Source organism: Miniopterus schreibersii (genome assembly GCF_964146895.1).
Source record: "Miniopterus schreibersii genome assembly, chromosome: 8".
Lineage (NCBI taxonomy): Eukaryota > Metazoa > Chordata > Mammalia > Chiroptera > Miniopteridae > Miniopterus > Miniopterus schreibersii.
Genome location: NC_138109.1, coordinates 42,402,122 through 42,690,479, shown reverse-complemented (window position 1 = coordinate 42,690,479; position 288,358 = coordinate 42,402,122). Strand labels below are relative to the sequence as shown.

At 42.8% G+C, this 288,358-nt stretch overlaps 2 protein-coding genes and 1 pseudogene across 5 annotated transcripts; 2 read left to right on the top strand and 1 right to left on the bottom strand.

Moving 5' to 3' along the window:
• The first annotated feature begins 78,546 nt into the window (after positions 1-78,546).
• GNG12 (G protein subunit gamma 12) lies at positions 78,547-193,563 on the top strand. Of its 2 annotated transcripts, none has more exons than XM_081146254.1 (4): positions 78,547-78,701; positions 127,109-127,162; positions 187,680-187,798; positions 189,559-193,563. In XM_081146254.1, the coding sequence occupies exons 3-4, from the start codon at positions 187,706-187,708 to the stop codon at positions 189,682-189,684; spliced, it is 219 nt and encodes a 72-aa protein (XP_081002380.1). In that variant the 5' UTR covers positions 78,547-78,701; positions 127,109-127,162; positions 187,680-187,705; the 3' UTR covers positions 189,685-193,563. The 2 variants fall into 2 exon arrangements, with proteins under 2 accessions (XP_081002380.1, XP_081002381.1); XM_081146255.1 differs by having other exon boundaries at positions 78,561-78,698.
• A 6,147-nt stretch (positions 193,564-199,710) lies between these two features.
• On the top strand, positions 199,711-201,759 carry LOC308560451 (serine/threonine-protein phosphatase PP1-gamma catalytic subunit B-like; annotated as a pseudogene). Its single transcript has 4 exons — positions 199,711-199,858; positions 199,933-200,302; positions 200,344-200,799; positions 201,689-201,759. The product of its transcript is annotated as a serine/threonine-protein phosphatase PP1-gamma catalytic subunit B-like (transcript).
• Positions 201,760-209,758: 7,999 nt separating this feature from the next.
• GADD45A (growth arrest and DNA damage inducible alpha) lies at positions 209,759-212,982 on the bottom strand. Of its 2 annotated transcripts, none has more exons than XM_081144238.1 (4): positions 212,656-212,982; positions 212,064-212,165; positions 211,583-211,820; positions 209,759-210,527 (listed from the first exon to the last, which is right to left on the bottom strand). In XM_081144238.1, exons 1-4 carry the CDS (start codon positions 212,697-212,699, stop codon positions 210,414-210,416), a joined length of 498 nt encoding a protein of 165 aa, XP_081000364.1. In that variant the 5' UTR covers positions 212,700-212,982; the 3' UTR covers positions 209,759-210,413. The 2 variants fall into 2 exon arrangements, 1 of the variants encoding a protein (XP_081000364.1); XR_013999323.1 differs by having other exon boundaries at positions 209,768-210,527; positions 211,359-211,820; positions 212,656-212,949.
• Between the last annotated feature and the right edge of the window lie 75,376 nt (positions 212,983-288,358).

Genomic DNA, 288,358 nt, shown 5'->3' with positions numbered 1-288,358 from the left:
ATGCTCAACAGCTGAGCCACACCGGGCTGGGCCAGTTGGAAACTTGAATCCATAAGAACAAATGAAGAGAACCAGAAGTGATAAATGAGGTTAATAGAACAAAAGATGTACCTTTTCTCCTTTCTTCTCTTACCTTCTTTAAAAGATGTAAATTTTATAAACAAATAATTATAAAAATGCATTGTTGGGTTTAGAGCATTACTAGATGTGGTGTGTATAAAAATAATAACCACAAAAAAGAGGGGGAAAGAAATAATGCTATATAGAAGTAACATTTCTATATCTCACTAGAATTAAGTTAGCATAAATCTGAAGCTGATTCCAAATTGTGTATGGTGAGTCCTTGAGAAACCACTAATGAACTAACCAAAAAAAATATAGTAAAAATCATTACAGGAATTTTAATCCTATATTAGAAAATATTCACTCAATAAAAAAGAAAGCATCAATGGAAGAAGAGAGGAACAAAAAAGACATGCGACGTATAAAAGCAGAAAATAAAATGGCAGATGTTACTCTCACTTTACCCAGAATAACATTAAATGTGAGTGAATAAATGATCCAACCAAAAAGCAGATTAATAGCTTTCTCCCTGCAATCAGGAATAAGATAAGGATGCCTGCTCTCACCAGTTCTATTCAACATTGCCTTGGAGGTTCTAGCCACAGCAATTAGTCAAGAAAAAGAAATAAAATGCATGCAGATGGGAAAGGAAGAAGTAATACAATCTCTCTTCACAGGTCATGTAATCTTATATAGAGAAAATCATAAGGAATTTATTAAAAATTATTAGAACTAATTAGCAAGTTCAACAAGGTTGCAGGATACAAGGTTATATACGAAAATCAAATATATTTCTATACACTTGAAATGAACAATCTAAAAATGGCCCACTGTCACAACTGGTTTTTCCTTATCAGTGAGAATTAAGTTAGAATAAATATTTCTCTCATTGTTCTACTTATTGAAATTTGACATTTTATGGGAATTTATCTATTCATTGAATTAAATGTGCTTTTTAAACGCCTGCTGTGTTGCTAGTCTGTGTCTGCATGTACAAACACTTCAGGGCATCCTCTTGAGTGGTTTATCCTCTTGAGAATTTCATTTCTTCTTCAGCATTGTTCCTCTTCTTTCTCTGTCATGCCTGTGGTCAGTCCAATCCCTGTGGGGAACATATTAGGAAATAAGTCTCATTTTCATCTTGTAAGATAAACTGTGCTCCAACATGTTCTAAGTTACTTCTTTCCAACTCAGAATCCATTTTTGCATTGTTCATAGAGTAGTCAACAAATATTTAACTCTGAATCTGGCTGAAATACTGCCTTACAAAAAAATGTTAAATTGCCCCAAGTAAGCACTGTTAAGTTCTCCCATTATAGACCTATCAACTCATAGTAGACACTTCATTTAATTAGTTATTTGCTTTCCTTTGTACCTTTTTCAAAAGAATGTAAGCTCAGCACAAGCTGGTGCTATGGTTCTCTTGTTCACCTCTGTACCACCAATGCTTAACTATGTTAAGCACTGTGTGTCTGGCACATAGTAGGAACTCAGTAAATATTGAGTGAATAAATGGATAAACCCTATTGGTCACCAGTATGAGCAAATCAGACAGAAAAATTAGGCATTGGGGTCTGAGAAGACAACATATCTTGTGCTAGAATGAGCACTCAGAGGCCTAGTTCAAACTCCCTGTCACTGGGGCAGGGGAGGAAAAATAATTTTCCCTCTACCTTTCTGAGTTCTTGGCTGAGATCCCTGTAATAAAACATAGATTAACAGGAGAAAATCAAATAGAAGTGCATTAACATGTATACTTCTTGTATATCTCTCATGTATATATGGAAGATACCCAGGGAAAAATGAATACCTCTCTGAGGTGGCCTAGAACCCTGGTCAGCTAACGACAAAAGAAAGGTGTAGGGATGTTATCAGGAAAAGCATGATAGGAAAGAATAATGTTTGTCCTGGCTGGTGTGGCTCGGTGGTTAGAGTGTTGACCCACACACCAAAGGGTAGAGGGTTCGGTATCTGGTCAAAGGCACATACCTGGGTTGCAGTTTCGATTCCTGGCCCTGGTTGAGGCTTGTGCGGTAGGTAACTAATCAATGTTTCTCTCCCACATTGATGTCTCTCTCTCTCTCTCTCTTTCTGTCCCCCTTCCTCCCTCTCTTCTTCCCTCACTTCTACTCGCTCTAAAACCAATGGAAAAATCTCCTCTGGTGAAGATTAACAACAACAAAAGAGTAATGTTTGTTATGTCTGTGCCTTCTCCATTGATAAAGGTCTACAGTTGTTTGAGGGAATTAACCTTGTCTTAACTAGCAGAGAGGAGAGAAAGGACACCTTTATAAATTTATGTCCTGCTTTTAGGCAAATGGGGAGGGCAGGGAGCCTGTCTTGTATCTGCTTCATTATTGACTTCAGCTCAAAATAATCATCATGCCAAAGTAGCATATTTTGCGGTGGTCTATTCTGTTACCCTTCATCTGCTAAATGTGTGTTTTTCAGCAAGGACTTTTACTTCTCTGAGTCTCAGTTTCCTCAGTATAAAATATCTCTAAAGTTCTTTTCAGGGATCAAACAGTATGGGGGAATACTTGAATGTTCTTATCCTGTACAATGCCACTTGAAGTGGGACAGGCGTGATTAGAGAAAGACAGAGAGGAAGGCAGAAACTTTCCACAGGACTCTGAAGGAGACTTCTGAGGACTTTGAAGGGCTTTGCAATTGATGGCACCGTTATTATCACGTCTTCATTTTCCCTGAACACTTACGGCTCTCTTTTTCCAGCTGTAAGTGTGTCGTTAGAGTACCATTATGCCCATCATTTGTAATTAGGGCCATTTTTGCACTCATGACAAGTCTGGAGAGAAAGTTTCATGGTATAATTAGGTAAGAGACAGAAAAGGATCTGGGTAAAGGAGAGGTATGTGTTTCTGTGAAGAGATGGCTGGTGATGAAGCTGACTGGTTTGTAAGCAGTGAAAGGCAGAAAAAACACAGGAACAAAGAGGAAGGGAAAGGGAGAGATAGAAACTTTGATCGACTGCCTCCTGCAATCCCCCTGTAGGGGGATCCAGCCTACAACCCAGGCAGGTGCCCTGACTGGGAATCGAACAGCCAACCTCCTGGTGTAGGGATGGTGCTCAACCATCCGGGCTGGATAAACCAGCTCTTCTTGCTGTCTGTCCAAAGGCGATATCAACCCAGAGTGATTTGGGGCAAAAGAGAAGAGCTCACCTCTGTGAGGGAGGAGAGGTCAAGTACTCTTCTGCTGTTTTTAATTTTTAAAAAACTTTTTGCTAACAGAAAACATTTTCTTTTTACTCAATACCTCAATTCTTGTGCTGTTTTGATGTCTTAATCTATCACATATAATTTCCTCTATATACTGACAATGAAGCAGGTAGTCAGCCCTTTGTCAGTTGTCTCTGGGAAGGAATCTGGCAGGACTAAAGGCAAAACCCTGTAAATCTCTCCCTAGGATAGTCAGTTTGTCATGGAACATCAAGAAGAGAGAAGGCTATTCTCTAGACCAGATAGAGCCAGAATGGAAGGAGAAGGTGAGGGCAGAAAAGTCTACGGATCCCAGAATGAAGGGAACCACAGATAATGTGTCAGAGCCACAGAGGAGATGGCACCTGCCTGTGCTTCCTAGATCACTGCAGAGGTGAGGACCTGAGAAATGATAACTACCCTCTGGACCCCAGACAGTCCCAGCAAAATCCCTGTGTCCCAAGCATGGAATGGAAGAGTGTCACCAAATCTGAAGGGGATGATGAAGCTTCAGTGGCTTTTGGGGAGGACAAGACAGCACTCCACACTCCCCAGCCCTCATTAAACATATATATCTTGGCGTTTGTGATGGCTGAAATGTATCTGAAAAGATACACATAAGGTCTAATCCCCAGTACCTATGAATTTGACCTTATTTGGAAATAGGGTCTTTGCAGATGTAATCAAGTTAAAATGAGGTCTTACTGGATAATGGTAGGCCCTAATCCAATATGGCTAGTGTCCTCATGAGAGGAAAAGACGCAGACACGGAGGGAGATGGCCTTGTGAAGACAGAGGTGGAGGCGAGAGTCATGCTGCCACAGGCCAAAGAACACCTGGGGCTGGAAGAGGTAAGGAAGGACCCTCCCCTAGAAACTTCAGAGGGAGTATGGCCCTGCCAAGATCCTGATTTTAGACTTCTGGCCTCCAGAACTGTGAGTAAATAAATTTCTATTGTTGTAAGCTGCCTAGTTTGTGGCACTTTGTTAAGGCGGCCCTAAAAAAAAATAATACAGCACCCTGAAAGATCTTGGAATTGATACAATTCAAGAGAAGAAATTCTGTAAGGGTAAATAAAAAAATTTTTAAATCAATTTTATTTATTTTTTTATTTTATTTTTTAGAGAGAGGAAGGGAGAGTGGGAGAGAGAGGTAGAAACATCGATGTGAGAGAGAAACATCAATTGGTTGCCTCCTACATGTGCCCTGGCTGGGAATCGAAATCTGCAACCTTTAGATGCACAAGGACAATGCTCAGCCAACTGAGCCACCCACCAGGGCAATAAAATTAAATAAAAAATTAAATTTGATACGCCCCTTTTAGCCAACAGAAAAAAAGAACTTCCCCCCTTCCTCTCAATTTACCATTTTCTTTAGAAAACTTGATATTATAAATGCTTCTCCTGTTTTTTTCATATGTATGTAAATCTTTATAAAAGCTAAGTAAGCCACTTGCCAGTTTTGTATCCCAAGAATGCCTTCCTTGGAGGCCTCAGAGCTGTCTCCTATAAATGTGAGTATCAAGGAGGTGGTAACTGTCTCTGTGGGAGTTTCAGCTACCACTTGGCTCCTTGGGGTAACTTCTTGCTTCTCATAATGATAGGAGAAGTTTTTTTTCCCTTTAATAAAGACAATTAACATGTATGTATCTCCCTGGCTATATAAAAATGTGAGATTTCTTTCTTTTGGCAATTTCCTTAGCAGATTGCCTGTGATGTGCCTCATAGTGTGACTTAATGCTAAGGATTCACTGAGTTGGCAGGAGATTTTATATTTAATTATTTTCCTTAACAACTTCAAGAAAGACTGAGGTTCAGTTTTTAACCAGTCATGTTGAATTGGGTCATGCAGGCAGGAATTAAGTTGAGCTATTAAGAAGAAGAGAAGTTATTCAATATGTCACCAGTTCTAACAGGCATCATTTTTCACATTTTAGTACATGTTAACACCTCTGAAATTAGGTGCATATTATGGATGGCCTATCAGAGTTTAATTGACAACTTTTTTTTTTGCTGATATATAAATTAATTGTGTGTCATTGGAGCCAATGAAAGATGGTACTCCTCACACACCCAAGGTCATGAACTGAGTTCTGTTCTTACTACATTTGGAAGAAACACTGGAGTGTTGTACCAAATGCTCTGGGTTTGAATTTCATCTCTACTTCTAACTGCCTTGTATTACTACAGTCACTCAGCTTTCTTGTGCTTAGTGTTTGCATTATATACCTTTTTCTACCCTTATACTTTACACAAAAACTAATCATATTATTTTCATGCTTAGAAATTTCAGTGGTTTCCCACTGTCAACCCACTGTCTAAATCCCTCAGCATTGTATGAAAGACTTTATTATCCAACCGCAGTCTTCCTAGCATCATCTACCAGTTCTTTGTTGTCGGAATTTTTGACATTGTTATGTGATGAGGTATTGCCATACTGAGGGGAAAACTAAGGGAAAAAAGTGGATTGAGGAAAAATTTTCTAGTCCTAGTGAGGCCATGAACTATTATTAGGCTTAGGTAAAAAAAAAAAAATCCACTTCATTTTTTTGGTTTCAACTTCTTCATCATAAAGAGAAGATTATAATAAATGGTCGCTAATATATACATCACACATCATTGGAACACATCAACTGTGATATTGTGTGATTCTAGCAGGATCAAGTTTAGTTTTACAAGTCACTCACCAACATGATGTTCCAGTACCTTGGTTGGATGTTCAGAGAAAAAAAAAGGGGGGGGGGGCTTCTCTTTTCATCCCTCTGAAACTTGCAGAGGAACTTATTGCTCTGAAAAGAGACCCATGATCTAATGATCAGTTGGTCCCTCTCAGGGTCTCTCTAATCTTTGATCTTCCCTTCTTCCCCTGCCCCCTTCTCCATTCCTTTAATCCTTTCACTGGTCATGAGCTTTGCTCCATGGAACCAACTCTGGGTATCTTTCTTGACTGAACCCCTTCATCTGAAAATATAAGGTTAACTTTAGGATTGGCCTGGGGAAGTGCATTTGGCCAGTATGTTTCTATTGTGAGCCTGATTCCTGCCTCAGTCCTACATCACAAGTGATGGCTCTGGTGTGATAGATCTTGTGATTGCCTCTTCTCATTTATAGACTGCCTTTACATAGTTTGGCCTCTGGGTTTCCCTGAAGAACAAATGCTGAATGAGCGTGGTACCTGAAACTAGACTACTCGTTCATCCACCAAGTACCTGATGTGCACCAGACATCACATTCCACACTAGGCTTGCAAAGGTGAATTAATCAGCTCCCTGAACTCACACTCACAGTCTTCCCAAGTGCAGGAAACCTTTAGGTTGTCCATGTCACACAAATCCAGGGAACACATTCACATTATGAATATATGAATAATAACTACGACCACTGAACCCTCTCCCAGCCATTTCTCCGCTCTCCCTAACATTCAATTCATTTTGAAAGAGACCTTCGGATAAGCCAAGTATAAGATTATCTTTAACTTGAAAAAAGCTAAATAACAAGAAACCCATTAAAAAGGTCTTATAAGATTTCCAGTCTCTTAGATTTTAGCTTTAAATAAGTCAAAAGTCAAAGAAGGCTGCAAAAGTAGTTCCTACTTGGACACACATTCCTCTTCTTTTTAATTTAGACCGGCATCCAAAATTCTAATGGTTTCAGATGCCCCAGAGATTGACATTTTGCAAAGAATGTCCCATGAAACACAAATAAAAGAGTTATTTGATGAAAGGATTCTGAGGTTAGAAAAGTCTGGGAAACATTAGGTCAAAGAGGTTTCTTTATTGTAAAGTCTGGAGACATGAATGTGCTAATGAGGAACTTGGATCTCTAAGAGAAGGAATCGCGTGTGGAAAGAGGTCAGGCCTGGTCTTTTGTTAGACACTTTGGGAAATCTTCCAGATGATTCTTCTTGCACAGGATCACCTGTCAATACACATATCAATGGGGGGTATAATAAATAGAACTGGTACCTCAGGGGAAAAGTCAACTTGAATTTTATGATATTCTATGGCACTGACTTTCAAAAAACAAGAGTAAGCCCAGACACTGAGCTGCCTGAGGGCAAGGATCAGGTCAGCCTCCTCGGTGTTTGGGACAAATACCTGGCATTGGCACTCAAGAAGTTTGTTGAAATAAATGTAATGTGCAGGTTTGCATACACGTTGCTGGCTTCACGTGGGTATATATGGATTTATATGCATGAGCAACTGCATTCACTTAATTCATCATAAACATTTTTACTAGTATTTCTAGCACTGCATGTATTAAAAACTTTTTATCAGCAACACAAAGAATACAGTACTTTTAGGTACTAATTTCCTCTGAAAGCCAATAACACTGTAATCAGAAGAAAATCAGCCCTGCTGCTGAGCCTGAGAGCCACTTACAGGTGACCTTTTCAGCATGGAAATTGTTACACTCTTAGGTGCCTGCCCAGAAACTCCCCAGCACCACAAAGCAGAGCGGCAGCAACTGTTCCTCTTGCACCCTGGCTGATTGTGGAGTAGCTCAGGCAGCCCCAGAAGCAAATAAATATTACTTTCATCGCTCCCTTTTGGAAGAAAAACTCAGCAGCCGTGACCTGCTGTGGGTCACACTTCCCCCCAGATGATATTATTTTCCTTCTGGATTTTAGATAATTCCCATTTTCTAAGGAGAAAGGAGGAAGCACCTCCCAGAGGGAGCTGTGCCAGAGTTTCCCTGACTCCCTGTGTGTGTGCCAACATGTCCAGCATGATAAGTATTTCATGGGGCTATTTTTTCCCCTAAAACCTCAATGCTGTTATAATCTGAAAGAAGAACTGTGCCCCCAGGGAGTGTTTGGAGGGAGGCTTAGTATAAGGAAACTTGTATTGATTTTACCCGCCATCCCCTGAGCTCTGCAAAGACCTGAACTTTGAAAGAAACAGGGCCTTTATTTGTCACTTCTATCTTTGGGCTGAAATCTCTCCATTGACAGGGATGAGCTAACTGGGGGGCCGGAGGGTGTTTTTGTTTGAATTTTCTTATTGTAAAAGAATTTAATATACCCCAAAGTCAGATAATTCAGTAATGATCAAGGCTTTGTCAGATTGTTTCTTCTTCCCCTGCTCCCTTCTCTTGCTGGAGTAAAGAAAATCTCTAACATCATGTCATTTCATGCCTACATACAGGGTGTCCCCCCCAAAATGTGTATAATCATACACAGTTTGAATGATTATAAAGTCAGAGTTTATTGACTTACAGTTCATTTTCAAAATTTAAAAGAATACAGAAATGAATAGTATTTTTTTGGTTAATGCCTGTTTTCAAACAGATGACTTTTATGGTCCAGGCGCTGCTGATAACTCTAAGCAATGGAATCACAAACCCAAGATTCCTTTTGTTCGGTATTTGTGCTCCCTCAATTTGTTGCAGATTTTGTACCATAAACTCTATCTTTTATGTATCCCCATAAAAAAAAATTTAAAAAAGGCTAGTGGCACTTTAGGATAAATTTTCTTTGTTCAAAGCTTAATCTGGCTTCACCCATTATTTCAAATCAGTTAAACCTGAAAAGGGATGAAAATTGAGTTATCAGCTGTTAAAGTATGTATACATTTTTGGGGGGACACCCTATACTTGAAGATAAATCTCTAAAAAAGAAGAACCAAAATATTATTATCTCATCCAGGTATGACATCATAATTCATAGCGGGTTATCATATTTCTAATATCAGGATGTTTTCAATCCCCCAATTGTCTTTTTTATGGTTGTTTTTATTCAAATAAGGATCTAAAAAAGGGTCCTACATTTCATTTAGTTGTATGTCTCTTAAGTTTCTTTTAATCTAGAGCAGTATCATCTCTCCTACTTTTTTCATACTGGGAAAAGGGGTGCTTTTATATCCATGGAAGAGACCCCTAGTTACCATTATTACTTCCCTACTTCTTCAAAGGAATGAAATTTTAAGTTCGGTTCACGACTGCCCAGTATAAAGGCCACATATCCCAGTAACCTTCACAGAAGCGGCCATATGTGCAAAAGTGACGGTGAACTTTGCAAGTTCCAGGTGGTATCCTTCAAGGAGAGGGGCATGCTCTCGCCTTGTTCATTCTTTCTTCCCACGGCCTGAACTGCAGACGTGGTGTGGCCCATCCAGGGCAGTGCAAACAGCGTAGCACCCCGGGAATGGCAGAGCCCCAGAACAGAGGCATCAGGGCCCCTGCTGATTCTGTGGAGCAGAGCTGCTCTTCCAGCTCCGTCTGTTACATAAGAGATGTGTGTCTACCTCCTCTAAGCCCTGTGACTTTGGGATTTTGTCACATGCAGCTACACATTTATGCTTGCAAATTTAATATCTATATTTCATATGTCTTCAACCTAATTTTCTGTTGGGAAGGTATTTCGTCTCAGTAATTCTGGGTTTCTTCAATTATTAATAGGGATGATATCAGTACCTATCACATAGCATTGTTGTAAGAATTAATTCATGCACACATTTAGTCAACAGATATATATTACCATGTGGGCTGGCTGGGCATGTATAGTATTGAATAAGGCACTCTTCCTAACAATCTATCAAGGGAGGCAACAAATAAACAGTTTGTCGCCTTAGAGTGCAATCATTTTTACAGTAAGAAATGAGGCACAGTGGGCTATGGAAACACATGTGAGGAGCACCCAGCTCTGCCAGGCTGGGGCATCGTGGAGGAGTTCCAGGTGGGGAGTGTCTGAGGCAGAATGAGATCAAAGGAGCTGATGTTCGATTAAGAACATGTACACTGTCAGGAGCTTGTATACCACTGGGAGCAACACAAGCTACTTGTTTTCTTTCCTACTTAGTCACTTGATAGCATATGTTGGTGTCCTGCTTTGCATGAAGCACTCTGTTGGATGCTACACATACAGAGATGACTAAAACATGGTTTGTGTTCTGCTTGGGGGAAGTACACAGTCTAGTAAGGGAGACATTGAGAGATAAATTATAAAAACACAGTGAGAATTACTTCACTGGGACCCTGAATGCATCAGTAGAAAAACAGAGCACAGATAAAAATGATAGTAATTAACTCTTACTGAGTTCTCCCCATGAGCTCAGCACTATACTAAATACACTTTATACACACAGGTGATTTTTAATCATGATAATAATAACAAAGGGTTTGAGCCAGGCCCTCTTCAAAATGCTTTGCATACATTAATTTATTTATTCTTCACAATAATAGCCCTAAGAGGTAAATAATATTATCCTCCTTCTCAGATGAGAAAACTCCAGTACCGAGAACTTAAACAACTTAATTACTCAAGGTCATGTGGCTAATGAGTGGTACAACCAGGACATGAACTTGGGCTTCAACTCCGCATTCTCAGCCACTCTGCTGGAGCTGCCCCCAAGAGCACCTAATCACATGGGGAAACCAGAGAAGGCTTTGGGGGAGATGAAGTTGATATGGCCCTGAGCTAAAGTAAATCAATAATTATAGAGAGGATACTGTAGCTATCTGAGGGAGACTTGACAAGATTTGGCTTATTAGATATTGGTGAGAGGTAGAGGAAAGCTAGGAAGCTTATGAGAGACCTTGGGAGGCACCAGCATAAAAGAATGGGGAAATGTTAATGCCATTAATCAAGAATATGAGAAGAGGACAGATGTAGAAAGGGAAAGATAAAGAGCCTTGTTTTAATTATGTTCTCCTTGAAAGGCCTGATGGATAGTCAAGTACAGATTAGGAACCAGAGTTTAGGGAAGAGGAGAAGGCCAGAAATAGATTGCTCAATCGTCAGCATGTTGTGACTGGTCATAGAAGACATGGGGTGAGATCATACATGGAGTGAGACAAGAATATAAAAGAACCAAGAATAGAGCCAGGAGAAACCCTAATGTTTAAGGGTGGACTGAGCTGCTCAGACAATAAAAGAGATGGTGTCAGGTGAAAGTTTTCCCCTTCTTATTGCCATGAACATGGAAATAAATTTTGGAGCTTTAGCAGTCATCTTATAACCACGAGGTAACAAGAGGAGGAAAACTCAAGAGAATCACAGATATATTGATCCTGACATGGTTAGGGCGCCAAATCACACTAGCATTTGACTTTCTACAGACTTCTTAGCAGGTACTCATGAAACACCAGGGATTATTTTAGCTATAAAGTGAGCATATTTGTCACAAAGGACAACTGTGAAAGCTAAGCCTGGAACAGTGTTTGCTGCATGTTCTACACTTCTTAAGCCGATGGGACACAAAGATACGCAGTGTTAAAATTTTCTTAAGCATTTATCTGACAACCTGGGAGCAAAATCAAAGAAAGCAAACGGTTGAATGTCTCTAGAGTTGGGGACAAATTGCAAGGGGTAGAAGAAAGAGAATATGTTAGAGAAAAGAGAATGGGTTAGAGAGGAGATGGTGAAAATATTTTCCTTGACAGTTGGACTTGAGTTGGGTAAGAAAGACGATAAATCCAGATGGGTGTTGACATCTTGGATCTTCCCGTCTTGTGGAGAGGTTGAGTCTTCAGTGAGGACACACTGCAAGACTAGTAGTTTAAAAGAAATAAAGGGATAGAGATGGTGATCAGAGAAATGGATTCCCATAATTTAAGATTTCAGAGGTAAAGCGGTTTCAAATGGTGAAAAGTACAAAAGTGAAAGGTTGTAATGCAATGGAACTGAAGTATATTGTCAAAATAATTAATATTAATATTAATTAAAATTAATATTAACAGTTAATATTAACAATATCAACATTTTATTTTAGTCCTTGCCTACCAGATTCCAGGTGTATTGCTTTGCTAAGGCTGCCATAACATACCACCACAGACTGGGTGGCTTAACAGAAATTTATTTTCTCATGATTCTGGAGGCTAGGTCTTCAAGATCAAGGTGTTGGCAGCTTCAGTCTCTTCTGAAGCCTCGCTCCTAGGCTTATAGATAACTGTCTTCTAGATGTGTCTTTACATGGTCTTCCTTCCTTCTATACCTCAGTGTCCTAATCTCTTCTTTTTGTAAGGATACCAGTCATACTAAATTAGGTCCTACCCTAATGATTTCATTTTACTGAATTAAGACCCTATCTTCAAACAGTCACATTCTGAGGTACTAGGAGTTAGAACTTCAATATCTGAATATGGTAGGGGGAGAGACACAATTTGGCCCATAACACAAGCAATGTGCTATTTTTTCTATATCTGAGTGCTAAACTTCTCTATAGAGTATTTAATCCTCATAAAAGTCTTTTGAGAACAAAGGTACTATTTTCTATTTTACATGTTAAACCTGAATACTCAAGAGATTAAGTAACTTGAGCAATGTATATTAGTTTGGGCTGCTATAACAAAATATAATTGTGGATGGCTTAAACATCAATTTATTTCTCACAGATATGGAGGCTGGGAAGTTGAAGGTCCAGGTACCTGCAGATTTCAGGTCTGGTGAGAACCCTCTTCCTGGTTTGCAGATGGGGACCTTCTCATTTTATCTTCACATGGCAAGAGAAAGAAAACTCATGTCTCTTTCTCTTTTTTTAAAAAAATATATCTTTATTGATTTCAGAGAGAGAGAAGGAGAGGGAGAGAGAGATAGAAACATCAATGATGAGAGTCATTGATCGGTTGCCTCTTGCGTGCCTCCTACTGGGGATCGAGCCCGCAACCCGGGCATGTGCCCTGACCAGGAATCGAACCTTGATCACCTGGATAATAGGTTGATGCTCAACCGCTGAGCCATGCAGGTTGGGCAGCACCATAGATTATTAAAGCAGGTTGCCATTCTCAGCATTTAAATACTTTTACAAGAAAAAATTTTGAGTGCAGCACTGAGAAACCAGTTGAATGATGTTCCTTTATACATTAAGTGTGCCATATATATGGAGTAGCCAATTGGAGCTGATGATGATTGCTTTGAATAACAAACATCTCCAGGCACAAGACGTATGCCTCTTATTATGTTAATGTTTGGGAACTTAAAAGCAGAGCGTGAATTATGTTCATGATTCACTTTTCTATGTGAGATGTGAAAGAAGCCATAAAACATTAGTATTGTCAAGCACAGGACTTGAATTCTTTCTATACTCCTTATAGCAAAAGCCATCTTAGGCAAGCATGATATGCTTTCTCAGCTGGAGAAATGAAATAAAAATAACTTCCTTGTAGGGTTGCTTGGAGATTAAACAGAAGTGAGGGACGGTACATGAGAACACATTGTAGTGTCTACTTTTATTAGAGTGACTATGGCTGTGTCATGATTCACACACAGGTATTACCCCCTTCTAGACTCACAGGAGAATTCCCCTTCTCTCACTCCTATGAAGTTAGAAGGAGCCACATACCTTAAATTAGTCAACCAAACAGAATTGAAGACTCTCAAGCTACACTTCCCCTGCAGTGGTGACTGTGGGAGCAAGTCTTGGCGTCAAGTGTCACAAACACAAAGTGCCTGAAATTCTGAACCTGCACTTGGAGGACAATTCTGCTGAAAAGCAGCCCAGAGTCAAAGCGGAATGGGTCTCTTCCAGAAACAGACTCTTGTTTAAGGCCACCTTTAAAGGTGGGAGAGGCTGCCTCAAACAGATTTTGATGATAAAATGCTTCAGAGCTTTAAAACTTTCAAGCTAAATATATATTGTAGCAATATGAATAGTAATAGTAATATCGGTGCCTATTACATTCCAGGCTCTGTATCAAGCACTTCAGATTCTTTGCACGTCTATATTGCTCATGCTGGTATCTGCAGTACCAAGAACAGTGTAAGAACACACAACAGGCACTTGATAAATATTTGATGAATTAGTAAATTTCTGTTTTGTCTTAGGAAGGAATTTTAGCATTAAATTGCAAAAACAAACTAGAGTTGGATTAAGTAGTAATTGATAGAAGCTAATGTGAAATGAGTAAGGAAACTCACGTTACCTGGGCATTCATTTGCTTTGCAGATTGTGCCCTTTCGTGCTAATTGTCATAATGAGCCAATGTACTGAATGTTCGCTCTCACTAGCCCTGCTTCACCCTTGAATGGTTTTCCTAGGCGTTTCAAGGCCGTTGTAACAGAGGGGAGATGAACAGGCGAAACACTATAGGCATTATTAGAGGGCAGAGTAGAATCCTTTTTTTTCTTTAAATTAAGAAACATCCTAATTTCAAAAGAGCATGTATGGTTATTTGTTTAGTTTAAAGAGTAATAAGGAAACACACGTGCCATGTACCCTCTCCGAGTTTCACAGAAATTCCGGTACCTCTGACGCCCTCCATGTGCCCCGCCCTGACGGATGTCCCCGTCTCCATGCAGAGGTGCTCACCCTCCTGAACTTTGTGTTAATCATTCCCTGTTTCTCTTAAATTTGTACTTCCTACATGTGTACAGTGTCCCTAAAGAGTACATTTTTTTGCATATTTTTGAACTTTTATGTCATAATCCGTGTCATACTGGATGTATTCTGAGTCATTTTATTATGCTTAAACATATTTTAGAGATTTATCCATATTTATAAGTGTGGCTGTCATTCAATCACTTTCATTACTGTAAAATATATTTTATGACTTTATAGGGAAAATTTCATCCTTTCAGGTTTTCATGGATTTGGGCATTTCCTTGTTTAGATCTGTGATGAACAATTGTGCTAGTGATATTCCTATATGTGTGCAAGATTTTCTCTAGGCATTGTTTCAGTTAGGCTTGGTTTTAGCCATGAGTGACAGCAACAAAAATAAGAATGGGTTAAATTAGATAAAAATGTATTTCTTACCTACGTGAAGTCTGGATGGATGTAGTTCAAGGCTAACACATCAGCTCAACTCTTCTAAGTCCCCAGAGACCCAGGCTCCTTCCAGCTCACAGGGCCACCATTGCTGGGATGTGGCTCCTGTCCCCATAGTCCAAGATAATGGCATTCTGTATTTCAGCCAGCAAAATAAAGAAAGAAAGACAAAGTAGGTACTGAGCACACACATCACGTGTCTATTAAGAAAGTTTCTTGGGGAATGCTCCACAATATTTCCACTTAAATCTCATTGGCCAGAAATTATATGGCCACACCTGGCTGCAACAGAGGGTAAGGAATAAAGTCTTTATTTCTTGGCAGTCATATGACCAAGTAGAAATTCTTTTTCCATGAAGGAAGGAGAGAATGGATATTGAGAAGGAACTGGAAGGCTCCACCACAGGTACGTACCTAGGAGTAAAGTTGTAGGTGACGGGGTATGCATATATTCATTTGTGTAAGGCAATGTAAAATCATTCCCCAAAGTGTTTATACCAAGGGGTAGAATTTGAATATATTCATTCATTAAACAAGTATTTATTGAACATGTACTATATACCAGCATTGTTCTAAGAGCTGGGCCATCACAGTGAACTCGCATTCTAGCAGAGATAACAAACAGCTAGATAAATGCATGCTATGATTTGGGGAGTAAAGTAAATAGCAGTGCAGTAGAGTAGCAGATAGAGATTGTGGGGGTACTAGGTCTTCGTGGTCAAGGAAGACCACTCTCCAGGGCCCTGAAGGAATAAAGCTGACAGGGCACAAGAGGATTAAACTCAGATCCTTTTGTTTTCCCTTGGCACATAAGAACAAACTTGTGTTTTCTAACATTTAGCCTTCTTGTTAACCCATCAAAAGAGCTGAATGTGATGTTACTGATAATTATTGAAATAATGATGATTCTGGTGAGGACCTCTTACCTGGAATGCAGTAGAGCTACAAGTTCAGAGGCCAGTTCTTCATTTACCATTTATTCATCAAGAACATCCCATGTGCAAAGCATTGTATTGACTAAAATGGTATTAAAAATGCACAGCACAAGAGTGCAAAGGCTAGTTTACAGGCACAGAGACAATGCAGTTTCACTGCCATTAAGGTGGGTAGAGAAGGACAGGTAACCTGCCCCAACATTTGCAAGGCTGGGGTGTGAGCTCCAAGAAATATAGACACTTCCCCCTCCTTCTCCTCCCCTCATGTATAAGCTAAATAGTATTGTGAAAATGCACATTGGAGCATGGTAAATTCCATTTATACACCCGTAGCTCCCATATCTGACTATTCAATCCTTGAATGCAAAACTTTGCTTAATATAACTCAACATCCCCATTACTCTGTCCCTATCACACTATTTGATCACTTATCGCCAACTAAACTTTTGCCTGAATGGTCAAATAGCAGCGTGATGGCAATCTACTCACACCTGGCTTCAGCTCGGAGCCTTGTCCTAATTAGGTGTCAGCTTCAGGCAGCCGAGTGAACCAACCACCAGCAGCAGGGAAGCCAAAACAGAAAGCAGCCACCATTCAGTAAACGAGCACCAAAAATGAGTGTCAAAAGCATTCTCTGCGTGAACACCGAAGTGGACCCTGTAGGGTGCCTGTCCTTGAGGAGGGAAAAGTCTAAAGGGGTGTCAGATCTGTACAAAACTAACATTATAAAGCAAAACATGAAATGAAGTAGGTGCTGTGCAACCTGGTGATGAATGGCACCTGCCGCTTCTGGAGTGAAGATGCTCGTGCAGGCTCCACGGCCGGGACCGTCTAGTACCTTGGGCCAGACTACTACATTACATCTACCCCCCACCCTCCATCCTCCATCCCCTATATACCCCATCTTAGAAGCAATCTTGGTTATATTATATAATTTCATCACCCTAAAATAACCTAAAGACATTGAGTCAGAAAACAGTAAGAGGTTTGGCAAAGCCCCTTCCCCAGGCTGCCAAATCTCTGATCTTCAGAGTGCCCTTGGCTTCACTTATGAGATACAGGCCTAGAGTCGAATCCTAACTTTTAGTTTTTCTGGGTCCAGCAGACCATCACATTGTCAGGGACACATCCTCAACTGAGTGCTATTGTTAGAACCAAGGTGTTCAGATATCTGTGGACTTCAGTGAGAGAAAATGGAGACTTTCTTAGCCAGTTATCATCATCTGTGTCCCGCATTTGTCCCACATTTATCTATACCAAGAATATCCATTACAACCCCGCAAAAAGAGAGGATCACTTCCTATGTCTTCTGGAAGCCTTCACAATTCAGCAGCCCACAGATGTTCACTTCCTGCCCAGTTCACCCCCATAGAACCCCTGCCCTGCAATAGCCAGTAGCTGATGCATCTGATAGAATTAGGCATTTAACAATTATGTGTTAAATGAAGTGACATGCACTGGGCTTGTTTGATGTCCTACTGAAGCTACAGGACTACTGAGAAATAACAGTAATTCCATCTAAGGAACAGTGGACAGCCTTTAAGAGAAGATGGCATCTAAGCCATACCCTGGAATATGGAATCGGTCCTGATAGAAAAAAGGTCAAGGCATCCAGGCTGATGGGACAGCATGAGTAAAGGCACATTCAGGGGACACAGAAATTTGGTGGCAGCACAGATATGAGGTTGATGGGAGATAAGACTGAAGAGGGGGTTAGAGTTAGATCATGGGGAATCCTGAATGCCAGCTTAAGAATTTGGATTCGACTCAGTAGACAATTGGAAGTCACTAAAAACTGTCATGGAAAAAACTTTACTGTCCTTTAGCAAGGCAGAGAGACAAACTTGGAGGCCAGTTAAGGCGGCTGCAGCTCTCCAGGTAAAAGAGAGGAACAGAATTAATTGGAGGGAACCAGACTAGCAAGTCACTGGGGAAGCTAGGACTCGGCTGCTGATTGTATAATTCTAAATTGAGATGGTTTGCATAACCTAAGGATAACTAGAAAAGTCATGGGTCTGTCCATGTTTTTAATCCAGGGGCAGAAAAAGAGCTAGGCCTGTTGGATAAATGTATAAAGACACGGGAAACACAAATAAAATGGATTTATAGTTAAATCCCATGAGTCATGCATTTTGAACATACTGGTTACCTTACAGTCTTTCTTATATATTTGCCAGGAAACATAGTGTCACCCCTAAGAGCAGATAAGTGTCCTTAGTTAGTGGGAACAGCTTCATTTATTTATTCATCAAATATTTATTGATCACTTACGATATGCTAAGTGCTCTGTACATAACGGACACTACTCATTCCTTGCCCTCAAGCTGTTCACAATCTGGGTGATGACACAAAGGAGGCGATGCCAGTGGAAGGGGTAGCAGTTATGACAGGGACAAGTGCAGGGCTAGGGACAAGCACAGGGCGCCAGCAGAACACTGAGGAGGCAGCTAACCAAATCCTGAAAGAATGAAGAAGCATCGGCCCAAAACACAGGAGGACAGTGAAGGGAAGGACCCTCAAGTCAAGAACAGTCTGCAAAAAGGCCTCAAGGCGAGAGGGCTTAGTGTGTTTAAAGGAAACAAGTCACCCATACGGTGCAGGATGAGAGAGGCAAGGATGGTGGGGGCCATGCCGCGTCCAGGCCTGCCGCCTCCCAAACCATCCCAGGGACTTGGGACTAGGGCAGTGGGAGCCACCGAAACCTTTTAAGGCAGGAGGTGACAGAGAGGTGTTTTAGAAAGCCCACTCTGGCTGCGGGAAGCGGATGGGTGGGAGGGGCATGAGGCTGCAGCTTGTCGCCCTTCCCACCCGGCACCCTTCCCCCTGTAGAAATCGGCCCCGTCCCTCAAGAGTCAGTTTCTGGGACCCTTCTCTGTGTCTGCCAGTCGGTCACAGTAAACTGCTCCTCCTTCAGCGTTTCCACCACCCAGTGCACGTACCTCTGTTTCCCTTACTGAGCCCAGCTCTAGGGCGCCTCCTGGGATACTGAAATCCCGAGAATGACCTTTGTAAATTGTAAAGTGGTGTGCAAATGTTTGCAATGTGACAGCAGTAGCGCTGAGGTCATTTGTCTTCCCAGCTGGACGGAGAGACCTCTGAGGACAGTGATTGTGTCCCAGCTCTCCCAAGCCCATGCGTCTCAGCTTGTGCAAGCCCCCGTTTCACAGGGTCTTCCTTGCCGAAGAGGCACTGAGATACACACTATTAGAGAGGACTTTGGAGCAGACACTCCCAAGTTCTCATCTCAGCCCCTGACTAGCTGTGTGATCTTGAGCTCATTTTACTTCTCTGAGCTTTGGTTTCTGTATCTGTAAGTAGAAATAAAAATAACTTAACCCGCCCTAGCTGGTTAGGCTCAGTGGTTAGAGTGTCGGCCCGAAGGGGCCGCGGGTTCAATACTGGTGAAGGACATGTGCCTCAGCTGCAGGCTCCATCCCCAGCCCTGGTTGGGGTACGTGTGGGAGGCAGCCAACTGAGGTGAGAGAGACACAGCAGTGTTTCTCTCTGTGCGTCTTTCTTCCTTCCTTCCACTCTCTCTAAAAAAAAAAAAAAAAAAATCAATGGAAAAAATATCCTCAGGCGAGGAGTAACAACAAAACCCCACAACGTTGTCGTGTGAATCAGGAATAATATATAGAAAGTGCCTGGCATAGCACCTGGTACAAAGTAGGCCCTGCAGAGTGTACCCATGCTGGTGAAGCCAAGTTCAAATTTAGGAAGAAACTAATGATGGCAGAGAAAAGCTGCAGTGAAAAGTCATTTTGCTCAGATAAAATTCAATGAACAAGTCCCCAAAAGACAAGTTCCTCATGGTAACAGTGCCTTCAAATAGAATTTCTAGGATGATGGAAACACTCTAAATCTGCACTGACCAATGTGTAGCCACAGCCGCACGTGGCCCTTGAGCAGTTGGGATGTGGCCAGTAGGAATTTTTAATTTTATTTAATTTCAGTTTAAATAATGGCCCACAGCTTGTGGATACCATGTGGGACAGTGGAGGCAGATGCTGTGTACTGGGCTAGGCCTCTAAGTATATGGTGAGGGGCGGGAGGAGCTTAGGAAGGAAGTGCAGGGCAGGAGAGATGGACAGCTCTGTTTTCAAAGCTGTCCAGAAGGATTTAGTTAGTCAGTGTACAACAGTTATAAGAAGTTTTAAGAAGGAAGGACTAAGTGGTCAAGTAACAGGGGCTAAGGAGGGCAGATGCCACACCCTGGCATACGGACAGAGGCAATCATCGCTATGTGCAAGGGAGGGAAAGCCAGCCCCAGATCCCTGTGCTAAGTGCAGCCCTGTCCAGGTATAACACACTTACGGTGTCCGTGCAAGTGCATTGCATCAACAGGCTGGACAGTTTGACGGGTCAGGGTCTTATGCTCTTGCTTCATGACTTTTGGCTGAAACTCAGATTTTACTCCAAAGACAATGCAGTTCTGGGGAGCTATGAGCAACTGTCAGAGACTGCAGAGGAAAGAGGGTGCTAGGGTGGCATTCTGAGTTCCAGAAAAGGAACCCCTGAGTTATCTCTACTCACAATATCATACAAAATTTCACTACAGAACAAGAGAGGAAAGGGGCCCTGTGGACCTGCTTTGTCCTCCTGTTCCCTCTCCCCCCTGCAGCTGGACAATCGTCTATTACATCCCAGGTCACCACGGAGACGGTCCCGTGGAGAGTTATCTTCCTCTTTCTTTGTAGGACCATCAAAAGAGCCAGAGGAGGAAGGAGGCTGATCCCATACCTACTGGCCATGTGGAAGGGGAGGAGGCAAGCCAGAGAAAGGGGAGACAAGAAAGAGAGGGACAGCACGGGAACCCCGTGAGGTAGCAGTTTCAGCTGGGCGGCATCTGAAGTATCTAAAAATTAGGGGGTATCAAGAGAACATAATTTTATGGAATCCATACTCACCTCCACTTCTCATTTTTCTTTCTGGGTGATACTAAGCTTGCACATAAAAGTTTAGCTCAATTCAATGAGTGTTTATTGAATATCAGTTATTCAATAACCAGCCAGGCCCTGAGGGGATAGGTTCAAATAAGGCCAAATCCCAGCTTTCCAGGCAGGAGCCAGGAGGAGTGTAACCATTGCCAGGAAGGAATGGACAAAAGGCAGCAGGAGCAAAGAGGGAGGGGTCCCATAGGTATTCAGGGAAGTCTGCAGAGAAGACAGAGGCTGGAGCTCGGCCTAGAAGATAAGAAAAAATCCCTATTAGCTTAAAAAAAAGTAAATCAAGAACATTCTTGGAAGAGAGATTAAGTGAATAAAGGCCCAGAGACAGGGAGGTGTAGTTGGTGACAAAGGACAGAATAATGCAGGTGGCTGTGTTGTAGGTGAGGGGAGTGTATGAGAGGAAAAGGGAATGGTGGGGAATGGCGCAGGAAACTGATTATGCAAAGACTCAGAAGGCACTTTAGATGCCATGTCAAGTTCCTCAGACATCAGGCAAAGGTAGTGGGGAGCCAGTGAAGATTTTTGTGCAAAAGAGTAACATGTTCATTTACAGTTTCTTTCAACAAACTTTACTGAGGACAAATATTCATAAAGATAAAAAGACCTTTTGTTCAGTTCTCAGGGTGTCAAATGACAACATCCAGGCTTTTGAAAGAACACTAGGGCGGCAACGGATGCAGAAGTCAGAGTGGAACATTGAAGGACAACTTCAGCAAGGTGATGAGTCAGGAGGCAGCTGACGATGAAGGCCTAGCCAGCGGAGCAGTGATAGCAGAAGGAAGGCATGGCTGAATGGGAGCTACTGAGCTGGCCAAGTCACTGAGACTCAGGGTGGGGGTTGTATGTGGAAGTAGGAGGTGCACAGAGGGAATTTCTCAGTCTGTTTGAGGGAAATGAAAGGATCAACACTATTCTCTCCATTTACCCAATGAAATAAATTGAAAAAAATAATAAATTGAACTCCAGGGCAACCATCTACATATAGTCAATATTAATTATCATCCCAGGGAATACCATCAGTCATTTTACCTACCTGTTCTAATAGCTCAGGATCTAAATGCATGTGCACATGTGTGACACTAGTCTACCTAACCTGTTACTTGTCTTCTCTTACTAACCACTCTTAAATTGCTGTCAACTAAGGACAGTAATTCTATATTCCCTAAGGCAATGTGTTGAGAAAGAAATTACAAGCTCAGTATTACCAGTACTATGGTATGTCACTGTAAATTCAAGGTAAGCTTTGGTTTGTGTTTGCCAAATTTACCCAGTGAAGGCTGGAGAAAAGAGGGCATCAGCAAACCAGAAGAACACTAAAGCAGTTTATTAATTTTTTTCTTTTAACTTGGTATTCTATGGTTAAAAAAAAAGTCTGGATACTATCAAGAAAGTGAAAAGACAACCCACAGAATGAGAGAAAATATTTACAATATAGATCTAATAAAGATCTAGCATTGAGAATACATAAAGAACTCTCATAACTAAATAATATAAAGACAAATAATCTGATTTAAACATGAACAAAGGATTCAATAGACATTTCTCCAAAGATATAGACGTAATCAATAAACATATGAAAACATACTCAATGTCATTAATGATTAGAGAGATGCAAATCAAAACCACAGTGAAACACAATTTCACACTCTATAATGGTTATAATAAAAAACATGGACAATAACAAGTATTGACGAAGATGTGGAAAAACTGGAACCCTCATTCATCCCCAATGGGAATGTAAGATGGTGAAGCCACTTTTGGAAATCAATTTGGCAGCACATTAATAAGTTATACATAGAGTTACCACATGACCCAGCAATTCCACTCCTAAGTATATACCAAGAGAATTAAAAACATAAGTTAACACAAAAACTTGTTCATGAGTGTTCATAGCAGTATTATTCATAATATCCAAGAAGTAGGAACAATCCAAATGTTCATCAACTGATGAATAGAAAAAAAGTGTGGTATATCCATTCAATGGAATATTATTCAGACACAAAAAGGAATGCGGTATTCATACATTCTACAACATGTATTAACCTTGAAAACATTATGCTAAGTAAAGAAGCCAGACACAAAAAGCTACATATTGCATGATTCTAATTATTGAAAATGTCAAAAATAAATAAATCCATAGACACAAATTAAATTGTTGGCTGCTAGGGGCTGGAGGAAGGGAGTGGAATGAAGAGTAACTGCTAATGGATATGAGATTTCTATTTGGGATGATGAAGATGTTCCGGAACTAGATAGGTAGTGGTAATAGTTGTACAAACTTGTGAAGATACTTAGAATCACTGAATTGTGCACTTTAAAAGAGTGGTTTTATGGTATGTGAATTATATTTCAACTTTTAAAAATCAGTTGACTTATTGGTCTAGTGGTCAAGGTGTTTTTTTGAGGGTAATGTATCTTTCTCATTTGCTGCTTTTAATACATATTTTGATATATCTAGGAGTGTAGGTCTTTTAACTTAACCTGTTTTAAATTCACTAGTCTTTTGAAATTTGAGAATTAGTCTTTCATAAATTCTGGAGCCATTATTCTTCAAAAATAGCCCCTCTTCCATGATCTCTCTTTTCTCCTTTGGGGCTCCAGATAGGCTCATGACAGATCTCTTCACTCACTTTTCCATACCTTTTAACTTACTTTTCATATTTTTTTTATTGCTTTGTCTCTATTTGCTGCATGCTGGTTGAGTTCTTTAGATTTATTTTCCAGTTCTGTCTTGAGCTATACCTAGTCAGCTGCTAAATCATCAATTAAGTGTGTAATTTAATTTATTATTACCATCCGGGTAATGGGAATTCAGTCTAAATGAGGCCCATATTGTGCTTATGAATGGTCACGTCGGTATTTCCCATCTCTAATAAGCATCTAATATAAAAATAGGCAGTTTTCCCATCTGTTCCCAGAAACAGGTGAATATTTTCATGTTTGTACATGAGCAGAAATTCCTTGCAAAGTATAAATGAATGGCAAACACTAATTAAAGATAGTGTATAACCCTGGAGAGACCTGCAAGTTTATCTTCCTTAAATTTATTTCTCTACATTTCAGTGTTTTAAATACCTAGGCACCTTCCCCTTCTCTTCCCAGAGGGGATATGTTTACATCAGAGGGCAAACCTTTCTCTCCCTCTCTGCAGAGGGGAGAGTGGCCGCTGTGCAGCGCTTCCTATATAAACTCCGAGGCCCATCATTCCAGGGTTCCCCTCCTGAGGACAGGCTCCATCTGCACATGCAGGGTGAACATCTGACTTTATCACTTCACCTGAGAGAAAATAGAGCCTGGGAAACCAGCACTGGTATTGCTCTGATCTTAGCCCTAAAAATCTGGTGTTTGCTATCAAGATAAAATAACTGTAGATAGATATACAAACTCATCCCCAGAGTGGGCAGGGGGGTGAGAGGCTGATCTATTTTATGGTCCCCCTTGCATAAGAGGCGTAGAACTTTAGGATCCCAGCTTCATACACGGGCTCTCCTATTATACTTACCAGTTGGGGCTTTTTCTCTTTTTCCCCTCACCCTGTGAGATTGTGAAAGGGAGGCTCAAGATCACCAGTTTGGTGTATGCCCTCAGGGTAAGGTTTAAGTTTGAGTAGTTCCTGATATCACTTTGTTTTTTGTTACTCAATTTTTTTTTTACCTTCTATATGGGGGTGGGCAAAATTAGGTTTGCAGTTATGAGTACACAGAACACAGCTCGTTCTTGTATTATTTATTAATTATTGTATTATTTTCCATACAAAGAACTGTAAACCTACTTTTGCTCACCCCATATAATTGAAGTACTATAAACTGTACATATTTGATCAATTCTAGCAGTATACACTCATGAAACCACCACTATAACCAAGATAATGAACATTTTCATCAGCCCCAGCATTTCCTCCTGCCCCTTTGTAACACATCCCTCCATCTACCCTCCAGGCAACCACTTTCTATCACTCTACCATCACCATTACTATAGACCTACTTTCTATTACTATAGATTCACTTGCATTTTCCACAATTATATAGAAATTAAACTGTTCAGTATATACTCTCTTTTGCCTGCTCCTTTCACTTAGCATAATAGTGTTGGAATTAATCCATTTTGTTTCTCTCTCCCCTCCCCTTTGGTTTTGGACTGTATTCCTCTACTTTGTTTCCAACTCATGCTTGCACTTAATTTTTAAAAATATTTTAATCCAGACTTTCAACAGTTTTTTTGTAGGAAGGTCAGTCAGAGTATCCAGTTTACCATACTTCCAGAAGCAAATATTTCATCTTAATGTCCAGCTGAAACGTGTCTTCTGAGACCTCTTGATGGCCGCTGTTGGAGAGTAAATGGGTCACGCATAACAGATCCACTCCAGGGTTCCTACCTTCCTAAGAATTTCGTTTCTTTAGCCACATTATACCAAGGGAGCAGAGGATACCTAAAGAAGGACTTTATTTTGAGAGCTACAGGGTAGCTACAGGGTTGTTTGAGGCAGATTTTAGCTTCCTCCCAAATCTCCATCTGTCCTTTACACTTTGAGGTGAACAATTGGTATTTTTTCAGTCTTATGTGGTGCCAGGCAAATGCAGTTTGCCATGTATCCTTTTCCTTCCAATTTGATTACACCTCATAATTTCTTCCCATGTTGACACTCTAAATTACATTTGTATGTAGGGGAAAGTTATGAGGCCATTTAACAAAAAAAAATCAATGTGTATTGTGTCAGCAGACAGGATCCAGGACACTAAACAAGCTAAGGACATTACAGGGGGGCTGAGAAATGCCAGGAGGCATCAGCTACCTCTAAGGCAATAGAATGGCTATTAACAGGGCAATTCCTAGGGGGCTTCAGTACTAAAGTTTATCCCATGCATTATACCTTTACCACCTCCCAACTTGTTGAAGGAGATAAAATGAGGTTAAAATTAAGCCTATGGTAACTCAAAGGTGGGAAAAGACATCAAAGGCATTTGATGTCAAACTGTCTTCCACTATCTGTTGTCCACAGAGCCCAGCCCATGTCTTAGCATATAGTAAGTGCTTAAGAAAAACTTATTAATTCAAGTGACCTATTGGGGATAAGTGTTTCAAGTACTGAAGAGACCCTCCTTTTTACTAAATATTTGCCAAATTTATTCCAAACACAAAATAAATAATTTTATTGTTCAGTATGGACTAGACAAGAAAAGATTGTCAACATGGCTATTGTGGAGAGATGGACATGATGTCAGAAAAATCTGGGTTCAAATCCAAGCTCTTTAATTTATTTACTGTGTGGACACATCGCTTTGGAGGGAGGGAAGGTGTATCTCAGTCTCTTCATCTTTAAATGAAACAAAAAAAGCATCCTGCCCTGATTTCCTTATTACCTTACCAATTGTTCCAATCCAGAAATGAGAGACTAGAAATGGAATCTATTTGAAAAGTATATAGTGGTAAATCAGTGTAAGGAACCATTATTATCATTTTTGTTGTTGATAATAATACCAACAACTCAACTTCCTCTCCCATTTGAATGGGTGCTTTGACATAGAAACCCAGGCAGGAAAATCTATTTATTGTTTTTTCAAGCAAATACAGGGCACATTCGTGAGGTCTGTCTGAGTCATGGCCTTGCTTTCTTCTCTCCGACCTCATGACAGGCTGGAAAAGACCTCAAATTAAATGAGAAAAAAACCTCATGAAATGGCAACCATGTGGATCAGGCACTTCAAAGGAGAGTTTATATGGGTTGGACCATGGAGGACATGGTTCTGTCAGTGCCAAGAGTTATTTTAACCCCCATGAAGATGAAGGGCCACAGGAGTTTGTTTAGAGCCAGGAAGCTCCAAACATGGGCAACCATCTCATCCTGACTCACAAAGATGATTTTCCACTCAACAGTCTTCTCCCATCCTCCTGGCAAACAGGCCTTGCATTTCATTCTGGTGTTTAATCCGTTCCTCAAATGACTCAGGAGGAAAATCCTGATTAGTTCAAGTCAGCCTTGGTGGTTCCATTTCCCTCTCAACATATATTTATTGAGCACCTATTATGTGCCAGGCACACTGTAGGTACTGGGGAATCAGAAGTGAACAAAACATAGTCCCTCCCTCAGTCTAGAGGGTAGATAGATAACAAACAAATAAAACAATACAGTGTTATGCCATGTAGAAAGAAGTGCTTTAAACAGTAGTGAAGCAGAATGGTCCGGGAAAGACTTCCTGAGGTTACATTTTAGCAGAAACTTAAATAAAGACAGGTAAAAAAAAAATTATAAACTCACCTTGGTATATATCAGTACCTAAGGCACCTTTCAATAGGTATGCCTTCTATTTAAGCTTTAATGCTGGCCTTTCAGTATTCAGAATGGTGTGGCCCTGGAGCAAACAAGCTCCACAGGCTACTGTTGCAGACCACAGGACCAGCATGTAGAACCATAGTCAGACGCCGGCCAATGGCTGGTTTCCCATTGCTTCATGAGTCACCTGAGGGCTGTGTTTATGTACATCTGACCAGTTACTATAACAAAACCAGCTGTGCAGTGTTACATCTCTTTGGAGAAATGGCAGCCTATGATGAATGAAGAGTTTATTATTTCAAATGCTTTTAAAGTAAAGGAAAAACATCCTAAGGGCAGTCTTCACAGACATGACTTCTAGATGCATGGGAGAGGCCAGTTTACCATCCTGTTATCACCAAAACTGTGTTTTTGTGATTTGTACGACCTACCCCTGGTAGGTTTGGTTAGGAGCAGCCATGTGACTTGGCTCTTCCCAGTGAGATGTGAGCAGAGGTCTGCTGGAGGTATCTGGTCATATTTTTCTTGGTCTTAAAAAGAGATACCTACCTGAAAAGGCCACATACTGTATAATATCCAATCATCACATTCTGGAAAAAGCAAAACTATGGAGACAGTAAAAAGATCAGTAGTTGCCAGGGGTTAGAAGGGAGGCAGGGATGCATAGGTAGAGCACCTATGTTAATCCTAATAGAGGAGTTTCAGTCAGGAAAACTGTTCTGTATTTTGCATGTATGGTGGATACATGTCATTACACATTTGTCAAAACCTGTAGAATGTACACCACCTAGAAAGAATCTTAATGTAAACTATGGACTTCGGGTGATAACAATGTGACAAGTAGATTCATCAATTATAACACATTTACTCCTCTGGTTGGGAAAGAGCTCTATGGGAACTCTGTGCTTTCTGCTCAGTTTTGCTGTGACTATAAAACTATTCTGAAAAAATGAAGTCAGTGGGGGAGGGGGGGTGCATGGAGAGAGAGAGAAAGAGAAAAAAACCACCCCTCTTCTTCATTAAGCCTTGTCATGGTAACAACCCATCTTGTAAAACACAAAGGCAGCCAAATGAGGAAGTTAGAAAGAACTTGAGGTTGTTGAATTTCTGAATTAACCAACTGTAGTGCCATCCTAAATTTCCCTGTAGTTTAAGCCTGTTGACTTGGGATTTTCTGTAACTTGCAACCAAAAGCATACTAATTAATGTAAAGTTATCTAGGATGAACAGCTTGTCTTGGTTTGCCCAGAACTCCCCTTGGTTCTAGCACTGCAAATCCCAAATCCTGGGAAACCCCCTCAGGCCCGGGCTTTGGGGAACAGTTAGTCACCTAGTCACCCTTCATAGACGTTACTGGGCAACGGTCGTCATGTCTTCTCTGTTATTAACCCAATGGACACTTTTTAAACATTCTCTTATTTGAGGTTTTTGAATTTTGACACTGTTCACCACTCCCTCCTAGCTCAAAGGGCACGCACGTGGGAGAAATTTAAGCGTAGTGGCAAGATTTATTGGGGTGAAGGGAAATAATACACCCTCAGGGCTCTAGAAGGCCTGCAGGCTCTAGTAGCAACTGCTTTGAGATCCTTGATAGTCCTCCATCTATTTTCTTGGTTTTCGGGAATGGGCAGGCTTTGTTTCAAACTATCCAACCGATTTCCTGGGTTTTCCCCAGTTTGTGCTGGGCCCTCCCCGTAACCAATCCCTTTCCTGGACCTCCTGGGGGTTCCATGCCCGCATCCAGTCTGATTCTTCTCCCAGGTTTTCCCAGGCTAGACTCCGCATGCCTCGGAGTTTGTCATCTGGTTTCTACTGCGCATGCTGCTTTCTACTGGCCATGTGCCCAGCAGAGGCATTTCCCCTGCTGCTTTATCCCTCCCCCTTGGTAATCCCGGCCACTGAGCCAGTTGTCCCCCAGGGAGATTGGAAAGTGATTTATTCCAGACACTTGGGGATTGCTCGGGAATTAATCAAGTCCCTTCCGCCCAAGGATGCTGCAGTCCCTTGGGGAGCCTGTGAATGTTAAGCTTCCTAGTAAATCAGGCTTAATGTCTAATTCAGCTCCTTAGTTTATTAGGCTTGATGTCGGATTCCATTTGTTCCCTTACTTAACTAACTAGCTACCTACACTAACACTGTGATGCTACTCTGGTCTTTTTTTAATTGTCATCCTAGGATAATCTTTCCATTGCTTTTCAGAGAGAGGGTGGAATGGGGGAGAGAGGGAGAGAAACATTGATGTGAGTGGGGCACATCCACTGGTTGCCTCCTGCTGGGGGGCATCAAGCCTGAAACCGAGGTGTGAGCCCTTGGCTGGAATTGAACCCAGGAGCCTTCAGTCCCAGGGCGGACGCTCTAACCACTGAACCAAAGTAGCTAGGGCACCACTTTATTCTGATGCTCCTTCTGAATCCTGGTCATTCCTTTCCAGAGGCTCCTCCTCCTTTTTTCTCTTTAAATGTTGTTTGCCTAAGGTTGGGTCCTCTGTCTGCTTCACCTCTTACTAATCCTCACAGCCTCCCAGGGTGACTGCCTCATCTCTACTGCTTTCTGACTTCACTCTTCACTCTCTGACTCCCTCATCTCTCTGACAGCAGTTCCGCCGTCTTTATCTTAGAAACTCCCATGAGCCTTGAACCCCTGTAGTTAACTCTTCTGCACGCCTTGAATCAAGACTGGGTTGTGCAGAAGCACTTTCCAGACTCTGTACAGCACACCTGACAACCAAGAACAGGGAACTATAGCTGTTTTTTACACAATGGGGAGCTCTCCACTTTAATTTTAAAAACAACAAACAAGCAAATAAAATAATCACTTTCTTTCCACCCAACTAGTGGCATCAATATTTTTGGCTGAAGCATCCTTGTGGGATGAGCCATCCCACGCTCCGACTTCTCAATTCCAATGACATTTTCTTCCCATAACCTCAGGCACCTACTCTGTGGTATTTCCTACTCCTTATCATCATTGGAAAAAGATTAAAGTTAGCAGAAAATGAACTAAAAATTTATAAAAGAAGGACACCAAAATTGTATAAGCTTCTGGCCCCACAGGAGTCCGCTTCTGCCAGGTGTCGAGTATTTTGAATATTACCCCTGGCTGTCATCCGAGCAGCAGGACATTGCTGTGCCATAAACGCCTCACACCTGTCCATGGCTAGTATGATCTGGTCCCTGCCCCTGTCCCCACCAGTACCTGCTCACCTGCCATAGTCCTCTTCACTCTACCCTCAGCCACACTGGTCGTCCTCTACTGCCAGAATCATGCCAGGCCTGTCCCCCTTGTGTCCTCCACACATTCATTCTCTCTGCTTGAAATGCTCCTCTCTTACCCATTGGGTCTCTACTCCTGACCATCCTTACTAAAGCAAGTGCCCCTGTCCATCAATCTTTCTCCAGCCCATGCTTCATAATACTGCAAAATTAAATTATTATTATTTTGTTGTTAATTTGCTTTTTGTCTATATCCTCCATGCAACTATTTTCTCCACAAGCACAAGGATGGGATCTGTTTGTTCACTGCTGTGTCCCCAGCACCTACCATGTAAATATTCTGAATTAATTGTGAGTGACCTAGACTATCTGGGGTTTGTTAGGGAGAGTCTACAGCTGAAGGAAAAGCCTGCCGTGACCAGTAAATGTTACAGAGGGGTCTTTTCTGTGAGAAGTCACCCATCAGACTTCTCTGAGTTCTTTCTGTGGCTAAGAATTGAGCTGTTCTCCCAGGCACATTGCCTTTTGCAGGCTGGTTTTCCAGATTCCTGCAGAACCCTAAGTGTTTCCAAAGCCTCTGCAGGAAAGCACGACAGTTCCATGATGCTCCAGACAAGCCACAGTGTCCACTGACTCCTTTGCTGTAGCAAGAGTGAGACCTCTCTTTTGGGCACCTGGATGCCTCCTCCTTTGCCTGCGACTTCTCACAGCTCCCTCCATTTGGCCGGTGTCTCTGGGCTCTGACAACTGTCCTCTACATTAGGGGATGGCTCAGGGAAAAGAATATCTATCCCCAGCATGACCACCGCGGGGTATAAGTTGAAGACTATTGAACACAGAATGCAAAATTATACAAATGTTCATGCATATTCATGCGAATGGTAATTATATGAAATGTATGTTCTGCCTGCCTGGGGCTGGAACTATGGTAACTCTAATCAATGATTTCCTGAGGGAAGTGATGCTGACAACTCGTCCGGGACATGAAGGATTCCAGGTGTGTTTGTGAAGAAGCTGGTCTGCAGGAGCAGCTGCTTTTTATTCCCACCATCAGTTACTCTGAGCAAACATCTCCTGAACCCCTTCTGTGAACGGGGCACTGTGTTAGGCACTATTACCTGCCTTTGCTGCCATTCTCATCGTTCCCATTTGTACAATGTACATTTTCAAAACACTTTGGGTTGAGGTCATATGCATTAGCTCATGCAGTTCTCAGACTAACTCTGAAGTGAGGGAGAAGAGGTATTATGCCCCTTTTATAGATAAGGAAACTGAGGATATTCAGAAGCAACAAGCACTACGAGAAAGCATATGATACACACCAAAGCCTACGCCTGCACCATGTGCTCCAGGTTAGACCCTAACACCCAGTGGTGTGTTGGCAGCACAGAGTGGAGGAAAGGCCAGGCCTAGGCTTCCACGCATCTGTGTCTGGCCCCAGCTATTCCCCATCACTAGCTTGTGATACTTTATAACACTTTAGATGTTTATTTACCTGACTACTAACTAAAACCTTTGGGCTAATCAGTGGTTCTCCACCTGGGCTTCACATTAAGGATTATCAGGGGAGCTTTTAAAAATCCCTGGGCCCAAATTCCACCCCAGACCAATTAAATCTAATCTCTGGGGCTGAGAGTCTTGGATTCACCCATGTTTGACTAATACTCTCTTGGCTATTCCAAAATGCAACCAAGGTTGAAAACGTTAGCTCTGAACTAAGTGATCCCTTGGATTTTACAAACACTTTCGTCTAAAGACAACCTGCAGCCTCTGGTCAATATCAATGTTCACCAATTGAGCTGTCCCCAAAGAAACCCACTTAAATTGTGTAGCCAAGCCTCTCCCAATCATACATGACCACAGAAAGCTTTATTCGTGTGATAATTTTTAATGCCCTATTACTCAAAGATGTTTATTCTGGAAAACAGTCTATTCAGAGTCCATCTTGAGGGAAAAAAACAGTTTTGAAGAGTTTCATTCGCTGAGTTATTTGGGGCTGTAGATACGTGCTTTAGGAAACACTCTTCTGCAAATTGCTAGCACATCCCAGCACATCCCCAGGTGGGAGGATGGCTACTTGTACTTACCTCTCTTGTGCTTGGATTCAGCTCTGCAGTCAGCATTCTCTTCAGTGTGTTCTGTGTCTAGAGTAATAAGGTAGAACCTTCCACATATGTCCAATATGTTTTATAAACAGCCAAATATAAAATCAAAACCATAAAAGTATAAAATTAAATACAGCTGAGTACTGTATTTTGAAAACGCAAGAAAGATAAGCAATTTTAGTATATTAGACTTTTAAGGAACAGAAGACCTCACAGACTAAAAAATGAAAGAAAGTATAGACTGGGAGGAGATATCTGCCACATACAACAAATCACAGACATGTGGGATATGTCAAAAAGTCTTATAAATCAAGAAAACAAAGACAAATAATCCCAAATGAAAATAAATGAAGATATGAGGAGGCAATCTGCACAAAAAAGATAAATAGCCAAAATGAAAAGATGGACAGCCTCTCTAGTGATCAAGGGAAAACAAACTAAAATAAGAACAAGACCTCATTTTTCACCCATGAGATTGGCACAAAGTGTAAAAGATTGATAACAGCAGGTTTTCCCGAAGAATAGCAGAAGGTGCGTTCTTGCACACTGTTGGTGAGGAAATAAATCGAAAAGGCATTTTTGGAGGACAATTTGGAGTAGCTAATAAATTTTTTAATTCTCATTTCCTTCCCACCCAGCAATTACACTTCTTGGTCTGAACCCTGAAGAAAGACTGCCAAGTTCCCAGGAAGACAGATGCAGCTATGGTCAGTGCCATGCTGTTCATAATGAGGGAAAATCTGGGCAAAGTCTAAATAGCCATCAAATGCCTATATGTAAATGCAAAGAGAAACATCTGGAACTCCAGGGAAACTAGTTTGTGGTGGTCAAAGTGCACTGCTTTATCTGCATTATTTCCTTCCTTCCTTCCTTCCTTCCTTCCTTCCTTCCTTCCTTCCTTCCTTCCTTCCTTCCTTCCTTCCTCCCTTCCTCCCTTCCTCCCTTCCTCCCTTCCTCCCTTCCTCCCTTCCTCCCTTCTTTCCTCCCTCCCTAGATAAGATTGTCTTGCCTGGCTAGCATGGCTCAGTGGTTGAGCATTGACCTAGGATCCAGGCGACCGAAGTTCGATTCCTGGTCAGGGCACATACCCGGGGTTTCAGGCTCTATCCCCAGCAGGGGGTGTGCAGGAGGCAGCTGATCAATGACTCTCTGTCATCATTGATGTTTCTATCTCTCTTCCTCTCCCTTCCTCTCTAAAATCAATAAAAATATCTATATTAAAAAAATAGGTAAGATTATCTTAATGACAGTGCCCAACTCATAAGGTTGTATTAGATAAGTGAACATATGGAAACATTCAGAGCCTGTCCCATAGCAAGTATTCGAACACATGTCATTGGTAGTATTTTCATCATCTTTAGCAATAGACAGTGATATTTAATAACTGCTTATGACTCAGGAATGTCTTCTTGCCTCTCTGCTCTGCTACTGCTGTGGAAGGCCTTACGTCACCTACCCTGGCTTTCGGGAAGTCATATCTTTAAAAGTCCCTTCTCCATTCAGGCAATCCGTGCTGTGATCACTGAACTTAGTGGTCCTGCGTCAGGATGACAGAGCATGTGTTTTTCTCAGGCCTCTGAGGTGAAGCTTGCCATGGGCATCCATGGGAAATACGCCCCCATTGTGCTTAGGAATTGTACTTGCTGACTTCCCAGTCACTTCTAAAAAAGACTGTTTTCCCTTTTTTCAGGGAAGATCCTCCCCACCTCTGCTGGGTGTGGGATGAGAGCTTGGAAGGGGAGAGGAAACAGAGAAGGGGCCTCACAAATCCTTAGTCAGACTTTGGGGACAAACTTTCTCAGTTTCTCTAAAACACACGGACGTTTAGCCCTGGAAGGATTTAACCACAAAGAAAATGCATTTCAATAAATTAATTTTTTTCTCACAGCACTAATGAAGCAACAGCAGAGGGTGAGGGAAGGGCTCATTTTAGAGCCTGTTAAATCCGCAGTGCCCCAGGAAGGAAACGAGGCCTCCAGTGGGGAATCGTTGCTCAGGGAAGTGTGACCAAGCAAAGAGGCACAGACTAGGAAATGTGCAGGCCTTACTGCAGATCCGTTTATTTCTTCTTTTTCTCTCCAGTTGCTTCCACAAACATACTTTTTTTTTTTTTAACTTTAGATTTGCAAGTAAGAAGACCAGACATTCCAAATCAACCCTATCAGCCCCCCTCCCCCACTTGAAAACCTGCTTCCTTTTTGTCTCCTTAACCAGAGTATAGCTCTGGCCTGCATGAGACCTTTATTCTGAAATTGCCTTGTTGATTTCTTCTCACTTTAGGGAGATTTTGTACAGAGACTTGTCCTATTCCCTGCCTTTCATCTCTTCCTCTCCATTAGGGAATGTCTCCATGATCAAATTTTCATTTTTCTATTAAGAAGCAAATGGTCCTAGAGATAGATTCCTTGCAGACTTTACAGTTCTGACACAAGGCTATTGCTTCCAAAGTTTTCATTCTGCTCCACCTCCCTGAGCTCCCACCAAAGTCCCAGCTACCTCTGGTCCCTGAAGTGTAAGGGAACATCCTCCTTGTTTCTCTTTGCCAATGTAAATTTCACCAAGTCTAATTCAAGTTCCACCTCTTCTAAGAAGCCTTTCAAGACCTCCCCAGCCAGAAGTGATTTCCCCCAGTCTGAATTCCTGTAACACAATATCTATATGACTTAAACACCCAACATCTATGCAGTCTCTGAAGAACTGTGAGGAATATACAAGGTTCCGACAGGTGAAGCTGTGCGCACGTACTCAGAGAAACATCTCTACCTTCTAGGTACAGCACTGGGCATGGGGAATGCAGAGAGGATCAGAAAAGGGTCCCTCCCTTCATAGGCTCTTATAGTCTAGGAAGGAAAACATATTTTCCCTCTATACAAACCCACTGGCTGAATGAGAGGGTTGAACGTATTATCATTTGTTCCTTTTGGAGTTCATTGCACCTATTTCTGAACTCTTCAGTATGAATCAGAATCTTCAATGGGACAATATGTACATAATACCTTAATAAGGACAATTTTTGGATTAATTCCTTGAGGCAAGTAGTTTTATGGCATAATTTCTCATTGGTATATTTTCCTACTTTCATTTCTTACCTCTGTAGGAAATATCAGATATATAGGGCATATAGCCATCATAAAATCATACTATGTATGTATATATATATATTTCAGAGAAAATGCCAGATAAAAGGCATATGTCACATTCAATATGCAGACCATGTCTGTACCCTGAGAATCCCTGGGTGATCCAGTTTCTAATACTCATTCGCTTTGCCTACACATCTGCTACCCTAACTCTCCTAACTGACTCATTTCCAAAACCTCGAATTTCCAATTTTTCTTAGCTGTCCTAACTCGACTATAATTGGTAATTTAGATTCTATCCAAACCTGCTCTTAGAAGGAGCTATATCTGATTTTATGCTGCCCTTGCCCATGGGATGCTCCAAATATTCAGACTGAGCAGAAAATGCTCTCTGAATTTAGAAGCAGTATTTCTCTGTACCATCTAGATGTTACTGCCCACTTTTCAGGCTCTTTTAGTTAGGCTCAGAACTTTCAAAGCCATATATATTCTTAAAAAGTTCATTTCACTGGTGGGAACTCTTCTATTTCTGTTCTCTCTCAAATATCTTTACTTTTTCTTTTTTTTCTGTATTTGCTCCACTAGGTCATTTCAGGGTCCCCTTGCCATCCCCTCAGCCAATCAATGTCAAAGGTTTCTCTCTACACATAGCATTCCTATACTGTGGCCTCCTTCCATGTCAATCACTTCTTGTTAACATCTTTGATTACTTTGTCTCCCAGTTCTGCTACCCCTCCTGCATCAGAACCCCTATAGGACATTCTGATTCTCTCATAACACCACTTTCTGTCTCAGTTGGGAATTACTCAACTCTACAACTGATATACCTAGTGGATTATAAATTCCTTGAGGAGAGCTATGGCTGACTCATATTTCTATTTGCCATAGCACCTGGTACAGTGCCTGGCTCATGACAGGCACTCAAAAACTTTTGTGGAATGAATTAATGATGAATGGTTGGATGGATGACTGGATGGACAGGTAGGGAACATGAGATGAAATGAAAAAACTTTGGTCTTAAATTCTGAAGAATGGAGTTCAGAGCCAGTTCTCCTCCTTGTGTCCCTGGCCACACCATCGCACCTCTTTGGGTCTCAAATTCTCCAAAGGAAAAATGAGCTGCCTTACCTGAGGTTGTTCTGAAGATCAAATGATATATTTTATGTGAAAGTGTTCCCTGACCTATAAAGAACCTACAAAACAGAAGGTATCAAATGGTGTTTGAAGGCTGAGTAAATTGTATTTAAAGGCATCCAGATAATTTCTTTCTCTGGTTCCATCACAAGAACTCTAGCATTGCAGAAATACAACAAGATATGCCAAAAACCCCAAATACAAAGACAGTTAAGTACATTGGCATCAACTACCCTTTTAAATTGTTCTCCCAGCTGTAAGTAGGAATGCATTTTGATAATTAGGTGAGTTTACAACACTGTAATCTCATATTACAAATAAGTTACAATATCTTACATTACAAATTTGTGTTGAAAGCATAAAATGCCCCCCATGTGTTTTACAAACACTGCTTTGCGTTAGTTCTCCCACCTTGGGGATAGCTGCACGCCGCATTTCCCGGGCCTTGGCTGCTGAGAGGGAAGATGGGGGCTTGTAACCAAGCAGTAAGAGTCTGGCTCTACCTGTGATTTCTGAGCCAGGGAGACTGCGGTAGTCACCCAACCTATTCAGACACTATTTCTGAAAAGTAGAACTCACAGACTGGACGTTCCTGTGGCCCAAGAGGGGTGCTGGCTGACTCACTGATGTGATAGCTGGAAGAGCGTGTCAGTTTTCCAGCTTGCTAAACAACATGCCCTTGGCTGGGTCCGGGACCTTTTTGTATTTGCACCCATGCCCAGCATTTCCATCAGCGTGCATGCGACGGTTATATCTCCTAGGAATTAATGATAAAAATGTGAATCATTATCCAGGGTTATGAATTAGCCATTTCTGTTCCCCTCAACAAATATTTGTGGGGCAACTACATTTATTTAGACACTGGTTAGGGCAACAGTGCCACTAAACTCAGTCATCAGATGGACTTGTTAGCGAGAAAGCATGGAATCTCAGACCAATTTCAGACAGGCTGGTCTAAGAAATGAACAAGGAACAGCGGAAGTTTTGTGTCCTAGTCCGAGCTCTGACACTTTCTCACTGTGTGTCAGCGAGCGAGTTTATTAACCTTGCTCGCGGTCATACAACGAAGAAAGAGTTAATTAGTCACAAATAAGGTAATGAATGTGAAAGCTATTTTAATACAGATGAGGGGGCTCTTTGTGTAAAGGATACAGAAAAGTGCTTCCATTTTTGTAAAAACAGAAAGAAAGAGAGCACATCCATGGACTGTTAAATACACAGACTGTCTTTGGAGGTGTACGCAAAAACTAGCAATATTGCTGACCTCGGGGAGGGTGGCCGTGTGGATTGTCGGAATGACCAGGAGGATACTTCTTAAGGTAAAGAAATCAAAATATGTAAAGATTAAATAACTTGCCCAAGGATACCTGGTTGATAGCTAAAAAAGCAACCAGGGATTCAAAAATCATAGCGCTCACTCTGCTGCCCGCAGGCCCCACCGCCTCCGATGTTCTGAGGAGAGGCACCCACGCGGGGAAAGCTTAATGACCTTGCTCTAAAAGCACAGCTCACGCAGTTCACCATCATCTGGAGAATTCAGTCTATTGACCATTTTCCCCTTGTTTCCAGGCTGATGTGCTACCCTGGCTGAGAACATTATGTATTTCATTAAATTACTTTCTCTGGTACAAATCAATACAAAGCCACAATGATTTCTCAGAAAACATACGCCGATTTCCGTTCCCAGGTCTGTTCTTCAATATCATGTCCCTGAGAGCTAGAGAAGAATCACTGATTTTACCAGGAACCATCCTCCCTGTTTGACATTAATTGAAATGTTGTTTGTGTTCAGATGTTTTAACAGAAAATGTCTAATTTAATTTGTTGGTGACTTTCCGAAAGTCACTGTCCACCTCGGGGACCTTTGGTCAGACGCCCCCTGGCTCTTTTCAGTTAGTTGGAGAGGTAGTCGCTGTATCCTGGCTGCGGTGGTGGTTATGCGTTCTCCTCACATTGCCTCTCTAGCTGCCCTGTGTTAATCACTTGTTGGCCCACTGTGAAATTCTTTCCAGAAACTTTCAATGTCACTTGCCCGTTTTACCACGGACTCTGAAGCTGTTATCCCTCTTGGTTTCAGTTATGCTAGCAGACTTCAGGTGGATAACCTGCTGGCTCACTTCAGTGAAGAATCATCCCCCATTCAAACAAAGCCCACATTTTCTGGCCCTCCTTCATGCCAGTAACTTGATTTCCATTCCACGGTAGCGGCTCCTCGATTTCAGGGCCATACCCAGGCCTCAGCATTATTGTTCCCTTGATTTCCACAGCAGAAATACTGGACTTAGAAATCCCACTGCCTGATCACGACTTCCTGAGCGTCTACCCTTAAAACCATTCCAAAGTCCTCTTCAGGAATCTAATACCTTCACCATCAGTTCTCAACTGGCTTCACTTTCTTTCCAGTTCAGCCTGGATCCCAATGTCAAATGCTTCAAACCCAATAACAACACCATCCTCATTTCCTCACTTGGCTGTCATTCTGCTATACCTGCTAGAATGGCTCTCAACTCTTGAAAAACAAGTCTGTGCCTCTGCTTCTGCTCTCAGGCTTCCAGGAGTTAAAAAAAAAAAAAAAAAAAAAAAAGCACATAACCTTGCCAATGGATGGCTCCCTCCACTGAGGCCTCAGCTCCTGAATCCCTTTACTAGGCCCTCGTAAGTTTCCTTTCCTGCTCACCATAGAAACTATACTAAGGTTTTAATACTCTCCTGTTTCCGTTAGGATTGTATTTAGGTGTGTAAAACTAAAACACAAAATAACAGTGATCTGAACTTGATAAAAGTTTTTTTCTCAACTAGGTAAAAGAAAATCAGACACTGGCAAACCAAGCGTGTTATGGAGACACATAGTCATGAAAACCTAGGTATCTGTCTTTCTGCTCTTCCACCTTCAGCAGATGGCTTCTGTCCTCGAGGCTGCTTCATGACCCAAAATGACTGCTGGAGCACAAATCATCATGTTCACATTCTAGAGAACAGAAACATGAAAGAAGGGCAAAAGGATGCTCCTCGAAGCTGAGTATCTCACTTTAAAAAGCCTTCATAGATGTTCCATACAACACTCGATGGATACCTTGCTGGCTATAACTTAACCACATGATCACACTTAATTGTAAGAAAACTAAGAAGTGCAGCCTTTTATTTTTTATTCTTGTTTTATTGTGGCTTTTAAAAAGTATTCTTTTAAAAATTTCAATTATAGCTGACATTCAATATTATATTAGTTTCAGGTGTACAGCATAGTGGTTAGACGTTTATATAATTTACAAAGTGATCTCCTGAATAACTGTAGTGCCCACCTGGAATCGTGCATAGTTATTACAGTATTATTGACTATATTCCCTATTCTGTACTTTACATCCCTGTGACTATTTTGTAACTACCAATTTGTACTTTTTAATTCCTTCATCTTTTTTACCCAGCCCCCCAACCCCACCTCCCATCTGGCAACCATCAGGTTTTTCTCTGTGCCTATGAGCCTATTTCTGTTTTGTTGGCTCATTTATATTGTTCTTTAGATTCCACATATAGGTGAAATGATATGGTATTTGTCTTTCTCTGCCTTATTTCACTTAGCATAATGCCCTCTCTGTCCATCCATGTTGCAAATGGTAAGGTTTTATTTTTTTATGACCAAGTAATATTCCATTGTTTATATGTGCCTCATTTTCTTTATTCAATCATCTATTAATGGTCACTTAGATTGTGTCCATATCTTGGCTATTAAATGATGCTGCAATGAATATAGGGATGTATATATCTTTTCGAATTAGTATTTTGGATTTCTTCAAATAAATACCCAAAAGTGGAATTGCTAGTTCATAAGGTAGTTCTATTCAATTTTTTTGAGGAACTTCCATATTGTTTTACATAGTGGCTGCAGCAATCTGAAATCCCACCAACAATGCTGAAGGGCTCTCTTTTCACCACATCCTCGCCAACATTTGTTGTTTGTTGATTTATTGATGGCAGCCATTCTGACAGGTGTGAGGTGATATCTCATTGCAGTTTTAATTTGTAGAGAAATGCAATCTTTAGCTGTGTATTATCACCAACCTAAACAAAATCAAGACTCTATTATTAAGAAAAAGGGGAGAATAGATTTGGGGTAAGTATCTAACTGCCTCTACTACACCTCCTTAACCCCTCTACTCCCACACTTAACTTTCTCATTTCAGTATGACAACTCTTTTACTGGGAAAAGAGATCATCAGGTGTCAAATCCCTTAATATCTCTCTTCATCCATTTTTAACTTATCAGTTTGTAAAATCTGTTCTTACTTATTTTATTCCTATCTCAAAGGAAGAAGGGCTTTTTTATGGCTGAATAATATTCCATCTTGTAATAACATTCCATATATATTACAAATGTTTTATCCATTTATCCACTGATGGGTATTTAGGCTGTTTCTATCTATTGGCTACTGTAAATAGTGTTGCTGTTTTTAGCCCCAAGGCTAAATACTGTGCTTTTAATATGTGCAACTTATCATATGTCAAGCACACATCAATAAAGCTGTTCAAAATTTCTAAATTTTAAATTCATTCACTTCTTAATTTCTTACCATCTGCTTTCCACAGTCATTATTCTGCTGAAACTCTTCTAACTAGGCTCAACAATTAATATCACATTGCCAAATCAAAAGTAAGTTTTCAAAAAACAGTTTGGTGGTTCCTCAAAAAGTTAAACATAGAATGATCATATAACCCCACTATTCTGTTCCTACATATAAACTACAAAAAATTGAAAACAGATACTAAAAAAGTACTTGGACATGTTCACAGCAACACTATTTACAGTAGCCAATAGATAGAAACAGCCTATAAGGGGTGATAGGAACTTTAAAGTTCCTTCTAACTACTCTGTACTCCAGACTGGAAGCAATCTCCAAAAAGCTTCTGACTCGAGGAGATCAACAAACACTCCCCTCTGTGCTGGTAATAACTACCTTCTTAAAGACACCCCTGCCCATTCCCTTTATTTTTGCCTGTGCTGAAGAACAGAAATAGATCTTTCTGAAAGCAAAAAAGGTAGACTTTGGGATTTTTATTTTTTTTTAATTCAAATCGATCCTTTGTGAAAATAGGCCAGAGAAAGTCAGAAAAGTTAAAAATATCTAGAAAATAAAATCCTATTTGGTTTGTATTGTTGAAAATATTGTTTATATTGTTGAATAATTAGATCATGGATGACTCAAGTTTACAGTCATGTCTTTCACTACCACTCTCACAATACTGAGAGCTTTGCATTAATGCTGTCCTTGAGAATATATCCCAAGAATTATGTCATCTCCACCAGAGATTAAATTTCTTAGGGGCAAAAACTGTCTCATTAACACCTACACCCTTCACAGCTTAGGTGCGACATAGTGGACTCTAGGAAACACTGGATGAATGGAGAGATGCTGGGATGGATGGTTACACAGATGGTTGCCCAGATGGCTGCATGGATAAATACGATGAGTTCTTTTTATCTCAATCAACACACTTCTTTCGAAAGGCTTCAAGATGACTCTGTATAACGATGAATTCTGTTGAAAGAGGCAGGAGGATCCAGGAATTATAGTAAAACCCAGACAAAACACAATAAGACTTATTAGTATTAAAGGTTTTTTAAAATGTTACATTCTAAAGTCAATAACCCTTATCAAATATTTTTCTTTTTATATTTTAGACCCTATTTTTCATTTCCTCAAAATGAGGCTGTGTCAATATTAGCCCCGAGGAGGGTGTTAGAACACCGCTGTGCTCTAGCCTAGATCTTAACTACTCTAAGTACGTACAGTCCACCAAACAGCAGCATCCCTCCCCTCTCCTGGGGCGCCGTTAGAAATGCAGAATCTCAGGCTCCTCCCTAGACCTTTTAAACCAGAATCTGCATGGTAACAAATTCCCCAGATGATCCTACACACCAGGGATTTTCCGCTGGTGTGCCACAAGAATTTTTAAATCATGCAACACCTGACTATTTAGTCAGGGGCACTGACCTCTTTTCCCTTAGATTGTCAAATTAAAAAATGACAACACCCAGCACAATATCCGTCTGGTGTGAATGTCAGATCAGCAAAAAATATATATTTGTGTGTGTGCTGCAGAATTTTAGTAATTAGTTTATGTGTGCCATAAAATGACAAAGGTTGAAAATTGCTGCTCTACACATTAAAGCCTTAGACACACTGGTCAAGATTTGAGATAATAACAACTAGGAAGTGAGACTAGCGCAGAAGCCATGGCCTCTGGCATCCTAGACTCAGTCGAAGCAAAGTGTAGTAAATCCCAAATACCGTCCTGCTGCTGGAGAAGTCTGAGGTGCTGAGCGATAGAGTTTGAGATACTGGAACATAAAAAGCGAGCTTTGGAGGTAAGGGGTGGAGGCTGTGGGGATGGGACCATGTGTACGCATATGGGGTGAAGAGGCAGGGGTAAAATTCATCCTCTGAGTAACAGGAACCACAGGAAATGCAGGAGGCTACAGTCAGCCGATTGAAATACCACGCAAGGCCCCCCTTAGATTCCACTGCACAGAAAGCGGATGGAAAATCCTGGGGTAGTCAGGCCGCCCCCAAAGCAACCTGACTTCCCTGACATCACTGCCGAGAGCTTCAGCCTCAGGGAAGGGCAGCCAAGTTCAAGTCCTTCTCAGGGAGGAGAGCAGTGCAGAGTGCGGGCCATAGCAGATTCTCGAACTTCAGCTGGAGGTCAAGTAGCCTGCAGTCTGCTGGGTGCCTGCTTCCAAGAACTACGTCAGGTCTCGGATGGGAGGTCAGCGCCTAACAGGGAGGAGGTGTGGCTGGCATTAGTGCCCTGAGTCGACATGGGAAACTGAGGCAGACCAGTGAAGTGTTGCCTCACTCCTACTAGCTGGCCAGGTGACTCCGTGTAAATCAAGTCACTTCTTAACCATGTATTTTTAGTTATTCTCCTTATAATTGCTCTTGGAAGTAAATATACACCTTACTGCTTAATACTGATAAAATATAGCAACTTTGTTCCAATATAGCTCCACTTCCTTCTTCCTTGTTTGTGTTACTATTATGTACAGTATCATAATCATTGCTTTGTACAATCTTATGTCTTTTAAACAAATTAAGAAATATATATATTTATACAGACGGTAACTTGAATCCATAGGAAGAAATGAAGGACATTGGAAATGGCAAATATAAGAATACAGGGGTTAGCCAAAGTAGGTTTACAGTTGTGAGTACAACGAAACACAGTGTTTGTTCTTGTATTATTTATTTAGTAATTATTGTATAACCGTTGTATTGTATTAATTGTAAACCTACTTTTGCCCGCACCTGTGTACACACACACAGGTAGGTTTCCTGATGGGCCCCATCAGGACTTTCTGTGCAAGCACATCCTCTCAGTCAGCCGGTGACGCTTGGAGAGCTTATCTCATTTCCACAGCCGCCCTGTTAAATTTCTGGCCGCAACCTCAGGCTGGCAAGGCTATAGGCTCTTCCTGTTTGCTTTCTAAGGAGTTTTCCAATTTCACTGACAGGGCCTTCCACTCGAAATCAAGCCAGTCCCCACCGGCAGCTAAGGGGCTGGTTTTCCCAGGCAGCCCCACCCTGGTAGCAGTGCGGTGCTAACAGGCTGGGGTGGGGATGCTCAGCAGGCCCGGAAAAGAAAGCCATGAACTCCCATTGCACTGACCCGGAGTTCAACAGCCTTTCATGAACAAACGTTTCTCAATTTGTCGTTTGCCTTTGTCAGTTCCCAGAGCCCAGAGGTCATTTTCTCCAGTCGTTTTTGAGGGAGAGGATTTGTCGTCTCCACCCTGCATCGCCAGAGTCCTGCCTCCTTGAAACTTCAATGGGCTTTGTGTCTCTCAGTAAAATTAGGTCTCTTCCTCCCTAGTCCTGTGGTATCTCCACTGGACCAGGATTTCCAACGATTTTGAGGCAGTAATGGAGTATTAGAAGATGACACAGGGGGTTCAGGTATGAGCAACCTCAGACTCGGACTGGCTGAAGTATTTTAGAAGGACATGGGGCAGCTCAGAGACAAGACTGCCACGAGTACAAATTTAAAGGGATGCTCCTTCCTGAAATAGAACATTATTAAGTTAGCTTATTACTGCACAACTAAGCACCATACTCAGGCCAAGCAGGGGAAATGGAAATCAGGCAGGTAACTGTCTCACCTGTAAAGGAAGGAGACGAGAGGGGGAGGGAAAGGAGGGAAGGCATTAAATGAAGGGCAGGAGAGGTGCTCACAAAAGAAACAGTCAAACCTGTAGAGAATTTTTATGAGTTTATTTGAGCCAAACTGACAATTGGTAGGAAGTAAAAATCTTAATGGATGAAGAAAATGCTCTGGAGAATGGCAGTTTTGCAGCTTATTTGATACGTTAGAATAAAAGGCGGAGACGTAAGGAGGGTTATATGAAATCCACTGGTGAGTAGATTAGGGGGAAAGCAAAGCAGGGAAATCACTGGGCTTGGATAAATAGTAAAATGGAGAGACAGACTTCTTTTACGTTGGTGGGTACAGGATAGTTAATAATAAACATTTATGGCCCCTAGAGATGTTATGGGGGGAGGGGTAAAATAACAATGAGGGATTCTCTGGTCTTGTGCGCCTGTGGGAGACTGTGCCTTGAGGGACAGGTCTGGTAAAGATTACTATCACGTGAAACCACTGCTAATCCTTTATCCCACCCCCAGAAAAGAAGATGTCCTGGTCTAAAACTAATCCTTTCTTTTCTTTTACTGATGACTCCCCCCGCCACACCCTTCTTCCCGTAAAAACCTTCCATTGTGTTAAATCCTCAGGGTATCTCTCTGCTTGCTAGATAAGATGCTGCTCAATTAATGAATCATTTAATAAAGCCAATTAGATCTTCAAATTGACTCGGTTGAATTGCTTTTTAACCCAAGACGGTGGGGTTTTGTTATAGCAGCTGGAATGAACTAACACAGAAACACACCTCTGTCTTTCAGGCCCTTCTAAAGGGAGTTTGCAAGGGCCTGGCAAGCAGAGGCTGTGGCTACATGCTCTCGTGTGCCCACGTTCCTGACTGCTCAGCCAAATCCTGATGCTGGAGCATACACACCTTTGGCAGTAGGCACGCTCTAGGTCCCCAACCCTACTCTCCAGGCAAGGTGACTGTGTCTAGATGATTGGAAGAATGAAGGAAGCCTCCTCAGCAAATACCCGGGGTTGCACAGAGACGGGACTGGGTTGACGGCGTACCGGTATCAGTGAGATAAAGTGGACGTGTGTGAAGATCTCCAAAGGAATGTCTGTTTCTGGATGCTGATGGTCCCAGCCTGCCTCACTGAGAGCTCTCTGTTGCTTCAAGATGCAGCCAGAAGTGAGGGATTCTCTGCGCTCTACCCCCATTCTCGTAGGACTTCTATAGGCCTACAGCATGAACGCACAACCTGACGTCCTAAGGGAGAGCTTGTAATGGAGTGAGAGCTCAAACTGCTCACTGCACGGTGACCAGTAAGTCCAGTGACAGGAGTTGGAGCAAGGAAGGCGACTTTGTTTGGAAAGCCAGCAAGCCGAGAAGATGGCAGGCTAGCGTCCTAAAGAACCGTGTTGAGAAAGTACAGAATTCCAGCTTCTTTAATGTCAGGGCAGGGGTTTGAGGTCAGGAGGTGATTGATGACCCCAGACCCTGGACGTCAGCAAGGGTCCTAGGGGGATGGTGAAACTTTTTTTTTTGTCAGCAAACTCCTGTTGCTGTGGTCTCAGTCACAAGGCTCCTATAAATCTCTTTTTTATAAACAATCATTATTTTTGTATATACCTTCCTTATCTCCTTGGGGATTGTTTCAGTAATCCCTAGGCTATAAATTAGATCCCTAGATTAGCATATGTATGTGCAGGACTCAGCAAAAGTTGCTGATAAACAGGTTATGGGAACTAGGCAGGCTCCAGGGAGAGGGAATCAGGAGGACTGATTATTTTATTCTATTACAATCTGGATAACCAAAAATTTTAAAGCCCAAGAAAAAGAGCAGTTTAAAGAGCCAGGAATCAGGGTGCCACCACTGGGATAAATGAACTTAAACAGTATTTAATCACTGCATCTCTCTACTCAAGATACAAATTCCAGAAAGAAAGCATCTGGTTGGCCTCTTGGGCTGTGTGTCCATATCTAGCCCAGAGCTGGGCAAGGCATCTTGGTTAACAACCTTCCAGCACCATATCTAATCCAGGGGAATAGTTTCTTAGAGCAAAATTAGGGGGCTGTTCCCAGAAAGGAGAACCCACACTGAGCAGGTAAAAAACAACAGATGGCTAACACAGAAAAATTAGGAATTAGAATTCGTTACTGTAGAACTTCTCAGAGACTTTAATTAGCAAATTTTGTTTTTTTGAATCTTTAATAGGAGATAAAATATACAGCATTTGTCAATTATTTTACCAAAGAACCCCCTTTTTTCGGAAAGCATATTTCGAGACTAATAAGTGTCAACAAAAACATCTTTACGGATATTAGACCATGTTGCCTCTGGGCCTACATGTATTGTAGCCCATGAGGGCAGGTAATTGCCTGTTTTATTTACCATTGAATTTCCAGTGCTGAGAACAGGCCTGGCACAGAGAAGTCACTCAATAAATGGGGGCAGTGAATGAATCTGTTCATATTTTCTGTGTATTTCATCCCTGAAAGTCTGAATTACAAAGTCGGAGGCATTGCAAGAGCCATGCTCATGAAGAGAAAGTCAGCTTAATTCTATTGCGTTCACTAGGGTCTGAGCAAACTGCCCATCCTCTGCACAGCCCCAGAGCTATATCACTAAAGGGACAAATCTAACCACGTCACTTTTATGCCTGAAACTCTTTTTAGTGCCCACTTCAGGCCTACAGAGCATACACTCCAGAGCTTGATATACAACAGCTTTCCAATTCCGGCCCCTGTGCTCCTTCTAACCAGATCTGCCTCTCTCCAAATCCCACTTTATTCTCCAGAAAAACAACCGTGTGTCTCTAAATTTGAAACCTCGTTTTACTCCTCTGTAACTTTGTAAACACTGTTCCTGTGTCTGGAATGCCATTTGCCCCTCCCTTTAACCATTTAGAAAACTCATCTTTCAAAATCCAGCTTAACTATTAACTCCACTGTGAAGTTTCCCCTGATCTCATCCAGCTGCCAGTCCAGACCTAGTAATTTCTCTCTCCCCTGAACTGTGCCCGTTGGGGAACATTCATCGCATGCTGCTGCTTTATATGCTTATTTGCCTTCCCTTTCAGCCGAGGGCCCCTTGAGAATAAGGAACATGCTTGTTCACCTGAGTAGTTATGGTGCCTAGTACCCAGTACCTAGCTACACCTAACCTGGATGACAAAGTCCTCCAAGAGTTTAAAACAAAGGGAGTGTGATACCAGGGATTGGATTCATGGATGATAGAAGAGGCTGAGAAGCCCATCGGGGGCAGTGAGCATCTCAGTTTGGGTTTCCAATAAGCTGGCTCTGGGACCAAGTTCAAATGCAAGAAATTTATTGGGAAAATGCAAGGAATATGGGTAGATGAGGGGAAGTGCTACAGGTAGGTAAGGCAAGGCACCCACTAACAGGCTTAGCTTAAGCCTGTTAACTGGCCCAAAGTTCATGTGCCTAGCACCTTGAAAGGCCATAAAGAAAGGTTTATTGATTGAGGAGGCACTAAGATAAGATAGGAGAGCTGACGTTCAAATCCATCCTAACAAAATACCAAGTTCAGGCTTCTCTTTGTCAAGGCAAGGGGAATAGGAGGGCTGTTTTTATAAAACTCAAGCAGCAAACAGAACTTCTCTAATGATTGGTATGTCTACATGCAAGACTAAGCAGGAACTATTAGCCTGAAGGCCATGGGAACAAAGCAGACGTGAACCAAAGGGAGTCAGAGAGATGCAGCATTTCACTATTACCATCTCACATGGACTCTCTGGAAAATACTGCAAAATACACACCTCAGAATCATCCTGGCCAGGCTGGGAGGAGCTGGGGAATTTATGCCAGTCAGTCATCGGTTAAGGGCTACCCCCAAGGGAATGTTAATTCTCAGGCACTGTCAGCCTACTGTATATACAAACAAAGTGTGTTCCAGAAGCTGAGGAGGGTAGCCCTCCCACAAAGCCCAGGCAGGAGCTGAACTTTGGAAGTCAGGCTGGCTTGGAAAGAGTAAGGGGGTTCCCAGAGATGTGGCCAGAGCACTAACAGCATCGACTAGACTGAGGCAACTCTGAAGTTAAAGACAGTAACTGCTCCGCCCCTATGTTTGACCTAAGGGGTTGAGTGGGCTAGTTCAGCGGAGCTAGAGAGAGCCATAGAGAGCGCTTAGCCACTCCCAAAGGCTCCACAGGAGGCTGGGAAGATGATTTCTTCCTCCTGCCCTCCAGTCACCCACTAGTGCCTCCCATTGGCCAAAACCAGTAGAAGCTGCTTGACAAGAGTCTGAGAAACCAGCCTGCACGTCTGTGATACCGGGCAGAGCAGAGTAGATCAGAGGAATGGCAAAGAGGCCCAGGATGGGATACTACCACGACACAGAGGGGCTGTGCTCTCCCCACACCAGCAGCATCAGAGTTACCTGGGCCCTAATGAATTCTTGGCCTAATGATTCTGAACCTTACAAATAAGGATGGGATCCCAGGAGTCTGTATTTTTAATAATAAATTCCCCAGGAGATCCATATATATAATAAAATTTGGGAACCACTGTAGAAGTGACTTAACATAAATATTTTGAAGATAAAAAATCAAAATCAAGTCAAATGGAATATATAACAAGATGAAAATTCTATTTCTTGCCACTCCAAGAACTCGGTTAATAAAAACGGTCCTTTTCGGTTAATTTAAGTTTAACTGCGTAACAATAAGTCCTTTGTACTCGTTTTATAGAAAAAGTGATAAAAGTCAAAGGATTTTGGAGGATATATTCTTAAAAGCCTGAGGTAGCACCAGGGGGTAGGGTTCAAATTATAGATGCTTATTTCGGTAGCTTGTCCTACTGTATTGCTATAATTATTTTACTTTTATTTGGGTTTTTGTTTGCCTGTTTATTATTGGTGTGGCTGTCTCTTCTACCAGACTCAGTTCCCTGAGGACGAAGACTGTGTCTTCTGGCATTCTGCTCCTGTGCTGCAAAGCATGGCCAGTTACATGGCAGGAGCCGGATAAGTGTTTGTGGAATTAAATTCAAAACCTAAAGCTGCCCCTTAGTGAATAATGCTTCTGGGGTGGCTCTTTCAGACACAGGCTAACTTGGAATGTGGCCAAAGAATCTTCTTTCTTTTTTTTAATTTCCAATCTTTTCCATGAAACTGGCCTTTACAACTCTTTCTCTTGCTTTTGAGCATTCATGTGGTCAAGTTGTTCAATGATGCATTATACATGATATATTGTGTTTATTTCAGGATAATTAAGCAATTGTTATCATAGAAATTGCATTGCTTGATTTTATTAAGAAAAAGCCCCTTTTCCCTAAGACAGTAATGTATTCAAATTTAAAAATATTCCAAGGCAAGAATCGGACAAAACAAGCATTCAAAAGTGCAAATCCAAAATAAGAAGATTAACTGTGTTCTAAAATGAGATCAACAAAACCAATTTATCAATTTTAGTGTTTCAAGAGAATGGACAAGAAGATGAAAAATGCTTAGAAATTTCCCATCACCATAAAAACTCATATGGGGACATTTATTTATAGGGAAACAAAATAGAAACATAATGCTGCATGTGAATAGGAAGAGTGCTAGCCCCAGCGTAGAGTCATTTGGGAGATAGCACCCAGAAATTAATTAGGAAGATACACTGAAACCAGCCCAACCTGGACTGAGATCCAGGTGACCACATGATCTGGAGCAAATTACAAGCTCTGTACCTTTATCTTATTTCAAAAATAGGAAAGAAAAAAAATGACAACTACTTTATGGGGCTGGTTCATCCGTGCACTTCGATTGATAACCACCGTCTCACTATTATTTATTTATTTATTTATTTATTTATTTATTTATTTATTTATTATTTATTTATTTATTATTTATTTATTTATTTATTTAATATACCTTTATTGATTTCAGAAAGAGGAAAGGAGAGGGAGAGAGAGATAGAAACATCAATGATGAGAGAGTCATTGATCAGCTGCCTCCTGCAAGCCCCTGACTGGGGATCGAGCCCGCAACCCGGGCATGTGCCCTGACAGGGAATCGAACTCCCATCGCCTGGATCCTAGGTTGATGCTCAACTGCTGAGCCACGCCCAGCCAGGCACCGTCTCACTATTTATAAAGTTGGGAGCCAAATAAAAACACCCACTGTGCCACTAGAGTAGTCTCCTGCGAAGCAACCCAGCATGGGAAGGCAGAACTGCGGGACAGGTGACCATGACAGAGTTGGATCAGGGAGGGGTCCACCTCGGAGGGACATCAGCTAAGGGGCAGAACGGAAATTATTCCCAGGTCAAGCAAGCCAGGGCCTCAAGTTTGTGTATCAGTCCAGAGGAGGCAGTTGTGGGATAATGATGAAGAGCAGGGCCTTTTCCGTCACCCTGGGTTCTAAGCCTCACACCACCGTCCACTCACTAGCTGTGTGACCTCGGGTAAGCGCCCTGTTCTCTCTGTACTTCCGTTTCATCATTGAAAGAATAGCATAGCCATGAGCTGTCCGAATTAAGTGTGATCATGTGTGCGGTATGCTTATCACAATGCTTGGCACACAATAGATGCTCAGAAAATGCTAGCGAGTAGTATAGTAGTAGTAGTCTTTGTTTCCAGTCTCTGGTTTAGGAATAAAATAACAGGATACAAATGTGGTAACTAAAAGTGGGACCAGTAGCCCTGGCCAGTGTGGCTCAGTTGGTTGGGCATTGTCCCAGGCACCAACAGGTTTCTGGTTCGAGTCCCAGTCAGGGCACATGCCAGGGTTGCAGGCTCAGTCCCCAATGGGGGCCTGCAGGAGACAGCTGATCAATGTTTCACTCTCACATTGATGTTTCTCCCTCTCTCTCCCTCTCTCTCTAAAAATCAATAAAAATATAATAAAAAAATTTCCCTGGCCAGTGTGGCACAGTGGTTAGTGCGTCGGCCTATGCACCAAAAGGTCGAGGGTTCGATTCCAGGTCCAGGGCACATACCTGGGTTGTAGGTTACATCCCACCCCAGTTGGGGCAGGTGCAGGAGGCAACGAATCCATGTGTCCCTCTCACATCGATGTTTCCCTCTCTCTCTTTCTCCCCCCTCCCTCCCTCCCTTCCACTATCTCTAAAAAATCAATGGAAAAAATATCCTTGGGTGAGAATTAACAACAACTATGTGTGTGTGTGTGTGTGTACACATGTAAACTAAAAGTGGGACCAATAATACGATTTTAACTAGAAGTAAATATAACACTATGGGGGTTGGATCAAACCTACTGACAGATCAAGCTGGCTCTGCTGTTGGTAGGGAGAACTCCGGGAAAGGCAGATAGGCAACTCATAAAAATGTCAAAACTGAAGTTCAGTTAAAGCTTTATCTGCCTAGAGATCATTTATGCAGAAGTCCCTCTCACTCAGTAAGTAAACAAAAGCAATCTACACCATTGTCATAAAGCTCATGACAACAAATCCATGTGTCTCTCTCACATCTTTTTACTCAGAAAACTTTCCATCTCCTGATTCAAATCCTACTTACTCTTACTTTACATATGATTTTAATGAACATTATATTTGGTTTTGTAGCCCAGATTTGGGGAGAAAGGGTAAACTACTGGTGAGGGTCCTTCCAAAGGGAAACACTATACTACCTAGAAAGAAACCTTACAAAGCAGTCAGTCTCATACCATTTCATGAACAGGGAAAGCCCTAGATGCCTCATAAACCAAGAAAGCCCAGTATGTAGAACTCAGTCTTCACAATGATAATTTTTAGTGACCCCATCATAATAAGTAATATCACCAGTCACCCAATGGATCAAGTCAAAAAAACAGAAGTCTCTTTCTTTCTCCATTCCTACACAGCCAAACCCATCAGCAAGTCTTATCAGTCTTAAAATATGATCTGGATTTGCTCACACACTTCTTTTTACCTCCATTTTCACCATCCTAGTTCAAACCACCACAGCCTTTTGCCTGAATCATAGCAATGACTCCTAACTGGCCTCCACAATAGCCCATCCACCTAAGTGAGCTTTTAAAAACAAATGTTAGTGTATGTCGATTCCCTGATTTAAACCTCTAGTAGTTTTCCATCACCTTAACAGGAAAATCGAAACTCATTATTTTGTTCCTGAGACATGAGATCCGACTACCGTTTCCCTCACTGGCTCACTCACCGGCCTCCACCCACACTCCCCTTCTCTCTGCTCCTTGAATGTTCCAGGAGCACACCCCTCTGAAACCCTACTCTCTTCCTGGAATTCTCTCCCCTCCCATCTTCACAGCCACCGGCTCAAATGCCACCTCCTCCCACAAGCCTCTGACCACTCAGCCCAAAGTAGCTGCCCAGTCATTCTATTACTTCACCCTTTCTGAATAGTTTGCATATCATCTAACACCACCAGATATGTCTGTTTATTTCCTAGAGCATAATCTGTCTCCCTACGCTGGCAGGTGGCCTTGGCCCTCTCATTCACTCTTGTGTCCCTAATAAATGCATCATAAATATTTGTGAAATAAATATAAGTGAATAAATCTGCCCCTAAATTTTTTTTAAAAAGGAAATCATCGCCCTGGCCAGTGTTGCTCAGTGGTTAGAGTGTTGGCCTGCAGACCAATCGATGTGTCTCTCTCACATCAATGTTTCTCTCTCTCTCTTTCTCCTCCCTCCCTCCCTCCCTCCCTCCCTCCCTCCCTCCCTCCCTCCCTCCCTCCCTCCCTCCCTCCCTCCCTCCCTCCCTCCCTCCCTCCCTCCCTCCCTCCTACCATTCTCTCTAAAAATCAGTGAAAAAAATACCCTCAGGTGAGGGTTAACAACAACAAAAGGAAATCATCTACAAATCTGAGAACGTCATTACTGGATACATACAAGTCACTTGCACCCCCCCACACACACACACCACCACTAATCAAGTCCTGCCAATGAGTGAGAACCTCCACTATGCCCAATGACCAGAGGTGTGAGTATGCTCTCCCAGGAGGGCAGCATGGAGGAGAAGGCCTTTTAGAGAGGTGAATCTGAAGAGCACACACAGGATAAATCAGAGGGGGGAAGGCAGGAGCCAAAGTGACCAGTGAATGGCCTGTTTTATCTGTCCAGGCATTAATGATGGAGTCTGGATTAGTAGCAGCAGAAGGAACAGATGCAAGGACCACAGTGTGAAAGAAATAAGAGGGTTGGAGGCTGATTAGATTTGTGGAAGGAGCCACAAGGGTGGACCTCTGGGAATTCAAAATCTTGGCAATGATCTTCTTCCATTTATATCAAGTCTGCTCTATGTAAATGACAAGCTGCTTGATTTAATAAAGAAATATGGATTCATAAATTGATATAGCATAATGTTCCTTTTTAATTTGATTTTCTTCCCTGATAATCATGAAAATCATGCATTCTTTTAAAGAGTGAAAACTTTTTGATATCAATAACACATCAATCAAAATGTTAAAGTAATTATAGCTATGTATTATATGAATACAATTACTATTTTTAATTGAACTTATTGGGGTAACATTGCTTAGTAAAATTATACAGGTTTCAGGCATACAATTCTACAATACATCATCTGTATATTATATTGTGTGTTCACCACCCCAAGTCAAGTCTCCTTCCATCACCATTTATCCCGCAAACCCTCTTCTACCTTCCCTCCAACCCCCTTCCCAGCAGCAATCACCATAGTATTATCTTTCTCCAGGAGTCTTTCCCTTTTTTTTCCCCTTTGCTTAATCCCTTCACCCTTCTCACCCAGCCCCAAACCCCCTCCCCTAAGACAGCTGTCAGTCTGTTCTCTGTATCCACGAGTCTGTCTCCACTCTGCTTGTTAGTTTATTTTGTTCATTAGATTCCACATGTAAGTGAAATCCTATGGTACTTGCCTTTCTCTGACTGGCTTAATGTCCTTTCTGGAGCTCTAAGGGAGAAAACATTTCCTTGTCTTCTCCAGCTCCTAGAGGCTGCCCACATTCCCACCTTCAAAGTCAGCAATGTTGCATCTCTGTGGCCCTTCTTTCATCACCAAATTCTCTCTCTGACCACTATTGGAAAAGGTTCTCTGTGTCCTAGAATTAGATTGGGTCCACCTGGAACATCCAAGTTAATTCCTATCTCTAGATTCTTCACCTAATCACATCTGCAAAGGCCCGTTTTACTATGTAGCATAACATTCACAGGTTCTGGGCTTGGGGTATGGGCGTCTTTGCAAGACCATTATTGTGCTTGCCACAGGGGGTATCCCATAGTATTGGTTTTATCTCTGCAGTAATTTTTTTTCATGTTACCTATTCCCATGTTTTGGCACTGAATTCTCCTTGTGGCTACTCACAGTCATGGGAGGAAGAGGCAAATTGAAACCCTGACTTAGTCGAATTTATTTCCAGTTTTTTAGAAAGGTATTTTATTTCATGTATGTATACCCCCAACTTATCTTAGAAGGAATTGAAGGACCCTCAAGGATCCTTAAGAACATGATAAGGATAATGTGTCAGGTACAGGAACAACAGTCCCTTCTCTTTCTCTTTTCATAGGGACCATCTTGCAACATTAGAGTCCAATGTTTCAGAGCCCAGGCTCTGGGGCAAGACTAGTGCAGGGACCTTCTATCCCTGGCTCTGTCACTTACTAGTTGTGTCTTTGCACATGTTTCTTAATATCTCTGTGACTCAGCCTCCTTTTCCATAAATGGGAGTTCATTTATTCAATGAAAATTTATTGAGCACTTACTATGTGCTGGCATAATTCTAGGCACTGGGAACTCAGCCAGGACACACACACATACAGCGTCATAGGTTGTTTAGAAACTCACCCAGAGAGGGGACTGTTGTTCCTGTACCCCCAACTTCACATCTGCCTCAACCTCTACCCCAGGAGCCCCTGGACTTGCCATAAACTAGCAACTAAAGGGGTGAAACCTGGCAGGGCAGGGGCCCTCCAGAGGCCCACCACAGTGCCCAGCCTACATCTGTGGGTGCCTGTGCTGTAACAATTGGTAATTGGGTTTTAATATGGCCTCTAGGTACAGCAACAAAAAATAAACAGACAAAAATCCCCTTTGGATGCTGATGGAGGAGACAGACAATAAACAATGTATATATGTATACATGTATTTTACAGGGTAATAAGTGCTATGGAGAGAAATTGAACAGGAAGGCAGGCGCTAAAATGTCAGGTTTAAATAAGATGGTCAGAGCACGCTCGCTGAGCAGGAGGCACTGGTGAAAAGACCTGACGAAGGGGGGGGGGACATGAGGGCATGTGGGCAGGAGCAGCAGAGCACTGACCTTCAGGAAGGAGCAGGTCTGGCCTGGCCTGAGGGCCGCAAGGAGCATAAGTGAGCCTGGAGAGCAGGGACATGATGCAATATAACGCTAGGACCTGCCTGGGACAGTTGTGAAGGTTAAATGAATTACATTTAATTAATTAATTGAATGATTCTAACCTTAACCTTTAGAGCAAGGTCTGGCATATGATAAGTTTTAAATAATATATTTTTAAAAACCAACCTAGTATTTTAACCATTAGCTCAGAAGTATGCCCCATTGAACAGAGTTCAGATGTTTTCCCCCTGGGCTATAATTTCATTCCTCAGAACACCCTCTCAGGATGTTTTGGGACTGCATGAGTTTCACCAAGGCCTGCGTGATGCAGCCCTTGGGCTGACAGGTTCCTTTCACACCCCAGGACCCCTGCCTCCCCTTAGGAAAGAGCCCGTAATATTTAGAAGTTCAGAGTTTGAGCAGGAATGCTTAATAATCACTGTCCACATAGTACCTTAGAGGTTGGAGATAAAGTAACATCTTCCCCCTTTCTAATATTGTTTCTCATCTTCCCTAAATATCTTGCCCGCTACTCTGCATTTGCCCAAGGGTTTCAAAGCCTCCCCGTGGGCTTTTTCTAACCTGTGCTCAGCATATCTCTCTGGTGTGCCCCCAGTCAGCAGTGACTTTCCCATGGAAGGGTGGTGGCCCTTATCTCCATCACTGAGGGGCTCCCATTCTAGGGGAGGGTACTCGGTCTGCGAGACAGATATGGGTATCCAGAGAGCTGTAAAATCCCAGTTGAACACACACACACACACACACACACACACACACACACACACACACACACACGAACACACTGTAACTGGTATGTCCTGTCCCACAGATTCAGAGAACATGTGGCCATATCACCTTTCTTTTTTTACTTGAACACTCAAACACCCTCATGCCCTATTAGTGAGACGTGGTAGGCTGGGTTGTTTTCAACTCTGAGTAGTCCAACCATCTCTCAAGACCTTATGCAATGTAACAATGTTCAGACCTGCCCCTCCACACCAAGCTGAGAGAGAAGTCGATGGATGGGTCCAGAATCGCCATGTCTTCTACCTGGTGTCACTGTGGGGGCTTGTTCTGCCCAGTCTTTCTTTCAGATGACGCCCTCATTCTCAGGAATTCTTCCCTTCATTCCTTTTACTGTGCAAGGATAGCTGGCCCGGAAGAGCAACTAGTATGAATGATGCATTGTGTAGGAACCATTCCAAAATAATAAACTTTAAGGACTTGATCCAGGTCATCAGCCTAGACATCCCTCATCTATAAGTTGATTTTATGTTAGGAAACTTATAGCCTCTCCCTGCCTTGGGTTTAATGGGAGCCTTCACCCTTCCTCAGCAGGTCAATCTAACCAGACCTCAGGGAGGAGAGTTTGGAACCTTGGCCCCTTGTTTTCCAAAATACCTTGGGCTCTTAGGCAAATCATTTGTCATCTTCCCCTCAAATCTGTTTCCCCAAGTAGCAGGCTTGCTGGATGACAAAATTCAGAAAGGTCCCAAACCCAGAACAACAGGTGCCTATAAACCCTGAAGAAACAGCACGGCGGAAAGGTGAGCCTCTCTGGGTTATTACATATGCCCAGACATTTCAGATGAGAAAGCAAAGGCTGGTGACCAAAATCGGATCATGCACCGTGAGCTATTCGTATCTGCCACATTTTTATTTCATCTGTCCAAACATCACAATACATTTCATTAATGTCCTCTTTTGTCTGATTTGGGTGAGCCCAGGAAGACTTGAATTATTAAGAAGTGCAGATAGTAGTACAGATAATGTAATTCTTCTTTAAACCTGTTGGTTACTGACAGAGCTTTCAGGAAGATATTTTGATATAGAAACTCCATTCTCTCCTCGGTTAAAAATGTTTATTAAAAGCAAATTGCTACCAAATGGAAGCGCTCCAGACCCCCCACAGCAAGAGGAAAATGTTGCTGCTGCGGGTGAGCGATGCACGAGGTCCACAGACATTAACCTGTTTCCTCTCTTGTGCTGAAAGGAAGTGATAGCTGGACGCATCATTTACTCGTAATTGTGCATTATAGCCTAGAGACATAATGCTTTAAGACGCATGACTTGAATACGTGAAGAGAAACACATTCTGCTCACCAGAATTGTTAAACAGTTTATGAAACAACACTTTGGGAGAGGCTGATCCCTGGTCAGCAATATCCGGGGCTGTCTTAATCTCCAGATCCGTCTCCACACGTCTTTTTGTCTGGAGCTTATTGGAAAACCTCAATTTCCTCTCAAAGGGAAAACTGATTAAGAGTCGGCTTTCTCACACTCTGAGTCATGCACCCCTAAGCCAGGGATAACAAACAGATTTTCATCTACAGGGCCAACTCTGATCAATAATGGATTCTGCATCTACATGCAGCTGACAGCCAAGAGCAATATCTGCGTAGGCGTGAAAGGGGGGTGAGGAGCCTGTCTCATTCACTTCAGTGTTCTCAGTGCCTCCAACAGTGCCCAGCTCACAGGAGGCACTCGATCAAAATGTGTGGGATGAACGAATGAATGAACAAATTAATCTATCACCTCTGGCTTATATTTTTGAAAAAGTGCAGGGCTGTAGAAATCACACTAAACCAGGAGATGTTAGTCCCAGGCCTGCCAACTACCTGGTTAAGTCTCTTTACTACCGAGTCTCAATTTCCCTCTCTTTAAAATGAGCACAGCAATATTCACCCTGATCGATCAGCAGTTGAAATACTGCATTATACTGAAAATGACCCAGTTTCATATATTTTTTTCTGTACCGAGTCCATCAATTCACCACTTTCCCATCAGCCTGCCTTTCCCATCAGAACAAGCCTGCCTTTTGCAGCCTGTCTGACCCTCAAGGCTTCCTGAAGATGTACGAGATTCTTTTTCAGGTGTGACCTCCTCCTGAAAGCAGCCTCAGAAGGACGGAGAAAGACCATCAATCAGAATATCAGAAAAGGTAGTTTGCAATGAATAGACTCTTCGGTAGTGAAAGTGTTAACTCCTGAGTGAACTTTACAATAACGTAATAAAAAGAGAGCATGAATAATCTAAGTGCTACACAGTGACATTTAGATACAAGAGAAGAGGTTTTCAGAGGTATCTCCTTGGCAACCAGAGGCAGAGTGGAGGAAGCGTAACCTTCTGCAGCCTGTTTCTGTCAAAACAAGCTATCACTTCATTACATCTGTTCTAGATGGGGGCTCTCTGTGTTCCACAAAAAAATCATATTTACTTATTAGAGTAGCTGGTTTAAATGAATTCAAAAATAAAAAAAAAATCCCGGGAACTTCAGAGAATCACATTCAGAATTGTGGAGCAGCATTCCAGCTCCTCAGCGATCAGGGCCCATTCATCTCTTCATTCTCTCTCCTCAGCTCAGATTTCTCTAAAGGTTTTCCATCCACTTGGAATATGGTGCTGAACAGGTCTGCATGACCTGGTCCGACCTTAGCTCCCCACATGTGCTGCCAGTGCCCCTCAGCCACCCGGCTGTAAGCATGCTATTCCTCAGTGATCCCCTGCTCCAGTCCTTGGTGTGGGCTATGCCGTCACCCTGAAACACTTTCCACCTAGACATGCATGGGAATCTCTCCTTTCCTTCTTTCAGGTCTCTGTTGAAACTATTACCCAATCCAAGAAAACTTCCCTGGCCATTCTATTTGAATTAGCACCTCCAAGCCCATCATTTTCCGTTTTCTAGCCGTTTTAACATTTCTCTTCATTGCTCTTATACCATCAGACATTTTTATATGTATGTGTACGTATATAAGTATTTATTTGTTTATTTACTTTTGGTTTATTGTTCCTTATCAGAATGTAAGCCCCTGAAGGCAGGCACTTTGCTTTGATTTCACCACTATATCCCCACGCCTAGAGCAGTACCTGGTGTGCATTCGATAAAAACGTGTTCAATAAACGAATGTCCTCTCTACCCAGCCTACTCTCCCACCACGCTCATCCACTCTTTCCCCACACGCATTACACATCACATCTCCAAACCTTGGCACATTGTTGTCCCTCCACCTAGAACACCCTTTCCTTTGTTCATGGTTCCCAAAGGGAGTCTGTCTACCACATACAAGAGTGGAACTGACTGGGAGGAAAGGACAGGAGGTAGAAGGGGGGGGGGGCCTTGCCAGAAAAAGGTTGCAGCAGAAAGAAACTGTGAGAGAACTGGAGAACTGGATGAACAAGTTATTCCAGGGAAGGAGAAGGGGAAGAGAAAGGGGGACCCTGAGCGACCATCCTCACTAACCTCAGACTTGGGCTTCAGACATGCATTTAATTACGCACTCTGATGCCAGCATCTAGGATGCAGTCCTAACTTCTCTCTTCCCACTTTTTCGTCCATCAGAATATTTCTTATTCCTGCAGTATCAATTAGATGCCCATTCAGATGATCCCCCATCCAAACCTTCTGAGTTCGTGTATCCTGCACCCTTGGGAAAGTCCTCTGTCCAGCATTAGAGAGAGGTGGGGTTTGTGGGTTTTTTTTACCACTTTTTTTCTCCAACTAGACATAAACATTTTGGGAAACAAAGGTATATAGGCTTTTGAGATATATTTGAATCCTCACTCCAATATTTAGTATTTTATTTCATTGAATATAAGCTGATGGAAGACATAACATCATTTTCTATACGGCTAAAACCAGAAAAATACTGCCAGTTAACTGTAAGACACCATCGATTGTATAATGCATCCTGATTGCAGAGGTCTGAGCATGTGAAAAGGGTGCAACAAAGAATTGTTGAAATATGAAAGGTGTGTGGACTTAGACAAGTGGCTAAAGCTCTTTGAACTTTAGACTTTCCATTTGTAAAATGAAAACCATACTTTTTAACTCATTGAACAAATATTTATTGAGTGCTACAGTATTGGGGTTTTTTTCATTGAAGGGAATAGGAACTGGTTCTGGTTGACTTAAGCAGAAGGATATTTACCGGAAGGATTTGGGGAGCTCAGAGAATTAAAGAGAGGCTGGAGAAGCAGGCACCAGGAGAGCACTGAGGCCTAGGAAACCATGGCAACAATATCCTACCAGGAGGGATCAGGCGGCAGAGAGCTGCTGGTACTCAATGCACTTCTAGTTCTTGGGGAAACTAAGAAGCCACTGATGGATGGAGCCTGCCCCCTGGTGTAGGGGCCTGGGTCAGCATCTGCCCCCTTCGGATTCCAAATGAGGAGTTAAGCACTTGAATCTGCCATCTATACATAACAGGAGAGAGATAATTCCCTAAAGTAATTTGAAACACTATTAGGAAGGCAAGGAAGGGAGGTAGAACGCTATGAGGCAAAACAAAAATCCGAAGATAGATAAATTTCACGATTCTTAATCGGTGCCAGACAATTTTCCAAAACAATCAAGGTCCCTGCTTTCTTAGGTGTTACTATCTAGTGAAAAAGGCAGGTATTACAAAATAATTATGATAATGATAATAAAAAAAACAACAATGGGTAACTTTCAATGAAGAAAACAAACCGCTATGGGAGAGAATACCTGGGGAGACCGACTGCCGGGCTAAGTCCAGTGACCCATTTTGTCTCATTTTATATTAACTGTCAACAGCTATTGACGCAGTTTATCACTCCCTCTCGGTGAAACGCTCTCTTCCCTTATCTTCGAGGAGATCATGTCCTCCTGGTTTTCCTTCTTCACTAGCTGTTCCTTCTCCTTTGCTGGGTCCTTCATCTTCCCAGCCCTTAAAGGCTGGCAGACCTCAGGGCTCAGGGCTCTGTCCACAATCACATAAGAAGCCAAGGAAATAGTGTGACTTGTAGTCCCAGCTGCACTGTTTACACGTGAGGAAGCATGAGAGCCTGCACTCCACAGGGCCATGTTTTGACACTGTCCATTTAGCAATCATTTCTATAGGCTGAAAAAATGAAAATTTGTTTTGCTACCCGCAATCCAGGTTAAAGACCAAAAAATCTCTTCCTTCCCTCTATATCAGAGGTACATTTCCTGTCTTCTTCTCACTCACCTCATTACCACCCCCCAAAATCCCACATAAAAAAAAAAAAAAGCTGAAGACACTCATAAAGCAAGGTTACTGAATCATACAGTAATTATTGGTAGCGTTTCTGAAAACATGTTTTTAAAGCACCCAAATATTTTAGGAAAATGAAGCATCTAGTGGGCTGAGCTAGTAGGAAGGAAGGAAGATAAAAACAGAGCGGGGAGCTGGCTGACCCCTGCTGCAGAAATAGTCCCTGTGGCTGACCCACAGGCACGAGCACCAGCCCACTTCTTTCCAAGACAGATCCGAGCTGCATTCACATTGCGTCAGCCTCCAGACAAAATGAGTCTGGACCTATCCCACCTGGCAGGCTGGAAATCTATAATTATGAGCCCGCAGATAGCAATTGTACGTCTTTCAGTAGCTTCGAAAAGGCAACCAAACAGAAAGTAATTGAATTCAACGCAGTGCGTTCGGCCGGGGCTGATTTTCGTGCATTTGCGTTTCATCAGGCGCTTCCTCTCTCTCCATCTTCGTGGCTGGCCTGTCCAATTAGACAAGTCAATTGCAGAAGGGCTCCATCTTTCCGAAAATGCAGCTGAGGGGAGGGATTATTAAGGAGGAGCACCTGCCATGAACCAAGGCTTCCGAGGACCTGGAAGGGAGTCTGCCGCCTCGCCGTGACTCGTGGGCTTCAGCCGTGAGGTCACGCCTGGAAGGCTGCCCACAGCCAAGGCCGCCCTGGGTGAAGCCTTGAGCAAGGGAGGCTGGGAATAAGGGTCACTGTGGGCATAATGAGATAATGTAGGAAGTGCTAGCTTTGTACCAGGACGGCGCCGGGCACCCTATAAGCGTGCATTATCTAATTTTATACTCACACGAACCCCATGAGCTTGGCCTAATGTGCTTCCCATTCTGCAGGTAAAGAAAGGCTCAGAGGGGTTATGTGAGGCTTCCAGTGTTACTCATGTGCTCACACTATCAGCACGTAGGATTAAGGAGCTTTCCATGAAATGTAGCACCAGATCCAGCGTGCACACACACACACACACTCACACACACACACACACACACACACACCCCTTGGCCTTCTGGTAACAGCTGCAGAGGATCCTGCTCCTAGAGCTGCTGCTGCCTGTGTGCGCGACTCGAAGTCAGCGGGCTGGGCTGGGCTTCTGGGGGTTTTGACTAGACTCTGGCTGTGTGCCCCACAAGAATCCACCTTGATGTAGCTGAGAGGGTATGGTTTCTAAATCTGGGCTTTTATAAAGAAATATTGCCATCTGGTGGACACCTGCCCACACTATTTAAAAATCCCTGAAAAATCCTAAAAGCAAGAAGAAGAGAGATGTACTTTGGACGTGAGTTGTTCTCTTTCAGCCTCAACTCTTTCAGCCTCCGTTGGAGGTCCTTTGCATGTATTACACCATTAAATAGACTTATTTTGTTTTGTAGACACACATCAGTCCTCAGAATTTACATACATTTCAAATAACATGACCACGGCTTACCATCCCCCTTACAAATCAAGTCCTCCTCTAGTTTTCACCATCCTGGTAAAGTTACCTCCATCAACCCAGCTGTTCAATCAAGCAACTTGGGAGTGCTTTTTACTACGTCCTTCCTCCTCACCTGCCCCCCCCCCGCCCCCAACATACAGCCCCTCACCATATCTTGTTAATCCTAACACCAAAGCAAACTTCAGACCTACCCCCTCCTCTCTCTGTGCCCTGGGTTGCCATGCTGATCCAAACCAGCTGGTTTATACAGTAGCCCCCTCGCTGATTACCTTGCTTCTTACCTGGGTCCTTCCTAGATTGCTAAACTCTCTCACTTCACTCTTCCACGTTGCTCCGCATTCCTGCCCCACTAGCCTGCTTTCGAATTTACACAACATCTCAAGCTCTTCCCTGCTTTGGGACCTTCGACACATGCTGTTCTCACAGAGTGGCTCCTGGCCCTACAGCACTTGCATAGCCCTGTTATTCAGGAATGAACTGAAAGTACTTGACTCTTGATGAATGTAAATGTAGTCTCCAGTCTTCTTTTTCATGACATTTTGTTTTCCTCTTTTAGGACACATCATTTTTTATAATTATACATACGTATATTTGTTCTAAAGAAAAGTTTTCCAAATCCTCGCCTACCTCAAGACGGTAAGTTCCACGAGGGGAAGAGCCGTAGCTGTTGAGTTAACCTTCGTATTCCTGGCTTCTAGCACAGAGCTGTTTGCACAGGAGATTAAAAAACAGATAGAAAGATGGAAAGCTTACTATGATGGCACACAGTACTACCCCTGTTGATAAGAGTACTCTACTTTCTTTCAACATGTGGCTTATTAAAGATGTTGTCATTTCACCAAAGAGGATATACCAAAGATGGTGCTATGGACTGTATGTTTGTGGCCCCCCTCCAAAAATAGGCATATGTTAAATCCTAAGACCCAATGCGATGGTATTAGGAGGTTGGTCCCCTAGGAGGTAATTAGGTCATAAAGTTGGTGCCCCAATGATAATATTAGTGTCCTTATAAGAAGAGGAAGAGAGCTTCCCCCTTACCACCCTCTGCCACATGAAGATACAAGACGACGGTCGTCTGTACACCAGGAAGTGGGCCTTCACCAAGGACCCAGTCGGGCAGGCACCCTAATCTCAGCCTCCCAGCCTCTGGAACTGTAAGAAATAAATGTTGTTCAAACCACCCGGTCCATGTTATCCTGGCATAGCAGCTCCCACTGACTAAGACAAATGGCAAATAAGCACATGCAAAGATGTTTAACATTATCAGGTGTTAATAAACTCTCTACCCATCTCTATCATATTATTTTAATTGTATTATCCTGTGCAGTTGAACCAAATTGCTTGCCTTTGTCAGCCACTCCTGTTCAGTCTAGTCCCTAATTCTCCCTTCACACATAACCAAACAGTCCACTGAAGTGTTCTTACAAAGAAGAGCAGTTTTTTCCTCCAAAATTGTGTCAACAAACCTCCTAGAACAATGTTTGCAAGTTGAGGGTCCCGACCCATTAGTGAGTTGAGAAACCCATTGAGTGGGCTGCAACCAGCATTGATTTAAATGGTAAAATAAAAGACACTAGCTACAAGCAATGTTTAAAATATTGGCTTTTTTTTATCTCCACCAAACAGAAATGTTAAGAAGGGAGCCTGTTTTTTTCCTCCCCCCACATTTCCACCTCAACAGAAAAGAGAACATGCCTTCCCAGCTTTCAGGAGGGAGAATATTCCTACCCACACTTTCAGCCCTTCTCTAGACCCCTTCTCAGTTGCCCTAATAAGGGAGCAGCAGGCACTAATCCAAGAGGTTAGGGCCTAATTCGAATTGGGTCACTTACTTTGTTTAAAAAAACCTCACCCAAGGATATGTATTCATTGATTCTAGAGAGGAAGGGGGGAGAGAGAGAGAGAAACATTGATGTGAGAGAGAAACATCCGTCGGTTGCTTCCCTTACACACCTTGACCAGGGATCGAACCAGGGCTTCCCCGTTGGGGCCCAACCTAGGTATGTGCCCTTATTGGGAATCAAACCCGTGACCTTTCCGTGTACAGGACGATGCTCCAGTAAACTGAGCCACCCAGCCAGGGCTGAGCCACTTCTTCATGACTGCGAGGTGGGTCCGCTATTTGCTTGCTCTTCTACGTCATGGTTCTGTCTCCCCTTCCTGTCCCTTTATGGAAACCACACCCTGGGCACAGCTGTCCCTTGGAGGCAGGCTTAGCAGTCTTTGTGCTCTCTGTCCAGCTCTTTGGTCTGCAGGGTGAGGGTGAGGTGACCAGCCTCTTTCTCTCCTGCACAGCGGGTTAGGTGAGTGGATTAAAACCTGCCACACAGGCCTCGCCCTTCTAGACTCAGCCAGTCTCCATCTGAGGGAGCGGGGAAACCCCATGTTGGCTTCTAGACGCAACTCTCCAGCACAGCTAACCAGACCTCCCTGCTGTTTTATCAAATAAATCTGGTTCTTTGTTTTCTAATTGGTTATTGATCTTTAGATATGTAAGTCCCTTAGCAGGAGCCTTGGAGGTTTGGAGCATCAAAACCCTGCTTCAAATGTCTACCAAAGAATATGGGTGGCTTTGATAATAATATAAAGCAGATTCATTTCATGAATATTTTAAAACTTCACTCATTTGCTGTAAGACTTCAGGCAAGTTTTTAGTCTCTCTTAGTCTTGCATTTACAAAATAAGGTGATAGGACCTGATATCTCATCCAGAAAGTGGATTGATAATAATAGCTGCCTCATAGGAAGACAGTAGAATTTCACAAGATAACACATGCAAAGCTCTTTGGAGAGTGTCTGGCATACGGTAAATGCTTGATAAATATTAGCTACTAGTCGTCCTACTATTTCTCTCCAACTTAAAAAAGCACACACTATTTTACTGTATCTCAATGCATATGCGTAATGACTAGGAATTTAGTCCAAAATACTCTCTCAGCATGGACATCAAAGGAAGGAAAACATGAAGGTCAATCATAGAAATAAAAGAAAAATATGATTCAGGGTAGAAGAAAGTTAACTAAAACATGTTCTAGGGTCCAAGAGAGAAAGAGAAAGAGAAAGAAAATGAGCCATGATAATAGAGGCCTAGGAACATTAAGCTTATGTACCTTTTATGTGCTCACGTTTAAATTCAAGCAATACAGCTTCACAGAGATGTGACCATCAGAAAGTGAGAGCCTGATGACACCACCAACCAGGCTAGCACTATCTTTACCTATAAAGCCAGCAACTTTGTGCCCATATAGAGAGTTACTGGTACATGATTAAACATAGTTGACTGAACACAAAATTATCTCTATCCCTCTCTCCAAATCCCACTAAAATGCTATTAACTGAGAAACAAAAAGGTGTAAGTCACAAGAACAAGGCAAATGGCAGAGACTAAAGCGGATCTGGGGTAGAGAGCAGATGAACCAGCGGCAAGGTTTAGCAGAATAAAGGAAGCTGAAAGTCAGATGTCTGCAAAGGGTAGGGGGAATGTTAACATAAAGCAAGCTGGTTCCTCCTGCCCTAACCCACAAAGGCTCTGGAATTGGAGGCAATGAGCCCTTTTGAAGATAGGATGTGAAGTGGGGCTGAACACCACTGCCTTTTATAGTCAGTCACCTGCCATACCCCCCCCAACACACACACACACACACACACACACACACACACACACACTGGTGAAAGACTGGAGCTGTATTACTCTTAGAAAGTAAACTCCATGTGGGCAGGATATTTATGTTTGAATTGCTGGTGGATCCCCCAGCACCTAGCATTCTACCTGGCATAAAGTGCTAAGGGGATACTAGATAAATATTTGATGATAAATATTTGAAAGAATAGATGATTCATACAGTATGGCCACAAGCCACAGTTTGAGTGTGGGCTACTCAAAAAACAAGATTAAGTGAGAATCTACATAAAAAACAAAACAAAAAACCATGATGGGATATCCAGGCTGCTAGAATGCAGGCAGCCAGATTTAAACCTTCCCCACGCCCGAGTGGAGTATTTGACCCCCTTTCTGGTGCATCTGACTAGCCTAACAGGAGACCTACAGAAACCGATAGAGATGTGCGGGCAGACAGAGTCAAATCTCTGCCACATCACCTACTCCTGGCACTCGGTAAGCCCTGCACACACCCAGAGGCTCCAATCAGATCAGCCAAGGATCAGTAGACATTTGAGGAAAGCTGCTAAGATGAAAAACACAGATTGAAGCCAAGAAAACAGATTTTTTTTTTTTTTCAAGTAGAAAGAAAAGAAACTGAAAGGAAACAATAGGGACAACAAAAATAACAGAAAAATATCTCAAAAAAATTTATAATTAATACTCTTAAAGAGAGGAGAAATATAGCATCCATCTAGCCAGAACATTTATTATTAAAAAATAAAGCATGTATGCAGGGGAGAGAGGTGAGAAAGGAGGCATTCAGAGAATAAAAGAGGTGTGTGTTTTTTTAATGCCAAGAAGACAAAAATAATTGTCAATAACAATACATATCATTGGACTGTGTATCTCTTAGAGGCAAAATTTATAGCAGATGATGCAGTTTTGGAGGAAAATATGGACACCATAATATTAATTGGAAAATTTCTTAAGTATTATTCATATATAAAAAGAGTATATAATACAATTAATATAATACTAAAATACATGTACACAAAATAACAATATATATTTTATAAAGACAAACAAGTAAAAAGATGCACATCAGAATTATAATATTTATCTATGACTAGAAAAGGAATGAGAGTAGGAATAGGGTAAAAAATTATGAATGAAAATCCAATCGAACAAGAGAATGTCCTTGCACAGATGAAGGTAAGTTAAGAACTGAGAAATGATTAGCTGAAGCTTCTGCACCCAAGTTAAAAGAGTGTCACTATATTGTTCACAATTCTTTTGGCTGGAATGGACAGAAACCCAACTTGCACTAACATAAACAAATAAACTAAAAGGTATATACTGACTTGCTGAAAAATCCAGGGGTAATACTGCTTCAGGCAGAGTTGGATCCAGGTACTCAAATGATATCTACAACTCTCAGCTCTGCTATCCCAAAACTTAGTGGTGTGAAGTAAACCAGTTCTCTTTGTTCATAAACTTGTGTATTAGAAATCCAGGAAAGGCTCAACTGGACAGTTCATTTCCAATTCATTTGGTGCAGGTGGTATCTGGCCAGACCAGAGGTTCCTCTTCTATAATAGCTTCTTCATTCACATGCCTGGTACCTTAGGTGCCCCTTGTCCCCACTCCTACACACACACACACACACACACACACACACACACACACACACACCGTGTGTTGTAGCTTAGTTTTTACTCAATTGCTATTTCTGTAAGCTACCCTAATAGTAAATAACTTAGCACATGTAAAGTTCCTTATTTCCATCATCTCTTCATTAATTCAGTCTGTTTAACATATGTACTGATGGAGCCTACACAGATATTCATGGCCTTGCAGTTATTGTTCTGGGTCCATAGTTTAGTCTCTAAGTGGGGCTAACAGGCTTCATAGAGTAGGACTAAACACATACAAAGCTTGGGCGAGAGCAGACCTACATTCTGAAATCAGAAGACATGTAGGTAGAGTTCAGTGCACTGTAAAAGTATAACATGTTATATAAATATGAGGCTTATTACCAGTAATGGAGTGGGTACCATGTCTGAATAGAAAAACTCCCTTTGACTTCAGCTTACTGTAAAAGTTGTTTTATACTGAAATCTTAGAATGTTTTGTGTTTTGTTTTTTTGTTTGTTTTGGCTAAGGAAAGAGGCACAAGTGGAGATGCCTTCTAGGAAGAACAATCTGGCCTCACTTAGAGGGGATTGGGAGACTAGACCTGTGATTTCTAAATATTTTTATTGCGCATTTCATAAGGAAAGACTTTAAGCATAAAGCCCCAATACATGTGTTTTTATTTATATATTATATACCTGAACTACTGTACTAAAAAAAGGAAAAAACACCAAATAATTATAGCTAAGTTTTCCAATATTTATTTCCTCATATAACCTAATATTACACCCCAGAGGACTGTCTTGGAGACTAGAATCAGACCAGTGGAGAGGCTTTTGCAATTATCAAATGAGGTTTTTAAGAAAATTACTCAATTGTGAAGTTTATCAATAAAACACTAACTAATGAATTTAAGGATGTTGGTAAAGATAGTACACTAACCTTTTTCTTTTAGGAAGGAGGGATAAGTTTGCTATTATGGGACAGGAGTGCTGAACACTGGTCCCAGTGTTACCAGGCTAAGAAAAGAGGTCAGGGTGGCAACCCCATTGTGAGACATAATTAATATTTGTAAAGGGGCTTAGAGCCAATCAGATTAAGATGCAGGGTCAAAGGCAAGATTCACTATTACTGCCAGGTTTCTGAAATCCAAGCAGATTCCAAAACTGTGACCTAATCCACCAAGAGCTTTGGCAGACTTACAGACAGAGTGGTTTGAGTGAGGTTTCCAGCATTGCACCCCACAGCGTCCTCAAATGGCAAGTGAATAGAATTTGACCTTCCAGTCTCAGAATAGGAGTCTCTGCTCTCAGCAAAACTTGTTCCATTTCCTTGCTTGGCATTCAAATGCTTCCATGATCTGGCCCTGGTCTAGCTTTCATTCATTTATTCATTCGTTCATTCATTCATTCAATATTTAATGAGCACTATCTATGTGTCAAGCAATGTTATAAGAACTGAGGATACAAAAGTAAACCAAACAGACAGAGGAAGAACCCTCATGGAGCTTACAGCCTGGTAAGGGAGACAGACAATTTTAAAGTGTACAAAATAATATTAAGCGATGATAAGTGGAAAAGAATAATAATAAATGGCTTAGAGTGATAGGGGAGACTGCTGCTGACTATCAAGACAGAGACAAGAAACTGGTTTTATCTTCCTATCTGAAACAATCTAAAAACAGACAAAATACATGAAACAACAGTTTGCAAAACACTGTATATCAAGTGATAAAAGGGCAGTGATCCCTGAAAGATGAGGGGAATCCTACAATTTCCCTTGTTTATTGCCCTGAGGGAGTTTCCAGGTCACAGCAGGGAGAGAGAGGAAATTTATGAAGAGCCTGGTGGATCCCTTGTGTTGAGGAGACGGGGATGAGAGTTCAGAGAGATCAAGGCAACCGGGAATCACAGGACAGAGAACCAGAGAGAAGAGCGCTGGACAGAAAGAGAACTCAGACTAGCAGAAGGCCCCCCTTCAGCAGGATGAGCCTGAGGAGGGATGGTGAACCCAAGCAGGCGAGGCAGCTACCCAAGGCCAGGGAAAGAGGCATCTGTCAGGGTTAGAGGGAGCCGTGCATGATGCTCACACAGGGTCCGGAATGATGCCTCTTCCCTCCAGACTGGAAAACCTCAAGATTTATGGAGCATTGAGTAGACATACCGGTCTTGCTTCAATAGGAGGGAAAATTAGCCCTAGAGTGATAACTGCTCCAATTCTGCTGAATAAATCTTAAAAGCAAGATCTAAAAGAATACATCTGTTTCCAAGTAACTTAACTATATTCCAGAACAAAGCTCAGGGCTATTTATAGGAACACAAAAATATCCAGCACAATCCATTAGAGACTGCTGGAAGTAGATCCATGCCCAATTGGGTACTGGGACCACACGTGACTAATAAATATACGAAAAGGTGCTCAATCTTCCTAGTGACTGTGGAAAGAGGAAAGAAAACAACAAGACACCTGGGGAGTGTTTAAACAGGACAGGAACATGGTCAGAATACTCTTTAAAATAAGACACCTATTTTACATCTGAAATTTTAATGTGGTACGTAATCTCAGGGTAGTCTCAAGACCAAAATAGTTCATGTTTTTATTTTAAAAAATACTAAGAGAATAGAGTAATACCAACCACGAGTCCTGGCACTCTTGTTGGTATTACTCTATTATCTCGGTATTTCTAGGGTAATGCTGGAATACTAACAAAACAAAACAAAGCAAAACACATTTTAATCACATTTTCTGAGATCTCCCCTTGCTCTCTGGAAAACCATTTTAGATATTTTGAGAACCACGCCGTGTAAATTGGAGTCACAGAGGCTGCAGGCTTGGTATTTTCCATTCTCACCAGAATATAGAGCTAAATGAAATTAATGGGTCTGTTATCAGAGTGCCAGAAAAAATACTTCCAATTCCCATCACAACTTAGCTCACAGGCCCTCATTGTCTACCGGGCTGCTGTGCTCCCATTTCTGACACTGCGGGGGCCTTATATTTTCTTCAGGGAAGGTCTGGGGTAAGTGGTTGACAAAGAGAACGTTTCTGTTGAACCATTTAATTGCTTAGCATCTGAGTGCATTCCACATCAGGGCCAGCATCCAGCTCTTCTGGCCAAGATCTGGAAATGAGCAAGGGCCTGGCATGGCTCGGGCTGGCATTAGTTATCTGTGTTTGAGTGGTTTCTGTAAGTGAGAGCATTGATGCCTGGTACCACTGACAGTGAAGGAGAAACATCCCCAACCTGGAGGCCAGATGGATGATGCGGGAGGGGAAGCTTTAAGGCAGACTGGAGGAGAGTGTGATGCGGGAATGAGGGATGAGAGGGGGGTTTGTCCCAGCCGGCTCCCAGCCTTTCCCTCTAGAGCTTGTCACCTTCCTTTCCTCCATAGGCCCCTGGCTTTGGGACCTCAACCGTCCTGCCCAGGATGACTTCTTTCATCCAGGACTTCCTCAGTCATTCTTTCTTGGAGAGACCCAAGCCAGGGGAGAGAGAAACCTTAGTCTTCCACCTGACCCTCTCTCAACATCTGAGGGCAAAACGGAGAACCTGCTGGTGAACTTATGTCATGGGAGGGTGAGAAGAAAGGGGTCTAGCAGGAGGAGGAAGAGCGGGAGAACCAGGCAGAGAAAAGGGGGCACAGGAGGGAAATAGTAAGGAAGGGAAAGCAGGGGAGGGGGAAGGAGAACACTTTCCCCCAATACTGGTATTGTCACTTTGCTTTGTTATCATAATCACTACTCAGAACTGGGAGGTTACTTTCAAAGAGAGAGACCACTTTTTTTTTTTTTTAAATAGAAAATACAGACACATTGAAATCTGAAGAATTAGTAATATCTAGGTTGCAATTTGCCATACTGAAAAGGTTTTCTAGTTTTATTGTCTACACCAGGGGTTGCCACACTTCTCTAAAGAAACACATATTTTAGGCTTTGCGGGCCATGGGATCTCTGTCACAACTATTCCACTCAACTATTGTGAAGCAAAGGCAGCCAAACACAATATATAGATGAATGGATGTGGTTGTGTTCCAATAAAACTTTATTTACATAAACAGATGGCCAATGGTGCCAATCCCTTGTCTACACAATGCCTTTTTCCTTCTTTATATAATATGAAAAAGGAGATGTTTATAATGTGAAAAAACACATTATCCGTAGTAAAATTATACATTCACTGTAAAAAAAGAAATCATGCAGTATAAAAAAGCATAGGTTACCCAAAATCCCACCATCCTGAGAAAATCACTAACATTTGCCAAAAAAAATTGCAGATCTACGGATGTGTGTGTGTGTGTGTGTGTGTGTGTGTGTGTGTGTGTGAGTATTGTGCATGTGTGCTTTTTTGTATATGAGCAGGAAATTCTATACGTGCTCTTTCATAACCTGAAGTGCTCAAAAATGTATTCAGGACATTTTTTCACATGAATATATTTAGATCTTTTCACAGGGTTCTTTACAAGGAGGTACCATGTCTCCTCTGGTGGAGAGTGGGCTACTTCCCCCAATATCCTCTACATTTCCACTTCCTAGTTGACCACTGGTTGAACCCCTCCAATAATGAGAAATTCGCTAACTCTGGAGCCCATATATTTGACTTCTAGACGACAGTGTTTGGGGACATCCGCTCTCTAAAACTAGAAGGCCTCTGGGACTGTCATAAACCAGAAAGCTCATATTGAGTAAGTAATCATCTAACCTGAGTTAGGGCCTCAATTTTGGGCCACTCCCACCCAGGCCTCTGAAGGCTCCCACCCATTTGAGGAAGGAACTGTGTTAAATAGCTTCCTGATCTGTGGCCACAGTCTTGGCCATAGCTTCTGCCTGTGGGAATACATGTTTCAACAAGTCACTTGGGAATTTCCAGGATGTGGGTACTTCTCCCTGACCTAACTTCTACATGGGAATATGGCAGCCTCTGACTGAGCAGAAAAACCAGTTTGTGAAACACATACCCAGGTAATCTATTCAAAAGGAGGTAGCTCTCCATAACTTCTAGGGCAGGTCCAGACAAAGAGTGTGGCCCTGTGCAATAGGGTGAATAAAATCCTTAAGAGGTAAAGCTGTGATCCCAGAATATTTCTCTGAAGCCTGCGATGACCTGGTCACATATAGACAGGCTGCTCTGCCTCAGTTTTCATCTCTTTCAGGCATCTCTTTCTGACTGATGCTTTAGTGAGGGTGTTGCTATTGAATATTGAATAGAAGTTCGTAGAAGTAGAGCTTCATATATGAATTGCAGCTAATTTTAAGGATCCATTTTCCTGAGTTATAAAACCATTTCTCTTGCTTGCTTCGGAAGGGTTTATGCAGTAAAGAATGCCATCTCTTTTAAAAATGTTATTTTCATAGAATTCGGACATTAGAGACCATTCTCTTACAAGCTCTTTAATTTAAAGACAAGAAAAGGCCTGGTTAAGTGATTAATCGGGTTAGGTGATTGCCCCACATTCACGGAGTTTGTTAGTGGCCAAATTTGGACTTAATGCCAAAGGCTTCACCTCATAATACATAATATTTTACTTCATTTACTATACTGCCACTCTTTCATAGGCAACTGCTTTATTTATTTGTTTGTCTTGAGGGCCACTGGAAGGGTGGAAAATAGTTGGCCAGACATAAAAAGGGAAGGCAAAAGAAAGTTTAAGAGAAGTCTGAAGAAGAAAAAAAGGGAATTAAATAGACTCAGTATGAGAAAGTAAGAGTACAACCAAGAATTGCCCAGGCGCAGCCTGCCAGCGTGGCTCAGTGGTTGGGTGTCAACCCATGAACCAGAAGGTCACCGCTCAATTCCTGGTCAGGGCACATGCCCAGGTTGTGATCCCCGGTAGGGAGCATGCAGGAGGCAGCCAATCACTGACTCTCTCATTATTGATGTTTCTATCTCTTTCTCCCTCTCCCTTCCTTTCTCTGAAATTAAAAAAAAAAAAAAAAAATTGCCCAGGTGCTACATGCAAGTCCAAGGGGTCAAGCCCTGGGCTCAGTTGAATATTCCTGTTATGACTGACTGTAAACCCAAGAGAGATCTCAGAGATAACCAATCTAGAATGCATACTGCAGAACTAATCCCAGATCTCCTGTTCAAAGCTAACAATTTATTTAACAATTAATTCCTGGGCTGCTGGGAATATTGGTTCCTGATCACTCACATTTTTGTCCCTCAGTGAACGGCTTTGCCCATGACTATACCTCTTCCCAGGAATGCAGGAGTTACAAAGGCCCAGTCCCCTGGACTCAATTTGGTCTAACTCTGAAGAGCCACCCAACTTCAGTCTCCCCTGGACTACATACAGGCCCAGCTGTAACCATGTTGAGTGGCAGCTTCTCCCTCTGCCCAATACTTCGTTACAGGTGTATCTTTTTTAACCACTCCACAATAAATTTTCTTCATGCAAGATATGTTTCCAGGTAACTCAATCTAAGATCCCACCCAATTTCACACTTTGTGTGTATCACTCAGAATTGGGACTAAAACCCAGGTGTCCTCCATCATCCTCTTGTTAACCCAAACTATTCTCAGCTGCTATACCTCTTTCTATGGCTAAAGCTCTTTTTACATACAACTTGACATAACCCAGCCCCTGACAAGGGGTGGCCTCCCAAGATGTGTGTTACACAAGATGATTTTGATGGTACTTGGATGGGCTGGTTTTTACTCTAATAGTTTGGGATTCCCCAGGAGCAGACCCTGAGATGAGGACTCGAGTGAAATTGATTATTAGCATCCAGCTTCATTGATGTAAAACCTATAGAGTCACATACATACCGGTGTGGTCACACAGGACCCAGTACTTGGTTTAATACTCTTGAAATTTTTAATAATTTATGAACTTTTAAAAAATCTTGTATTGGGCCCTGCAAATCACATAGTTGGTCCCCGTTAGGAAAACACTGATACAGGAGGGGAAAGTGGGACCCGGAAAGGTAAGAAAGGCAAGCAAGGATAGGTGAAGGGGATCAAATATATGGTGACCGATGGACATTTGGGGGTGAGCATGCTGTAGTGTATACAGTTATTGAATTATAATGTTGTACACCTGAAATTTACATGTTGCTAACCAAGGTTTCCTCGATATATAATACTAAAAAAAGAATGTGCTATCAAGCAAGGTTCCATAAGGGAAGGGAGAGAATTTGGCCCAATCTCGTAGGGAGCTCTGTAAACAGTGGAGATCCAACCTAGAGTTGTCCTAACTGCAGGAACTGGAGTATTTATATCTCCATACCCCTTAGTCATTGGAAAAAGGCTGGGCTAGGGTCAGGGGCACATTACTTGCTAGGCACTTTCAGCTGTCCTGTGCATAGGTAAGGCAAATCCTGAAAGCTGAGGGTAGTGCTCTGACAAGGAGATGCAGGTCCTGTGATGAGAATGATAGCACATCTGAAACCAGTGCGCACAAAATTAAAAAAGAATCAGAGGGGATATGGCAGAGCACTGACGGTAATTGCTGGAGTTAGGCGTGCACTTTAATGTGATCTAAGGTAAGAGACTGATGCTTGCCTATCAAACTCCAGATTTCATGGGTGAACTTACTAATAGCAAGGATAATATATGTAAGAAATAACAAAAGTAAGTCAATCAAAAGTATAAATGAAAAAATCATATAGGAGGTACAATGATATGAAGGTGAAATATGAATGGCCAAGGTTTGGACTCATTGGCAGAGTAGAAAGACTGCAGGATCCAGGGCCATGGGTAAAAGAACAAAGTCTGGAGCCAGGTGCCTTGGGTTTGAATTCTGGCTCTGCCACATTTGGACTGCATAGCTTTACTTCCCTATGTCTACCTGCTAGGGTGGTTAGGAGGATTAAAAGAGTTTATACTTATGTATATATATACACACATATATATGTATATATATGTATAGATATATATTTTTAAAGCAACATCTGCCAAGTAAGTGTTAGCTCTTCTTATTCCTGCCCACTCATTGTCTCTCAAACTACCTGTGGTATTTCATTTTAAATCTGTTGCAGGCTGATGATTTTATACAACATGATACAAAATGTATAATGAGAAAATGAAATAAAAGACATACAAAACCCAAGGCCATATTTTTAGTTATTAAATTCAACAGGCAGAAAATTACTCAGTGAAATTGCTGTAAAAGTTTCTACATGCTCATCTTCAATTTCTATGCTTATCCCATTTCAGATGGGTAACAGATCCCAGACTGTGACTATTCTATGGACCACACTTTGAATAGCAGTGGATTAGAAAACCTTCAATAAGCCACTTAAGTTTTTGATGCCTCCGTTTTTAGGTTTTGTCAGGAGATGAATGAGATTATGCACATGAAAGCATTTATTAAATATAGAGTGCCCCCCAAATGGAAATTACTGGTAGGATTGTAGGAGCTGATTCTGTAATCTGTGGCCAAAAGATAGAAACTCCAGTGTGTGACAGTCTCAGTCCCTGTTGGCATCACACTGTTCTGTATAAGTGTATCCTTGGAACTGTCAGTGTCTGCAAATCAGTCAAGTTCTACCACAGTACAAAGCAGGAAATAAAGGGCTCCCCTAGCAGGCTGTAGCTTGCACCCCAACAACTACTGCCATCCATAGGTTGCTACAACCACACTCCTGGGGCAAGGCATCCAAGCAGAAACTTCCTCTACATGCAACATCCCTTCTGCAGCCTGGTCGAGTGATTTTACCAGAATTTTTGAGTAGCAATCTGAAAGAAAGAAAGAGTGAAGATAATGCTCTTACTACACAGTCCTTGGTTCCTAAGTTCCCTGGGCCTCCCTTCTCTTCAGCTGGTGAAACTCATCTCACAGACATCCCTTACCAATGCTCTTAGACTCCATTCCAAGTGGGACTCTTCCCACACTGGTTGTGAGTGACCTACTTTGGCCTCACTTTCTCTTTTATCTCCACCCTGTCAAACGAGAAAGCAGATATTTAAGGATGGACAGGTGGTAAGTCAGCTCAGTAGTAAGATTTCTGAACATCCGTCTGTTTCACTCTTTCTGGGCTTTTTGAGGGTGCACCCCATCTGATTCATCGTCTTTAACGCAATGTGTGGCACATAGCAGGTGCTGAGTGACTGTTCATTGAATGACTACATAGGAATAGTTTGAAGTCTATGGAAACAGAAGTGGCTCTTTAAATTACCCGGCCCTGAATCCATCGAGAAAAAAACCCCAACCAAATCCAATTAATTTATTACGCAGAACTCTGCCAGGTGCTCGGCATTCGGAAATACAGATTTCATGGGGGAGCGATGGAGGGGGGCTCGTAATGAGTGGATGTACTTCAACTACAACAAGCCGCAGTTATGTCTCCACTTGCTGGGAAACAAAATCTCTCCGGGGCCCCAGGGCCCTTTAAATTTTACTGTGACTGTTTTCTTAAGAAATTCCTGGAGCGGAGCCTAACTTCGGTGTAGGGGGTTGGCGGCGCGCACGTTCGCGGCCCAGGGGACTGCTGGCATCGGGGCTGGCGAGGAGTTCGCACGCGAAGGAAACTTCCGAGGAGTCGGGGCGGCCCCCTGGAAGGTCATCAAGCGGGGTCTCCAAGAGTCTTTCAACTCCAGGGCGTCCGTGAATCCGAAAGGGAAAAATGGGAACGACCAAGGCGGACAGACGCTCGCGGAGTTTCACAGCTCCCAACCTTCCCCCCCTGCCAGCCGGGACGCGCCTGGGGCTCGGCGGTCGGACCCGGGAACAGCCAGGGAGCCTGGGACGGACGGAGGGAGGGCTCGGGCCGCAGGAAGGAGTGCGGGCCGCCGCCGCCCCCGCCCCGCCCGTCGGGCTGTCCGCCCCGCCTACCTCGAGCGAGGCGGAGCCGACGCGGGAGCCGCGGGAGGAGGAGGAGGAGGCGGCGGAGGAGAGGTCGGAGCCGTCTCCAGGAGCCCTTAGAGACCGAGTCCCCAGCGGCGGCGGCGGCGGCGGGGCTGCGCACCGGCGGACCAGTGAGCGCCGAGCGCGGACGCAGGTGGTGAGTCGGGTCCCAGCCAGGACGGGGGCGCAGCGCGGGGCGGCGGCCGGCCAGTTCGGGGGCCGCCTCCGAGTTCCCGGTGCTGGGAAGCGAGATGGAGGGAGGGAACGGAGGAAGGAAGGAAGGAGGGAAGAGTGTCCCGGAGGGCGGGGACTGGTCGGGGCACTGGGCGCCAGAGAAGGGGTTGGGGGAGGGAGGGCTAGGGACGCCGGAGCCGGCGACCGACGGCGCGCTCGCCTAGACGGGCGGCTGCCGGAGGGCACGGAAAGCGGGGGGACCTTCGGGGCTAGGGCTGGGGAAGCGGCTCCTAGGATGGGGGCCGGAGCCGGGGGAAAGGTCTCCCCGCTCTCTCGCTCGCTCGCTTCCTCGCCCGCCCGGGGCTGTGCGCCCCGCGCCCCGTTGGGGCTGTGAGGCGCCGGTGTACCCAGCCCCGGCTGTGCGGTGGTGCGGGGTTTGGGAGGAGGGCCGGCCTCTGGGGGCGACCCGGCGCCACGCCCCTCTTCCCTACTTTCTTCCGCTTTCTTGGGACTAGCCCGCTGGTGCGCAGCCCGGGAACCCGCTGGGCGCGGAGGGTCTAGCGGGGAGGTGGCGGGTCGCAGAGGGGAGGACCCAGAGCACACATCCCGCGAGCCACCCTGAGCAAGTAGTGACCCGGAGACCCGTATTTGCAGGTGACAGATACTATGGGGAAGTCAAGGCTCAGACGTGTATCTTGCGGGATTTAAAAAAAAAAAAAAAAAAAGTATTGTCCGGACACTTACTGCGTGGATCAGGGTGACTTCCTTTTTTATTTTATTATTTTTAAACATTTTAACTAGGGCATATACATTAAAGCTAATTTTCAAACGCTGTAGCTGAAGTCTCCCGACACTCGCTCGTCCCTCGCCTTACGTTCGCGTCTTGTAAACTTAAACCATTCATAACTTTCGGAAAGGAACTCTGGATTCTGGTTAAATCACGGCCGTGGAGTGAAACTTTGGACGACTGGAAATGTGAGAGAAGGAATTGATGAGGCCTGTGACCGTGTGGTCGGTCCCCCCGCCCGGGCGTGGTTGTATGTATACAAACAAGTGCACGGAGAAGGAAATGGACAAAAACCGGAGAGAAGGGAGGTCCCCTGTGCCCACGTGTCAGGGCGCGTTTAATGGCTGCTCCGAGTGGAAACAGCCGGGAATTTATTAGACCCTGTGGAGTTGGAGAAACTTCACATGATCGGCTTCCTTCCCATCAGTTATCCCCCCACCCCCACCCCCGTTGTCTTTGCGGACGCTGTTTATATTTCCTGGGGCTGTGGAAACTCCGTCTGAATAGACTGTCTATAATGAATCTTTTGGGTGTTGTCAGAGTCGGGGTCTGTATCCGCGTGTTGTCTGCTTGCAAAGCGGAGTTTGCGGTGGTGGTGCGAGCGCTCGTCGCTGCTGCACCGTTGCGGGTGCGCTCAGCTCGCGGGTGGACGTCGCCGGATGGCGGCCCTCACCTAGGAGAGCCAGGGAGGCAGGCGGGTGGCTGTTACTGTTGCCAAAACAATCACATTCAAGTAAGGAGCTGTTTGTTATGTCCAGGCAAAATTGTATGTATTAGCCGGTCCTTTTTCCAATAAACAAACATGATTCACACACCACATAATTTTTAAAAGCCATCAAAGGTTTTATAGAGGCTAAAGTGATAAAAGGACTTTCCGATCAAATGTTCAGTCCCTTTGAGTTCCCTAACAGTTAACTGGCACCATAAAACCTTGGTTGAGGTCCAAAAAAATGCTGAACGGTCTAAGAACTGCGACTTTAAACCTTATAAAAAAATGCAGGCGTGGTGTGTTTTTTTTGGTGGGGTTTTTTTTTTTTTTTTTGCAGTTGTTATTTTTACTGTGTTTAGCCCAGGTAATACACTAGGTATTGAACCCCGACAGCATTTAAATTTGTGTAGAAATACGTAAATATGTGAATCTGTTTCACAGGAGACTGAGAAGATTAATATTATAAAAATGTTCTGTGTAGCGAGCTCCAGGCTCATTTGCAAGACTAGCTCTCTAACAGTGTGATTTGCAGTGTTGGGCTTGTGTTGTTGTCACTTGTTGAAGGACATGGGTGGTTTGTCAGGTTGTGACAGCTAAGAGCTTGGTAGTGAAAACACTTGAGGAAATGGTTAGTTAGTAGGGTTTTTGTGTGCATGTTTTTTGTTGAAAACCTCTCTCTGGGAGAAAAAAAAAATTCACGGGGGGATAAATGGTGATAGAAGGAGACTTGACTTGGGCGGTGAACACACAATACAAGATACAGGTGATGTATTATAGAATTCTGCACCTGAAACCTATACAGTTTTATTAACCAATGTCACCCCAATAAACTCAATTAAAAAAAAATTCACATTTAGAATTATGTCATTTATTGTGTTGGATTTGTAATTGGGTGTGTTGTTTTGTTTTCTTTTTTAATTTTATATGTCAGCTTAAGCTTAATCTAGGGCGGTAGACTGTGGGAATCAAATACAATTTTTCCGAGGCCTGGTTTGGAAGAGGAGCAGTTTAACAGTGGTTTGTGGTGTGGGTTTTGGTGTTATGCAGACAGACCTGGATGGGAATATTAGTTATTTAACCCTTTTCAGTCTGATTTGTAGAATGGGGATGATAGCAGTCTCTATTTCTAGGATTTTTATGAAAGTATATGAAACAATCTTTGGAAAACACTTTGCACACAGTTAATGTTCAAAATTATTAGATATTTTACTGATCTAGCTGACTCTGGCAGCAGGCTCTTGGATAAATTACGAGATGGCAGCTAGAACCTTTGGGAAACGCTGGATAGTGCAATTTTAAATTCCAAAGAAGGTACCTGGTTTTATAGATAGATGTAAAATATTTGTGTACATATGTGTGTCATGTTTCTACCACAGTGATATGAATAATTATGACTAATGGATTAAGTTTTAATATGCTTTTAGTGTTGAAGTTACAGATGTATATAATATTTTTTAGAACTAGGCAGTCAGAAACATTTCATTAATCATATTTAAATTTAAAGGGAATTTATGTTTCAAATAGTTCTGTTTATTAGCCCTGTGTAGGAAATTAAACCAGGAACAGAAGTATTTATCTTTAACCAAGTATGACTTTTAATTAAAGTATGAAGAAATGTGACCCAAGGGTATCCAGTTATTTACTTTCTCATGTACCGATGTCCAGTGCCAATAGATAAGCCATGAGTAGTGTTTAGGGCTGATTGGGAGTGTTTAGTAAACGTTTTGTAAAAGCATTATGACTGATTATAAACTTTTGTGGGAATGCATGTTCAGTTAATTCAGGAAATCTACTCATCATTGAATCATTTGCAAAATTTTTTAAAATGCTTTCATCTTGAAAAACAAACCCTTTTAAGTGCCTGTTGTTTTTTCTTAATGCACATTGGGTGCATAGGATTGGACTGATTGGAATCATAGCTCATGCCACACATGACTTCTCATTTTACTAAATGTTCCACAGGGACACAGAGATGGTGCTTTGTAATATTTTTAAATAACTGTAAAGGGTATCGTGTTGTTATGAATCATTTCTTGCCTATCACATTATACTCTGAAGCAGCGGAGGACTTGACTGAATAAATTATTGATTCTTTTTACTCCTAGAACATCATAGCTTAGTGATGGATTCCTGGCTTATGCTTCTAAGTGTGTAGAATGTGGGCAAGTTACTTAATATCTCTGTGCTTCAATGAGGTGTTGTGAGGAATACATGAGTTAATCTGTCTAAAGCATTTAGAACAATGCCTGACACATTTTCTATGTTCAATAAATATTAATGTTAAATTATTACTTACTGAAATTTTCTCTTTCTAAATATTATGTAATGAGCAAGTATTATTTTGTAACAAGAAAACAACTATACAAAATTTCAGTGTTTCCCAAAATTCTAAAAAAGCTCAGTAATTTAAAAAATCCCTCTAAACAATGTTTATGAAGTAAGAGAATATAATTAAAGCAATTGTTATTGCATTGTGTGTTTTTTTAAGATTTTTTAGAGAGAGATGAAGGGAGAAGGAGAGAGAGAAGCATTGATTGACTGCCTCCTGCATGCCCCCTACCTGGGATCTAGCCTCCAACCCTGGCATGTACCCTGACCAGGAATGGAACCAGTAACCTGTTGCTGTATGGGGATGACACCGAATTGCCTAGGCCCCATGGGCCAGGGCATCATTGCACTTTTAAATGTGAAAAGGATTACAATATTAGTTTTGCAACAAGTTGTAATTCTCCTAGATCTCTATCTTATTTTCCTTATTAGAAACTTAAAAGTAATCTATGAAGTCCATGTTACACTAGGTAAAGTAGGGGAAGGGTACTGTGCACAGTTACAGTGCATTATTACAGTTACAATCAGGTTTTAAAAATGTATGCATAGAAAAGAAAGTCTAGAAGAAAATTCAGACAAATGGATGGTGGGACTATGGTGTTTTCCCCTTTCCTCCCCCCATTTTCCCCAGTGAGCATGAATATATAATAAAAAATAATCTATACGTATAACAGTTACTCAGTAAAAATTCTGGTGTTTTACAACATATAGCAGGGTTTTGCTGCTGAAAAAACAGCAGCCCACAAAGCAAGTAAATGTCAAAACTTTGATAGTGAGAATTGTTTAGCAGTAAAAGAGAGGCTCTTTCAGAAGTTTGCAGGTTTATCTTTGTACGAGATGTTTGAAATTAGGGTCTGCATACAGACCCAGTCAACCAACCTTGATGTATGGAAGCTGTCACTTCCCAGATCTTGGCCCTGCATTGACGAGCTGCATGCACACAGCACCTTCAGCGTGTCAGATGCCTGCGAGACAGTCACGAGGAAGACATAAGTGCACTTAATTTAACAGGAAAGTTCGATAGATAAAAAATACTTCTGGCAGAATTGTGTGACTCCATTTATGGAGCTGTTCTGTGTGCTGGGCCCAGGTGTAAGCCCTTTACATACATGGTCTTGCTCAGTCTTCTCAACAGCCCAGATGAGGAAGCTGAGGCTCCCTCAGTGGCCAGAACAGAAGTCGACCCAGAGTTGTTCTAACTCCACGTTCCATTCACTAAGCCCTGTGCCAAGAGCTGAAGTGGAGGTGCATCCAGCTCCCTTTAGGGGTGAGATGGCCCACCTGAGAATTATCATTGCCTTTCATTGGTCTCATCCTTCAGCTGTAGAAGTTGAAACTTCCAAAGCTGCCTCAGAGACTCAGCAGGTCTGAAGTGATCTGTAAAATCAGCCTCTGCCATTCCGGGACTCCCAAAGAGGGCTTGGGAGTACAGATGAAGGAACTGGCCTGCTAAGGCCTAACCGAGAGCCAGCTATACCAACAGGCCCTGTCCTCACCACTTTTCCTCTCAGGAATGAAAGAATAGTGAGCAGGTGGCTTGGATCCCGGGCAGAGGGTGGAGGTGATTTGACTGAAGGTTACTTCTAGCTGAATTATTCCACTTATTGCCGAGTCTCTTGAAAATCATTTCTACTGTCACTTAAATGTTTGGTTTATCATGTCAGGCTTTATTGGGTATCGTAAAAGTGCTTAGCTGTGAGTGTCTGGTTGCCATCCTCTGACAAGGAGGTTTTTTGTCTTCTTTTAATGGGTCTGCATTTCAGAGGATTACTGTATAATAAAAGCCAGGGTGTTGCAGACTCTTAAGACTTGATACTTTCAATTCTGCTGGAGAATTAATAGCTAAGAGAAGAATTTCTTCTAGGTCTGCCTTAGTGAATCAATTGCTAAGAATCTTTTTCAATTTTTCACATTGATTGATTGTAAGCAAGTGACTTTGGGGCCAGAGGGACAGGAGGCCTTACATCTCCTCTGCTTTCTTATGGAATAGACTGCCATTCCCCTTGCAGTCAGTGTCACATAATTCACATGGATCCCATTTGGTTGACTCAGGAGAGACGTAATTTTTGGTCTAACCTGGGTTGGCGTCATCACAAATGCTCACTGGCGTGGGTTCCGAATCAGCTGTCCTCTCTGCACTTGCATTCTGTTTATAGAGAGTTGCCTTTATTCCAAATGGCTGTGTGCAAACCAACGTGAACCCTTTAGGGGTGGAATCTTAACTTTACCAATATAGAATAATCAAGCTTTTATTTAGCTGCAGATTACCAGCCAAGATGTCCCTGAGCACCGGCCATTAAACCCTCAGCCCCCACTGGGACCCTTTGACTAAGACCGCAAGCTTGTGATGACCTCAGATTTTGTCTGCTTTTCGGGGAGAAATTACTGCAGAGGAACAACACAGTTTTGCTCTCAACATAAGCTAAATAAATCTAAGGATGGAAAGAGGAATCAAAATCCAAAAGTTGCTTGGGCTTTATTGAGACTCAGTGAGGACTTCATTAATATAAAATCATCACACCAGTTTAGTCAACCAGAATCTCGGGCAAATTGGGAAAGTGTTAAGCTGGAAGACGTGTTGCCTATCCTGTACCTAGACTACCGAAACCTTTGAGGGGTTGCCTCTCTCTAACTTGCACAAAGGCATGATGTGGCCAGCAGTCCTCTGCCTCTCACCGTCCCTCCAGCCACAGTAACCCTCTAACTGCCATGAGCCAGCAGAGTCTGGCTCATTGTAGGTGCTTAATAAATGCCAGTGGAATGAAGGAATAAAACCATATTCTCTGCAGTGTGTGCCAGCCAAGTGCATGAGCCACTGTTGGGTTTTTTTAATCAAAAAAGTAAAATTGATTGTATTGTCTGGGAAATGACCTTCAGTGGTTCATGTTCCCTGTGACAGGCTTCTCCCTCTTCAGTTCATCATTTCCTAAGGGGCAGGTAAGGACTAGCTCTTGGGGTGGTGTTGATGTTGCTTACTGTTAGTCAAATACCAACAACATGCTTAGTATTGTCTGATACATACCAGGATCCCCACACCTCTTTTGTAGTCCACCTGATGAAGGGAATGAAGTGCTCACTCCTGGGAATGTGCACAGGGGTTCATGTTATTTATTGACCAGTAGTGGGCCCTCCCCTTGGGGACAGGATGCAAAGGACAAGTGGCTTCAGGAGCCTTTGGAACTTACCTCTGAGCACTTCTTGTGTAAAAAGACTTTTCTGGTTTAGGGGGTAAGAAGGGGGGAGCCTTATTGCTAAAGTTACCAAAATCTAAGAAAGGAAGTTGTGTGTGTGCATGTGTGTGTGTCCGTGTCCGTGACCGTCCCCAGTGCCAGCTGGCGCTTCTTGTATGCCTTCTCTTTTAAGTTGATCCTTTATAAAGCCTACTCTCAGAATTAACTTCCCTTTCCTGGCTCCTCTCCGGGGAGGCAATCTGCACTGCAGGTACGATCAGCCATGTTTAGTGGATCAAACTGCTAAGGCAGTGATTATGAGGATAAAGGCCTGGGTTTGTATTTAGGACCTTGGTCTTCTGCTGTTTCATGCAGAGGCTGCACCTTATGGGAAAAGCCCACAAGCACAGAAAGGTGACTGCCTTTCACATTTAATCTGGTTAAATGCAGCTTTCTTCAGGCAAACTCTGATTCCCAAAACAGAACTAGCAGGAGATGACATTTCCTAACAGGGATTCCCTACAGAATTTTTTAGGTAGCAAATGTACCTGTTGCATTTACAGTATGATTTGATTTTACCAAATTCCAGGAGTCTCAACTTTTCAGGAATATTTCTCTGTTGAATTAAGCAGAATATTTCGGCATATGCTTTGCCCTCTTTTGTTTAACATAAATATTTGGTGAGCACAGTGCTTCAGCCATTACTGTCCAAATCCAGAAAGCAAATAAACGCCTCTGGCCTGCTTCCTGGGAGGCGACCCTAGTGCCTCCCATTCACTCCCAGGTCTCTGACTTCCTTCTGGCTGTAATAAATGTCAGGGGGCCAAGGGACACCCACACCCAGCAGGTGACATAAAGCAGGGCAGAGGTCAACTCCCCATGTTCACTCTGCTCACCTCCTGAACTCTGGACTGAGCTTTCTCTGATTTACTGATGTTAACTTGAGAACTAACCCGCCTCCACCCAGGTTTCCCAGACCCCTGAGCTAAACTCCTTAGCCAACCTTGTTCTTCACACTCATATGAGCCCGGCTGGGCGTGGCTCAGCAGTTGAGCGTCGACCTAGGATCCAGGCGATCAGGGTTCGATTCCTGGTCAGGGCACATGCCCGGGTTGCGGGCTCGATCAATGACCCTCTCATCATTGATGTTTCTCTCTCTCTCTCTCCCTCTCCCTTCCTCTCTCTGAAATCAATAAAGATATATTTAAAAAATAAAACAAAAACAAAAAAAAACACACAATCATATGAAACATGGCTTATACAACCTCTTCATTTTTTAAAATAGACAATATATTTATCTGGTCCCCCAAAACCTTACAGCCCTATAAAAAGGTACACACCGAGAAATCTTGCTCCCATCCCATCCAAGCCTTTCCCACACACTCTACAGGTAACAACTTGCAAATACAACCAAATACGAATATATATTTTTATTCTTCCTCTTTTCACAAAAGGTAGCCTATTATATATAGTCTTCTGTGCCTTGCTTTTTAAAATGAGCGGAATGTCCTGGAGATCTAAGCATACAGAGGTCTCTCTCACAACTTCTCTCTCTTTCTTTCTCTGTTTCTCTTAGAATAATAGTTTTCCATTGTGTGGATGTACCGTAGTTTATTTGGCCAACCCCTATTACTGGACCTTTGGAGTATTTCCAGTCTTCTGCTATTATAAACTGCGCTGCAACAAATAAAGGTATAATAAGTCATCTTGCTCTTGTGCAGGTGTACCGAAAAGCCAGATTCCCGGACGCGGGCTGCTGAATCACAGGGCCCACTAATTGCCCTCTGGAAGGGCTGACTCATTCTGCCCTCTCACAGGCAGTGTACTGGATGGTCTGTTTCCCCACAGCCCCACCAGCAAGAAGTGTGTCATCTCATTTTATTTTTCCTAATCTGGTTAGGAGGAAATGGTAACTTTGGGTCATTAAAATTTTTCAAATGATGAGTGAGGTGGAGGTTGGGGGCCATTTGTCCATCTTTCCCTGTGCGCTGTCCATGCCTATCGATCCTCCTGTGGGCATTTATTGACCTTTTTTTCCTGAAGCAAGCCTCTTGCCTACACTGCTGTCAAAATCTCTTAAATACTGACCTAAGAATGTGATGGCTCTTTTGGGCCTAAGGGTAGAAGTTGGCTGCCAGATTGTCAGTGCAAAATTGAGAGAAGTGGAAAGTAGGGTTTTATGCCAATTGCTAATGTCTGACTTATAAATAGTTTTCAGCTAATGGTATTATTAAACTGGGGCTTCTCCAAAACCATTATGAGGATGATCTTCTAGTCTAGAATTTCTCCCTCTCAAACATAAACAAGAGAGAGATAGAGAATATATAAACTCCAATGGCATTTTCTGCAAAATCTTTTCAGAAATTTAGAGTTTTCCATTTATATGCATCTCCCGAAAGGTTATACACGCCACGTTTTTAATCTGCTGAATCGGGCTCCTGTTCTCCCTTTGATCTCACCATCAGAGAGCTGTTTACTCCATTTCCAAGGTGAAAGAGAAGAGAAAGTAAAAGTACAATATAAGCGGACAGCCAGAGTTCAGGATTTGATGACGGATGTGGAGTTGGAGTTGCGCACAATTATTTTTCTTTTTGTGGTGCTTTCAGTCAGCTTTTGGGATGCTAGTGTGATGTAAATTAATTTTCCTCTTTTAAAAATGAAATCCATAAAGAGAGAAATTACAGGTTAGACTGTGGTTTTTTTGGTTTGCGTTTAGAAATTCACATATAAAGGTAGCTGACATCTCCATCAAAAAGAAACAAACAAAAACCAAGAAAACCTCACAATGGTAACAAAACTCTCCTCGGAGTTCCTACATTTAGTGGCAGCTCACGAACACTCCTGAAAGGATGATATGATCTTCTAGGCTCAGCGCTCTCTTGTTAGCTCCTGAATATGCAGATTATGATTTTGGTGAAGGTTGCTTTTCAGCTCTTCGGATGCTTATTTTTTTCCTCCCAGTGCTTCTCTTTCTCTGTTGCTGTAGTGTTACTCTCCTCCACTATAGTGTCAGCTCCATAAGGACAGGCTCGTGGTCTGTTATTCTGTCCCCCGTATCTAGAATGTTACCTAGCACCTTGAGGTGCTCCGTTGATAGTGGATGGATGAATGCTACCGTGGGTACCTTCCATGCCGTATTTTTTGTTTTTTTTAACTGCTGAGTTGGGGTCCTGGCTAGGTCTTAGTGGTCAATGTTTTAAAGATCCCGTGTCAGAATTGGACCTGATTGGGGCGGGGGGAGGGGTGCGTGTGTTATGGTATCCTGTTAACCATTCCTTGGCCTGTCAGCAGGATTCTCCAGCCCTTATGTGCTCTCTGACAGTGTGCGTGATGGTCTAGAGCTTAGGCTTGCGGCCCCAATCACCTGGGCTACTCACCTGACCTCTCAGATGACTTGCCCATTTTCAGAATAGAGATAATAACACTATATTTCAACAACCCTAAGATGCCATCAATTATGAGATGTGCCATTATTCTATGTGCCACAAAGAAAGAAAAATTGCCCATTCAACTATAAGCCACATCAACCCTCAGATTATTAGTTTTCGATGGTTGCCGTAATGGATTAACACAAATTTAGCAGCTTAAAACAATACATATGTATTATCTCACAGTTCTACAGGTCAAAAGTCAGCATGGGCTTGGCTGGTTTTTCTACTCTGGGTTTTGCACATCCGAAATCTCACTGGGAAGCTTTGGGAAGAATCCATTTGCAGGCTCATTTAGGTTGTTGGTAGAATCCATTTCCCTGCTTTTTGGGACTGAGGTCTGCCTCTTTGCTGGTGGCTGGCTGTCAGCCTGAGGCCACCCTCTGCTCTTAGAAACCACCTCTGGTCCTTGCATTTGGACCCTACCTCTCACAGCCAGCAGTAGAATGACAACTCCTTCGAGTGCCTGGAATCTCTCTGAGGTGCCCTTCTGCTCTATTTCTCTGTCTCTAGCCAGAGAAAGTTCTGTCTTGTAAAAGGCTCATTTGATTCAATTGTGCCCACCTGGATAATCCAGGCTACTCTCCCTGTATTAAGAACTGTAACCTTAATTGCACCTGTGAAGTACCTTTTGCCATGTTACAGAACATATTCACAGGTTCCAGGAATTAGAACATAGACATCTTTCTTGGGGGGGGGGGGGGTCATTCTGCCTGTCCCAGAGAATCGTCCCATTATCAGGGATATTAAAATGTGAACAGAATATGCTTCTTAGAATTGACAAAATACTATCTTTATCTTTGATTTAGGAGTAGAGGAGCTACTAATGTATATAAAGCATTCAGCCTGTTTATAGTGAGTGCCCAGGTGTTAACTATTGTTACTGTAATTAATGTTATCGTAGTGCTCACAGAGTACCCATCACCTGTTTCAGTTGAAGTTATTCTCACAGTTAAATGCATTTGGCAAACACCATGAGAAAATAGTGTGCCAGCAGCTCATTTGATGACATGACAGTGATGATGATAGTTACTCCTTGAGTGACAGACAACTACTTACCAGGTGCTAGGAGCTTCCAGTACATTCCTCTTACCTTGCAGCAGCCCTGAGGAAGCAGGTTCAGAGAGGTGGTATATTGCTTCACAGCAGGTAGTGAGTGGTGGCAGCATCTTGCTTTTAGTCCAGGTCGGTCTAACTCTGCAGCCAGTGGTCTTCGTGGCGCAGTGTTGCCTGTCCCACGGTTCCTGTGAAAAGCGCAAGAGGAAGAGGTGTCCATCCGGTGGAGGGGGTGGCCCCCTGGAAGGGAAAGGAACATAGGGAGCAGACATTGCTCTGTAAAGTCTCTTTCTTGAACTCAGATATTTCTTTGCTAAAAGTTGTTTAGCTCATTGAATACTAAGGGCCTGTCCCATCATCCTTTTTTCAGTTTTTAATAAGCACAAATAATCTTTTTTCATTTAAAAAGTACTTATCAGTTACCTACTCTGTGGGGACATAGTTATGAGCAATATTGTGATATTTTGATTTATAATAGGAAATGTGTGTGTGTGTGTCTGTGCGAGAGAGAGATCTTCCTCCCTTTCCTGGCACTGAGCTCCTGAAAACCTTGGAATTTCTTAAGTGACAAGATAAAGATATCTTTTTCATGTTAATGAGGTGACTTTTGGACTGTACCTAAGGATGGGGGCTGTTTGCCAGGAAAACCAACCACGTGATTAGAAGGTTAAAACTTTCAGTCCCACTCTTCAGACTCCCTGGGGGGGGGGGGCTGGAGTTTGAATCAATCACCAATGGCTAATGATTTAATCCATCATGCCTATGTAATGAAGCCTCCGTAAAAACCCAAAAGAACAAGGTTCTGAAAGCTTCTAGGTTGGTGAACAGGTGGAGACAAGGGGAGGGTGGTGGTCTGGAGAGGGCATCGAAGCTCAGCGCCCTTTCTCCATACACTGCTCTATACATCTTTTCCATCTAGATGTTCATCTGTATCCTTTAATATCCTTTGTAATAAATCGGTAATCTAGTGAGTAAACAGGTTTTCTGAGTTCTGTGGGCCATTCTACCAAATTAATCAAACACAAGGAGGGGGTCATGGGAACCTCTGATCTATAGCTAGTGGGTGAGAAGCACAGGTGATAGTTTGTGACTAGTGTCTGAAGTTCGGGGGTGGGGGAGAAGGTCTTGTAGGACTTAGCCCCTTGCCCTGTGGAATCTGATAATATCTTCAGGTAGATAATGTCAGAATTGAGTTCAATTTTAGAACACCCAGCTGGTGTCAAGAATTGCTTTCCTTCCTCAATGAGAATCAGGATTGGTGACCAGAACCCTTTTATATGTTGTGAAGCAAGTTTAGCATTAGGGAATTTCTTCTTTTTAAACTGTTTTAAGTGTAACCTGGACAAAGGGGAAAGAAGAAAAGGAAGAGAGTTGTTTAGCAGAACTGGAGTAAAAATAGTAGTTACTGGAATTCAATAAACTACTCTGTGATCACAGTCTCTAGAGTTTTCCCAAGACACAACTGTAGATTGTCTATTTTAGGCTCCTCAAATTCAGGTAGACATTGTTGGAAACCATCTTATTATCTTCCCATCAGAATGTGCTTTTCTTTCTGCCTTCTCTGAAAATGTCAGTGCAAAACATCTCCATCCCCCCAGGAAGCCAGGCTCTGAACCCCTGAGTCATCTGGAACCCCTCCCTGCTCTTCACTTCCCTCTAGTTCAGACACCTCTCACTCCCTACCAATGCCTGCAGGTCTGCTTCCTAACTAGCCCACAGGGCTGCTCTCTACCCTCACTGCCTCTCACCTGGATTGTCGCCATGGCTTCCTAGCTGACCTGTGCCCTCCAAACTGCCACCAGGGTGATTTTTCTAAAACATCCAAATATGTCACTTCCTGTCTCACAGCTGCCTAAAGGCATTACAGCAGGTGACGGACTTCACACTGTCCAGGTTCAAGGCCTGCCTATGCTACTTAGGAACTCTGGAATCTTATAAGAGTTGTTTAGGTGCTCTGTGTCTCAGTTTCCCCATCTGTAAAATGGGAGTGATAATAGCACCTACCTCACAGATAGGTTTTGGAATTTAAGTGAATTAATATGTGTGGAGCACTTAGGACAGTGCCTGGCACACAGAAAGCCCTCAGGAAACATTATTATCCCACAGCTCTCGACAGCACAGCCGGAGCTCATCTTTCCTACTGCTCCCCACATCATTTTCCCCCTCCCGGTGCCACGCAAAGCGTGGTCTGCAGACTGAACTGCTTGTTAATGATCTGCAGCTAGGTGAGTGCACACACGGAGAGTACATAGTGAGAGATTTTCATAGCAATTTAACTGTCATTTTACATCTCTTGAATCTAATAAAAAAGTAGACTTGCATTTTATATTTCATTTTTCTAACAGTTTGCTTTTATTGCATTTTATAAAAGTATTGGTCCATGTTGAATTGGAAATAAAACCAAAAAGCTGATCTTTCACCATGGGTAGTTTGAGAAGCACTTCTGTGTTCCCACACACCCTTTCTGTTGATTCATGCTGGCCAGGTTACCCATCCTCACCAGGTAACCTTAAATCTCTCTGGATTTCATCATACTTTTCCCTCTGCCTAGAGTTTATTACACATTAAGAACCTACAACTGCCAGACTCGGGACATAGGAGGACTAAGGTATAGCCTGCCTCTACTTTTGAAAGTTTCACTTGAACTACCCAGTGAATTCCTGCCTTCTTTTGTTTTTGTTTTTAAATATGCTTTTCTTGATTTTAGAGTGAGGGGAAGGGAGGATAGAGAGATAGAAACATCGATGAGAGAGGAACATCAATCGGCTGCCTCCTGCATGCCCCATACTGGGGATCTAACCAGAAACCGGGGCATGTGCCCTGATCAGGAATCAAATTAGTGACATCTTGGTTCATGGGTCAGTGCTCAACCACTGAGCCACCCCAGTCTTTTGAAACCTAGCATAATTTCATTCTCTCTTTCATCCGTTAAGAAAACATTTACTAAATACCAGCTATTTACTAGGCACTTGCTACATTCTGTTCCTGCCTTTAAGGACCACCAAGCTAATGGGAGTGATGGACACACATACACATAAAGGCACTAGGATCGAGTGTTAAGCAGCAATGTGAGTAGAGAAGTGTGGAGTACAGAGAAGGGCGTGTTTGGCTTTGCCTCTGCTGGGGCAAGGGCATGGGGAGGTCATAATGGTTTCACAGTTAAAATAGATGCAGTGTCATCAAAAGATGAAGATCCAGATCTTGAGGTCAAGTCCAAGGCCAAAGCCCAGCTCTGCCACTCTCTAGCCATGTGACTTGGAGTGAGTGACTACCTTCTCTGTTTTATTCCGTTCAGGCTGCTATAACAGAACACCATAGACTAGGTGACTTATAAATGACAGAAATTTATTCCTTTCAGTTTTGAAGGCTGAGAAGTCCAAGATCATGACACCACAGGTTCAGTGTCTGATGAAAGCCCACTTTCTGGTCCATAAACAGCTGTCTTCTCTTCTCATTGAGTTCTTACATGGGGAAAGTGGGAGCTCTGTGCTGTCTTGTATAAGGGCACTAATCCCACTCATGAAGGCTCCACTCTCATGACCCAATCACCTCCCAAAGACCCCACCTCCTAATGCTATCACATTTGGGTTTAGGATCAACATGAATTTCAAGGGGACACACACATCCAGACCATAGTGCTCTCTGAATTTCAGAATCCTCATCTGTAAAATGAGGATTACAGTGCCTACCTACCTCACAAGGCCATTTTGAGGCTCACCTGAAATTATTATGTACACAGTGGGCCTAGAACAGTGCCTGACATCCACAGCTCCATAAATGCTAGGTCATATTACAGTTACTGGCACCTTTTTTTTTTTTTTTATAAATTTTATTATTGTTTAAAATATTACAGATGTCCCTTTTTCTCCCCAATGACCCATTCCACCCCGTTCCTTCTGTTACTGGCACCTTTTGATCTCTTCTTTATCCCCATCGTTGGACATATTTAAATTTTCCCTTGTCTGGGTCTACAGTGCTATGCTGTTCAACCAATTATTACACTGAATTGTTTAGTTTTACCTGCCATATTTCTGTCTCCCCTCCAGAATGTACTCTGAAGTCAGTGACATTCTTTCATCTTCATATTGTCAGTGACAAGCAGTGTCCAGTGTAGAGAAGATTCAATAAATGTTTAGAGAATTTATATTGTATTAAAATAATCCAACTTTGAGCACTTCTTTTTAGAAAGCTTTGTGAGAAGTCTGGTTGTTATGGATTGCATGTTTATGTCCCTCCAAAATTCATGTGTTGAAATCCTAACCTTGAATAGAAAGGTATTAGGAGGTGAGGCCTTTGGGAAGTGATTAGGTCATGAGAATAGAGTTGTCATGAATAGGATTGTGTCCTTATAAAAGGGACCCTAGAGAGCTGTCTGGCACTGTCCACCATCTGAGAACACAGTGAGAAGACAGCCACCTGTGTACCCAGAAGCAGGCTCTCACTGAATCTGCTGAGTGGTGCCTTGATCTTCCAGCTCTATGATTGTGAGAAATATATGTTTGTTGTTTAAGTCACCCAGTCAATGGTACTTTTATTATAGGAGCCTGAATGGACTAAAACACTCGTCAAACATTAATTTCCATTTTACAGATGGAGAAATTGAGGCTCTTTCTAGACAGTTTCTGTTACTTATCAAAGGGCATGGAGCTAGCAAATGGCAGAGGTGAGATTAGAATCCCATGCCTCTTGTGTTCCTGTTTCGTGCAGCCTTGTCCAATCTGCCCTATGAGTTGGGGGTGTATCTGGGTGCTGGCCGGGCTCGGAACCTCTTATCACCCAGCCTCGCCTATACCAGAATGGCTGAGTGGGCAGGAACCTGACCTGGAGGAACCTTGTGACACACCCTCTCCCCACCCATCTCACTCTCCGCTGCCCAACTGGTATTTATATGTCACACCCTCTGTGGTGAGGGCCCACCTGGAAACCTGGGGTGGAGGTGGGGAACAGAGGAGAATGGAGGGAGGAGGGAGGACTTTGCCTAAGAGTGAATAATTTATAATTAAGACTATAGGGCTCAGTGAGTCCAGGAGGAGGAACCTAGTGAAGATTGGAGACTTGGGGAAGCGCTTTTTTTTTTTTTTTTTAATATATCTTGATTGATTTCAGAGAGAGGAAGGGAGAAGGAGAGATAGAAACATCAATGATGAAAAAGTCGTCATTGATTGGCTGCATCCTGCACACCCCCTACTGGGGATCGAGCCGGCAACCCGGGCATGTGCCCTGACTGGGAATCGAACCCTGATCGCCTGGATCCTAGGTTGATGTTCAGCTGCTGAGTCACGCCTGGCCGGGCTTAGGGAAGCTCTTGTAAAGATATCCAAAGGGCAGTGACGCCTCTCCTTGGACTTCTTTCCCCCTCCATAAATGTTTTCATGCATTTCTTCCCACCCTCTTTGAAAGGGGGTAGGTACCCTGTACGCTCAGTAATATATTCTGTGTTCTAATCAGTTATTAAGGAGGCAGGGCAAAGGGGTGAATTCACACTAAGGACTCTGACCTCAAACTTTCTCACTGAGAGAAGTTTAAAATTTAGGACTTTGTACATTAGTTATTTTTTCTTTTTAATCTTTTATTAGAAAAAAAAATAATTCTTAAAGAGAATAGAATTTAGTGGCTCAGGCAGCCATGATAACAGGAGATCAAGGTAGTGGTTTGGAAACTCTTCTGTACATTAGAATCAGCTGGGAAGTGGTTTTTGAAAACCATGAAGCCCTGGCTGCACCCCAGACCTGTGAAGTCAGCCCCTCTGGCGTGGGGCCCAGAGGGCAGCATCTCTCAGAAAGCTCCTGGGCGGTTCAAGCTCACAGCCAAGGGTGGGGAGCTCCGGGAGGGTGGCCTTCTGGCTGCCTGAGTTAACTCTGAGTCTCTGCAGTGCAGATCTTTGACTCCAGGGGCTGTTGTGATTTGGCCGCCGATGAGTCTTATGGATTCTGGCTCATTTTCCTCATGTAATTATGGGGTCTGGGAGCAGCCTGTGAGCACAAATCCTGTCTGCATGTCAGCTCACAGAGCCCTTTCCTTGAAACACACTGAGCCCTACCTTTAAGCTGTCTAACCCAGCTCTTCTACTTATGAACAAATTATTGGTGTAGCCTGTAAGGTGAAAACAAAAAGGAGTGCCCTTGAAGGGAGAGTCACCGTTCCCATTTTGACAGTCACGCATAGTGTAAAAGCACAACTCTGGGGACGAGCTACATGTGTGCAAAAGGGGCCTTGGCCAAGGTCAGTCTCTCTCTCCTTCCTTCCCTTTCTCTCTCTCTCTGGCAAGTTGTACCATCTCCTGGACAGTTTTCTTGAGAAAACAGGATCTTGGGATTGTGCGACATAAGTGTCACATAAGTGGCCAGGTTCATCTTATGGAGCCTAATAGCAAATTATTGTTTTTGAGGGGTATGTGTAGGTTCTTGAATTTTGACTAGAAGTGGCTTTAGAGGTCAACATTTATTTTGTTTTATTTCCAATAGCATATTTTTATCAGACAGTTAGTAAAGGAAAAATATTGAGGGAAGATGACCTGCAAAATTCACATTCATGGAATTGATTTGGGGCTTTGTTTTGCAGGATACAAATACTTTTTTTTTTTTCAAGGTTTTGCTTAGATTGAATGTGTGTTTGTTTCACCTGGATTTTCCCTTGAGAGCTAGAAGTCGTCTGTATGGTAACACTTCCCAGAAGCATCTGAAAGTGAGAATTCCTCAGGAACCTTATGGTCATAAACTGAATAAAAATGAAATCTTAAGAGTGGAACTTGGTTTTCAAACTAACTTCACTTTTTACAACTTTGATGATGAGGGCGAGAGGGAAGTAACTTTTTTGTGTGCCTGCTCTTGACCAGGTATTACATACAACTCCATAAAGTATAATCAGTTCATTTTACTGAAGAGGAAACTACAACTCAGAGAGGTTCAGTAACTTGCCCAGGGCTGCACAGCTCATGAGTTACAGAGCCAGAATCCAAACCTGTGCCCTCTTGACTAGACCATGCAGCTCTCTAGCTCTAAACACACACACCCCCTCAATAACTGTTAATTTTCTAGTCCCTTTCAGAGACTTTTATTGTCCTCAGATTGTCCTGATAAGCATGTAAAACGTAAAAGCACAGTAAAACCTGAGGCTTTACGCAGTCAGCATCTGTGTGAAGACAGAAAGTCCAGAGCAGAGGAAGTAGAACTGCTTCCTGGCAGGTACCATGTGTCTAAAGAGCCCAGCAGTCGCTCATGCAGATTTGTTGTTCAACTGACTCACAACAGCTGCAAACACTGGAATTATCAGTTCCTTACTCAGTTGTCTGTTTCTTATCTGTGACTTGCCCTTAAGTATGGAGTTGTCATAGGCAGGAACAGTTTTGCTAAGTGTTAATATGCCTTTGGTTGATTGTTGCACTGAATGCAGGCATTTTGGTTATTTCACCAGAAAACAATGTTGAGGAAGTTTAGAGCAAATGTTGGAAAAGTGACAGAATTAAAGGGCTGGTGTTCTCCAGAATTTCTAAACAGGAAGGGCTCAGGGTTGGCAGCCTGGAAGGGGTGTTTGCTTAGCAAATACAATTGTTTTTTGTTTTTTTGTTTTACTTTGCTTGCATGTTTTTGTAATGTTTTCTAAAGATGTTTTTAAATTTATACTTTATAAGGTGAGACAGTGCTCTGTAATGGCAGAGAGCAGGAGGCTGGCTGACAGATTAATCCTAGCTCTGCAACTTGCTACGATGTGGATCTTGAACAAGTTACTTAACACTTCGATACCTCAGTTTCTGGAGATGATAATGTGCCTTCTTCCTGGAGTTACTGTGAGGCATAAATTAACATACATATTAAGTGCTTAGAACTGTGCCTGACACTAAGTAAACTAAGACACTCAATAAATGTTTGTCATTGTTATTTTAATTAATTGGAATTTAATAGGAGAGGCTAGGAAGGAGAATGCCAGAGTCCCCCCAAGCCAGCCTTTCGTGAATTCTGCCATGATAAGTAATTCTGTTCAGCTCAATGATTTGAAGTTCATGTTTTTTATTCTCATTGTATTCCAAATTTATACTTCTATAGTGTGGTGTAGTGGGAAGGTCATTGAACTATTTCATTTTTAAGCATGTTATCATTCTAGCTGTCCTTTGAAAAAGTGTTAGATGTGGCTTCTGCTGAAATATATATATATATATTCAGCAGAGTTCTGTACAGGATACATCAGTGTTCCAGGTGCTGTGGAGATGGGGCCTTGTGCTTAGGCATTGACTGATGCATGAATATCTGATCCTCTGAGAATCTAATGCCCCTTCCTCACTCCAAATTCAAAATGCACAATGTAGTTTCATTCTGTGGTGAAAGGAAATGTATCAGCTTTCTGGAGAAATACACTATCTTTCTGGCCCTAACCTCCAACAAATTAGTTGTGTGGGACCTTATGTGAAGGACACTGGGGATAGGTTCCTTAGTATCCTCAGAAGTTGGTCCTGGGGAATATTTGGAGAGATTGTTCTTGTGGCTGTTTCTTATGTTAACCTTGAAATGACTTAGAAAGATGCTGCTTCATTCTTACTCAGTGACTGTATTTCTACAGGAAATTCTAGAGACCAAGTGTATTCCACTGATCTAATTTGATAAGGGACCAGCATGAAAGTCCTAGGAAAGAAAAGTGGATGGAGTCAGGAATCTGCCATCTGGAGTTTTAGGTACAGAATTATGGATGTTACAGTTGAAAGAGGCCATTGTGATCATGGATCCCAACTTCTTCTTTTTACAGATGAGGGAACTGAAGCTCAGAGATTTGCCAGAGTTCATAGAACTAATTACTGGTGTCCCTGAGACTTTTAATTCCAGGTCCAGCTGTGCCCATTCCACCAACTCCATCCTGTCATAGAGTTTGTACGTATAGCAGCTCTGAGCTGTAGAACCTCCTGGGGTGATGGAAGTGCTCAGTCTGGCCGATATGTAGCCACCAGCCACATGTGGCTCTTGAGCACTTGAAATGTGACTGGTTAACTGAGAAGTTTGGTTGTTGTTGTTTTTGCTTTATTTAATTGTAATTAAAATTTAAATTTATATAGGTGTATGTGGCTAATGGTTATCATTTTTGATAGCACAACTTTAGAGACATTGAGGAGGAAAGGCCTGTCCTTACCTCCTACCTCATTCTCACCAGATGAGAGGCTCTCTTTTCCAGTGGCTCAGGTACAGCTGGCCTGTGCCAAACCAGGAGAATCACCTTGGGCCAGTCACCCCCACTTTCTGGATGAAAGGTGGCTCCTCTATAAAATGAGGGTGTTAGAACAGATCTCCAAGATTTCATGATGACTATGGGCCTGACTCTCCACTGATCAGCAGTGTGATCTTTCACAGGGCACTTAGCCTGCCTATGCCTCAGGTTCCTCATCTGTCACCTGAAATTAACACCTGTTCTGTCGTGTCACCCTCCTCTCTGATGATTTTGGGAGAGGCTCAAATTAGAAAATCAGTGAGAAGAAATCCAGTAGTCCTTGGTGTCTCAAAATACTTTTGGTTTCGATACAAGTGGCGGGTGGGTTTTCTTTTCCTAGTTGGTGAACTTACTGTGTCAAGGTTGCTCTCGTCATCAGAGTACAGACAGTGACAATACAGTCCATATGAAACATGAGCTGGAAGTCATGGTACTGATGACAGATAACTGATTTGATCAGTGGAAGCTAGTTTTTCATAATAATCTTGCTTAACTAGGCATTCTTTACCTATCACTCCACACTCTGCTGCTTCATCTGAGAAGCCAACATGGTTCCCCTTGTCCCCCCCCCCCAAAAGAACTGTGGCTCTACAACTGGCTTTTCTTTCTTTTGCTTATTTGCTCAGATCAGCCTGTGTTAAGTCCCATGTGGCATGCGCGGTACCCTGTGTTCATCAATAAACAAATGAAACCCCCTCAGGATGGTCTCCTTGGTTATAGCCTCTGCTTCAGTGGTTCTCACACCTTATCCCAGGTAGTGATTCTCCACTGCGTGCCCACAGCTCACTGGTGGGCGGTCTCTTGATCTAAAGATCAAGGCATAAAATGTATTTTTGCTACCGCAGATTAAATGGGTCTTTGGACCTGATGTAAGTGGGGTACAACTTGCTCTGGGCTGCAGGCAGTGTAACGTCAAGCTAGGGCCAAAGAAGATAGCTAGGTTGACACTTGTTAGAAGTCTGTCCCTAAGCATGTAAGATAGTGCACACTGGCTTAGCTGCAGATGCCTTTTAACACCCAGGGAAGTATTATTTTACTGTAGCAGTGTTTGCCCTGTAATTATGGTTGCATGGTTTAATGTTGTGTTGAGTCTTTTAATTCTTTGCATGGTGCCACCAAAAATTGTAGTATCTGTAACCATGCCAAAGACCACTGTTTCCTGCCCCCGAGGTCCCTCAGGATGGCTGCGGGGAATGAGGCAGGACCCAGAGGGTACATGTTCGAGCTCTCCCTACCCAGTACCGTCAGAGCTGTTTCAAATTTCCGTGCTTCCCAAATCAGCCTTCTGAATAAGATCCCTTTTGAAGAAAGGATTCCTCTGCCTACAAGATAAAAAAGTTGAAAGCCACTACTCTAGAACAGTACTTCTCAAATGTTAGTGAGCACCAGAAGCACCTGGAGGGCTTGTTAAAACAGGGATTGCCAGGCCCACCCCCAGAGGACTCAGTGAGGCTTGAAAATTCGTATTTTAACCAGTTCCCAGATGATGCTGATGATATTGGGCCAGGACCGCACTTTGAACACTGAACCACTGATTTTAGAGAACAGAAATAATAGTATTAATGATCTGTTGTGTGTACTGTGTTAGATGTGATAAATTCAGTCTCATTTGAAGCTAAAATCCTTGTATTACTATTCACATCTCACAAAGGAGAAAATGAGGCACACTCATACAGAAACTCACCTGTCATTAAATTGCTAGTCATCAGAGAACTGGAATTTGAACTGAGGTCTGGGTAGTAATGCCAGACCCCTTTAATCTAGGACATCACTTGCCTTTCTTGTACACCAGTTGTCCCCAACCTATGGTCCAAGGTGGGGATGAGGGTGGATTTATTGCAAGGGGTTTGCAAATCCAGATGTAAAGCAATCATGGACCTCAGACTGAATGTCTCACCTACTGGATGTCTCACCTACTGGATGTCTGCTGTTGAAATGTGTTTTTGTGATAAAGATATTATGAAGTCATATTAAGTGTCTAGGAAGGACAAAGTTAATGTGCATCGAGCATCTTCTCACACAACGGATACTGAAATGGTAGCTACTGTTACTGAGCACCTGGGAAGCTGGGCTCTTTTTGTTTGTTTTTGATGGCAAGAACTTGTCTTCATACTAGAAAAGGTTGGGAATTATTTCACTAAAGCACAATGTCTGGTTGCCTTTTCTAAATCTGGGCTTTAGGGAAGGAGGGAGACATAGTATTCATTAGCCAATTCTCATTCAAGAAGGTTGCTGGAGAAGGTTGCTGATTGATTTCATCAGGAGTTCATGCAGCCTGCCCTCAGCTGCTGGACTGCCCGCATCACCTGCCACAGCCCTGAACCACTTTCCCAGCTTCCTTCCTGTCTCTCCCGGCTGTCCAGCTTGCCAGGGCCGGCCCTTCCTCCAGGAATCTGTCTTGTCCTGTTGCCTGGATTCATTCTCCATCAGTTGTCTCCTCTCCCGGTTACATTTTCACTTTTCTACTGTCTCATTCAAATAACATGTTGTGGTTTTTTTGGTACACTCACCATGTACCAGAAACTTTTCCCCTTCTTCCAGTTGTCCTCAGGCCTGTCAGCTCTGCTCATAATTAGGATAATTACACTCCTACAATGTGTCTGACTTGGGCTGAGTACTAAACTTGCATCATGTACCACTGACCATTGTGGGCTCTTGGATAAGCTACCTACATTCTCTAAGCAGCTGTGAAAAGGTAACATAACTTCGTAAGGTTGTTGTGGGGATAAAAGCAAAATAACACATGTAAAGCACTGAACTGGGGCCTGACATGTAGTAAGTGTTCAGTGTAGTTGTGGCTCAGGGAAGGGAAGGAGGACAAGTCATTGTCGCTGCTCCTCTACCGGCTCCTTCCAAATTCACTCCCTACTGCGTGCCCTTATCTCACCCCTTTTACGGAGTCACCTTCTAATAGATCAGGGCTTCTCAATTTTTTCCCCATTATCACCCCATAAGAAAGATAATATATGGTTTTTAACTAATTAATTAGCTTGAATTTAACTTAAATTTCTCCCTAATGAAGAAAAATTAAATATTAGAGAATATATTATATTATTATTCCTTAATAGTAAATAAAACATTAAAGAATGTGATTTTTATTGGGTAGGGTTGAACATTAGAGGGCCATAACCTATTGTAATATCTAACAATTTTTTAACTCCCCTCCCCTCAAAACCAATTTTCCCCCACTGGCGGGGGCAGCACCCCTCCCAGTGAGAATGCATGCCTTAGATCTCTGACAGTCTTCTATTTGTGACAGCCACTAGCTTCTTCACTACCTGGCATCCTTAGTCTCTCCTCACACTGCTGGCCAGTGGTATCCTGTCCTCTGCCTGCTGCTCCGCTATGGCTCTTTTTTTTTTTTTTTAAATAGATCTTTATTGATTTCAGAAAGAGGAAAGGCGAGGGAGAGAGAGAGATAGAAACATCAATGATGAGAAAGTCACTGATCGAGCCCGCAACCCGGGCATGTGCCCTGACCGGGAATCGAACCCTGATCGCCTGGATCCTAGGCCGACGCTCAACCGCTGAGCCATGCCTGGCCGGGCCGCTTATGGCTCTTTATCGGCTTTCCTGGACCGCTCAGCCACACTGGGACTGACATCTCAGACGTCCAGGACAAGGTCACATCTCAAGAGAGAGAGAGACACCTCACTCTCCAACAGCAGGACACAGACCAAAGAGTGGTGGGCAGAAGGAAGCCAGTGGGAGCTTGGGAAAGGAGCCAGGGAGAGGCGAGAGTGGTGGGGCGTGGAGGACACGGCAGGCAGGGCAGGAGAGGTGGCAGACAGGACAACCCCGGGGCAGTGAGGCAGCCAGAGCTTCAAGTGTCCCACCTTGAACACTGCTCTCCCTAATGATTGTTTTGTTATATTTTGTCATCATCTTAATATAAGGCTTTAAAAATAATAAATGCCATAAGTGCCACTTTTCGAGAAACTGATTCTGGGAAGCAGTGACTGCCCCGCAGGCAGTGAGAACAGAGTATGTGGAAGTCTGGTGCCACGAAAGCATCAAATGTCAGATTTGGCAGAGCAGCAGAACTGGCTGGCTGGAGACTGAGGAGACAGAGCCTGAATGTGCCTTGCAGACAAGGGTTTGGAGCCAGTAAATGGTTTTAAACAGGTGTTTCCTTTTTATGTTTCTGATCCTGTTTTCTTCTTTTTTCCACTTGCCCTCATTTACAATGCCACATGTCCCATAGATATTAATTGATCCTGTACTTTGTGCCCTTCCCTGACTGTCCATTCCCTCTCTGCAAAGGACCTTTGCTGGAAGTCTGACTCTGGCATCCACAGTTCCAGCCTTCTGGGCACCTCCATTTGGATGCCCTGTGAGCACCTGCATATCAGCTCATTCTTCTGGTCACCCAGGCTTGAAACCTTAGAATGATCTGATGTGTTTTCCTTATTTTCTAGTTAAGAAACCACAAGCAGGGCTTACAGATTAGCTCTCTGGCACTGCCCAGGTTCACTCAGGCATTCAACACATAATTCCCTCTCCTCCCCCTTTTTCCCCTCCCCTCTTTCCTTCCTCCCTTTCACCTTTCCTTCTTTTTCCTTTTCTTTTTTTTTTTGTAGCTAATATTTACTAGCCAAGAACTGTGTTGTTGCTCTGTGTGCATATTTTCCATTTAACATTCACACCAACTTTATGAAATTATATATTATTATCATCTCATTCTGCAAATGAGGAAAGTAAGAATCACACAGGAAGGGTAACTTGTCCAAATTCACACTGTTATATGCCAGAATTGGAGGACATCTGTGAGGTATGTGACATGCCCTCCCCACCACCCAAGTCCTGCTTTTCCCCTAGACCACTGAAAGAATCCAGATCGATCTCTGCTCCTCTCGTTCCTCTCCACTCCAAGCTTTCCCAGATCCTGCTGAGTTTAATCCTGTATAGCACAAATGTGATCATGTAACTCCCTTATTCCAAATTCCTCAGTTCATAAACCACTTGTACTGATATCCAGGCCCTCACAATATGGCCCTGGCTTCTGTCTCTTTAGACATCAGGGTATGGTGGGAACAACATAGGATTTGGTGCCGGAAGACCTGGGTTCAGCCCTGGAGCCACCACTTCATAGCTGTGTGATCTTGAGCAGCTAATGAATTTGTCTGAACCTTATATGTTTATTTATTTAGTGAGTATTGTGAGCCTTTAGTGTGTTGGTCGCTGTGTGGAGTTTTGAATATTCATTAGTGAAGAAAACTGACAGGGCTTCTGCCTTCAAAGAGCTTCCAGACTGACCTCAGTTTCCTTATTTGTACCAGAGGAATGATCGTAATCTCCATATCATTAGGCTATTGCAGGGACTTGACAGAGATGATGGGCGCTGCTTTGCCCAGGTGCTGGTCACCTGAAGTATTTTCTTACGCTTCTGCTGCAGGCACGTTCCCGGTGCATTTCTAGCTCCTCCCAGCCTTCTCTGCCTTAAACATCCTATGTGGTCTTGATGGCCCAACTGAAAAGGTATCTTATCCAGAACCCTGCTTACTATGAAGTTTTATTCATTCATTGAGGGATTCAAGAATATTTATTAAACACTTTTTAGAACAGTGCTTTTCATGGTGTGTTTCATAGACCCCCCCGAGGGTCTCAAGATCCTTTCAGGGAGTCCACAAGGTCAAAATAGTTTTTGTAATATTTTGATATTATTTCACTGTTTCATTTTATTGACATTTGGAAAGATGCTGCAAAAGCAGTGATGGCTAAAACTCCTGATGCCTAATTATTAATCGAGGCAGTGCTGCACCAGTGCCCACGTTCCTTACCAACACACACTCACAGTAGGAAAATAAAATAAAGTGCCATTTTCACTTGAGTGTCCTTGGCGTAGTAAAACTTACTAACTTTATTAAGTCTCAACCCTTAACCACACGTCTTTTTAATATTCTGTATGACTGAATAGGGAGAATAAAGCTCTACTGCTAATAATTTAGTGTGATGACTGTCTCGAGGAGAAACACTTATATGATTATTTGAGTTGCAAGCTGAACTAGCCGCTTTTTCACCTAACACCATTTTTACTTGCAAGAATGTCTCACAGACAAACTAGGATTACTCAGACTTGGATATTTGGTGGACATTTTCTCAAAAGAGAACAAAACCAGTCTATCACTTCAAGAACAACACCTGTCAGTGTTTGTTGCCAGTGGTAAAAATATGGCTTTCATGCAAAAATTAGAATTTTGAAAAACTTGTGTTTTCCACCATAAGCTTGACAAGTTTCTAATACTTAAAGACTTTGCCGATGAGATCAGTGCTGACGTTAACTAGTGTGCTTTTTAGATATTGTGCGATGAACTGTGTCAGCATTTGGAAAACCTGCATAACTCAGTGAACCGGTATTTCTCAATGACCAATATGTGATGTTACAAGCCCTGCATGGGTAAAAGGTCTATTCAAATGCAAGACAGACAAATCCATTTTAATATTGTAACAGAGTATGAAAAGTTCATTGAAAGGTTTCAGCTAACCTTTAAAAAACTATCCCTTAAGTTTTGGAGTGATATCACAGAAGAATATCCATAGTTATCGGGAAAGGCTTTCCATTTGTATCTCTGTGAGGCCAGACTTTCTTCATATACTATAGCCAAAACAACATATCACAACAGATAGGATTTAGAAGCAGAAATGAGAAGAGATCTACAAAAATGTAAAACAGTTCTCTTCTCACTAAATTTTCTTTTGCTTTGAAAAACATAGTTTTTCATAAAATGTTTTTGTTACGACCTAATGGATTTATCATTGTTATATTTTTTTAATGCGTTGATAAATATTTTCAAAATTTCTGTTTTAATTTCTAACAGTATATGTATCAATAGATTAAGCCAAATAAACAAAAGCCCTTTGTGATCCTCAATTTCAAAGACTGTAAAGGGGCCCTGAAACCAGAAAGTTTGAGAACTGCTGTATTAGGACTGTAAACAGTTCTAGTTGCCAGTGTACATCAGTGAAATCATAAATCCCTCCTCTGATGAAGTTTATCCATGAATATCACTGTGGTTCTGGGTTCTCCAGCATGACCTAGTTAGGTACAAAGTTAGGACAAATAGGCAAGAACTGACTATAGAATAGTATATGGTGCTCTGTGACCCATGGCCAAGCCTGGGGATGCATTTTATTATAAGTCCATTAGAGATGGGAAGGAGAATAGTTCACTGGAGAGACTAAGAAACGTGTCTGCCGTTTCTAAAGCCCCTTCTAAAAAGGTCCAGTTTCTGCTGAGAGAAACAGCTTGAACTGTTCGTTCAAAATGGGTGGCCATGGCCCTAGACAGTTTGGCTTAGTGATTAGAGCGTCGGCCCGCGGACTGGAGAGTCCCAGGTTTGATTCTGGCCCAGGGCAGTACCTCGGTTGCAGGACCATCACTGACCCAAGGCAACCAATCAATGGGTCTCTCTCACATTGATTTTCTCTCTCTCTCTCTCTCTCTGTCCCTTCCACTCTCTCTGAAAAAGCAATATCTGGAAAAAATATCCTCTGGTGAAGATTTAAAAATAAAAATAAAAAAATGGATGGCCACGTGCTTAAGTGTACCTTCTCCCCCTGCCCTGTAGCCTCAGTTGATTGGGTCAAGAAGAGCCCCTGACCCTAAATAGTCTGACAAGCAACCTGGTCTGCCATGAGAGCCTCAGCTCAGGTTAAAGACATGTCTCCAAATCGTATTCTTTAGAAGAATTTATGAATGAAAGATACCCAGGCCTGGGTAAGTTGGCAAGTGACATTCTAATCTGTGGCTGGGAAGACAATTACAGAGAGCCCATGAGGCAGGCTCTGAGTCAGCAGAAACTGTGAGGAAGAGACGCAGAGGGGAAGACCCAAGATGTATGGCAGGAGGGATAGAAGCAGAGGAAATAACCCAGTTGTCATTGGTGTGGGGGATCCCATACTCCTGCTGCTGACAGGGGACAAGACAATCCCTAAAGCTGCCTTGGCTCCTCTCAGTTCTTGAACTACTTTTTATGATCTCAGGGAGGCCTGTCCCTGTGGCCCTTATTGTTTTGCGTATCCTCACAATAAGCCTCTAATATTTGAGGTTACCTGAGGGAGCCTGTTTCTTTCCACAAAAGAGCTTAACCTACAGGAAGGTGATTGGAAATCAGTGGGGAAGGGTGGGAAGTCACCTTGGAAGAGATGCTGTTAGCAGGACCAGACAGGAATTGAGTGGACAGAGGGCATCCCAGGCTGTGACCACAGCTTGGCTGAGAGGCGTGTGTGAGGAGAGGAGGAGAGGGGAGGTCACCATAGTAGAGTAGGAAGAGATTGCTTCGCTCTGGTGGCTTCATGTGTAGGGATTGAAAGCAAACAGAGGAGGGCGGATTGAAGCAGAGGTCAAAGGGACCTCCTGTGCATTGTTGTTTTTCTTATTTTTAATCCTCACCTGAGGATATTTTTTCATTGCGTTTTCATTCAGAAAGAGTGGAAGGGAGGGAAGGAGGGGGAGAGAGAGAAACATCCATGTGAGAGAGCCACATCGACTGGTTGCCTCCTGCACACTCCCCATGCAGGGGCAGGGAGTGAACCCCCAAACCAGGTACATACCCAGGAATCGAACCCGTGACCTTTTGGTGCTCGGGCCAACACTAACCACTGAGCAACACTGGGCAGGGCTCTGTAGGGACTTGAACAGAAGACTGGAAATGGAATTTGGGGTAGAGTAGACTGCCTTGGTGAATAGGAAGGTTCTGAGGAGAGAGCGTTTGAGTCAGAGAAGCTGGTTTTGAGGCCATGTGGCAATCCTGTAATGTCAGTGGAGGTGCTGGTTGCCTCGGGCCTGCTTGCTATTGAACTTGAAGAGCCCTGCTCACGTGGTCACCTGAGAAAGGTCTTGCACCCTGAGGAAATGGTTTTTTTGTTTAGGGACATCTCAGAGGCAGCACCATGTTGACCCGAACTGGACTGATCCTTCTTTTTTCCATCTCCAACCCCATTTTCTAGGCCAGATCTGAAAAGTTTAACTGAGAATTACTTGAATAAAATCAATTAGAGATTTTCCCAAAAGTCAGAAATATCACAGCAAGGGTCTATTTCTTTAAGCTAAATAACCCTAATTGGTCTTCTTGAGACTTTAGGGGTGGAATGTTAAGTTTTATTTTTGTGTTATCCATACTTGGTGTTTTTTTTTCCTCACAGTTGGTTTAATTTATGGTTTACTGCTGCCTGACTCAACTATGCTTATGGACCTAAGTGCTCAGCAAGCAGCAGGACTGCCTTTCTGTGCAGGCTCTTGTCTTCCAATCGGTGACACGTTTTAGGAGCGGAATGCCAATGAAGTAGAGAGCAGGGGTTCCCTGCCTTTCAGGGTCCTTTTTGTTAATGGCAGGATAAGTTATGTATGAATAGAAAAATAATTGTAAATATTATTCTGGTGAGTATGCCTTTTTGTGTTTTTTAACTCATAAAAGTGTGATATTTGAAGTTAGAATAAGCCCCAGGTATTGGAGTGAAGTGAGCTGAGGTAGGAAGCTAACTAACCCATTTCTAAAGACCTATAACAAAATGTTTGCTGTTAAGCAATTCACTTGACTCTCTATACCCATCTGTACCATGTTAATCATTGTACCTCTTTCTTAGAGTGGATGCGAGAGTTAAATGAACTAGAGTATAGCGCAACCAGTAAACATATATTATTGAGCACTTGCTATGTGTCTTATACTCTGAGTCTGTAGTTATAGAAAACGAGATTGAAATGGGGCTCAGAGTAAAGTGCTTACAACTGTGTTGAGTATGTAGTAAGATATTCAATAAATGGTACCATTGGTTTTATTTTCACTTGAGGGAGATGCAACCAAGTTGAGGAATTCTTGAACAAACCAGCATTAGCCAAGGGAAGGGTGTAGAAATGCAGGCCTCAAGCCAAAAAAGCATCCAAAGTACGTCAGTCTCGGCAAGGTCTGGTGTCCCTGCAGAGCACAGACTGGGATATCTGGATTTACAGTTTGGTAAGAGTCATGTATTGTGCTTTTCACACACATGCACACACAGTCAGCATTCATTATCATGTGGCCTCAGGCACTGAGAACAATGTATATGTTTAGCTTGGCCAATAAATGGGTGTCTTTTTTCAGTAGGCCATTCATTTTCATCATAGGCACCTAGAGGCATGCTTTTCAAAATTGGTCACATGTTAAATTGTGAACATGCATTTTGTAAGAATTCTATTTATCATAAGGGCCGTGGAGACAGAAGAGTAGAAATAAGAGCCAATTGTGATTTTATTAAATTCTGAATTCTTATTGGACCCTTAAGATAAAAGCTATTCTTTTGAGTCCAGACTCACATCCTGATGCCAGGCAGTTTCCACATGCACATTTTTCGGGGTCAGGGCGTACAGCCTTTTTGTTGGCCTACTTTTGCATTTGACCTTGTTCATGTTGCCTTATGTCCTCACATTCCACATCTTTCTCCTTGTGGTGGCAGTAAAATGATCCCCTGCACTGATACGTAGCCATTTTCATTCAATACTGGACATTTGGGTTGTTTCCAGAGCTTCACAGTGAGGAACATATTTGCTATCAATATTGTGTACAGATTGCTTAGTCAGCGACTTACTATGCACCTTCTAGAATGGCGCTCTCTGCCAAAGTCTTGGAAGTGCTACCAACTCATTACACTAAGAGTCTTAGAAACTGGCATTCAGAGTTTCCTGAGACAGCATCCGATTCTTTGGCGTATGTTTCTTCATTTAATTAGCAGATATGTAGGTAGAACCTGTCATGTGCCAGAGAGTACCAGGCACTGGTGAGCAAAGTAGCAAAGGTCCCCAGCGGATGGGGCATACAGCAGCCAATAGGTGCAAGGCGAGAAGCGGAAGGCACAGTGGTGACATTGCCGTCCTGTAAAAAGTCAGTGCCAGACTGCCAGGTGAAAAGTGGACATTTGGTCTGAGTGCTGCATATGTGTGGCTATAGTACAATGTAACTATTTTATATTAACTATAGAATTGTAAAATATTAACTGTCAAAATTGTAGAATATTAAGAAGCAATACAATTTTTCTTATTTCTAAATTGGGCTAAAAAAATAACGGCTGGGTTTGAAGCCGCATAGTATAGTGAAAAGCATCTACTGGCTGCTGTATGCCCCATTAGCTGGGGACCTTTGCTACTTTGCTCACCAGTGCCTGGTACTCTCTGGCAGATGACAGGTTCTACCTACATATCTGCTAATTAAATGAAGAAACATACGCCAAAGAATCAGATGCTGTCTCAGGAAACTCTGAATGCCAGTTTCTCTGAAGGCCTGTGAAGTCCAATGATCCTGGATTTGACTCTTAACTCTGCCACCTGTAGACTTGTGGTTTGGGGACAAACATTTAAACCTTATGAACTTCAGTGTCCTTAATCTCTAAAAGGGGCACAGTATTGTCTGTCCTTTGGGTTGTTTATATCTTCAGTGCCTAGTGCAGTGCCCAGCACTGGGTAGGGGCTCAGCACTTGGTTATTGGCAGAAAAAAGAAAGGATGGATGCATGGATGGATGGATAAATAAATGGATGGAGAGATCACTCTGGATTGAGAAGGCAGAGGGCCTCTGTGCTAAATAATATACATAAAAATAATATATTACATATATAGTATATATACACATATACATAATATAAATTATTTATGCAATTTATATTTGGCCTATTAGCTTGAGATTTATTATGCAAATTCTTTCACTTCTAAGTTAGTAGAGACCAAGTTGAAAAATCCATAAACCTCTCTTGTTATCTTGTGTATATCAAGGCTATAAGTAACAGAAAAGAAAACATGACTAATTGTGGCCCTAAAAACTAGGGGGTTAGTTTCCACATCTTCAGAAAGCCTGAGGGGGGCAGCTGCTTTTGCCATTTTCCACTGATCTTTGCTCTTCTCATTCCTTTGGTCCACCCTCTTTGCTGTATTGAGTTTTTAAAATTTAGACTTGCTTTCCTATGATCACCAAATGGCTGTCACAGTTCTGTGCCTCATGACCAGCTTCAAAGTTGAGAGCTACGGAGGCGCCTATTACGCAGCTACTGGCTTTCATGAGGAGACAAAATCCTTTCCCAGCACCCTCACAAAATTTCCCCTCAGTCCTCACTGGGTTGACAAGGCACGTGGCCGCCCTTAGAGCGGGGCTCCCACCTTGCCTAGCTCACGGCTTCTCTACCCAAACATACTGGGATTCTGTTGGCAGGGAAATGTGGATAGAGAACCATCATAGTGTCAGCCACATTTTCACCCAAGTAAACCGGTTTAAAAAAAAAAAAAGGCAGAAGTTCAAGTTTAGTGGATATGGTTTACTTGTAAGGCTCTGTTCCCTGTGTTAGGGATTCAGGATTTGCAAGCCTCCCAGTTGGTGTGTAAAGATCGTGTTGGTTTTAAGCTGGGCAGAAATGTTTTTGTGACTGTATGTGTCTTTGTTGTGTGTGTGAAGGTTTTCTTCTTCTTCTTCCTCTTTGAGTGGCAGAAGAAAAGAGGAGTAAAGAGTTAAAATAGCCAAATATTTTCTGGAGTTAGTGCTGGCCTCTGAAATGCTGCAGCCCCGACAGCCCTGTGCGGAAACTGGCCAAAGGACTGCTAACAAAATACTTCGCCCCCAAGCTAAGTGAAGAGAAAGAAATGTAAAACAGTATCTGAGGGAGGCTGGGGTGGAGTGGAGGAGGGGGTGAAGGAAGGGTTGGCGGGGAAGCTTTGCAGAGAGTGTAGGAATTTGAGGGTCGGTCAGAGTGTCACTAGCGTGGTTTATGTTGGCTCTGCCCATGCTCCCTGTTCAGAGGACAGAGGAAGAAAGGAAGCCCCTTGCACAGCCTAAGCAGGATGCACAGGCTACAGTGGAATTAAGTCCAGAGTTAAATTGCACACATACACATTCTAGGAATCCAGATCTGTGGTTAAAAAAAATATATAAAAAAATCCAAGTGTTTTGTGGAAGCTTTTGACTTGGGTGGCTAAATGCTTAATAATCAGTATCTACCATTTTCCTTTTTTGGAGAAGCCACCTAACAACTTCAATTCCTAAACAATTAAATAAATAGGATTCCGGGTAATAAACATCAAAACTTTTAAGCCTGAAAGAAATACATAACATACATGTGTAAATAAAAGTTCAAGATTTGCCTATGATTTATTGCCTTTTATTTATTGAGGACATAAAAGGGGAGAGCTGATATTGATCAAAGTTTTCTATTTATGTTATTTTTAACGTTAGCATTTGATCATATCCTCAAGTGACTGGGGGTTAATAAGATGTTGTTTTTATATAAGAATTTTTAAATCTCCCGTATTAAAAAGCTCCAGAAAGGTGACACCTTAAAGAAAGGAGAAAAGACACAGTAGACAAAATGCCAGTGGACTGAACTCTCTGAAGCTGAGGTTTGCTAAGAGGCCAAGTAGAAGAGGGGGGTGGGGTGGAATTCACAGAAGGAGATACTGGTCTCTGCGGGGCAGCATTCACTGCCATGCTGGGAAAATGCCAGGGACTGGGAGAAGGGAGCGAACACTGACCACTTGGTGCATCGTGGTAAATGGGGCTCATTCATGGAGGAAAACACTGTGCTTCTGAAAAGCACCCATATTGAAGAAGCAACCAGAAAACCCAAATGTATTGGAGATGCCTGGCAGGAGGGATATGTGCTTCCTTCTTCTTTCTGTCTCTTCCAATGGGTTTTCTTAATATTACACAATATTTTCTGTGGCCGCCGGGCCCAAGTTGCCTGGAAGCATACAACAAAAGTAGTGTAGCAAACCCCTTGGCATTGAAATCAGAGCCAGCTGTATTCAGAATTAGCTGAAAGAAACACTGATTCTCCCATAAATAAGGCAGACAGTCTCTTTATTGAATTCTCTGAGGTTGGTTTGTGTGTGTGTGTGTGTGTTTAAGACAGTAAAGCTTTAAGGCTTTAGTATGAGGCAAAAGGTTGCAAAACATGTCATATGCTTAGTAAAAACTCGGGGTATAGCCATGAATTTGTATACATTGACCTTAACTACCACATCATTGACCCCCCCCCCAAGGGGATGGGACACCCTAGACCTCCCCAGTGGGGTGTCTCAGAGAGGTCAGACATATCAGAATCCGGGGTGGGGCGGGGACATGTATCACCTAAAACTCATATATTATCTTATGACTCACTTGGGAAGAGGGGAAATATTTATTTCATAATATAAACATCTGAAAATGAAGTTCAACAAACTATTTCTGGCTGGGTGAGACTATGCATTCATTCAGTAACAAGAAAAATTGTTTTATTGAATGCCTAGTCTGTGTCAGGCGGTGCCTTGGGCCCTGGGGGTACAGCAGTGATCACACATCTTTTTCTTGTGGAGTTTACATTCCAGTGAAGGAGAGGGCTCATAATTCAGTAGCATAGAAAATAGAACATTAAGTACTGTGGAGAAAACAAAGCAGGGTAAAGGAGGAGAGAGTAGGGCCTGTCAAAGGAGATGACTCTTGTCACTGAGATCCTGAAGGATATGAGGTTGCGAAGTGTGCAGGCCTAGGGTATCTGTGAGAAGTTCAGGTAGGAAGGAGAATTAGTGCCATGCCCCTGAGGCAGGAGCCTGCTTGGAATACTTGAGAATTAGGGGTGGTCAGTTGGCTGGACAGAGTGAGCCAGGGCCGGTTCATGTTTAGTCTGGTAGGCCAAAGGGTGGGCTTTAGTGTGTGTGCTCAGCATGCTAGGAAACCACTGGAGAGTTTTGAATAGGGGGGAATAAAGCGATCTCATCACACTCCTCCTGCTGCCAGGAGACTGGACTTGGAGGTGAGGGGAGAGCAAGAGTGAAGGCCAGAGATCACTGTGGAGGCTGCTTGATGTCGTCGGGTGAGACACGCTGCAAGTTTGGACTGCTGTGGCTGGGTGTTGGAGCAGGTGGAGGAGATGCTGAGATGTGATTGGATTCAGGAGATGCATTTTGAAGGCAGGGCTTGTAGGATTTGCTGAGGGACTGAGTAGATGTGGAATATGTGAGAATGGAGACAAAGGTGAATGAGGATTTGGGCTTGAACAGGGCATGAATGATGGTTTCCCACTTTCAGCACTGGTAGCCCCAGGAGAGGAACGGTGTGGGAGATTATTAATTTGGTGGTGGCTGTGGTTAAGTTTGAGACACCTAACAAGGCATCTTAGGGGGGAAGTTTAGAAGTCAGTTGGATAAATAACTCTGGAATTCAGAGAAAAGGCTGAGAATGCCACCAGGCCACAGTGAGCTTTTCAGGTATAGATAATTAGATATAAACACGTACATCCAGAGCTTTTTTTTTTTCCTAGGGTGTGTTAGGTAAAGAGTTCATTCTTGTGGGCAGGAAAACAAATACAGAAGTATGGATATGCAGTCAAAGGACCTCATAATCAAGTTGTCCATGCAGATATGTAAACGAAGGAGAAACGGAGGCCCAAGGAAAGGGGTTGAGTGCGGAAATGTCTAACTCCAGGGTTAGAACATTGTTGAATGTCCTGGGCCGCCTTTAACCCCCCTCCCAGTGATACGACAACAACAGACTTTTTTCTTGGCTCTGGGTGGGGGTTTTGGCTTTTTTCTGGTGCAGTGAGTATATGCTTGTGCTCTTCCCCAAAGGGTGAGCAAATTGCCTGTGTGGTTCAGAATACACGTGAAATGGAAGCTCCATGAGAGCGTCTGGAAAACTAATGTTACAGTTGAGGCAACGAAGGTGGCTTTGCCCAGGAAGCAAGTGGGAGGGGTAAGAACAGGTAGGTACAACCTACCAGATGTCTTCTTTGTGTCAAATTATGTGGCTTTGAGTGGATTATGTTGAACATAATCGGATTCATTTTGTTTTTATGAGCTATTGATCCCTTGATGTTACAGGAAAGGACTAACAAGTCCTTAGAATCTCCATATCCTGTCTACTCATTTGAATGGTTTTCAGTGACAGAAAGGTTCTCAATGCCCAGCTATGTTTTGGTTGCTACCATTTAAGACTGAACCATTCTCCCAGCTGGTGTTGCTCAGTGGCTGAGTGGTGACCCATGAACCAGGAGGCCACAGTTCAAATCCCAGTCAGGTCACACGCCTGGGTTGCAGGCTCAATCCCTGGCAGGGGGTGTGCAGTAGGCAGCCAACTGATGATTCTCATCATTGACGTTTCTCTCTCTCTCCCCCTCTCCCTTCCTCTCTCTGAAATCAATAAAAACATATTTTTAAAAAAGACAACCATTCAATGGAGTCAAAACCCCTAAACCGGGGGGGTATTTCATGGCACATCTGTTCCACAAGTCTGTGAAATTGGAGTCTGGGACTTGGTGGGAGCCACTCACAGCCTCACCTGAGGAACACTCTCATTTCCTTCTTCTTCTGAGTCCAAGTCATGGAGAAGTATGCTCACCCACACCGAAGGTCTGATCATCTCAAAACAAAACCAACCATGTCTTGTTTTCCCGACCCATGCTCAGGGCAATGCCCTTACTTTGCTGCCTGACTGCAGTAGACATGACCTGAATATTTCTGCGATGGTCCTCTCAGTGTCTAACAGAAAGTGTGTCATTGAAAGGAGTGATATGATTAGAGAGCTAGGCCTCAGGGACAAAATGATTGTTTTCAGCATACAGCAGAACCTCAATTACCCATGATGATCCCCTAAAACTGAAATTTTTAGAAGGAAACAGTTCTAATATATGTTACCAGTGATAAATGCTGCTAAATTTTACTTTTTTTTTTTTTTTAAGTTTCCTGAGGCTAATAAAAATTTAATCCTACTAAATAGTTTTTTTCTTAAATAGCTCTATTCAAGCATGGTTGGATTTTTAAAATATTTTTGCATTGAAAACTAACCAGACATATGTTGGAAATCATTGTTTGTTGTCAGAGAGAGTCTGAGGCTCCTATCTTCAACCGTTGCTGTGTCAGGAGTTCTCCAAAGGAGTATTGAGCCCGGCTAACGTTAGCTGAGCTACCTGGGCCGGGAGGGGTGGGGTGCAGGGACAGGTTGCCTTTGAAGCAGGATTTAATGGTGCGCCCTTGGCTCTTACCATGTTGAATCCTTCTGCATCTTCCTCAGGGGCTATTGTACTCATTGCCCCCTTGCAAGGAAAGTGCTCTTGAAGAGCTTATGGTCCCTTTTATCAGATGAACTGTGTGCATCAGCTGCCTGAGTCAACAGCACTGTAGCAAAAGCTCAAGTATTGCCATCATCTCAGCCACAATCCCTGGTGCTTTTCTTTTCTGTAGTTCTACATGGCTCAATTTTTCACTTTCATTCCTTAAAGATTTCTCAGCCACTCTCTACCTGTCAAATATAGACATAAAGCAACATCCTATTGTGGCTATATTTATTGGAAACTGTGCTGTGTTGATTTTCTTTGTCTTCTAAACATTCTTAACTGTCTCAACAGTAAGAATATAAGCCATTGCAGTGGGTGAGGCACTGGAAGATTCCTAGTTAACAAAGATATATGAAAATATGTTTAGTACTCTGGGTAAGTAGACTAATTTTTTTTTAGGAAGATTTTTTTCCGTATTAACAGTTAAAATATATCTGGTTAATTCTCAGAAGTGATTCCCCTTAGCATGACAGCTAGTGATCACTAGGCCCTAAGCTAGTCTTCGTGCTTTGCAAATATTATTCCATATGAAGTACTGCAAATAATATAGGATCCTCAGACAAGCCCCCAAGATATCCCAGAGGGTCCCATAGCTCAAAAGGTCCATGTTAGCTTTTGTGGGGTCAGGTCATATTTAAGTTTGCACCAGTTCCAATATAAAAACCTGGTGCATGAGCCCTATTGTCTACTGCAGGCACCTCACAAACTCTGAGTAGGTGACTAACCGTCTTGGTTTGTGTAGCACTGAGGGGATTCCTCAGATATGGGACCTTCAGTACTAAAACTGGGAGGACCCGGTCACACCGGCATAAATTGGGTTCCTTAGTCAGAAGTAGGATCAGTGACCAGAAAGGAATATCAATAAATATTTCTTCTAAAACCAGCAACTTAACTGTAAAATGGAAGTAATTCTGTCTTCCTCATGGGGTTGTGATGGGCCTGCTCACTATTCCTGTCTGTGGGGTTGAGTAGCTGGCTATTGGTTTTTCTGTGGAATTGGGGACCAACGTCATGTGTGATTGGACAATCTGTCTCCTTGCCCTCCAGAGGCCTGTTACCTAAAAGGGCCTTGGCTGTTCCCTCTGGACGAGTCAGTGCCAGCTCTTTCTAATATGAGGGTGCTCGAGTTCCTGGTTGTTTCCATTGGCCCCATGGTTCTCACTGTACTTACCCACTTTGGGTTTGCCCGCTCCTGCCCCTTAGGTAGTGAGGCTTCTCTCTGATTTGAAACTCCTTTACTACAGTGCACTAAGCTATTTGCAGCTCCCAGCAAGCACAGGTACATGCTTCCTCTTGGGCATTTGTACAAGCTGTTCCCTTGTCCTTACACCTCCCTCCTTTCATCTGGCTAACCCGTGTCATTCTTCACACTTTAGCTTCACACTTCCTCTTGGAAGCCTCTGTGATCATCCCAGACTGGCCTAGGCACCTCTCCTGTGTACTCTCAGAGCTCCTTTTACTTACTGCGATTAAACTATGTGCCATTAGAGCTGTAATTGCCCAATCAGTTGTCTGCATGACTTATTGTAGGCTCCTTGAGGAGAGGGACTATATTTTGTTGTTGTATCCCCAGCACTTTCTACATTGCTGGGGATGTGGTAGGTAGAGAGAGGCTTATAAGGAGCAGGATGGTGGAAGAGCCACCAAGGTACAGGCCAACTTCTCCTACAATTTGCTTTGGCCTTGCTGTGGCCCTGGCAGCCACTGTCCTTCCTGTTCTCCATGGGAGACAGAAGCTACTCTAGAACGTTCTCAAAACAACCACATCCTCTTCATCCAGGGACCACCATCCAGTTTAGTTAAGTCTTATTTGCCCTGCAAGGCTGAGCATGTAGGAAAATGCATATGCAGTAACCAACCCAAACTGCCAAGGGTTACATAAATATCGATAGGACCTGAGAATACTTTGTAGGGCGGGGCATACAATTTTATGTGTATTTGTAGATATGTGGAATAAAAATATTTCTACTAGGACAGGTTTCAATAAAATGTGAAATCTTGTTCTCAGTCCTAAAGATCTGATGACTCGCAGGCTGTCCTGTGTTAAATTGTGAATGTTGGACGCCTCATTTCATAATTTAATCTAGGTTATTTTTCTTTCTCCATAGTGAACATTAATAGTTTCCTGTGAATTTTCCTGATATTAGGAAACAGATGTTCCATGTTTTTTAACTTTACTTTTATTGTTGACACTATAGATGTTTCACATTTTTAACTGAGTTTTTCCCAAATGCTGAACCAGGACTTCTGTGCGTGTGTGTGTGTGTGTGTGTGTGTGTGTGTGTGTGTGTACGTGTACACACATAGTGTATTTTTGAGGAATGAGTTATATCAGAATTTGCAAAGAAAAGCATAACAGATATATCTACAGAATAATAAGATTTATTCAAGGCTGGATACATTTTTGGACAATCTGTTTAATGTAGTTTATTATTGTTTAACTAATGTAGACTTCTGGCCTAAGAATGCATTAGACCTGTCTCATGGTAGAATGCTTGCCAAAATAAGGTGTGGTGTAGCAAGAAGCACACAGTTAATGCAATCTGTACTTAAATGATCTGATCTTTAACCAAAGTGTAATTTTTATTTTATTGTTATCTCTTAACTATATAAAATTCTTCCCCTGTCTCTGCATAAAACACTGAACGAGTGCCATTTCTGTGCAGAGCAAGGTGCTGGGTTCTTGGCGAGAGAGACAAACACAAATAAGATACCTTATAATCCAGTAGAAGAGGTGATACATATTCTCAAGTACCTGTAATAAAATGTAGAAAGTGGTAAAGGTTGTAGAAATTCAAGGAGAGGGGCAGTTTTCTTGAGCCAAAGAATGAGGTACTACTGGGGAAGGAAGTAGTATCTGTACTAGGTTAAAAAAATAAAAAGCGACACTTAATTTAGGTCTAAGTTATTGAAATTGTTTTAACTGCTTTACAAAAACTGTTTAAGGATGGTCCGTTATGTGAGCCATTGTTTGGGTGGTTTTGCTAAAATGACACTAACATTTCTTGAGCACCTCCAATACAGCAGGCAGTTTTCTGATGCTTTGGATAAAAGCTTTTCAATGGAAAATGATGCGGAAATGGTGCTTTGGATAATAATGCATTTCCACAAAATACATCTCTGTATTTTACCTCGATAGCTTCCTTTCAACAAGAAGCCCTTTGGTTCAGATAAAGGAGGACTTCATCCAGAGTTCACCAGTTTCAGGTTTTGGTGACTGTCTCAGTCACCTGGCCTGTGTGGGTCTCAGTTTTTGCCTCTGTACAGTGGGAATTGTCAGGCTCCCTGGCTCACTGACAAGGTTGCTGTGAAAATCAAAATGGGTGTAAATGGACATTAAAAAGCAACCAAAAGCCAAAAATTTGCCAAGAGGCAATATCCTAGCTGGTGAGGTTTATACAAGATAAGCATGGCTGTTGCTTCTTGTTTATTGAAGTGCCATGTAAATGAAAAGATTGTTATCTTAAAGTTATAAAATATCTGAGATATTTTCATAGCCAATACAATATTAACTCTTGATTATCATGCACTATAACAAACTCATTCAAATTCAAAAGAAAATTTTGAAGATCCTACATAAATAAGCAAAGAATATAAACTTACTACTTTTCAGGGTGAGAAATCATTAATAAACAAACAGGAAAAACTGTCTCTCCCCACTAATTATCTTAGATGTGCAAATTAAAACAGCATTAGGAATACCATTTTGTAGATATAATTTCAAGATTTCAGAAATTCTCCATTATTTGTGTTATTGTTTGTTAATAAAAGACCCTTTAAAAGCAAAAAAAAAAACACACCCAAAAACCACACACAAAAAACCCCTACTAAAACAACCATAGGAATTTAGGGAAGCTAGGGAGTTAAGTTAAAGAAATGAAAAAAGCTAAAGCATGAAGATAGCTGATGTAATCTGATAATAATAAAAATTGGCTATAACTTAAACATTCAGCATTATGGCCATGATTTAGTAAATTAAGATTTTTCAACATGAAGGACTATTATTAGGCCTTTTAGACAATTGTTGTGACTGTATGTAGAAACTCACAACAAATATTTAAAATTTAAAGTAAATTGGAAGAAGAAAATAATAGTCATCATTTGTGGAGTTTTTCCTAGTGGCTCTGTGCCAGTGCTCTCCCTGTGCTAAAGGCATTTTACACATTGGAAACTGAGACTTAGAGGTCAATTGTCCAAAAACTTGCAGCTCATTAATTGAGGAGCCAACATTCAAACCCGGATCTGCCCAACTCCAAAGCCTTCACTAGGTTTCCTACCAATAGTATATAAACTATGGACATAGTCATATAAAAACATATGTTTATGGAGGGTTAACAGCAAAAATAGATAGTAACACTGGTATGGTGGGAATATGGGTCAATTCCAGAGAAACTTGCTATCCATTTAAAACTGTCATTGAAAAACAAACAAAAAACTAACTGCCGTTGCCCTTTCAGTAGATAAATAGATAAATATGTTGTGTGCAATATTTCAATTTATTGTTTACTCTTTTACATAGTCTCTTAAATGCTGGCAAAATAGAAATACATGTGTATTTTTTAAATTTCTCACTAGCTTTGGCATAATCAGGATTACCCCTCCCACTCCCAACTTATCTACAAATTAATTGAGGACATATACCACTACTCCTCAATTAAAAAACAAATTTTAAGTCTCTGGAAACAATCTGTGGATTGAGGACAGTGACCGGGTGGGAGAGTTTCTCACTATGAACAGCCCAGACCAGCTCTTCTGGACAGGAGCCAGTGTCAAGGCAGAGAAATGGGGTGGCACCATTTGGTTAAAGTAGGCCAGTTCACCCACTCGGGGTGTGTCCTTCCCTGGGACAGAAGCCCTTGCACAATGGGGGGAAATGTCACCATTTGAGTTCCTACTGTCTTTTACCTTTGGGGCTCAAGACTTCATTTGTGATTCTTGAGCGCATACATATAACATTACTTTGTAAAGTCAGTATCTCTGCCAACATCTAGTAACAGACAAATTTCTGTGATGGACTTGAGGCACAGGGTATATTTCTCTCAACTTAGCCTCACCCTTGCTTTACATGTACCCTTTATGCCTACAGTCGGGTCTTTTGTGTTTCAGAGGCCCTTTTATGTCTCTTTTGCCCTTTGAGATAACATCATGTCAGAATTTGCAAGTGAAAACATAATCGACCTGACTAAAGAGCAGTGGAGATGTCTCTGGAGCGGGAAGCATTCTCCCACATGCTTCTCATACAGCCCCTTCAGGGTAGCTCCCTGTTTTGTAGGTGGGGAAATTGAGGGACAGCTTATTAAGTGATTTACTGGAAGGCACTGGTACTGAAGACAGCTGGAAGCCAGGCCTGTAAATCTAGTGCTCACTCCACTCGCATCCAGTGCCTATAATATTCTTTTCTAGAAGATTAAAATGAGACTATAAACCAATACGTTCAGACAGATCAGAATCCAACTGCCATTCAAAGCTCAAGATCCTCCCAGGGCTATACAGTAATCCCCATATCCACGGTTTCACTTTCTGCAGTTTGTCACCTGCGGTCAACTTCAGTCCGAAAATATTAAATAGAGAATTCCAGAAATAAACAACTCGTAAGTTTTAAATTGCGCTCCGTTCTGAGTAGTTGGTGAAACCTTGCACCGCCCCACTCTGTCCCACTTGGAACGTGGATCGTTCCTTTGTCCAGCGTATCCGTGTTGTATACTCCCTGTCGTTAGTCACTTAGTAGCCATCTCGCTTATCAGATCAACTGTCAGTATTGCAGTGCTTGTGTTCAAGTAACTCTTATTTTACTTAATAATGTCTCATTCACCTCACTTCATCTCTTTGATATTTTATCATCTCACATCACAAGAGGAGGGCTGAGTATAGTTCAGTAAGCTATAAGAGAGAAGCCACCTCCACATAACTTTTATTATAATATAACTGTTCTATTTTATTATTAGTTGTTGTCAGTCTCTTACTGTGCCATATTTATAAATTAAACTTTGTCATATGCATGTATATGTATAGGAAAAAAACATAGTATATGTAGAGTTCGGTACTGTACACAATTTCAGGCATCCACTGGAAGTCTTGGAACATATCCCCTGCAGATGACAAACTACTGTAATATTGTATTTTATAATTGCAATAAACTTTATAGTAATGAAAGGAGTCTAGCAAATTATCGTGTGTGCTCTAGACAAGTCCTGCCCAATAGACTACAGTGATGGAAATGCTCTATCCCGTGCTGTTCAATCAAGTGGTCGCCTCTGTGTCTATCTGATCACTTGAAATGTGGCTCATGTAACTGGGGAATGAGTTTTTAATTATACTTAATTTAAATTTAAATTACCATATGTGCTAATGGTTACTGTATTGGACAGCACAGTTCAACACTTTTTAATACTTTCTTGACATTTCTACTTGGATGTCTCAAAGTTAACAAGGTTAAATCAGAATTCTCGATTTTCTTTCCTCTCTCATCCTGTTTCTCCCCAGACAAAGCCATCACTGACCCAGTTGCTTGAGCCAAAAACTAAGTGTCATCTCGACCCCTTCCTCCTCCTTATCTCCCACATCTATTTTATCTGTAGGTCCTGATTGTTTTACCTTCAGAACTTATACTGAATCCATCCACTTCTCTCCATGACTCCTGGAGACCCAAGGTATCATCTTATCTTACCCGAACAATTGAATGGCCTCATAATTGGTCACCATTGATCTATTCATTGCTGTTGCCTCTTCCAGACTCCTCCATACAGCTACCAGAGACTCTATTAAACACTTCGGTAGTTCCCATCACCCCCTGCTTATATGGAACTTTTAAAGAACTTTGAAGCTCTCTTTGTATAATTATTTTCTACCTCCCATTAAAATGAGAGACCCCCTATGTCAGGAACCTTGTTTACCTCCTTCACTACTGTCTTTCTAGCTCTTACAACTCTGCCCAGCACACAATTTGTATTCTAAATCTCTCAATGACAAGTTAATATTTATTGTGGAAGAGATAAGATAGCAAGAGTCAAAATACAGTTTATAACTTGGTTGCTAATAGCTGAGATGATGCTGACATCCATATACTACATGGGAAGTTTATAGTTTCTTTTACATTCTGGGTGCCTTGGGAAGGGTGGGCATTATGGCTAATTGCATCTATCTGTGAGAGGGAAGGCTGGTCCACAGTCCTTTCTAGCTCTGACGTGAGCTAGAAAGAGCTTTTTTTCTCCCTAGAGATCTGTGTATGTCCCAGATCTTGGAACTTTTGTCTTTCCCACTATTAGAGAAAGAGGAGAGTGTCCTCCTATAAGGTCACTTTTTATATTCATCCATCCAAGGGGAGTTTAAATAGTAATGGGAGGAAACATTTTACGGAACTCCATCCAGTGTAGTGAATGGCAAAGCCATGTCTGGACAGCAAAAGGAGATTTTCAACATGAGACTGTTGTTTAAAAAAAGTACTTGGAATATGCTCATATTGAGTTATTTGAAACCAAGAAAACCTTAGGAAGCAGGACTTTGTGTCCTTTTTTTCTTGACTATTGCATTTTTTAAAGGAAATATGTTTTCTGGCATTCCTTTATAATGGTCAGCCACACCTTTCAGAAGGCATGTTATTACTTAGATCCATTGATCCATGTGCAAAGTTAAATGAAGCTGATGAACTAGTTAGAGATGTGATCAAGTTGGCCAAGCTCCGAGTTGCGTTTATTTCCTCTCTACTGAACAGACCTGGGAAATGACCCATCCCCTTGGCAATGGCTCAGTTTAGAAGATGAAGTTAAAGCTTGCTTTGCTAAACTATACATTCAGAGGCTCCTTATCCCAGTGGATTTTTATTAGGCACGAGTTTATAGCCCTGTCCCATCCTTCCAGTGCTGTTCCAGTGTTTTCCTGTGTGTGCCTTTATTGAGCAACTACTGTGAACCAAACACCTTGCTAGGTCCTGGAAAGACAAAGATGAGTTAGACATATTTTTGACTTTCAGATTGTGCAAACAAGTGGGAAGAGACCAGTAAACAAAACCCAAAAACCCTGAAGCCACTTGCAGTAACAGAGGGAAGTACAATGACCATAAGAGTAGAAGGCAGTGGGAGGCAGGTATGGTGCGACTGTTAGGAGTGCAGGCTCTGGAACCAGATTGTTTGGGTTCACAGTCTGGCTCTGTGACTTATAAGCCATATGACCTTAGTCTGCTGACTTAACCTCTGTGCCTCAGTTTGCTCACCTGTTAAATGGGGTAATAAAAGAACCTACTTCATATGGTTACTAAGTGGATTAAAGCACACAAAGCACTTGCAATAGTGCCTGGGACATAGCTCCATAAAAACAAGCCCTTGTCATTATCAGTAGTAGCAGTGCATAATTATTGATTGAATGGAATGAAGAGAAGTTGCCTCTCAGTCAGCTGAGGGAGTTCTCAAAGGCTTCCCAGAGGAGATGAGTTTTGAACGGAGATTTGAAGATAGGCTGATATTATCGGGAAAGGACACGTTTGACAAAAGAACAGAATCTGCAAAGGTGGAGAGGAGTGAGAGTATGGGGCGTTTAGGGGCCTGTAAATAGGTCTGTGTGGATCAAGGACAGGATGCCTAGGGGAGGAGAGGACACAAGAAGGGAACCAGGCATGAGATCGCAGGGGCTTTGGAGACTGGGCTAAGGAACTTCGACTTGATCTAAAACGTGGAAGAAGCACTGCAGAACTTTCAGCAGGTTCAGGGCTCAGCGTGCAAGACTGGGCAGCTGCATCCCTCATTGGCCTTGGCCTGTGGCCTGTTGATTCTAAGCGTCACTGAAAAACCTCCTTCCCTATAATTTGGATAGTGAGTTCACATTTGTGTATCTGATTTTTCTCACTAGGTGTGATTTCTTTGGGGACCACAGATTAATGAAGTGAAAAGGATGTGTTTCCTTGATTCCTTTTTACCCAGGTCTTCCTCTCTTACTCCCTACCCCTGCTGAGATGGCTGTTTTACAGATCCCTTTTAAAAAATATATATGTTTTTATTGGTTTCAGAGTAGAGGAAGGGAGAGGGAAAGAGAGATAGAAACATCAATGATGAGAGAGTCTTTGATCAGCTGCCTCCTGCACCCCCCTTACTGAGGATCGAGCCCACAACTCTGGCATGTGTCCTGACCGGGAATCAAACCATGATCTCCTGCATCCTAGGTTGATGTTCAACTGCTGAGCCACGCTGGCCTTTGAGAAGTGGATGAAAGTGATAGATCCTTCTCTCAGAAAAATCATGAAGACAAAATTTTCCAGACACCCCCACATTGACCTCCCCCTGCATCCCACCTTGGTCATCTAAACAGGCTCCCAGACCCAGTGCCATCTTTTGACCCCAGGCTTGTGGTTCTTGTGCTCTTACCCCAAATTGTTTTTAAGTTAACTTGCTAGCACATCCACTCCTCTCCGCCGTCACTGCTATTACCTGACCATGTATCAGGGGAGCAGCCTTGGATCACTTAGAGGTTATAATTAAAACTGAAAGCAATTATCTTATATTGAGCTGTTCAAGTTTAATTGAGAATACAGTGGCTAAGGACATGGGCTCAGGGGGCAGGCTCTGTGGATTAGAATCCCAGCTCTGTCACTGTCTTGTAACCTTGAGTAAGTTACTTAACCTCTCTGTGCCTCAATTTCCTCATTACAGAGTGGGAATAATATAATATGCTTCCCTCGTGAAGTTATTGTGAGGATTAATTGAGGTAACATAGGAACATGCTGGGAACAGTTCCTGGCACATAGTAAGTGCTATATAAGTATTTGCTGTTATTATATTATTATTTCTACTAAGATGACATCATGAATGAGGTAATGATAGATTACTAGGAGCAGGAAAATAGATGAATAAAATCTCCATATGCATTCAACTCACTTTGGAGCCTTGCCTAGTACCTGAGGGCCAAGAATAGATTCTCTGTATCTGTACTGTCTGGTGGGGTAGTCACTGGCCACTGTGACTGTTGGGTACTTGAAATGTGACCAGCTTGAGTTGAGATGTACTGGGTCTTGAAGATTTAGTATGGAAAAGTAAAATGTCTCATTAATAATTTTTATATTGCTCACAATGAAATAACAGTATTTTAATAGGTTAAATGAAATGTATTATTAAAATTAATTTTGTCTGTATCCTTTGCCTGTTTAATGTGGCTACTAGAAAGTATACAGTTATATATGTGGCTTGTGTTATATTTCTATTGAAAAACACTGCCTTAGGCTCACCATTGTCAATAAAACAAAATTTTGTGGTTGTGATAAGGCGGCCACTATTGGAAAGCCTTCCACACGCCTCCCATTGCCAGTCAAGTTATACTGGACCGGCTGTTTTTTAATTGGTTCTGTAAAGGGAGCCATGGCGTGGTCCTGGCAGAAGGGGGGTTGAGGGACTAAGGCAAGAGCAGCAACTAGGGAGGCTTCCGCTGACTTGGAGGGGTTTGGACGAAAACACTACCATTTATAGTTATACTAGGCTCAGCCTTTCAGCACTCCCTGAAGTAGATGAGAGAATGCTCTCTATTCAGGAAGTTGAAATATGTGGGCGAAAAACTCTCCCTATTCCATCAGGAGCCAGCCAGAAAAAGCTTTGCTAATCTTTAAAAGAATAACACTCAACATTGTGTCAGTCACTTGGGATTGAAAGCACACCCTTTCCAAATGTGATTTACTTATGGGGTGTTTTGTTTGACTCTATTTCAGATTCATTCCCCCACTTGAAACCTGAAAACGGTGGGCCCACACACAGTCTTCCTGGTAAGTTCTTTTTCATTTTTAAAACAAAGTGACTGACATTATTTTTGAAATGATATTCACGCTTCTAAGTTAGACGCATCTCTACCAGTACTATGATTAGATATCTATTTATTCACACTTTTTTTCTCGCTCTGAAATGACTTAAGATGTTTCCATGCCTTAAAAAAAAAAAAAAAAGAAGGAAAAGATCAATCCATGTTCTTTGGCTAAGAACAATGTCAGGGAACAGACCTGTGGTTATATGCCAAATACTATTAAAATAAAAAGGTGGGGTGTTTTTTTGTTTTTGTGTTTATGTTTTGTAATGAAACTATTTCCAGGCCCCTGTTGATGGTCTGCTTGTCTCAGGCAGTATCCACAACAACAGGTTCACTTCAGCCAAGGAATGCAGACAGTCCCTTGCAGTGTGTTGTAATGAAAATTGGCTCACAGCTATAACATATTAGCTTTCTTATTGCTCTATTTTTTCTCTCATCTATCTTTGAACTTGAATGTGATTGTTGTGAGATAGCAGTTCTGCAGGGGTAGAAAACTGCCTTTAGAGCTAGGAAAGTAATATAATTTTTAAGTGAGCAAGCTTCTGGAGCTTTCATGTGACATCACTCCCTGCTATTGTGGCAATACTGTTATTTGCAGTGTGTAACAGATAGCTTTTGCTGAGTAACAAGTCATTCCCAAATATATATACAGAAATTTGAGCTAAAATTGACTGACTAAAAATGACAATCATTTCTTCATCCCACAGTTCCGTGGGTTGGCAATTTTGGCTGGGCTGAGCTGTGTGATTCTTCTGGTTTCAGGTGGGGCCATTGATGTATCTGCAGTCAGCTCCACGCCAGGTCAGCTAGGCTTTGTTTCTGGAGGTCACCTGGCTCTTGGCTGGAGGGATGACAATGACTAAGATGTGTCTCACTGTTCTGCAGGCTCCCCTGACTTGTTCACATGAGGGTTGGGCAGGGTTATGAGAGCGAACAGAAGTGCCATGAGGCCAAGGCTCAGAACTGTCACTGTCAGAACATCATTGCTTCTATCACATTCTGTTGACTAAAGGAAGCTATGTGGCTAGCCTAGATTCAAGAGGTTACAGATATAGCCTGGCCGGGCATGGCTCAGCAGTTGAGCATCGACCTAGGATCCAGGAGATCGAGGTTTGATTCCCAGTCAGGGCACATGCCCAGGTTGCGGGCTCAGTCCCCCGTGGGGGGCGTCATGCACGATGCAGCCGATCAGTGACAGCTCTCTCATTGTTGATGTTTATCTCTCTCTCTCTCTTTCTTCCTCTGAAATCAATAAAGATACATTTGAAAAAAAAAGGTTATGGATACAGATTCTACCTCTTGGTGAAGAGAGCTGCAGAATTACATTGCAAGGAGCATGGATACAGAGAAGGAAAGATTGTTTTTACAGTTTACCATGCAGTGTTCGAGTCATATGGAAACAGCTGTGACCAAATGAAAGCACATGGAGAGTGAGAGGACTCAGATTACACTCCCATTTTACAGCCTGTCCTTTCATCCCAGAATCCTGGTCTTACTCTTTACTATCTTCCATCCCAAGCAGTTCTGCAGGTTCCTAAGTAGTCTTTCCAATACCAGGTTTTCCACTCTCTAACCCTCCCTTCATTCTGTACAGCACCACCACACCAATCATCCTTCAATTTATCTTTCAGGATGTTACTTATTTGCTCAAAAACTGTTAGTGCCTCCATAGCACCCAGAATACTAACCTAAACTCCACTCTCTGGTTTCTCCACTTTCATTATCTGGCTCCACCTCCCCTCTCACCTCTCACTATTCCTTTTCTAGCATTTCTGTTCAGGACACCTCAGGCTTCTCACCCCTTCTCTACTTGGAAACCCTTCCCATTCCGCAGGGCCCAGTAGAATCTTCCCTTCCCTGTAACGTTGCCTTCCCTGCCTGTCCCTGCCACCTGTGATCGTCCCTGCTCTGAACCACTTTAAAGCCAAATACTCTTTGGTGGTGGACTCTTCACCTTGGCTAGTGTTGCTTCCTCCGTTGCTTGGTCAGCGCTTTGAGAGCAGAAGTCTACCCCTGCCTTCCTTGCAGTAGTCAGCACAGGGCTGAGAGGACAGCAGGTACTTAGCCAACCGGGAAGCAGCATGGACACTGCACTTGGTCACCCCCTGGCCGCTCACCTGAATCATGTGAGGCACTCATTGAAATACAAGCTCTTAGTCCCTTCCATTGGGCTGTCCACATTCATAAGGTCTAGGGTGGACCCTGGGAATCTTAGGGTGCTCAGATGATTCTGATATGATTGCTATTAGTTGGTAACCACTTGTTAGGGAAAGAACAAGAAATTTACATGAGAACTGGATTTGGGCCCTGGCTCTGCTACTTCCTGGCTCTGGGACCTCATAAACTCAACCTTTCTGAGCTTCAGTTTCCTCATCTGTAAAAGGGGAATAATATTTAACTTGAGGATTGCCAAGAAGATAAAAAAGGACGTGTAAGTGCTTTATAGACCATGGAATATCATTAAAATTCATTAATTGATGTGGATCTACAGCTAGCCAGTGTTAAGAGAAGAGCAGTTACCTTCATGGTAGCAGTCATGTAATGATAGGGGAATAGGCAGTGAGTATTCAAGTGGTGGTGGGGGTGCAGGGGGTAAATAATAACAGCAATAGTAGTTTTTTGTTTGTTTTTTTAACTCTTACCCAAGGATATTTTTTTTCAGAGAGAGTGGAAGGGAGAGAGAGAGAGAGAAACATCAGTGTGAGAAAGACACATCAACTGGTTGCCTCCCACACTTGCCCCGACCAGGGCCAGGGATGGAGCCTGCAACCAAGGTACATGCCCTTGTCCGGAATCGAACCTGGGATCCTTCAGTCTGCAAGCCGACGCTCTAACCACTGAGCACACCGACCAGGGCAACAGTAGTCTTAAAGAATGTCTACCGTTTATTGACTGCTGACTATATGCTAGCTGCTTTACACAGAATTAATTGAGATTTTCAATTGCATCTGTACAATAATTACACCCTTTTCATAGAAGTAATTGAGATTTTCAATTGCATCTGTACAATAATTACAGCCTTTTCTACCATTAGTGAATTAGTCCTTTGGTTTTTTCCCTCTTCAAAATACCTGGTTAAAATGTACTCATCCCTGAGAGAGGAAATACTTGGTTAGGCTGCTATGAACCACTGACAACTTACTGGTATCGAGTACAAGGTCCTACAGAAGTGGGATCTACTTTGATTTGCTGGGAGGAGCTGGGGACAGGAGAGCAATCCCCAAGGAAGGACAGAGTGGGGGGGGGGGGGAATACTCGGAGGGCAAGAAGGGGAGGGGGAGGATTGAGATATTTGCTGACTTGACAATTTGGCCCAGGGCTGTTCCTGACCCAAGGCCACTGCCTTGGAGCTTCCCCATAACAGGCCGTGTTTGTAAAATGGTTCTCCATTCACCATCTGATTTGCTTTACCTTTTAAAATTTACTGCTGTTGACCTAGTATATATGCCTGTCTTCTTTTAAAGATTTTTGAGGTGGCTTTTAAACACATGTATAATAGAATGAGATTCAGAAAAATAAGGAAGGAAGGAAATTTGTGGGGAAGGAAAAGTGAGGTGCCCCGGTAAAGTCCAGCCCCCAGTGCTTGCGGGGAGCCCTTATATTTGCCAGCAGGCCCCACACTCCTGTCTCTGAGCTTCTGAATGGTCAGTATCATGGTGGCTGGAATGTAAAACCACTAGTGACTCAAAAGAAACAAGGTTCATCGTGATTCAAGATGTAGAGTAATTTCTTCAGGGTGCTCACAAACAGAACACCACGTAAGGTACAGATCGACGTCCCTATAGTAACGAATGATGAGGACTCCCCCCGGCGCATGACGTAACTCTGAGTGCAGTCCAAGAAAAGCCCTACCAGTCCAGCGTTGCGTTTCTCTGTTGGCCTTGTTTAATCCATGGATAAAACGTAATGGTTTCAGCTGGAACAACACATATATTCATCTCCCAGCCCCACCCCGCCAGTAGACTTCCCAGATTGTCGTGGCTCGTGATGCTGAGCCTGGGCATTTGGCTGTGGACTAGATTTGGCGCATGAGTTGAAATCTACTTACCATCCCCGTTCTAAAGGGAAATAAACAACTTCCTAGAAGTACTCTGTCACTATTCTTTCTCCCTACTCCCAAATCATTCCACGCCCCGACCCAGCCTGTGGAGTGGCTTTTTATACACAGAATTTGCACTGACCCTGGCCACTGTGACCTGTGAGGCCCATTTTCCTTGCCCCAGATGTGTCTCCCCTTCCATTGTAAGCCCCATGGTTCTAGGACATTCATGATCCTGGAGGGTTCAGTACCTTTCGGGAGAACCAGGGCTGTTTGAGAAGCTCGTGGGACAAGGCGCAATAGTGGACCCCATGTGTGTGTTTGGTGGTAGCAAACTGTCACCTGGGCTACTGTTGTCTACTACTGAGACTCTTCTTCTGGTTGGTCACTTTAATATTTAGTGCAAGAGGTGGTGCCTGGTTGGTGGCAGCATTGTAAGATGAACCGTCAGGGCCAAAGGGTGGTAGGACAATAATGTTAAGCCTAGATTTTTTTACAGAAATGTCACAGGATGAAAAAATTTTAATTCAGTAAGAATCATTGTCAGAGAGGAGCCTAGAATTCCACAAGGATTCCCCAGGAATGGAAATTTCCTTTTGAGCTCTATTTTCATTTAGACCAGGCTTATTAGTTAGAATTATTTTGTTTGTAAGTAACAGAAGTCCAACTTAAATTAGTTGTCTGACTTCCATGACTAAGGTGTCCATGCTGGCGTGACCTTTAGGCATAGCTGTATCCAGGGGTTCAGAAGACATCATCAGGCCATTACCTTCCACTCTTTCCATCTTTTGGCTCTGCTTAACTCTTGTCAGCTTCGTTTACGGGCAGGTTCTCTCTCACGGTAGTGCCAGAGCTAGCCATCAGCATTACGTTTCTGTCATCCTCACAGCCTTGGATCTCAATGCCTCTTTTGCTCTTGTTCTAACAGTAATACCAAGGAGGATTCTTAGTTGGCTCAGTTCAGATTTCTCACCTGAGTCAACTTAGCCAGGAGTAAGACAATAAGCAGTATCTGTTTGGCCATGCCTTGCTCAAGTTCAAATCTAGAGAAGGAGAATCACATGGAATGGGGCCCCCTATTTTAAAAGAAGGAATTTTGTTACCAGAAGAAGGAAGGAAGGAAAGATAAAATTTCTAGGTACTAGAGTCCACTGATTTAGAAATTCTTAATTTGGGGTCCACTAAACTTGAAAGGTTTAAACTTAGATTCAATGACACCTACTACCCATTCCAGATTTGGTGTCATGATCAAGACCAGCAACATTGAGCATTTGGAGAGAGTGAGGATAAATGGCTCCACTGTGGGTAGGTAGCTTTTGACCTGAGGACATCATGTTACAGCCTCAGGATCCACAGAAGTGGTTATTAAGCTGGAAACAATGAATGGCCTTCAATAAATCTGTAATCGATGGAAGGAATCAATGAATGGGCATCTATAATTATTTGCAAAATTGTGTGTATACTCTTTCTGTTTTTTCCTGGAGAAAGGGATCATGCTTCCATCATTTTCTCGTAGGATCCTGTGCACCCCTACTGCTTAAGAGCCATTGCTTCAGACTTATTTGAATTGTTTTAGAATTGGCTAGCTTAGTCATATGTGTTCATTTCTTGTCTTGGCTCGACTAGTGAAGTTTAGCATCCATGATAAACAGAGCTCCTTATGGAGCAGAAACAGTGATGTCAGTGGCTGAGTATGTTGCATTAAATTACATGTTGAGGTTTTTAGGCATATGTGTCAACTTTTCACAGTTGCAGTTGCCATTTACCTAATGCTTACTTTGGTGCCAGGCTTGGTGCTAAGTGCTTAATGTGCATTATTGAACTATATTTATACACATGACTATAATTCTGTGAACTTTGGGTGTGGGTATAGTACCACCTGCTGGAACAAACTCCTTCCGGCTGTCTCTCTGGAAACATGGGATACAAACCCTAAGTTTCTCTTCTTCTTCATGTCTGCTGTTGTGGGTCCACATCTCTCCACCTTACCACTTATAGATAGAATCATAGAATCCCAGAATTGGGAGTGATCACCGAGGTCATGATGCAGTGGTTTTTAAACTCTGCTCTTTGGTTTTCTAGCTCAAGGACTACTGAGAGGGAAGGATGAGCAGGACCCAAGTCCCTGTCCTGCTTTAGTCACAACTGTCTGCTGAAATCCACTCATCTGGGACAATAAGAGTTCAGGGTTAGATGGCAGATGTGAGATTGAGTCCACTCTTCTACTTTACTTACCTTCCTGTATGACTCTGGGAAAGCTGCCTAACCACTCTTAGCCATAGTTTCCTCATTTGTGAAAGGGGATAATAAAACCTGCTTCGTGGAGTTGTTAGGGGGACTGAATGATGTAATGTCTATAAGGTCCTTGGCCACATGCCTGGCACATAGTCAGTGCTTAGCAAAGGTTCGCTGTCACTAGCACATGGCACAATGTGACTTGTGGGACTTAACTAAGGCACAGATTTATTCTTGTCTCCCACTGTTCCTTTAAACTTTACTCAATGGGGTATGTTTTTCCTCATTTTCTGATTAAAAACTTGGTCAGGCCTATGACTTTTCTGGTTACTCTTAGGGAATATAAAGTCCTAAGGCCACTTTAAGTCACACACACACACATATACACGCACATTCACTTTGGAACCTGGAAATGCTCACTCTACTCTATGAACAGTCAGTATTCATTCTAACAGAAGATTCTCCTTGGTCTTGCCAGTGAGGCCCCCCTCCTCCAGCTACCCACCCACCACTTCAGGCCTCCCCAGGTGAGGAGGAGAGAGAGGAAAGATCTTACCTGACTGCTACAATCCCACCTTGCACTGGGCTCTCTGAGCCTGGCTAATGGGTAAAGGGACCCTTTTCTCTCTTGGCTGCCTCTGTGGCTTTCTTGAGGACTCCCCATTGGACTTTCCACCTGGGACCTCCCAGGACTCTGGCAGTGCCTGTCCCTCTGCCAGCTGCTAACATCTTCCAGCAGCTTCTGGCTTCCATTCAGGTCTTCTCTTTGGGGTCCTCTCACCCTCAGGCTGAGGCCCTCTTGGGTAGAACCTGTTTTAAAGAGACCCAGGCTGGCATTCCTGATGCCCAGAGTTCACATTCCTTTAACAGCCCCTCCCCCACCATGAGGGGAGGGGGCAAGCAGTCTCTTTGTTCTATCTGGCCTTCTACTCTGCCACCTTAGGCCACTGCAGCCCCCCTCTCACACTTGGCTTCTCAGGCAGATGTCACGTACCAATCCCCAAACTCTAGAGGCACAGATCAAGCCTGCCAGATGTTCCCTGCCCTCCAGATGTTGCCTTTGAAATCCCTTCTCCAGACTTGAGCTGAAAGGCTGACCCCTCCACCCACCCACCTTGGGGAGGAGGGAACCAGAGCATTTCTGAGGAATCCCCTGTCACTTTCCACTGTCCTGAGCCTGTTTGTATTCCCTCTCTGGGTCTCTGAGCCAGCTAGGCCGACTTCTTTGAAATTTACTCATCATGGTCTGGCCCCTTGCTTTGGAATTTCCCATCTGTTGAATCTTGATGCTGCAGTGGAAACTTCCACTTTAGGATCTTGTATTAACTGTGAATCTCTGGCCTAATACAAGAATCCCCCTAAAAGCTGCCCCTCATCCTGTGCTTGAAACCTGTCCAGGCCTGGGGCTGGAGCTCCCTTGCAAGCATCCCATTCGGATATGCAAATAACTTGGAATTGTTGGGAAGATGCCACTGCTGTGAAGCCAGGCCTGGCTCGTGGTAACATCCCCATCGATGGGGTCAGAAGTGTGTAGGTGAACCTGGTCTGAGAAAATCTGCCTGTGTGGGAGAGATTCTGAGTTGGCAGCCAGGCTTTCGCTGATACCCTGTTCCCTAAGACCACAAGGAAGCCTTTGACCTTGTCTCTGGGTAGGTTTTCTCCACCATCACACCTAAGTGCACTTGATAATAACCCCAAGAGGAAGCTAGTATTTGGAAACACTGTGCTCAATCACCATTTTTCATGCTCATTACCCCTAACATAGTTTCTCTTGATCTGAGAGCTGATTTGCTGGCTTCATGGGGGCCTTTTGATCAGGGCTTCATCCTGAGTTTATGAATTCTGCAAAATCAAGCCTTGTAGAATGTGCTCTGCTGCCCTCCGGGCCACTGACCACCTTGCATTCTTCCCTAACTCCTTAGCTCACTCCTTGAGGCAGAAGCTGAGCCTCAGGACCTCCCATTAGCATTACATGGACAAGGCTGTGGGAACCTCTTGCCAACTCACCTCTCGACCAGCAGAGCCAGCTGCAGAGCTAATGCCAGTTGTGGAGCTTAAGCTTTATGGTCTTTCACTACCAACCACCCCTTCTGATGCCTTGTAACTAATGTGATAGTCCTAATTTTGTATTATTTTTCTAAAGAGCCCCACTCCCAATTATATAAGGCTCAGGATTCACAAAAACTGGATCTGTCCCTGGGCTGGGGAGAATTGTCACTCACTCTGGGGCTTTCCCTCTGCTGTGTTTGCCATCACCAAAACTCTAAAACTCCAGTTTGCTTCTCCCTCAAGAACAGGCTTTGCCCCTGTGTGTGTCCTGTTCTGCAGCTGAACCTAAGTTCCCACTGGGAGCTCCTAACCCTTTAAGTGAGGGGGAGGGAGGCCCAGCGAGGGATTGCTGTCTGGGGTACTTCTTGATCACCAGATATCTCCATGGAGTAGAAAGGTCCCACCATTACTGCAGGAAGGTGAGGCAGGTGCTTTCAGACCTCCAGCGGCTTTGTGGTTGCTCTGAGGGAGCCCCTGCAAAGGAGCCGGTTAGGAGGGAGCCAGCCCTACCTATGTGAGGGTTGTGTCAGCTGGCCAGTATAGGCCCAGTGGAAAATTTTCCAAAAAAAAAAAGAAAGAAAAGGAATACCCTTGAAACTGTATCCTCTTTGTCAGACCCCCATCTCCAGTTAGGAGAATGGGACAGATAATCTACAGTGCTGTGCTGATTAAGTGTTCTGCTCACACTCCGCCCTTAATCATGGCCCTTCCTTCTTATTGCACAAAAGGGCTGGAGAGCTTTTCTAATCAGCCAGAATTAAGTATATTTAGAAGGAGCAGGAGGAGGGAAAGGCCTTTTTGTACGTGAATATCTTTCTACCACTATGTGAAAATACAAGTTTGAAAATAATTTTCTTTTCAGCGAAATGCTGGCCAACTTCGCCCCCTGGTGGATAAATAGAGAATTGTGTAAAATGAGCCATCTAGGCCGTCCTTGTTCCAACTGATAACCTGGAAAGAAATCGTCAGTCTTGCTTGAGTCAGGACAGTGAAAGGGGCCCAGTCTATAAGGTTTTCAGTGTTTTGGTGTTTTTTGGTTTTGTTTTTGTTTTGTTTGTTTTGCTTTGAAACGATTATTCTAAACTTAGGGTTAAATGCTTTTAAAAAAATATCTATAAGCAGTGAAATGGTCAAAATGCTATCAGGTTTAAGGCTCACACCCATTAAACTACAGTAGACTTTTTTTGAAGCCTCTGCCACCAGTGCTAGTTACAACAAATCTTCACCAGTCTTGAGACTCATTTCACTCCTTGAGGTTGTGGCAGAGACAGAAAACCAACCAGAAAACAGGAATTCTCAACCACCCACTGGATATCTATTAGTGATCCTACAAACTCAGCTCGCTTTTGCCCACATTGAAATCTTTTTATTTATCCTTGCTAAGTTTAAGTTAGGTGCCTCAGTTCATTTACGCTCACTATTAACAACTGCCAGGAAAGTAGCTTTCAGTCACATGTTAACTAGTCTGTTTTAGTACTAGTTCCTACATTTCTTGTAAATTTTTAAAAGCAAAATGCAAAACAGACTAAGAAGGATAATGTTTGAAATATAAAAACCTTCCCATATATTTCATCTTTTGTTAAAATATGATTTTATTCTGACACCTTCATTAATCCTATGTTAATTACTCAACTGCTTTTAATTACCAGATCTGACCTGATTATTTAGCTTGTATTGTGTTTTCTATAATAAGTGCTTTCATATTAAAAATCTCATCTATCTTTTGTTCACCAAGTGGTCGTGCATGTCCCTGGATGATTGTTTGCTATCTCACTGTTCCAGGTCTCCACCCCCAAGTGGAGGGTACAATCCTGGCATTTCTGTTAGTAACATTTAGAGTAGTTGGGTGTTTCTTTCCTTTCTCTGCTCTCAGAAACCCTGAGCTGCACTTCAGTGTTTGAGAGAATGGTATTGTTAAGAGGTTGTTACTCATACATCAGATTAACTGACCGATTTCTAATGATTATTGGTCATATTTTTATATACTTTGTCTACTTTAATTTTTTATTTCATGTAATTTTTCTGTAAGAAAAAAAATTTTTTTGGACAATATTATTTGTTTGCTCCCCCACATCCCCTCCCTTGTATGGAAATCAATTGTCCTAAGTACTAAATAGGCATTAGTTGTGGGGAGGGGCGCATGTATATCCCCCAGGACTAGTTCCTGGGAGAGTCCTCTTGGTTCTTGACTCACTCTGACAAAGCCCAGGGGAAGGAATGGGACCTGGAGTTCCTGCTGGTCCAGTCTCAGTCCACAGCACAGGCTGGTTCCTCTTCTTTCTGAACATCCACCCTCCTTGCCTGTGGCTGTAGCCACCACCCCTGTTATTTGGAGAAAACACACACATACCTTTCTTTCTTCTTGTGTATCTATCCCCTTTCCGTCAAAAGTGGCCATTAATCTAATGTGAGGCAGCCTGATTCATTAGCGATTCCTTGATATTCAGATAATTGCAAGGCTGAGCAACACCGGAGTGGTTTGTGAGTGCCCTCTAATTTCAGAGCATTTTCAAGGTTTCGTTATTGTTCACAAATTGCAACACTCCGGAGTTCAGGCTCTGCTGACTGGACAGACAGGGAGGGGAAGGGCAGGCTTTAGAAATGGGTATTGAGATAGGGCAGAAGAGGGGTTTGTATTTTCAGTGAAGGACAATATTTCATAGACATTTTGATGGGATTTTGTGGTAAGTACTGAGACGAAACTGGAGAGGTTCTCCCTTGCTCCCTGGCTGCGGCCACACTGGCTCTGTCCCCTTTCTCCAAGTATCAGGCCCTTGTCTGTCTCCACCTGGAGCACCCCTCCAGTAACTTTGTTACCAGAATGCTTCATAGCCCTTAGCATGAATTACCTGTATTATCTTGTTTATTTCTTTACATGAGACCTTGATGTCAGCACCCAGAAAAATACTGGCACGGAGTAGATACTCAGTGAATATTTGCTGAATGAATGAAGGCACACACGGGAACAAATGTATTCCGTGTCCTGGGAGGAAAAACGCCCTTTGTAACCATGTTTTAAGATGAAGTCGACTAGCACAGCAGTGCAATGTTATTTTTTTTCTTTCTGAGTCAAAATATATCTTACAACATGCCAGTGTGTGAGGCCTATTAGCCTGAGGTGGAGTAGACACATCAGTGTGAGAGTACAGATGGACAGGAGCTTTAGAAAAAAGTTATTAACCTATCAACAGCTTTAAAATATTTATTCTTTTAATGCCGCAAATAAATCATTAATATAGAAATTAATGAAGAAAAGCCAAATAGGTATTTGACAGAAAGAGAAAGAGCGTCATTTTGGAATTCTAGCAAAATAATAAAACAGTCCAAGATTTTATATTAAGGGGATGTTTACGTAAAATAATCATACTGCAGTCGTTCAAAATCATGCATATTCACTTCTGTGAGTCCAGGGTGAGTAACCCGATTAAAGGAGACTAGAGAGAGAGGACAATTGAATGCAGTGTAGAACTTTGGGTTTTGTTTTGCTGTAAAGGACATTATTGGGACAGTTGCTGAAATTATAATAAGGTTGTAGATTAGATCATAGTAGCATGTTAATTGTAGTATGGTTGTGTAAGAGAATTCCTTATTTATAGAAAATACACTGAAGTATTTAGGGGTAAAGCAACATCCCCCCTCCCCCCTGCAGGGGCACTGCAGGGATGTAGAATGTTGACATTTCAGGGATCCAAATCTGGGTGAAGGGTGTGGGAGAATTCTTTGTATTATTCCTGTAACTTTTCTCTAAGTCTGAAATTATGTCAAAATAAGAGTTTTTAAAACATGATGCTTATGAAGAGTTTGTGATCACCTAAGGAGGTGCCTTTGCTGGAAAGGAGCAGAATATAAAATGGTATAATAGAGCACAGCTTCAGCTACTTTAAAAAGCTCACGGAGAAGAGATTAGAAGGAAACAGAGCAACATGTTAACTTTTGTCTCTTATCTGAGTTCATACATTTTACTCATTTTTCTCTAAATAACATATTTCTTGGAAAATTAGGAGGAAAAAACCTAAATAAAGATATGGCTTTCTCTCAAAGAAAGATCTGAGCGAATCTTGCTCTTTGTGTCTTTACCACCATGCGCCCCACATACACACATTTTAGGGTTAGGGTGCACATATGGACACACACATATACACACATACACATACATACTCACATACACACATACTTTTTAAAACATTTCTTTAATAAATATTTTGAGGGAAATCCTTTATTGGGAAGGAGTTTAAACCATATGACCTCGTAAACCAGAATTCCTTGCTTTACTTGCCAGTTCTTTGGAAGTCAGCACCCTTGCAACCCAGACATGGTGCTAGGTACTGAATACATAAGGATGGATGAGCACCCATTCTATTTTCTAAAGATGTCCCCTGTCCACAGATAAATCCGTGGTTAAAAGTTCCATTTATCTTGGAACCTTTTCTCTTTTTTTTGTCTTAACCATTTTAGAGCTTGATATTTTACACAGGTAATTATTTCCATCGTGAAGATATCACATAGGTTGTTAGGACTGCATGAGCTGATACAAGTTCAGGGCATGGCATATAGTGAGCATTCACTAACTCCCAGTTATTATTACTAACAACTAGCATCATGTTGAAGGGAGAACACTAGATTCATGGTCAGGTAGGGCTTCTAGTTCCAGCCCTACCTCCAAAATCCTTGAAGTACAGGAGAAGCTGAGCTGGAAAGACACCTTAAAAATTGCTTAGCATCTAGTCCAACAACCTCATTTTCAGAAACTTAGAAAAGTATAAGGGTCCTCAGTTTATTACTCATAGCGTAAATGTTTTCCCACTTATTTTTCAAGCTGGAGTGATAATCACACCCCCATCCTATGATTGTTGCAAGGATTACGGGTTAGTGCCCCTCAAGCTCTTGGCACAGTATCTGGCAGCAGAGTGATTCCTTAATTCATATCAACTGGTGGTGTTACTATTGATTCCCTGTAATTATACTCATTTCCCATTTGACTGTGAAGACAGAGACTGTGCCCCTTGCTTATCAGTATGTCCCCACCACCTGGTTAGTGACTGGCACATAGCTGGTGCTCAGTCATACAACAAAGAAATTCTTTCTTTGAACAATTTTGAATGGTTGAAGGGTGTATCTTGCTGAGGGTAGAATTTACACAGCCTGAAACCCAAGTTCTAACTCTGAGGTCCAGGTTTTCCACACTGTTGCATATTGGCTTCCTTCTCTCTTTCACTTTCAACGATTTTCTTCATTTCCCTGGGCCCCAGTTTCTTTACTTTGGATGTGATACATCAGGTGCCCTCTTGTCCTGAGCACGGTGTGCTCCATGGGCCTGCCAGCCTTTTGAAAAGACCCATGTGTGTGCTGGACCGGCCACTAGGTGGCATGGTTGGCCAAATATCAGAGAAAGGGGGGGAAATATCATTGAACTGATTGCCCCACCAAGAGTATAGTGGGAGTGGCCTTATAATTGGAATCTAGTTGCGCTTGGATGAGTTTGGGGGCTCACCCTAGGAAAAGGCAGTTGTCCCAGGATTTGTGTGCATGTTCTTTGCAGCCAAGTGTGGGGTAGACTACGCCCGTAGCTCTGCTCACACAAAACTAGGACCTTGGACACCTTGGAACTTCCCCAGGGCCTTTTCATAGTGATGTCATGCATGGAACATGCTCAGCACTTGGCTAGGATGGAGGAAGAGGTCTATAAGGTTAGCAGCTATGAGAGCTACTTCTGGTATTTGGTATCATAAAATGTCACGTTTTTGTTCCCTGCCAAGCCAAGTGGACTGGCTTCAGAAGCTTTGCAGGAGAAGCCTGTGTACCAGGCTCCCTGTTTATAAAGCCAGAATTTTAGTACTGCCGAAGCGAGCACTACAAAGCCAGAATTTTAAATAGCCCCTTAAATGGCTGAGTGGATGGCATATCAGTATCAGAACTCTTGGGAGAGTCACTGTGGAGTTTAATGAGCCCAAAGCAGAGTGTTTTGTGCATAACTGGGACTCAGGGTGGCATAGTCACAAAATGAAATTGTTCAAAGAAAGAATTTCTTTGTTGCATGGACCATCATTCAGATCTGAGTGTCTTCTTTTTAAAGTAATTTGGGGAGAATCTAGGAATAACAATAATTATCATTTATTGCACATTTACTACATATAACTTATTATGCTAAACACCATACATGCATTATTCTATTTAATCCTCACAACAACCCTATGAGGTAGGTTTGGTTATTATGCCCATTTTATAGATGAGGAAATTGAGGTGCAGGAAGATTATAATAATAATAGCCAACAAGTACTGCGTGCTTACTAAAAGTCAGGCGTTATTTATTCTAAGATGTTTAAGTATCATTCTCACAATACCCCTATAAGGTAGATGCTGTTATTACCTTCATTATTCAGATGAGGAAACTGAGGCACAGAAAGGTTATGTAGCTTTATTGAGGTCACACAGGGAGTGGGTGGAATAGTCAGAACACAACCCCTGGCCCACCTGATTCCAAAGTTGTCTTTTAACCACTGTACTGCACTGCCTTCCACAGTACTTTGCATATATTCGGTAGATGAGTGATAAGAGTTGACTGAGTTGAATAGTTCTCAAACGAGACTATAATCAGCGAACACGGAGAAGACCCTCTAAGGAAGAGCGAGTGATACAGGTCTTCATACTCCTGCCCCAAACCACGCTTGCACTGGCCTTCGTTCATGTTGCTCCTCATGCTAGCATTTTGTTGGCAATAAGATAGTCTTCATTTGGAACAGTCAGAAAAAGGCTGTCACCGTGGTGGACATTTTCAAGAAACGCTTCCACAGGGAGCAGCTCAACTCATTTTATTTGTTTCGCATTTTTCTGGCAGACGTTTCTTAAGTTGGTTTGTTCTGGGATAGTGGTGTCCCGCCCTGTCTCTTGCTGTAAAAGCCAGGCCTGGAGGGTTGCCAGGGTGTTGGGCCAGACCTCGGTGTTGCACCATCCGTGTGTGCTCCGGGCACCCACCGAGCCTCTGGTGGGCACGCTCCCCAGTCCTGGTGCCAGGCCGATGCCAGGGGACGTGAAGCGCGGAGGGCACCTGCTGCCCTGTTAGCCAGCGGGCCGTTGCTACCAGACAATAATTTTTAGTCATCATGGTGCCGATGAGGTCTAAGGAAGGAACGAAGGGCCCGGGCCACATGAATCATTCTCCAGGTATAATAATTCTGTCCCAGGGGGTTGCTTGCTTGTATTTCCATGTGTCGCTGCAATAGGAAACCCAAACAAGGTTAGACAAAGACTTTTTCCTCCGACCTGTGACTCAGAGCACCGAGGCTTGTTTTCGAAACCCTCCGTCCACTGCTGCTTTTTCTCTGCAAGTGGACTGAGCTGCCTTGGTCTTCCTACTGCTCAGCATCCCTGGGGCCTGCGTGAGCTGGAGGCCCCAGGTCCAGCCTTCTCCAGGAAAGCAGTGCTTTCCCTTCTGAATATTTCTCCCTCTAAACAGACGATTTTTCCCCCCACTGTGACCAAAATTATGCACATCAGAGATGGCAGTGGGAGAGTTTGGAGCTATTGGGTGGGACATGATCTTCAACAGAACAAGGTCCCCAAGGAGGCAGAGAGGCATGAGGTTAAGAGCACAGGTGGAAGGGCTCCCACTTGTCATTGTGCCTCTAGTCTTACTGCTTGCTACCTTCTGGCCTGTCGGTCCTGTGCTACCTTCCCAGGACACAGGTGGAAGTGGGTTGGTGTTTGTCATTAAGGGAGCTAGTGGACACTTGAGAAACACAGGAGAGGTGTACACGATGGGCCAGAGGAGACTCTGGGCCCATGTGGGTTTCTCTCCCGCCTAGAACAGGGCTTCCTACCTGTTTTCTCACAAGAGCACATTTAGAACAGTCTTACCACAGTCCGGAGGCCAGTGCCTGGGGCCTGAGGCTTTAGAGAGCCAGTTCCTGCCTGGCCACCTGGGGCTGCGGCACACCTGAACCTCAACCAGGGGAACTGGTTGAGAAGCTCTGAACCTCAGAGAATCCTGAACCTCAAAGTGCAGATCGCCCTTGCGGTCGGTTATCAGGGACCCTTTTCACCACACCTTTTTGTCGCCCTAAGTTGGAAATTTGAGGTAGGTTTCTATTTTAGAGATTTTAAGATTCACATTGTTCTTGGGACTTGTGAAAAAAACTGAAGGTCAAGGAGGCTTGAGTGGGGTCACAAAGGAATCAGTGGCAGTGCTGGGACCAGAACTGTCCTTGTGCTCAAGTGACTATGGGAAAGGGGTGAATCAGGAGGCAGGACTTCATATCACACGTGTGCATGTGTGCGCACGTGTATATACATGCAAACACACACTCCCCGTTCAATAGAGCCATTCTGCTTGTTTTAAAGTGCCAGATTTTCGTATTTCATTCTACAAAGTGTTTTACAACCAAATAGAAATTTTAAACCACTGCACTGGACCATGTTGCCTCCAACTCCCCGTCCCGAACCCAGAAGGTGGGAGGCTGGTGTCCAGAGCTGTCATCCTTTGAGCAGCAGTCACAGAACCATAAGCTCTTGGGGACCCATGCTCAGCATCATGTCTTCAACCCGTTTCTGTCCTGAGAGGGCTGATCTCACTACTCCTTTTTCTTCTTCCTTGGACCCCCTCCGACGGACTGACTTCACCTCTGCCTTCAGATACAGCATGGGTGTTCCTCGGGGACGTCGTCCCAACCCCCCGAGTGCAGCACGGGCCTCCTCCCTATTGCACTCTCTACTTCTTGTAACACTGACCACACTGCTTTGAAGTTGTCTGCCCCCCTGCCCTCCCCAGAATCTAAGCCTCTTGAAGACAGTGGGTCTGTCTCATCTAGTTGTAGCCCCAGGGCCTGGCACGAGCAGGGTGGACATTCAGGGCTCATTCACCAGGCACCTGTGTTGCTGGGACTTTAGTGTCAGCCTTTCTACAGTGCCTCGCTCTGCTTGTTGTTCTGTTGTGAAGCCTTCACATCGAGGTGTGTCGGTATCAAGGCTCTCATATAAACAAACAAAACTTAACCACTAGTGATGTCCTAAGACCAGGATATATTTAGCACAATTTGTTGATAATTACTGTTCATCATTATGACCCTAGGACACTATAAAAGTCTTAAGTGCCCTTGACTCATCAGAGGCAAATTAAATTATTCACTTAGCAAACACTTGGAGTATCCACTTTGTACAAAGCACATGACCAGTACTATAAGGTGCAGAGAGGAAGAGTGAGATAGCTATTGAATGGTAGGATAGAGTGTCTGCCACTGAGGGAATCATAAAACATCTCTCATTGCTCAGAGGAGAATAAGGTATGCCCTTGAGGAGTTTGCTTCTAATGGAGAGGATCCACAAGCACGCTCATTGTTCTAATGGAAGAAATACAGGTGCTACATGAGCACATCTGGAAGGCTTCCTGGAGGAAGTGACATCTAAATTGTAGAAGTCTAAAGGGACACAGATTTTTTTTTTTAATCAGAAAGATCACTCTGGCTGCAGAAAAGGGATTAGCAAGGATTTTGACAGAAGGTAGACCAGCTAGGAAGCTGTCCCAATGTTGCAATAATACAGTGGGGAGCTGCTTATAGTCCCAATTAGGGTGGTGGCAAGCACTGTAGGAGTAAAAATATATACTAACTTGAGAAATATTGAGGAGGTAGAGTGAGTAGAACTAGGAGACAGAAAAGGAGGTGCAGTGGGAGAGAGGGGAGTCCAGTGTAACTCCAGAGTGTCTGGCTTGGGCAGCTGCCCGAGTGGTGATGCCACTCCCTGAGCTGGAGACCACAGCAGTAGGCGGAGGTTTGCGGTAGGGACAGGAATGATGAGTTCAGGTATGGTTGGAGCTTAGTGTGTGGGAGGCGGGTGGGGTCAGAAACGAGCTGGAGAGGTAATCAGGAGTCAGAACACGCAGGGCCTGTGGGCCATGCTGGCAGGTTAGTTACACTTGATCCTAAGAATTTGTGCAGAGACAGTGATGACGAGAACTGGAGGCCAAAAAAATGCCCTGAGCCACGTTAGAAAGGTCACAGCTCTGCAGGCCTGGGCACGGGCAGGAGACAGCAGGGTTCTCGTGTGTGACGGTGAAATGGTCTGCACGAAGTGGACTCGAGGGCTGTGTGAGGTGGCCACAGAGGGACAGGGATGTGCTGGAGTGACAACCATCCCTTTACACGGCAGCGTCACGAAAAGCAGAAGTGATAACCTGCTTTTAACTTGGCAGAGTGCTTAAATGCCCTGTCACGCTTAATGCACACAGCCTGCGCTGCTGGGGCAGGCCCTCTCCCATTAACCAGCACAGAGCGAAACCGCCCGACAGGCCGGGGCGGGTCTGAAAGCAGGTCGCTGCTCTCCCGACTCAGGCCAGTGCTCCTTTGCCTGCTGATCCCGTCCAAGAGTCTTTATTCACCACGGCCCAAGCACTTTAGTGGGTGCTAGGATTTTAGAACTGAGTAGAACACAGTGCAGTGTGGGACGCAGGGAAAGGCAAAAAAAAGAAGAAGAAATAGCAGTGAAGCGTGAAGGCAGAAAGGGCATGGGTGACCATGGTGCTTTCAGTGCTCAGAGGCACTGAGCTCAGTTTGCCTGAGCTGGCACCTTGCTTTATGACGTAAATGTCCTCCCATAGTAGCAGTTGTTTTGGATCGTCTGTTCGTTGTAGAGCATGAGTTGAAGCCCTGAGAGTATTTAAAAGCAGGAGTTTTTTTAAAAAATGCATTCAATTTATTTACAGAACACCCACTATGTACTCAGTGGTGTTCCAGGTGCTGGGTGTTCCAAGGCGAGTGACACATGGGTCTTGCCTTAATGGAGTTGAGCAGGGAAGACGGTTGCATGGACTTGCCATTGTAGGCGGTGAGTGCAGTGGTGGCACTGTGGGAGGCCAAAGGGAGGCCACTAATCCAGCTTGGAGTACCAGGGAAAGGGTGGAAGCTGTAATACAGATCAGATTTGAGCTGGCCGTCCCATCTTTGTGATTTTTGTAGAGACACAGGGACATAAGTTGGCATTTCATGTCTAAAAGTGTCTAGCATGTAGCAAACATGCGATGGATGACAGCTCACATTATTTGTAGCTCTTCCTAGTGAGGGATTAGCTGAGAATAGAGGGAATGTTGCTAAAATAAAATAATGGTACTTTAGCCAACTGTCAGTTGCATAAAGGTAAGGATTTGAAGTGTGCAAAATCAATTAGAACAGGAATAGCTAATTGTTTTCATCATAGGGGCCACCTACAGTGGATTGGAGCCAGGTGTTGAAAAGAAGTATTGATTAACTCAGGTCTGGGTCCGACAAGAGAGATCATTGTGATCCACTGGTCATGTCTGCCATGGGAGCAGGAAGGGGATGAGGCAGTGCACATGCCACACATCTGCCATCCTAAAATTAGAATCGTTCAAATACCTGGGATCTTGCCACATAAAACCTGTGATCCCCACCCCTGCACATTTGGCATTTCTCAGAAACAAACAGTTCATGTGTGAAATGTTTTAAAGTTAAGCAATCACACTTTCAAAGGTATGTTGGAATCCAGGTACATTCAGACCAGTCTTCCATAACTGGCTACAGCTAAACAGCTGCCCTCTTGTCACTGATCAGAGCTGGAAGCAGGAGTTATATTTCTCCCAATGGTAAGAGAGTAAAGGAATATATGTTAGATTCTCTCTAAGAGCTGAAGTAAAAAACAGGGCAGGTAATGAGAATATCCAGTTATCCAGGGCTTCCCATGAAAAGGTCAACCCCATCAATCAAGGATGAGCCATATTGAGTTCCAACCAGGAGCAGTGGGGTGGGGGAGAGACTGCAGTTTCTTGTATCTTGGTAATAATTCTTGCTGAAAGACACTTGTGATGCCAATGCCCTGGTACTTGTCACACTTCACGGTCATTAACCTGACATCTCAGTTGTGCTGCGTTAAACGCTGATTTGGGTTAGAAAGGCAGCCGTGAACTGGGGTGAGATGGGGAGGGGCGCAGTTAGTACGGGAGTTCAGCATGCTGGGTTTGGGAGAGCTCCCCGTTGGCTTATTGTTTTGGTTTGGCACTTCTAGAATATCCACAGGATAATACTTTCTACCAGTCTTAGAAATACACAAGACATCATGCTTTTCATACTGGAAAAATATTTAGGTTATCTTTTCAGAATGCTATTGCATGAACAAAAGCTTTTCAGGTTACTTAAGTGTCTAGGGAGTTATTACAGGGAGCAATGCAAAGACAAGCATTTGAGTGCATGTATTTTGTACTAATGGTCTCAAACCCAGTAACCCTGACCTGGAAGGCTCCACCCTGGACAGTGGACAGTGTTCTCACAGAGCTGCCACTCTGCAGGCTCTGAAGGAGCCTGGGCACTGAGGCCCCAGACTGTCCTCACCATGGACCAGGCACTGATGGCATTTGTCCTCTCTGAGCCATCGAGAGCTTTTTTCCACACATACGGAGTTACTCCCAGAGGCAGACCATTAAATATTCTCTCTGTGCCCCAGCAAGAAGTGTCTTACTGACTCTACCTTATTTTTGAACTATACCTTTTACTTTAAAAGCTGAAAAATATTTTAATGGCCCCAAATAAATATATATGTAATATATTAATATATATTTATTATATATGATATATATATGAACAAAAATACAAATGGCCAATCCTGGAGGTTGTGATTTTTTTTTTTAACATATCTCTTTTTGGAAATAGGTAATATATAAATGGATATATAGGAGAATGTGTGTTAATGGCTGGGAAAGTCCAGAGTAACCCAAATAATAATTGTAGTTAAAAACTATTGAAAAAATTCAGGGGTGGGTAAAAGTAGGTTTACAATTGTGAGTACATAAAACAGAGTTTATTCTTGTATTATTAATTGTTAATTATTGTATTGCTTATTTGTATTACAACTGTAAACCTACTTTGCCACCCCTGTATTTTAATACAAAAGGAAAAACAAAAGTATGTGCATCTTTTTAAATGATGAGCAGAAATAATTTCTTCTTAATGTTATTTTTGAAGTATCTAATCATTACCTACATAAAGTATGAAATATGAAAATACATCCAATAAGGGGGTGGGAAATCTGTGCAAGTTGCTGATGTAACTAAACGGAATCATTAAATTGAAAGAACATATTCCACACATGCACGGCCAGTCCAATTGTGAGTCTGAGAAAATGAAATGGCTCAATAAGAGGGTATATAAATATGAATAGGATATTCTGAGAAATGAGCAGGCTTGGAAACCTAACCCCCAGTTATAGCACCGTTTCTATGGGAAAATATGCTTCGTAAGTACCTTCTTTGAAGCTAACTTTTGAAACCCTGCCTGTTTATAAGTTGGGGGTTAATGGTATAAAGCGATCACCTACTGATCTGTAAAATTCTCAGCACTAGTCTATCATCAGGCATTTATTAACTGCTGGGTGGATTACGCTGTGATAAGCATAGCAGGGCGAAACAAAAGAAATAAAGGAGCGTTTCTGCCCTCAAGAAGCTTGTACCTAGTTGGAGAGAAAGCATGCGTGCAAAGCAACCTGAGAGCGCTCACAGGCTGGGCCTACAAAGCAACAGTCCTGCAGGCAGCAGTGCGAAGGAGGGATGCGAGGCCAGTGTGGTTAATCAGGAAAATGTGGGGTTCCACTGGCAAGGCATGCTCCCCATTCATTTGTAATCCCCACAGGCACACCAAAGACTCTTTCCCATTCTTCCTGGAGAGCCTTGCACAAGCGTGAAGGGATGGCTGCGGTGAATGTCATATGATCCGGAGTGCTGAGCAATCCGAAACCACAAATGGCATGTGGCATTACCTTATTAGGAAAGGTTCGCCTTTTTTCTTTTTTTCTTTTTTCTTTTTTTTAAAAGGAAGATTGGCTCTTGGCAGGCTGGCAGTGGTGTGCCTCCCATCTCCAAAGTTGCAGCCCTGAAGTACGCCCTGGTGAATCAGAGCCTTTCTGAGGTTCAGATCCTGCCGTCTTGTGTTTTGTGTCATTGTTTGAGAGAGTCTACAAATCGGACAGGCCTTAACCAGTGACTTGGTACCAGCAGGCAGGGTCCTTGCTTTATTTGTGAGGAGGAGCTGTTGTTTTTCATTCTTTTCAAGCCTTGAGGTCACCAAAAGGCAGAAGGAACATGGAGCAGGAGGCGCAAGTTGGTTGTAAATTCCTGAGTCCAGGGCTGTGTTGCAGCTCCCTGGGGAGGCTGACAGCCTGTGGAGAGGGGGATGTGGCTGAGGCTGGTCCTCCAGGTAAGGCCAGCAGATCAACCACTGTGTCCTCATTGGAAATGCCTGAAATTGAGCCTTTTGTTCTGTTCTGCATATTGCCTCCGAGAAGTGCTTCCCAGGGGCTGTGATCAGCAGATAATTGCACTGAGCCTTCCTAATGGTATTAGTTTTTAGCTTTTAGAAGCACTGAGTTCTTGTTACTCTTTATACATTGAGGGAGGTAGGGTGGCATTCCTATCCAAAGGGTTTACGTTAAAATAGTAATAGCGATAATAATAATAAAGCAAACATTTGTCTAGTGTGTACTGTTTCAAGAACTAGAAGCACTTCATATACTTTGTCTTATTTAATTCTCCTTATAGCCCTGGAAGGGTTTTTACATTATTATCCCCATTTTGCAGATGAGAAAACCGAGGCTCTGAGAGATTGAATAACCAATCCTAAGCCTCATTGCTAGTAAATGGCAAAGCCAGGATGCAAACTCAGAGCTGTCTACCTCCACATTTAAGTACCATACTAGTCTTCCTCTCACACACCTTTTTTTATTTGCAGTTTCTTGCGTATCTTACCTCTACTTTATTCTTCTGCAATATTTAAGAAGGAGAGGGATCCCCCCACCCCAGGGTAGTGAGAAGAGGGAGAGGTCTTGGAAAAATAAGTCAGAGATTAATTTATTTTGAAAAATGAGGGCTTGTGAGGGAAGTGTTGAGCTGGCCTGCAGAAAGGGAGAGGCTATTCTGGACTTCGCATGTGTTTCAGAAGAATGCGTGGAAATGAGTGGGAGAAACAGAAAGTAAATCAGGACGGGGCAGGATCCAATGGAAGGAAATGTGATAGTCAGCAAAGAAAGGGGCACTTCTACCTTCAAACGCGGCATGTTAATGATTAGCGCTCTGCAAACGTTTCAGGGCTCACAAGCTCTCAGCGGTATGCAGAACTCCCTTGTTTTGGAGGAGTTTTGCTTTCCAAAAAACAAAACCATGACATTTAATTCTGAGTTTCTGCAAGGACTGGATGAAATCACAACTGGAAAAACAAGAATGGCAGTGCATGTTAATTATTTCAGGAACTCTTAGAGGGTGCAAATGAACCACCTGCCATCCCAAGGAGACACTGCAGTCCTTCTCTTCTTCTTGCCCCCAAACCCCTGTTCTTCTGCTTCCTCTCCCCTTTTTGCTGCCTTGATTGAAGATCCCACATCCCCTGTGTTTCTCTGAAGAAAAAAAAAATTGCATAAAACATATTTTTGTAAAGCAAACTGCATCTTCCCAGAAGCGTGCAGTATCCTTCCTGGGCTTCTCTGACCTTCCTATGGGATTGATCTTTGATTGGCAACCTGCCTCCTAACACTTTAGTTTTTCTGCCACCAGCATCTGAAAAGCCAGGATTTCTTTATAGATCTTTAACCAAACCCTTAAATACCCAGGATTTCCTCTCTTCAAAAGAACCATTTTGCAAGCAGAAGAATCCTTTTAAAAGTGAATTGCAGCACACTTTTCAGGTTCTCTCCCTTTTTGTTTTTTCTCCTTAAAAGAAGGGCTCTTTATTCCTGCCCTCCCTCTTTCCATACACTCCCCCACCCCCCACCCCCAGACTAACAGTCTCTGGTTTTAATATAGCAAGTTCTGTAATGATTTGTCCTTTGCAGATTAGGATACTGACACATTGCAGCCACTCTGAGAGTTCCCACTTTGCCCCCCTGAGCAGAGCTGTGTGCTCCACCATCCTCCCCGTGGCCAGCAGCCTCAAGTCCCACAATATCTCTGCCTTGGCACAGGGAGCCAACATTGTTTGCATAGCGTACATTCCTGGACAACTACACTAACCAATTTAACCTTCAGAGCATCCCCATCGGTTTGTGGGTGTTTGTTCCGGGGAGAGGGGGAGAGATGGTGGCTCTCATGGTTCACATATGATGCTACCCACACACACAACATTCCACATCTTTATACACTAGAGATTAGCTGAAAATTGTGTTGCTAAAATTCAGAAGTGAAATCAAATATTTACGGTACTTCGGTCTTTTTGTCCAGAAGCACATAGCTTCTTTTAACACTTCCACGCCCCCCCACTCCCATTATACGAGAACTTTTTAAAAATAGCCCCCTTTCATGTTAAATTAATCTTCATTAAGATGCTAGAATAGCACATCTTTCTTGAAATACATTCTGATTATGATGGGTGCCTAATGGAGACTTTAAAATTCTTACCCCAAAGACCAAGTCTTGGACCACCTAACACTTAGAAGATTCTTTATACTTTTAAAGCTGCCTGTTAGGAATTATTTGCAGTTTTGTGTGCATGAAGGTTGGTTCCAGAAATGACACCAGGAAAGATATGAGTAAGCTGAAACTTACCAGTTTTTCTTCCAGTTTGAGTGAATTATAGCCCCGGACTCCCCCCTTCCCCCGAAAAAAAACTTTTCAAATATGTTATTTGTTTTAGGGATGTCTAGCTGCCTTTTGCTTTCAAACTGGAAGTTAAGCCTTCTGCATCATTATCACCCACCTTCCTTTTACCTCCTTTCACCTTTCCCCATAGCCTAAGAGAACAAATGTTTTAGAACCTTGAAATCAAAGTAAAATTGCAACCTCCCTGGATAACTTACCGGTACATAATTTAAAAATCGAAACACCAACTGGTGGATTTAGGCCAAACTCCCTATTTTTAGAACAGTATTTAAAAATTGCAGATTTTATTTTAGGCCACACAGATGAACAGTAATGGGGGAGGTTCCTGGGCATTTGTTCATCCCTCAGCGAAGAGCTGGTGTGACCACCTCCTGGCCTGGATAGCTGCCTCCCTCCGGATGCTTTTCCCAGCACAGCTATGTCTGAGCCTCTGATGAATTGGTTACTGGAAAGAAAGGATGTTGCAGGCTTAATTTTAAAACGAAAAGAAAAGGAAAGGAAAACCAAAAAAAGTGTGGTTCCTTTCCGTTCTAGTGAATTTGAGTGCTCATTGAGCTTGGGGGCAAAGTGGGGACTTTTTTTTTAATTAAGAGTGGAGGAGAAAAGTTTTCTTCCATTTCTTACAGGAGTCAACTTAATTATGCCTTTGTCAGCAGGTAGTTTATAGGGGAGTCACTTTTTAAAAAGGAGAAGGCTCTGGCCTTTAATTATCTCAGTTGGTATTCAGCCCTAGAAAGTTGGTGTACCTGCTGAGTATGTTAATTTAGCCACTTTATAGTATCTTAACTCGCTGTTCCCCACCCAAACCGCCTCCCCAGAGAAAAGAATTTAGAGGAGTCCAGTGATACAGAAGAACTTCATACCTGCATGTCTTCCCTTCTGTTTCTCAGAGCTTTGGATGTTAATTAAAGTCTTTAGATCAGGTTTTTTGTGTGTTTTTTTTGTGGGGGGAGGGGTCTGCTCCTCACACAACTTCAAAGTTATTTATTCATTATTCGCATGTTCCTACTTCCCACAAATTCAATCAGTAACTATTTCTTAAGTACTTACTTTTTTTAATCAACTACAGGGATATAGGCAGAAATGCCCTGCCTTTGGAGACCTTCGATTCTAGGGGACAGAGAAACAAGTAAATAAGGGGGGTAATTCCAGACTGTGCTAAATGATAGAACCATTTTTACAAATATTTACTAAGTGCACACCTGTTACCCAGAAAGGGGGATGCTCTTACAGAACCGTCTGCCTAGGGGCTCTCAGGTTCGCTTTCTTATTTGCCCCTAATCTTGTGAGATAAGGGGGACAGGTACCATTTTCTTCAGCTTAGGGAGGAAATGGAAATTCAAAAGAATGAAGCAATTTGTGGAAAGTTGTAAAAGTCTGGAACCAGAACCCAGGGCACTTGGACCCCATGTCTGTCTGTCCCCTTTCCTTCCCTGTACCATGCCTCCTGGTCACACTGGGAGCCCGCAGCTTTTAACATGGGAGGAACCAAGGCTCTGGAGAATAAAATGCGTTCTCTAAGTCACACAGCTAATTCTCGCTGGACCTGGGAGGAAGGGTTTGAAGCTAGAGAGGCCTAGGTTCCAAAGGCCCCTTACTAGGTTATGTAATTTGGCACAAATGATTGAAGCTCTCTGGGCCTCACTCTTCCCATCTGTAACATGGGGAGGGATAATGCACACTTTGTAGGATTGTAGTGGGGATGAAATGGATAGTATTTACATAGCCCATCACTAAAACACCTGAGTCCTCCTAGCAGATCGATGTGTCATCATGATACATTCTTGATTCTGGACTCGTTCCTTTCTCTGTCCATTTTCATAAAGATACACGGGCTCTCTCTGGAGACTACAAATTGGCCACCCCTTCTCATGAGTGTTCTTTATATACTTGAAAATCAGTGACTTAGAGGGGTGCCTGATGGTGTGTGGCACAGTGAGAAGGAAACACCGCCGTATCCTCTGTCTTTCCTCGGACACTGAGAGTTGTCGCCTGGGCTCTAGGCTCGTTCACTGCAAGCAGCTGGGCGTTGCAAAATCCTGCCTCGGAGCCTGGAACCATCTTGCTTAGAAGGCAACTGAGGGACCAGCATTTGAAAGCAGAATTTCTTCATGCCTTAGTTTGAAGTAGGGATGGTAGGATTAGTGTGAAGAGTTAACGAAGTGGTCCTTGCGTAGCACTTAGCACAGTGCCTGGTATATAGTGAGAACCCAGTAAATACTGTTTATTATTGTCAGTATTATCATCATTCAAGCCATGCCCTTTGAGAATTCTCTGTCTCTTTCTCTCTCTCTCCCCCTCCTCTCCCCCTCACCCTCCTACCTCTCACCCCCCCTCGCTTCTTCCCTCCTTCCTCCTGTCTTTCCCTTCCCTCTCACATACCCAAAGTAGCTTATTATTGTTATATTAGTTTATATTATTATGATTATAATACTGACTATTTTCAGTACTCTACAGATAAATACCATTTTCTCCATCTTGATATATTTCCAGAAAATTATTTAGCATCTGACTGGTGTTCCCAAGTCTCTTAGGGACCAATCCCTTTGAAAAAAGCTGGATAGGGGGGAAAGGGGTGTTTTAAGGAAAGTAACCTCACAGGGAGATCTGATCATAAATTCCTAACTAGTCAGGTCGTAGTGGGTAGTCACACCCCAGGCATATAACTTCTTTAGTAAAAGGTTTATCTTTGCCTTAAGCCCTGTCCCTTGTTCCTGTGCACCTAGGTTAACACACCTTTGAAATAAACCATAACCACCCCCAAGAGAACACATCATCTTAACTACAAGCCTGCAATCCTGCCCCCAAGTCGAGTCCTCCCACCTTCATGTAATCTTCCTTACAGTTCCCTCCTTCATCTCAAATGCATAAAAGAAACTACAAATTGTTATTTTCTGAAGCATTTATCTCAGTCTGTTGAGACCTTCCTTCCAGGTGTATCCTGTTTGGCTAAACACATTTTTACAAAAATTCTCTACAGCTTTGGACGTTTCTTACACAGACATATGTCCTGCTTCATAACTTAGCTCCTATTTCCAAAGACAAAAAAAGCCAGTTTACTGATGAATAGAAATATAGAAATAGCCCTAGCCGGTTTGGCTCGGTGGTTAGAGCCTGGGTTGCAGGTTTGATCCCCTTCTCTGGTCAGGGCTCTTGCAGGAGGCAACCAATCTATGTATGTCTTTCTCTCTCTCTCTCTCTGTCCCTTCTACTCTCTCTGAAAAGCAATGGAAAAAATATCCTCAAGTGAGGATTAAAATAAAATGAAATGAAATGAAATACAGAAATATCTTAAGCATTATATTAGCCTTTATTAATTTTTCCTGGAGTTTTCGGAAGTTTTAAAAATATATGTGAAATTTAAATAGGGCTTCTTTGTGCGTGTGTGGCAAGGTTAAGAAACAAATTTAAACAAAAGCAGACATGAGTAAACCTAACTATCTTCTTTCCCTGGGGCCTTGCCTCGCAAAGGGTCCTCATCTCCAAGGACATCCTGGCCCAGCCTCCTCCTTATCTAATCCAGCCGTATGTAGGTTTCACTCTTGTTCTGTTGCTTTAGGCTGTATCTCCAGCAAATACAAGAAGCATTTGTGCCATGGAATTAGGTGCAACTTTTATTACTTATTAACAAAAATGCTTTGCATTTTGTTTTATTTAACGATGTTTTGCCTACCCTGGGCTGACAATGTCAAGAAGAACCTTGCTTCTGCTTCAGGTACTAGGTACGATACACACTAAATGTTGATGCTGAGAATCCAAGATTCAAATTCCTGAAATAGTAGACAGCGGGTCCGTTTTCACTCAACTTCCCACTCCTTCCTTACCTCAGATTCCTGGAAGATGACTTGGTGATAACACTTCACCCAGAGTTGCTATTGTTATCGAATCCAGTGTTACTGAGAATTTTGCATTAAGCAATGAGAGACCTTTGTTTTCCCTGATTAATTAATAGACAGCTTGCATCTTTACTTTTCTAATGAGTAAAGCACACCAGTATTTTGCATACCATCATCAGAATATTTATACCAATATACCGTTAATCTAATACATGTTTATTGTTTTTCTTAAATCTATGTTAAATTAACTCATTTGTTAACTTAGCCTTTTCTCAAACAGTATCATCCTTAAAACCATGGGTCTAGTGTATAATTAATTATCTTCTTCTAATAAACATTAAAATAAATGTTAGCTATTATTATTTTTTATTTTTATTTTTAAAATATATCTTTACTGATTTCAGAGAGAGGAAGGGAGAGGGAGAGAGAGAGATAGAAACATCAATGATGAGAGAGTCATTGATCGGCTGCCTCCTGCACGCTCCTGACTGGGGATCGAGCCCCGCAACCCGGGCATGTGCCCTGACCAGGAATTGAACCCTGATCGCCTGGATCCTAGGTCAACGCTCAACCACTGAGCCATGACCGGCCGGGCTAGCTATTATTATTAAAATAAAGAATGTATGACTGTGTACCACCAGAAATCACTGTATGTTCCAGAAAGTGGCAAATAGCATTCTGATGTAGAGCCCAATCAAATGGTATAATTTGCTATTTCTTTTTTTTAGGTTATATGTGTCACTTTGAACACACTGTTCTGCACTAGTTTTCTTCATCTTCTTTGGACTCTACTCATCATTGAAGGCTCTAAAATGTATTCATCTTTGAGATAATAGTCATACTAACCTCCTAGAGTCATTGTGAGGATGGAACCTCTGCACAGGGTGCTCTGCACAGAGTGCCCGGCACAGGATTAGGGCTGTTACTCCCTCTTCGGTCTGTGTGGGAGTTTTCTTCCCAGCTGAATTCATCGAATTCTTGGGATCAGAGAATTCCTGAATTCTTTGGTGAATATATAGTTTAGTGGCTTGTCTTCAGAAGATGCCCAACACATATCTGTTAAATGATTAAAAATTCAGTCGTAGAAGTCAGGGGAAACAGACAGAGATGGGGGTCAGGAGAATAAAGCATTTCTTGGTAGTAGTGTATTAATTGCGGATGAGTCCTTTCTGTGGCTACACTTAAGTCATTTCTGAGAGGCTTTTGGAGACTCTCTCTGGCTGGTTCCCCCTCATTCATGCTGCCTCTAAGATGGAGAAGGAAAAGGAACTGAAATGCAGTCTCAGGACTTTGAAGTTATTAATTCCTAAACTTGTCGTTGGTCCCATCACCTGCTTGAAATATTAGGACAACTTTCCAAAAGATCCTTTACCCTGTAATCACAAACTCAGATGCTAAAGGACCCAGGCCAGGACAGTGGAGCAGTGAGTAAGGCTGGGCCCTACCTGGGAGCTGCAGCCACAAGGGAATGTGCTCTCTGTAAAGAAGCCAGAAATCTGGATTTTAATGTGGAAACTCCCAATTTCTAAATGTTGGCTTCCTTTGTTGTTGTTGTTTTAATTTAAATTCTCTGTGGGCCAAATAAAACGGGCCTGTAGACCAGCTCCAACCCTCCAGCTGCCAGTTGTGACTTTGCTTCCTCAATAGATTTTAGAGTTTGTCCTTAGACATTTTCTCAGTAACGTATTCTAATGTCAGACAGCTAGTCTAATTGTTATAAACTCTAAGAATGCTGGAATCAAAGAGCGATTTGTAACTTTGGTGGTCAGTTTCTATTGGGGGCAATCCCAGCTCCTCCGCAATCTCAGAATGAGCTGTTGGCCCTAAAGCAGAGGCTCCAGTCTTTCCATCTCTTTGCAGACGTAGGAAACAGATGCCAGGCAGTTGACAGTCTAGGTAACTTGGTAGGGACTTTGGTTAGAATATGGTGAACTTTCTTCCAGGGTCAATGCATTTTTGTAAACAGTGAGGAACAGCTTGGAAGAAAAGCCCATGTTGGCTGTACATATCAGCGATCTTACTCCAGACGACCGTGGCCCTGAGGTCCAGGTGTGCAGTCAGTTGGAACAGCTAGGAACTCTCAGTTGTTTATTCTTCCCAAAGGCCAGAGACGCTTTAAGAAGCAAACAAAAAAACCCCCTGTAAATTGTAAAAAATGCTTAAAAAGATCAGAACTAATCTTTAAAAAGTATTTCTCTGTCTCTTTTTCCCAGAATGTATTTTATAAAAATGAATCGAGGTCCACATTAGATAAGCTATGTGATTAATGCATGACTTTCATATCCAAGATGAAGTGGAAACAGTGTGGAGATGTATGTGGGGGACTAGTTTGTTTTAATTTTTTTTAAGAACTAGTGGATGAATGTATACAACAGGCGACTTCCTGTTTATGCATCCACATTCATGGAGTACTACTAGGTTATACATGAGGTGGACTTCTGAGTGAAGCCACAAGCTTTCTTTACTCTAGTTCAGAGGTTAGCACAACTTTCTCTAGAAGGGCTGGGTGGTAACTGTATTATAGACTTTATGGACCATACAGACTCTGTCACAACTACTCAGTTCTGCTAGCACAGGGCGAAAGCACCATGGATAATATAAGCAAGTGGAACATTCCTATGTTCCAATAAAACTGTATGCAGAAAATGACCGCAGACTGGATTTGGCCCGTAGACTGTAATTTGCAGACCCCTGCTCTAGGTGAGAAAACTATGGCAGGCTTAATTACATTTGTTTATATGTTATAGTCTTGTTTTTCTTGCTCAAACAACAATAATAAAAGAACATTTATAGTCCTATTTAGCAAATTAACTTCATTTTTCTGAGTCCTGACCACTCTGTCAATTTGCGTGTATAATTTTATACAGCTTGCAGTAGCATGGGTAAAACTGTTTTACTTAATGTAATAACTTAAATATTTTTATATAGCAGTACGATCTCCAGAAAGTATACCTTCAATGGTGTAGGATTCTCCATCTAGCTGACATGCCGTAATTTATCCATTTCTATATTTTGTGAATTTTTATTTTCTTCATTTTTAATATTTTAATCAATAATACCACAGTGAATATCTCTATGCACATGCCTTTTACTTTGGATTATTTCCTAAGGATAAATACCCTGGGTTGGGATTATTGCTTCAAGAGATATGAACATTTTTATGCTTTTTGAAAAAGATTGAAAAGTGGCTTTAAAAGAGTTGGAACAGGTGGAGTTTAGAACCTGCTGAGACCTAGACCTGATCGTGGCGTCCTCACTGTGGTGCTGCCTGGCCCAGGCAGGTTATAGCTGAGGGCAGAGAGTCACCTTTACTTTGGGGTACCTTCCTATAACCCCTTTTAGCTGCCTGAGAACTGTCAGTCAGCCCTAAAGAGAGCTGACCATGTGGTCAGAGAATGGGCTTTGGAGTGAGGCAGACTTGCAATCTCTTATTTTTAATAGGGGGGGAAGAGGCCGGTGTGAGTGGGACCTTGTGGAAAGGCAGACCTTGAGCCAGAGCCCGAGGGATGGTTAAGACCAGTCGAGCCACGGGGTTAGCAGAATAGCCAGTGAGTGGGTGAGCTCCCCAGTTCCACCCTCACCAAGTCCTCTTCAGTTTTTACTGCTGCTTCAGCGGCTGCTAGAATAATGTTGGTGAGTTCATTCTCACAGAAGTATCGGGAAACCCACCAGCCATAGACCCACCCAGCAGTTGCTGAGCTGCTCAGACACTCTGCCACATCCTCAGCTTTCTCATCTCACACAGGCAACTGAAAACCTGGGTCAACTGTGCCTCTTCCACGCTGTGAGAGAGCATTTCCAGTGAGTTTCCTTATTTGTGAAACGGTTATATTATTCACTTTTTCAGGTTGGTGTAAGGATTAGAGATAATATGAAAGCAGAACCTGGCACATAAGACACATTCAGTAAACAGTACTTGAGATTTTATGTCACTCAGTCATTTATTGAACACATAAATATCAGGCCCTGTCCGGGAGCTGGGCAGAAAGCATTGAAAAAGATAGACCTTACCCTTGTGGAGTTCAGATTCGAGGAGCAGAGGCAGGCAAAAAACACATAGCATATGTCAGGCATTGATCTATGTTCAGAAGAAAATTAAAGCAAAGTAGGAGGAAAGAAAGTGACAGGTAAGGTAGGGTGATGGCTATTTCAGGCAGGGCAATCAAGAAATGCCTTCCTGAGAGGGTGATGTGAGCAGAAAACTGGAAAAAAACACAAAGAGAATAACCCATGCTCATATCTAAGGAAAGAGCATTGCAGGCAGGAGGAACAGCATATGCTAAGGCCCTGTGGTAGGAACAGGCCTTGCACATTTATGGAAAAACAAGTAGACCACAAGAATTAGGAGAGTGGGAGACAAGACTGGAGTAGTGGCCACAGGCCAGATCTAAGGTCTCATAAACCATGCAAAGAACTTGGAATTATTCTAGGAGTGATGGGAAACCACCGAAGGATTTGAGAAAAAAGAACAATGTGATCAGATTGAATTTAGAAAGCTTCCTTCCAGCTGCTGATTGTGAAATAAACTGTAGGGCAGAAAGAGAGAAATGGGAAAGGCCAACTAAAAGGCCATCTCAGGAGTCTAGAAGAGAGGCGAGGGTGGCCTGGACCATGCTAGGAGCATGGAGTTGCTAGAGCCTCGGTTCGGGATGTGTTTTTGCAGGTGGTGCCAACAGAGCTATCTCTGGGATTAGCTGCTGGGTGTGAGAAAAAGAAAGGAGTCAAAATGACTCCAAGTATTTTGGGCCTGTGCATTTGGGCGAATATTTCCATTTCAGAAATGGGGATGCCAAGGGAAGAAGGAGTTTGGCCAACATGGGGGCAGGAATTGGAGGTTGTTTACACATGTTAAGTTTAAGGTGTATTTTCGAAAAAGCCAAGTGGAGATGTTAAGCAGGCAGGTGAATATTAGAAGCCAGAGCCCCAAGGGGAGGTTGAGGCTGGAGATAAACAGAAGGAGGGCTCAGCATCATGGGAAAGACTTGGTGTAAACCAAAGCTCTGTGAGAACAGTGACCATGTCTGTTACTCACCCCTGTATGCCTAGCACGACCATTCAGTCTGTGTCCGATGAGCACACGAATCTGTGGCTATTCAACTGTTGCACGATGAGTGTGGTTTAGTGCAAAAAAAACCCCACTCACCGAAAAGTTGCTTTATTATACCAAACAAAAAATAGAAACCTGGTGTGTAGTTTCTTAAGAAATAATTGGCATATGAAAAAATCAGAGCTTGATACTGAAAGGAACCCTTGAGGCCATTTAATGCAAAAGTTTAAAATGTGTGGACAGAAGATAGTAAGGAGAGTAGATGGTTTATTGCCAGAGTGAGAGAATGTTTGTAGGGGCCACACATTCTCAGTAACCTGAATAAATAAGGTCTTGAACATCAATGCTCTTGTTCAAGTATATGAAGATGTCGCAATTAATAAAATAAAAGAGAACATTTCTGTTAATATTTTGTCACGTGACATCTGTCTATGGAGGGCAGAGAGTTTAGTGAGTGTGTGCATTCAAAGGAGTCTTCATAAAGAAATGAGTGAGAAACCTGGATAGAATCCAGGCCCTTTGTTTTACCGAAACAGAAAAGGAAGGGGAGTAGGATTAAGTGATTTGCATAATTATGCAGCTAATTAACAATTGGGTGTAGACTGACACCTAGGTCTCCTTAAATTGGGCCCAAAGCTCTTTCCACCACCCATATGCCTGTTCTGTCTTTCAGCATCAACTTTCTTCAGACCAATTAACAAGGTATTGCCTTAGAACAGAAAGCATTCATATTTGGCTATGGAATTAGTTTTGTGATTTATTTTCGTAATGATTTAATATGAAAATTGTAATTAAATTTTGCTTTAGCTAATTAAAAAATCCATGTATAGTTCCCTAAGCACATTTCATTTGGCAATACAAAAGAATGAGTAGTCCAAGAAGGATCTGTGAAAGTAAGATTTTTAATTTTCTGTAGGTAATTTACCAAGTAATTCTCATATTAGAAATTAAGACTTGATTTTCATTGCAAACAGCATTTTATTTTATTTTTAATTTACTTTTAATTTTTATTTATTTATTTGTTTGTTTGTTTTTGTTTAAAATATTACAGATGTCCCTTTATCTCCCCAGTGACCCATTCCACCCCATCCCACCCCCCCCTCCCAGTCCCTCTCCCCACCATTGTCCGTGTCCTTGGGTTGTGCATATATGCATATAAATTCTTTGGTTACACTCTCCCCCTCCACCCACCCGCCCTCCTCCATCCCTCTGACATTCGTCAGTCTCATCTATGCTTCCATGTCATTGAATCTATTCTGTTCATCAGTTTATTAAGTTCTTTAGATTCCACGTATAAGTGAGATCATGTGATGTTTGTCTTTCACTGCCTGGCTTATTTCACTCAGCATAATTTTCTCCAGGTCCATCCATACTGCCCCAAAGTGTACAAGAACCTTCTTTACAGCTGCGTAGTATTCCCTTGTGTAAATGTCCCACAGCTTTTTTATCCACTCATCTACTGATAGGCACTTGGGCTGTTTCCAGATCTTAGCTATTGTAAATTGCGCTGCTATGAACATAGGGGTGCATATATTCTTTCTGATCAATGTTTCAGGATTCTTAGGATACATTCCTAGAAGTGGGATCACTGGGTCAAAAAGGGAGCTTCATTTTTAATGCAAACATCATTTTAAAGAAGCTTAGGAGTTCATGTAGAATTTCAAGAGGGGACGTATCTGAATATCCACAGTTCTTGGTTTAAATCCTGGCTCTACAACTCCAGTACCTGTACAGGCCATGCTAATTTGCTCCTCCAAACCTCAGTTTCTGCATCTGCAAAATTGGGAGGGAGACTTTTACTTTCCAGTGTTATTGTGGTCATTAGAAAGCACACATTTGATGCCTATGCAGACAAGGCTTTGGGGAAAGAGATGAGACCCTGCCGTCTTCCATGTGAGGAAACTGAGGCTGATTAGAAGTGACCCAAAGAAACCATTCTGAGTTTAGCCTGCAGTCCAATCCCCAGGTTTTAAATTACCTGCCAACTCATTCCCTATCTGATGTTCCTGGCTCCTGTCTTCCTCAGGCTGTGCTTGCCAGGAAGTTGGCGGTCCATGGACGGTCTCCCTGGCAGAGAAGGTGGCCCCGCGAGGAGCCCCTGTCCCTGGGGCAGACATCACGAGTCTGAGCCTGTGGGCTGCCTGCGTGGAGTTTCAGTGAGAGGCTGCCCCCGTGGCTCCATTACTCACACATCCCTGCCTCACAGTGCAGCTGGCCCTGGCCCAAGCACAAGTTCGTTTACACAGTTGCACAACAGGAAGCGGGTCCAGCGTTAAGAGCCACTCCGGCCCACCGAGAGCAGACTGCTTCAGGTGCCCGGGCCTGGAGCCCTGGCCTGTGCCCTTGGCTCCCACTTGTACACCTGGGAGCAGCAGTCTGCTCCTACAGCTTGGTGGAAGGGTTGGGATTTTGGAGGTTTGTTATTGTCGTTGTTTTTGGAGGGTGGGGAGTTGTTTTTTGTCAACTGTCACATGTTTGGCAGGCATGACCGGAAGGGGGGGGTTGCTGCATCAGGCAGGAAGGGGATTCCTTTTGTGGAGTCACAGTTCCTGCACAGTTCTCCCACAGTGGCTGCAAGTGAAACAGCAGATGCGTGAGTCACTCCATAGATGGGAACAGGAAGACATCCTGTTAATGCCAAGCCGTTTTCAGTTCAATCATGAGAATTTATCCCCATAAAAAGTCAGCCTGCATCTCGCTCCTTTCCCTGAGCACAGTGGGTCCAGCACCTGGATCGGTCCCTTGGGAAGGAAGTCTCAGCTTGGTTCAGTGCTCAGGAAATTGGCTTTGGTGTCCTTGGTCTGTTTCTGTTACCGTATCAGAAAACCCTCTTTGCCAGAGAAACTTTCTGTCTGAGCTGTGTTTTCTTCCCTTGTTTCTCTGTCGCTTAGAATGGTAATGCACTGTACGGTGTTTTAGAATTTTCTTTTGTGTAAACATTTTTCATGTTATTCTGACAGGAACTGTCAGCAAAGATCACTCCAGAGGGTTAATATTTGCAGGGATTCTCTGCTTCTTTTAATGAATTCTCTTAATTCCTTTGTCTTTAAGTTATTCAGTATTCTTGCTCGGCCGAGCATGGCTCAGCGGTTGAGCAGTGACCTAGGATCCAGGAGATCACGGTTTGATTCCTGGTCAGGGCGCATGCCCGGGTTGCGGGCTTGATCCCCTGTGGGAGGCGTGCAGGAGGCAGCCGATCAATGACTCTCTCATCATTGATGTTTCTTTCTCTCTCTCTCTCTCCCTCTCCCTTCCTCTCTGAAATCAATGGAGATATATTTTTTTAAAAAATTATTCAGTATTCTTGAGTCATTATAATATCACCCAGTTTAAGAACTTTACATGTGCATTTAATCCTCACAACAGCTCCATGAGATATAGGGACTATTATTATTACCATTTTGCAGATGAGGAGACTGAGGCTCAGGTTAAGCAATTTCCAAAGTCACAAAGTGAGCTAAATGGCAAGAGCCAAAGCTTAAGCCCTGTTCCTAACAACTCTTGTTGCCCACATTTACTCAAAGTGTGGCCAGCAGAAAGAACACTGTTCTCACAAGCTGTTCCTAGGAAAACATATCTATGTACAAATAATTGGGGGAAATGCTACAAGCCATATGCCTCTTGAAGATCATAAATGCGTCTTAAAGTAGAATGACCTTGAGAAGTCTTGCATGAAAGAAGCCTGCTTATCTTTGTTTGAACTAGGGCTTTCTAAAATATATGTTGCAGGAACCTTTCTACCATATATACCTAATCTGTTGTAATTCATTTTGAGAAAAACCACACTAGCATAAGTTGGCATGTAGCCTGGTGGTTAAGTGGGCTTTGGAGCCAAAGTACCTGGATTTAAACCCACCATCTGCTACTACCTAGGTAAATTATTTAGCTTCCTCCACCTCACTTTCCCCACCTGCTCTCCCACAGGATGATTGTGAAGACAAAATTGGTCAGGGCGTCTAGAAGACCTAGAAGACTATTGTGCACATAGAGAAGTACTTGGAATCAAAACATATGCTACCTCTTGGGTTTGGCCACAACCAAAATGCTATTTCACTATGTTCAGAAAACATCATAGAGGAAGCTTGCCCTCCCTCTTTCCCATGGTTGCTCTCTCTAACTACTCTGGATTCTTCTGCCTCTCACCATCTGGTTGGTCCAGATAGCAGCTCAGACCTGGGCTCGAGTCTCTGCCCTTGAGTCAGGATTAGCATGCACTCCTCCTGGGACAGGGGATAGCTATCAGGGTTAGCCACACACTTGTGGGTGGCCCAGGCAGAATCTGCAGAGAATGTGCTGGTGAGAAAGGAACTCAAGTTCCCTATGTTTAAACAAAGCAGCTGCCCTTGCAAACTGTTGGCCCCTGGATTTCCAGAAGGGGAAACCATTGCAAAGCATTGCACTTTCACTGAACTTGCAACTATCCAAAACAGATCCATCCTCCAAGGGGAGTGGGTACTGGGTAAGGAGCCTTGCAATTCTGCAGGCTCACCTTCCAGGTACTGGTGGCTCAGCACGCAGCCGGCCTGAGCCACCTCTTGCAAAGTTCTGCAACAGGCAGATATCACTTGTGTGGTCTTGCTCCCTCCCCTCCCTGCATGGTCTGAGGTTGGTCAGGCAATGACTCCCAGGATGATTGGGGGAAAGAGCAATTGCAGGAATTTACTAATTTTTGAAGTGAATCCTATACATTTATATTGTCCTTTGTGTATTTTCTATAAATTTTAAATGTCTCAAGATGAAAAAATTAAAATTAGAAAAATGGACCAACCCCATGTACAAGCAAGGCTGGTTGCTCATGATATATTTATTGTTGGGTGAAAAATGAAATTTGCAGAACTATATGTAAATATAATAATGTTTATTTTTAAAAACCACATACATGTGTATGATGTGTATGTTTGCGAAGGCCAGGAAAAGGTGTGGATGGAAGGAAAAAGACTATGGACAGTAGTTACCCCTTTGGAGTGGAATCAAAAGGAAAGAGTTTTTATTCTAGTCACATGCAATATAGTTTGAAATTTTCATCATGTTCCTATTGTTATTTTTTTAAAAAAGAAAAATAATAAAAGCCTAACATCCTGAGCTAGTTCCAAAAATAGGACTAGACTAAATGGTAGTGGCCAATAATAGGTATTGCCTGACTGGGCTGGAGGTTTTGCAGTGAGAAGGAAGGAAAGTCAGACCAGAAAATGGACCAATTCTTGTCACGGTCAGCACAGTGCACACTCAGCTCGACCTTGCAGTGTGTGGCTTTGGAGCCTGTGCAGTTGCAAACGGTGCTACATTTTGCTTTTGCTTTCCCAGGACTTCCCTCAGGGAAGCCACCCAAGCTGCTCAGATCCTCGAGGGTTCGGCTCTGCGTGTATTACCCTTGGCCATGATACAGCACTTTAATGACCCAGGCCCTGACCAAGTGGAGGGGCCCACCCTAAGCTCAAATACTAGGGGGAACATCTGTTGGAAGGGCAGTTGTTATCACTGGGTCACCTCTGCGGAGTCCTGGCTCCTGTGAAAGTTACTCCCCCAAACCCTGGAGCCCCGCCAGGGGGAAGAGATCAGAGAGGGTGAGGTGGAGTGGGGAAAGCCTTGTCTGAAAGTTGGCAACTGGGTTTCTTTCCCAGTGCTGGGGGCCTTGGGCAAGGCGTCAAATTTCCCTTTGCCTCCATTTTCTTATATGCTAGATGTACAGAGTAACTTAATTACAGGGTGATTCTGAGGAGTGATAATAGAAGTGGAAGAGCTTAAAAAGTAAAAAGTGGTCATGTACAAAGGAAAAACCAGCCCATGGACATTATTATTAGTGGTACTGAGCTAGGGGACCTGCCACTCAGTGCCTGAGCTGATTTCTCTCCTAATGCAGTCTTGTTCATTTGCAGGCAGAGCCCCTTTCTTTGCAGCAAAGTACTTGCTGTCTAGAAATCCCGTTTGTAGATAAGAAACCCAAGGGCCTGAGAGGCTATATAGTCTGTCTCTTTCCCCCACTTTCCCAGATCCCAGCAGAAGTCAGGGAACAGGGCCCCGGGTGAGGCCGGACACCCAGATTCCATGTTCTAGGTGCTAATCAGCATTTAACTGGACTCTCCTGATATAATAGTCCCTTTATCCTGAGGGCACCCCTGGAATTGAGAGTGTTGGCTGAGAACACAGTCTGGGACAGCACTCCTCACATCCATGTCCTGTAACAGGGCCTTCAGTAACTTTAAATGTACTACTTCTTCGTGACTGTAGTTTTTTCCTCTGGATGTCATTCAGCATAGTGAACATTTAAGCTGAGACAATGAATTTTAAGGTAGAATGGAGCACCTGAACCTGTCCAGTTCGTTTACATGACACCCTGTGTTTTTTCTTTCTCACCTTCCCACTCTCCCCATTTATTCAAAACCCATTTTAGGCAGACATTGCACATTCATTGAAGTAAATATTTATTGAGTGCCACCGTGCGTAAGACAGTATACTAGCACTAAAACCACTTTTGTTTTTCATTAGCTTAAGTTCAGTGGTGGTGGGGAGCACAAAAAGATAAGCTCACAGATAACCACATTATAAAGCAAGAAGCAGTTAAGTGCAATAGAGGCAGAACAGTGTGTTTTAAACCCACAAATGAGGAACAGATCATCTCCATCCGTCTGACCTTCCAAGAAGGCACATTTCTGATCAGATCATTCCCTGCTTAAAAACATTCAGTGGCTCTCAGTTGCCTGCAGCCTAAAAATTCAAGCTTCTGAGCCTGGTGGCCAACATTTTGATGCTAACCCACACTCCTTCTAGCTCTTCTTCATGATCTCTGCTCTGCCTTTCCCTGCACAGCACCAGGGTTTTCACAGCACTAGCCTTTGTCCCTCCATTTGGAATGCCTGCTTCTCCCAGTTACAAATCCTTTGTAGTGCCACCTCCTCCATGAAGCCTGCCCAAATTTCCCCTAGCCAGAAGGAATCACTCTCTCCTCTGAACTCCCCTTGGACTGACCTCTCTTTCTTCTGATGCTTCTTTTCTGCCTAAAGTTATTTGTAGATGCATCTGTTTTCTCTCTACTGGATTGAAAGTGCCTTGAAGGTTTGTTTATTTGTACATACACAGTGCTTACCAAAGAATTGGAGCCAGCCTCTGATACAGTTTTGGGAGGAAGGCAGAGAGTAGTTTCCAGTTGGAGGATCAGCAGGGACTTGGAAGAGGTAACCTGACTTGACCTAGGAACAAGGGTGGAATCTCACCTGGGGGAGTTGGGAGAGGCCAGGGCTTTCTGGGAGAAAATAACAGAGCAAGTTAAGAGTTCAATTCCAGGAACCATTTGAGTTACTGCAGGTAGGACAATTTCTCTTTACCCCTTTTGGGTTGCTGCGTCTCTTTGATTAATGCTATGGATCCTCTCCCCAGAAAATGTACATACCCACAGCATTTCACAGCGTCTCACAGAAGGTGCCTGGACCCTTTAGGGATAAAGAATCCCCCAAAACAGACAAAAAATAATAGTTGAGAGAAGACTGAAAAGGTATATTACAGCCACATTGTAAAGGGCTTCTGGGCCACAGTGAAAGGTGTACTTAATTGGGAGCAGTTGATGGTTTGGTTTTGTTTTTGTGACTTTTTATTGAAGTATAATATCTTAACAGCAACTACTCAAATCATAAATGTAATGACATTTTCCCACAGGCTAAACACACATGCACATCTATAGTCAGCACTGGGAAAAGCCCCCTTGTGCCTCCTTGGTGACCTCCCCTTCCAAAAGTAACGGTAGCCTGCCCTGGCTGATTTGTCTAAGTGGTTAGAGCATCCGCCCTTGGACTGAAGGGTCCCAGGTTCGATTCCAGCCAAGGGCATGTACCTTGGTTGCAAGCTCCATCCCTGGCCCCGGTCGGGGCGGGTGTGGGAGGCAACCAATCGATGTCTCTCTTTCTCTCTCTCTCCCCCTCCCTCTCCCCCCTCCCCCTCCCTCTCCCCTCCCCCTCCCTCTCCCCCTCCCTCTCCCCCCTCCCCCTCCCTCTCCCTCCCCCTCCCTCTCCCCCTCCCCCTCCCTCTCCCCCTCCCCCTCCCTCTCCCCCTCCCCCTCCCTCTCCCCTCTCTCTCCCCCTCCCCCCTCCTCCCCCTCCCCCTCCCTCTACCCTCTCTCTCCCCCTCCCCCCTCCTCCCCCTCCCCTCCCCCCTCCTCCCCCTCCCTCTCCCCCTCCCCTCTCCCCCCTCCCCCCTCCCCCTCTCCCCCCTCTCCCCCCTTCTCTCCCCCCCTCCCCCTTCTCTCCCCCCTTCTCCCCCCTTCTCTCCCTTCTCTCCCCCCTCTCTCCCCCCTTCTCTCCCCCCTCTCTCCCCCCTCTCTCCCCCCTTCTCTCCCCCCTCTCTCCCCCCTTCTCTCCCCCCTTCTCTCCCCCTCCCTCTCTCTCTCTCCCCCCCTTCTCTCCCCCTCCCTCTCTCTCTCCCCCTTCTCTCCCCCCCTCTCTCCCCCCTTCTCTCCCCCCCTCTCTCCCCCCTTCTCTCCCCCCTTCTTTCCCCCCTCTCTCCCCCCCTCTCTCCCCCCCCCTCTCCCCCCCCTCTCCCCCCTTCTCTCCCCCCCTCCCTTCTCTCCCCCCTTCTCTCCCCCCTCTCTCCCCCCTTCTCTCCCCCCCTCTCCCCCCTTCTCTCCCCCCCTCTCCCCCCTTCTCTCCCCCTCCCTCTCTCTCTCCCCCCCTTCTCTCCCCCCCTTCTCTCCCCCCCTTCTCTCCCCCTCCCTCTCTCTCTCTCTGCCCCCTTTCTACTCTTTCTAAAAAGCAATGGAAAAAATATCCTGAGGTGAGGATTAAAAAAAAAAAAGTAACCCTAGTCTGATGTCTGACAGCATAGATTAGTTTCACCTATTTTTGTACTTAATGGACTCCTGATGTATATACTCCTTTTTTTACTCTTTTATCTGGCTTTTTTCACTCAACTTTCTGTCTGTGGGACTCATCCACATTGTTGCATGAATGTGAAGCTTGTTCGCTGTCATTGCTGTAGAGGATTTCATTAGTTGTCATTCTCCTGGTTGGGCCTTTGGGCAGTTTCCATTTGGGGCCGTGCGAGCGGCACTGCCCTGAACATCCTAACGCATGCCTTTCGGTGAACATGTGCACACATTTCTGTCGGTTTACACCGAGGATTAGAGTGGCAATATGTCCGGCCTAAGTGAATACCACCGTCATTTACATACCCACCAACGAATTGATTTTTGAGGGGCAGCCTGTGATTAGAGATAGATTTTAGGAAGACACATCTGGCTGCGGCATCCACGGTGGCTCAGAGCAGTGGTTCCCGACTCTCTCCGGGAGCCCTGGGAATCTACACCATCCTCCTAGGGGCTCCACAGGGACAGAGAAGGGAAAGCTGTGTTAGTGGTAGTGCTCCAGGCTCCTCACTCCCAACCACCCTCCAACCGAGCAGGCATGCTTATATCTGTTTAAGGAGCTCTTGCTGTCATCTGGAATTACTGGTCCATGGCCAGCAATGTGACAGTGATGGCTGTTGGGGGAGAGCACAGGGATACCAAGAAAATGAAAGCTGTTGCTGTCATCTCCCAGCACATATCGAGAGTCCAAAGGTTGATGGCAGAGGCACCAGGGAGGAAGGTTCAGATAGGACAATAGAACCCATAGGACTGGTCACAATCTCTTTGGATGTCAGGGAACAACGGTGGTCTCAGAAACAGAACTAAAGTTTTGAGTCCAGATAACTATGATAGAAGTTGTTTGACTAGCGGAGAGATGAGAAGCCAAGTCCAGAAAAGGGCCTTCTGTGTCAAGGAGGGAGATTCCAACTGTCCCGAGTTTGAACTGCAGGCAAGGTATCTGCATGAGGGTCCCATAGACAGGGCCAGATATGTTAGAGTCCTCTGCAAGCACTTGGGGGTGGATGAAAGGGTGGACAGACAGAGGAAAAACAGGGACTTGGGCAAAATCTTCAAGGACAGCTGAGCTTAAAGGACTTGGAGAGGCAAAGATGTCAACCCAGGAGACAGTACGGCCTTTGTTTTTGTTTTTTTAATATCTTTATTGATTTCAGAGAGAAGAAGGGAGAGGGAGAAAGGGATAGAAACATCAATAATGAGAGAGTCATTGATCAGCTGCCTTCTGCACGCCCCTGACTGGGGATCGAGCCCACAACCTGGCCCTTCTCTGGACTTGGCTTCTAATCTCTCTGCTAATCAAACAACTTCTATCATAGTTATCTGGACTCAAAACTTTAGTTCTGTTTCTGAGACCACCACCTTGTTCCCTGGCATCCAAAGAGATTGTGACCAGTCCTGTGGATTCTATTGTCCTATCTGAAGACATGGTTCAGGAGAGGGCAGTGCCCAGAGAGCAAGGACAGAATTGGGAGGTTGGGACAGCGCAGCAGTGTCAGTGCTAAACAAAAGTGAACTTGTATCTGGAATTATGAAATTTCCCGAGGTGCCTACTTAACCATCAGTTATGTTCAGGGTTATGTGTGTACTGTGCTGTTATCTTTGAAAACTGGCAACAGTGTACCCTTGCACTTGGTAATTCAACCAGAAATTTCAATTTGCTCTAATACCCTTTCCCAGAACATTTTGGCTAAAAAAGAGCTTACCGTATTTGTGAACACAGCTTTATTTTTAAACAACCATAAACACTATTTTCTGTCCTCTACACTTGATTGCTTTAGAACCTTCTTGGTAAGGAAAGCTGCCCAGCCTTGCCCCTATTTGGGCTGGCCCTCAGTTGTACTCTTCTGAGGCTTCAGAAGCAGCTCATAATTCTTTCAGGGCACTCGATGTTTGTGTCGCCCACAGGTTTACTTTAGTGACACAATCCCTGCCTAGATCATTATGACAATATACAAATATTAAGAGCTTAAACCAATGGTCTGAATAGTTCTGAAGATCAGGAAAGAGAGGATAATTCAGAGAGAAACAAAGAAGAGGCACAGAGCACCTATATTCTCCTTTGTTAAGGATGAGTAAGCTGGAGTTCAGGCAGAGCAGTCAGAGAGACCTGGGTATTGTGCCTGAAGAGTCCTGATGTGCTTAAATCTTATGGCTGTTCCCCCAGAGTATATGTTCAAATCACCAGGAGCTTTTCCAGGGTGCAGTTTTCTCAGACTGACCTCTGATATTTGGATTCTGGAGGTTTGGGGGTGAGGTTTGGACCTGGGTGCACTGCAAGAGCTGCCCAGGTGATTCTGCAAAGCAGCCTGCTAGGATCCAACCTCCTATCACTTTGTGGTTTCTGTCTTTCACTTAGCATATCTCTTAGGTGTAGGTATAATCTATTTCTAAGAAAATGCCATTAAGTGGGTTGTATTTAAGAGAGGAAAAACGAATACATTCCTCCATTTAAGAAGCATGTGGAATTACACAAAGTATTAAAAGTAAAAATACACTAAACATTAAGAAGGAAAGCACCATAGGCTACTAAGAAATAGAAGTCTCATGAGACAAAAGGATTCTGATACTTTTCGGATTCTCTGCAAAAATATCTTACTTATTGATCATATAAATTTGCATGCTAAATTTAAGATGTTTGCACATAAGTAGAAATTAAAATAAATTAGTTGACCCTGTCAAATAGAAATGGTATATGAGAAAGCACTTTATAAATTATGGCCTTTGTGGTTTTTTTTAAATATCTTTATTGATTTCAGAGAGAAGGGAGAGGGAGAGAGAGAGATAGAAACATCAATGATGAGAGAGTCATTGATCGGCTGCCTCCTGCACGCCCCCAACTGGGGATTGAGCCCGCAACCCGGGCATGTACCCTGACCGGGAATCGAACCATGATCTCCTGATCCTAAGTCAATGCTCAACCGCTGAGCCACGCCTGGCTGGGCTAAATTACGGCCTTTGGATGGCATTATTATATCAGACATAGCACATTAGAAATAGAATGCCAGATTTCTGCATTGAGTAAAAGCAGAAGTGAAGTGACATACAAATATGTGGCAGCATCTACATGTGACACTTAGGTATGTTTCCCCAGAATTTAGCTGGGGATTGTTTTCATTTATAAATGAAGGCACAAGCATCCAGCAATATGTCATCACTAGGACTGTTTATTTATACATGGCTGTTTATAAGATTTATATGCATTTATTTACTCAATCTACTAAAGTCAATCTCATAATTTTGACATGTTAGCATAAGCATGTGCCATTTATTTTGACTTATGCTGTGCATACAAGTGTTCCAAAGAATCTCATGCACTTCTGAAAATATTCCAAGAACAAACTTTTGGTAGGGTCAACTTCAACCTTCTGAAACTCACATTTGGTCACAGACAACTAAATGCTGATCTCTGGTGGTCTCTCTCAGGAGTTTAATCCCTGGGCTCATTAAATGTTAGAAAAGTTTAATTACCTTTATAGTTAAATACATGAATAAATAAAAGGTACTAATATTGTGTTAGCTATTAGGATTTGCTTGAAAGTATATGTTAATGCCCAGTGCCATTCATAAGATGATTATCCTTGGGAAGTAGCCCTTTTCCTCCCTTTAAGTACCTGACCTGCGCAGGCAGATTTAAGCAAAGGAGGCATCTAGGGGTACTTCTTTCTTTCCAGAGCTTGCAACATCAGAATTGGACTTTCCTAACTCTGTCAGTACAAGGGGGAAAGTGCCATCAAAGATAGAGGCCAGATAAGGAGCTGCTTTTGAAACCAAGGATAGCAGGTAGCTTAAAATCAAAGTCTGTATCACCCTCCCTTTCATAACTACAGGAATGAGGAAAATACACACACTAGTATTAGATTTTGGAAATGTCAGTAGAGCTGTGTTGAAGACACAAGATGGAGTTGTGCAAAATGTTATAATTTCGAGATCTTTATTACGGTTCCTAATTGATATTTAACCAGAATCCGAGCTAAACAGTGAGTTTCTCTGACCGAACCTCTTTGTCCAATGGACAGTGCATTAGGAAAGTATTCTCTGAAGGAATCCTTTTGTAATGTGACATGATTGATCCCCATTTGTCTCATAAATTCTGATTTTTATACATTAGGTTTAAGCCCTTATCACTTACTTAAAATAAGGCCCCAGATCCTTGTGCCATCATTTCATTGGATGCTTATTGACTTCCTGCTCCGTGTCTAACCCCAGGAATATATTGTCCCTTCTCTTTCCTAAAGTATGAAGAGGAAAAATTTGCAAAGCTATTGCTTTCTGCCAAGGCCATCCACATGACTCATAACACATCAAATCAGTATATCTTGTGTATTGCATATGGAAGAGGTAAAGAACCGTGTAATACGGGGTGCTTGGCCTCAAGGCACCCACACCATCAGATAGAAGAGTAGACTTAAAGAAGGGATTTGATGGGTAAAGGAGATGTCAGTATTTGGGAAAGAAGTATGACGACCATCGTTTTAAAGCCAACTCTTGGGACTCATGGTCTGGCAGGTGACTAGTTCACCAAGAGAAGCAGAATATTTGAAGTGGTTCTAGCCCAGAAAATCTGGGGCTGAGAGTAGCCATAGAAATTCTTTTCCGGGGCTTACAGGTAGAAATCTTTCACTGCGTTTCATTTGATGATCTTGTTTTGTGAAATTCTTGAGTTTAAGAGAACCAAATTTAGTAAGCAAATTGTTGGTAGTAAGTAACATGCCTCTTATTTCAATTGGTGTCATCTTTCCCATTGTTGTAAGTGATGCTCTGTCAGGATTTGTTTTTGTTTGATTCAGCCCTCTTTCTCAAAAGTTCTGTATCTCATTTAAAGAAAGATACTGATGAATTTGAATCAGTTCATCTTTCTGGGGAATTTTTTATCAGTCCTTACAACAAACTAAATTTCGTGAGCTGGATTAGTTAAGTTGCATTGATGTTGCCGATGAGGTTTGGACCTGAAATGACTTGGCTTCCTATTTCGTGTTTTCTCTCATTTAACTTTCATTTAAAAAAGGAGTTATTCAACACAAGTTTGCTTTTCGAGGGAGAATTCTAAACAATTTACATACAGAATGAGTTAGAACTACAAGAAGCTAACTTGAGGATTCCTTGTATCTTTACTTTTCCTCTGAAAATATATAAACTTTTAGATACTGTGAGGCCCAGAACAAGTACTTTAACCATGAGGGACCATATATTGTGTTCATTTTACTGCACATCCCAGGAATTTGATAGACTTTGCTTTTCCTCAAAGCAGTGAAAGGAGTAGGGGCATGTTTCTTGGGAGAAGGTGAGATGAAGAAAGAAAGAAAAATTAAATACCCTGTTTTGTAATCTTTGGGCTATGTACAGGGTATGGGTGTCTGAACCACAGTGTTGGGCCTTTGCTGTTTTGTGGGTGAATGCAAGAAGAGATGCTTCCTGGCCAGTTACACTCTGGCATCAGTGACCCAGGGCCTGAGCACTGTGTAAAATGGGCAAAGGGCCCAGATCCTGGCTGTTTGAATCCCATCTGTTCCTCCTCAAAAGGCAGTTACTTTCCCTGCACTGTGGACATTGGACATCCCTGCCAGATCATGATCCAGAGGAGGAAATGGTAGATAATAATTAACATCCCTTCCATTCTTTAATGACAGAGTTCATCTTATAGTGTTAATAATTATCGTGTTCTAGGTTCCAAAGGGTTTAGGATCATAGAATTTTACTTTTAACTTTTTATGCTTGAAATTTTCAAATGTAGAAAAGTAGGAGGCATCCCATGTACCAATCACCCAATTTTATCAATGAGCAGCTAACTCATGGCTAGCCTTGCTTCATTTGTCTCTTTACTCACTCTCTCCACTCTTCTAGTTTCTGTCACCACAGATTAGTTTTGCTTAAACCCTATATAAATGGAATTAGTATGTGCTCTTTGGGGACTGGCTCCCCTAGCACAGGGTGGCGTCTGAGAGATTCACCCGTGTTGTTGCGTGCATGCCCTGTCAGTTGGCTTCCCTTTCCTCCTCACCTTCTGGAGCACTTCCAGGCTGAGCCTCTTGGTGCCCTACTCCCCTGTCTTTCAGGTCTCCAATTCCCAGCCTCTGCTTGTCCTCGGGTCCAAGCTCAGTCTGGAGCCCATGCTCTCCGGTTCTCCATGAACCTCTGTCTCTCCAGCATCTTCACTGTCTCCCTGGTTGCTCAACACTCCGCCTCTGCTTTTGGAGATGCTCAGACACCCATCTCTTAACACAATCCCCGTCCTAAAAATTTCCATTCAATTCCTTGTCTTTACCACATTGCCACATTTTTCTAAATAGTCCCCTACACTCACCGCCCTGTTTCCTGAAGTAATAGTTCTCTTCAAGCCCTTATCATTCACACTGTGGAAGCCACTAACTCAGAGGTGCCCAGGAAGCCCTAATCACCAAGTCCCATGAGCTCGACTTGCTCTCTTTCCCCTTCCTTTACCCTGTAAGCGACTGATATCTGCTCCTCCTCCTGGTTTTGTGAATAACAATTACTGGGAATTTTTTTTTTAATCATGAAAGTATCACATGTGGTTAAGAACACCGCCCCTGGAGCCAGGCTGCCGGACGGAGAGCTGGCTCCTCCAGCTTTCCTTCACTCTGACCTTGGCTGTGTTCTCAGCTTCTGCCGCCCTCACTTCCTTTCATCCTAAACTGGGAAAACAATAGTAACAACCCCGTAGCATCATTTTGAGGGTTAAATAAACAGTGCTTGGCAATTGTAAGTATTAGCTATTAAGACCAAAAAAAATAAAAATTAAAAAACTGTTGGAATGCATAAAAACATTATAAATCCCCTAAAATCCTACCACCCAGCAATAGCTACATTTTGGAGTATATCCTTCCAATATGTTTTCTAGGTAAAGTATATTTTTAACTGAACATAATCTATACAGCACTGACTTTTGCTCTTTCTCCCCAAATTCCCTCTTACCCTAGCTTTTGTGACAGTTACTTTGTCCCTTCACAAATGCTTAGCACCTCGGGGCACAGTGGAACTGTATCTTGGATATATTCTTGCGTTCTTTGGAAATCATTCTCTCACTTCATATAGCATCATTTGCCTCCAAAAGCAACGAGCCCTTTGAGGGCAGAAATTTAGTCTTCTGCTTCTCTGACCTCCCCACTTCCTCTCTCCAGCCCCAGCAAGCTCCTAATATGGGACCTGCAGGCAGACGCAGTGGTCAGGGATGACTACGAGCACCAGGGCTGGTTTCAGCCCCAATACTTACTCCTGACTGACTAGGTATCCTTGAGAGCTTCGGTTTCCTTATTTGGAAAGTGGGTTAATAATACTTTCACCATGCTCTCCAAAATATAATGTTAATTAAAATAAAAAGCAGGGTACAGAGCAATGCATATAACATGCTCTCATTTATATTTTTTAAGACAGATATATGAATAATCATGTTTGTGTATGCATGAGATGTCTTCAGAAAGAGATATGGAAAGCCAGTAACAGTGATTCCCCTCAGGAAATCTAGAGTAGCACAATTAGTTTTTGTTTATTTAGAACCGTTTACAGTTTTTACCATATGCATATATTCTTTTAAAATTTGAAAACTAGTTAATGAAATAATAGTAAATTTTTTTCAGGGATGTTATTAAGAGTAAATAAAATAACTTTATATAAACTCTTACACAGTGCCTGACACAGGTGAAGCACCCTGTAGGTATTAGCTTTTGTGTTCAGTATTAAATAGTTGTTGCATTCCTCAAATTCATTTATTTATTCATTCATGAATAAACAAATGAGATATCCAGCTATCCTAAGTCAGCCATGCAGATATGAGCAAATAATTTCTCAGCCAGTCTTGCTACTCTAGGTAGAGAGTGTAACCAGTTTGTAAAGGTCACAGCGTTGACTGTAAACACAGGCCTCTGTGTGCCTGGGTCCTGGCCCAGCCCAGCATACCACAGAGGGGGCTGGCTCCTGCACCTCTGCAGGTCACCATCAAAGAGCTGCTCCCCCGGCCCACCTTCACCTGGAGGAAAACTTGTTTGGGGTACAATATGGGGGTGCAAAGCAACATTGCCCTTGGAATCTGGATGCCACACATGTGGCCATCCTATGCTGGAGGTGAAAATTCGCAGCACCAGCAACTGGCCTTAATCAAGTGCATGAGAGTCCCAGGACTCCACCCTGGCTTCTCTAAGCTGTGTAGGAAATCAAGCAGATGGGTAACCTTTGGCTTGGAACACTCAGTATTTGCAGGATACCTGTGGGAAGGTGAGCAGGGTGTATCCTGTTTCCAAGAAAACAAACACTGTGTACATAAACACCTCAGGGTGAGAGGTTTGAGCTGGCTGATGTGTTGGTTGCTACATTGCATGTCCTAATCTAACCCAAGTATTTATGGAGGCCCCATTCTCTGCATTAGTCAGTAAGAGAGAGAAGATGGAATGAAATAACTCACTGGCCTGGTTAAGGGCATGGCTTTGAAGTAGGAAAGATCTGGGTTTAAATCCTGTTCCTACCACTTACTAGCTGTTTGATCTTGTGCCAATTATTTAACTTTCCTGGGCTTCAATGGATATGGTAAATCCAACCTGTATGGTTGCACGTAATATTTATTAAAGGAACTAGTATCTGTAGAGAGCACTTGGTGAAGTAGCTGGCACACAGTAAGTAATGAGTGAATGCAATTGCTCTACTAATATTATTGAGCTAAACTTCCCCCAGTTTAGTGGGAAGACAGTATTCACACACAGTCAGTTATATAACAATAAGCATTAAATAACACAATTAAGCACCAAAATAAATGGTGTTATGGACCCTTTTGAGAGCTTGATAATAGCTATAAACCATTCCTTTGGAAAAAACAAAATAGGTACTCACACTGCATTTTGCATATAATTTTAGGAAATTCATGCACAACCCCCCCCCGCCTGCCCTTCTCATACATGGGCCAGCTGCGTAGAGGTCCTCAAACCCAAGCATATAGCAGGAATTCACAAAGAGAATTAATCACTGTAAGCAGAAGTAGGGAGGGAGGCCTTTCTGGAAGGGGTTAAAATGTGACCTAAGCCCTAAAAGAAGAAAGAATTTAAATAGCCAAGAGAGGCAGGCAGAGAACTTGGGCAGAGACTTGCAGGTGTGACTTGTAAATGCAGCCCACCAAGCCAGGGAATGGGGTGACAGCCCCTGACACTGCAGCGGTGTGTATCGCCACAGCAGTATACATAGCAACAGAGGTTTGGGGCCAGGCCTTTGGAATCAGACTACCTGGGCTCAAACCTCAGCCAAGCAGCTTGCTCTTTGACACTGGGCACATACTTAACTCTCTGTGCCTCTGTTTGTTCATTTGTAATGGGGATGAAAATTGAGCCTACCTCACAGGGTCAGTGTGAGGATTCAGCAGGTAATGTCTTGACAGTGGTTGGCACATAGTCTGGTGTCCAGCATATAGTAAGCTCCATGTGGTAACACACTGCCTTTATGAGCAGGACTTTTATTATGGTGGCAGAAATATTAGGATTTTGACTACAAAGCCACGCCCTTTGGACTTTTCCTGGGGGTACCTTTTTGAGACAGGAAACTAAGCTGGAAGTGCTACTATATGTAAGCGTAGTGGTCAGGAGAGATTGGATTGGAGAAGATGAGGGGCACGAGTCCTGTTCCAAGGCTGACGCAGTGGCTGTAACTTAAGGTGCTGGGAGCCAATACTAGGTAAAACAGAAGCCAGGGGATTGGGGAAAAATAAAAATGGGGGGCAGGGGGTTGTCAAAGTAAGACTCAAGAGAATTTGGAAATTGCCAAATCTAGGGTTGCACCGTCTAATTAGGCAGTCACTAGAAGTGACTACCGAGCACTTGAAATGTGGCTAGTCCAGGTTAATTTAACTTTTTTTTTTAATGTGGCCACTACCGAATTTAAAATCCCACATTTGTATTGGGCAACCTTGGTCTAAGGAATTAGGGCTGAGGCTAAAGGATGCCTTGATGACCAGGACAGTGGTGGTGTCACTTGCTGAGAAAGCGACATCGGAAAGGTTGGGGCCAGGCAATGGGTTTCAGCATGTTGTGTTTGAAGCAGCTGTGCACCATTCAGGTATAAATTTAGGCTTTCGGCTTTCATTTAGAGATTGGGATTAGGGTAAAGTGTCCACGTTGTACAGGGGGAGCACGCTGGTCATGAGAAAGTCATAAGGGTAGAGCATCATCTACTGTAACTAAGGGCCAGTGCGGTCAGGCAGGTGCTGAGTAATTTACATATGTTCTCTCATTTCCTCCTGGTGACCACCCTATGAGGTAGGCACTATTATTATCCCTTCCCATTTCACAGATGAGGGAACTGAAAATCAGAGAACTGAAGCAACTTGAGGCAGTAAGTGATGAGCGGGATTTAAACTGAATCTGACTGTAAAAGCCCTTGTTGGCCCTGCCACAGCAGGCCTCCACGACTGAGCCCCTAAAGAAACCAAGTCAGGAGAAGCAAGCGCTGTGGCAAGGAGTGCTATTGCACAGGCAAGGACAGTAGAGTCTAGCATCACTGAAGCCAGGGAGGAGGCACTTTCCAGGACACAGCTGTTAAGAACACGAAGTTAGACTTTTGTAGCAAAGAATTCTGTTAAGTGATAAGAGCCATTTCAAACTGAAGGAGTCTTAATACTGTAGGATAAGTTCATTTTAAAATATTAGACTTTTCCAGGACTCGTTCAGAGCTCTGAAAAGGTAAGCACAGATAGGAAGGGACATTCTTTTAAACTGACATATTCTAAAACCCTAGAAGAAATTAACATGGGGAGAACTAAGAGGCAGAGACTCTCATTATTAGGGTTTCTCATGAGGCCCTATATTAAAATCACCTAGGAAGCTTTTAAATACAGATTCTTGGGCCTTGCCCCAGACCTACTGAATCAGATTTTTTAACAGGTGCCCTAAGTGTTCTAGATACACAGTGAAGTTAGGAACCCGCTGCTCAGGCTCTGCAGCTCTCTCCTCTGGATTTATTACCCAGGATTGGCTCATTCCCATGGTTCCCTGCCAGGTTTGCTAAGGATGGGAGGAGAATGGGATCATCCTGTTCTTTAGCAATAGTCTTACCTGGAATCTGGAGCAGTTCTTCTTTCAAATACAGACAACCAATTCATCTCGCTTAGGTCTTCTCCCAAAGCCACTTCCCTCCACGCTCCACGCTCTTTGCAATGGAGACCACCTACCAGAATGAACAACAGGCCCTAAATGGAGTCCATGTCTTCTTTCGCCCGGCGCTCCTGGCTCTCACTTGCCCCTGCTTTCTCCCCATTCCTTCCTCGCACCCTTGGTGTTCAGGGGCAGCAGGATAGAGTGGTGATTAAGAGGATGACCTTGAGAGTCAGGTGGCCCGGAGTCCCCGCTCCCCTCCGTCCATCAGTGTAAGCTTCGGCAAGACCTTTTTGACCGCTCTATGCTTTGTCTGTGAAACAGAAATGATAAAAGAATTCATCTCTAAGAGGATTAAATGAAATGATTCATGGAATTGACTTACCTGCCACATGCTAAGTACTCAATAAATGGTGGTAGTTATCTACTTTCACTATTACAACAGCAACTTTATCATCATCATCATCATCATTCAGGGACCTGTGCCCTGGAAGGCGGGGAAAATTGACTCATCAAGGATACCAAGGACCTTAGAGGGTTTGCAAGTATGAAAGCACAACTTTTAGAGGGTGAGCTCTTTTGAGGTCTTGAGAGACAGCTGCTCTCATTCTTTTTTATTCTGCTAATTCTGAGCCTCTATAAACTTCTCTTAGAAGACCTCTGGTCACTATCTCCTCCCTATCCCAAACCACGTTTTCCACCGCTCCTTGCAGCCCTTCCTTCCCTCCCTTCCCCTCCCCTCCCTCCCCTCTCTGTCTCATTTTCCTCCCCCACAGGCATTTTGTTCTTTTGCTCTTTGCTCTCAGAACTGGATAGGAGCAGGATAGGACAGGTCATAGGTTCAACCACCCTTGGCCTGCAGGCTTTGGTTGGGAAGAAGGAGAAAAAGAATTTGGTCTTACCTTTCCCTCTTTTCAAGGCTTATAGTTTAATATGTTCAGCAATAATGGCCTGATACAAAGATCAGCTATGATTTCTATTAGTAAGTTATTTACAGATCTCTAAACGGGATGTTAACAATTGTGTATCAGTCGGGATTCAGCTACAGCAGACAGACAGCACTCTGAAAAACATTAGCAGAATGGGCTTTAATTCAGGGGATGGGGTGCTTGCATAATCGGTGGAAGGCCTGGAGGAGCACGTTCTAGATGGAGCCTTCAAGACTGATCTCCAGACTTCAGTGCAGAACTAGCCCCCAGGGCCAGGCAGGAAGGAAAGAGTTGGGAGGCTGCTGCAACCACATAGCTTCTTAGCACCATATGGCTAGTGACTGGACACTGAGTGCCACCACCTCCACAAAGAACAACTTGTCCACTACCCTGCTTGCCAAGCAGAAATGAGCCAACAGCAAGAAAGTGGCAGCTTGGGCTGCCATAACCAAGTACAACACCGACTGGGTCGCTTAAACAACCGAAATTTTCTCAGTGTTTTGGAGGGTAGAAGTCTGTGAACAAGCTGTTGGCAGGGTTGGTTTCTTCTGAGGCCTCTCTCTTTGGCTCATAGATGGCTTTCTTCTCCCTGTGTCTTCACATGGTCATCCCTCTGTACCCATCTGTGTCTACATTTCCTCCTCTTATGAGGACACTGGCCATATTGAATTGGGCCCACGCTAATGACTGCATTTGAACTTAATCACCTTCTTAAAAGCCCTATCTCCAAATGCAGTCCATTCTGAGTTACTGGGGGCTCAGGACTTCAATATATGAATGGGGGGGGGGGGTCCAGTTCAGCTGATAGCATTGAGAGACATAGCATTTTACTTTTCATCACTGCAGTTCAGCAAGGCACCCACGAAGAAGGCAGGGCAGCTGCCCAGCACCAGCCATCAGGGACTACAGTGCTTAGAGCACTTTGCATGGGATGTGATCAGAGGGTGCACATACTTAATGCTCAGCCAAGGTACTCTTTATATTTATTACGCTCACATGCTTATTTTATCTGATGTTCTTAACAGTCCTTTGACATACAAAAGTGTTATTATCCCCCATTTTTCCCATGAGAAAATTGATGCTTAGAGAGGTGACAAGTCCTTCCCAGGGCCTCAAAGTTAGGAAGCGGCAGGGGCAGGAGTGAGCTCAAGTCCCCTGGTCTAATCCTTGAGTATGCCTGGAACTAAATGTCCAAGGCATAGTATAAAGGAAAGCCATGTCACAAGTTTAAATAGAGAGCCTAGCAAGGGTGCCAGGAAATGTTAAAGGGGCAGCCACTACTCAGATCCAGCCTAGCTTGTAAGATTTCTCTGGTTTTTCCAGAAATCTTTCATTCTTTTAAAGTGAACTATCCATTTTTTTTTTTTTCAAATGTTGACAATCACTTTAAAGTTAAAATACACAGATACTATTGAGTTAACCGTCTGTGGGGCCCAACCAAACACACCTGTGGGGTGGATTCAGCCCATGGGCTCTGACAGAAAATAGTAAGTGTTCACGAAAATAGAAAAACTTCCTAAGGGCCTGACTGTGCACTCCTCACACTTCCTGCCATTTTAGAAAGATGTTGCTACCTGGTCATATGACCTTGAAATCCTCCTTTTACTGTCTGAATTTTTCTCTTGTGTCCTGCCACATCCATGGTTTCTGTCTTGTTAATGAGCCTAGGGGCCCGGCCTTTATTAAGCATTTGTATGTACAGGGTGCTTTACTGATAGGCACTCCTGTCTGTCGTCCCAACAACCCTACAAGATAGGTATTGTGCCCCCCTTTAACAAATGAGGGGACAGACAGGAGCTGGAGTCATACCCTGATAGTTGAAGGCAAGATCAGAGAGCAAGTGTAAGCCTGTTTTTTGGGGGTGGGGTGGGGGTTGCCTGCTCTTTTATAACAGCCACAAGGGGTGTGTTTGCTCATGAACGTTGGCTTCACTCCAGTGATTCAATTACTGCCTGGGCCATGGTGACTTGTGATGCAGCTCCTGGCGCTTCCTGGTGTCTTCCTTCCACAGTGTGCTCCGTGACACGCTTTCCACCTCCCCTTCTCTCCCTGCTTCAGGTCTCTCTAGACGACGATTAAAATGCCCTAATTTCCCTAGTGGGACATTCTGTTCCTAGGCATTTCTAGGACCCTGAAAGTTCAGATGAACATTAAAACCAATACAAATGATCTGAATAGCAAAATGCTGCATATGTTTATTCAAATCTGTTAGCCACATGCAAAAAATGAAAACAAGGCTACTGGGGGTCTGCACATGCCTTGGCCTGAGTGGGATAGAGCGCTGGCGGCGCAAGATCTCCAGATGCTGACCTCGGTCCTTGCCTAGGAGGAGCAACAAGAACATTCTTGCTTAGCTTGTGGATGAGGGGGGGAGGGGCTGTCCTCCAGGGCGTTAGACAGACAAACAGATACCGTCTGCACCAGAAGAGGTATTGCACAAACATGAGGCCCTCGGCAAGCTCGGAACTCCAGGCCAGGGAGCATCGAGGTCACCCTTGATTAAGAACCACACCGTGGACTTTGCAGTGATGACCCGAGTGTTTGTGAATCGATTCTATCGGAATTGCATCCTTCTCTTGGTACAGTGCAAAGTGTGGCTTCTGGGGTGAAAAGGCTTACAGGCTAGGTCAACTTGGAGCAAGTTTTTCTGACCTCAGTCGTCTCACCTATGAAACAGGGATGGAATAGTAATACACCTGTTGCAATCACAGCGAGGCTCCCTGAGCTGGTGCGTATGAAAGCACCGTGTGCAGCTAAGGTTCCGCACAAAGACCACGTATTGTTTGCCTTGGAAGCTATTCTTGGAATAAGAATAAAGCACACTTTTCATCCACCTGGTAGCACAAACAAACAGCCAGACATCTTTGCCAGTAAGGGAAGACCAAAGAAAGCCCTCTGAAGGTACAGAGATGTTCAGGGACGTTTGTTTCGCAAGCTCTCACTCTGATTCAGCCCCGGCCCAGCTGTTGAGATTCTAGGCAGCAGCTGCAGGTTGGGAGGAAATCCTCAGCTCCACCTCCAGCCCCCGTGCACATCCCCCACGCCTCCAGAATCAAAGGGCAGTGGGCCTCCAGCATAGATGGGAGGCAACTCAGCTTCTTAAATTGAAACAATTTTGATCTGATTTCTCCACAGAGAGAGAAATTATATTCTTTGAAAAGAGAAACTGTATTTGAATTGGGAGCTTGAGAGAGAGGTTGGCAGGGCAGAAGGAGGTGGCTGGCTACCTGAAGCAGAGGAGGTATCCGGACGACAGGAAGGCTGTTCTGGGAGGGGGTGGGTCAGAACACAGACATCAGAATAGGGGAAAGCTGCAGGGAGCCAAGTGGGCGAGTGGGCGCTGTGCCTTGCTAGCTGTTTCTAATTGTGACTATAATAGAGCCAGGAAGTAAGAAAGTCCTTCATGTACTAGATGCAAAGTTTCTGGCCAATTCTGGAGGGGCCTACCCAAGCATTTTATAAATAGAGCCTGACTGTGGACTATTTGCTTATGCCCTGCGGGTGGGAGCAATGACTGATCCAGGCCTGATACTTGTGAACTGTTCTGCAGTTACAGGAACGCTTGCTCAGGCCTTGGAAACTTTACGCCCTGGAGGTTGCGAAGAGAATGCTTGGCGTTATTCTCATGCAAGGGGAGCATTTAGAAGTCCTTAGGGTGCAGCCTGGAAACCACAGGCTGCTCAGAAGGGGTGTCATGTTCGCTTTCTGGAGGCTGGGGGGCCAGTCCTCAGAACCAGGGCCAGCTGGCAGGGGAGCCCAGTGTAACGTGCTACAGGGAACAAAATGTGGAAGCAGCGTGTTGTGAATCAGGGCATTTCATACTTTTCACAGTGAGGCTGCCTACTGCCTGGGTCCCATTTCAAAGACTGTTAATAAGCTCTTGCCTGAAAGCACAGAAATGGGCTGGGCCATGCTACTGGGTGTGAGCAGAATCACCGGGAAGACATCCTAGGCCTGCTCTGGGTGGGGCAGGATGACTGAAGAATCTGTGGAAGAGGCAGCTGGTCAGGGAGTGTATTGAAACGAGGTCACCCTAGGCCTGGGCCACCCGCCCCGCCCCAGGATTCCTCCTCCCAGTTTCCTGCACTGCTAGAACTTCCTGGTTTTAGGGGAATCCTCTGTGGATGTCACGAGCCATTCCGTCCTGTCCTGACACGAGAGTGTAGCAGAATTGCTTAGGGATGCTCAGAAAAGGGCTGATGCCCCCAGAGCCCACCCAGACCCAGTCAGTCAAAAACCTTTGAGGCTCATTAACCAGGGGAGGCAGACAGGTACACAGGGAATTTCGGTTTGTTGTGCTGGGTGTGACCTCTGAGGAGAAATATAATAGCAGCTGCTGTTTATAGAGTGCCTTGGTCCTATGCTAAACCCTGTCTGTGCGTCAGCAAATTAAATCCTCAGAAACAGTATCCTTATATTACAAATGAGAAAACTTGGGCTCATGGAGGTTAAGTAACCTGTTTCAGTAGCCAGTTTCTTCCAGCTAGTATGTGGCAGAGGCAGAGCCCAGGAATGAGAAGTTTGCTGATTAGGCTGGATTTTCAGAGTTATGCACATATTTAAAAGTTTTATTTGTGCATTTGACCCAAACCTGCCTTTGATTTCAGAGGGCACAAACCCTACCCAAGTCCTTGAACTCAGCCACTGGGAACATTCTAAGTGTGGAACTAGAGTGGACACTGGAGCCCGTGGGCTGCCTGTGTTTGCTAGCGATGCCACGGTGCCTTAAGACTTTGCTCAACCCTTGCATAGTGCCGAGGAGGCACACCTGTCGTCATCCACCTGCTCCTATGAGTCATAGGACTGCCACACTGCTACCAGGCCTGCCAGCTCTGCATTTTCCTCCAGTTGCCACCAGGCCCAGAGAGAACTTAGCTGTATATGGGAGGGGCTCCACACGGCATTCTTCCACAGCCTGCCTCCCCTTAGAATATGCCATTGGACAACCAGATGGGTTGAGGCTCAAGGTCCAGGAGGTTTCCTTAGATTTTCACTAGGTGGCTGGGGAAAGAGAGGGAGAGGGAGGTCTAGAGTCCAAGGGCTCATGCCAGAGAGGAGAGTAAACCTGTTAACATATGGCGGGTACAGGATTAGCAAGTGCCCTTCCTGGCTGCCAAGATGAAGCCAGAGAGGTCAAAGGAGAGAATGATTACATTTCATTAAATATGTAAGGCCTTTAGGCTGTTCATTGTATCCCATTTGACATTTCCTGTGGATCTGTCTGCCACTGAGAATCTTCCAGCTGAAAGGTTCCCACTTTTCCTGGAAAGGTTCACCAAGGCTCTCCCAACTATTTCAAACTCTGATAGTACCTAAAACCCTCTGTGCAGACTTCGCCAGAGGCACTGTCTTTTGCCGTTTTCTGTTGCCAGAACTTGCATCCATGTAATATTTGGGTAAGAGAGCCAAAATGAAATAAAACCAAGCCTTCTATTAAAATACAAGTTCTTTTAAACTGCACTTGTAATATGGCCTCTGGTCACATACGCTCACATTTGCTGGAGGCCCCTTAACTACTGCAAATGTTCATGTATGTTTGTTTCCCTTTAGAAAATCCTAGAACAGACTACTTTATGCTGTCTGTGGGGTGCATGGATTAAACTACTAACTAGTACTGGGTTTCTCAGACCAAAGATTTATGAAGGTGCTCTAATGGGTTACAAGCTTAGACACCTAAGCCACCACTCATTGCCAAGGGGTATTTTAGTAACTACTTCGTAGAAGCTGTTGGCTAGAAAAATGCATCCCTTTCACCTATGGTAATGCCAGGCATTAAAAGTGTTTAAACAACTTAAAGATGACTGTTATTCACCTTTTTAAAAATTCTTTTCAGATTTCAGGTAAAAACAATAACTGAAGATGTCAAGCAAAACCGCAAGCACCAACAACCTCACCCAAGCCAGGAGAACTGTGCAGCAGTTAAGACTAGAAGCCTCCATTGAAAGAATAAAGGTAAGATGATTTGGTTGGATCAGATGTGTTTTCTGATTGGTTCCCTCACTCTCTTAACGCCAGGCCACGTTTCAGAGAAGATAATGCTACTTAATGCAACTTGGTGCCAGGGTTTTCCTAGAGCAAGCTGAGAGTCTTAGAACTTTAACTTCCATTTCCACCTAGCACAGGCCTCATTTCAAAAGCCCTGGGGAGCCAAAGTTAGCCTCTCTATTTGGACAGAAAACCTAAGACCCGTGACAGGATTTCCTGAGGACCTGCATTCCCTGAACGAACACGGTCAAGTCCTGTGATCATGAGGTTTTACGTTGGGACAGGGATTCCTCGTCACCCCTCTGGAATTTATTAAGTGTTCTGGATTTATCAGGGCAGCTGAGCTAGGCCTGCAGAACAAGTCAGCAGTCGGGGTCTCCTTTTTAGGAGAATGCAACCTTTTAAATGAGTGTGGACTTTAGTGACCGCATTCTGCACACAGGGTGAGTAATGCCAGCCCTAGTCGAGATCTGGAAGAAACCGGAAGGTATGTTTTAGGTCCCCTGACTTGGGAGCCTTTTTCTCCAAAATCCCAAGAAAGGACTAGGCAGTGAGTGCCCTGGAATGTTGTGAGTAATGCTGTTTCCTAGAAACTGAAGCAGTCACCTGATAAATTCCTCTGGGCCTAGAGATAGTCACCTGTCTCTAAAACATGAGGCCTGCTGTGTTTGACAGGGTTCGGCCGAGGACACTGATCCGAGTACTCCAAGGGATCTCCCACCCAGACTTCTGAACAGGGCCTGGCATTTTCCATTTTTAACTCATGCCAGAGTGAGGCACTGCATCTTCCCATGCTGGTTATGTCTCTTTATTTCCCGAAGCCCAATCAGTAAATCTTGAAACTGCAGTAGAATTTTGCTCTATTCCTTTAGAATTTTTGGCTCCAAGCCCATAATTCAGTTCTGTAACTGTTTGTTATGCATCCTAATCGATTTTGGGTTGCGGGGGGGGGGGGGGGGGGATAGGCAGAATAGAAACTAAGATACAACCTTCCATTGATTCACCTATATTTTTTCTTACCTGCCCTCAACTTTATATTTTGAGAAATTTCAAATCTGCGGAAGAGTTGTAACAGCAAACAGCCTTATACCCTTTTTCAAGATTCATCCATTGTTACCGTTTTGCCACATTTGCTCTCTCTCTCCCTCTCTCTTTTTCTGTCTCTGCACACTATTCTCAAAATACAAATAATTTTTTTCTTTGAACCACTTAAAAGTTATTGGCAGACATCATGACTTATCACCCCTAAATACTTCACCGTCTGTCTCTCCACAGTACAAGAGCATGCTCCTACACAACCACAGTACAGTGATAACATGCAGGATCAGCTAAGGATATTATCTAACACACAGTTCATTCATGAGGAATCCAGGCCACTCTCTCTGCAGAGTGGCCCTCACTTGAGATGGAATTGTTTACTGATGATTAGATTCCAGTTGAATGTTTTGGTGGAGCACGCGCTAGCTGGTGGTGTCTCCTCAGTAGGAAATTAGATGATACAAGTTTAATCCCTTGATTAAGGAAGGCTTGATCTACCAGATTTCACCACATAAAAGTACCTTTCCCTTTTTAACAAGTAATCTGCGACTGATACTGTGAGACCCTGGTTATCCTGTTCTCCAACAGTCTTCCACCCAGTGGGGTGAGCATTCAAACACATTTTTTTTAGAGTTTGTAAATGAAGTGTTTCCTTCCTGGTTTGTTTGCTTTGTTTGTCTGCATGTTAGGTTTCCAAGGCGTCGGCTGACCTCATGTCCTACTGCGAGGAGCATGCCAGGAGTGACCCTCTGCTGATAGGGATACCAACCTCAGAAAACCCTTTCAAGGATAAAAAAACATGCATCATCTTATAGAGGAAGGGCAGCACAGTTCCTCGCGTCTTCTCAAATCAAATTATGAGCAGCTCCTTGAAGAGAATTACCATCAGCTTATTTGGTAACCACTGCTAATAACTAAAATGCTCTTAACATGGAATGGTAGACTCTGAGGTCTTTATTTTCCAAGTTGTTCTTTCTCTGAAATACCCTTTACTGATCTAATACAAAATAATAACAATCTTGTTTTTCATTTGGTAACTGTGGTGTCATATTGGGTTGCTGCTTAATGAAAGTCAGTCTGGGCCTTTTAAACAACACAATGATATACTTCCAAATATATGAACAATCCATTTATGTCAAGACCTAAATTACCTAAACCCCTGTCTAAATTAAAATTCCAAGAATAGCTTAAGTCCTTAAATCTTTATATTATAATGTGTTCTTAATAGGGTTGTGCCAACCTGTACAGTGTACACGGATGAGGAGTGTTTTGTGTATATAGATATAAATATATGTCTTTGTATATACACATATCAAAGCTTATTAAAATGCCTCTTCATACCATCAGTTCCTCAGCTCCAGAAGTTGTACCTTCATCTTAAGCTATGTGTAGGTAGAATAAGAAGTTCTTTTTATATAGTTATTGTACAAAAAGTAAAGAACATCCTAAAGGCTGTATTCATTGTAATGGAGAAATGAAGTCATCTCTTGCTGACCCTCTTCGGCTACAATAAACTGTGCCAATTAAAATTTTTAAAGTGAATTGAAAGCCCTTTTATAATGTGAGGTATTCATTCATTCACAAGAGGCCTTTTGGCTTCAGTGATCCTGAATCTAGAAAAGGGGAGGACACCAGGCATCTGTGCCCCCGGGACTCATGTTCTCTGGACCAGGGATAGACATCTGAAATATCCACCCTAATGATGGGAATGAGACAGAGTGCACAGGAGCCTGGCAGAGAGAGGAGCAGGAATGTGTGAAAACCAGCTGCTATTCCTGACCAGACTCTGATTTAGCTCCTCTCTTTCTCTCTGCCTTCCCTTTATCTTTCCTGTCCTGCTAGAACACCTATTTGTAGAGGTAATGTTCACCTCCCCAGCCCAAGTGGGTGGAACATGGTGGGGATGAAACATACAAAAAACAAAGGTAGTAAGACAAGCTCTTTTCAAGCATCTGCAGTGTCATTCCTACCTTGTCCACAAACAGTCCAAGAGAGGCGTGGATTCAGTGGCACACGACTTGGGCCCAAGGGTTCCAGCAGCTGGGTGTTGGGTAACTCAGTTTTCCTCTGGGCATGAATGTAGCCCTCACATCCTCAGTTTCCAGTGTGGATCCCAAAAGAAGGAATCTCCTATGACCAGAGAGTATGTTAACTTTATCAAAGGGGAAGAGAGGTTCTTTTTTTCTAAATGCTCACTTAAGGGCCCAAACCATACACTTGGCCTCTGATATTTTAATTCATCTTCAGTTCATTAAAAATAACTACTAATGAAGGATTAAAAACGTATTCTCAAAAAGGATTAAACCCCAAGAAGGAATTATTTACCACGGATTTTCCCTACTTCTGTATAGTCTTGCCTTATAATGCAAGCCCCTTTTAAAATCTAATGCCTGGGCTTTGAGTATTATGTTAATGTGGATAAACAAATGCCAGACTATTTTTAAACTGCTCGAATATATTCAGTGTTTCTCCATATCACCTATCTATTCAGCATTGTGAACTGCCCTCGCTTTTCCAAGACCATGTGAATCACTGCCCTAAACCTCTTGTCATCTAGAGCTTGGTTCTGCAATATGCCCAATTCCCAAGTAAATTATAGCCACCTGTTTAGGAGAGAGAAAGGTTTTACCTTTCAAACGGCAAAATTTGAAATGTACACTAAAAAGACATCTTTACATTTAATGCTTCACTTAAGGAGACATTCTCTTTTTTAATGAGTATATTTTTATGGTAGTTTCAGAACACTAATCTTATTTTCACTCTGATTTTTAATGTTACTTTAACAAGATGTATTATAAATATTTAAAGAATTTTCATGAAATTATGTTTATTAAACAGTTATGTGCACAATTTTGGTAGCAGGCATAGTTTATTCTTCAGTACTAAAACATGTTCTAAAACAGAAAACAAATATGTTTTGCTATATATTTGTTAATATGCTTGTAGTGATAAGGAATGGACTTGAGGTCCCAGGAGATTTCATTTTGTTTTTGCTGGCCAGATATCATAAAGGCCATGAGTATCAATGTCATGTAACTTCCTAACCAGGTATAGGACCTGTTCAAGAAAAGTGAAATCTAATCCTTTGATGCTGGACCCAAGGGGGAGGGGGTTGTAGCTAAATATTGATTTACATATAACTAGACTATATGTGAGAAAAGAAAAAAAAATTAAAAAAAAATATATATATATATATATATACATATATATGATATGCAGAAGTCACTTTTATTTACCGGGCTTTATTCTACTTGTGAAGCCACACAGTCCATCTGTTCTGCAGCAGCTGGTTTATGATAATGACAGACAAATGCCCAGTGTGTGTTATTTTTTCCAACTACCACAGTAATGACACACAATCACATATATACATACAACTTCTTGGCTTCCTATCTATGAAGCCAGTTAAATATGTTCACTATCTTTGATGCTGCTTGTGTTAACAGTGATCTCACTGTTTTGTATTCTTCTGTCTTTATTAGTTCATCATAAATCTGTCCAGTTGAGGCCTCAGGATCGTGGCGAGGTATGCTAGACAAAATTTCATGACTCCAAAGAATTTTACAGAAACACTTTTTTTTTTTTTTTCCTAGAGAGAAAACACTTTATATACCAGGTGGTTCCCAAGTTATAGGTTGTAACTCCTTTTTTTCTAAAAAGAATCAGGTTTTTACATTTCCTTACTTTATTAAAATACAAGGTGCCATACTTATCTTTTAAAGGAAAGACCTAATTTACTTTCTTTGTTTGGACTATTTTTGTACTTTACTAATTTTTAAACTATCAGATAAAAACATTGTACTGATGATTTAGTAATTTTGAGGCATAGGTTAGTTTAGGTAATAGAGGATGTGCCAAACTCTCTCTTCAGATGCCTTCTTCTCAACCGATTTACAACTGAAATAGTGCAGTCTGAGTGATTATACCCAATTTTGACTTAAGAACGAAATAGGCCCAAGAAATGAATTACACTACATGTCAGTCCTTTCTCAATAAAATAAAATACAGAGTATGTTATGAATTGTATTGATTTCTTTTATGGTGTATCTGTTAATAGGAAAACGTACATTGAATCAAATAGAATTATATGTGTATTAAAATAGAGCGCTTACCTAAAGTTGGATGGCCTACGTCGTCTTCTAGCCAATCCTGTGTCCCTGTGTTGTGTGGCTTTGGACAAGGCACTTCATCTCCCTGGGCCTCCATTTCGCCATCTGTAAAACAAGGGGCTTGAAGTAGATGGTGGCTGAGATCCCTTCCTGCCCTCAGATGCCTTGGTCCAGTCACCCAACCCTCTACTTGTCTGCCAACGTGTTGGTGCTATAAGCTGCTTCAAATATAAACTCAGTTTGTCTATCGTGTATGCTCATTTAATAGCTTATGAAAGGCCTTTTTGTCATACAGCTCTTTTTTCTAGTTTTGTGGACTTGATTACTGTAATAATGTCTTGTTGTTTTTAGCTGTGTAACTATAAACATATATTCTCTTGATGTCTCAGTAAAATTTGATATATAGTTGATGGGATCTTGTTATTTTATAACATTCTTTGGCTACTCATCTGTCCAGCATCTTATTAACCTAAACACTGTGACCGTTGTTTGGAAATCTGTCCTATGGAAATAATAAAAGCATTTATTTCACAGCTGATGTGTTCACAGATTTGAAAGAAGTTTCATTAAAGCACCACTGCTCTCTGTACTGGGTCGGTGCCTCATGTGTCACCCTGCCCGTGTCTGGCTGAACGAATGAAAAGACCAGTTCTCCTCCCCTTTTCCTCCATTCCGTTCACATTTTCTGAGCACCTGCCGAGAGTCAGGTGTTGAACCCGGGCTCTGATGACACTCGAATAAGACACACCAGCCCGTGAGCAGCTCACAGGCTAGAGTGAGGATGGTAGGAGTAACAGACATACAAACTAGTAAGTATGTCGCCACGTGAGAAGTGCCATAATTCAGGTGACTACGCAGTGCCCTGAGAGCCCAGGGGGAGAGGCCTCCACAGCAGCGAAGTCCGAGAAGGCTTCCCAGGGAGGTGATGTTTGAGCTGGGTCTTCAGAGAAGCCCTTTAAGCCCCGGGATGAAGTCTTGGGAGGAAATGATAGGAGGAGGAGAAAAGGGGGCTCCAAGCTAGTGTGGAGAGCATCTCCCATACTACCTGTCACCCCAGAAGAAACAGGAAGTCAGTGGAGGTCATTAAGGAGTGACATAAGGGTTCCCGGCGCGTGCAGAGCTGTTTCCCATGCTGAGACCCAGCAGTGACCATGGAAACATGACAAATGCAAAGGTCATTAGACTCGCAATGACTCATGTTCACCCAGCGTTTGCTGAAGGTCCCCAGCCTCCTCCTCCCCTTCTCCCAGGGCTGGGATTCCCACAGAGTCGAAGGAAAGCCAGCCGCTGGGCACCTGCTTACGGACCAGGCACCTACAGAGGCGGCCTCTGCTCCTGAGAAGCGGTACTCACACACTACAAAGGGCGGGCGCAAATGACAGTCACTTCATCCTTTCTAGGAAAGGACTGAAGAATTTAGACACTTTGGTCTTGAAAAATAGGCAGCAACTGACAAGCACTTTGGTACAGACGAGATTACTAGACGTTCTTGTGACTTTCAGTGGAAGACAGTTGTATTGGGGAGGGGAGACGGGATAGGGCCGCGCTGAGGTTAATGAGGCTGAGAGGGTAGATTATGTAAGCAGTCGTGGCAGATGAAAAGTGACCCTTAACGTTACGAACAAGGACTCAAACCCACAGGTAATGGTGGGAGCACGTCACGTGGCCTTTCAGCTCCCCTGGCTGTGAGCAGCCATCAGCTTCTCACTGGCAAGAGGGTCAATTACACACAGACATGTGGATGTTCGCTATAAGCTGCCTTATTGGGGGCTAGGTAGTCAGTCTTGAGCACTTCTCCCTGCTTCATTCCCTGTGCCCAGGTTGACAAGCTTTTAGCTCACAGCTCTGACTGTAGAACCTGGTCCCCCTATCAGCTTTGACCATCTCTGCACAACCTGGGGTGACTGGCCTTTAGCTTGTTTTCAGAGTATGTTCTATTCTACTTGCTCCTCTACTGCCCCTTTTACCACTATCAGCAGCTAATAACCTTTGTCTCCAGAAGAGCCCTTTTGTTGCTCCAATTACTATCTCTTTATCTGAGTTATTCACATCTATTCACATCAGCTGTTTAACTGTAGGCCAGCCCTGGGCAAACGTGTACAGTTGGTCTCAGGAACCCTCACCTCCACTATCAATTTTTAAAGAAACTAGTATTTTTTCTGCCCAGGAGGAAAATGCAGTCCAAATAAGTTCATCCTAAAATGCTAATGACTTAATATATAAGTCTGTAGAAAGCCACTGGCCCTACAAAATAGAACTATGGAGAGAGCAATGCTTAGCACAAAGGAGTGGAAGTTAAGTTTTAGGAATCACTGAGAATTATTTTTACATATGAAACATTGCTATACTCCTAGATAATCTATTCAGTTATGAAAGCAAGTACTTTAAAAGGTTGAATTACACAATGGTAAGATCTCGAGTTTGGGAATCTGAGAGGCATCTATATGCCAGTTGCTACTTCTGGCCTCTAGATCCAAACCCGCCCCCACCCCTACACACCCACACTGCTTAGTGACAGAAGTGAGAGCTCCCTCCACTCAAAGACCTTACATCTCTCCTGATATAGGACATTAACCATGTGATAGCACAAGGACAGTGGATCCACAACTTGGTCTGCTGGGGAAGGTCTAAGGCAGTCACTCACTGAACAGACATAGCCCGCAGTACCTACTCTGTGCCAGGCACTGACAGACCTGGTTATTAAAGTCCCCTAAGATCAGGGTAAGGGTAACCTTAAAAGTTGGCATGTGAGATTTAGATAGTACACAAATTTTAAAATTTATTTTACTAGTATATATTTTTTTATGTAACATTGACACTGAACAACACAGGTTGAACTGCACGGGTCCACTTATGCGCAGATTTTTCTCAATAAATACCTGTACTGTTTCAATCTGTGGTTGGGAGTTCACAGATGCAGAGAGCTGACTGTATGCATTGATCCACTCCCATTTTATACAGGGAACTTGAGCAGCCACAGATTTTGGTATTCGTAGGAGGTTCTGGAACCAATCCCCTATGTATACCAAGGTACAACTAAGTTTTGGGGGAGTCAAAAGTTATACACAGATTTTTGACTGCTGGGCTGTCAGTGTCCCTATCCCCTATGTTGTTCAAAGGTCAAAACTGTATTAGGAAAACTAGAACTAGCACAAGTTTTGATATATAAAGTTTCCTTCTAAAACAGATGTAAATAAAAAGTAAGCCAATTTATATTTTCAAAAAATAAACATATATAGTACAGCTTGTACTTGGATATGTTAAAAATTGTAAAGGAGCCTTACAGTGTGTCAGAAAACAGACATCCCTTTGGAGAACTGCACTCCAACCATCATCCATGTGCAACAAATCATTACTGCTTTTAACCTTCAAAAGGCCAATGTATTTTTTTTCATCTGCCAAAGCATTAGATGGGTTGGTTCTAAATAGACCCTTTTAGAGCTGACACCAGTGAGGTACATTTTAATATGGGCCATATGACATCTGTGACATTTCTGTGAGGCGCTGGGGAAAGGAAGGACACAACATTGACACTAGGCTGGCACTTTGCATCTGTTCTCCCATTTTTTCTTTTAATCCTTACCCGAGGATTGTTTTTATTGATTTTAGAGAGGGAAGGAGAGAGTGAAACATCGATGTGAGAGAGAAACATCAATCGGTTGCCTCCCGTACGTGTCCCAACCCCATCGGGGATCAAACCCGCAACCTAGGTACGTGCCCTGACCAGGAATCCAACCTGCAACCCTTTGGTGCACGGGACAATGCTCCAACCAACTGAGCCACCCGGCCAGGGCTGTTCTCCCATTTTAAGCCCCAGGACAGCACTTACAGGAAAGTAGGTGTTCTTTTACTCTATCCTCCAGATGAGCTAAGACTCAGAAGTAAAGAAAGTTATGTAGGATCCTACAATTAAAAGGTACAAATGATAATTTCATATACCTAGGTAATCAGACTCTACAGCAAATGGACTGTTCATATTTGTAGCTTGGTTTGAAAATGGGGGGAAAACAAAATAACTGGGAAATTTAAAATTAATCAAGTAAGCAAGTAAGTTCTTCAGTAATCAAGAGTGTCACCAAAGGGTTGTGGGTTCTATCTCTGATCAGGGCACATTCCCAGGTTGCAGGTTGTTTCCCCAGTAGGGGTGCTTATGGAGGCAACCGAGCTCTCTCTGCTTCCCCCTCTCCCTTCCTCTCTCTCTAAAATCAACTAAAGAAAAAAAAAAAAGTGTCCTGGCCTACACCTTAACTAAGAATAAACAATAATAAATTGTAGTCACTTACTATGGCCAGGTATTCTCAGCATTTTGTATCAATTCATTTAATTCTCACAACAAACCCATGAGACTGCCACTATTATTGTCCCTATTTTACATATAAGGACATGGAAGTTTGGAGAGATCCAAAAGTGTATTTGATACACTTAAAAACAAACAAAAACCTCTGCACTTTTCGTGAGTAATCAGTATGAAGTAAGCGAAAGAACACGTTTTGGACTCAGGAAATGTAGGTTCTAGTCTGACTGCCATAAATTTGCTGGGCAACCTTAGGGCCTTTATGACTTCTGGTCCAGTTCCAGAAAAAAAAGAATCTATTATTTAAAAAGGATTTAGACTTGGTAGTTGTTAACGTTTATTCTAGTTTTAAATTTTATACAAATTTGAGAAAGGAGAATAATTCACTTTCGATTGCTTTTTGCCATTTCCACCCCAAGTCATTCTACATTTTCCTTCTTGAACTGAAAATCAAGAGGAGAAGAACCAGAGTCTAGAGTATGGGGTCAGAGAAGGGTATGTGGGTTTGCCATGTATAATTATAGGTATTTAAAAGATATTTAAAGATTCACTTCCTGATACTTCAGCTACTGACTCATCAGCAGGACTGGAAAGAATTTTTAAGGAAAAGTAAATTGTAGAAAGGTATTTTGTATATAGGCAATTAATAGAATTAAGTGAGCAAAGCTCTTCAACAAAGTATCAATAATGCCTTATAAACAGATCTCATAAAACATAACTACAAAAAAATTAAACTAGTTCACTCAAACATTCAATTTGAGTAACAGAGCATTTGCTTTTTAGAAACAGGACAGAGGAATTTATTCATTTGTTGAGCTTCTATTAGGAGTGTAGAAGCTCTTGCTAGCACTATGCTATGTCCTAGGATAAACCCAGAAAAGACAGGGATTTCCCAGGATAGTGGGGGTGGGGTGGGGATGGGCAGTAAGAGGTAAACAGATAAACCACTATATACAATGTGGTAAATGCTATTATAAGAAGCTGCTCTAAATGAGTCAGACAAGGTTTCACAGAGGAGGCAATAAATCAGTTGGGCCTTCAAGGATGAGTAGGAGTTTGTTAGTAATAATAGGGAAAGGATATTCTTAGCAGCAAAAACAGTGGATCCAAATGCTAAATTCTAAAGATTTCTGGGGTATCACAGATCTTTGTGGCGGGAGCATGGGAAGGAGAACGTTAATGAGGCTAGAAAGGAAGTTTGGGTCCAAAGCATAAGAGTTTGTATTGATTATATAAACAAAGGGAGAGAGTTGGTGGAAATTTTAAAGCAAGGTCTTGACATGATAACCTTTGTTTTCATAAAGATAATTAGACTGAACAAGGAGAATAAATTAGTGGAGACATACTGGCAGTAGTATTTCTAATCTTTGTTGAGTCCCAACAGTATTTCACAATCCTTTTATTATTCCTTGTTCAAGTTCTCCTTTCTACACCTTTGCCACCCTCCTCAAACCCCCCCTTATTTATGTCCTTCCCACCATCAAAAAAATGTTGGGGCCATTTGGCCTAAATTCTCAAAACGTCCTATCTTCCCACGTCCAAGTGTCTCTGTCACACCCATCTAAGTATCTTCCATCAGACGCTCAGGTTAAGAAGCAACCTGCGGCCCAAGGCCAAGTCTCCCAGCTATTCCCCTACGTCCCTAGACCCCTTCTCTCCTCCTCTATCAGAATGTTCCAAAGAGTGGTCCACCTTCCCTCTCTTCTCTTCCCACCTCCTATCTTCTCAGTTGGCTGCAATCTGACTTGTTTTCCCACCTATGTAATGAAACTGATTTTTCTCAGTAAAATGGCCACTGAAACTCCTCTCCTCTGTCTCCCTTTCCTATGTCTGCCTCCCAAAATCCCACCCTCAGTCTGGTTTCTATCCTTGGTCCCCTCCTGCTCTTCTTACTCTACCCATTCTTAAAGATCTCACCCATTCTCATAGTTACATGCTCAGAACAAAACAAAATCAAATCAAAACGTCCAGCCTAGATTTTATCCAAGCATCAGACTTGCCTATCCTACTGGACATTTTAACAGATGGTCACTGAAGGTCCTGAACCATAATGGGTCCAAGATTAAAGCCATCTCCCCTCCCTAAAATTTCATTGGTGGCACTATCATCGCTAAATTGCCCTAGCTGGAAACCTGAAAGGCACTCAAGAACGCTCCCTCATCCCTTACATCTGATTGCCCAGTCTTGCCTGTTCTATTTCCCAAATATTTCTCAAATCCGTCCCTGATTTTCCTCATCACCTACAAGTTCAGGCCCGTATCATCTCTCCACCAAACTACTGCAGAAGCCTCCGTCTAGACTCCAGCCTCTGTGGTTGCCCCTGGTGTTAGGGTAATCAAATGTCTGGGTTTCCTTGGGACTGTCCAGGTTTTAGCCCTGAAAATCTCGCATCCCAGAAACCCTTCAGACTCCATTGCTCACCCTACTTTTAGTTGCAAATGAAACTAGCTCACGGCCACGTTGCTCTTCTGTGGTCCCAGTGGGGAGAGGAGAACGCAGGGAGCGGGGCGGCCGTGGAGGACCTGCCAGCTGCCGCCACTGAGGCCACCACCACCGTCTGCGCGCCCCCGGCCTGGAAACGGAGACGTGAGTCCCGGGGGCGGGCTGCGGGCGGCACCGTTGCGGGAGGCTTCTGCGGTGGAAGGCAGTGGTGGGTATAGAAAAACTCAACCAGTTCAGCCTCATCCAACAGCTGCTGGAAGTGAGAGGGTCCAAGCCTGGTAAGAACGCCCGGCTGCAGGAGAATGAAATCAGAGCACTGTGCTTAACATCCCGAGAGCTCGTTGCCAGCCTATCCTACTAGAACTTAAAGGGCCGCTCAAAATACGTGGTGATACCCATGGGCAGCACTATGATTTGCTTGGACTTTTTGATGGTGTTTGCTCTCCAGAAAGCAACTCCTGTTTCTTGGGGACTATGTGGACAGGGGGAAGCAGTGGACACTATCTGCCTCTTACTGGCGTACAAAATCAAATCTCCCAAGTCCATGAATGGCCAGCATCAATAGAATGTAAGGATTTTATGATGAATGTAAAGAAGATATGACGTTCAACTATGGATAACTTTTGCAGACTACTTTCGCTGTTTACTTATAGCAGCATCGTGGATGAGAAAATGTTTTGCGGTCATGGAGGTTTATCACCAGATCTTCAATCTATGGAGCAGATGGACCAGCTCAGGGTCTTCTTTGTGATCGTTTGTGGTCTGACCCCCGATAAAGATGGTTTAGGTTGGGGTGAAAATGACAGAGGAGTGTCCTTCACATTTGGTGCAGAAGTGGTTGCAGAATTTCCCCATAAGCATGGTTTGGATCTTATATAGAGCCTATCAGACGGCTGAAAATGGACATGAATTTTCTGCAAAGAGGCAATTGGTCCCTCTGTTTACTGCACCCAATTGCTGTGGAGAGTTTGACAATGCAGGTGCCATACTGAGCTTGGACAAAATACTAATGTACTCTTTTTAGATTTTAAAGCCTGCAGGGGAAAAGAAGCCAAATGCCATCAGACCTGTAACACCCCCAGGGGGTATGATCACAAAGCAAGCAAAAAAAATAGATGTCATTTTGACACTGCCTAGTTGGGACTTGTAACATATAGTATATAACCTTCAGTTTTAAAACTGTAATGTGTATTGGTCAGCTTGCTCAAATAGTGTGCTTGTGGGGCACTTCCTTCCATTTTTGAGTTAATTAATGAATGACATTTACTGGTTATAACAGCAAATGAAAGATTTTACTCCCAAGAAAAAATTTGGTTTTTTAAAATTCTCTCTCCCTTTTGCAAACAACTTTAATGATGGTGTTAAAACTGTACACCTAGGACAGTTTATCCTATCTAAGGGGTAAGTGTACAATTGACCTTTTTTTAAAATTCAGTACAAGCCATGAATAGTGTAAACGCTCATTTTCTTTAGGATATAAACAGACCCCTAGAGTGCTCAATCTGTACATGTTAGTGTCATAAAATGCATACTGTTGATACAAACCACTGCAAACATTTTTTTTTTAATTTTAAGAATTTGTTTCAGAGGGATTGCTTATTTCTCTCACTGTCTTGTCATGTACAAACTGATTTTTATAGCTATCAACATTAGGAGTAACTTTCAACCTTGCCAGCATCATTGGTGTAAAGTATATTTAATTAAGGCACACTTTCCTCTACTGTATACTTAAAATGATGATTAAAGCCATTATTTTACATGCTTGTGACTCTTTCCTAAAGCCAAAGTTTCTATTTAAATATGTATTGACACACCCCCAAGTACAAGGAGGTATGGTTGTGTACCCATGCCACCTTGAGGTTTTTGAGTTTGAATAGCAATTAGTAACATAGTGCAGTGTAAGCTATTAATGATTACAGTTAATAACATTTTGTACAATTTCCATAGTCTATTTATTAAGTAATCTTTTTACAGCTACATCAAGCCTGAACCCATCCATTCAGAAAGCTCCAAATTATAGAAACAATACTATTCTATACGAGTGACGGATTATGCTTTCTTTGGCCTGTTTTTTATCCTGCAGTGAAGTTGAGGCTCATAAGTCAAAACAAAGGAACTAACTTACTATCCACTAGTTTATACAGAACATACATAATCTATGACTTTTAAAAAGTTAGATCTGTTAAAAATAAATCTGCTTCAATGGATGACCGTGTACAATATCATGTGATGAAAGTGAACTGATACTTACTAAGTGACAAACATGTTAAATCCTCTCAGTGTCTATCAGCACAAGGCACACAGGAGCACTGTTGAGAGCATATTGAATAGATTTTAATGAATAAATTGCTCTGGAAATAAACAAAACTAGCTCAAGCACATTACTAAAAAGCCACGGGTCTCACTTCAGGGAAAGCTGGTTGCTCTGCTTTCAGGTCTCATCTCTGTCCTTTGCCCTGGAATAGACCTATTTTCTGTGGCAGGCAAGCCGGCGATAGCAATCAGACATCCAGCAGCGAAGCAACACCCAGGGACATTCTCTGCTCTGGCAGAAAAGTCTCAGGAAGATCGGATTGGCCCAGCTGAAGTCAGAGATCGATCCCCAACCAATCATCACGGCCAGGAGGATTGGCCAGACCTATATTCCAAATTTACCCTTGAGGCTGGGGTGAGGGCTGGTAACAGCAAAGAAGGTTCCCAGAAAAAAGAGGAAGGCGGGCAGGACAGACAAGAACAATGAATAGCTGTCCCTTTACATTACACTCCCCTGAGATCCCATTTAGCACGCTGTGGCTGGGCAGCTGGATCCATCTGCGAAGAGTGAGCCATAGAACATTCCAGTTGGGCCATTTTAGTTTTCTATAAAAAATCCTCACACTGCTTGCAGGGCAAGCCCATGCTCCTTAGAAGGGCAAACAGGGTTCTCTATGACCTGCTCTCTGTTTGCCCTTCAGCTTACCTCTCTCCACTCCCTTCCTTAACACAACTTTCTAGCAAACACTGCAGACTAAAAAAGTCCCTCATTCGTCTCCATTCTCCCCTGACCAGCTGCTAACTATGCTTCAAGACTCAGGTCAAGCACCTCCCTTTCCTGGAAGGCTTTCTCACCACCACCACCTTACACACCTGCACTGCAACGTATGCCCGACCTGGCCATGACACACACAGACCTGAAAATTATGTTTGTCAGCTTCCTATTCTAGACAGCAGGTAGAAATTGTACCATAGTCATCTTTATGTAGCAAGTTCTAGCGCAGTACTTGGCACACGGTACATGCTGAACCTTTGATTTTGAACAGAATCAAACCTTTTTATTTTCTGACAATTCAAATGAGTTATAAAGAACCAAATTAAATTAATAGAAACAGAGAGGAGAAACTAGGTTAGTGGAAATTGACAAAACTTAATTGGATGGTGTCTTCCCATATTCAGTTCTATTGGGCTATGTAGTTTACCGGGGGCGGGGGGGTGTTCTTTTTTACTTAAATCACCCCCTAATTTACAACATAGCATAATTACGTAGAATACATATCACACACACATAGAAAACTACCCACTCGTGGGAGATGTTACAAATATTGAGTGCTTCTAGGAACTGAGCTAAGTGCTTTCTATGCACTGTTTCCTTTAATCCTCACTACAAACCTATGATATAAGCCTTGTTCATTTTCCTGTTTTAGAGAGGAAATAACTGAGGTGTAGAGAAGTTACAAGAAATTCTCAAGTCCTAGCTAGGATCCAAGATCCAAGCTCAGGTTTTTCCTAGCTCTAAAAGCCCACTGTCTTTTTTTTTTTTTTAATATATCTTTACTGATTTCAGAGAGAGGAAAGGACGGGGGAAGAGAGAGAGAGAGAGAAACATCAATGATGAGAGAGAGTCATCGCCTGGCTGCCTCCTGCATGTGCCCTGACCGGGAATCGAACCCCGATCTCCTGCATCCTAGGTCAAGGCCTCAACCGCTGAGCCCCACCCTGCCGGGCTAAAAGCCCATTGTCTTAACTACTATACTCGAACTCTTTATCTTTGGCCAGCTCTGTCCTTAATAGTTACACAAAGAAGCAAAAGAAATCCGAAGACTCTCCTCCAGGTGAGCCACTTGTCAAGTGATTATTTTGACGATGGCAATATGATTAGAGCATGGGGATATAATCAGGTGTTAAGTGATGATACTAAGAAAGTTTGCAGCGTCTCTGCATGAAGTTCTTTCTCAGGCACTTAATTGCAGAAAATATGTTAGCATAAGAGCACCCAGGGACACAAAGATCACTTCTGCCATGAAGGTTCTGAGATGAAAGAACAATTCTTAGAATTCACTCCTCCTGCTTTTTGTCTCCTTTAGTTTTCCTGAGGCTCTGTCCCACTGGTTGGATAAGTAAAAGATTAGACCCAATTAGTTCCACCCTCACGCAGGCTAACCTCTGCTGCCTGGTTGGCCTCTCTGAGATAAAGCTAGGTTTACAGAGGACTGAGCTCACAGTACAATTCTGAGTTTTTCCCCTTCCTTGCCGTGTGACTTTAGAAGTATCTCTTGATCTCCCTGAGCCTCAGTTGCTTTAGCAAGGAATTGAATTAATCAATGCTACAGCACATAATAAGCCAGAAAGAACTAATGGATATAAGAAAAATGGGAACTCCACTCACTTCTCCAGCTCCTGCCTTGTGCCTGACATTGAGCAGTAAGTTGTACAAAAACAGGTTTTAATCATGCTGATCAGCTTCTTCCTGGTCTGGTCCAAAATGCCAACGCTGTGTCTGGCACATAAGATCAGCTCATCAGTCAGCTCAAGGCAGTGCTGAGAGCCATTCTGTTTGTGAACTGTCCCACCTTTCGTGGTTCTTGGGCAGTAATCACCTTAGTAAACTGGTGAATTCTCTGTCCCAGGTAGCCAATTGTTCTAGTTAGAACTCTTCCCTGGAAATCTCTTCAGCCTTCGCAGAGAAGTGTGTATTCCTCAGCTCCTGCTGGGCTGCCAGCAGGGAGACTGGAAGCTGATCAGTGAAAGCTCCTCCCTCCCACTCCACTTCCCTGAGGTTTGTAGAGTGGTTGTGTTGAATTTTAGCTGGGAGAACTCCAAGAGAGAGCATGCAACATTCCTCCAATTTCCCTGATAATAAGAATTACCTGAAGTACTTGTTAAAAAACCAAATTCTCAGCCTATCCCAGCCCCACTTAATCTGAAGCTCCTGGAAAGAGATCTTGAAGCTATATTTTAAGTAAACACCTTCAGGTCTTTGTTATTATCGGAACAATTCGAGAAATTCCGAGAGTACAAACACCTTGTCTTACACAGCAAGATTCTGAGCCCCAGACTGAGAGATACTAGTTGTTGGGGGTGAAGGGTGGACCTCACATTCCTAAGAGAATCAGAAAGAAGCCTAAGTCAGTCCAATGGGATTAAGTTTACAGTAGGGAGGGGTGAGGCCTGTGGCAAGTTGGGAAGCCTTTTATCTAAAAGGGAGGTGTCTCCTCTCACGCTTAGCCAATTAATGCCGTGCAGAATGTGAACCCATTTTTGCCACATGTAGCAAATTTTCAAGACAATAGAAATCAGGATTTTTCTAAGAAATTTCTCTATGTTTAAAAATTGACAACTGATTAAAAAAAAATTTTTTTTGAACATTGTATAGGCCAAATTTATCTTGACTACCAGTTTCCGACCTCACATTAGGACATTGTGAGCCATAGTTTCATCTTTTCCTTGCCTCTCTCATGTTTTAAGTTATTTTTAAATGGCTTTTTATCGCCCAATGAGAAAAGCCTGGTTTGCAGGGCCCTTTACGGTCTGGTTCATACCACCTTTCCCACACCACCTGTCATTAGAGAACGTGGATTCTAGAGCTAGACTGCCTAGGTTTGCATCCTGGATGGGTTTGCCACTTACTAACAACGATTCTGGGCAAATTAATCTCTGCATATCAGTCTCTTCACCTTCAAAATGGTGCTAACAATAGTACCTACTTCTATATGGCTATTGTGAGTGCTAATAAGTTACTATAAGTAAAGGGTTTAGAACAGTGTTCAGCATGTAGCCCCCAGAAGCTAGCCCCAAACATGTTGAATTCATACCCTCCAGAGCTGCAGTTCCCCTTCCTGGAACACATGCTCTGCATGGTCCCCTGGCAGGTCTCTTCACCCCTCAGGTTCACTGATCTGGCAAAGCTCCCTACCCCCAGGAACACCTAGGCCTTGAGTCTACCCCGTCATCACTTCTCGCCCCGTGTTGCAGGTGTCAGGCATCCCCACAACTGAGCACATCCTTGAAGGCAGAGACCTTGTTTTTTACGCCTGGGCCTAACAGTGCCAGGTACATGATGGGCTTTCAATAAACAGTGTTAAAGGAATGAAGGTGCTGAGCTTGATTTTCCTATTTCATTATAAACTTCTTAAGGACAAGCAATCCGATAGGCTACATCTGTGTCTTCTCTGCGGGATCTCAGCAGAATTATAAATTAAGTTCAGTTCCTGACCTATGATGATTCGACTTACAATTTTTCAACTTCATGATGGTGTGAAAGCAATACTCATTCAGTAGAAACCGTACTTCAAATTTTGATCATTTCCTGGGCCAGCGATATGCAATACTCTCTTGTGATGCTGGGCGGCGGCAGCCGCAGCTCCTGGGCAGCCATGGGGTCATGAGGGTAAACAACTGAAACTCCACATTGAAATATTAAATGCATTTTCAACCTTCAGTGGGTTTATCCTGATGTCTCCCCATCGTAACTTGAGGAGCATCTGTAATTTGTGCTGTTTGCAAAATACAATGCTAGCTTCTGATCAAAGAGCTTACATTTACCTCACTTTATCCCCATATGCCATCCAGAGATTTCTACCATTTGAACTCCCATAGCAGTTCTCTGGACCTTTCTGATGTTACTTAGCACTTTTTTTCTTTTTCTTAAAATATGTTTTTATTGATTTCAGAGAGAGGAAAAGATAGGGAGAGGGAGATAGAAACATCAATGATGAGAGAGAGTCATTGGTCAACTGCCTCCTGCATGCCCTCCACTGGGGATCAAGCCTGTAACCCGGGCATGTGCCCTGACCAGGAATCAAACAGTGACCTTCTGGTTCATAGGTCAACACTCAACCACTAAGCCATGCAGGCAGGGCCTGAGCACTTTTTTGGCTTTGGATTACATCTATCTCTGTACATGTCTTATTGCTTCACTAGACTATGAACTCCTTGAGGCCAGAGTATGTGTCTGACTTTTTGTAGACTTCAAAATCACCACCATAGTCCCTTGCCCATAGTAAGCAGTCCTTAAGTATTTCTTGGTGGTCTTCATGAATACAACCTTTTCACAGAGTTTCTTATATTTATCTAAGGATTGTTAGAAAGGAAAAACATAGATTCAACTCAGTCTGCATGGTGTTAAATCATGCCATTGAGAGTTTTGTTCATTTGAAGGAAAGACTTGTTATAGCTTAGTCTTTTACCATGTGTCGAATAAAATTTAACCCATATAGTTGAAAATTGAGAGAACAATGACTTCAGAAAGGTTACAGTAAGGTATCTCAAACATGTTCTGGAAATGTTTCCAATTGACAGTACAAAAACAGTTCTTTCCTAGAAATGACCTTTTTTTCTTTAGCTGGGAAATTATGTGTTATAGGAGATTAGTTACCTTCATGAGTCCTTTCATTATAGAAGTGTAACTTATTGAGAGCCTTGGTTAATTGTAGAAAGAGGAGACAATGCTATTTATGACACTGAGGTGAGGTTGACAATGGGAAAAAGTGGGTATTTTCCACACACAACACACCTTAGATAGGTGAGGGGATTTTTGTTCCTGTTGTAACATTTCCACCAACTTTCAATAAGTGGGTTTAATGGCATTTAAAGCGACAACTGAAGAATACTAGCATAGATGTGAGGTAGAAGCCGTCCAGGTCATTGCACACGTGTTTACAATTAGCTCATGTTTCATGATTGGATTTTTCAATACCATATTAATTTTATGTTATGTTCAACCAGGAAAGAATAACAACAGTTAAAACTTAAAAACTCAAACAAAACAACAGCTTTGCATTAATTGTTGAGATTTTACTGAAACAAAACAACCTGAAGAATGTATACTATCACTTTGTGTCTTTAAGTACTATGATTGAGAATAGAGATGATAAACTCTTTTCCTAAAGTACATGTGATAAGCAACAGACATTTTTCTGATGCCATGAAGTTTCCCTGTTGCTCTCACCTAGGTTTTAGTAATAGACACACTATACTGAGCACCTATCATACGCCAGATAGTTTGCATTGACTAGTATTCCTAAGCCATTCATTTAGTCAACAAATATTAACTCAACACTTAATGCTTGCTGAGAAGTGTGCTAAGTACTGGGCTATAATTCGGAACCAGACATTAGTTCTTACCTTCAGGGAAGTTACAAGCTTGTAGGAGAGGCAACAACTCTGCAAGATGGGTAATTTTATCTCAATTTTACAGACGAGGAAAACGGGATGGGGAGGGACTACTGCTGGCCAATCCCCATGCTCTTTCCACCAAGCAGCTCTGCTTCTCTCCCGTTTTCCTAGTTTAATGCACTAACCTTTGCAGGAGTGTTTTTAATCAAGTAATTACAGAAAAGAATTGAAAATACTTAACTTCAGTGGGAAGGTAAAAACAAAACAAAACCCTCTGCTGTTTACAACTTACTGCCCTCAATCTTTTGGTAATATAAGAAACAAATATTAAATACCAGTTATGTTTTGGATTGAGGACTGGCTTACATAAAAGACAAGCCTAAACAAGGCCTAAAACCCCACATTTTTCACAGATGTGAAAAAAACAGAAACTTAATTGCAAGGTGAAGGGCTCATGGCCCTTTGTTATTCATAAGCTATGCAGAAACTTGGGAGCTTTTTACTACTGGTTTGTTTTTCTCTCCTCTGATTTCTACTTTTTCCTGATTGCATGTAGTCATGACAAGGATGGGAGACAGATGGCAGGGGAGCCAGGGAGGGTATGGTTTGAGAAGCTGGCAAAAATCCTGTGGACTAAAGCTATGTTAGGTTTTGCCTTGGAAGCATTTTTGCTTTCTTTGGCTATCTCTACATGAGATTGTTGCAGTTAATTATCAAGTGATTGTTCCAGCTAAAAGATGATAGTTCTGCTGCAGCCTTTTCTTTCTTTTGCTCTTCTCTTCCATCCCTCCCGTCTGACATAATTTAACCAGACCCCTCAGAACCACAGCAGAAATGTCCAGCTGGAAGGCACACAGCTCTCAAAGGAGAAGAAAGGTACTAGCACTCTTCGCCAGGCCACTTCTCTATTTGTTCCCGAAGTACAGTTCTGCAAAATGCACAGCCCTGGACTGTTAGTCACTTCCTAATTGGCCTTCTTACCTACAGCCTCTTATCACAGTCCCCAGTGTTATCTTCCTAAAACACTGACCACGTCACTCCCTGCCTGAAGGCCTCTGCTGACTGCCCAGAGTTTGTAGAAGGAAACCCAAATGCCTAAGGGTAACACAGAATGCCCTTCAGTCTGAGCCTAATCACCCCACTACACGTTCAACCTTATCTCTCCCTATCTTTCTATACCAGGGGCACAAGCAGAATCACCCTTTGTTCCCTGAACAGGTTTTGGCCTTTCAGGCCTCCACACATTTACACAAGCTAGTGCCATTGCCAGCCATACCCTTTTCTTCTCTCTAGCTGGGGAAATAAAACTCATGTTTTAAGACCCACTTAAAAAATGATCTTTCCCCAGTAAAAACTTCACCTGTCTTGCAGGTAACTTTAGGCACTCTCCTCTTTGCTTCCTTAGCATTTTGCATATAAGCTAATGGTAGCACTTAAATCTTTGAACTGTAATTATCTATTCGATTTACAAGATCAATCTTCTTTTCCCTAACTGCAAACCCAACTCCTCTTAAATCACCTTTTTCTGACTTTGTGCATAGTGTAGAGTTGGGCATCAGTAAAATGCCTGTGAAATAAAATTATGCCCCCATGTCCAGCCCAAATGTTTAAAAGTAGAAAAAACATATACATGCATACATACAGAGATATATATCTATATAGAGACACACATATACTGTAGATCTGATTTCAGAAATTTTAATTTTTTCATATTAAAAAACTTTTAAAAAATAAAGTCCAAGTTAAAAGAAACAAAAGCACACATTAAGGAATAATGCAATTATTCCATACCAGTTTATTGTAGGTATTGTGTTTCAAAATTTATAGCATAAATAACCTTTCATGTCATAAAATAACTTAGTACAATTTATAATAAAACTTTGAGAATTTAACATCTCATCAAAATACAATAAAATATGGTTTTAAAATATGATTAACCCTTTCTGCTTTTCTTTTACTTGAGGGCATATAAACCCGAAATACCCAAACTACTGCACATTTAAACTTTAACAAAGCATATTTGGTTTAATTAAATGTAACTCAACCATCCTAAATTAATACATAGTTTGTTTTTCTTCCTGTGTGGTTCTTTGTAATTTTTGTTCCTTTTGACTTGTATTTCTGTTTCAACACAGTTTCCTTCTTCATTTTCACCTCTTTCCATCTGCAAAGTCATCTAACTTCGGGCCTCCAGAGCATGTAGTTGAACTCAGCCTCTTGACATCAGTTTCTGTAATCCTTGCATCAATGTAGGGAGTAACTGCTTGAGTAACTACAAAGGTATTTCAAAACTTCAGTGCAATTTGGTTCAGTTTTCATTCAGATGCCATCACCGTTCAGGGAGATTAATCACCGGAACCCACTGATCCATGTAGCGACTTTCCCGGCAAAAACAAATAAGTTGACTTAAGGCGGGATCCTTCCATTGCGATGAATGTGGGTTCTAGGAACAAATTTAGAAAAATAAATTTACTATTAAAAAAATCAGCATTTGCTAATAATTACACTTTTGAGAGGAAGACAGGTGAACATTCTATACTTTGGCTGTGTGACATGGGGACCAGTTACACCCATAAAAAATAAAGTTTCTTTCAAGTAGTCGGATTTCCTGCAAAATCACTAAGGGTACTTCTATACTAAACTGTACTCTGCAAAGTCTGAACTAATGCAATCCACTGAACCATATGCATATGTTTGCAAGACAATACTTATTCAGTTTTGCATGAGTATCATTCACAAGTCTGTCTTACCAAACTTGTACTGTGGTAGAGACCTGAATGAAACCAGAGAAACATTTTCATGCTATGCTCACAGAAATGAGAGTTGTATAGCAGTTCACTCGAATTGCCACCTGTTATCCTCCCAAAAGACAGAGAAGTATTTTCCAGGAGCAGCAAAGTTGGCTGCCACTTAACTAGACCAGCCCAAAAGTAGTAAAAGACAAAAAGCTATCACATGTACCTCTGCAACCACAAGTTATCTACCTACCAAAGGTTTTTATTGGGGGGGGGGAAGTTCCATTTTAAAAAATGCAAGATTGCAAAGAAAAAATTTCCACTCTATCCTTTTAATGCATTTCTAGGGAATTAATAAGGTCTGTTTCCTACACCATTTCTATTTTTAGCCTTGACTGCCAGAGAATGAAGCTGATTCCTTAATGAGAGTGAGCCAGGAATTTATTTGGCTTTATCTAATCTGCCCAGTTAAAGGAATTAGTCACGGGAGGTAGTACAGATGTAGGTAGCGAGTAGCTGGGCTGACAGTGCTGACTCACAAGGATCTCTTCCGCTGCTGGCAGCCTTCAACGTGCTTAGACATGTTCTGTACCAGAGAAAATCCTGATGATGAAACTGGCACATCTCGGCTGAAAGTCCAGCCACACTCTAATGGGGCAAAGGCAGCCACACTCTTGACCCCCCACCCCCCCATTCCACTCGGCAGTCAGGCGGTCCTCAGGCCTGGCTCGCCCCGACCGGCACGAAGACCCTTCTCCCTCACCGTCACCAGCACGCAGTGCAGGTCGGGGGGCTGCTCTGCGCCCTCGCTCGCCCCGGGGCTCGCGTCCGTCTCCAGGAGCAGGAGCTTGGCCAGGCGGCCGGGGTTGCTGACGCGCAGGATGTTGATGTCGTTCTCGCAGCAGAACGCCTGGATCAGGGTGAAGTGGATCTGCAGAGCCACATCCCTGTCGTCGTCCTCGTCAGCGGCCAGCAGGCACAACACCACGTTATCCGGGTCCCTGCGGGCGGCGGGTGGGGCGGGTGAGCGCAGGGGCCACCACTAGCCCTCGTGGACGCCCGCAGCACCCTCCCAGGTCCTAGGCGTCACGGCCCGACCCGCTCGCGACCCCGGGGCAGGCACCGCAGGCAGATGGGAAGCGGCAGGGAGCGACGCAGCAGGGAGAGGGGCGCCCAGCGCCGGCTACCTCCCCGGGTTGGGATGGGAGAGGGTGCCACGAGGGGTACGCGAGGGCCCCACTTACACATTGAGCAGCTTGGCCGCCTCGTACACCCCGACGGTGATGGTGCGCTGACTCAGGGCTTTGCTCAGCACTTCCTCGAGGGCATCCCCCACCTTATCCATCCTACACGCCGGCCAGAGCAAGGGGTCCATCAGCCCGGTCCCCCCGGGGCCGATGCCACCCGCTCACCCTGCACCGCGACCCTCCCTTCCGAGTGCATGAACCACCGCGCACTTCTGCTTTCTGCAAACGCCGGACCCCCTCACCCACCACGACTCCTCGCACACCGAGGCCGGGAGTCCCGGGAGAAGCCCCGAGAGTGCCACCCACCACCCTCCCCAGAGGGCACTGCCAGTCCCTGGCGCCGGGCGCTGCCACAGGCTGCCAGCTACAGGAGCCGCACGGGCAAGGAGATCGCTTCTACCCTTTGCAACGGCTCGGAAGGGTTGGGGGCACTCTCTTTTCGTCCCCTGGGAGGGTCCCGAGGGAGAAAGGCGAGAGGTGCCCTCTGCAAACTTTTACCAGCTCATTCCCCTGCAAGCCTTCCATAGCCCGGCTGCACTGGGGTGCACGCAGCGGGCCAGGGTTCAGGGAGAGGCTCCGGTAGACTTACCTTTCGGTCTTTTGCTCTCCAGCCGAAAATTCCTCCAAAGTCATATTGCAACTGCAGGTCCCCCACAGAGAGAGAGCGGCGGGGCTGCTCCTGACCCGGAGGGCGCCCGGGCGCCGGCTCTGCACTCCCTCAAAGGCTGCTCCAGCGCCCGCCGCCACCGCGCTGTCCGCCCCTCCCGCCGGGATCGCTCGCCGGTCTGCTCCCGGCTCCACGCCGCTCCACGCCTCGCCACGCCGGGTGCCGCGTCGCCTACAGCGCAGCTGCCTCACAGCCACTGAAGGACAAAGGCCCCGCTTACTCGAGTTATCCTGCCAACTCCCAGCCAACCACCTCCCGCCTCATTTGCATACGCGCAGCCATTGGGCTATGCAAATAAGCATCGGAGACAATTTGACCCCAGCTCCTGGAACAAGGCTGAGGAGAGGAAGGGGGAGGAGCTGCGCGGAAGCTAGACGGGGGGGGGGGGCTAGAGGAGGGCGGGGCGGCGGGGGCGGGGCGGCGGGCTGGAGGAGGGCGGGGCCCCCAGCTGCCTCTCTCATCCTGTAGGCGGGGTTCGCAGGACAGAAGGTCTTTGCAGTGGAGGGTAGTGGGGAGGGGTTGTTGTCTTCAGCGTGGGCTGGAGCAGGCTGCCAAGTGTTTTTCTAGTTGGTGCACATTTTTTTATTGTCGTTTCATGTCTTTTGTTTTTAGGGGTTGCTATTAAAATCTATTTTCAGGGTTAATGCGCCCAAGTCTAGTAATTATTAGTAAGCAGGTTACATAAAAAGAATGTGTCCAGACCTCTGGGGCAAAGTTTACCTCAGAAGTGTTGTTTATGAAAGTCTAGGCAAAGCTGCTTACTACTAGCAGTATTATTTCGGTGCCCTGATGGCTGGTTTGATTTATTTTTGGAAGGTTGCAAGGGTTGGAAGCTCAAAAAAGAAAAATCAACACATTTGTGTTTGGCGGTGGCAGGGAACCAAGTTGGAATCTTTTCCACAGAAAGCAGAAGGGCTTCCCACCTGCCCAGGGTAACTGTGGAAAAACGTGTTCAGGAGGAGCTGGTCACCACATGTGTGTATCCTAGCCTTGCAACCCAAATTCACCTCTCAGAGAGCTTTTCCCAAAGTAGGATCCTTCTGCACCTCCACTAGCTAAGAGACAAATGTCTGACACCCACACAAGCCACAAGTCTGAATTCAAAATGCTCTCAATATGCCCTAAGCTTCCCTTCATAAGGCAAGTATGTCACTACCTTCCCCAGAGAGCCTGTGATCTCACTGTGAATTATTGATGTTAGATGCTGAATCATGAAGCTGCAGCTATAGGACGTTTTAGTCATATGCTAAAATTTCATCTTTGAGATAATGGCAACCTGTGGGTGGAAAGTAAGCAGTAGTGACATATTTTTGAAAAGCAAACTTTAATGTATAGGCTTTCACTGAATAGGATGAAAGTTCTTTCCTCTGATTTATGACTTTATTCAATAAATGCAAAAACATGTCTTAAACCTACTGAAGTCACTAAAAGTGCTGAAAATACCCTCCTATGCATGCTTTCATTATTAAGGTTACTGTATAGTCAAAGGTCACAGAAGTACTTTTTTGCAAAGACACATGGGAGTTTTTGCACTCATATGTTTGTATCATTCTAGACAAAATATTCTCCAGCTCTCTTGGTCTTAATTTAGTGGAAAAGAAAAGTGATGGGTCAGTTTTCTGGCTCATTTATTTGAGCTGCTATTTTGTACTTAATCACTAACTGCCTTGTCAGCAAGGGACGTTTGAGTAAAGGAATGCTGGTGGCTAATTCATAATTTTACCCAAGGGTGCTTGTGTATTTCCTATCTATACCTTAAATTCTAACATGTAATGTTTTTGTTTAAGAATTCCTTAAACTTGAAATTTAGGTGATGCTGAAGCACTTACAGTTTTGCAAACAAATCCTGAATTACACAGTCTGGCCTGAGTCATCATTTGGAGATCATTGGATTGCGTTCTGTGAAACTCCAAGGTTCTATCCGCGAGGCATTTCTTCCAGGTTCTTTGGAAGAAAATGTGATCACAGCGACCTGACAAAGAATGAGGAAATCTGTGAGTTTCTTGACAGCAGGGACTGTGACTTCATGAACTGGATGCTCTCAGCACCTAGCACAATTTCTGCATTTAGTAGAAGCATGGTCAATGTTTATGGAGTTGAATAAACTTTTGATTTAAACAAGATCTCAGAATTCTGCCTTCCTGTGCATTGCACGAATACTTATATATTCCACATTTAACTTCAGTTCTGAAAAAACTTTTTGATGTCTTCCTATGTATGAAGAACTGTGCAATTCCTGGCCCTTTGCCTTTAGAGAGCTTACCATCTAATTGGTATCTCCATGCTTCAACTGGATTTTGAGACAAACTAGTATGCACTGCCATCAGCTAGCTATGCTGAAAGTGCCATGAATTTAGTCATCTGAACAGAAACTGTAGGAGAATAGAAGCCTCGTGTTGTTTATGGCAATTCAAATGAACCACAGCTCTAACAATGCCCCACCCAAGTCAACTAATATGCAGTTAAAATGTGGCATTAAATGGTTACTTCTAATATAGTCCTAGTTTCTCAATCAAAAATTATACTACATGCTATATTTGGGCTCATGTGAAAATGATTTGTTTAAGTACTGTGGGGTTCTCTATGAGATAAGCCCAGTCTTTTAGTATTCAAAAGAAATATTCCTTTGTCATACTTTCTGACTCAGATAGGTTACATCATTTTGCCTCATTGCTGAGTCTAACTAGAATGTTTCATCAGTGATTATCTGCAAAGTTGGTCCTCATGGCTGGGAGTAGAAGTTGCATTTAGCTACAGTTGTATTGCAGTTATACATTAGGATGATCAGAGACAATATATTTCATAAATGCTTATTAGTCCTGGGAAAGTTGGTATCCAATGATAAATCAGAGGAACTTCCATATATATGTGTGTGTGTGTGTGTGTATATATAATCTCCAATATGTGAAATTATTTTTAAAACACCCCAGGTAGCTCCTAGTACTTCAACTGCTGCATAGGATTTGAATCACCCTGTAATGATATTTGTAAGGATGCCAAATGGTTATTGGAAATCAGATGAAAATATGTAGTCAAGATTGTTAAATTATTTTAGCACTGCTACCTACTTTGCATATTTTCTTCACTTTTAGCATACATATATTCCTACTATTGGTTCTATAGTATTGAATGGTACCTTTCTCTCTTTCAAAAATTAGTCAACACTTTAACATCTGAAAGGAATTTGATGCTTATTATTTCACTATTAGATCATTATTCACATTAAAGGAAATAAGACTATGACAGATTCATCTACTACCTACCTAAAACGGTATTATATTGTATTTTACTGTTAAAAATCATAAGGTTGCTGATGTATTTTGTGTGTGTGAGTCTGGTGAAGTTAGTTTCTAAAGGCTGGCTCTGAATCCCCCCCTCCCCCCTCCAAGATAATTCAGACAAGATTTACTGTCCCCTAAAAACGTGTCATTTCTTAAGATCAATACTTCTATTTGAATTTAACATAAATGTTTAGTTTCTTGGACCATTACCAGGGTAGGCAATTCTAAGATGTACTCAATGACCTGTATGTAACAGATGGTATTAAGCTCTGTATAATCCTCTTCCCTTGAGTGTGGGCAGAACCCATGCCTACTTCTAACCAAGAAAATATACAAATGATATTGGGCTATCACACCCATGGCTATATTACCTTCTATGGCAAAGGCTAAAGAATTTTGCAGATGTAATTAAGGTCCCTAATCAGTTGACTTTGAGTTAATCAAAAGGAAGATTAACCTAGGTGGGCCTGACCTAATCAGATGAACTATTTAGAAAAAAGCCTAGGCCTTCTCTGAAGAGAGACTATAAGCATCAGAGACTCGTTCTCTTCATTGGTGACTTTCAAGACCCAAACTTCAAATAATTCTACAGCTGCAAGGCTTGAATTTTGCCCACAAGATAGGGGAGCTTAGAAATAGATCCTTCCCAAGTAAAGCCTTCAGATGAGCCTGGGCAACATTGATTTTAGCCTTGTGAAGCCCAGAGAAGAGAATCCAGATAAGCAATGCCTGGACTTCTGACCTGCAGAGACTGTGAGATAATAAGTGAGTATTGTTTTAAACCACTAAGTTTGTGGTAATTTTTTTGGAACATCAAAAACCTAATATAACCCGGCTGGGCGTGGCTCAGCCATTGAGCATTGACCTAAGATCTAGGAGATCATGGTTCGATTCTCAGTCAGGGCACATGCCCGGGTTGCAGGCTCGATCCCCAGTCAGGGGGTGCAGGAGGCAGCAGATCAATGAGGACTCTCTCATCATTGATGTTTCTCTCTCTCTCTCCCCCTCCCTTTCTCTCTCTGAAATCAATAAAGATATATTTTTAAAAAAACAAAACAAAACCCACAACCTAATATAGTCCCCTAAATGCCATTTTATTGTGTGTTCAATGAATCCTTACTCTATAGACATTTTCTTCAGCTATGAATATTCATGGCAGGGGAGTCATGGTGTTGCTTTAGGCTTTAGGCTAACCACCCATGTTTCTATCAGCTGTATGCATGTCATCAGTCATGCAGGGGCCAGCCAGTGGACATGTCAAATGAAGAGACTCAGTGGGACATTTTTCAAAGACCCCTTCATCCCACTTCTGTGTCCCCCCCCCCCCCCCCATTGCATTGAATGTGTGTCAGAAGGTTTCTACATAGTAGGGATGTTCTCTCTGTGAATGTCTCTACTTGGTGGGTTAATCACCAGTGAAGAAGGCAGGTAGTCTGAGTTGGTAATTGGTCATTAGTAGTTTGTTCTGGTACCTTGAATAGGTTCTTGAATTTTCTATCTCTGAAATAGAAGAGATAATTCTTTTTACCCATGTCATACAAAGTTTTCTTTTTCCTAAACTTTTAACAGCTCAGTCAGTCCTTGGACTTCTCTTTCTACACTCACTCTCTAGATGACCTCATCCATCTCATGGCCTTAAATATTTATATGCTAATGACTCCCAAGTATATTTCTAATCTGGTCAGTCATCTCTTCTGAAGCTCAGGCTTACTCATCTCTGTCTCAATACACAAGAAACATCTCAAACTTAAAATGGCAAAAGTTGACTTCCTTACTGTCCTCCTGTAGGTCAATGGCTCAGTCCCCAAACCATGGTGTCATCCTTGACTTCTTTCCTTCACAACCCATATCCAGTCCATCAGCAAATCCTATCAGTTTACTTCAAAATGTAAAATAATTCAACCATTTCTCAGGTTGCCATCACTACCACCACCATCATCTCTCACCTGGATAACTGCAACAACTGTTTCCTCTCTCTCTCCTTTTGTGTTTTCTCTACTCACCTCCAGCAGCCAAAATGATTCTATAAATAGCAAGTCAAATCACAGTCAATTCTCTGATCCAAACTTACCAAATTACCAAAAAATACAACCAACAAACATAGGATTCAATCAAAATATCTTTCATTTTTAATATATAAGAGATTGCTTTTTTTTACTTAGAGTAAAAGCCAAAGTCCTTACTATGGCTTAAAACACCCCACAAAAATCTGTTGACCATGATGAAAACATTTTAATATTGATGGTGGTGGTAATTACACAATTCTATTAATATATTAAAAACAATTGAATAGCATATGCAAGGTGAATTGTATGGAATGTGAATTATATTTCAAAAAATCTGTTATTAAAAAATATTGGATCCTACTGCAGTCTCATCTTTTACTACTATGCCCCATGCTCATCCTCTGTAGCTACATTGGCCTTCCTTTTATCTCAGGGCCTTCGTACTGACTGTTCGCCCATATTATTCTCTCTCTTGATAACCACATTGCTCACTCCCTTCAAGTTCCTTTCTCAATGACGCCCACCCTGGCCCCTCTACTTAAATTGCAATACCTCTATTCCTGGCATTACTGATCCCCTACACCCTGTTCTCTCTTTAAAAAAAATTATATCTCTGATCGCATTCTAACATATTTTACTTTTATATATTGTCTGTTATTTGGTTCCCTTCTCCTGCCCACTCTATTCTCCAAGTATAAGTTTAATGGAGTAGGGTTTGTTTTGTTCACTGGTTGACCCCAAATGGTTAGAACAGTGCCTAGCACAGAGTGGATCCTCAGTAAATATTTATTAAGTCAGATATTGTTGAATGAAGAAGTTATACACATTTCAAGATGTAATTAATGGACTAAAACATAAATCTTCTGGTCTTTTATATATTAGCAAGGAAGATGTCCTGATTGAATCCTACTTTTGTTGGTTGTAATTTTTTTAATTACAGAGGCTTGTGCACCATTATCTGCATTTTAAATTAGTCTTCATACTCCCTCTACCCCCAGCCCCAATGATTTTTAAAATATTATTTTCAGGACCTATAAACTGGTCCATTTTATTAACTAAGGATTTGTGATCTCAACCAGTTTGTACTGTATACACATAAAACCCCATAGATTTAAAGGTGCTTAATTGCTAAGCTTCAAGGCTTATTCTTCCAATGTAGCATAAGAGATTATAATGATGAGGAAAACAACTTCGAAAAGTTTTATGAACGTGAGTTTTGAAGTAGAAGATTAAAAAGAGCAAAGATGGAGTGTTTTGTTATAGAAGCAAATTATAAGAAATACAAGTGGAGGTGAAATTAAAGAAACTGAGAAATATTTAGGAGACTGCAAACAAACGAGATAAGGGGTAAAGGATAATAGGAACATTATTTACTACTATTCAAACATTTACCTCTTACTTTGGCTTAAGTGTTTGTAAGCATTTAATTTCTATTCTCTGGAAATTTCTGCCAGTAGAGCTCATACTTTAAAATTTCATGTAAGATCTGTGTGTGAGTAATATTCATTCTTCTATTTTTCTTTGGTACTCCTTTACTTTGGCTATGAAATGTCAGTCTCAAAGTCTGGAAGATGTTAAGTATTAAAACAGGATAATATATGATTAAATCCTATAAGGCTGTGATCTTTTGAAGAGGGTCTAGGGCATAGTCTTGTGAGGTGCCCATTTCTGGATGGCTGGTCTTAGAGGTTGTCTTACAGCACTCTGGCTACTGTTTGACTTTATATTGTAATGGTCCAAAGTAGCCTCATTTTTAGTAACCAAAGAATGCAGTGAGCAGACTGTTATCTGGCTGTCCATTATGAGCACTTTGCTCCTGCGCTTCATGGACCATATCAGTTTGTGGCAAAGTGATGGATTGTGTTTAACATTTTGTTGTTGACCTCTAAGGATTTTTGCCATATGTTCTAGCTCATCTCCTTAAGATATAGCAGGGGGAGGGCACATTAGTATCACTGGCCACTAAGAAGAAATGTGTCAGGGATTTTGCTTTTTCAGCTGGAACATCACCCTTGTCAAGCCATCCATCCTTATTTTGAGAAAGCTTCACCATCAAATACAAGAAGGCCTGTTTATAGATTCATTTGATGGTTTACATTTTAAAGAAGTTTTGAAATGATGTAAAATAAAGACCTATGTGGCTACTTTGCATGCACAGCCAACGTGATAAGTCTAATTTGATGTTCTTCCAGAATGTGGCTTGAATGATGCATAGTCTTAGGCAATACTAACCTCTTACCTCAGTTTCCCCATTTGTCAAATTTTTTTGAATTTTTTTTTTTGAAAGAGCATTCCCTTTCCCCAAAAGAAACAGTAAGTATAATCCCCACATACAGATAGATAAAAGCAAAAGTGTTCTGGCTGAAGCAGCCAAATGGGAGTGGGGCTGATGGACAGAGAGGTCTGTAGATTTAGGCCTCCCCCCAGCCCCCTCCCCCAGCACAACCTATGGTCTTAGGCACACATTGGTCATAGTCAGAAACTGAAGTTTGTTCTATTAGACTTTTCTAACTCTAGCATTTTGTGCTTAATAATTTTATTCTAATAGTTATTCCATAATTTTCAGCAGCCACTGAAAAACTTCTAATACCTTACTTTACTTATCACAAAAAAAGTTATTTTTCTGGGCCTTAAAATTTTAGTCACCAGATAATCTGCCTAAAGAATTAAAAACACATTCATATTCCTCTGCTTTGATACCAATTTCCAAAAATTTCAATCCATTTTATAGGTTAGTTGAGATTATGTTACAACTTGCCTTATTAACCTTAATATATTGCCTGGTTACCAAACTCTATGGAGTATGATTTGGCACTGCGTCTTAATAAACAGGTCGCACCTGGGAGCTAGTGGGAACTCTCCCCTCTGAGAAGAAATAGCTACAACAGATGGTAAAACGACTGAAAACCAGGTGGGGTCATTGTTTAGTGACCATCTGAATTAAGTTTGGTTAATTTGGCGTGTCTCTCATTATCTCTGGCAACTGGACCCTCTACTCCATTTTATAAGTTTGGGTTTATGTCTTTCTCATAAACTATCAAAACAAGTCCATCTGTGATCCTGAAGCTATTCTCTCCTTAAATAGAACCACAATGTAAATCCTAATTTATTTGGTTAGAGCTGGGAGGAGCCCTTAAGAAGGGCTTTGGCAGAGTTCTGCAATTTGCTTTTTCTCAGGTTACTTTTTATCAACCATGACGTGGATATTTCCCTTCTCTCTTTTTTAGTTTTTGTTCATAAAAAGAACTTCCTTTTAACCTAGAAACACTTATTAGCATAGTTTCCAAGAATCTGAGATATCAGAATTTCAACCTATGTGCACCCCTTTAGAAGAATTTCTTCTCAAATCTGTGAGCAACATCGAGCTGGCTTCCAGGGATGTTTCAGAAAATTTCTAATAGACTTGTGATTCATTTATAAAAACAGCCGATTTGTTAAATGCTTATCATATGCTTGGCACTATGATGAATTCTTATTTATAAGGCATCACTGGACTCACAGCCATCTTTGAGGTTGACACTGTTATCTTCACTTTCCTGTTGAAGAAGCTGTGGCCTGTTGGAGAGGTTAAGCTGTTACTAGCTCAAAGGACCCATATTTATGTGGCAGGGCCAGGATGCACACACACATCTGTGAGACTCCAGAGCTCACCTTCTTAGCCATGGATTATCTCCTTCCTGAACAACTCTAGGTCACTGAGCATCAGAGCAGAGCTTTCAAAGTGCAGACTCTGTGCAGTCAGGCTTGGGCAAGTTACCTACCCTCTTTTGTCTCATTCCCAAGTAATAACAGTACCAGTCTCATAAGTTTATTTTGATGATTAGATGAGATAATATATGTATAGCACTTACAGTGCATGGCACATGGAATGCCATAAATGTCAATTATATGGCACCCACTTTCCAATTCCCACTCTAATTTTCATTGTTAATGCCTTCATCTAATTCTAAGTAAAATATTGTATTTCCATTTTCTCTAAATTTGGGACATTATTGCCGATGGTAAAACTACTAGGCATCCCTGTCCCTGCCTAATGCTGTAAAACAAATTCCACTGAAGTTTAAAACAGCCACAGAAGAAGGCAACCTATGTGTTTCCTCTCTGACTATCAAACTTTCCCCATTTGTGCACTTTAGATCTTTATGGTGTTTTGATAGCCTGAATGATGTACTTCTGTGTGCTAAAGAAAGGACTTGGGGGGGTGTGTGTGTGTGTGTGTGTGTATGTGTGTGTGTTTAATACAGAACAATGGGTTTCTCAAACAGTAGAATGGCCTTACATTTCTTTTATCCTCTGAGAGCTTCCTGTATTTGTGAAGTCCTTTCAAATCAGCAACTGCAGCCTCAACATCTGGACCCTCCCTGCTGCAGGGAACATAAATTAACTGGTAGTGTCCTGTAAATGTTATGGGCGGGAGCTCTGAGAGTACACAGAGGCAGGCCAGGGTGCTTTCAGTATCTAGCAGCTGGTCCTGATGCAGTGCCTCAGAACTGGTTGTAGCTGACGTCAGATAACCCTGATGTGCACCAGATTGGCTTGTACTACCAGTAAAGCTGATCCCTCCCACTTCCCCTCCTGCCCCTCGCGCTTGCCAGAATGCTGGAGACCATTAGGAACTCACAGTTGTCATTTGATCTCCATCTGGCTGCTGTCACTAAAGCTGCCTTTTATCACTTGCCAAAAGTGTAAAGCCGAAGACACTCCTCTTTCTCACAGATCTTTGCGTCTAGTCCTTACTTTTCTAATTTTCTGGGTAGTTTCAAATAATTCTCCTTCTGTCTGAGTCTATGCACTACCATCAGGAAACTTAACAAAGGACCCACTCAGATCTTTACTCACATGCCTTCTGGTTGAGCTAGATTTAGTAATAGGTTTTTAGGAAGTGTTAGAGGTGGGCTGTGGCTTCACCGACTTCAAATATTATGTCTTCAGTTTAATGTGGTTTGAATTTCTGATAAAAATGTGAGATGTGCATGTCTGATCTCATGCTGTGGTAAATTTTATGGAGCTGTTGATCACAACAGTCTAGCCATGCAATTATATGGGTCTCTGTATTAAATTAGAATCTCACAAATTAAATAATAAATATAAGGGCGGCATGCCATAAATTGGATTTTATAACAGCTTAATAATCTGAGGAGGACAGAAGAATGAATTCTGAGGTGATGTTGAATGTACTCAGTCACTAGAATGTTCTTAGTTAAAGCTGATTGTAAATCAGCTTAAAGATTTACTGCTAGTGACTGATTTTTCAGTTTAGCAATCTTAACACCACAGTCTGAAGATTATTAGTAGTCAAGAAACCTCTTTAGAGATGGCATTTCACATTCAGTAACTGTTGTTGATGGTGATGATGATGAAATATCCTAGGCTCTAAAAATTTTCAAATAAATTTAGAATCCTGAATTTTCTTAGTTTAGCAAATTAATCCCTCTAAGTAGTAATTATAAGAAAAGATGAAATACTGCCACCCATGACAATATGGATGGACCTTGAGAATATTATGCTAAGTGAAATAAGTCAGTCACAAAAAACCAAGAACCATATTTCACTCATATGTGGGATATAAAACTGAAACTCAGGCACAGACGGCAGGATGGTGGTTAGCAGAGGGAAGGAGGTGGGGGTAACTAAGGGGCAAAGGGGGCCAGATACATGGTGACAAAAGATGATCTGACTTTGGGTGGTGGGCACACAGTGCAATATACAGATCATGTATCATAGAAATGTGCACTTGAACTCTATATAAACTCATTAACCAATGTCACCCCAATATTAATGATAAAATAAAATAAAGAATCTTTTACATATGCTCTTAGTATACTATTTATCAAAACAGGCAAATTAGGAGGCATTACATTCTGTATGAATACATATTGTGTGTTTATGTATAAAAAGTGAAGTAATTTGGAAGGATATTCATCACAATGTAAACTATGTTCCTCTTTGAGTGATGGCATTACAGGTCATTTTGGGTTTCTAATTTTTGTTTACTTTTACTTGATAATGTTTCATATAATAAGCATATGTTCCTTTTTTAGAATAGTATTTTTAAGATGTAAAATTTACCTTCAGTGAAAGACAAATCATAAGTGTACAATATGTGATGAGTAACCCAATCAAGATATAAAGTCCAGTCAAGATATAACCTCAATAATGATATAATCCCAATCAATATATATAACATTTCCATTGCCCCAAAAGCTCCCTTATACCCCCTTCCAATTGATCCCCACATCTCATAAGCAACCACTGTTCTGATTTCTATCATCATAGATGAGGAAGTCACAATTTTTTCTTCTTTTTTTTTAATATATCTTTATTAATTTCAGAAAGAGGAAGGGAGAGGGAGAGAGAGAGATAGAAACATCAATGATGAGAGAGTCATCATTGATTGGCTGCCTCCTGCACACCTCCAACTGGGGATCAAGCCCGCAACCCGGGCATGTGCCCTGACAAGGAATCGAACCCCGATCTCCTGGATCCTAGGCCAATGCTCAACTGCTGAGCCACGCCTGGCCGGGTGCAAGTCACATTTTAATTAAAAAACATAGCACAGTTTTTAAAAGAAATTTCTATGTAGACTGAGATAGGAACCAAAAAAAAAAAAAAAAGGTTGAAATAGTTCCCTGCCTTCAAGTATCTTACTTTGTTATTAAGGAGATGAGAAAAATAATAGAGCTTAGAAGAGAGTATTTAAGAGCTAATTCATGTAGCTCAAGAAAACTCAAAGAGCAAGATAATCACATAAGGTTTTATAAGATGTTGGATCCATTATTTCATTCCAGTAGAAAAAGGGAGAAAAGAAAAGAAAGAAGAAGAAAATGGGAGAAAGTCTCCTAGAATATAAGCTCTAAGAGGTCAGGGACTGTGTATATTTTACTCACTGTATCCTTAGTGCCTTACACATTACCTGGCAGAGGTACTGGCTCAAGAAATATTTGTGGACTGAGTAAGTGGATACTATTATTCAGTTACTCAGTCAACAAAGATTTATTCACTCTTTCAACAAATATTTATTGACTCATTACTGCGTCACATGGATTATGCTAAGTCCTGAGATAGAATGTTAGACAATGGTCCCTAAAAATGACAGACATGGTCCCTAACCTCACGGAGCTTACAATGAGTCTTGTCAGGAAGACTGGTATTAATTAACAGTGTTTTAGAAGCAAGTAGAGTGGCACCAGTGAGGGATGAGAGAGGAAGGAGTTTGGTGAGCTTGAGGAATTGAGAGAAGGCTAGTGCAATGAGGAGGGGTAAGGAAGCAGGAGCTGGTGCTGCTGAGCTAGTCAAGGACCAGATGACGCAGACGGGACCTTGTTGGTTGTCAGATGGATTTGAAATTTTATCCCAAGAATAACAGAAAGCCATTGAAGGATTTTAAGCAGGGGAAGGACACAATCAATTTTGAGTTTTTAAAATATCTTTCTGGCTTGTGGACAGAGAGAGAATGACTTGGATGAAGGCAAGGGTAGACACACAAAGACTATTCAAGAGACCTTTGTAGTAAGGCGGAGTTGAGGACCTTGGAGAGGATCCCAGCAGGAGAATTAAAAAGACAGATTCAGAAGTATAAGTGAGCCTTTGCGAATGATTGGCTGTGTTGAATGCATGAGTAGAGGTGTCAAGAATGACTCCAGGTCCTGGCATGAGCAGCTTGGTTGATGGTGGGACCGCTGCATGTCTTTTTCTCTCATATTATTATGCAAAAGAAGCCAAGCTCATAGATTGACCATGTTGAGGGTCACACCTCTGTTGGGCAGAGTTCAAACCACAGACCTATAATGTGTCCATTGCATACTTGAGGTGCAAGGGGGTGATTTGGAATGGCCCATATAGGGCAAAGTGGTGATTTTTATGCCCACCACCTGTTCTTGCTGTTGCCCATGTTCTTCCCTTTCTTTCTCTCTTTCCCCTCCCTCCCTCCCTCCCTCCCTCCCTCTCTCTCTCCCTCCCTCCTCCCTCTCTCTCTCTCTTTCTCTCTTTCTCTCTTTCTCTCTTTCTCTCTTTCTCTCTTTCTCTCTTTCTCTCTTTCTCTCTTTCTCTCTTTCTCTCTTTCTCTCTTTCTCTCTTTCTCTCTTTCTCTCTTTCTCTCTTTCTTTCTTTCTTTCTTTCTTTCTTTCTTTCTTTCTTTCTTTCTTTCTTTCTTTCTTTCTTCTTCATATCATTTTCAGGTATCTGAGAACTCACTCCTACTAAGGTAATTACTGATAACGACAGCTCTAAAGTGGGGCTGCCTTTTCCCCACCTCCCAAACCCCACATACCTTGAGTCTTTGCCTTTTAAGAAGAATGGGATGGATATTAGGGAGATAGGATGGGTCACAGAGACAGCTGTAATTTCTTGGGAAATGAAGCTGCCCTCAGCCTGTGGAGGCTGGGGCCACTTATGGTTCTCTATTTACCTTATTATTATTTTCTTCTTTGCCCCTTTTTAGTATTTTCTTTGCACTGCCTGACTGTGGATTCTAGCTTATTTTTTATCCTAGTTCTGTTACCTTGGAAAGTTTACTTAAGATCTCTGAACCTCAGTTTCTTCAACTATAGTTGGGGGATAATATTGATGTCAGTGGAGTCATTGTCTTCTACAAGGTATTTTCTCACTGTTAATTGCTCCTCCCCACCCTCTCACTCATTGGCTCCATTTCCTGGAGTCCTCAGAAAGTACATTCAGGATCACTCTCAGGGATACTCAGCATCATAGGCGAGCTTAAAGCTACCACCACAGTGGATTTGGGACTGTTTCTCTCTTCTCTATTCCTCTCCTTACTTGCCCACTACAAGAGGACATGTCATCTCTGAGTGATGGTCATTTGTGTCACCAAGTGTATGTGGTTGGACACAACACAATAAGGGAGAGAATTAGGCTATATCTGCACAAACCTATCGCTACCATGAGAAAAGCATTCAAAGTGTACTATACATTCTTGTGCATGAAGACCAGTCCTCTGTTTGAAGGACACACATATGAATCAAGCAAACTCATCCTTACATTTATACCTACAAACAACATACGTGTTTCCGTAGATCCATGGAACAAAAAAGAGAGCCCAGAAACAAACCCATGCTTCATCAATTATATGATAAAAGAGGCGAGAATATACAATGGGGAAATGACATTCTATTCAATAAATGGTGTGGGAAAAACTAGTGTTGGAAAATACATGCCAGAAAAAAAAAAATAATAAAGAAACTGGACCACTCTCTAACACCATATACAAAAATAAACTCAAAATAGATTAAAAACTTAAATGTAAGACCTGAAACCATAAAACTCCTGAAAGAAAACATTGATCTCAGTGATATATACATATATATTTTGGATTTTTAAAAAATTTATCTTTATTGTTGAAAGTATTACAGGTGTCCCATTCTGCTCCCCCCCCCAATTGACCCCCTCCACCTCCGTCCCACCCCCTCCCCAGGCCTTCACCCCATCATTGTGTCCATGGGTTATGCATATATGTATATAACTTCTTTGGTTAATCTCTTCCCATCCTCCACCCCCCTTCCCTCTTCCCTCTGAAATATGATCATCTGTTACGTGCGTCAATGTCTCTGGATCTATTTAGTTCATCAGATTCTTTTGTTCATTAGCTTCCTCTTAAATAAGACCCTTCAACATTTCCTGTAGTGCTGTTTTGGTGGTGATGAACTCCTTTAGCTTTTTCTTGTCTGAGAAGCTCTTTATTTGACCTTCAATTCTAAATGATAGCTTTGCTGGGTAGAGTAATCTTGGTTGTAGGTGCTTGTTTTTCATCACTTTGAGTATTTCTTGCCACTCCCTCTGGCCCGCAAAGTTTCTTTTGAGAAATCAACTGACAGTCGTATGGGTGCTCCCTTGTAGGTAACTAACTGCGTTTCTCTTGCTGCTTTTAAGATTCTTTATCTTTAACCTTTGGCATTTTAATTGTGATGTGTCTTGCTGTGAGCCTCTTTGGGTTCCTCTTGTTTGGGATCCTCTGTGCTTTCTGGACTTGTAAGTCTATTTCTTTCCCCAGGTAGGGGAAGTTTTCTGTAATTATTTTTTCAAATATGTTTTCAATGTCTTGCTCTCTTTCCTCTCCTTCTGGCACTCCAATAATACAAATGTTGGGCCTCTCGAAGTTGTCCCAGAGGCTCCTTATGCTATCATCATATTTCTGGATTCTTTTTTCTTTTTGCTCTTCTGGTTGGGTGTTTTTTATTTCTTCATGTTCCAAATTGCTGATTTGATTCTCAGGGTCCTCTACTCTACTGTTGATTCCCTGTAAATTATTTTACTTTTCAGTTCCTGTAGCCTTCATTTCAAATTGGTCCTTTATTATGTTATCGATTTTCTCAATTATTTTCATCATACTCTTACTAATATCCTTGAGCATCCTTATAACCATTATTCTGAACTCTGTATCTGTTAGCTTGCTTGGATCTATTTCATTTAGTTCCTTTTCTAGAGATTTCTTCTCTTCTTTCCTTTGTGACATGTTTCTTGGCCTCCACATTTTGACTGCTTCCTGGTGTTTATTTCTATGTGCTAGGTAGAGCTGCTATGTCTCCTGGAATTTTTAGAGTGGCTTCGTGTAGTAGGTGTCCTGTAGGGTCCAGTGGCTCAACCTCCCCAGTCACCTGAGCTGGGCCTTCTAGGTGCTCCCCTGTGTGGGCTGTGTGCACTGTCCTGTTGTAGTTGAGCCTTGGTTGCTGTTGGCGTCACTGGGAGAAACTAACTTCCAGGCCAATCAGCTGTGAGGACCAGCTGCAACTACAGCCAGAGAGCTGCTGTGCTGGAGACACCCCTATGGAGCAGGATTTACTTCAGTGGAGCTTTGGTGTTCACCAAGTGCGCCCCTTGAGTGTCACTCATGGATGTGGTAGGGTTGTAATCCAGCGTGGTCAAGTCTGACCACCAGGTGCACTGTCTCTGAGGCCTCCCAGGAGGTGCAAAGTCAGCCTGTGCCAGTGCCCTGCCCAGGGCCACCCAGCATGAGCTACACAGCAAACTGTAGTTGTCTGCTCCTTGTGCTGGGCTTCGAGGTGCCCAGGAGAGGCCAAGCTATGAACCAATGCAGCTGCCGCTAGTGCCAGGCTTGGGGCCACTTATCAAGCCATATGGGGCCCGCTGCTGCTTGTTTGAGAGATTTTAGGAAAGTCCTAAGCATGAGGCTTGAGAGGCCACTTGGATAGAAAAGCCCCTGGAAATGGCCTGGATGAACCTGCAGGTGGGGAGGGGCGGGGCCTCCGGGAATCACGGGGCGGGGCCAAAGGTGGGAGTCAGGTGCTGGCGATTCAAACATGGCGCCTGCCTGCCGGCTGTGTTCAGGGAGGACTCCTAAAGGAGCAATGGCCTCTGCCAGCTCCTCTGCCTGGGAGAAAGCTGGCCCCCCACCTCTCACCCCGACTTCAGGCAGGTTAGTTCCTCCCCAAGTATCCTCAGTTCCTTTCAAGCTGCTGCCCAGGGCTGGGGCTCAGAGGGAGCGGGTCTGAGTGAGTCCTCGCCGGGCCCTTTAAGAGGAAAGCCTGGGGCTCCCGCAGCCTCCGTGACCCTCAGCGACAGTCCCCTCTGGTTTCACAGCTCCCAGTTGTGGGGACTTTTTTCCCAGCCCTGGAGCCCTGGGCTGGGGGCCTGCTGTTGGGATGGGACCCCTCCCTCCTCCGGGAAACCTCTGCCGCCGAGATTCCCTCCCGGGTTTCAACCGCGGCACCGGGTGTGGGCCTGCGGCCGCCTCTTCAGGATCCAGCCCAGATCCGCCCTCGTCTCCGCCCCTCCTACCGGTCTCGATGCTCCTTCAGCTCCCTGGTTGTAGGGCTTTTTCTGTTCAGATCTCAGGAGGCTCTGAGCGATGGTGGTTCTGTATTTTAGTTGTAATTTTGATGTGGTTGTGGGAGGCGGCAGGTGCAGCTGTTACCCACGCCAGTCTTGTTTTCCCCTCTCAGTGATTTTTTTTTTTATATGTCTCCCTAGGCAGTGGCAACAAAAGAAAAAATAAATGGGACATCAAAATATAAAGCTTTTGCACAGCAAAGGAAACCATCAACAAAATTAAAACATATATCTTATAATGGGTTAATATTCAAAATATATAAAGAAATCATACAACTCAACATAAAAAAATTGATTAAAAATGGGCAGAAAACTTAAACAGACATTTCTCTAAAGAAGACATACAGATGGATGGCCAACAGACATATGAAAAGACGCTCAACACTAATCACCAGGGAGATGTAAATTAAAACCACACTAAAATATCACCTTACACCTGTCAAAAAGGCTACTATCAAAAAGTCAACAAAGAGTAAGTGCTGGAGAGGATGTGGAGAAAGGGCACCCTTGTGCACCGTTGGTGGGATTGTAAATTGGTGCAGCCACTACAGAAGTTCCTCTAAAAATTAAAAATAAAGTTACCATACGACCTAGCAATTCTACTTCTAGGTATTGGTCTGAGGAAAACAAAACACTGATTTGAAAAGATTTATGCACCCCTATGTTCATTGCAGCATTATTTACAAAAGCCAAGATATGGAAGTGACCTAGGTATCCATCAATAGATGAATGGATAAAGGAGATGTGGTGCATATATACAAATACAATGGAATATTACTCAGCAATAAAAGAGAATGAAATGTTGCCATTTGTGACAACATGGGTGGAACTAGAGTGTTTTATGCTAAGTTAAATAACTCAGACAGAGAAAGGCAAATACCATATGATTTCACTTATATGTGGAATCTAAAAAAACAAAATAAGCAAACAAAACAGAAACAGGCTCATAGATACAGAGAACAAACTGATGATTGCCAGAGGGGAGGGGTTTGAGGGGTGAATAGAATCGCAAGGGGAATAAGAGATACAAACTTCCAATTATAAACAAGACTTGGGGATATAATGTACAGCATAGGGAATGAATTCAATAATATTGTAATAACTTTATGCGGTGACAGATGGCTACTAGATTTATCATGGTGATCACATCATAAAGTATATAAATGTCAAATCACTATGTTGTACACCTAAAACTAATATAATACTTTATGCCAACTATACTTTAATTAAAAAATAATATATGTGTTTATCAAATTAGTTAATAAGGGTCCACTCATTTAGTCATCCATGGTTAAGCACCTACTATGTGCAAGAGCATGCATCAGGAACTGAGTCCACGGTGATGGACATGACAGAGTTTCAGTGGAGTTCACATTCTGTTGAAGAAAATGCACTTGAAACAACTAATTACATAATTAATTTCTCAATTATAATTGTGGTAAGGTCTACAAAGAAACAATTATAGGTTGCTAAGAGAACTTATAGCAGGGAGAATTGATTGAGTGGGGAGGTCAGGGAGGTTGAGGGAGACTTCTGAGTAATTACCAACAAGCACTGACTATGAAGGCAAAAAGCAGTTCCTGGGAAGAAAGAGAAGAGCTGCCCGGTTGTTTGGCAGATGAAGATTTTGAGTTTCCCAGTGCAGTAGTGCTGGCTCTGGATATGACCTTTGGTGACTTGGTGCTCCAAAGCTGGAATCTTCCCACTTGGTTACGCCCAAAGGAAAAAACCCACTCAAGCACCCTAGGAACCAATGAATTAAAATTGGGTAGAGAGTATAAAGGTACTAAATATCACTTAATTTCCCTCACCAAAGACACAGGTGACTCAGGAACCTCATTTTATTGGAGGGACAACTGTTTTACACATCTGTGAACTCACTCAACCCTACACTAACTTTGCAATGTAGACATAAATCCTCACACCCAGTGTAGCTGAAGGTGAGGGAGATTAAATAACCTGCCTGCCTAAGATCACATCTGTACCAGCCTTTGTCCCATGAAATCCCATGAGCTTTTCATTATACCAAGCTGCCCAATTGTTAGCATATTGTTGAAGACTGCTGTCCTCTTTAGGAGCATGTAGAAAATAAATAAAAAGATTAAAAAGTAACGGGAAGCCCCAGAACTAGAGAGTAAACCCAAGTACAATCTGCAACGTTCCCATTTAAAAATTTTTAAAAATTTGCCCTGGCTGGTGTTGCTCAGTGGTTAGAGTGTCAGCCCTAGTACGGAAGCGTCTAGGCTTCCTTTCCTGGTCAAAGGTACGTACTTGGGTTGCAGGTTTGATCCCTGCCCCCAGTCAGGGTGTGTGTGGGAGGCAACCAATCGATGTGTCTCTCTCGCATCAATGTTTCTCTCTCTCTCTCTCTCTCTCCCTCTTTCTCTCTCTTCCACTCTCTCTAAAAATCAATGGAGCCTGGCCAGGCATGGCTCAGTGGTTGAGCATCGACCTCGGATCCAGGCGATCGGGGTTCGATTCCTGGTCAGGGCACATGCCCGGGTTGTGGGCTCAATCAATGACTCTCTCATCATTGATGTTTCTGTCTCTCTCTCTCCCTCTCAAGTCAATAAAGATATATTTAAAAATCAATGGAAAAAATATCCTCAGGTGAGGATTAACTAAAAAAAAAAAAAAATTAAAATTAAAATTAAAAAAAATTTTTTTGAATTGTAATGTAACAAAGATAATTATGACTGGTGAGCAGGTCCATGCTTTGACTGTTTAAGTTTGTGTATGTTCATATTCTGGTTCCCGGAGTTTTTCTGGCAAATGTGTGAAAGGGAAGTCAGCATGGTTAGGAGAGTTTCTACAAATGGACTGAACCTTAAAAAATGGAATGGAAGAGCACTCCATCTGAGTGATAAAGGAGAAATAATTTAGTTCTGTGAACCATTGTCAGCCTCCCAGGATCCAGGTATGAAACTGATATCGCCGTATTTACATTGAACTTCCATTTCCAAAGCACTAATGTGTAATTAATTTTATCCTGATTATATAGGAGATCACATTCAAATAGTGCCAGAAAACCGAAGAGAACTCAGGAGCTTGCTGGGAACAGTCTGGCAGTTGAGAAATCACATCCGAAGGGTTTAAGGATCATTTCTTTTTCTATTTCATGGGAAAAACTCAAGTGACCCAAAGAGCCATGGTTCTTTGGAAGGAGATCAAGAAACAAATAAATAGACTCTTCATGTGCAGCTTTGCTTGTGGGAGTTGCACACATGGAAATCTACACAAGGGCTTTATTTCTTGTAGTCTGTGCATTGACCTTCTCCGGGATTAGGGGTGTCCCTGATATAAATGATGCTAAATAATTATCTAATTAATTTTCTAGCACTGTTTTAAATTGGTCTGGCAGGCCTAAGCCAAGTGGTGATGCATTCTCTTGAACCCCACACTCTTGTTTGAGCCTTTGGTCCATTCCTCTTTCCTCACGGGCTCCTTAGGCACCTTGAGTGTAAATTTCTGCAGGCTTTGCCTCCTACTCATTTCCCAGATCTACCCTTCTCACACTTCCCCACTGAAAAGGCCAAGTTCAAGATCTGAGCCTCTCTGGCCTGTGTAATTGCTACTGCTGCTGTGCTTTCCTCTGGTCACCTCCCTCCATCTCCTCCCAGTAGGAGTCCCGGAAATATCTTTTTGTAAATGATCCAACCAGACTGACTGCAAAGTCCAGGCTACTCAACATGGCATGACCTTTGCTGTCCTCGCCAGTGTCATTTCCTGCCTCATAAAGTACTTCTGCCCCAGGTACTTCTTGTTCCAGTAACACTGAGGCATTTATGGTGCCCAAAAGTTCTGGCTTTATGGACATTCAACCTGTGCCTTTACACAAGGCCCAGAAGGGCCATTTGATTTCATGCTCTGCTGTAACTGTGTTGAAATTCTTAATAATTTATGATCAAAATGAGTTTCCATTTTGTTCTGGGCTCTGCAAATTGTGTAGCTGGTCTTGGTGTCCAAATATCATGTTGCTTCCTTCCTCTGTGTCTTGCACGTATTCTTCTCTCGGCCTAGCATATCTTTCCCTTCATCTCCATCTCATGTGCTCTTAAACTTCCAAGCCTAATCTGCAGACCACTTCTTTAGTGAAACCTCCCCTGAACACTTGTCTTCCACCCCCAATTATGTTAATCACTCCCTCGTCTGAGCTGTCCCTTTATATTGCTCAAAAGTCTATTATAGTCCTTCCATGATATGTGGTTATTAATCACTTACCTGACTCCCTCCTTTACTAACCTTTGATCTCCCTGAGGACAGGGTCCATGCAGGGCCCAGGCAGTGTAGCACAATGGTTAGGAACTCTGGAACCAGCCTATCTGGCTGGGTGTGATCCCAGAGAGGTCACCTGGCTCCTTTGTGTCTTAGTTTCCTCACTCATTAAAAGGAGGGTAATCATAGAATCTACCTTGAAGGGTTGTTGTGAGATTTGAATAAGATAATTTATGTAAAGTGCTTGGAACAGGGCCTGGCACACAGTAAGTGCTCAATAAATATGCCTCGTCCTTATACATTATTCTCCTTTATGTTCCTGAAACCTAACATAGTGGCTAGAACATTTGTTTTTGAACATTCATTGAATATCTACTACACACCAGGCTCTGTGCTGGCTGCTGGAGAGCCAAAGTGAAATAAAACATGGCCTCTGCTCTCAAAGAATTTAACCTTAGTCTGGGAGAGAGAGAAGCAGTTAACAATCCTGATCCAGCTGATAAAATACTAAGTGCAAGTCACTTTGAGAGCACAGAATAAAGGTACCCGAATCAGACTGTGAAACTTGACCTGAATTGTGCAGAACAGATAGGAGTTAGCTAAACATGGAAAAGGAGGAAGGTTCATCTGCAGAGAGGGAACAGCCCATGAAAAAACACATAAATGTGAAAGTCTCATGTGTTTAGGAAAATATATGACATTTTATGTGGCTAAGGCAAATGGTGTTTGGCGACATTGAGGGGCACTAGAGAGAGAATCTGGCAGGACTGGCAAGTAGATTTTTAACTCTGGCCTATGGGTGGTGGCTGCCTGGAACATTGTATTGAGAAGGATTCTGAAGCCGTGTCAATCTCTGTTGGAAAGAATGATGGGATACATTAGTTCCATTTGTTCTGGGAGGAGAAGAGGGGAGTGGGAGCCTCCATGTCACATATCTGCCATTATTGATAGATTATGTAAGGTCTCATATGCTGTGTTAGGAGGTCGGATTTTAGCCTGAAAACTATAGGGAATAATTGATCAACTTTAAGTATGGGAGTGGCATGATCAGATTACATAATAGGTGTCCCATAAATGCTTGTTAGATTGAACTAACTTTAAGCCCCGCTTCACCTATTAATGATTTAGTGTGTCAAATGCATCCAAATGATCTGAACCCAGCAAATAAAGTGTGCGTAGCTGAGCTGATCATGCTCAGAGCACTGTGCTAAGTGCTGAAAGCATTAGAGCAGCATCTAACAGTGCTTAACACGGTCCCGTGGTGTCATTTACACAGTAAAATAGTCTAATTCACACTGTAGTTTCAAATGGAGGATTAAAGTGACATTAATAATTGATGCAGCTATAATATTTCATGCTATGAGCTGGATGTAGCTCAAAAGAGGACTTCCAGGGATCTTTTTGAACCTTTAACCATCCTGATGATTACAAACCAAGCAGTAAGAAATTGATTGGAAGAAACAGATTGCAATGTTTTAAAGTATAAATATATTGATATGATTTTATAAATATTTCTAATAGGTATTTCATTTGTAACTAGGTGGAGATGGCACTGAGGTTTGGGCTATTTAAAATAAATAAATAAATACCTAGGCTTATTATTAAGAAAATAAATTAAAGCCCTATAAAATTTTCATTTGCTATGGCAATCATTATGTTTTAACTGTGAGTGGTTAAAAAATATCTTGTGAGAAGCTGTGCTTTTGAAAGAATACACAAAGGGAGCTTGTCCTCAACAAATTTAGTATAATAGCCAAAGGCATATATTTCTATTGATTTTTCCTTGATTATGAAGGGATTTGAAATAGCACAGAACAATGCAAGCCATATAGTAAGGAAAAACTAATTTAAAATAACTACAAATGATGGGGCAGAATTGGAATGTAAGGAAACTCAATAGAATTCACATGTGGGATTAGTGCACAACATATGAGAAAGAATATGTATCTCAAGACACTCAGGCCATGCAACACTTGAGTTCTTATCAAGAGGAAAACTGAAGTAAATGATATTTCTGACTTAATTATTATAAGTGAAAAGACTAAAAGCAGACTTTTCAGATGCTGCCTAGAAATGATTACAAGAATCAATGAAGATACTGAGATTAAGATTAAAATTTATACCATATTGACCAACCGTTTCACTCTTTCTTAAGTGTCTGTTTTGTCTTTGTAGATTTCTGGCATTTCCTCCCTTGGGCTTCCTATTATTATAAAGGCTGACAATGGTCGAAGACCAGTATGGGAGAGTTTTGTCTTTGTAAAAATATTCTTGCTGACAGTCACATTTCAGGGGTTGAGGGTAAGAGGAAAGGATTTTGGACTGCAAACAACTTGAACAGTGTTATGTCTTGTGTTTCTAGTTTCTAGCACAGTTCCTAATATACAAGTGATACTTGATAATGGTGAGTTGAAAGAAGAAATAAAGCTTCACAGAATTTATTAATCCTTATAAAAATGTGTAGCCACTAAAGATTGATGCCTGTGTGGTACCTTTATCATAGTTTCCAAAACTCAATTCTTAATTTATACGGTCAGGTTACCTGGACATTCAGTTTCAAAAGCACCTAGGCTACAATGCAGCCCTAAGAAGAAGGTCATTAGGAAGACAAGGAATGGAAGTCAAAGAAAAATCAAAGAGAGGGCATGCAGCAGCTCCTCTTCCTTTGTTGCTCGATTATTTGCTGTTTCCTTAATTCAGGCTTTTATGAAAACAGGAAGACCTCCAGGGCCTCAGACAAGACTCTCCCACCCAACTGCCCCTTGTTCTCAGAAAGGGTTTTGTTATTGTTGTTTTGATTTGTTTTGTTTTGTTTTAAATTTCCTTCCATCGAGACTAGACCACTTAAGAGATCTGGGAAGTAAAGAGGAGACCTCTCTTTTTTTTTCTTGTATCTGATTTGTGCCAGGTGCTTTGTTAACCAATTTAGCAGAGATTATACTATTTAATTCTCATAGAAATTTTGGTAGGCAGGTATATTCCCACTTTATAAATTGAGAAACTACTGCTCACAAGAATATCTAGCTTCAAGAATCATAAAAAATGGGATGGAGCTAGGATTCAACCACATGTCTACCCAGCTTCCTTCCCCTTCAGTGTGCAATAGCAGTACTTCCACTCAAAGCTTTATCGGGCTCTTTCTTGTTTCAATTGTTGATCAAGGCCCTCTATGCTCCATGATCATGAGATGCAGTAATCTTACCCTGGAATAGGCATTAATATTGTTTATAGTTCTAATACATTTGTTATAACGATTATAACAGATCAGTCCAGTTGGCCAGGTACTTTACAATGATCTATTGTTTGAGCAGAAAAAGGAGGCCATGGCAAGAATTTCTATACTGTCACAACACAATAGATCTCTAGTTCCATGAATTGACCATTAAATGTGTTATTCAAATTACCAATATGATACAACGATGATGATGAAAATGATGACGGTAGTAACACTCTCATTTAGTGACGAGTTAGCATGTGGCAGGGATTGCTGTAAACACTCCTGTTGTGCCATTTAACCTTAACAATAACTCTACGAAATAGGTGTTACTGTCCTCATTTTACAGATGAGAAAACTGAAGCACAGAGTTATGACTTGCTGAGCTCTTATAGTACTAAGTGGCAGGCCTGATTTTGAACCCAGATTTGATGCTCATGCCCCTATTTTTAGCCGCGATGCCACATAACCTTCTAACCTTAGATTTTAATTTTGCTTTCATGTCTCTACCAGAATTGCATTTGTTAGTTTTTTTCTAGTGCCTTCTTGGCCAGAATACACTGGTTTGTTATGTAACTTAATTTGACTATAATTAATAAGGCTTATTTTCTGTAACAGTCTTCAGAACATGCTACTGTTATTTTAATTTATTCATATATATGTATATGTACATATAATATGAAGAATTTGTGACTACAATCTCAGTGGCATGATTTTGCCTTTCAGGTGAAATGGTGTCCCTTCTCATGACCCAGCTTCTGCCACTTTTCACTCATCTAATGTGTACTGAGCACCCACTATAAGTGAGATACTGTGCTAGACATCCAGTACACAAAGATGTAGGGACATGGCTCCCATACTCAAGAAATACATAATAACTTATTTTAGTTTTTGGTTAAAGCACAGATAAGGTTGATCTTAAATTAGTGGAATAGTCCAAGTATAATTAGGGAAATATAGCCCAGTAATCCTGTTCCCCACTTTCCATAGCAGTAATTTACAAAATACTTATGTTTAATGTGCAGAATAAGAAATACCCAGTAGTCTATGGGTGGATTCTAGTTAGTTGCTGCTAAAGGAGTTGCCCAAAGTCCTGGAACACAAGATATTAAAGGGATCCCAGAAACTAAGAGAGATCTTCTTCATGACTATTAGAAGATTCTACTATTTTAATTGTGTTATCCAAAACCTTGAGAAAAAATGTCCTATAGTCAAATCCTGGCTTCTTCAACCACTATCTGTATCATGTTACTGTATTATATAACTTTCCCTGAGCCTTGATATCCTTCTTTGTAAAACAGATAATAACATCTTTTATTGGTTTGCTTATGTAGTCAATCATCTAGAAAACATTTTTAAAATACCTACTACAATCCCAGGCCTTGAGCTAGGCAGTAGATGAACAATGTCCAACAAGACAGGCCCAGTTCCTGCCCTCATGAACCTTACAGCCCGGTGAGGGAGGCAATAAATGAACTGGGGACTGTGACAGAGAATAGAGAAACTGCTTTCAAGTGGATAGTCAGAGAAGGCCTCCCTGTAGAGGTGACACTTAGACTGACATCTAAAGGATGCCAAAAGTACACTTTGTAAAGAGCAGATGGGAAAAGCGTTTCAGGTAAGGGAAGTGGTTTGTGCAAAGGCCCTGGGTTGGTAAAGAGGAGTTGAGAAACTGAAAGTAGCCTAGTAGACTGAAAAATAAAAGAGGGCATTACCCTAAAAAGTGAAATTGTCTACCACAAAACCCAGTAATTCCACTCCTGAGTATATGTCCTAGAGAAATTCTTGCCTGTGTCTATTAGGAGACACATATAAGTACACTCTTAGCAATATTAAGCTTTGATCATGATAGAAGAAAACTAAAACAACAAACGTTGACAGAAAAAAGGAGCAGTAAGTCTTGGTGTATTCACACAGCAGTGAAAATGAATGAATTCTGTAGGGCTCCTCAGACCACCAAAGATGAGTCTTATAAACATTATTTTGGGTGGAGAAAAATATCATTAAAAAACACCTGACAGTATTACTTGCTATGCATTTAAAATTATCTTAGAATATCCAAAATGTTAAAATATTTTATTTTTGTGGATGCATATTATATTGTAAAAGTAGTTTTTTTTGTTGTTTTGTTTTGTAAAAGCATTTTTTAAAAGCAAGGGAATTATAACTTCTGGTTTTGGCCAAGATATTGGCCTGGAGAGTATATTTACCCTTCTGCCTTAAACAACTAAGAAACTAGAAAATTACTATATGAAACAATGGTTTTCAGAATTGGTTGGCAGCAGAGCAGGACTCTAACGCCTGAGTGAAGGAAAACAAACAGAAACAAACAAGGTGAGCTCTGGTTGCACCATCTCACCCCATGGAAGGAGTTTCCAGGTGGCGGTGCAGAAAGGGGAACCCCCAAATCCAGTGGTCTGGCTGAGTGGAGGAAACTGACGGCAATCAGGGGAGAACCAGGCAGCCACAATTTGCCCAGCAGCGTACCATGGAGGAGGGAGCTGCAGAGAAAGAACTCCAGAGATCTGCAGAAGGATCGCCTCAGCATCGCTGGCTGAGTATTATCTACGCTTGAGTGAGACTGACTTGGGGGTGGGCAGGGTCGGCGAGGAAGGACCTATAAGAAGAAAATCCAAAATGTTAAAATATTTCATTTTTGTGGAAATATTTTGTGGGAAATTGCTGGACCTCACCCAGGACTGGGCAAAGTTCTTGTTCCCACAAGTCAGCGTAGAACAATCTCCACTTGTTCTTAGCCAAAAGGCCGAGAAGCGATCGTAATATATGGAGCATCAGGTAAGAATCTTGGAAGTCAAACACCTTGGTAGTGGGCCTGAAACCTTACTAAAGGCTACTGTGGACCCCAAATAGAAAGCTTACAAGTAGGTTTCAAATGATCCTAGTGTGATCGAAATAACTGAGTATCGGGGGAAAAACCTCAAAAAACATGATTTAAAGAAATACAAGAAAATCTAGCAACCAGCACTAGAAATTCACAATGTCCAGTATCTGATTTAACAAAAGAAGACTAACTGTGAGAACGGTGGCGGCGGCAGTGACTCTGGCAGCTCGGGATGAGTGTGAGTAACAGAGTCACCACAATGCAAAATACCCACACATTAAGTAAAAGAATTCCAGCTGGTAAACATGACCTGGACATTTGTAAGGATATGTTTAATATATGTATACACATTATGTTTTCAGGTGACATTAGGAAAAATTCAGCACAATTTTTTTAAGGCACTGTCATTTAAACATAAACCTGGAGATGAAAGTAGGGTGAGACGGGTCAGAGAGCTGTGGGAGCATGTGTGTTTCTAAAAAGTAAAAATCTCAGGAAGGAAAGAGAAATGGCATGCGTTATCCAGCTTGCTTAGTGAAAGAGCTGCAGTTTAAACTGTCTAAAGTAGTGGGTACAATGAATACTGCACCAATTGTTTTAATTTTTGAAGTGGTGTGAGTGCTGACTACCAGTAGTATCAAAAATATGTTCAAGATTGTCTTGATACCTGTATTTATAATTTTAAAATGTCATGGGGAAGGTTGGTGATTTTCTGTTAAAAGCTGTTTCTGCATGTTACATGTAACAGACATGGTAAATATTGGTTTGCAGTGTGTGTTTGATAAACCATGCATTTAAGTTTAAGTGAAATCAGCAAAAAGGAAATAGGTGTATGGATGTGTGATTCTGAGATTAAAGTTAGTCTTAAAATAATTTTTGTTTTTTATTATTTTTCATTTAGTGCTGTTTGAGAGATTTCAATAAAAATTTAAATTTTTCTTCAATTAAAAAATATAAATAAAATGTGGATCGTATTCTCAGAAACTGTGCCATTTCTATTATATTGACTTAGTATATGTACAGTATCTTGCTGAGGTAGCAAAAATTTGAATTATTGTAGCTTTCATCCATATATACTTTTTATTGTTTATCTTATTTTGTATACTTCTTGCATATTGGAATTTGCAGAGTATTTCAGAGAACAAATTACCTGATTACTTTAATTTCCTCTTTGGAGAAGGGGGAATCCCAGGCATTATATTTTGACTTTCATTTTACCAGAAATATGCCAGAAAGATGTTTGAATTCTAGCAATTTTGATAGAATTATAGATTATAAATTATCCAAATATACATTCTATTTTTTCTTCATAGCATCTTCTTTTCTTTATTTTTCTGTGACATTTCTTCTCCCAGTGCTTTTAATACTAACTGGGATTAATTTCATCCATTCCACTTGCCTTTCACTTTGGCATATATGTGATTCTGAACTGATGTTCTGCTTTCACCAAAGTGATGAGAGGTTTTAAGTTACTGTTTTTCATTTCAAAGCGCTAGGTATACTACTTTGTTGAAACGACTCCTTTCTTGCAGAATTCACTGAAAGAACTAGAAAGGTGTTCAGGTAACAAGGACAAATTTCTTAAACATGCCCTGACATATTTTTATCAAGTTCATTCAAATTGAAAGTGTTGAGCTATCTTTTCTTGATTAATAATATATTCAAGTCAGTGATAGTTCGTCTAAACTTTTAATCTCAACATCGCTATTCTATTTTAACATCAAAAATGTTTAAAATGCTTTAAAATGACACATAGAAGATAGAAACAAATTAGTACATGTGTAATTTATTAAAATTTGTTTGAAATGAACTATTACCTTGGAATACATTATTAAAACTTTTAAATTGTTAAAGGAGATTAAGTTGAATTACACCGATGTCATATATGGGAGTCTGGTGGTTACCGATGGTCTAAATCAATCTCTTTAATGACTTCTTTCCCACTTAAAAAAACACACAAAACTTGTATCCAGAAAATATAAAGAAGTCTTGTAACTTAATAAGAGAACAAAACTCCAATTTAAAAGATGGGCAAACAATATGCAAAGATACTTCACCAAAGAAAATATTTTGATGACAAACATATAAAAAGATGCTCAACATCATTAGTCAGGAGAGAAGTGCAAATTAAAATCACAGCGAGATACCACTGCATTCTCACTAGAAAGACTACAGTTATAGAGGTCAGCCAACCAAGAGCCAACGGGAATATGGGGCAGCTGGGCCTCTCCTCCATTACTGCTGGGCATGAAAAACTAGTGCAACCACTTTGGAAAAAGCTTGGCCATTTCTTATGAAGTTAAACATAGAACCCAGCAATCCCATCCCTGGGTACTTACCCAAGAGAAATGAAAACATATGTTTACATAAAGACCTGCACCTGAATATTCAAAGCAGCCTTAGACATAATAGCCCAAACCTGGAAACAACCCAAATGCCCCTCAGCTGGTGAACAGATAAGCACATTGTGATATATTCGTACAATGGATACTATTCAGCAATAGGGAATGAAATAGATATAATGTAACAACATGGATGAATCTCAAAAGTATTATGCTAACTGCAAGAAGTCAAAACCAAAGGACTCCATATTGCATGACTTCGTTTATATAAAATTCTAGAAAAGGCAAGACTATAGTTACAGAAATAAGTGGTTGTTAGGGGCTGAGGGTGGGGGTGGAGGCTGACTGCAAAATGGCCAGAGAGAACTTTTTAAGGTAAAAGAAATGTAGTAGATTATGATTATGGTGGTGGTTACATCATGGTATATATATATTTAGCAAAAGTCGTTGAACTGTACTCTTAAATTATGTGAATTTTATTGCATGCACATTATTTAATGGTACATATGACAAAGAAAAAAGCCAGGGATTGATAAAAAACAAAATTCATATAGTGGTTACCTTTGGAGGAGTTGCAGGGAGATGAAATATGAGAGCTGCACATAAGAATATTGGTGAGGTTTTTAATATTTTTCCTGTATATTAAAATTTAAAATCATAGGGGGAAATGAGAAATATGGACATGTGCAGATAACCTTAGGGAATTAGGGAAGAGGCTAAGAAGAGGGTGATGGCGAAGCTTTTGTTTGTTTTAAGTATAGGAGCTACTAGTGCACGTTAGACCAATGAGAACGACTCCCCAGAGCGGGCAGAATAGTGATGAAGCAAAGCGGAGCTAAGAAGGAGCAAAGTCCTTGGGAGGACAAGAGGGGATCGCTTCGGAAGTCAGGTGGAGGACTGGCCTTCGGTCATGGGAAGGTTTCTTTATGGTAACGAGAAGGAATAGGGAGTTGAGTACAAATTCAGTTAGGCTTAGGAACTTAGTGGTGGGAAGATGAAGCAATTTCCTTCCAAAGTGAAGGCCATCAGCAGAAGTGGGGAGGAGTAGGAGATTTGGGGAGTGAGTTTGAAATGGCCATCTGGAGAGTGCAGTGAGGATCCCAACAGGCAGGGCGTGCTTATTAGCTGGTGTACAGCACCCCTTCCTTCTGCATCACCTAAACTCAGTGCCTCTGTTGGCTGAGGGTTATTTGCTCTCGTGGCTGTGGTCTGGAGGGGAGACGTGGCTCAGTATGAGTAAGAGTCAGCAGAGGAGACAGCTGTCTCCCTGGCAGTCTCTTCGTCCTGGATCTGCAGTCAAAAACATTGCTAGAGACCTGTTTACAGCATTTTGTAATCCATGGAGGGTTTGCTTGCTAATCTAATGTTTCTAGCTAGGCTACTGCTAAACAGAATGTTTTCTCAGGTCATTTCTGTTTTGGGTATTTGTGCGTGGTGTTTTTTGATGTGCACTGGATTGATCAGTTGATGGCTCCTTCTGTTGTGCTCCCACTCTGTGCAGTACTATCATGGATTATAGTACACGTGTGTGTACATAAACATGTATATATGTACATATATATACACACACACTATAATATATGATATACTATAATAGTATTTCCTACTTACAATATAATTTGTGCTTCACTTTTCTGTCTGTCTGAGGTTGTAGGCATTCAATAAACGTAGAATGAACTAATCAATCAAAATGTATTTATTGAATACTTATCAGTGCTTGGGAGAGAGGCTTTAGCAAGAAGTGCAGACAGACACTGCCATCAGGTCACCTACAATCTGGTTGATAAGACCTATATATACATATTAAGGAAATGGTGTAGTATAATATCAACATATGGAATTTGGAGTTTAATTTGAAGTCTACAGAAACGAATTATATTTATGACTTTGGGCAACTTGATTTACTTTTCTGGGCCTTGGTTTCTTTGCTTATAAAAGATGGGGACTTGGATTATTGTGAGAAATAAATAATATAGGTATCACAGTACTTGAGCGTAGAGCTCAATGAAGTTGACCCTGCCACATGAAAATATCTTGTTAGAGAAGTGCCACATTTGAAGTGCAGACAGTTGTTCTCTCATCTGTAAATGGAGACCACAGCAACACCTTCTTCTTAGGGTCATCATGGAAATTGGGCTATAACAATACTTCGCTCATGACCTGTATTATTTCACTTGGTTTCCACAATAACCCCGAGGTGGGAGGAGTCTTATGCCCATTTCACAGATGAGGGAACTAAAATAGAGAGATGAATTACTTTTTCCAAAGTCACACAACTAGTACATGATAAAGGGATACAAACAAACCTGTAGATATTAGTAATAGTAGTGGTATTAGTAGTTACCAGCAGTACTACTAATAAGCGTAGAAATCAAGAGTCAAGAGAGATCACTTTGGTGGGAGTGGACATAACAGAATTCTTGGCCAGAACTAGGTCTTTTTGACCCCTGCAAAAGGTCTGCCTTGCAGGAAAGCAGTGTAAGAAGAGGCCAGAAAAGATGGTTGGGGCTGATATACAGAGAACTAACTACTGGAATAAGACAAGTTTGTTGTGAGCAAGGGGAGTCTTTGATCTAGTGTGCCAGCCTGGAACTCGAGACATAAGTAGGGTAGAAGTAAAGATTTGGGACTTGTGTGCACAAAGGTGGTAAAAATATAAGGTCTTACATTCTTATAGAGCTTTAGAGTTTACCTAGAGCTTTCACATCCAAGGTTTTTGCTGATGCTCACAATAGCCTTGTCGTTAGGGTAGACAGGTAACTCCCACTGATGATCACATGTGAGATGCCTACTCTAAAGCGGACACTTAATTAAAATCACTTGCTTGTTTGTAGACAAGACAATGAGGGTGAAAGATGTTAAGTAACTTAACCAAGTTCACAGAGCCAGTAAGTGTTGGACTAGGACTGGACACAACTCCTTTGCTCCTAGCTTATTTGGTTTTCCACACCTACATTATCAGCCCAATAATTAGTTCTACATAATTCACCCAACATACACTGGAGCACCCACTGTCTGTCTCATGCAGCATCAAGCTATAGTAATGCAAAGATAAATATGTGTAATGCCCACAGACCACTGGGGAAAAGAAACTTTTTTTTTTTAAGAACAGAATTTGGCAAGTGCTGAGACAATAGTGGGAGCACACTTGTTACAGAGGGGGGTGCATGGGGGCAGAATGGCTTCCCAGAGAAGGGGACGCTTGAGGCACCTATACAAAGTACGCTCTCCCAGATGCTCTGAGTCTTGCACTTAGCCCTCCCAGGATGGCAAGTGTTAGTGGACATGCTGGAAACAGGGAGCTTCTAAGAGGAGAAATAGTGTAAGCAAGAGAAGGAGCGAGTAGATGGATGTGGCAGCCAGGGTGCTGCACCCTGGATCTCCCCTGAGAGGGCGGACGTGAGGAGTGCAGGAGCGGACAGCCTCCAGCTGCTGCGCCCCGGGGTCCACCGCAGCGGTCAAGTGGAGTGACACTTCCGGGGCTGCTCCTGGCCTTGTCAGGGCATGGCAAAGGTCCTAGAGCCACGTCATTCCTGCCCTACACGGGAGTCCTCCAAGTACTCTCTGCTTGGGGGCTCGGCCTGCCAACACTCTCAGAGCCGCACGTCGGGCAGCCTGGCGATTCCTAACCCATCCTTCCTTCCCCCCTTTCAAAGGTGTCAGATCCCCATCCTGGTGCAAGGCTCCCCCCCTCTCTCCTTGAACTGACACACAGTGTCAGGGAGACACACCAAGGGCAAAATGTCTGGAAATACCTTTGTTTCCTAAGTGAGGAGAGGGTGAAGGCACCATCGTGTCAGGAGGAGCCTCAGCAGAAAGCCCTGTCACCACAACGTGGAGGGAACAAATTTCGGGAGGATGGCCCCCAGTTGGATTCTGCAGAGAAAATAAGGGGAGTGAGTATACTCCCAGCTACGTGCCAGGCACAACGGTACTAAAGAAGTGTTGACTGAATGAATGAACAGAAACGGAGAACTGTTAGGGCATTTGAAGCCAGCAGTGGCAACAGAAAACCCCCAAGTTCTCCGTTGGTTTAATCCACTAAAGGTTTGTTTTTCACTCTCAGGAAAACCAGAGCTGGTCAGGAGACCTTCTCTGTGGCTTATCCATATAAAGCAGGAGTTGCTGTAGATGCCAAGAAAGGGAAGAGGGAGCTGGAGCCGGGGGTGGGAGGATTTTTAAAGGGCTGACTTAGGAGTAGTCTGCATCGCTTCTTCTCACACCCCATTTCCCAGAAACCCAGGCACATGGCCTCAATCTAGCAGGAAGGGAGGGAAAAGAGAAGATCTGTTCCTGGGTGCCCAGAGAGAGGGAAATGAAACAGGGCTGGGAAAACCCATAGTATTATCTCTGCCACATGTAATATGCCATAGTGTTTGACAACTAGGAACTCACTACACACCTTCAAAAAGATGAGTGTATACACGAGGGGTTGGGGAAGGGGTGGGGACATTTAAACTCATCAAGTATTTTAATAGAGTGAACAGACAATCCAGTTGCAAAGAGTAAAAGGGGGAGGGTTGTAGGAAGTGGCGGTAACTCAGCTCTGCCTCCAGGAACCCTTCCACACTGCCCACCTCCGCCCTCTGAGCCAAGGGTTGAAAACTGCTCTCTCATCTCCCACACGCCCTTTGCATTTCCCATCCTGCAACTGCATGGAAAGCAGAAGTTCCCCTCAGGGGGCCTGCGCTCTGTAAGGCGGAGGTGCTGCGTGCTGCATGGCTGCATCCCAGCCCCTTGCAGTGCCTGGCACAAAGTCACTATCTGTTGGATGAATGAGATGCATTCTCAGCTCTGGAGATTCTGGTGTTAGGGACCTGGGGTGGAAAAGGGGCATCCTTCTTTTTAAAAATATTTTTTAAATTGTGGTAAAATATACATAACATAAAACTTACCGTTTTAACCATTTTTTTAAGTGTACAGCTCTGTGGCATGAAGTATATTCACACTGTTTTGCAACTACCATCATTCATCTACAGAATTCTTTTCATCTTGCCAAACTAAAGCTCAGTACTCATTAAACAACTCCCCATGCCTCCTTCCTTGCTGCCCCTGGCAATCCCCATTCTACTTTCAGTCTCTATGAGTTTGACCACCCTAAGTACATCCTATAAGCAGAATCATACAATATTTGTCCTTTGATGACTGACTTATTTCACTTAGAGTAATGTCCTCAAGGTCCACCTACATTGTAGCATGTATCAGAATTTCCTTCCTTTTTAGGACTGACTAATATTCCACTGCATGTATGCATCACATTTTGTTTATTCACCCATCTGTAGGCAGACACTTGGGTTGCTTCTATCTTTAGACTATTATGAATAATGCTGCTATGAACATGGGTGTACACATATCTCTTCACAACCCTGTTTTCAATTTTGAGGGGTATATCCATGCTTTTTTAAAGTGCTTCAGGTGATTTGAAGCACAGCGAGGGTTGAAAACCTCTCTTTCATACAAAAGGGAAGAAGAGAGTTGAAGGGAATGATGAGGAATGTAGGAGCTGCGGGAATGAGTGACAGTGGAGGGTCACGGGGAGACAGGCATGGACAAGGTACAGTGGAGGAGTTTGTTATGGCCTGGAACCATGGAGAGACAAGGAGGGAAGTCACAGGACTCTGAAAAAGAGAGGATGTCAGATGACCTAGTTCCTTAAGTAAAGGTGATGTCATCTGCTGACCAGCACAGGAACTGGGGTGAAAGTGAGGTTGGAGCTTGAGGAAAGAGGGGATTCATAGTATTGTTGAGAAGAATGCATTTGGGAGATGATGAGATGATAAATGATGACAAGACAGATGATAAATGATGACAAAGAAAGGGCCCAGTGGCATGTGTGTGAAGGGAGGGGGTGAAAGTGGAAGGAATTTCTCCTTATTAAAATCAAGCTCACATGAGGACAAGAGTGAAGAAAGTTTGTGGCAAGTGTGCTCAGAAATGGATGAGAAATCATTAGAAGGCTAGGAGGATGTTCTCGAGGGCCCAGATGGACATGTGGCAGGCCAGGTCACATGGTGGGCTTTGGGGTCCAGGGCAAGGTGGAGAAAATGGATCATGGAAATAATCCAGGTTGGGAAATGGGCCAGAGGATGTGGCAGAAGGTCAAGGGAAGGGAGTGAGGCTAAGTGCCAAAGTGCTGAGCATTGCATACCTAAACAAGCCCATGGCCTCACAGAGGCTTCCTGGGACAAGTTGCTATTGCAGATTTAGACACTATTATCTTATCCCATCAAATCAATCTCAGTGTCCCTCGGAGTCTGCCTGCCCTTGCTGAGAGCCCTCCGTGTCTCTAGGCTGTCTCCCTGGCCAGGGAGACTTTACCTTCTAGATCGAGGTCTTCCTGGCTGCATTCAGGAACCAGAATTCTCCCTTCCTGCCTGCCTCACTGCTCTGGGGCTGCGGCCTGCGGCCCAATCCAGGGCCACCAGAAACAACCACGGGGAGTCCCCTCCATGAGTCAAGGCAGTGACTTTGCACTTCTAGAAATCCTTGCCCTTTCTACTTTACTCTGGCAGCTGCGGGCTGCAGTGATAATGTCCCCAGTGATCTCATTTTGAGCTCACCTTTGTAAATAGAAAATGATCAGAAGTTTTCTAAGCAATTGCACTGAAAACTCCACTCCCGTCCTCCTTCCTTCCCCCTCTTTCCTTCCTCCTTGATGACCCAATCTATCTTTTTGATCTGGAACTTTCTTTATCTGGTATCTTATGGCAAGTGCAAAGCTTTGCTCCTATTTCCCCTGTGCTGCCTTTACCCCTAAGTCTTTGTTGGCATCGTTGCATGTCTTTTCCCTGCTCAGGGGGTCTCAGCGCCATCCCTGCGTAATTGCTCAGACTGCCTCCTGCCTGCTCTGAGGAATCCGTCAGCTGCTGCCTGCTGCTCGCTGTCTGTTATCTTTTACTTGCTCCACTGGGTTTTTGGCTGCCCTGTGGACATTGCTGCTGTTCTAGGACTAGATATAGATCTGTTTGTTTTTCTAAGTAGCCTCTTACGCTAGCACTTTGCTGTCCACATTTTATTGCCTTTCTCTCTGTTTTGCCTCCCCGCCTGCTTCCCATTGAGAACAGGAGTGTCAGAAGCGCTCCAGAAGGCAGGCGGCCTAGGGAAATCACTATCCTCCTAGAGTCCTTGGAAGTGTCCAAAATGACAGTGTCCTTCAGTGGCAACTATGCAGGCAGCCTGGCAACTGGCCAGCTGACTCTGGGACAACCCAATCCTCAGATAATATGGAGGAGATGAACTTTGCCTAACAAATAAAATAGCCAAGGTGAACTATAAAAATCTGTGGGGCTGGGAAAAGAGAAAGATGTAAGAGGAGGTGTCCTCCGGTTCTTTGCTTTGTGTGTGCGTGGGCAACACTTCCTTGTGTGGTGTGGTTTCTGACTGGTAATGAGAAGTGTGGCCGCTCCAGGGCTCTTCTTAGAAACTACCCGTGAGCCTTCTTGCTCCATTTCCAGCCTGCTTCCACTTCATTCCAGCTTCTGCAGAGCTGCTGACCTTTGACTCCTCTGTTTGCTTCTAGAAACTGGTGTTGGCCCTTGATTTTCTGTGTTTGTACTGTCAGCACTCCCTGGGGATTTAGGCTGTTTCGATTCTTGGCTGCCCCTGGCAGAACACCCCACAACTAGTTTCGGTCCCATTTTGAGCTATAGTCAGGCTCTCGCTCTCTGTCCAGGCCTTCAGAAGCTGTCGAGGTGGGAGATGCGGGTGGGTGGGCAGTGGTGGAACACAGTTCACAAGGAGTGTTGGAAGGATGCTTGTCCCTGATGGCAGAAATGAGAGAAAGGAGAATATTTAAGAAAGAAGTGGAAAGAGGTTGAGAATAAGTTCTTCACAGTATGAGCAAAAAAATACAGGTGAAAAAATTAGAGTATCAGTCAAGTGGTTAAGAATATCATGAATCCAAAATTTGTAAAAGTTCTAAGAAATAGGGACAAATGTTGAGTCAAATATTAGAGTTGAACATGAGAATCTGTGTAAGAATCAGGTCTGTGTAAAAGGTGATAATCATAATCTAGACCAATTCACAACTGGCTTAAACTACTTAAGGTAAATACCACTCCATGATCTGGCCCTACTCTTTCATTCTTTCACGGACCTATTTTACAGAGATTTTTGAACACCTGCCAAGTACCTGCCTCGTGCTAGATGCCGGGGGAGCTATAAAGAAATGGAGCACTTAGTGCATGCCCTCAAGACAGCCAGACCCGTGAAAGTGAAGGTAGGGTAAAGAAACAAAGGGTGCTGTAAGAGAATATGATTAAGTATTGATTAAATAAGTACTAGGTGTCCTTATGAGGAGCACCCTGGGGGCTGGAGGGAATCATGAGGGTTTACAAAGAAGGCAATCCTCCGAGGAACCTGATGCATAGGTAAGACTGAGAAGGAAAAGAGGAATCCTCACGCTTAGTGAAGAATTACTGAGCTCTCGTTATATTTGACAAACTGTAGAAGAGCCATCTCAAGTTAAAATCGACAAGGGATACCTTTGCTGTCTTCCAAAACCTTGGCAAACATCTGGTTGCTGGTTGTTAGGGAAGTTGCTCAGGCGTTTCAAGTGTTTTATCACAGTACGCATAAGAGGGGCTGTTCCGTGAGCTGTAGAACAGAGATATAGGTTCCAGATGCATTCAGCCTCCAATAATAGGATGCTTGATTCACAGTGGGTTAATTGATAAAGATGTTCGATTATCTTACAAAACAAGAAGCCCATGGTTGCTATAGCTGCCCAAGCTATTTCTTTCACTCTGCCACCTTGGAAATTTTTTTGTGTGCCTTTAGGTTTATTTTCCCATGGGCACAAGGCTGAAGGCTGCAACTCCACAATTCCACAGAGCTGCATTCCAAGAATGAAGAAAGGGGCAGGGGCCAATGACATCCTCCTCCTGTGGCTCTGTCTTTCCACCCAAGAAGAAATTCTTTGACAGGGGCTCTCCAGCAGATTTCCCCTGAAACCTTACTAGCGAGAACTGAATCATTTGCCTAAACCTAGCCAATTACTGGCAAAGACTTAAGCCACTCATGATTCATCCCCTTGATCTGTGGTAGACACTCAGCCTTCATGAGATCAAAGGATCTCTACTCACCTTCTGAATGAAACTAGAGTTCTCTTTGGCAGAGAAGAGAGTGGGCATGATGGGTGAACACTCGGTGAACAATGTCTGTCTGCCACACTCACTAGAGCTAAGGGTCCCTGCCCATGGGGCTCCTTTACAGGCTGCAGCCTGCTTCTTCCTGGGCTATAGCCAGCCCCTGACCCTGGCCTTCACTTACAATTCTTAACTTTTCCCACTTCTTAAAAATTACTGTTCCTACATAATGGATCTGATTTATGCAGGAGAGGTAACTAAAAACTATAATCAGCAAACCCTTATTCAGAGAAGATGCCTTGGCCATACCCCATAAAATTGGTGCATAAATGTAGTTTTGTATGTTTTAAGTTTAAAAACTGTTAAGGTTAGGTATCATTTTTACAACTCCCCTCCTTAACTAAACTGGCTAAAAACGAACCAACTAATCTCTAGATAACTGCTTTTAGATAACAGGGTTACTTATATTGTAACCGTTTGTATGTGTGTATATTTGCCTGAATTCCCTACTGCAGCAAGTTTCAACCTTTTTCATCTCATGGGACACATAAACTAATTACTAAAATTCTGTGGCACACCAAAAAATATATTGTATTTTTGGCCGATCTGACAAAAAAAATAGGTATTGTGTTGGCTGTTGTCATTTTTTTATTTGACAATCTAAGGGAAAAGAGGTCAGTCATTGTCCTTGACTAAGTAGTGAGATATTGGATGTTATAAAAATTCTCGTGGCACACCAATGTGCCTGCCATAGCACACTAATTGAAAATTGCTGCTCTATGGGATTGAAATCTAGTGGACAGAGTTCATGTATTAAGTCTACACCCTGCACTCTAGAACTGTGCAGTCTAATACAGTAGCTACTAGTCACACGTAAGATTGAGCATTTGAAATGTGGCCAATGAGACTGAGGAACTATATTTGTAATTGTATTAAATTTTAATTAATTTAAAAATGTAAATCTGATTCAGTTATTGGAAAACTTTTAAGTATGCTTGAAATAATTCAGGTATGTCAACCTGCTTTGCCAACTGTAAATTTTATGCAATCTAGATATAGATTGACTATTTCTGATGAAATCTTAGCATCTGAATTGAGATGTGCCATTTAATGTAAAAGACTACATTCTGGATTTTGGAGATTAGCACGGAAAAAGAACGTAAAAAGAATCTCAAATAATTTTTATATTGGTTACATGATGCAATAGTTATATCTGGAACATATTGGGTTAAAGGAAATATATTAAAATTAATCTCACCTGTTTCTTTTTACTTTTTCAAAGTCACTGCTAGAAAATCATGAATTATATATGTGGCTTGCATTGTGTTCTCTTGGACAGTGCTGATGCAGTAGTGAGCACTCAAATGTTCATTGACTGAATGCATGAGCTCAGTGACTTGACCAAAGTCACTTAGAAAAACCCGAGTCTCAGGTTCCCTCTTCCTTCCCACCATGCCTTGTAGACCCCTCTGTGCCACGCTGTGCTTCCTGGTCACATTCTCATGTCCACCTGTAGGACAGAAACTTTCCTCGTGGAGATGAGCTTTGCAAACCGCAGGGAGGGAAGAGTATCTGTGTTGAGGTTCTATACAGGCAGAGGCTTGTGGAAAACGGAGCCCTCTTTGAAGGAGAAGGAAATGGTTTAGGATGCCAAATCTCAGAGGATGCTTTTGTTTCATATTTTGCTGTTTCTGGGTGTCTTTTCTGAGCTCTCCAGTCATTTCATTGTACATTCTCATTTTGAAAGTTCTTTCAGTAAAAGGGTGGTTTTACACTCTGGGCAGATTTCTTGCCATCCCCAGGGCTCTGATGACACAAAACAGACAGGGGTAACGTAGGCTGAATGCGCACACTGGAGGAAGGGCGAGAAACTTCGACCACCCACGCTGCTTGCCAGAGAAGCTTGGCACTCCCATGGCTTAGAGCAATTTCTTTGTTAGGCCCTGCACCAGAAGATTTGCTGGAACTTCACTGAGACCATTCCCCAGACTGTAATCATTACAGAGCTGCGCTTCTCCCATAAAACATGCACAGAGTCATCTGGGCCTGGGAATTACACACTGAAGTGAAAGCACAGTAATCTCATATTTTCCATTTTAGGTCCTCATGTTCACACTGAAAGTGTCTTCATTTATGAAGAATTTCATGCAACAGGCATTCATTCAACAAATACTTATTGAATACCATATTTCTTTGTGCCAAGTAATGTGAGGTGCCCGAGATAATACATACTAATTTACTGGTCTGAGCCAAACATAAATTACTTATTTAGCTGACCTACAAATAAAATATGTATACATTTATCTGAACTATCAGAGGCAAAGAGCAGCACAGATAATTTTTAAGAGCATAATCCAAAGATGCATCTTTACAGAAAATAGTGTACTTGCCATCCTGGCTCAAACCTAGGGTTCCTCTGGGCCATTTTTTTTTTTTTTTTTGTCTCTGCCAGTGGTATTAAAACATTTGCTATAATTCTAGAAATCAATTCTAAGAAAATAATCAGATAGATGGTCAATGCGTTACATATATGGGTGGTCACTGCAGCGGTAAAGAGCAAAAAACTAGAAACCCTCTAAATGTTCAATAAGAGAGGTTTGATAAAATTCAGACCAGTATATATGATGGCAAATCACTGCAAATCAAGTTTTAAAGAATATGTAGTTACATGAGGAAATGTTTTCCTTATATATTAATATTGAAAACTTGGTATATAAAAATATACATGGTATGTTTTCGATTTGGGGAAATATCTATATATGCAGAGAAAAATAAAACTAGAAGGCTATATAATTCAATTAACAATGTATCCCTGGGGGTGAAATTATGCATGCTTTAAAAAATTTTTTTCTTCTTTACACTCTATATTTTTAAATATCCTGCATAATTGCTTACTATTTTTGTAATAAAATATTTTTTCTTTTATAAAATTTTGATTTTATTGGTTGTTTTAAGGATAAGTACACAGACATTTCAATTTGTACACAATTCTTAACGTACAGATCTAAAACCTAAAAAGTCATGTAGTTGTGATTCTTCCCTAAACAGTTATTCCAGTGACTGTCCAGTTTAAAATTTGAAAGCTAATTTTTCTTCATAGAGTATCAAGTGCCAATATCTTTAAATGTTGATACACTGTTAAATCAAAGTCTCACTAATTCACAATTTAATATCATATACACTGATTTTAAAGAAAACACTTTTAGCTTTTCCCCATTGAGTATGATGTCAGCTGTGGGTTTGTCTTATATGGCCTTTATTATTTTGAGGTATGTTCCCTCTACCCCCACTTTGCTGAGAGTTTTTATCAGAAATGGGTGCTGGATTTTATCGAATGCTTTTTCTGCATCTATTGATATGCTCATATGATTTTTGTCCTTCATTTTGTTTATGTGATGTATCACATTTATTGATTTGCAGATATTGGCCAACCTTGCATCCCAGGAATAAATCTCACTTGATCATGGTGCATGATCTTGTTAATGTATTGATGAATTTGGTTTGCTAATATATATGTATTAACTAAATATTAGCAAACCTCACCAAGGATATTTTTTCATTCATTTTCAGAGAGAGAGAAAGGAGGGGGGGGGGGAGGGAGAGAAAAACATCCATGTGAGAGGGACACATCAACTGCTTGCCTCCTGCACGCATTCTGACCGGGGTCTGGAGATCGAACCTGCAACCTAGGTATGTGCCCTTGACTGGGAATCAAACCTGAGACCTTCTGGTGCGCAGGCTGGTGCTCTAACCACTGAGCCGTGCCAGCCAGGGCATCAGTTTGCTAATATTTTGTTGAGGTTTTTTGCAACTATGTTTATCAGGGATATTGGCCTATAATTTTCTTCTTTTGTAATGTCTTTGTCCAATTTGGGAATCAGGATAATGCTGGCTTAGTAAAATGAGCTCGGGTATTTTCTCTCCTCTTGAATTTTTTGGAATAATGGGTAGAAGGATAGATGTTAATTCTTCTTTGGATATTTGGTACAATTCACCTGTGAAGCCATTTGGTCCAGGATGTTTGTTTGTTGGGAGTGTTTTTAATTTTTATTACTGATTAGATTTCTTTGGTAGTAATTAATCTGTTCAAGTTTTCTGTTTCTTCTTGATTCAGTCTTGGAAAATTGTATGTTTCTAGGAATTTATCCATTTCTTCCAGATTGTCCAATTTGTTGGCATATAACTATTCATAGTATTGTCTTACAATTCTTTGTATTTCTGTGGTGTCAGTTGTCACTTCTCTTTCATTTCTGATTTTATTTATTTGGGTCTTCTCTTCATCAGATTTCTTTACATGGTAATTGCCTTCCAAGAGAACAAAAATGAAAATTGATAGTCATCTTAGCACATAGGCCAGAATGAGCCTAGCATCACTTCCAATCTATTCTATTGCTGAAAGCAGCCACAGGCCAGTTGAGACTTAATAGGAGGGAAAATAGACTGTTAAGGAGGAAGGGCATGTGCACTCTGGGATGGGAAGAATTGGTGGCCATATTTACAGACAACCCACCATCTCTAAGCCTGTTTCCCCATTTTTGAAATGGAAGTGATAATAGTAGCTATCTTTATAAGATTAAAGATTCAATGTCATAATACACGCAAGATGTGCACTAATCATGATTGCAATTATTATTATTATTGCTATTTTATTCCAATCAGGGTGGAGGTTGTTCAGGCTCATTCTGAAATTCACTTCTCTTCTCTTTCTTAATTCTGTAAGATCAGTGCCATTCTTACCATCACCCCAAGAAGTACTGGAGTCAACACAAAAATCTCTGCTCTCCCCGGCACAAGCCAGGGCTGGCCTCCCTGGGGAATCCTCAGGGCTTTCCAGTCTACATGCCTGCTTTCCGCTTCCCTCTTGAGGTGTGGCTTGTGGAGTGAAAGGTCATCACCGTCTCTGGAGTTCACCTTCAAAATGCCAAGAGCTTTCTGATATGTGTTTTTTTATGAAATCAGCTTTGTGCTTCGGGAAATTTTAATGCCTTCTCTCTTTGAACTTTGACATTTCATTGTGTACTGTCATGAAAGAAAAATACAAAGCTTAGGAGAGCGCAAAATGCATTCACTTCTTAACTCAGATATTCAAAGAAAATGTTATTTCCATGATGATCTGGTTTTCCTCCCCAAATTGTGTCCATTGGTGAGTGGGCGGAAAGATTCCCTTAAGAGTCAGTCTGACTTAAAGAGTAGTTTAATCGATCATTTAAACAGTTCCTTTTAGATGGTATCATGCCTCTTGAATAAAACGCTCTGTCTCTTAGACAGTCTTTCCTCCTCCTGGTTTCCCCGCTAAGATGGTCTCTGGGTGTGAGGGGGGAGATATGGCTACTGATGCTTCCTGGACTGGAATGGAAGAGCTAGAGTCCTTGGGGCCGTGTCCTGTCACTCCTCCGGGTAATGCCCTCATCCACCTGCTTGCTGCTTGTCCTACGGGCATTGGCAGCTGAAGTCTGAGGATGATAACTGGTCATTTTATAACTCTGGTGGTAGCAGTCCTGGTGGTGCTGCTGGCCTAATTTCATTTCAGCTGAGTTCCTGTGGGTGCTGTGGCCACTCTGTGGCCTGGCCATGCTATCCTAACTCAGGCCATCAGCTCTGCAACCCTCTCTCAGGAGCAACTTCACCCCAGTGCAGCAACCTCTCTGGCATTCTGCATGGCCCAATCCTCTGGATCCAGCCTCCCTCTGGTTGACCACACTGCCAGCTCCATCACAACATCCTTTAAGGGTTTTGTTCTCACAAATAATGCCTTGGTGAACACATTGCGTGTGTCTGGTGGAATTGTGGGGTTATAGGTTAGATATATTCTTATATTCTACAATGGTCCCTTATTTACCTCCAAAGTCACTATTACCAATTTATACTTTATTTTTACACACTCATGTTAATTCTAAAGATTATCAAACTTTATCAAGTTGGCCAATCTGATGGTTATGAAAAAGATATTTTAGTATTGCTAAGCATTCTTAACTTTACTGACCATATCAATTCTGTGAATTTCCTGTGCATATCTTTGACTTCCTTTTCATCAAGTTTTTGTCTCTTTTTTTAAAAAAATATATTTTTATTGATTTCAGAGAGAGAAAGGGAGAGGGAGAGAGAGAAAGGAACCTCAATGATGAGAGAGTCATTGATCCGCTGCCTCCTGCACCCCCCCCCCCACTGGGGATCGAGCTCACAACCCCGGCATGTGCCCTGACAGTGAATCGAACTTCAATCACCTGGATCATAGGTAGATGCTCAACCACTGGGCCACACCGGCTGGGCTGTCTTTTTTTTTCTTATGGATTTATATATCTGAATGTCTAGTCAGCTTGAGCTACCATAACAAACTATCTTCAACTGTGTTGTTTACACAACAGAAATTTATTTTCTCACACTTCTGGAGTCAGGAAAGTCCAAGATCAAGGTGTCTGCCAGGTGGTGTCTGGTGAGAGCTCTTCCCTGGAGTTGCAGACAAAGTCTTCTTGCTGTGTCCTCACGTGGCCTTTCCTCGATGTGAGCATGTAGAGAGTGAAAGGCCTCCCTCTTATTCTTCTTTTAAGGCCACTAATCTTATCAGACTATGATCGTTTAACCTTAATTACCTCCTAAAACCTTTATCTCCAAATAACATCATATTGGGGTTAGAGCTTCAGCATATTAATTTTGGTGGAGACACCATTCAGTCGATAGCACCAGGGTACTATTCTTTTGCTTGTTGTTTACATTTTCATATATGTGTATGTTTGTGTGTATATATGCATATACATATACATATATATGTACATATACATGTACTGTATTTTCTCCCTATACCATAAGTTGCCTTATAACTTCTTTAATCGTGCCTTTTGTGCTAGAGAAGTGCTTAGTTTTGATGTGTCAAATTTATTCACCTTTCCCTTTATGGCTTTTTATTTTTATGATTTGTTTTAGAAGGCCTTCTATACCCCAGAGGTCATAAACATATTATTTGTTCTTTCATATTTTAGTAGAAAAGCTTGCTCATAATCCTTTTGAGCCTGATGCCTTTGGAAAGGCAGGAAGCAGGTACATTTTAAATTAATAGCTCAATTTCTTTAATGGTTATTAGTTTAGTGTTTTCTACTTCTTCTTGAACAATTTTTTAAAAAATATATTTTCCTAGAAAATCATTAATCTCATCTGGGTCTCAAATTCACTAGCATAAAGTTGTTCATAATGTTCTCTTTTAAAATTGTTCTTGTGTACATCTGTCCCTTTTTATGTCTGATATTGCCTATTAAGTATTTTCTCTTTTTTATTAATCATTCTAGCCAAATACATTTTTACCTTAAAAAAAGCAAACCTGTGGTTTTATTACTTTTGCTGAGTTTTTTCTCTATTTCATTAATTTCTGTTTCTATATTAATTAATTCATTTCTTACTCTTTACTTTGGCTTCATTTTTTTTTTTCTTTTCAATCATTTTTATGTTCTAATAAATAAATGCAAGGCTAGAGTTTTCTTCTGAAAATTGCTTTGGCCATGTCCCATTGGTTTTGATGTGTGCTATTTTCATTGTGGTTCAGTTCCAAGTAGTTTACTTCCTCTTTAAACCAAGAGAGCTTCAGAAGTGTGTGTTTATACTTTAGAAGTATAGACTTTTTTTGGCTCCCTATTTGTTAATTTCTAAATTTATTGCATTCCGGTCAATGAATGTGGCCTGTATAATATCAGTTTTTAAAAATGTGTTGCTATTTCCTTTGGGCATAGAGCAGATCCAAATTTGGTGAGCTCTGCATGTGTGCTTTTAATTTAAAAAAAAAAAAAAGGCTTAATATTGCATTATTTTTACCTTCTGGTATTGTCATAGCTTCTGATAGGCAATAATTTAGTTGTATTTAATAGAAAAACTATTAATGAATCATTTATTCAACAGATATTTATTGATTGCCTATATGTGCTAAGCACTGTCAGCTTGGGGGACACAAAGGTGAGCAAAAATGGACATTATCTGCCCTTATGAGTTTATAGTCTAGAGGAGAAGCAAACATGAATCACACAATCCTATTAGTGAAACTATGGGCCGAAGAAAAAACATTTGATTCTCTGAATGCATATCACGAAAGATCCTGTCCCGGAGAAAGTTTTTCTGATATTTAAACAGAGATCAGAAAGGGGAGTCAAAATTCACAAGGAAATGAAGTAGGAAGGGAGGAGAAGAGCCTTGTAGGGAGAATGGCATGTTGCGAGACCCTCTGTGCAATGTGAGCAAGGTGTCCTGGGGTCCTGAAAGCAGGCCAGTGTGGCCCCAGCACCCCAAGCAGCTTGTCCATGGTGCTGGCCAAAGCTGGAAGGGTGTGTGTGTGGTGGTGCCCAACCAATCCTAATTGTGGTCCTCTATGTAGATCACCCTCTGCCTTCTGAAAGGGTTTCCAGGTGAGGTGGCATGGGGAGTGAATCCAGAACGAATCCTGTGAGTGCCTGGTAAGTATGAAGCCTCATTCCAGGCATAGCATAAAGGTCAGGGTCATAGTCCTCCAGGACTGAAGTCGGTTGCCATCCCTGTGGCACAGCGGGAAAGCTCTGAGGCTGCAGCCTTCTGGTAAACCAACAACCCCTTCTCTCTTGAGATCCTTCTCACAACATACAGCACGTGCACCGACCAATTGCCTCTCCAGATTGTTCCAAATTCTGTGCCAAGGGCAGTGGGGATCTTCCTCTTTGGTGTCCCTTCCCAGCAAACCCTTATGTGTCCTGAGTGAATTGCAGCTGAAGGCACCCTTTCCTGACCTTTGCCAAATCACCTTTTACCTAATTCCTGGTGTTTTACCCTGTTGAGAGGGGTGTGGCTATGACCCAGAGGCTAGACAGACCCACAGAGGCGAGACAGATTAGGAAAGTCCCAGCGGGACTCAGCAAGCGTCAGTTGCACGTCCCATGAGGGTCGGCCAACGAACAGAGTCAGAGTCCAGTGACAAAGATCAAAATCAAGCCTTGCAGGCCCTGTGTCCATCTTAGCTCTTCTTCCTTACTCACAGCCCACTGCACTATTCATTGTTTAAAAACTCACTCACTAACTTAATTAAATAAAATCTCTTATCAGTCTAGTAAGAAATGAGGACCACTTGTCAAAAATAAAGAAGGAACCCTTAAAAATACTTTTAACTATTAAGGTAAAATTTGTCTGTCCATGTTGCACCTAAAATCATAGCTCACTGCCATCGAGGAGTGCCTGCCTCCCCCTGGCCTACCTTGGACTAGAGTATCTGGGCCCGACCTAGAGTCAGCCCTGCATGTGGATCCTTGTTTCCACCAGCTGTGGTTGAAACCCACAGAGAGACGACTTAAGCTATCTGAGCCCATTTCCTTCCCTGTCAACTGGGGACAACAATAGTAACTGCTCTGCAGGGTATTGCAAAGATCAGATGAAATATTGCAATGAAAGCACTTAGCAAGGGCCTGGCACATATTATACACTTCATAAAGACTGTCTATTTTTTTCCAGAGTTTTCTCCATAAGTGCACTTGTGATTTTCAGATTATCCATCACATTTGTTTGGGAAATAAGGTTTTCATGGGGAAGACCAAAGTTCAACTTGAAATAGAAGGCATCTAAGTTAAAAACAGTAAGAAAGATATAATTACAGTACTATTATTGCTAAGGATGAGAAACAGTAAACTAGAACAGTGGTTCATGAGGTTCAATTAGCCAAGATGAGGGGGGTCCAGGGCTGCCTCCCACAGAAGGTGTTGGCCAGATCCTCCTTAGCACAACCACCCTCCCTCAAACAACCCTTTAAAGGAAACTAATGCTAAGTCTTGGCAGCATAGGCTAGAGGCAAAGCAGGTCTGTCTGAGTCCAGAGTCCAGAGTCCTCAGCCCCACTTGGCACAGCCTCAGTCATAGGTCTGGGCTTCATAGTCCGCTCAGGCCAGGCCAGAGGCATGGCTCTCTGCAGTCAGGATGTCTCGCAGCCCAGGCCAGGGGGGCACATTTGTGGCCAGTCCCCAGCCTCCAGCACAAGCACAGCAGCTTCCAGACATTCTGCCACAGAATTTTCCCAAATGAAACAACCCCCTTCCTGTACAGCTTAGCTCCTGCCACCTTGACCTCCTCTCACTTTCAACCACTTCCTTCCTTTCCCAACATGAGCTTCCCTTTACAGGCCCTGAGCTTCTTTACAAGATCACTTCACCCATCTTCCAGGATACTAATCTACCTCTCTCCCCTCCCCTCCCCTCCCCTCCCCTCCCCTCCCCTCCCCTCCCCTCCCCTCCCCTCCCCCCTCCCCTCTCCTCTCCCCTCCTCTCCCTTCCCTCTCTCATTTTGTCTTTCCTTTCCTATTTCATCCTACCTTCTCTTCCCTTCCTCCACCTTTTCCTCCCTCCCTCTCTTCTTTCCTTCTTTCACAAATGTCTATGGAGCCTTTACTAACGGGCTAGGTATCATGCTAGGGGGTTACACCCATGCGGTGATGGGATCCTTGTTTTTTGGGATGCTTACTCTAAAGGGAAAGAATAACACCAAGAAATAATTCCTCAGATAATTATTTAATTACACCAACAATAATGCTGTAAATAAGGGATTCAAGTGAGTAAGATTCTACAGAACTCATTTGACATTTTCCATGTCTAATCGGCATATCTGATGCACTAGATTGTGACTATCCTGTAGAGAAAGGATTATGCCTGCTTTCATCATATCGCCTGCATCTAGTACAGAGCCTGGCATATATACCCGATATATACTCAGTAATTACTTGTGGAATCAACGAATAAAAGGCTTTAAAATATAACCTGTTAGTGCTCATTTATACATGGGAGTCATGAGGGAAAAGTCAGAGGTGGCAGATCTCCCCTCTCTCCATCCCATTCTCTCCCCCACCCTACCAACAGCCAGGTAATTAATAGCCAACTAGATGCCAAAGATAGGAGGTGTCAGGTGATGGATGAAGGCAAGCCTCCTTCTAGGTTCCCTGTCCTCAGATCTCCCACTGAGGAAAATCTAGCCGGGAACCCCCTTCCAGGAACCACTAGCTTTGGTGACAAAAGAAGGGTAATTATTCTGCCTGGCTTTGTGGCTTCCTTGATATGGAGGCATTTTCACTACTCTCTCCATGGCCAAATAAATGTCTTTCAATGTACACCCACTTTGGGACTTTTTATTGTCACTGCCTCAATTACGTAGGAAGCAGTGAGTTACTAAAATTGCATTAATATGATCAGCTATGAAAAGAAACTAATCCAAAATATGTGTGTGTGTATGTGTGTAACTTTCAGTAATAACTGAAAGGGGAAAATATCTAGAATATATTTACTCCATCACATTTTCACCTGAAACTGGAAAATAAAAATAAGGCATTAAAGGACGGGAGGAAGCAAACTACTGAGAAAGAAAACAAAACCTTCCATTCCAGCCAAGCGCCCCTTGAGAGGCAGGGTGATGAGCGAGCAGAGCTGCACTATCACTTCAGAGAGATGGTGGAGGTCATGCTGGGTGAGGGGCAAGAAGACTGGCCATTGTGAGCGAGACAACCAGCCTTGGGCTTAACCTGGATTTGACCTGGCTCTTAGAAGAATCTGCCCAACTTGGCAGCAATGTGACAGTAAATTCTGTGGATTTGAACAGCACAATTCATGCCAAAAAACGTTATTGTTTTTTTGGACAGAATTATCTTCATTGTTGCTGAGGCTGATGTAAGGGCTGGCAAGGTCACCTCCAGCATGCTGTGAGTGCTCCGGCAGGCACAGCAGAGCAAAAGAGAGATGGCTGTCCAGCCCACTTTGGGACAGCAATAGCTCTGTGTACTTGCTTCATAAACATAGAATTTTATATCTGGAAAGGATATTAATGACCACCTAGTCCAAAAGCCCTGAACTGGATATTAATGACCACCTAGTCCAAAAGCCCTGAAACAACCCCATTGTTTCCAGGGTGAGACTGAGGTTGAGACATGGGAAAGGACTTACTCAGAGAATACTGCCAAGTTAGCAGAGCCAAGACCTGTCCACGAGGTGTCTCCTACTTTCATTGCCTTGAGCGGTGGGTGCTCAGTAAGTGTTCGCCATCATCACCATCCTCACTTACTATTATGTGCACATCACACACCCTGTAGAATTGAGTAGTCTTCCTGCTTTGTGGATGATGCAGAAACCAAGTAATTTACCAAGGGCCACACAGCTAACCAGTGGAGCAGGCCTGGAACCCAGGTCTGGTTCTACCTGAAGAGTTCTTTCCCTCTGTCCTGAGCTCTGTATATGATGAAGCTATGAGCCTGAAAGACCCCATGATCACTGACCTTAGAGAATAGCTCTGCTAACTTTGTCTCCATAGTCACTGGGCTATTGGGATGCTCCTCCTGGAGACTAAAGAATATCTTCAGAATGAGCATTTTCTTTCTCTCTAGTGAACAACTGGGAGTCATGGTGGGAAACATAAGCACTTCAGATATGATGCTGGAGTGGTAGGCAAGGAGCAGATCGCAGAGGGCTTCTGTCCATGTTTGGGTGCTTGGATTTTAGGTGACCTGTGGAGCCTTTGGTGGGGTCTAAGCAAAGAAATGCCAGGGTAAGATTTGTGCTTGAGGTATTTCATGCAGGCCGCCGAGTGAAGGATGGATTTGAGAGAGTTGGAGGAAAGGCAGGGAGAAGTGAGAAGACGCAGCTGCTTAAGTGAGGTGATGGGGGCTTATACAATGGTTTTAGAACAGCAATGGAGGAGCAGACTGAGGTCAAGATGAGGAGGAGGGAGAAGCCAGGATGAGTCTCCTTTTTAGCTTCGATGACTGAATGGGATAGAGTAGAAGAACTTGGACTGGAGGAAAGACTAAGAGTTCTGGTTTAGAGAGTTTGAGATAGAGATGCCTAAAGAGCACTTTAGCCTGAATTTCCCTCAAAGCAAGGCCTTGGCAAAGATTTATGTGCTTGTTATTTATTTGGGATGTGATTCCAGGGAATAGGAGCAAGAGACCAGAGAGGGTGATGTAACGCAGGAAAGTCATTCAAGAAAAGTGAACACACAATACAATATACAGATGATGTATTATAGAATTGCACATCTGAAACCTATATAATATTATTAACCAATGTTACCCAATAAATTTAATAAAAAAGAAAAACAAGCAGTCTTTTCCAGTTAACTAAACATTTCTCACAGGTGTAAGTTAAAGGGAAAAGAAACTCCATAGTCCAAAGGTGTAACCTAAACTTTCCACTGGGGTCATTGTTCCACTGTCTTTTTATGTATACATGAAAGTATTACTATTCTTTAGTAAAAATAGTAAATATCTACTTTAAAATAAAATATTTGGTCAATAAATTATATATTTTAAAAAGAACATGTATCATGTAGGCCACCTCCATGGGACACTGGCACTGGGCCCCCTGGGTCTTCCTGGGGAGCATTTACACTGCATCTCAGGATTGTCCACCCAAGAGACAAAAGGGAGAATGTGTTATGCACTGGTTCTTATACCTCATTAGTCTAGGGCTTCCCCATGGAGTGTCATGCTCACCTCTTGACCACCTCCCATCTGGGTTGCTCATGCATAGATGTCAGGTGCTTCCACAGGCATCTTGGATAAATGAATAGGTGTCCAAGGGCATCAGAGAAGCCTAAGTCATGAGGCAAGGTGTAAGTCACTTGTTAAGGTAAGTGACTACACTGAATCAAAGGCATCACAGACCTCCCTGCCAAAGCTGCTTTTAGACTCAAAGGTGTGGCCAAGAGGCTGTGAGATGATGCACAGGAGACGTCCAATTCATGGGACATCTAGGTGGGGCTGTCCAGTTGGCAGGTACATGAATCATCTAAAGCTCTGGAGAAAGGCCAGGGCTGGAGATAAAGGTTTAGGAACCTCCAGAGAGAGTGTGTTGAGTGCAAAGAGCAGTGAGCTAAGAACAGCACCCTGTGGCGGAGCATTAGAGGAGTTGGGTAGAGGAAGAGGAGCCCATCAAAGAGCAGGAAAGGCCAGGGAGACACAAGAAAAACCTGAAAAGTATGGTTTCATAGGAGCCAAAGGGGTAGCAAGTGACAAGGAGATTGGTTTTAATGTCTTCAATACATCGCATGCCATAAGAAATCCTACCAGGCGTGGCAATTAGGAGGTCTTGGGTGCCACAGCAAGAGGAAGTTCAGTAGAACTGTGGTGTTGGAGGCCAAAAAACAATGGGCTTAGGTATGAACAGGAGGTAAGAAACTGTAAAGAATGGTACAACCTGCATAGTTCCAAAGATTGCCCTCAAAGAGGACCAGGGCAACAAAGAGGAGAGAAAGAATTTATGTCAGAGAGTGAGGAGCTGAGGGAGATAAAACAAAACAGCCTTAATTTTCTTGATGAAACAAGATTATGTGCTGAGACCCTGGGGGGGAGGGGTAAGTTAACGAGAGCTGGTCGCCCTCCTTCTCCCACTGAGAGCTCTGTATCTGAGGATCACAGGATGAGTTTGATCCAGCATTTAGTCATTGCTATTAGTCAGTCACTAAGTATTTATTGAGCACAAACAATGTACAGGCCTTAATCAAGTAACTGAGGACAATACAAGGATGACAGTAATTTAGTCCCTACTCATAAGGACCTTGAAAGCATAGAGCCTGGGAATTGGCTACACTCCAGAGGAAGTTACAAACTAGGCTGGGTCAGCAATACTGATCTGGTGTCCAGGAATCTAATCATTGATTTTACAAATTTATTGAGGGGTTGTTATGTGCCAAGCACTGATCCAAGTGCCGAGAATACATCAAGAAGAAACCGACCAAAATCCTGCTCTCATGGACCTTGTAGTCTAACGGGGTGTGGTAGTCAGGAGAGTTGAAATTATCTGTAAAGCATCAGTGACTTTTTTTTTTTTTTTAATATATCTTTATTGATTTCAGAGAGAGGAAGGGAGAGAGAGAGAGAGAAAATCAATGATGAGCGTCGTCGTTGATCGGCTTGCCTCCTGCACGCCCCGACTGGGGATTGAGCCCACAACACAGGCATGTGCCCCGACTAGGAATTGAACCACAATCTCCTGGATCCTAGGTCAATGCTCAAACGCTGAGCCACGCCTGGCCGGGCAGCATCAGTGACTTAACAAAATAATGCTTCATTTATTTCTCTTTCACACAAAGTCCATTGTGATTTTCCAGGACAATTGTCCTCCATGCAGTGACTCAGGGGCCCAGTAGGCTTCCCCATCTCAGTCTGAGGTTCCTTGGTTGCTATGGCAAAGGAAAAGAAAGGCTGGAGAACCTGCCCTGGGCCTGTCAGTACTGCAGCTTGAAAATGACCCACCACATTTTCTCTAAACTAGTCACATGAACTCACCTAATGACAAAGAGGCAAGGAAATCTGAGGAGAGCAAATGGAATATTTGGTGGGCATATCTGTCAAGTGGGGTGAAATATTCTATAGATATATAAATAAATGTTATATACTATATAAGAAGGCGCTAAGTGCCATGGGAGAGCATAGAGCGGAGCAAGGAGGACAGGCACGTGCGGTGGAGGGGACAGAGTGTAGGTAGCATTTTTAAACAGGGTAGTCATGGTAGGCCTCACTGACAGGTGGCATTTGAACAAAGCCCTGAAGGAGATGAGGGTGGCATTGGAATATCTGGGGGAAGAGTGGTCTCAGCACAGGGAACAGCGTGTACAAAGGACTGCGGCAGGAGGCTCTTGTGAGAAGAGAGTGGTAGGAAGTGAGGTTGGAGAGACGGAGCGGGTGAGGGGAGAGAGACAGTGTGCAGATAGATTAGGACCTATAGGCTATTTGTCAAAATGTTGACTGTAAGAGGAAAGGGACACCATGGTAGAACTGGAGCAGAAAAGTGTGAACTTTAACGTGACTCCTCTGTGGAGAAAGACGGTCGGGGGAGGGGGCTCCAGGGAGACCAGATAAAAGACCATTATAGTCATCTAAGTGGGAGAGGATGGTGCCTTGGACCAGGACGGCAGTGCTGGTGAGAAGCAGTTGAATTCTGGAAGTTTTTGGAAGTCTGTGCTGTGGGGTGAAGTTTCTGGAGTTTCCATGCTTTAGGGACCCTAACTGAATGGGTCATGCAGCCCAGAAGGCCCAAGGTGAAAGTATCTCTGAGTCCGCGGTGGGCTGGGGGTGGAAGGAAGGGGCAGTGTCAGGGCTGAGAACAGGCAGGTTCTAAGCCAGGTCCTGCATGTAGAGCCTGCTGGAGGATGTTCCTCCAGACAACGGGAACCTGTCCCTGGAGTGATCACAATTCTGCAGCCTCGCCACCTGTCTTCTACCATACAAATACACACGAAAGAGCTAGGTGAAGAGACTGCAGCCTGCAGAGTCAAGATGACCTAAACAGTCAGGGTCAGAGTCAGAAAAGGAACCCCAGTGTCCTGCCCTACTCCCACCCCCCAGCTTAGAGCTGCTGCTTCCTTCTCCTGCTCCTCTCTTTTAACCCATTTTACCAAGATCCAGAGAACTGGGCCCAGCCGGGGGTGGCTCAGCGGTTGAATGTTGGCCTAGGATCCAGGAGATTGCAGTTTGATTCCCGGTCAGGGCACATGCCTGGGTTGTGGGCTCAATCCACAGTCGGGGGCATGCAGCCGATCAATGACTCTCTCATCATTGATGTTTCTATCTCTCTCTCCCTCTTCCTTCCTCTCTCTGAAATCAATAAAGATATATTTTTTTTTAAAAAAAAGAGAGAATTGGGGCAGGATTTGGGATGGGAAGGGTGAGGCTTTCTTATTTATTCTCTCTCCCACACCCCAGTCCTTTGCGCTTGGCAAGGCTTGGGCATCTCCACACCCAGCAGAATGGCTTAGGTGCAGCTCTATGAGGCAGAGGGACTTTATCATGCAGTATCGCAGAACAGCGACGGTCTGTATCGTGGTTAGAGGTGAAAAGCTCAGGCTCTGACTGTAGAACTATTTCCAGTTCCAGTTTTGTCACAAATTAGTCATGGAACCATGTAAGGTTACTTTAACCTCAGTAAGCCTCAGTTTCCTTATCTGAAAAATGGAGATAATAAGCCTACCTGATAGGATTGTTATAACAAATGTAATATATATAAAATGCCTGGAACAACAAGATGGCGGCGTAGGTAACAGCTGCACCCGCTGCCTCCCGCAACCACATCAAAATCACAACTAAAACACAGAACCACCATCACTCAGAGCCTCCTGAGACCTGGCTGCACAGAAGCCCCACAACCAGGGACCTGAAGAAGCACCGAGACCGGTAGGAGGGGCGCAGATGCGGGCGGATCGGGGCTGAATCACAAAGACGGGCTGAGGACCCACACCCAGTGCCGCGGTTGAAACCCGGGAGGGAATCTCAGCAGCGAAGGTTTCCCAGAGGAGGGAGGGGTCCCAGCCCCACAGCAGGCCCCCAGCCCAGGGCTCCAGGCCGGGAAGCGACGTCCCCACAACTCTGGGCTGTGAAACCCACGGGGACTGTCCCTGAGGGTCGCGGAGGCTGCGGGAGCCCCAGCAGCTCCTCTAAAGGGCCCGGCACGGACTCACTCGGACGCTCCCTCTGAGCCCAGCGCCGGGCAGCAGCCTGAAAGGACCCGGGACACTCGGGGAGGAACTAACCTGCCTGAGATCCGGGCGAGAGGCGGAGGGGCGGCTTCCTCCTGGGCAGAAGGGCTGGCAGAGGCCATGGCCCCTTTGCAGAGTCCTCCCCGCACACAGCCGGCAGGCAGGCGCCATGTTTGAATCGCCAGCACCTGACTCTCACCTTTGGCCCCGCCCCGTGACTCCCAGAGGCCCCGCCCCTCCGCACCTGCAGCTCATCCAGGCCATTTCCAGGGGCTTTTCTATCCAAGTGGCCTCTCAAGCCTCATGCTTAGGACTTTCCTAAAATCTCTCAAACAAGCAGCAGCTGGCCCCATACGGCTTGATAAGTGGCCCCAGGCCGGGCACTAGCAGCAGCTGCATTGGCTCCTAGCTTGGCCTCTCCTGGACACTGCCAAGCCCAGCACAAGTAGCAGCCATCTACGGTTTGCTGTGTAGCTCATGCTGGGTGGCCCTAGGCAAGGCACTGGCACAGGCTGACTTTGCACCTCCCGGGAGGCCCCAGAGACAGTGCTCCTGGTGCTCAGACTCTACCACACTGGATTACAACCCTACCACATCCAAGAGTGACACTCAAGGGGTACACTTGGTGAACACCAAAACTCCACTGAAGTAAATCCTGCTCCATAGGGGTGTCTCCAGCACAGCAGCTCTCTGGCTGTAGTTGCAGCTGGTCCTCACAGCTGACTGGCCTGGGGGTCAGTTCCTCCCAGGGATACCAACAGCAACCAAGGCTCAACTACAATAAGATAGTGCACACAGCCCACACAGGGGAGCACCTAGAAGGCCCAGCTCAGGTGACTGGGGAGGCTGAGCCCCTGGATCCTATAGGACACCTACTACACAAAGCCACTCTACAAATTCCAGGAGACATAGCAGCTCTACCTACTACATAGAAACAAACACCTGAAAGCAGCCAAAATGCGGAGGCAAAGAAAGATGTCACAAAGGAAACAACAGAAGAAATCTCTAGAAGAGGAACTAAATGAAATAGATCCAAGAGAGCTAACAGATAGAGAGTTCAGAATTTTGGTTATAAGGATGTTTAAGCAGACTGTTAGGGAAATAACTGAGAAAATCGATAACATAATAAAGTACCAATTTGAAATGAAGGCTACAGGAACTGAAATGAAGAATAATTTACAGGGAATCCGAGTAGAGGATGCTGAGAATCAAATCAGTAATTTGGAACATGAGGAAACAAAAAACACCCAACCAGAAGAGCAAAAAGAAAAAAGAATCCAGAAATATGAAAATAGTATGAGGAGCCTCTGGGACAACTTCAAGAGACCCAACATTCGTATTATTGGGGTGCCAGAAGGGGAAGAAAGAGACCAAGGAATTGAAAACCTATTTGAAAAAATAATTACAGAAAATTTCCCCTACCTGGGGAAAGAAATTGACTTACAAGTCCAGGAAGCACAGAGGGTCCCAAACAAGAGGAACCCAAAGAGGCTCACAGCAAGACACATCACAATTAAAATGCCAAAGGTTAAAGACAAAAAGAGAATCTTAAAAGCAGCAAGAGAAACGCAGTTAGTTACCTACAAGGGAGCACCCATACGACTGTCAGCTGATTTCTCAACAGAAACTTTGCAGGCCAGAAGGGAGTGGCAAGAAATATTCAAAGTGATGAAAAACAAGCACCTACAACCAAGATTGCTCTACCCAGCAAAGCTGTCATTTAGAATTGAAGGTCAAATAAAGAGCTTCTCAGACAAGAAAAAGCTAAAGGAGTTCATCACCACCAAACCAGCACTACAGGAAATGTTGAAGGGTCTTCTTTAACAAAAAGCTAATGAACAAAAGAATCTGATGAACTAAATAGATCCAGAGACATTGACACATGTAACAGATGATCATATTTCAGGGGAATGAGGGAGGGGGGGTGGAGGGTGGGAAGAGATTAACCAAAGAAGTTATATGTATAACCCATGGACACAGTTAATAACGGGGTGAAGGCCTGGGAAGGGGGTGGGAGGGAAGTGGAGGGGGTCAATTGGGGGGGGGAGCAGAATGGGACACCTGTAATACTCTCAACAATAAAGATAAATTTAAAATAAATAAATAAATAAAATAAAATGCCTGGCTCAGAATAAGAGGGTGTGGCAGATCCTAAGAGTTGGTTCACTCGGAATCTATTCTCAAGTGTCTTGTTCTTTGCCTTCCTCTACTAGAGAGGGTAGAAAAGGAAATAATACTCAAACTTTCAGTTACCCTTTAGCTAGGGTGACCACAAAATCCAGTTATGGCCAAGGAGATGTAGAGAGAAGTCCTTGACTTTTCCAAATAAAAAGGCAGAGCTTCTGAGCAGCAAGTCCTTACTCTTCTCTCCATTCTCTATACCTTTCCTGGAACTCTGCTGTGAGGGCAGAGGTAGAGAAGCCATCTTGCAGTCATGAGGTAACCAGCACAAAGATTGCAAGTGAAGGGAGATGGGGTGGCAAGATAGAAAACACTGGGTACTTACTGACATTGTTGAGCTGCTATTTTAGTCCATGGCTGCCTGCCAAGAAATGTGTTGTTGTATGAGCCAGATATCTCCTTACTGGTATTTGCCAATATTTGTTGGGGTTTCTGCTATGTGAAGCAAATACAATTAATAATAATACTATCATCATCATTATCATCATCATTATCACCATCATCACCACCACCATCATCATCATCATCATCATCATATCTGTTCTCCTGCAACAACCTCCAGCTCACAGCTTTAGATTTTCTTATCTAATTAGGAAGCCAATTAATATTTCTTAAATAAACCTCTAAGGTATCATTTCCCAGGGACTATTCCAAGAAACATTGTTCTTCCAGATATTAATGGGTGTTCTGAGAAAAGAAAAAGCTCTATTATCAAGTGAAGAAATGGTGGTACTTGGCAGAGAACTTTATAACAGTGTTTTCAATTTGATATACTATTTGAGGTCTTTCCAAAGGATATGTGCAAAAAGATAATTTTAAAGAATCCATTTCAGAGCCTCAGCTACCATAAGTACTCTTTCCAAAAATTAATATGTCTGAGGACTCTTCATATGTTCTCTCCATCCTGTCCTTTCATCATGTCCCCTTCCCACCTTAGAAAAGAAAGGCACACCTGCTGCCCAACCAGAAACTACCCCGGTGCATCACTCTAAAGTGTAAGAAACCTCTGTGCTACAGAAGGACAGCTCCAAATATTAGTGTTTAATGGGATTCTGATGACTGAAATAAGTTCTTTTGCAAATCATGTGGTCCCCAACTCTTTGCTTTCAACAGAGTTGAAGGGTGGCTAATTAAATTGTCAGCTGGTCAATCATTAGAAATATTTTTTATGGTAACTATGTGATGTTTGTCTTACACTGTACCTCTGAAATAGGTTAGACTTGAGTGGCAATGCTATTAAACCATTCTCACCTACTTACTTATGTAAACATGGTTTCTCAAGGCCTATATCTGTAAAAACAATAAATAGAATAGAATGGATGTGGCAGTGAATCTCATTCTAGCAATAAACAACTCACCCACGCATACAAGGAACAATTGAAAAGAGCCACTCAGCTTATTAATGAATGCAATCCCAAGAAAAATTTACTCTTTATGTTTAATAATTGTGCATCAACTTTGCAATATTTGTTGTTTTGACTAATTCTGTGCTAGTGATAACTACTTCCAGAAGAAAAAATGTTAAAACACTTTGCAGCCCTCAACTTTTGTGTGTGTGTGTGTGTGTGTGTGTGTGTGTGTGTGTGTGTGTGTGGAGAGAGGTACGGGGAGTGACCAATAAAAGACCTTCAAGCCCTAAAACATTATTTTAGAAAAAAATTCTGTTGGCAAAGTGGAATGGAGAAAAATGGTGAAAACGTTTAAAAAGAAGCTCGTTCACATACTTTTTAATGAAAAGGTGATGGATATCAATTCATGGCGATTGGAATCAAACTGCTGCGATGTTTAGAATTCCTTGAGAAATATTTAAGAGAGTAGTGGAAGAGTTTTATTTTTAAATGGCGATATTTATAACAAGTCAGAAATCACATCCTTTGCAACTATTTAAACTTATCATGAAACTTTTCAAATGTTTATTTAAAAATGGGTGAGGGGTATATAGTTTTCAAAAATTCTGGAGGAGTACACAGGCAAAAATTTGAAGACCATTGCCTTAGAGGATCTGCTTTCATGAAGAGATAAAAATGCCAAGTAATTAAAGATGATACTGTGGAAATAGTGCTTCTACAACCATTTGTTCCTCTTAAAAAGGCTAACTGTACTCACTGCCTTGCATATTATACATGTGCCCGGCAAACCTTTACACGCAGATAATGCAAAGGTAAACGTTACCTCCTGCCTCTCTCCTGCTTAATCACAAAAGACAGGTGTTTGGAATCCAAAGTTATTAATGTATTAATATTCTATCTAAACTATGAACAAGAAGATAATACAGTCCACAAATCAAGTAGCTTAAAAGAGAAACACATTTGGAGAACAAGATACCAAAAGAAGGAAAGGAGTAGAACTGAAAACAGAAAGAGTAGGAAAAGCAGGCAGCACATAGGAATGACAGTGAAATGTTCTGCCCGGCTGTCTTCTGTAGACGCATTATCTGCTTTTATGGGATACATATGCTGGGGCCCAGTATTTCTAGAAAGAGATGGAAAAGGCAATGAACAGCAATCAAAGATAATGAAGAGCTGATTTTATTGAAAGTTCTGGGTACACTTTAAACCAGTACATTTATTAAAAGATTTATGTTTCTTGCTAACTGTAATAGGAAGTCAAGTGGTGGTAATCCAAGGGGTGTTTTAGAGAGTCAGACCTTTCAAAAGGAGAGAATTCCTTGGGGTGTATTTAGGATGCATTAAAACATTTCTGAAGGGATTATTTCCTTTGGTAAAGAATTTTTGCCATCCAAATTCCTGCTTAGATTTCGTCCACTATGTAAAAGGAAAAATGGGATCAAAGTAAAGAAAATAAAACTTCAGGTTAATATGAGATCACCACTATTGTGAGATGATCCAACTGTAGCTTGGATTAACTCTAATAACTACAGCCAAGTTTTGGTTAATAGTAATAATAGATGTTATAATAACCCCATTTATTCGTTAATAATTAATACTAATAACTGAATAAATTATTCCACTTCACACCTAATTTTCAAGCTTCATTTAAGCCAGAAATCCTAACACCTCCTCTGGTAGAGGCATCAAAAATGATCTAAAGACAGAGGAGACGTGGGAAAGACCTGACTGATTCACCGTAGAGACTCTCGATGCTGAAAATAAGGAGCCAAGTGAATGCAGCAGAAAGTGGATTTCCCCGTCCACCCAGCAGAGCACAGAAGACCTGCCTTAAGAAAACAAAACAGTTCTCTCAGCTCCAGTCCATGCCAACATCGTACGTCGTGTTGGCGGCTGTCATAGGAACAATGAGACTTCCCCGCTGAATCTGCTCCTCCCACCGCATTGCCCTGCTTGTCATGAGTCCACAAGCTGCACACCTGCGTGTGGCAGCCCAGGTCCACTATCCACCCATTTGCCTAAGCTAGAAACCGGGGAATCATCCTCGATTTCCTCTAAAATTTCCCTCATCCACATCTCTCCCTCCCAACTGATGCTCCCTAGCCCCAAGTTGCCCCTGGGAGCAACAGTGCTTGTCTCCTAGCAAAGAGTTCAATAAATGTGTGAAATAAATGGCCTGATTTGATATGATCTATGATTGACCTCTCTACTCAAGGATCGAGTACTCAGCCATGAATGAGGAGATGGAGACAAAAACTCCTTGTTCTTTGGGATCTTCAGGTGCCACCTCCTCCAGGAAGCCTTTTAAATCCTCCCCACCCCTCAGACTGAGGTAAGTGACCCTCTGATTTTCCAGTGCACCTGTGCTTATCTTTACCAAAGAACTTATAATTCTGTCTTGCAACAGTTGATTTATTTGTCTGAGTCCCCCACTAGTTAGGGACTTTTATACCTGGATCCCCAGTGCCTAGCAGCATATCAGTGCAAAGTACAAAGACAATATTGTTGAATGAATGAATGAATGATACAGGGATAAGTACAATAGGAGGTACACAGGAAGTCGTCCTACAGGGAGACAGATGTAAAAGCAGCTAATTCTGTTACTGGGGTGAGTGACAGTGAAAAATGCTCTTCTAACTGGTCTTGAAAGATGAGTTAGATTCCCTAGAGATAAAGGCAAGGAAGGGTATCACCAGCAGAAGGAATAGCATGAGCAGAAGCATGTGGGCAAGAAAGCACATGAAGTTTTTAGACAATGGGAGCCTGCCAAAGTTCCAGACAGCTTTGAGTGGGAGGAAATGGGGCAGATGGGGCTAGAAAGGTTGTTTTTAACACGTCGTAAAAGACCTGGAAGGGATACCAAAGATTATAAAGTAGAAGTTTTTAAGCAAGGTAATAACATGATCAGATCTTTAAAAGAAAAACATATATATATATTGTTTCTCTTTGGTAACTAAGGAGTCATAAATCTAACTTTCCCCTTTTTTTTATTTCTTGATGCTTCATGAAAACAACAACAACAAAATACAAAGGCCAGCTGAAGCAATTCTTTCCTTGCCTGGTCTGCACCAGGCATATTTTTTTCTTTTTCTTGTTTTCTGGCCAGTCGTTTGGTGAAGTGAGTGCATCATACAGCTGGGAAAACACGAGCTCCTCTTCTCGAGTTTGTTTGGCTTCGGAGCTATGTGGGTGAGCGCGAGTCTGGGCAGTGTGTCAGCTCCTTCCTGAAAGTCTGGGTCAGGGAAGTGCACAACACAACCTTGTTTATTTGATTTTACTTTCAATGTCGAGAACACTGATTCTGATGACTGCAAAGGTGTATGTGGTCGCTGTTGGCTCCCAACCCTGTAATTCCTTTGAAAAGAGGATCTGATTGGGACAACTGTGACCTTATTTGAATACCTCAGTTCCTTTTGAGACACTCAGATGAAAAGTGATGCGATATTTTCCTAGTGGCTGTTGTTCCTGGCTAAGCATAATAGTTTGTTGGATCACTGGGAGCGATTCTGCGGGACTGAGTTTGCTGGGCTGGCAGATTTGGAGGGGTGGACAATGAGTGACAAGTCTGAAGCAACTCTTCTGGCTCAGGCACTTGAAGTTAGAGTTAGCTGACAGATGTTTACTGAGTACCTATTCTGGCCAAGTTCTGTACCGAGCACTGAGATACCAAGATGTATGAGACAGTTTCTACCAGAGTCTAGCAACTACACTGAAAGCATATCAAAGGTAAAAGCCGACTCATTTCTTTTCTTTTCTTTTTAAATATGTCTTTATTGATTTCAGGGAGAGGAAGGGAGAGGTAGAGAGATAGAAACATCAGTGATAAGAGAATTGTCATTGATCAGCTGCCTCCTGCACGCCTCCTGCTGGGGATCGAGCCCGCAACCTGGGCATGGGCCCTGACTGGGAATCAAACCATGATCTCCTGGATCCTAGGTTGATGTTCATCCACTGAACCACGCCAAGCCGACTCTTATTTCTCTTCACATTTCCTAAAGTGCCTAATGCAGTGTCTAACTCAAGGCAGAGCCTCAGTAAATACTGAGTGTCTAAGTAAACAGGTATATTTTTATTTCACCCAACAAATATTTACTAAGCACCTGCTATGGGCTGACATTGTGTTAGGTAATAGACAAAGATGAGAAAATAGGGCCCATACCTTCTAACTGCTCATGGTCTGGTGGGGAAAATAGATGTTAAAACAAATTTTCAGCCTATACAAATCTGAGCCTCAAGGAACCCTGGAACCCTTAGAGATCCTCTTGACACCCAGCCCCTCCTCTGGAACCCCCAGGCCTCCCCAAAAGAGGTGATAGCTGGCATAGAAGAGAGACTCCAGGATAGTGTCCCAGTTCCATGTCCCTTCTGCCTGGTTGATTCCTTTGCCTTTTCAGTTGACAGCATTTTACTATCATTCCTGCAAGTAGTAACAGAGGCACAAGCCACTCATATATGAGGCTCAGAGGAGGGAATAACTCCATGATACAAGAAGGGTACCTGATTACATCTGGAAGGGGATTATGCAACATCCAGCATAACCCAACACAGCAAGTGGTATTTTGTTTCTAGGAGTTTACTCAAAACACCTGCCCCCACAGGCATGAGCAGGGACTTTGGACTCAAGGAATTGTGCAAGGGGGCACATGACCCTTATTTCATGTTAATAATTGTGGATTCCATATGCAGAAAGTCATTCTGAAATGGTATTATAAAACATTTTAATTTTAAAAGTTAATTTAAATATTTTTATTTCTTCCTATTCTGGACCAACCATTATCCACAAGCTTAGTTTCATAGCCATTTTGGTCCAAATAATCTTGTTACCTGCTGAATTGAATCATTACACTCACTCATGAGCAGTAGTGATACAGACCTTTCAAAAGACCAGGCTAAGGATCTTCAGAGCCAATTCCCCAGGCAGGAGGAAGAGGAGTGCTTTCAGCTCCTTTTCATCCCTTGGAAGGTGATGATTAGAGCCCAGAAATGTTATGGAAACCTCAACATTTCAAAGAACTGAAAGAGATGGGGAAGGAGTGAGAGGGAGGGAGGGAGGGAGGGAGGGAGGGAGGGAGGGAGGGAGGGAGGGAGGGAGGGAGGGAGGGAGGGAGGGAGGGAGGGAGGGAGGGAGGGAGGAAAAGGAAGGGAAACAATCAACTAAATAAAAAAGATGCAATGCTTCCCAGGCCCCTGCTCAGATTTTCAAAATACAGGCTCATGAAACCCTAAAACTGGAAGGGTCAATTTTTCAGTTGTAAAAGCATCAAACATCACCTGAGCCGGTTTTTCAATAGGAACCACAAAAATTTTCCATGGAAATATGTCAACAGTTCGCTTTCCACTCAGTTTTATGAGCAAAACAATGAAGCAAATGACACACGTCTGTGTTCTCTAGATAATTAAATTTGGCTTCTTAAAATTCAGGAGTTGGACTGTTGAGAAGAACATACTAGTTCCTTTATTAACTCTTTTGTTTTCACCTCCTTTCACTCAAAGCAAGATTTTATATTGATTACTTTAAAATGAATCACTGGTATAAGACTAGACAATTAAGTGTCTAGTTGTCTCGTCTGTTTTCGCCTCTTGCTTTGCACACTGAAAGAAAGAGATGGGAAGGAGTGAGAAGAAGAAAGGAGGGAAAGAAGGAAGGAAGAGGGAGGAAGGGAGGGGGTGCTGTGTTCTTATGCAGACACCACGCCATTCCACCTCCAGGCCTTACTCAGGTCCCCTCCCCATGGAATGATCCTCCTCCAATTTTTCCTGGAATAGGGTCTTCTTCAGGATGACTTTCCTCATCTCCCTCCCTGCTTGGATAAGGAGCTCTTCCTTTGTGCTCCTATGTCATGCTCAGCACATCTCCATCACTGCACTTACCACTTGTGCTGTAAGGACTGTGCTTGTGTAGACACCTGTCTCTTCTTCTCCCCAAACACAGTGCCCAGACACCACTCATTTTTCGCATTCTTATGGCCTAGCACACTACCTGAAATAGTAGGTACTTGCATCAGTTATCTATTGCTGTCTAAGGAATTACCTTGACATACAGCAGCTTAAAACAACAATATTTATTATCTCACAGTTTTTGTGAGGCAGGGATTCAGGTGAAGGTGCAGCTTAGTTGGGTGACTGTGGCTCAGGGTTTCTCACAAGGCAGTGCTCAAGGTGTCAGCCAGGTTGCAGTCATCCTAGGGGTCAACTCAGGGACCTGCTTCCAAGCTCACTCAGGAGGCTGTTGGCAGGCCTTGGAAAATCTACTTCCGAGCTCAGTCACATGGTTGTAGGCAGGTTTCAGGTCCTTGTGGGCTCTTGACAAGCTATTATTTCCTTGCCACAGAAGGTTCTTCATAGCATTACTCAAAACATGGCAGCTGGATTATTCCAGAGTCAAGGCAGAGACAGAGGTGGGAAGGGCTCACACACAAAGAAAGGGGAGTATTTGAGCAAGATGGGAGTTACGGTCTTTTTGTAACTTAATCTCAGAAGCGACCTCACACCACTTTTGCTGTATTCTGTTTGTTAGAAGCAGATCACTAGGTCCAGCCCACACTCAGGAAAGGAGGCTGCACCAGGACATGAATACCAGGAGGGGGGTGATCACTGGGGCCAGAGGCTGCCTAGCACAATGTTCAATAAATATATTGAACAAATGGATGAATCCCTGCAGTCAGAAGGAGTCTTTCCTTCCCTGAAGATCCACAGCATTTGAACTCCTAATTAGGGAATACAGTACAATGTGACTTTTCAGCTGAGCATATGTTCCTAACTACCAGTGAATTATAAGCAACTGAGAAAAAACAGTGCCAAACATATGACTGGCACTCAAATAATTGCTGATTGGATGAATAAATGAAAGGTTGGCAGAGACTAGTACATACCCATCAATATTTGTTCTTCAATAAAGAAATTTTTTTTATTTTTAGCTAGGCACATAGGCTAGCTCCATTGGGGACCATATTTCCCAATGTCTCTTAAAGTGAGAGGTGGCCACCTTACTGATCTGTAGCCAGTGGGATGTGAGTGGAACAGTGGGTAAGCACTTTCCTTTCTCTCTTACCCTGACTGGGATACAGAGGTTTGGGTAGGACAGGAAGAAGTAAGATGCACAATGAATGTGGCAGGACCACCCTATCAGACTACCTACCTCTGGACCAGTACCTGAAGCAGAACTAAACTATCTTACAAAAGCCACTGCACTTTGGGGTCTTGTATATCAGCATAGAGTATCGCCTGTCTGATACAGGATTTAAAAAGCAGCAAGAGAAAAATCTCCCACCACCCCTTTCCTAGTGCAGAGCTAGCTCCAGGCTTTAAACATGCAGTGGGAGGTCCTTAAATGCTTGTTAGATTAAATTGTGCCTGCAGCCCTGTTGGGCTGTGTTGATGGATAAGAGTATTTAAGTCATCACCTTTCCCCTTGGTCAGGCAAGTACAGGCTTCTTAGGTGAACTCTTACATATTCAGAGCTCTGAGCCTTCTCAGAGAAGCAGCCCATGGCAGCAGGGAGTGGCCTTAACTTCCAAAGGTCCAAGGCAGAAATCGACTGTAGACAGGCCTAAGTCGGAATGAATTATTCTCAAGGAAGACCTGTCTACACTGAGATCTCACAGGAGGTTGATTTGTTTTTCCAAAAAGGAGAAGAGTTCTCAGCTCAGTCCCTGCAAAGGGCCAGGCCTGCAGCAACTCCAAACCCCTGCAGCTGCGGAGGGCAGGTGTCCCACTGGGCAGCAGCAGCCCCCTTGGTCCTCACTCCTGTGCTTTCAGGGAGCCAGCCTGCAGGCCAGTCCTGCAGGAACAAGAAACTGGACAGGATCCATGGCCTAAACCTGAATGTTTTTGTTCAGTTTGTGTTCTTAGAGTATACGGATAGAAGGTTCCCACCAACACCATCCTCCAATGCCAAAATAAAATGCTTCTCCTGCTGAATCGGCTGTGCTGCGGCTCAAGAAGATGACAAAACCTTGTCAAAATACAGGAAGGAGAGAGGAAGGAAGTGGGTTAGCTTTGCTTGCCTGGATTGAAAATCTGCTAATAGGATAGATATGTATGCCAAGAGTAGAGTAATTCGAAGATATTTATTTTTCATGGGAAGGTGAATTTGAGAAACGAGAAGGGAAAGAAGGGGTGAGGAACTTCAGGTTGAAGTCTACAGATTCAGTTGTCTTAAAACGTGGGGCCTTTTTTAAAACACCTACTATTCCTGGGCCTGCAAGAAGCATTCAAGGTACCAGGAAGGCAACCATGTCCATTACCAACAATGAGTCCATGGGAAAATGTTCTCCTGTTGTTGGTGCTAGAGGAGGGAGGCAGTGAATCGGACTGAGGGGTGGTTTTATGGAAGGGGCTGGAGGAACTCACCCTTGAGGGACGACTAAGGCTCTCCAGGTGGTCACACAGACATACAGAGGAGGGCACGTCAGGCAGGGAGCGGCATGAGCCACACTCCTGAGGTCTGAGAGTTCAAGCTGTTTCCAAAATTCCCAGTAACCTAGGAAAGTAGATCATAGGGCACCCGAGTCAGGTCTTTGATAAGAAAGAGTAGAGATGTCTTTGATTAAAAATACAGATAAAATAGTGCAAAGGAGACTGGAGGAGATGAGGGTAAATAGAGCAGAGAGAGATATTCTGTTCGTGGAATCCAGCTGTAACGGCAGCATAGGGTTCAGCAAAATTGCTGTAGAACTTGGTTGAAGTCACTCTCGAGTCAGCCACTGCATTAGTGTGTCCCAGGGCTGTCGTAACAAAGTACCACAAACTGGGTGGCTTAAACATCAGAAATTTATTGTCTCACAGTTCCGGAGGCTAGAAGCCTGAGATCAAAGTGTTGGCAGGGTTGGTCCCTTCTCAGGCCTTCGAGGGAGAATCTGTTCCATGCCTTTCTCCGAGCTTCTGGTGGCTTGCAGCATCTTTGGTGTTCCTGGGTTTGTAGATGCATCACCATGTTCTCTGCCTTCATCTTTGCATGGCCTTCTCCCTGTGTTTAGGCCTGTGTCTATGTCCAAATTTCCCCCTTTTATAAGGACACAGTCATAATGGATTGGGCCCACCCTAATGACCTCATTTTAACTTGATTACCTCTGAGAAGACCCTCTCTCCAAATGAAGTCACATTCACAGGTACTGTGAGGGAGTTAGGATTTTAGTGTTTTTTTAAGAGGGCACAATTTAACCCCTGGCAGACATCTAAGTTTGAATCCCAACTTGGCCACTTTACTAGCTGTGTGGTCTTGAGAAAATTACTGGCTGTGTGGTCTTGCAAAAACTTCTCAATGTCTCTTAGCACCAGAAACCTGTCTAAAATGGAATGAAGAGCACCCTTAGTACAAGTATTAGCACAAACTAAGCACCTAATAAACAAGGGTGGTTACCATTGCACACAATAGAGGACCGTGTATGGAGGTCAAGCCCTGGCATCACTTCTAATTCAGGAATGCAGACAGAGGGGCCACTGACAGGCCCCTATTTTACTCATGTCTTTTCTCCACCCTCCACCCCTGGTGCCTAGCCCAGTGCCAAGGATCTTAGGGACTCAGTAAATATTTTCGGCAGTTTATGACTATAACTCAACTTAATTTTAATTTTGACCCATTATACCCCCAGGGTGAAAGAAACTGAAACAGTCAATTTGGGGTTTCCCTCTCCCTTTTCCTGGGGTTGTGGCTAAATTTCAATAAATCACATCATGCCAGGGCTTGGAACAGAGGCCTGGAAGCTGGTTCTTATTTCACTGGTCCATAAGGCTACTGATAGGACCGCCCAGCATCCTGGTTGGTCCTAAGGCAGCAGCCCCCACAGACCTTGTTCCCCTCAGAATGCCCCCAGGTCCGGCAGGGCTCTCCAGGCCCTACATGTCTCCCCTGGGCACAGGAGCCTCTGCTCCCTCAGTACAGGCTCAAGCACAGAAATATCTCTGGGTCTGTCTGAGGCCTCATCTCTGCAGCCTGTCCCTCATGGGGCCTCCCTCTGTCCCCCAGGCCTCTGCCTGGGAAAGAAGTAGAGCAACCCTGCCTCTGGGATCACCAAAGCTATTTGAGGACCCATAGCTCACCCCCCAACCCCTGCCCCTTGTTCTGAGACCATCCCATGCCTGCTCTCATTGGCTTCCCATCTACTTCCCCACACCCAGCTGGACTGGAGGAATCTTTTATCTCTCCTTAATGTATTTTCCCCAGACATCTTGGGGATATCCCAATCTTCTCCATTCGCTTAAGAGTTCAGATTTTGGAAAGCAAGACCAGGAAGAGACCTGCCTCCGGCTCTTGAAGCCTTCCTTCCTGTAATTCCCCTCCCCCAGGCATGGACTCAGACCAGGCTATTGCCTCACTGGGGAAATATCAGGAAAAGAAAAAAGTTAGTATTTAAAAAACATTATCCCAAGAAAAGCAACAATGCCTCAAGCACTCAGTGACTGTTCCCAGCACGTGACTGCCATCTGGGACACCAGGACATTGAGTTGTACAGTCTTGTTAGCATTAAGTGACACCATCACAGATGTATTGTTAGAGTAGCACCCTCCAAAATTTTTAAGCTTGTACACTAACATCTAAATTGAACTTCTCTAACTGAATTATCCTGTGTATATTTCTAAAAACTGTTTGTAGCTTTCCAACGAGAATAAAGCACTTTATCATTTTAACACAAACAAAACAAAAAACATTATCCCAGCTTGTTTCAGTGAATAGATAAATGAATACATGGTACTTAGGGGAGCTTGGGGGAGATCCTGAGCCAGCTTCATGAAAAAACTCTCTCCTAAGCTTCCCTTAACAAGTGTGTTCCCAACAGGAAGACCCAGAGCTCCCACACCTTCCCCATCCAGAAGTCTAAGCTCAAGCTGCAGCTTTTGAGGGGAGAGTGCCGCCTGTCCTCCCTCCCCTCATGGGGCCACAGGGTTCCTCGCCTGTGCTCCTGAGCGTGCCTGGCGGTTCTAATGAGCACTCAGCCCTGCCGCCTGGTATCATTGCAGTTAATATTTTACATGACTGACCTCCTTCCTACTTGGAACCAGTTCTTACTCACCCTATGTAGCAAAGTGAAAGCTTTGCCACTTACTGACCAGGTGACCTTGTGTGACTCACCCAGCCTCTCGAAGCCTCATTTTGCTCATAGGTAAAATGGGGATAAGAACACCCACCTGCTTGATTGCTGTGAGGGTTAAGTAACATGACCTAAATAAAACCCCAGCTTGTGGCCGGGCAGGCGGTGGCTGCTGCTGTGAATAACTGTGGCTGTGGCCTGACTGGGCTCTCCTGTGCCTCACCTGTGCAGGGAGGGAGAGGTGGTCATGCCAGCAGTGTGGACTCTGCTCATGGCCTTCACCCAACAGAAGGGCAGTCACTGAAACACACTCGTGCCTTAACCACCCCAGATCGAGATCAGTGTTGGTCCACTAGAGAACTGAGCACTTATAAGACATTAACTATGAGCCTGGTGTTTTCATATACCAGAATAAGGGCTCCACAGGAAGATAGCAACCATCAGAATACTAATGAAATGGGCTACACAACTAGGTTTAAAGTGCTATGGATCATGCAGGGAAATCATTTGTTTGCTTATGGTCATTCATTTATTCACAACAGCTTCATAACCACCTGTGTTTCCAGATAGGATTTAGGGAACTTTACCCAAGAGGTCATCTGTGAGCTTGGCCCCAGAGGCTGTCACTAGGCAGTGATGACAGAGATTCTCCAGGCCCGGGGGCAGTATGTGTAAGGGCATGGCCATGTGGACACACCAGACCCAAGATGCTACTTCCCAGATAACTGCACACCTACACCCTCACCTCTTTCAGTTTTCTGTCAAATGCCATTTTCTCAACATGGCCTTTCCTAACCACCAGCGGTGTCCTGGAGCTGGCTCGCAGCAGCTCTTCGAAGTTGATTGTTAAATTTTCAGGAAATCTGTGAGCCAGGTCATATACATAGTCATTAAGGAAAGTTAAATTATGTAAACTTCAAATTAAAAAAACTAGAGTAGAAACCAAGATTTAAAATATTCCAAGTCATCACTTCTTAATTATTTTACATTTACCGTCACCTATACTTGAGGTTATTTACATCTATTGTATCTGTAGAGTAGGTATATATAAAATGTTGTGCTACTGCGCACTTCTTCCTGATTTCATGTTTAATGATGTCACATTCATTGCTTGCAATCTGCCACAACAGGAATATTTACACCACTGTAATTGGCCATTGCTACAAATCAAGACATCCCCTGCCCTCCCCCGCCAGAAAGCCAATTATTCAACATTTACTGGACACCCCTGCTAGCCACCCTATTTAAAATTGCAATCACCTTCTCACTTCCTTACTCTATTTTTTTCATAGAATTTATTGCTCTCTAACATGTTGCACAATTTGCTTAGTATCATTGCTTTCTCTCTCACTGCATCAGAATGTAAGCTCCAGGAGGGAAAGGATATTTTTTCCTTTTATGTCCTTCATGTATTCCTACACCCAGAAGAGTGCCTGGTACCTAGCTGGTACTCACTAAATCTGTATTGAATTAATGTTGGTGAAGGCTGGAGTCTATGGGTAAAACTGGTTGGGGCAGGGCCCCTTCCATCCCCTTGCCTTCACCTAGTGTTGTCTTCCTGACACACAGCCTGATCTGACTTAATGCCCCTCCCTTTCTCCCCCTTCCTCTGTCCCTACAGTCTCCTTGTTGCCTGAGCCTGAGGGAGAACCTGTGTAAATACGTTCCTCCAGGGCCTGAGTCTGGGGATTTCTCTTTACCCTGCCAGTTCTAGTCTCGGGCCAAAACTTACTCAGCACATGTCTCTCAATGTTCTGAGACCAGTGCTCTGCTGCCTCTGAGGCAGGGGTTCCCAAGCAGCCCTGGACCAGCAGCACCAGCAGTGCCTCACTAGAAATGTACGTTTGCAGGCCCCACCCCAGACATACCGAATCAGAAATTCTGGGAATGAAGCTTAGTCTGTTTGGGTTGCTATAACAAAATACCACAGGCTGGGCTGCATATAAACAACAGAAATTTACTCCTCACAGTTCTGGAGGCTGGAAGTCCATGATCAGAGTGCCAGCATGGTTGGGTAAGGGCCCTCTCCTGGGTCTCAGACTCCTCATTGCATCCTCACAGGGTGGAAGAGATGAGGGAGCTCTGTGGGGCCTCTTTATAAACTCACTAATCCCATTCATGAGGCCTCTGACCTAGTACCTCTCAAAGGCCCCTCCTCCTAATATTATCACCTTGGGGACTAGGTTTCAACATAAGAATCTGAGGGCGACACATTTAGACCCTAGCAGAGGCCCACCAGTCCGTGTTTCTGAGATTCCAGTGCAGGGGGTTCTAATGCATGCTATCATGTGCAAACCATCCTAAGCCTTAGAGTTACTAAGCCTAAGGCAGTGGTTCTCAAATAGGGCTATTTTTTGTGTGTCTTCCCCCATTCCCCACTGGAAGGCATTAGGCAGTGTCTGGGGACACTCTGGGTCATCACAATGCTGAGGGTGGTGGTACCACTGGCATCTAGTGGGTAGAGTCCAGAGATGCTGCTAGCCCTCCTCCAATGCACAGGGCAGTCCCCTCAGCAAAAAATTATCGGCCAAAATGTCAATCAATGGTGCCAAGGTGGAGAACCCTGCTCTGTGGCATCCTTACTCCCCCACATCATGCAGCCCTCCCTTCCTTCTTTCCTATACCATTTTCTCGGCATCCAGCAGCTTATAATAACAGACATGCCAACCTGACAGTCAGCTGTGAGGAAGGCAAGTGAACTAGAGACCTGCTTCCTGCAGGATTCCCTGTGCTGCTGAATACAGACACTTCAGTGGACCTTTACAGCCCAGTGTGTTAAGTGTTATGGTTAGGGAGGTATCAAAGAGCTGCTCCCAACCAAAGCTTGGAACATCAGGGAGGACTTCCTGGAGAAAGTGGCCTATGTGCTGAGATTTCAAGGTAGAGTTAGAATTAATCAGGGAAGGGGTGGATAAAGATAGTGAAAAGTTAATGGTTGGTGGTATGCGGGCAGGCTAAATAGCCATCTCAGACAGTGAATAAAGAAAAATTAAATTTATTAAAAGGGGATGGGGATATCCAAAGGGAAGGGCTACACAGCACTGTATCAAAGGGTATTGGGTCCATGATGGCAGAAAAATATAGTTGGGACAGTGAAACAAAAAAGAACATAGAAGCAACAGGAGAACCTAGGCGGGGCTGCTTTGGCTCCCTGAGAAGTCAGAGAGGGAGAAGCGGACCTCGAAGAGAGGTTCGGAGGTTAGGCTAGGAAGAGCTGCCACTGCCCATTGCTCCCCTGGTGGGGAGCTTCCACTGGGTCCTTTGTCCTGAGCATATTTATCTCTTTCTTGCAGGTGAGAATCTTAGGGGAGATCTCAGGGGAGTGTCTCAATAGAATATTCATTAGCTTTCCAGGTGTGCTCTTTCAGGGTCACGGTCTCCACTGGGAGGGCAGGGGGTCATTAGTCAATGTATCCAATCCTGAGGCGCCACTTGCCTGGTTTCATCTGGGCCTAGAGCTGAAATACAACTGAGGCCTAGGTGTTATCTTTAGGGAGGAACGCTCAGGGGGGTCTAAACCTCATGACCATGATATGCTAGGGGAGGATAGGTTACCCTGGGGACAAGGTTCTTATTTTCCCAGTTTTGCCCCTTGGTAGGCATCTGGGGCTTTCTGCCCTGGTGAGTTTCTGTACCTGGGTTTCTGTATCTGGCCCATCTAACAGATAGCTTTCACTATGGAGCATTTACTATATTTCAGCCACCATGTTGAGTATTTGACTTTCACTTAATCTCTGAACCACCTTCCAAGGTTGATACTATTGTTATCTCCATTTTACAGATGGGGACACTGAAGCCCAGAAACACTAAATAACTTGCCTAAAGCCACACATCTAGGAGACATTAAAGCAGGGATTTGAATCCAGGTCCATAGATTCCAAAGCCTGACCCGAGGTGATTGCTGTTTACACAGGACAAAGATTGGGAATCTTTTTTAAAATCATAAACTTTGTGTTATGGGTTGAATTGTGTCCCCCTAAAATGCATATGCTGAAGTCCCATCTCCAGTATCTCAGAATTTAACTATATTTGGAGATAAATTTCTTAAAGATGTGATTAAGTTAAAATGAGGTAATTTGGGTGGGCCCTAATCCAACGGGATGGATGTCCTCACGAGAGAAGGAAATTTGAACACAGAAAGAGACATCAGGGCTGGGCATGTACAGAAAGACCAGGTGAGGACACAGTGAGAAGGAGGCCATTGTGAGCCAAGGAGAGATGCCTCGGGAGACGTCAGACCTGCTGACACCTGCATCTGGGACATCTAGTCTCCAAAACTTTGAGAAAATAAACTTCTGTTGTTAGGTCTCCCAGTCTGAGGTATTTTGTTATGGCAGCCCTAGCAAACTACTAATACACCTGTTTCTTCTTTGGGGCCATTGCTTTGATGGTGGGAAAACTTAAGGCACGTTAATTGTGTTTTGTTTTCTCTGCTATAGAACGAAAGATCTGGTGTCTGACACACTGCATCTCTTGCCTCAGGGGCATCTGCTGAACCAAAGCTGCCAGGAGACCATTACTCTTCCTAGCCTTTGTAAGAGCCAAAGTTTATTGAGGAGATTGCACAGTATGTCCTAAAAGGGGAAGAGAGATGGGAGGGCCTTAAGTGGTAGAAGCAGATTCTCTGAGGTGAAGAGGTGATGGCGATCTAAGGGTGCCACCAAGGGGGACCCAAGCCTCATTTCCTTGTAGCAGTACAAGGAGTGGCCGTTAGACAACAGACGTGGCTGACCAGGCCTAAATGTTCATGCATCGGAGCACTGGAACCTCAAGGCATAGATCATGGGCATTGCAGCAACTGCCAGCACAGATCCACCACTGCAGGCAGGGACCACGAAG

What these genes read in the sequence shown, in the direction of transcription:
- GADD45A (XM_081144238.1), bottom strand. Translation starts at nt 212,699, where the DNA reads ATGACTTTGGAGGAATTTTCGGCTGGAGAGCAAAAGACCGAAAG. An exon ending in GGAGAGCAAAAGACCGAAAG is followed by an intron (nt 212,166 to 212,655) that starts GTAAGTCTACCG and finishes GCCGGCGTGTAG; the next exon opens with GATGGATAAGGTGGGGGATG. An exon ending in GCGGCCAAGCTGCTCAATGT is followed by an intron (nt 211,821 to 212,063) that starts GTAAGTGGGGCC and finishes CGCCGCCCGCAG; the next exon opens with GGACCCGGATAACGTGGTGT.
- GNG12 (XM_081146254.1), top strand. Translation starts at nt 187,706, where the DNA reads ATGTCAAGCAAAACCGCAAGCACCAACAACCTCACCCAAGCCAGGAGA. An exon ending in CCTCCATTGAAAGAATAAAG is followed by an intron (nt 187,799 to 189,558) that starts GTAAGATGATTT and finishes TCTGCATGTTAG; the next exon opens with GTTTCCAAGGCGTCGGCTGA.